The sequence below is a fragment of the Pezoporus wallicus genome, unplaced genomic scaffold (genome assembly GCF_028554395.1).
Source record: "Pezoporus wallicus isolate ANWC-B61680 ecotype Strahan unplaced genomic scaffold, APGP_CSIRO_Pwel_v1 contig_8705, whole genome shotgun sequence".
Lineage (NCBI taxonomy): Eukaryota > Metazoa > Chordata > Aves > Psittaciformes > Psittacidae > Pezoporus > Pezoporus wallicus.
The window spans coordinates 2,671,422-2,903,025 of NW_026638439.1; the positions used below are offsets into that span (position 1 = coordinate 2,671,422).

Genomic DNA, 231,604 nt, shown 5'->3' on the forward strand with positions numbered 1-231,604 from the left:
GGGATACTGTTTGCTGCCTTTGGAAGGGGCAGGATGGGACCCCGGTACTGCTGGGGGTGATGGGGATGCTGTGGCCATTGATGGATCTGCCCAAAATCAAGGTCATTCAAGGTACCCAGCTTCCAGCAAGTTTGCTCAGGGAAGTTTCTGGGACCTGTGCATCAGGTCTGTTTGGGCCCAAATGCTTTATTGGCACTTTGGAGCTGGGTCTCTGCAGCCCCTCTTCAGGCACAAACCCACTGCAGAGCTCAGCTCCCAATATGCTGCTTTTTCACTCATTTCTACTGCTAGACAAAGGTTTGGGCTTAATGCTGCCCTTTCCCCAGCAGGGTGGTGCGACCTCCAGGGCTCCCCATCTCCGTCTGGGACAAGAAATGGCTTCACCCACGCACCTCCCTGAACAAACTCCTTGGAGGATTTTCACCTCCATCCCATCCTGCAGCAGGACTGAGGGTTTCTCCAGGAGCAAACCCCATGGCTCGTGGCCAGCAGAGCCAAGGGAGCCCTTAGCCCCACGGCAGGGCCCGCCTGGGGCTGCTCGGCAGCATTTGCATTGAAAAATCCCAACTTTGAAATGCAAAAAGATCCCTTCTGCAATGGGAGCTGCTGCATCAGGGGCTTATAGCAAAGCCTAAATATCTATCCAGAAACATTGCGTTTTCCCTCTGCTTTTGAATTTCATTCTATCAATTTCCTTTACTCTCTCCTGGGCTGGGGACAAGGAAGGGCAGCCCCCAGCTCAGTCACAGCAAGGGGATATTTCTCATGATCCCACGAGTGGAATTCAGCAAAGCAGCCCAAAACTCCCGCTTTTGACAAAGTTTCTTTTCTTTTGAGCTCTTTCCTTCGCAGCGAGCCTGAAGTTTCCGAGCGCACTTGTCACTTGAAAGGAAAGTTGGCAACTCTCTGGGCTATTGTCAAACCCCCTTATGAAACTCGAGGATTTCGGCTCCGTTTCCTACTTGCCGACCTTATCGAGGTTCAACATGGTCTTGGCATTTCTTCATGCCCCCGGGGTGGTTGCAGGGTGCGAAACACCAGTGGGACTGGGACGAGGGATGCTGAGAGCCTCTCATCCCCTCATCCCAGTGCCTGGGTCCCCTTGTAGGGCTGCATGCCCTGTGAGTGGGTATTGTAATGGAATAAACAACTCCAGCTTAATTTACTTGGTAATTCCCCTCTATTTCTAGCTGTGAGTTGTCAGCCAAGGTCTGGGGGGCTGAGGGGCTTGTGCTCATCTGTTGCTTATGGTTGGTTGCTAAAGGTTTACTGCAGCATCTCGGGGTGCATCCCTGTATTGCTCACACGTGGAAACCTCACATGTCAAATCCCAGCCACAGCCTGTCTCCTCCTGACATTCCCATTCTGCCTTTTAGTGTGTCTGCAAAAACACTTCAGTCGATGCAGTGATGCTGTGTGCGTAGGCAGGGACAGCCGCTCTGGTGCCTTGTCCCCAGGGATGTCCTCAAGGAACACCTCAGCAGCACATGCTGGGGTCTGCTGGCCTCTATGGGAAGTCATCCTGTGCCAGGGTGACCCAATGGTATGAGACAGAACCAAACCCCCCTGTAGCAGTTGGAGGTACGGTGCATCTTCTTTCGGAGTGAATTTAGTATCACAGCCACGCGCTGCTGTGTGCTTGAGCAATGCTAAGCTGATTTCCCAGGAAGGTTTATAGGCCCAAGTTGGACATTTATGGCAGGGAAGTGGCTCCTGTGCTAGGAGAGCAAGCCTTGCTTTTCGGGAGGAGGGACTTGGTGCGTAGTTGATGCAGAATCCTTACGTGTGCTACAGCAAGCATTGTGGGTACGCATCCCATGAGCTGCCCGAGGTTTGGGGCACGCTGCTGGACCCCTGCAGTGGGTTGTGAAGCTCATTCATGGGGCATGCAGGACACAACATGGGCTGGGTCATTTTCTCCCCCTCGAGAGCTCTCACACAGGAGCTAAGCCATGTGCAGCGGGTGCTGTGCTGGGTGCATCGGGGAGGAGTTCAATATTCGGGGGTGTTTGTAACTTGGATGAGGGGTGTATCCAGGGACCCCGCTGTCCCTGTAGGACACAACAGCATCAGTTTGTGCTTGTTCTGTGCCCTGCAGCCATTGCTGACATCCTCTGGCGCACTGGTGAGGAGGTGACCAGGGGAAGGGACAGACACTGCCTCTGCCAAGCTGCAAGACCCACAGCACCCCTAAGTGCATCCCCCAAAGGCTTTTTGGATGAGGACCAGGACCGCCAGGATGTGTCCATGTGGATTTACATTATAGAAGAGCCAAATCAGGTCAGAACGACTTATCTGTGGTCTGTGCTGCTTGCAGGGGCTCGCTGTCACGCTGGGACCCTGTGAGCTAGACCCCGTGTGCCATGGCCGTGATGGGAGCCGCCGTCCTCGCTGTGTTTGTGTGAAACACAAGTGCACCCTTGGCCGGCAGCCACCGAGCAGTGGCGTGAGGGTGTTCGGCTTCCTCCAGGCTGCCTGGCCACGGAGATAAGCGCCGGAGCAGGAAGCATCTTGCTCCGTGCTGGGCTAAGAGCGAGTCTGGGCTCTGCAACACACAGGGGGTGTGAGCTGAAGGGCAGCTCCCGAGCTCCTCGCTGGTGGTGGGGGGGGATGTCCCTGGGTTTGTCTTGTGCCCTTTTAGGTCCCCTCCTAGGGGTGGTCCCAGTTTGGGTATGGTGGGACTGGAGGATGAAGCAGGGCAGCACTTGCCATCAGCCCCATCCTACACCACTATAACTGTGCTGACTGTGACCACACGGGTGAAACACGAGCACCCCACGGTCTGTCCTGCACTTACCCAAGGAGGCAAGTCCCCCCATTTCACAGGGAATGCAGGCATTGCTTTGACCAGAAACCAGGACACCTCCATGCGCTCAGCATCCACAGTATGGCTGTTAACAGCCGCCCTGCCTGGGCAAGGGAAATCTGTTGCACGCTTTGCAGTGCTGATGCTGGAACGAGACCTACACACCCCCTTGCACTGCGAGCTGCACGCATCCAGCATGGCCAGCGCTGAGCTTTGCGGTGGGCTGTGTTTTGCCGGCACCATTAAGTAAAACAGCCCTGTGGTGCGCAAATAACATCCTAATCTCGCTCAGAGAAAGCAAAGCCGCCCGAAGTTACCTCCAGAAGCCAAGCCTGCGAACGCACGGAGAATTCTTGCCCGCTCTGCGAAGCAGCGCCTGCCTCACATCCCTGCTCCAGCACGGTGTCCCAGGGACCGGCTGCTTCCCCTGCGGGCACGGGCGCTGTGGCAGCCACGGAGGCGTTTGCTCGCTGCCGTCTCTCAAGTGGGGTTTGCTTTTAGAGGGGAGCGGGGAGCAGGGGTCACTGTGGCTGGAGGCTGCCCCAGGGTGTGCAAAACAACAGTTCCCGTTAAAGGACCCTGGTACTTCATAAACCCATGGAATTGGGAGGGACCTCGGGGATCACCTGGACCAGCCTTACCTGGCAAAGCGTGACCCAGACCAGATGTCCCAGCACCCTGTTGGGCTGGATCTTAACAATATCCAGCACTGGGGAATCTACCGTTTCCCTGGGGAGATTATTCCAAAGGCTGGTTGTTCTCCTTGTGAAAACTTTCCCCTCCTGTGTCCAATTGGGACGTCCCCAGGAGTAACTTGTACCCAGTGTGGAGCCCATTTTCCCTATAGGGCTCTCGCACATGAGCTTTTCCTGGAGGGAAAAGAAGATAACAGTGATTGGAGAAAAAAAGTAAATTAATTGGAGTAATAAAGCAGGGGTGCCCATGGGGCTGAGCCTCAGTTAACCTCAGCACACCCCTGAAGGCAGCTCTGCATGGTTGGGGTTTTCAGTGTAGTGCAGGCAGGAGAGAGCAATGGTTTGGCTCAGGGCAGCCTGGCTGTGCCTGAGGTCAGGTCCATGGTGAGCTGGGAGAGAGAGACCTTCCTCATGCAGTCACTAGCAGCTCGTTTAGGGGTTTTATTTCTTTATTGGTGATTAATGGTAGTGTTTTGTTTCTAATGGAAGGAAATAGGGAGGAAATGGTTCCTTGCCTTCATTTATCAGGGATTTGTTTAAACGGGTGCTCGCATTCCCTGGAAGTAGGTCAGGGTTGTGTATTTTCAGGGACGAGAACCTGGCTGGGCTGGATGTCAGATGTTTGGAGCACTCGCAGACTTTCCTGTGCGAGGCTGTTCCTCATCCCCATCCTCTCGGCCCAGTGCCAGGGCCGCCCTGTGTCCTGTTGCTGGTGCGTGGAGCGGGATGGTGTCAGGTCCCAGACAAAGCAGCCTCTGGCTGCTGGTCCCAGGCTGTGCATGGGATCAGCGGTCCATTAAATGGAAATTAATGTTCCTGGCATGTTCCAGGCAGTGTGGGGTGTGCGAGGAGGGTGCGATCAAGGCCAAGTTGGACAGGGCTTGGAGCAAGCTGCTCTAGTGGAAGGTGTCCCTGCCTGTGGCAGGGGGTTGGAACTGGATGAGCTTCAAGGCCCCTTCCAACCCATTCCATGAGTCTATGATCACCTCTCAGAGATGTGTGCCTCCCACCAAACAGTTTTGGAGCTGGTAGTCACTGGGCACAGAGCTTTTAAGAGAGAAATGCCAGTTTTGAGCGGGGTGATAGTGCTGCCCACAACAACAGATGGGGACTGGAAAGAGTCTGGTTCAGGCTCCAAAAAGCCACAGAACTCCTGCAGGTGCTATAGGTTCTTCAAGACAGAGAGCACCATGAGTATGGTGAGCCTCACAATCTAACCAGCTCTGAAACTGAGGTCCTTGGTGTGCCTAGAGCTGTGCAATGGCCTTCCTGGCATGGTTTTGGAGGGTGGGAGGGTGTATTCCTAGCTGGTTTGAGGGGTATGGGAAATACCAGGCTGCCTCTTGTATTACTGCAAGCCTGGGGCAGGGGGGGAATGCTGGAAGCTGCTGGAGCATTTGCCTTGTGCCATGTCTCCTGTGCTGGCATTGCGGTGGGATGAGACAAGAGCGAGTCTAAAGGAACTTCACTGCTTGTTGCTGCAGCCGTGTCCAGTCTGGCACTGAGGGAGTGTTTCAGGGGTAAATAGGGATATTGGGTGCCTTATGAATACCAATTTCTGGCTGGTTTGTGCACTGAGGTGGAGATGTTTCTGTGAGTTCAGAGCTTGGAGTGGCTCTTGTCACCATCCCCAGCTCCACAGCAGGCACAGGCTCTTGAAGCCCACAGGAGCCAGAAACGTTATTGATAACTGAAATCTGATTCAGAAAATGCCTTTGTGCACTGAAAGGACTCAGCCTTTAGGAAAGTTACTCATCTTCCTCTTCATCTGAGAGAACACCATTCCCCGTGGCTGTCCTTCCCCAGCACCACCACACGCTCTCAGCTTGGCCAGGCAGCCGGAGCCCAAAAATCCTAGCAACAATGACATTGTTTTCTATATTTGCATCTCTTCAGGCTGAGCAGAACCGATGACACACCGTGGAGTTGGCAGCAGAGCTGGTATTGATGCCATCTGCAGAGAGCCGCCTCCTCACCGTCTTCAACTGAAATCTACCGAACTGGTTGGTTGGTGCTTCTCGGGGTGCAGGGTGCTCGTGGTGGGCACCACCGTGCCCAGGGTCCCCCCAGACTGAGGGATGCTCTTTGTGTCTCTCACCAAGCGTGGATGAGGAGATATCACATCTCATCCCTTTCCTTGGCGCACGCTGTGTGCCACAGGCTCCTTCCAGACATCGCGCCCTCCCCATCAGCAGTTTCCAGCAGCAAATGTTCCTGTGATTTCCTTTTTTTTCACTCTTTTCATCACAGACTGCTTCTGATGTGGGAGACGAGGGCTCAGCTCTGCTCTGTCTTCAGAGATGTCTTGCAAACCCTCTCAGGCTTTTTGCACCTTGGGATGCTCATGTTTCCAAAGTCAGTGTGGCTCTTTGTGTTTCACTTAAAGTGCTTCTTGGGATTTATGTTCTTGTGGGATCACGTTGGCCTGGGTGGGGAGAGAGCTTCTGACCTCATAGGGAAGTCTGAAGGTAGGGCAGTGTCATTTTACAGCACGGAAAAAGCAGAAGGGAAACACCATGGCTTTTGCTTTTGAGTTCTGGGGGGGTGTTGTTGTGCAGAGCCACAGAGCTTTGGATGCCTGTGGGGAGCAGGGTGATTTGGCCAGGGGTGATGAAGGAAGCCGAGTCCTACAGCCACATCCCACTGGTAACAGGAGATGCCCTGTGTGGTCCTCCCTCCGGAGCCCTGAGTTTGGGCCTGAGAGCAGTGAATTTGGGTTTTTAAAGTAAATGATGGATTCTAAACGTATGAATTCCGGGGTTTGCATTTAGAAGAGGACTTGCTGCATGTCTGCAGCTAGAAACTTGGAGTGTAAAACTAATGTAAAAGCCAAGATTGGTGTGAGAGACTTCCAGAAGAAGATGCAGGCAGGCAGGCAGGCACGCAGCACACCAACTTGCATGAAACACTCGTCCCACACGCAGGGGACACAGCACAGCCCCAAAACGCTGTTGGGGTTGTAGCACACCGGTGGGGATCCTGCACTGCCAGCCGCAGCACAGGGGGACGTGCACAAGGTGACACAAGTGGGAAACATGGTGCCACTGGCCTCCTCCTGCAGAAACAGCATTGCAAAATTACTGCTGGGAGGTGGAAATGAAACAGGGGAGGGATGAGGCTGGGGTCAGCTCGGTTTAATCACTGGGGCTGTGCTCAGCAGCCGTGATGCCAATGGCAAAAGGTGAACTTTTGAATCGCTGAGCGCTTCTGCTGCTGGGAAGGGGAGCTGGGCCAGTTGAAGGGTTGTGTCCCCACCTGTAGTGGGCTGCTTTTGCTTAGTAACTGATTAAAACCTGCGAATACTAAAACAAGTTAAAATAACCCAAAACCAGCCCAGCCCCAACGGCCCCATGAGCAGGCAGCTCTGCTTCAAGCCAGGCCCAGAGGAGCCCATTTTCTTTGGACAGTATTTTTCTAATTCCCTCGTGTGGGATTGATGCTTTCAAATGGTTGGCTCAATTTCCGTCTTTGCAGCTTTGGACTTGAATAAAAGAAGTGGCTCTAGGAGATGGGTTATTCCAAGGGGCTCATCTTCCCTCAAGCTGTGGGATTTACCTTCCTCCACGTGCCTGGTCCTGCCAAGCACTAAGGCCGGTGCAGACATGGGCTGATGGGGAGCACCTCCCATGGCCATGGAAGCCGAAGCCATCCCATGGCAGCAGTGCTCTGGCCTGGTAGCATTTTAAGCATCACAGCTTTGGCTTTCCCACCCAAGGAGGTGCCTTGCCTCATATGCCCAGCATCCTCATCCCTTGGGCTGGTGGTTTGGGTTCAGCAGCATCCCAGGGCGATGGAGAGGGGTTTCTCAGCAGCGGGTGCCTCTGCTGCCCCGGCTGAGTGTGGGAGAGTGCTTCCAGCTCTGTTTGGATTGGCAGCAGTCAATCAGCCCTGTGAGTGCTGGCCATGATTATTGCTGCTGCCGTTTACGAGAGGGTGCGTTTTCCACTCTCGCGGCAAGGGCAGGAGCCAGGAGAAGCCTCCGTGGCCGTGCCAGGGCTGAGTCACCCTGGTTGGGAGGAGAGGAGTGTGTGTGTGTGTGTGTGTGTGTGTGTGTGTGGAATTAAACAGTCAATCATGCTTTCAGCAAGCCTGAAATCATGGGTGATATTTTTATTTCCAGATTCCCGGCTTCGATTCTTGTGGCACGGTTGTTCCTGACATCCCGACCGCGGTGACGCCACGCTGGTGCCAGCTCCATCCCGCCTCCATCCCAGAGCCCCAGCTCTTCCCTGCCCAACAAGCCAGGGGGATGTTTTGGCAGTGGATTTGCTTTGCAGCTCCTTGATCACGCAGGGGAAGGTGAGTGCCTTGTCCCCTTGGCTCATGGGTTCCCCTTGTCATCCATGCACAGGCCCAACGGCTGCAGTACTGCAGAGGTACCCAGGAGCATGGGTACCCATGGCAGGGAATTGTGTGCAGATAAGAACTATTCTGTGGGGAAACTCAGGAATGGAGGGAGCCTGCTGGAACGGAGTGACCACATGAGCCTCTCTCCTTGGGCAAGAGAGAAAACGAGAGCAAATCAAGCTGTGCCTTTATAAAAATGATATTTAAAGAAGTAAAAGGAAGTGGATGGCCCATGGTTTGGGAAGGATGAGAAGTGGTGTTTTCCCTTGGTGAACCCTCAGTGGCTTACCATGAGGTTTGGGGTCACCCAGGGGGCTGGGCCACTGCCAGCACAAGGGTCCCCAGCGGTGGTGGCCCTGGTGGGGACCCAGGATGGACCCACACAAACATGACTGAGATGTGGCTCGCATTGTGGGAAGCTGGAGAGTCCCCCCTGAGCTCTCCCAGAGTCATCCCAGCTGGGCTCCAGGCACTGAGGGAAAAAGACCATTGCTCAAGATATTACTGTACATATCAGGAATGTGTTTGCTCCTGAACCCCAGCCCCCGGAGCCATGGAAAGAAGAGAATTGCAAAGGCATGGGTAGGGTTTGTTAGCCCCTGCTTTCTTGATCCAAGCCCAGTGACAATGTAAGACCAACTAAAGCCACTTGAGCAACCTGCTGTAGTGGAAGGAGTCCCTGCCCATGGCAGGGTATTAGAACTGGATGAGCTTTAAGATCCCCTTCAACCTAGACCATTCTATGACTTGATTTGGAGGGTTGCCCAGGTACGATGTCTGAGCTGAGAAGCCATCACTAATTCCTCAATCTGGGAAAAAAATCCAGGCAAAAATTGATGGAAGAAAAAAGCTTTCCATCATCCTGCGAAGACCACCACCTTTGGTATGAGCAGCCACCGGGGTTTCTGCGCTCAGCATCCAAACCGAAAGGAACTGAGCAATTGCACATGTTCCTCCTTGGTGGAGCCAAAAGCTGTTCCTGTCATGCTTTGTATTTGCTCTCTGATTAATGTAGCATAGATTCTTTTTTCAGGGAAGAGACTCAGAGAAACCGACAGCAGCGTGTGAAGCATTTGGCAAACAATTCCTTTGATGTGGAGCGTAGGTAGCACTCTATGTATTTGCGAGCTATATATAGCTAAATACATATATCTCACTCCACGTAATGTTTCCACTTCTTTGCAGGCTACCTGCAAAACACAGACACTAGCAGAAGCTGTAAATACAGTGATGACACCACTGAATGAGCCAATTCTCTAAAGCTTTTTGATGCAAAACATTTTTGTGTTTTCCAGGGAAAGACAACGGGATTTCGGTCCCGGCTGGCCCATCCTGCAGGCAGGGATGTGGTCCGCATGGGGGGCAGCAGAGTCCGGAGGAAGGCGGGATGCTCACTGCCCTGTAAAGCGCAGCTGCAGGCTGCGCAAGGGGTTTAATTTCCCATCCTAGTGAACCATGTCCACAGTCCTCTCCTCGGGGTGTGATGGCCATGGTGGGATTGGTACAGCTGAAGAGCTGAAGATGCCATGTCCCATTTCCTTCCTTCACTGGGAGGAGGGCGTCTCTCACCTGGTGCACGGCACCTGGCGCCCACAAAGCTTTTCATTTTCATTGTTTATTTTAAATTCTCATATCGTTTATTTATTCATTTATTTTTCCTTACGAAGCTCAGCTGCTGTCTGGACAAGGGCAAGGGCTCAGCAGCATGGCCTCGGTGGCCTGCAGGGGGAGATGGTGCAGGGCGGGGGACCGCATCCAGTCCCGCGTTCGTCATCACTCAGCACAGGCAGCCAATCTCCTAGGAAACCATGGGAAGGACTCGGTGCAATTACAAACCCCCAGTTTTCCCCATTTTCCACCCTCCCCCCAGACCTGGGAATCAGCCTTAAAAAGAAATCGCACTGTAAAAACCCAGCTTTGGTGAATTGGTTGGAGGGGAGCAGTTCCTGGCCCTGTGATTTTGTGTGATTCCTGCTTGGGAAGAGAAAGAAAAGGCGAAGCAGGTGTGAAGGAAAGAGGCAAAACCCCAGTGCTGCTGGTTCAGCCCCTGCCCTTCCCGTGGTGACCAGTGCATCTCTATGGAGAGCTGGAATGGCACATTCTGCCTAGTTGGAACCAGACATTTTTCCATTGTTGGTTTGTGGAGGGAAGTGTGGAGTGAAATTTTGCCCGTAGTGAGAGGGCTGAAGTAACCACCTCAAACATCAGCCCAGCCCCAGGTATGTGCAGGCCTCCCAGCTTGCTCAGCACTGCCTTGGAGCCTCTGCTTGTGTTATTTGCTTTCACTGTCTCCCGAACTCCAGCAAAAACCCCAGGAGTGACATGCCACAAAGGCAGGATGTTTTCCAGGAGGTATTTTGTATCAGGGAAAAACCCATTGGAATGTCAGAGCGGGTGTCACGGTGTTCCCCCTTCAATGGATATTAACGTCTTGTCCTGCCTTTGAAAGGGATTGGAATATAGCTTTAACAAAATTAGTAATTGCCCAGTATAGGTCTGGATTCATAAACAGAGGCTCCTAAGTGTGCTGCTGCTGGCTGGGGGAAGGATGCCAGGGAGTGTGGAAATGTCATGGAATTCTTGCTCAAATCCAGCCGGCAATCACTCCAGAAATTCCCTAGTTGAGGCACCGCATTTAGGAAACCCCATTCCCAGCTTAATTATAGACAGAGCCATGGAAGGAAAGGCAATCTCGTCACACAGGCTTTATAGCTGCCACTGTAACTACTGCCTGACACTGGGAATCCTATTCCTCATAGCCATCTGTAGTGGGAGCAGAGCTGGGAAACAGGGCAAATGCCCTGTGCCTCCATCGCCTCCCAACAGAAAAGCCTTGTCTGTATGGACCCCTCCTCTTTGTATCCCCTAGCCATAACCTCTGCCTTCCTCAGAATCCTGCATCGTTGCAGCAAGGGTGGAAAACCTGGAGCTCCGTCCCTGACTGTTGCAGAGCTGAAGATTGATGTTTCAGTGCTTTTTGGATCCAGCCCTTGGGGAGCAGGATTGGCCTGCAGCTGCTGGGAGTCCTGGCCTAGGGGATTAACAATAAACCCCTAGGCCTGGCTCTGAAAGGTCGCCCGGCGTGTAACATTTAGAAGAACCTCAAAATGTTATTTCACGGAGTATTTTTATTTTTTTCTGCACGGGAAAAGCAAATATCTAAGCTACTATGACAGAAATGCCCCCTTCCTGACTCTCCCCTGTGCATGGGGATTCATGAACGGTGGGGATGCGGTGGGAGGAAGCACGGGAGCAGAATGGCAATGGCAATGGCACTGTCGCCTTTCATTCATTAATGTCCCAGAGCCAGGGAGGATGCTGGAGCCACACGTGGGGCAGCTGCACATAACCTTGGGATGCTTTATGAAGGTGAGAGCTGTTGACAGAAGAGATTCACACCTCCTTCTGTGGCATTACCCTCTCCATTTAGGACGGTTAACCCTGAATTCTGTCTCCTTAGATTCACAGTTCCTCTCTTGGGAGCAACCCAAGGGGCACAGAGTGTGCGGCTGCAGGTGAGCTCAAGGGGTCGCAATAAGATTCCCAAAATAGTGTTAAATGCACATGCCAAGGGCTGGCTCCTGCATCCGTCACCCCTCATAACTCCCTTCTGAGATAAGAGGTGCTTGATCTGAGTGACGATGGAACAGTCGACTGCAAGCCCTGGGCATTTTCCTCCATCCTTCAAGCTGGAATTGCCACTGACAATGCTTGCACCCGTGGTTAGCCTGCCCTCGGGCTCCACTAGCATGCGTTATCCTTCGCCAGAGCTGGAGCCTCTGGGCCAGTCACCAGCACGCAGGCTGCTCTCTGTCTTTCCAGCAAAGATATTTTTTTCCCCAACTCTAAAGAGCAAAGTGGAGACAAAAGAAATGGGTAACTCCTGCTTCTTTCTTAATACTCCTGCTTCCCTTCTCTTGCATCTCCTTCTCGACAGGCTGGAGAAACAGGCTGACAAGAACTGCAAAGGTTCAACAAGAGCAAGTGCAAGGAGCCTAACCTGCGAATGAAAAGCTTCACGAACCAGGAAATGTTGGGTAATAACTGTTTGGAAAGCAGCTTTGCAGAATAGGATGTGCGGGTCCTGGTGGACACAAAATTGAAAGGAAGATGGCAATATGCCCTTGCTACCAAGAAGTGAAATGGTATACTGGGTTGAATATACCAAACCCAGTGCCCTCACAAGAGGAAGCCCATCAGATCCAAGAACTCCTCTGCGCCCGCCAAGAAGCTGCTCTGTCAGTGATGCTCGAAAGCGACACCAGCAGTGGCCAAAAGAGCCGGGCCAGCAGCAGTGCCACTCGCTGACCCTGCGGGATCAGAAGGCTCCACTTATCACCCAGAAACCTTCCTCTAGTAGGGCTGCCAGATGTTCCCTTTGCAACTGTTCTCAATCACTCCCAGCCTTGTCAAACTTTAACCTTTGGAGCTGGGACATTTCTTCACGCTGTCTTCTTGGCACCGTCTGATGAAACTGGGAGGAGCAGGAACAAGAGGGGATCTTTGTGCAGCGCCAAGCAGAGCCGTGGGATGCACTGCCTGAGGTGATGGTGTGGGCAATAGGTGGCATATCCCTGAAGGTGGCCAAGATGGGGGCTTGGAAGGGAGATCATTGGGTGTTACTGGATGAAATGCTCAGCTGCTGGAGGGTGCCAGTGAAATATGCCATAGGTGCCTGCCCAAGCCTTGCCCAGCGGTAGGGGCTCACACTTGGGGTGGGTCACTACTGGGGAACCACTTTTGGGCTGGAGGAGCCCATGGTCTGAACCACTGTGGTTGCTGAATGTGATAAAGGGGTCAGGAGATGTCTGTGGGAAAAAATGAGGGTCTCCTGGTTGTTGTACAGCAGTCACACAGCTTGACCTTTATGTGTCTTGCTCTGTTCTTCATCAGACCTTCACCTTCTCACGTGTGGGAGAAGGCAGTCTGTGCTGTAGGGCCCTGCCTAAGTCATGCCCCAGAGGACATAAAGAACCCTCTTTCCAAAATCCTTGCTCTAGGGCCAGCACATTTGCCCTGGAGCAGGGTAACAAGAATTGTTCAGCTGCCTGTAAGCAGCCCCCTCCCTGGCTGCGGGCTGCGTGATGCAGGAGATGGTCTAAACCCCTGCTAAAGCAGCTGTCTTGAGGGCAGTTCCCTGCTTTTGGGATGATCTATTGCATGAAGCTCTTGTGCACCTTGACAAGAGCACAGCATATTTTAATATGAACAGTCTGGTGAGCCGGAGAGCCCTGGGGCAGCCTTCCCTGAGGGCAGCACTATTGCCCGGGGGAGCTCAGCAGCAGAAACACCCTTTTCCCCTCCAAAAACCGGCCTCAAGAGGCAGGTGAACGCAATGAAGCAAGGCCAAACTGCAGGGCTTGGAGGTGGGCTTCCCGCAGGAGGGCCCATGGCATCACTGCAAGGGCACCCCTCTGCCTCCCACACACCATCAGCCCAGGTGAACTGGAAATAAATGGGTTTAACAAACTTAAAAACCTGGACCTGTGTTTCTGGTGGGAGCTGCAAAACATTTTCTCCCAGTCTGGGAGTTCTGGTGGTGGTGGCCAGCGAAGGCACCCAGACAGAACCCATGAGAGGGGAGGCTGCAGTGCAGAGCTTGGAGCATAGAGAGTGCCTGCACTGGTCTGGTGAGGGGAGGGTGCACAACGGGCAGGGCTGCACCCCGTGCTCCCTGGTGCAGGTCCTCCTGCGGGATGCTGTTAATAGACTGCAAGATGTCAGGGAAGCTGAGAGGATGCAGCACTGCTTGCTCCTGGCCCAAACTGCGCAGGGGCCTCACGTGTCCCCTGTAGCTCATGGAGGCAAGAAGGAGGCTGTTAACCAGGGAAGCTGGGAAATAGTAACAAAAAAAAACAACAGAAAAAGGAGGAAGAGGACAATTAAAAGCAAGGGGCTTCCTCAATCTGTTGTCCCCACCCAGAACCGCTTTGCTGTCCTGCAGGAGGCTACCAAGGAAACACACTCGCACCATGAACAGCCGGCTGATGCACTGGTAAAGATCTGTAGTGGTGCTGCCAGGAAAAAGCAGTGGTAGGGGACTCTGCTTTGAAAGGGACAGAAGCACCCGTCTGTCAGCCTGACCCAGTCTCAGTGGAGGTGTGTTGCCTACCGGGGGCACGGATCAGGGATGTTGCAGAGAGCTGCCTGCTCCAGTAAGTCCCCCGGACTATTACCCACTCCTGGTGATACATGTGGGCGCTAGAGATATAGATAGTAGTAGCCTGGGGAACATAAAGAAGGACTACAGAGCCCTGGGGGAGGTGGTTAGGGGCTCTGGAGCCCAGGTGGTCTTTTCATCAATTCTCCAGGGTACAGGGGAGGACCTAAAAAAAGCTAGGAGGATTGGGCAGGTTAATAACTGGTTAAAAGGGTGGTGTCATAGTCAGGGGTTTGGGTGTCTAGAACATGGGACTCAATCTGGGAGGCCAGGTCTACTGGGGGCTGGTGGAGCTGCTTTTGGTAGGAGGCTTGCCAGACTGGTCAAGGAGGCTTTAAACTAGATGTGTCGGGGGAGGGGGGCATCATTCCATCCCAACACACCCAGTCAGTTGCCAGAACCTATAATAAATGCTCGGAGCAATGTAGAGATATCCCAGCCGCTCCAGCCAATGAGCCGGCTTCAGTTGGAGCTCAGCTCCGATGCCTCTATACAAATGCCCGTAGCGTGGGGAACAAACAAGAGGAAGTAGAGATGTGTGCACATCTACGGCGGTATGATATAATGGGCATCACAGAAACATGGTGGGATGGCTCCTATGACTGAAGTGTTGGGATGGAAGGTTACAGGCTCTTTAGGAAGGACAGGACTGGCAGGCGGGGAGGGGGAGTTGCCCTTTATGTTAGGGACAGGCTGGAGAGTATGGAACTCTGTGTGGGGACAGGTGAGCAGTTAACAGAGAGTTTGTGGGTCAGGGTTAAAGGGAATATAGCTATGGGAGACATTACTGTGGGGATCTGTTACAGACCGCCTGATCAAGGAGAACCTGTGGATGAAGCACTCCATAGACAGATAGGAAAAGCCTCATGCTCACAGGCCCTTGTTCTCATGGGTGACTTCAACCACCCTGACATCTGTTGGAAGGACGGTACGGCCCGGCACAAGCAATCCAGGAGGTTCCTCGATTGTGTAGAAGACAACTTCCTTCTGCAAGTAATAGAGGAGCCGACAAGGAGAGGTGCCATGCTTGACCTTGTGCTCACCAACAGGGAAGGGCTCGTTGGAAATGTGATGCTCCAGGGCAGCCTTGGATGCAGCCATCATGAGATGGTTGAATTTGAGATCCTCAGGACAGTGAGAAGAGCATGCAGCAAGCTCACTGCCCTGGACTTCAAAAGAGCAGACTTTGGCCTCTTCAGGAGCCTGCTTCGGAAGGTTCCATGGGATACTGCCCTAGAGGGCAGGGGAGGCCAAGACTGTTGGTTGATATTCAAGGACCACCTGCTGCAAGCTCAGGAGTGCTGCATCCCAACCAGAAGGAAGTGCAGCAGGAGGGCCAGGAGACCTTCTTGGATGGATAAGGACCTGCTGAGGAAAATTCAAAGGAAAAAAGAGGCTTATAAAAGGTGGAAGCAAGGACAGGTGGCATGCGAAGAGTACAGGGATGTTGTCTGGGAAGCTAGGGACCAGGTTAGGAAAGCTAAGGTCCAGTTAGAATTAAACTTGGCTAGGGATGTTAAGGATAATGGGAAGAGATTTTATAGGTACATAGCAAATAAAAAACAGACTAGGGAGAATGTAGGCCCCTCAGGAAGCTCTCGGGAGAACTGGCTACACTGGATTTGGAGAAAGCTGAGGTTCTGAATGACTTCCTTGCCTCAGTCTTCACTGGCAAAGGCTCTGACCAAACCACCCAAGTCTTGGAAGGCAGATGCAGGGACTGTGAGAATGAAGACTCTAGGCCCACTGTAGGAGAGGATCTGGTTTGAGACCATCTTAAAAACCTGAACGTGCACAAGTCCATGGGTCCTGATGAGATCCATCCGTGGGTCCTGAAGGAGCTGGTGAATGAAGTTGCTAAACCACTGGCCATCATATTTGAGAAATCGTGGCAGTCAGGTGAAGTTCCCCATGCTAGAAAAAGGGAAATATAACCCCCATTTTCAAGAAGGGGAAAATGGATGACCCGGGGAATTACAGAGCAGCCAGTCTCATCTCTGGGCCTGGCAAAATCTTGGAGCAGATTCTCCTGGAAGGCATGCTAAGGCACATGAAAAACAACAAGGTGCTTGGTGACAGCCAGCAGGGCTTCACTAAGGGGAAATCCTGCCTGACCAATTTGGTGGCCTTCTATGATGGGGCTACAGAACTGAAGGACAAGGGTAAAGCAGTTGATGTCGTCTACCTGGACTTGTGCAAAGCGTTCGACACTGTCCCACACAACATCCTTGTCTCTAAATTGGAGAGACATCAATATGATGGATGGACCACTCGGTGGATAAAGAACTGGCTGGCTGGCCGCACACAGAGAGTTGTGGTCAATGGCTCAATGTCCGGCTGGAGACCAGTAACGAGTGGTGTCCCTCAGGGATCGGTGTTGGGACCGGTCTTGTTCAACATCTTCGTCGCTGACATGGACAGTGGGATTGAGTGCGCCCTCAGCAAGTTTGCCGATGACACCGAGCTGGGTGGTTCGGTTGATACCCTGGAGGGAAGGAATGCCATCCAGAGGGACCTCAACACGCTTGTGAGGTGGGCTGATGTCAACCTCATGAAGTTTAACCATGCCAAGTGCAAGGTCCTACACCTGGGTCGGAGCAATCCCAGGCACAGCTACAGGTTGGGCAGAGAAGAGATTCAGAGCAGCCCTGAAGAGAAGGACTTGGGGGTGCTGGTCGATGAGAAAATGAACATGAACTGGCTTCAGTGTGCGCTCGCAGCTCAGAAACCAACCATATCCTGGGCTGCATCAAAAGGAGCGTGACCAGCAGGGTGAAGGAGGTGATCCTGCCCCTCTACTCTGCTCTCATGAGACCTCCCCTGGAGCATTGTGTGCAGTTCTGGTGTCCTCAACATAAAAAGGACATGGAACTGTTGGAACAAGTCCAGAGGAGGGCCATGAGGGTGATCATGGGACTGGAGCACCTCCCATATGAAGACAGGCTGAGAAAGTTGGGGCTGTTCAGCCTGGAGAAGAGAAGGCTGCGTGGAGACCTCATAGCAGCCTTCCAGTACCTGAAGGGGTCCTATAGGGATGCTGGGGAGGGACTCTTCATTAGAGACTGTAGTGATAGGACAAGGGGTAATGGGTTAAAACTTAAACAGGGGAAGTTTAGGTTGGATATAAGGAAGAAATTCTTTCCTGTTAGGGTGGTGAGGCACTGGAATAGGTTGCCCAGGGAAGTTGTGAATGCTCCATCCCTGATGGTGTTCAAGGCCAGGTTGGAAAGGGCCTTGGGTGGCATGGTTTAGTGGGAGGTGTCCCTGCCCATGGCACGGGGGCTGGAACTAGATGATCTTAAGGTCCTCTCCAACCCTATTTTATGTTTCTATTCTATTCTATGATTCCATGATTCTACTATTCTATAAATGAATCTATATAGAAATAAAGAAGCTAGAGCTCCTCCCCAGGGTGTCTGCTGCCACTTCCTCACGCTTGCTGATGTACCAGAGCTCTACTTTGGGTCCATTTCTGCAGAAGCTGGGTTTGTTACCCTGAGCTATCTTGTGTCTCCACCTTCAGCTGTTGAGCAGTGCCCGTTGACATCAGTGGGAAAACTGGAAGTACCTGAAAAGTCAGAAGTTGGTGTTCACGTGGGGACAGTCACTGGGAGTGGGTTTTACCCTGGTCACAGGAAAACTGCTCAAGTGAAGAGCTGGGTTAGGTGCACTACATGGATAAGTCCTGCAGATAGGGGGTAAGGTGGTTACTTAGCCGGGTTGTACCATGGATTTTGGGAACAACCCTTCTTTTCCAGATCAGGACAACTCCTCACGGTGCTCCTGGTCTCTGCTGTATGGGGGAAGGGGGGGCCTGCTGTAATCACTCATTTTGCTGCTATAAACAGTCATTTTCCCACTAGAAACAGTCATTTAAGTAGCCTGCTGTGAGCAAAAGGAGTGTTGTGTAACTGAGGCTCTGGCCCCTACTTGACCGAGCAGAAAGGGGATGGGAGCCTGGTTAAATGGGGCAGTGAGAGGGGTCAAGGGCAACCTTGCTGGGCTGAGTCCTTGCAAACCCACAAGTGCCTCCAGAATGAACCCGTTTGCTGGAATATGGATGCACTGCCTTCTGCCATGGGGATGAGGAGCACTAAGCGCTGTGACGCTTGATTCCCTGGGATGTCTGAGATGCACTCAGTGAGACTGAAGCTTGGGTTTTATGATGTGCCTTGGCTTCTTCCTGCATCTCCCTGTGGTGACGTTTTACATTTAATGTTTCAAAAGCTTAAGGCAGCTCAGCAGAGCTGCTTCCCTCCAGATATGGTGCATCAATGGGGACAGTGTCGACAATGGTTTCCACAAGTGTCAGGCAGTGATTCGTAATTCCAGGGCTCTCACTGTCATCAGACACTGCCCCTGGATATGGGCCTGCCAGAAGGGTGGGAGGAGCAGGAACAGGGCATGGCCCAATTCCAGCTGGATGAGGGGTGATGGAGGGCACCCCCTCTCATCACACAGGGCTGAACGACCCCTTCCCATGTCTCCCACCACCCCAAGGAGCAGCCACTGCCGGGGGATGTCACCCCTGGGGCAGGAGGATTGTCCTGGCCGCCAGCATCACTGCCGAGGGGGCTGGGAATAATTAAGAAAACTGAGGGTGAGGGTGCTGAGGCGCTGGCACAGGGTGCCCAGAGAAGCTGTGGCTGCCCCATCCCTGGCAGTGTTCAAGGCCAGGTTGGACACAGGGGCTTGGAGCAAGCTGCTCTAGTGGAAGGGGTCCCTGCCTGTGGCAGTGGTTGGAGCTGGATGAGCTTTGAGGTCCCTCCCAACCCAACCCAGGCTGTGATGAAAACACGATGGGCACCGACGGGTCCCTTTCCGTGCAGGGCCGCTCTGTGCTGCCGAGGGGCGGGCGCCGGACACGGAGCATCCCCGCTGCCCCCCAAGCTCGGTGCGGTGCGGGGCTGCCCGCGGGAGGCGGCGCTGGGCGCGGGGCGGGGCGGGACGGCGGGCGGAGGCGGGCCCGGTGCGGGCGGAGAGGTGCCGAGGCAGCTCCGTGTGAGCGGCGCCGCGTGTGCCCCCGCCGAGCAGCCGCCGGGCCGGGCCGGGGCATGGAGGCGGCGCACAGCCTCCCGGTGCTCGACGTCCTCCGCCGCTTCGGCGTGAGCGAGAGCTGCGGGCTCAGCCCGGAGCAGGTCCGCCGCAGCCGGGAGAAGTACGGCCGCAATGGTTAGTGCGGGACGGCGGGATGGGGCAGCCCGAACGGGACGGTGCGGCGGCTGGGACGTTCCGTCGGGACCGGGAAGAGCCGGGGTGAAGATGGGGCCGGGGGTGCAGAGAATCCCTCCGCGCCCCGGAGGAGTCGTGGGGATGTGCTGTGGGATACCTGTTGATTAGGGGAACGTTTGCCGGCTTAATTCAATTACCGAGTTACCGGCGTATGGGCGGCCGCCGGCGCTGGAAATTAGCGGGGTAGTAATTCCTCTGGCGGAATGGCGGAGGGACACGGGTATGCGGCGAGGGAGAAGAGGGAGAGGTGCCCCCGTTGCCTGTGGGTAAAAGAGGGAAGCCCCAAAATAGAGGCAAGGGGTATTGCGATGGGGGGGGGACACCCCGCTCCCAGCTCGCCATAGCCCTAGCTGGGCCCTGGGTGCTGCTGCGGAAGAGGAAGGGGTGGCAGGGGGAGATAGGATGATGCGATGTGCAGCGGCCTCGCTGCCTGCTCCTCTGCCCCGGGGAGCCCTCCTTGAGCAGCTGGACATCTTCTAGGCTGGATAAGGGCGGCTTTTAACCTCGTGGTTTGCAAGTGCTCAGTGTGCACGGGAGGGACTTACAGGGATGCCTGAACCTACCCAGTCTGATTGCCGTTGGTCAGGCTGTGGCAGGACGTAGTTTTAGGGTGAGTTTGCTCCAGTGCTTTGGGGTAGCAGGTCCTGTCTCAAAGTTGTGCAAGGAGATAAGTGTGTAAACTGTCTCCTGACTTGGAGCTTTTTGCATCTGCTTTTTGTTTGATCCTTAAGGATGAGGCTGAGGAAACCCCGAGCAGATGCTGGCAGGATTGCTGTCTGCATGTTTATTCATTGAGAGGGCTGTGTGGACTCCAAACAAGCCCTGTGAGCATCAGTCCTGTGTGCTGGGCTGTGCTTGGGGTCCCCCTTCCTACCAACACTCCCCATATCAGGTAGTTTATGCTTTGCTTCCTGGGTTGGTGTGGTCAGGACTGCATTTGAAAGCTCTTACCATGGAGCACTCTGCAAAAGGTGTAAGCAATGGAGCATCTACCGTATCTGCCCTTGTATGACCTGGTTTTGGAGGAAGGCAGCTGGGGACCTGTCTCATTAGTAGGGAGGGGAGGGGAGGGGAGGGATCCTTCTGCTTTGGGGGCTGAATGCAAAATGCATCCTTAACAAACAGGTGAGCGGCCTGATTTCAAGGTATAGTTGCTCCCAACATTTCTGCGCCGTCCCTTGGCCCCATGAGAATGTGATGTGTGCTCTGTGCCATGCTGCACCATGTCACCTATGGGCATCACCATTGCGGGGCTCATGGTGGCTTCATCCTTCTGTTTGTCCAAGTGAGTCATCGTCGCTGAGTCAGGCACATTGGCTGCTCGGTGACACTGGGCTCTCCTTGAGGAAGGTGGCTCGAATGTCTGATGTAGGTGGAAAGCAAAGGGTTAACAGTAGCAGTTAAGTTTGTCTTTTTGTCTTCCTTCCTCCATGAAGGCGAGCTCTGTGCTTGGCTCTCTGCAGTTTTGCTTCTCGTAAAGTTCAGTGTTGGGTTTCTTGCAGGCTGTTGATTCGCAAGAGCTTTTGACTTTGGGATGTCCTGTGGCTTTTGCCTTCGAAGCAGAGGTCTGCATCTCCTGCACAGTACAGCTCACAGTGATGTGCATGGACATTGAGAGCAGTAACACGGGCAGTGTAACAAGCAGTGAAAATGTGAAGATTTTCTTTTAAGAATTCTGAATTGTTGCAATTTTTGTGCTGTATTTACATTTTTCTCATGGCACGGATGAGATTTCGGCACGTTAGCACAGCTTAAAATCACACAGAATGGGACCCTTTGTGATTTGCTTGGTTTAGAACCTTGACGTTAAGCAAATAGCCTTTTTTTTTCAGCATGGTGAGAACTTGTAGGTTGTGTTGCAGCAGCAGGAGCCAACCTCCTTGGCTGTGCTGGGGTACCTTTGCACGCCCCATGTGGGAGAACTGCTCCAGGGAGCAGTGTGGGGTGGTGAGCTGGGCTTAAAAATGACCTGTATTAAATTGCATTTTAATTTAGGCTTAATTAAACTCCAGCAGCGGAAGTGTGGGGCCGTTCGGTGACACGGTTGAGCTTGTGCAGAAGGGGGAAGAAGATTCTAAGCTTGGGTGGCTTGAAGGGCAGAGCAGCCCTTTGGCTCCAGCTACTTTCATTTTCACAGCCTCCCGTCTTGGATTCATTCATTTCACCTGAAATCAAGCTGCCAGTGTGGTCATGAATCACAATCTAAAATACATCATCCTTCTTAAAATCTGCCTCCTGACATACTTCAGAGCTTCTCTCTGCTGCTTCTTTATTCTATTGATGCATTTTAAATGCTGGAGCAATGAGCTCCAGCATTAAGTGAGAAGCAGCGGCTGTTGGTGTGTTTTATATTAAAAATATATATATTTTAGGGGGTGAGTGTTCTTTTGGAGCCTACGATTGCTTTTTCGGCTCCAGTGCTCATATTTACATTTGCAGGAGGAAACGGAGAGCAATACTGATTATTTAATATCTCCAATTCGTGGCTTGGCAGCCAAGCAGTGAGATGTAGATTGCTGGACTGGAAGAGGATATTTCTCCTTTTAAGAAGAGCTCGTGTTCCAGTTTCAGCTCTATCATGGCTGTTTTGTTTGCCAAGGAAGCTGGAGAAGCGGCAGAACATTTAGGTCTCACTATGGCAGTTCTTAAAAGGCTTCTGAATCTCCAAAGTCAGTTTTAACTAATAAATGCTTTGGATGCTCCACGTGTGCCAGGCGGGTGCTTCCCTGTACTTCCTCCCATCTGCCAGCACTGAGCTCCACAGGTTGCTTTTACACTACACCACTTCAAACCCACTAAAATACAAAAGCAATAAATGAGCAGGGGGAGCAAGGGGGGGCAGATATTATTCTTTCTAAACGTAAAACCAGGGGCACAATTTACCCTGAAATGATTCCAGTTTTGCTAAGGAATGACAGATGTAAACAGGAGCTGCCCCATGGATGGTGAAGTGATTTTTCTGTTTTAAATATAGCTCTGATTTCTCTTGTCAATGGATTTCCATGTGTAAATGAGCGTGCATGTCAGGCAGGATATTGCTAGCATTAATGCATGTGCATAATTTTGTTTGCTTTGTCAGTGACCTAAATGGACTGTGAATGTCAGTAGAGTCAAGTGCTCAGCTGTTAGCAGCATAGGGGCCTTTATCTCTTCTTGCATTTCATCTCTCTTTGGACTCCCAGGCAGAAGCCCTGCTCCTGTCTGGGGTTGGAAATGCCACCGGGCTGGATCAGCTCTCCTCCAGGTCTTGCCCATCCTCACCCTTGCTGCTCCTGGGGCTGACCCCAGTGTGGTACTGATGCTCTTCAAACCCTCCTTTGCCTGCCTGCAAGGTGCAGTGGTAGCAGTATTTACGTGGTGGTTGTTTTAAGAGTTACTCAAGCCGGCTTCAACAGGGTGAGCTCAGACCCCATGGGTAGATTGCTTTTCTTTTATAACACACCTCTCCACATCTCCATAAGCTTTATTTCAGGATCTCGGAGCTCTCGTGTGTGTGTTTGCACGCGTGTGTGCCCAAGCCCACGTGGGTGGGCGCAAGAGATATCCCCAAGCCCACATCCAGCCTGTGATGTGTTGCCACCCTCTGGAAACCCACCGAGGCTCATTCCCGAGTTGCTTCTTGCTCTTTGACACGAGCACACCTCCAAGCCCCTGTTTTGCTAGAAGCAGCAGCAAACCCCACTGATGCATTGTTTATTCCCAGCCTGTACCGGGGGCTGTGTGTCCATGTGCGTGTCCGTGTGTATGCACATCCATCAGCACACGCATGCAGGTGCCCCTGTGTGTACTCTAAGTGGGGCTCGCTGCCGGCAGTTGCTACCCAGCCAAGGTTACGCTCCAGCTCCCTCCTGACAATAAGAAAAGAAAGAAATACAATTTCTCTTCCACGCTGCAATATTTGCGATGCCGGCGAGGAGAGGAAAAGCAGCATTTTGTGACTCATCTAACTCTTCCTCTGCGCATCGCCCACCTTTTCCACCCCCGAAACACACGCTTCGCAGGCTGATTCATAAACATGCTATGGTTTTTTTTTTCCCTTCTCCTCCTCCCAGTCCTCTCCCTTAGGAGAAATGCTGAGGCATTAAAACCTTGCGAGCGTCAGATTTAGGGAGAGACGACACCAAATTTTCCCAATTGGCCAAGAGGGAAGTCGGGATGTTCATCCCTGCGGTGTCCTGTGAGGTTACCCGCTTCCCTACCTACCTCCGCAAACTGTGAATGAACAGCAGTGTTCAGAAAGGCTGATCCCTGTGCTTAAAATGCTGCAGGAACCAGGGAGGGGAGATTTCCACGGTGAGGAGAGGCTGGGGCTGTCCTGGTGGGAAAGGTTTTCACACCCATGGCTTGTGGTTTCCCCCCTCTGGCGCAAGTGTTATTTCATTAACACTTTTATTTCGTAGCTGGTTTTAAAGCTGGGGGTGCTGGAGCTGGTGCTACAAAACACTGGTATAGGAGGATGCACTGTGGATGCCCAGAAACTGCTTAGGATGTGCCGTTTCCATAAGGGGGCTGGAGTGGGTCCTCCAAAACCACCATGAGCAGCAAAATACCCCTTTTCCCCCAGGCTAATCTTCCCCAGTGTTTCAGGTGCTGACTTGGCCCTCCCTACTCCAGCAGAGTGGTTTTGGCCAATCTCATGCAGCCCTTGCCATTGCTGTGTAGAAGCACATCTGCTCTTTGCCTTTGCAGTGGCGTTGGTCTTTGTGCCTTTTCTAATCACGGGATCTGATTTGAAGCTGTTGAGTCCTGTTTCCATGGTCATCTTGCCCCAGGGCAGATCTCTGAAATACTGTTGGTGTTTATGTTGCAAGTGAGGGTTTGGGTTTTTTCCTTTTTAAAGCTTCCCCTAAACCCCATTTCTCTTGCCTTGAAAGCAGCACCCAACGCCTGGGGTTGCTTTTGTTTCCTTCCTACCAAGGGGAATTTTAATTTTTGAGAAGCGGCCAAGTCGCTGCCTTTTCACTTTGCATTTGATCTCCTCCTGCAAAAGGGATGGTGTGAAAGCAGGAGGCTCCTGGCTGCTGCTGCATCACCCCTGTCCCGTGGGTCTGGTCTGTCCTGGCACATCCACAGCCCAGCGAATGCTTTGGCACAGACCCTTGTGGGACCTCCCTGCTGGATGGCCAAAGCTGTGGCGAGAAGCGGGGCTGAGCACATGCAGCTTCAGGCAATGTAAAGCAGGTGGTGGTTGTTTTCTGGTGGTGAGAGCTGCCCTGTGCAGCACTCAAGCTGGGGTGAGCGCAGCTGACCCGCACCATCCCCAGTGCTGATTATCAAAAGGCATCAGCAGTGTTGTGGGGCTGGTGGGGTTCCACGCAACCCTGAGATGCTCTCGTTGTCATGGCCCTGAAAAGAGGTGGTTGGATGCTTTTTCATCTGTTCACATCTCTGGAGGAGCCAGCTTTGATTTTTCTTCTACATGTACCTTTTGTAGAGTCAGTTGGGATGTTGATGACCTCCAAAGGTTATTCTTTGTAAGCCATGAACCAGATACAGGGTGTTGCACCCTGTGCATCTCGCCCAGTTGGTCCAGCCCTGCTCCCAGGGAAGCAGCTCCTTGCTGAGAGACACCACTTGTGTCCAGAGCAGCCACAAAATCCTCTTCGTACATCGAGTTCATTGGTGTGTCAGTGGATGCCCCATCCCTGTTAATGTTTCCAGGGCTATTAAAAGGAGCACGAAGAAGTTATGAGCAACACCTAAGCTGTATTGCATGGGGAATTAAGGCGTTAAAAGCAGAATAGCAAACCTCTCTCAGCAGGTAACATCAGTTGCTGACATTGCACAAGGATGCTCTAAACCTCCTGTTTATTTTTCTTCCCTGGGAAAAGCCCATTTGGGCAGCTCTGGCACACAGGGCAGCGCTCCCTGCCCAGCCTGCTGCCTCACTCTGCTAATCACAGCCAGTGATGGTGTGAAGATGAGGACATTGTCTCCTGAGCTGGCTGGTTTGATGTGGGTTAGTTCAGTAACCGGCTGCAAAGCGGTCCAGAGGCGTGTGGGAGTGGGATGGGGACTGGAAGCTGAGCTGCTGGGCTGGTGTTTTCCAGGAGCATTGCTGGTTCTTGTGGTCTCAGTTACAGGGTGGAAATATTAAGGCAGGTTATGATTATCAGGAGATGGATTCGGTTTTCTGCTTGCTTTTCGTTTTATCTTTTCTTTCTTTTCCCTTCCCTTCCCTTCCCCTGGTTCTCACGTAGCAATCATGGATGACCTCCCGTTGCATCTCAGGTGGGGTGAAGGCAACGAAGGCAGCTCCTCCTGGCCACTTGGTGCACCTCAGGCAGGAGAAACAGCTGATGCTGGGCAGACTGGGAGCACTGGGAAAAGTGGAAGGAATGGATGGAGGAGAGGGGCCTGCAGCTGCTGTGGGTGTGCAGGCAGCAGCAGGACGGGGCTGTCTGGGGCTTAGTCCAACCTGGGGCAATACTAATACCCAGAAAGCACCGACCCCTCAGCCCACCTCCATTTATTGCTGTGCATCTGGTTATTGTTGGTTTTCCTTGTATTGTGAATCACAATCTTTTTTTATCTCTCGGTGTTGGTACTATTGGAGGTAGAAGGTATAACGGTAATGCTCGAGCTGCTCTCTGTGTACCAATTACCTCTCTGGGAAACAGGTAGCAGAGATCTGGGCTGGAAGTGTAGAAGCGTTGAAGAACCAGAGCCAAAAAAGCAATAGAGAAAATTGTGGTTACTTGAGTATTTCCATGACGTGAGTGTGCGCTCAGGCTCCTCAGTGGGTGGTTAACCCCTCGCAGGCAGCTGCCTGCTCCATTGGCATCCAGCAATGACTGCAGAGGTGGTGATGAGCAATGCTGGGACAGGAGATTCATTATTCCTGTTAGAATTAACGCAGTTAATGCTAATGGGTCGCCATGGCTTGGTGGGTGACTTGCACCAGTTGACCCAGTCATGTCGTGAAAGGAGGGTCAGATTTGAGTGCAAAGTGTTTCCTCTTTTGCAGAGGTGTTGAATTAATCCTTGCCAGCAGTAAACCTCATGCCTATATCTAGTATTTGCTGGTTTTCTGTGGGAATCTCCCAGGTTTTGAGGTTTGGCTGCTTGTTGTCACTCAGTAGAAGCTTTTTCTCACCCACAGAGGTGCTAGGTCTGTGGTTTGGTAGTGATCCCATCTACCTCCCAGGACATGGTCCGTGCCCATGTGCAGCCTGGTCCAGCACATCCCAAGGCATCAGGCTTCTTCAGGCCATGTGGTGGCATCTCTTTGTGACACCCGTGGTGGCTGTAATCTGAAATGTACATCTTTTTGAAGCCTAAACCTATAGGACCTTTAAATGTAGGTGTCTCGGCTCTGGTCATCAAAATCCTCCTAAAATTTACATCTTCAGCAACCTGCTGGATATGCTGATGTAGGTCCTGGCTTTGTCACCTGTGCTCCCACATGAACCCATCTGAGATTTCTATTTTTATATATGTGTATATATAATACATATATATGTCCCATTTGAGATTATATATATATATGTGTCACATTTGTGGTTGGAGCTAGATGATCTTTAAGGTCCCTTCCAACCCAAGCCATTCTGTGATTATGTATAATATATATGTGTGTCCCGTTTGAGATTATATACAATATATGTATGTGTGTCCCATTTGAGATGATGTATCTCTCTCCTTTGAGATTACTTATATAACTGTATGGGTTTTTTAACCCACACTGACCTTTCCAAGTCACCACGAGCCACCTTTGAATGAAAGACCCCTTTATGGAGGGGAAGGAAAACACAGGCAACAAAAAGCTGGGGGTTTCCCCTTTTGAGAGCTGTCAGTCCCATGCTGACGGGTGAAGGCACTCGAGGACGAGGGACACGGCAGTGACGGCCCAGCCCAGCCGGTGGCAGGGTCACCGTCACCATCAGAGGTGCGATGTTTTGGGGAGGAAATCCGCTTCTTGCTCTTGCACGTCCCCTGTGCCCCTGGGTTCCTGTCCGTGGTATTTTTGCCTCGGGTGTTTCCTGCTATTTAGCCACTATGTGTATTTTAAACCAGTGTGGGGGGAGGCGGGGAAGGGTTGTGAGTTAATTCAGACCCAAGGGCAGGGCTGTGTGGGGTGGCTGTGGGAGCAGTAGGGCAGCCCCAGCGCCGAGGGGTTTTCTCTCTCCATCCTGATGAAACCACCTCCAGCACAGCCGTGTGGCCCCCAAAGCTACCAGCCGTGGTCGTACTGCTCCTAGGAGCTGGGTGCAAAGCTGACCCTTGTGCTGGGGCTGTGTCCTCCTGGGGATAGAGGGCCAAAATGCCGTTCTCCTCCTCGTTTTATTGGATGCTATCCATGGAGTCCTTGCAGAGTCACCCCCCATGTGAACGCAAGGGCTGCTTTTTATGTGAAATATTTGCTTTATTACACGGGGGTTTGTTGGTTTGGGGTTTTTTTTTCTTCTCGTTTGAAAACAGTTTTTCTTGCGTTTGTTGCTGATAAAAATCAGTTGGGTTTTGGGAGGGGTGTGTGGGTGGGGGAGACTCTCTTCTGCTTCCTTCGCCGTGGGGAGTGAAAGCACAGAGATCCTCGAGCGGAACTCAATTAGCTGAGCAGTGACTCCACGGCCGAATCCCCAGGGATTTGCCCTCTAACACATCTGTCAGCTCAGGTGGAGTTTGCCTGTCCCCAGGCGCCGGGCAGCCGAGGTCGGGATAACCCTCCCCTTACCTGCCTGTTTGCGCTGTTCTGTTTCCATCCTGCAACTTCCAAGTCAACAGAAGGGCTAAAATAAGAAAAATGTGGGGAATGAGTGGAAAACCAAAAATAAACCGGGGCGGCCGAGGCGCGCGGGGTCGGAGACGGGAAGCGATGGAGCTGTGTCCATGGTCTTCTCGCTCCGGGCACTGCTGAGGGTTCCCCTCCAGCCACTGTGTCCTTTGGGGTTTGGCAGGTTTTTGGGGCTTCTGCGTGCTTTAGAGGTCAGGGCCCTTCTGTTGCCAGCAGGTAAATGGAGACCCATTGGAGGAGCAGTAGTGTTTTGATGTGTTCCTCTTTGGAGGATAGTCCTGCAGTGACCTGGGGCTGCTCTGCACCATGGCTCAGGCCTCTTCTGGTGCTCCTTTTGGTTTATAAAAGCCTAATTCAAATGATTCTTCCCTTTTTCACCCTTTTTTGACGTAAATGTATGTAGGTATCTATGTATACACCCATGTATATAAAAGATCTGATTCTTAAATGCAATGTATATAGGTATTGTGTGTATATATATATAGATAGATAATATTCCATCCTTAGACACACACAGAGGTATCATACATAGTTGGAAGGGGATAATGGAAAAAGCCTAGATGAGACTCATGTTTCCAGGGATCTCCATGTATCTCGCTCCAGGAAAGGAGCTGCTTCAGCTGCGCAGACATGTGGGATCCCCAGGGGGTTCATCCATGAACAGTATTAATTGTCCAGCTCGCCCCTTTTTCCTCCAGAAGAACAGATCTGTTCTATCCTACAGAAATTTTTTTCTTCTGATCTAATCTAAACCCAGGGCAGTGTAGCCTTCATTTTCCATGAAAACCCATCCAAGAGGACTGCTGAAAATAGCCTGTGCTCTGAGAACAGATACCAGGAAAAGCAAATGTGTGTGTGTGGGGGGAGCCGGGTCAGCCAGGGCATGGAGTTCTGCACAGGAATTAATAGTATTAATCTCAGTCTGAGCTCGTTGAGTGGAAAAGCAGCTCACTGGCACCCATTGGAGGGTGCACTGCCCTATGGATACGCTGGCTGTGTTTTATCAGCCTGATTTTCTTTACCAGCAGATGGGAGATGGGTTGAGATCTCGCATTCAAACCTTAAATTTCACAAAGGCTTGCTGTGGTGGAGGCATTTCCTCCACAAAACAAACACTCGGGGAAGGAAAATGCAGCCCGCTGCCTCTAGAGCTCTGTTTTTAGGATGGAGTTGGCTCCCTGCAGCCCTGAGCTTGGGGTAGGCTCTTCTTCCAACTCAGCATGCAAAGTTTGGGCTTTCCTGGTCTCTGAATACACAGCAGGTTGTATGCTGTAGCTTGGCTACAGGTGGCAGCAGGATCAATTAAAACATCTCAGTTAAACATATTGATCAAAGCATCAGCTTCTGGAGGGGTGAGAATGGCAGGGAAGGCGTGAAAATGTTGTTTGGATTTAAAAGCAATATGTTGTAGTTCTCTTTTTACATTGATGTTACTGGTTTGGGGCTTTGCTTTTGAGGGCTTTCATCTGGCAACCCCCCATAGGCTGGCTCTTGCAGGTGTCTCAAGAGGTGGGTGCACACCAGTTGCAGTTCAGTCCAAAACCTGCCAAATTGCAAGATGTTGAGCAAAAGGAGTAACAAAGCCAAAAGTTTGCTGGGCTGTGCCAGGGGTGCTGCAGTGAGCCCTTGTCTGGGGGAAAGGAAGGAAGTTTTATGCAGTTTAAGACACTGGGGCTACAGCAGGGGGAAGGTAACCCCTTTCTTCCCTGCTTGTTTTCTCCTGGGGTGGTGGGTACTGGGTCTTCTAATGCTGAGAGCCCCTGGACCAGCTAGTCCCTGTGGGGCGATGGAAGAAGTGTCCTCTAGGCAGGGATACTGCCAGCATCTGGGCTGCTGGATGCAGCAACCAGGAGCCTCCCTCACTTTCCATAGCACTTGGCTAGTGGAATAGAATCACAGAATCAACCAGGTTGGAAAAGACCTTCAAGCTTGTGAAGTCCAACCATTCCCCAGCACTGCCAAGGCCACCACTAAACCAGGCTTACAACCTTATCAAAGATGCTTGGCTCAGTATTAACACTCACCAGATCCTCAGGGAGGCAGTTTTGGGGGTTGCTATTCACCACACTGAGCCCCAACAGCCCTTTGCTGCATTGCTGAGCATCATCTCTCCTCCATCCAGGTATAAGCGTCTCCGATGTTGGAAGTGCATCGTAGTCTCATTTTCTTACCTGCCTTTTCAGCCCTAATATTCCCAGTGAGCCAAAACTCTTCCAACCCAGCACAGGGTGGCATTTGGGCATCTCACTTGGCGTGGGGGAGCAGGCTGCTGCAGAGCCCAAAAGGGTGAAAAAGCACTCCTGGGCATCGCTTACCACTGGGGCATCAATGGGAAATGAATTGAAGAAAATAGTTTTAGAGCAATAAAGGAGGAAATAAAATGCTATTCGTAGGGTGAAGGAAGAAGATACACTGAAATTGCAGCGTGTGTCTTGGTTGGGGTTGTGGCATTCTGGCAGAAGGTTCACAAATAGAGCAGAGTCATCCTGTGCCTTTCCTTGGAGTTATGGAAAGGGTCTGCTGGAAGCAGCGATAAGGAGAAGCTAAACCAAAAACCTGAAATAACCCTAAACCTAAAAAAAACCCACCCCGGCTTAAGCTTTATTTTATTCAAGCTCCTGTAGTGGTTTTACTTTTTTTTCCTTTTTCCAAAACCTGTTACTATTTAAATGCAGATTTTTAGCTTTTCCACCCAGGAGCCAGAGCTGGAAATTCTTTCCACTGCGTTGGTGCAGGAGGGAACAAACCGCTGCTTTTAGTTTGCTCAAGTAATGCATCCCAGCCTGGAGCCATGGGTTTCCTCTGCCCGGCTCCCTCCCACTCCCAAAATGGTCCTGGGGATCTGCTTGGTGCCCATGAGGACAGGGATGGGGGGGGGGGAGACCACAATTCCATAGGGATTTCCCCAAAATTTTCCCTATACTTTATCCTTGCAAACACCACGTAGGCACTGGAGCTGCCTGAGAGGTGGCTTCATTTAGGGGGGGGCAAAATCTCCCCTTATTTTCCTAGCCTTAAGAAAAGGAGGTGGGTTATTGCAGGGAGCTGATTTGCTTTTCACCGTGGCATGAGAGGAAGATGCTTCATGGCTCCATGCTAGGACCCCCTGCACCATGGCAGAGGGAAGCTTGTGCTATCCAGTGTTTTGGAGATGAACCGTTTCCAAGAGTAAGGGAAGGGAAGTTTGGGTAGGATGGGCAAGGTTATCCTTACTTACTTCATGCAGCTTCTTGGACCACCAGTCTGATGCCACATTCCCACCTCTATCCCTGTTTCTTTCTACCTGGAGACTGCAGGATGTGGTGGTGGTGGCTTATCCATCAGCATGGGGATGTGCAGATTTTCCAGACAGGAAGAGGTAGCGCAGGGTTGGATTTGCTGAGGGGGCACATCCAGGATAACTGTGTTTCCTAGTCCCTGACCTGCTGAGATAAGCTTTGCTGGCCAGAAAAGGTGCAAATGAGCTTTCCAGCTTCTCCCTTCTGACCACAGCTGTGGGTCGGGTGCTTGAATGTGCCTATTCTCCCCTGGGGCCCTGTCACCATCCTGGAGGGACTGGTGGTGCTAGGTTCTGCTCAATACTGGTGGGTTTGGAAGAGCAGGGTGAGGGTAGGAGAAGCAGTCGGACTGGAGCCTTTTCTGCCACAGGAAGCTTTGAGACCCAAACCAGAAATGTTTGGGGCTGATTTTATTGCCAGCCATTCGCAGCATCTGGGTGCCAGCCAGAAAACGAGTTGGATCATTTCACCCTAAAGCATTGCCTGGAAAACAGCAAGGACATTCCTATCCCTTAAACCTCCGCCAAGCATCCTCCTGTGCTGCCCTGTGAGCCGTTGCCCACCCCAGGCTGCTGCCATCCCCAGCACTTCCTCCTGCCTCAGATTTGCTCATCCTGGGGGGCTGTGGATCCCCCAGCCAGGAGGGGGCACTGGGGTTTGCAATGCACAGGGCAGGGTTCATTCAGGGACAAGTGCTGGGGAGTTGGAAGAGCAGCAAACTGCTGGTGTTTGCGATGGGAGGGGGGCTGTATCTCGTTCCTTTTCTCTTCCTGCTGCCTTCTGAAGCAGCTCTGAGCAGCCGGTGTGTAACCAGAGCTCGCCCCGTGTGCAGGAAAAAGCAGCTGTGAGCAGTAAGCAAATAAGGTGCTGGGGGTGGAGGTGCTTCCTCAACTCACAGCACAGCCAGGGCCACCACTGCCTTCACTCGGGAAGGAGACACAAGTGGGAGAGCACCCGTGGCTTTGGAACCAGCTCCTCGGGGTGATGGAGGATGCAGGAAAGAGCCAGATCCTCCTGGCGTGGGTTGCGGTGCAAAGCAGAGCTTGTCCATGGCCACCTGGCACAAGGCTGTGCTTAGCTCCCCATCTTCGTGCAACAGCACATAGTGTCCGTGGACTCCAGGGTGTCAGGGTAGGCAGAGGGTTAAGACCACCTCAGCCATGCAGAAGTTGAAGCATGTTCTAAAGTCCCTTTAGCTGCATCCCAAAGGTCTCACTCTTCCTGAGTGGAGCAGAGTCCTGCGTGGTTGGAGCTTGGGTGAGATGCAAGGTGCGGGACAGGCTCCAGGGATGTAGCAGTGTTTGGGAAGCTCAGGTGTGAAGCTGTTCATAAAAGCAGAGCTGTGTGGATTAATCTGAGTCCTACACAGCTGAGGCACTTAGATGTGGTTTGTCCTCTGTGACCATCAGGGAGCATTAGCACCGTTAGGCTTTGAGTGTTTGTCATCCCAGATCACACTAAAACACCCGGGATTAGTTTGCAAACGCTGGTTCTTCACAGTTCTGCAGCTCAGGGGCAGGGTGATGAGCAGCTTCATGCCTCCATCCCCAGGCAGGATTTACACCCAGCAGGTGATGTTAAAACAACCTGGAAAAGCCTTTCCTGTTGTGCAGTCTGGCTGTTGCGCAGAGCGCCGGTGATGTGGAGCGGGGCTGGCTGTCAGCAGGGATGAAGCAGAGCAGATATCCCTCCGGGATGGGATCCTTCCAGTGCAGCCGGCCCTGGGAAAGGCAGCCGGTTAAAATAACAGTTTATTCTGCCTGGTGTCGTGTGGGATGATGGAAGGATCCCAGAGCAGCCCTGCCGGGGCTCCTGCTTTATGTCATGGGAGGGGGCTGCTCTCTCAGCTGGGGATGTTCTGGGTTTTTCTTACCCTTTTCGCTACTTACTTGGGCCCTTTTCCCTTCCTGTCATCAGAGTCCAGGAGCTGGCTGTGTCCCTTGTTTTGCCTATCCATTTCCCTTTACCTGCATATGGAAAAAGAAACTAAAGGCAGGGGGGAAAGAAGTAAAATTAGTTTACAACATAAAAAATATGGCTCGAAGGAAGTTATTTGGAGCAGAAAGCTGGGCCCAGGTGTGATGCTCATCATTATCCCCCGCAGTAGGCACCGTGCCATTATCCTTCCCACATCACTTGGTGGCAGAAGTGTCTCCCATAAGGGAAATCTGAATTTATCCAAGGGAAGCTCCTGAAATGCTGGGCAAAACAGGGTTTCGGTGTTCACCCTGCCAGGTATTTGCTGTTGTGGGTCACGCACCGGGTATGAGCAGGGGAGTGTCACCTCGTGCCTCAGTTTCCCCAGAGCAGAGTGGGATGTGATACCTCACTGGAGACGCACCGGCTGCCACAGGGCTGTGCTGGTCTGGGAATTTCTGACCCTGGTTCAGCTGGAGAAACCCAAACATTTCCTTCAAGTGACCCCAACGCCACCCCGTTGCATGCGATGTGTTTGCTTTGGCCTCCAGCACACGCTCTCCTTGGGGACATGAAGGCTGCGTAGAGCCCGGGGGCAGCAGCCTGCACCTCGCTCCTGGGTGGCACCCGTGTTTATTTACCTTTTCATCCCCTGATTCCCATGCCCTGCCATGCTGCAGGCGCCAGCGCACGGGCTGCCAGCCCTGTTTGAGTTGGCAGGAGCTGGAGGTGAACCTCCAGCTCAAATAGCCCGACGCCAGCCCTGCGTCTCCCCGGGCTTGTTGCGTGCCCTTAGGGTATCTTGTGTCGGTATTTTGCAGCCCAGCTTGGGCCACAGTCACTGGGCCGTGATGGCACAGCGGGGAAAGAGGTCATGATGTGACAAGCTCTGCACGAGCTGTAACTCCTCAGCAGTTCCAGGAGCCTGCTGTGTTTTGTGTCCCTGTGGATCAGTGGAGCCAGGACTGTCGGCACCTCTCCACTCAGTGATCCAGAGGAGATCGCCTCTGGGATCACTGTGGTGGGAGTGGTCCTGTGACATCCAGACACCCATCACCCTGCTGTGGCATCTCTGCTTTCTTGGCTGTGGCTCTCCGAAGCCACGATGCAGAAGAGCAGGAGCAGAGGAGCTGCAGATATGTGTCCGCAAGCTGCAGGTCCCACAATGTGGAACTGCTCACTTGGGAAGCTGAAAACTTAAGGAGCAAGAGGGTGGCCCCTTTTTAGGATGCTCTGAGCAACCAGTGTCACTTTCTGCCCTTGGTGGTGTTACTGCATCTGTCTCCTGGCTGTGTTGGGGAGCTTGGGCACAGAGCAGCATGTCTGGGCTGAGCTCTGAGCCATCAGCCAAAGAAAGGGGCCATTCAGGTGCCAGCCAGGAGTTTGTATTTCAGCCTCACTGCTCACTGTGTTATCCCAAAGGAGCTGCAGATTGGGGATTGTCCTGGTTCCCTGTTGCCATAGGACATGGCAGTGCTGCAGCTCAGCAGCACCACCTCTGCTGCCCTCCTCAGTGCCATGCCACGCATCAAACGTGGGTTTTGGTGGGTACTAAACCATTTCATCTCTAGTAAGATTTTGGAAGGAGAGGGAGAGGCTTCAGCCCCAAAACTTCTGGTGAGTTTTGATTGATTCAGATCCAGAATTGTTTTTTTGGGAGGTGCCTGCAGCAGCGTTGATGATGGTTGAGGTTTGGTGACAGCGGTGGCAGTGTCACCGTGCCACCAGTGGTATTTCGTCTGGCTGCCCCGGTGCACGTGTTTCCTCCCGAGCTCACAGAAACCTGTTTTCCCTGCTCTGCAAACAGCATCTCTGTAGCTCTTCATGCACACCCCATGGGGGAGAAGCACTAAGAGGACCACGACATTTTGGGTGGCTCTTGGGGTGGAAAGTCACCCCTGGGCACCCCAAGAGCCAAAGCCTGCAAGGAGCCCCATCCACCTCCATGGTGGCACCCGTCTGCCTCCAGCCCTCTCACCTCACGTGTTTGCACCCTCAGAGTGGAGCCTGGATGGAAATAGCTGCAGCACATCTCTTCTGCTTTTAATTGTGGTGGCTCTTTGGGCTGGGGAGAGGAAGCTGGGGGTGGAGAGGAGCCGGCTGCAAAAGGGGGAAGAGCCGCTTTCCTTCTGACACGCTCTGTGGGGTGATCTTAACATTGAAGCTGCTCCAGGGTTACACTTACACTTCTCTGCCGTAAGAATAATTATAGGTGTCATGCACTGATCTGTTTCTCAAGATGCAGGGCATCAGAGTACCCTTATCTAAGAGGTACCTGGGTTTAAAACCACTTGTAGTGAGCGTGTCTGAGCACTGAGAAGCTGGCGCAGTTTGCAGCATAAACACGTTCAGTCTTCTTGTTTTCACCGGTTTGTTCAGTGAAGGTGGGTTTGGGGTTGGGGTTGGTTGTTGGTTGGGTTTTTTTATTGCTCTGAATGAAAACAGACGACGGAAAACAGCCGAGCAGGTTTCACTTCCTGCCCTTGCTCAGGGCTATGTGCTGGGGGTGCTTGGGGACAACCCCACATTTGGTCTAGTGGTGGGGCATCAAGTGTGTTTGCCTTGGGCCAATTCCTGTTGGACTTCAGCTGGTCCCTTATTCCCCCCCAGAAACTCAAGGGTTTAGAGGAGGATCTTGTTGTATTATCACCCCATGGGGTGTAGAAGTAGGTGGCAGACACCAGAGGCTTTGGGACAGCTCTTTGGGAAGGTCTGATTGAAGTTTTCTCTGCTGGGAGGTTTTCTACCCAGACTCACTGGTGCTGGTACCTTGTCACCTCAGTGCTAGGACCCTGCTGTATCCTCTGTGTGCTCTGTGATGCCTTTGAGCCAGAAGCTCAGCACTCCAGAGGGTTTGCTGCTGCATGGCTATGGCTTGAGTTTCTCCAGCAAGCTCTGCTGCGCTCAGCAAATCCTGGATTTCCTTTTCTGTCTGCATTTCCCCACCTTGGGCAGCTGGCAGAGGGTTTGGTCTGACCGTGCTCTGTGGGCAGCCAAAGGATTCACCCTGAATGCAGGAACAGTGAGTGCGAGTGAAGATGAGCACCCCTCAGCAGCCAAAACCAGGGGGGTCACTCCTGAGTCCTCCCTGGGTGCAGGACCTTGCAGTCCTTGGCCAGACCTTGTCATGGCAGTGCCAGCACCTCAGTACTGCATGGGTGAGGATGCAGGAGCGATGCCCTAGGTGAGTACTGGGGTTTGTTCATTGCCCAGTGTCCTTGGGACTGTTCAGCACATGTGGCATATGAAGGTCCTGATCATCCATGGGGATGTGGCAGTCTTGGAGAGACAATGGTGGTGGTCAGGAGCTCTTGGGGGTTTTTCAGGTTGTGCAGGTGGTTGGGAGCAGTGTGGATGGAGGCTCTGCACCCACCAGGCTGGATTCAGGAGGATGGCTTGGACCAGCTAAGCATTAGCTTTGGATTTCTTTCCAGGAGCATCGCAGGCTGTAAAGTACAACTGATGAATAGGGAATGTGGTCTGAAAGTTACAGTCCCCAGGGGGTCCCTATTGGCTTTCTGGCAGGGCGTTTTGCAGGATGGTTTGACCACTGTGTCCTGGATTTGGAGAGGGCAGCTCCTGAGGAGTATATTTTAGGCAGGCTGAGTGCAGCAGTGAAAGCTACAGGAGCTGCTTGCAGCAGGGAAATGATGTGTGGGTGGTGTCGGGAGCGTCCAGTGCCGCTTGCTTGGTGTCAGACAGAAGTTTGAGGATGAGCTGTCTTGATGCGGGAACGTGTGTGGAACAAATTGCATTTTGGGGTACTGAATGGACTGCTGGGGCGTGAGGGTTGTTGGTCTGGGCCCAAATCACTAATTTATCTTTTTATTTTATCATTTTCTACTTTGTTTTGCTCGCTGGGCTGTCAATGAAAATGCACAGAGCTCCCTGCAGAAGAAGGTAAGTTGTGGGCTAGAGGTGAAGGTGGGTACATGCTTTGAGTCTGCGTGGAAGGACAAAGAGAAGGGGGTCTGTGGGGTCTTTTGATGTTGGTTTTAATCCCAGAGAAAGCTGGGCTGACAGCAGTAGCTTTCCTGTGATGACAAAGCTGCCAGCTGTGCGTGGAAACACAGAGGATTTAGTTTCTGTAGTTAAAACCAGACACAGTTTACATTGCCAGGGCAATGCCAGAAATGAAGGTGTTTAACAGTAGAGAGAAAAATTCCCCACTGCAGCACTCAACATTCTTACTAGTGCCCACGGGCAGTGGGCACTGGAGCAGCTCTGCTGCGACCAAGGGACGGGCTCCTGTTGGTCTGAGTGGCCTTAGTGGTATAAACCCCTGTGGCCTTGGGTTATTTTGAGCACTGACTGTGCTTGGCTTCGTGTTTTGCCACCAGGAAAGTCCCTCTGGGAGTTGGTGTTGGAGCAGTTTGAAGATCTCCTCGTCCGCATCCTTTTGATGGCAGCTTTTCTGTCCTTCGTAAGTACCCTGGGCTTGGGGTGGGCACCTTCCAGGGCACAAATGGACCCAGGTGGCAGCCAAAGAGCAAAGGAGCTGGAGGAAGGTGCATGGTGGATGAAGGAGATGTAGCAGCAGTGCTGGAGGGTGTTTCGGTGTTGGTACTTGTTTCAGTCACATTGTGGTCCTTCTCTTCTCTTGCCCACCAGATCCTGGCCTGGTTTGAAGAAGGAGAAGAGACCACGACAGCATTTGTGGAGCCTGTTGTCATTATTATGATCCTGATCGCCAATGCTGTGGTGGGTGTGTGGCAGGTAAGCTGTAGCTCCCCGCAGCTGCCCTGCTGGTCTCTGCTCCACATGGCTGAGACACTTCGTTTGAAGGTCTGGTTGCTTCTTGCCATTAGAAACTCATTTTTCCAAGGTTCAGTTCAGCCACTGATGCTCCTCTTCTTGTATATATTCAGCTTAAGGACATTTATTTATCTGCAGTGTGATCTGAGGTGGGTTTGCTGTATGGGGAAAAACATCCAGCTGTAGTGACAGGACAAGGGGTAGCGGGTTAAAACTTAAACAGGGGAAGTTTAGGTTGGATATAAGGAAGAAATTCTTTCCTGTTAGGGTGATGAGGCACTGGAATGGGTTCCCCAGGGAGGTTGTGAATGCTCCATCCCTGGCAGTGTTCAAGGCCAGGTTGGAGGAAGCCTTGGGTGGCATGGTTTAGTGTGAGGTGTCCCTGCCCATGGCAGGGGGGTTGGAACTGGATGATCTTAAGGTCCTTTCCAACCCTAACTATTCTAGGATTCTATATGGGTGGGATATGCTGCTTCCCAAACCAAGAATGAGAACATCAGTGCCCAAGACCTGGTGCGATTTAAGCCAGTGGGGACCATTTCAGAGCAGCTGAAGAAAACATGGCATTTGCCCCATCCATGGTGCAAATGGGTACCAAAGCCAGGGCCATGGTTTGGGTGCTCTGTCTTTGCAGCAGGTGGGGAAGGAGCCTGGTGCCACCACTGACAGCTCTGCTCCTCCTCCACTTGCAGGAGAGAAACGCCGAGAGTGCCATCGAAGCCTTGAAAGAGTATGAGCCCGAGATGGGGAAGGTGATCCGCGCTGACCGCAGTGGGGTACAGCGAATCCGCGCCCGGGACATTGTCCCTGGGGACATCGTGGAGGTGGCAGGTAGGGTTCCATCACCTTAGGGCACAGGGTGGGATGGGGAGGTAGCACTGAACAGGAGGGCTTTGGTGATGGACACCCTGCGGTCCTTGTGGCAGTGCCATACTGTCCGTGTGCATCTCCTCTGGAGGCATGGCCACCTTGTTGGTGTACACTTGAGATCTTAGTTTCCCTTCAAATGCAGAGAGGTGAAATGAGCTGGGACAAAGCTGGGGCTCATCAGCCTGCTGAGGCTTCGCCCTGAGCATGAGGCAGTAGAGAACAGCAGGAAAGGGAAAAAAAGTGTGTATTTCTGGCAGAGGTTTTGCATCTCGGGGGGGGGGGGGGTTCCCCGTGTTCTAGGAGAACTGGAAGAACATTCAGTGTTCCGCCAAGATTCCCTCTTTCTGGAAGCAGCTCTCCCACGTGCATCCCCCGGACAGGGCTGGTGCTGGGTGCTGCGTGGTGGTGCCAGGCGAGCGCTGCCACCAGCTTGGAGGGGTTTCAGTGCTGCAGGCAGTAGTGCTGGTCCTGCCTGTGTGGGCAGGATTTCTTGGGAATGGGAATTTGTTATTTGGGAAGGGCGAGAGGCAGAGGGGACCAGCTGCAGGGTGTTCCTTTCTAATGGGGTTTTGCATTCAGCAAAGGATGTCTGGGGTCTCCTGCCTGCCCGCAAGACCTAAGGAAGATGCATTTTGCTTATCCCATTTTGTTTGTTCATTAAATGATGCTGTAAATCCCCAGAGCCACAAAACTAATCCTCTCCTTTCCTCCTTGTGGCCTTGCTAGTGGAAACATGCTGCAATCCCTCCTGCGCCCAGCCAGCTCACTGTTATTTATGTCTTCCATTTGGGTTTCAGCTGGAAGATGAACATAAGAATAATGCAGGGAGGATCAAACACCGGCCAGAGCCTCAGCTGGGCGAGCTGGCAGTGCTCCCAAGCCAGCTCTGGAAATACACTCCAGCTGCTGACCTAGCCTTTAATTAAATTAATTAATTAATAATTGATTAAATTCTGCCATCTTCCCCCAAATTGAGTGCTTGCTGCCTGCCCGCTAGCAGCTGAATACTGCTTTGTAATGGCACAGTCAGCAGCACGACTGGGAGGGAAAGAGCTGAGCTCCCTGGAGGGGCTTGCAAATGATTAGCAAGTTAACTGGGTTTAGGAGGTTCTAGGAAGTGGGGAGGATGCAGTCAGGCTGCCTGATAGGGAAGTGCACCAGGAGCAATAGCTCTGAACATGCAATGACCATGGGGTGACATCCTGGGGACAGAAGGGACAGTGCTCGCAGGAGGGGACTGGCTTCTGCTTGTGCAAAGGCAATAAATTGGGCAGCAGGGAGCGGAAAACCTGCTACACTAAGAGGGGGATGATAGAGCCTTGGTTGCCATGGTCTAGGGTGAGGCATCCCTGCCCTTGGCAGGGGTTTGGAACTAGGTGATCATAAGATCCATGAATTTATGATTCTATGATGGTTGCACGTTGGCGAGCTGTTTAAATCCAGCTCCCAGCTGATTTTTGCTCTTCTGTAACAAGGCAGTCGAGGTGAGCCCTTGTGCAGGTATCTGTATATGGACTAAACCCAGCTGCAGCACCAGCTTTTTTTGCCTTACCCCAAAAGAGCAGGCAGGGCATTGCTGAGGGAGCTCCAGCAGGTGCTGCACCACCTGCCTGCTCCTGCTTTGCTCCAGCAGTGTCTGTTTCCTCTCCTTTCCTTGGCTTCTGGCACAGGGGAGATTTGCCCTGCTCAGGTGATGTGTTCAGTGGCTGGCTGATGGCAGCCTCCAGGTCTGTACAGGAACTCTGTTCTGTGCCATGCAAGCCTTCTGGGATGCTATCCGCTATCCACCCTGGAGCAGAAGGCACTGGTGCCCGATGTTGCAAATCTCCCCTCTGTCAGTTTACAGCCACCCCTCTTGTTTGGTCACCATATTCCTTTGTAAAAAGTCCTTCTCCAGATTTCTGGCATGTATTGAACCTCACAAAGGACCAGCCTCCCTCCTCATCTGCCCATGAGTTGTATTCAAAAGGAGGGGACAAGGACACCTGGCTTTGCTATCCCACTGCCAAGCTCCCCGAGTAGTGGAGCTCTTTGCTCCCATTAAGATGCTCCAAAGTCTGCGTGCATGAAGTGTACATTCTGGGGGCTCTGTGGGTCCCTGTGTTTAACCACTCCCCCCCAAACCCAGCTGCAGTGTGGATCAGGGCAGGTCTGCCCTGACGGCAGATGTTTCACGCCGCATCCCAGCACGCCGGGATGTGCAGCTGGAATAAGTGGTTGGCGATGGAGCCATGCCAGCCCCATCCCGCTGTGCTCAGGGGTTGTTTTACGAGCCCCGGGAGGAAGTGCTTGTTAAAGTCTGGGATCTGAGATGCTCCTTAGCAGCCAAGCCGGCAGTGTTGTGTAAGGGATGTGAGTGCTCTGAGCCAGGGCTCGCTCTGCATCAGTGTTTCCGAAGCACCGGAGCGCGGTTGTGGCCAGCCGATAAGGGAGCAGGAGGAAGAAACCCAGCGGGGAAAGGAGCTTTAAATGGGTTTTTTTAAGGAAGCACAGGCGTCTGGGAGGGTGGTGATTGGTGGCTGTGAGTTGATGGGGCTGCTTTCACCTGTAACCACCCTGCTGGGCCAGGAGACCCGTGGATGGCTGTTTGTTACGCAGCCAGGAAAGGTCATCCAGTGTCATCGGCTTCCAGTCAGCCCACGGAGCCCTGAAACAGGGTTAAGAGTGATGTCGGGAGGCTCAGGCTGCTCTAAAACTGGGGTGTTTGGGTGTTTTTGCAGGGAAGAGGGAAGATGGAGGGTGCTGTAGGGGTTTTGCAGGGAAGAGGAGAGCTGAGATGTGGTGGGGCCAGCAGTGCAGGGCAGGGGACAGGGCTATGGTTTGGTTTGGGTGCCCCGTGCAGAGCTCCTCCTTTGCTAGATGTCCTGGCAAACCTGGCTCAAACCACAGCAAGTTTCACTCGGGTGGCAGCTGGGGAAGGTGTTGGGCACCTGATGGAGCTGCTCTTGTCTTGTCCTTGTAGTTGGTGACAAGGTGCCAGCGGACATCAGGATCATCGAAATCCGGTCCACCACCCTGCGGGTTGACCAGTCCATCCTCACGGGTACGTGCACGTTTGATGGGGCAGAAGCGGCTGCTGAGCGCAGAGCTTTCTCTCTGGAGCCAGATTTGGGGACTGATCCTGGGCTGAGTGCTTTGCTGGGGTGGGAAATGGGTGGGAGAACAAAATGGGGAGGTCCCAGCATCATGTAAAAAACACGGCATAGGCGAGGTGAGCCTGGTGCTTGGGCATCCCTCCTGCAAAGCACAAAGCATGGAGCTTTCCTGTGCAACACAAGGGAGGAGGTGCTCAGTTCCTGCCCATTCTCCCCCAGTTCAGCCATTGCATGATGACCACTGGTGCACGAGGCCTCATGACTTCAGGGAGAGGTGACAATATTTGGAGCTTTCTTTTCTAAGCAAAAAAAGGCCTCTGGAAAAGCCTGTAAAGCTGATAATCTGTGATAGTTCAGGAATAATCTCTCTCTGCTGTCAAGGAAGGCCAGGAGGTTTGAACTAGATGATCTTTAAGGTCCTTTCCAACTCAAACCATTCTGTGATTTGATGAATGATAAGATGACAAAAAGGGCTTTCCAGTGTTTCAGTCCTCTAGCATGATTTTGGAAATGCATCAAGTTAGGAGATGACAGCAGGGAAGGAAACCAGAAAAACTGTTAAAAATATGAGGAAAGGAGCCCAGTCTCCTCAAAACATGGCTTTGCATTAACTTAGTTCTCCGGGGCAAAAGGAACTGCAAAAAAAAAGGGGAAATCTGCAAAAGACAAAATATAAACCTTCAGTAGAATGGCTTGCATAGAATCCCAGGCTAGTTTGGTTGGAAAGGACCTTAAAGCTCATCCAGTTCCAGTCCCCTGCCATGGGCAGGGACGCCTTCCACTACTGCTCCAGGCCCCATCCAACCTGCCTTGGGGCACCTTTCCCGTTGTGCTGCCCTACAATCCCCATCTGACCTGCGGGCTCCCTGGCACAGGGATGTGGCACCATCCCATTGGGCTGTATAGGAGCTTGTGTCTCCTAGTGCTGTGCACAGCTTGTTTCTCTGCAGCCCTCATCTTCGGAGCACCTTGGCCCAGCTCTGACATCCTCATGATGGATTGTTTGATGGCCAAATGCTGCTTTAGAAAGGCTCAGGGCAAAGGCTGGAGAGGAAACGTGTGGTTCATCTTTCCCTTCTTGTCTTGGCAGGGGAGTCTGTGTCAGTGATCAAGCATGCTGACCCCATCCCTGACCCCCGGGCTGTCAACCAGGACAAGAAGAACATGCTTTTCTCTGTAAGTCCTTTACTCCTGTCCCCACCTCGCCTGTGGTTTTCCAAAGAGCCACCAAGTGAAGAGGGTGATGGAGGTGGGAGATCTCTGAGCAGAGAAAGGGAGTGCATGTATGAGAAAGTCCTAAATCCATAAGAGCAGCCCCAAATACATAAAAGTAAGGACCTGCTTTGTTTGGGCTATGACACCCTTAAATGCCTTGGGCAACCACTGTGGGTTTTCCATCGGGTAGGATGCATTATGGGTGGGGAAAAGGTTTGTGGTTGAGCCTGGAGCTATTGCATTTGAGCTTCCTCCTCCCTCATGCTCCTCTCAGACAGCAGTCAGGTCCTCAGGGGGTGAGAGAGCTCTCAGGAGGGATGTCCAGCTGCTTCAGGTTGGGTTTATGTAAAACCCCAGAATGTCTCATTTCCCCTTAACCAAGACCTTATGTTCTCCTTTCACAACAAGCACCCCATTTGCCTGCTCAGGCTGAAAGGTTTCATGCCCACATACCCACTCTGTCCCCTTTCTTCCCTCCCAGGGCACCAACATCGCCGCTGGGAAGGCCGTCGGGGTTGTCATTGCAACAGGAGTGTACACCGAGATCGGGAAGATCCGAAACCAGATGGTGGAGACCGAGCCTGAGAAGACGCCCTTGCAGCAGAAGCTGGATGAGTTCAGCCAGCAGCTCTCCAAAGTGATCTTCCTGGTGTGCATCGCCGTCTGGGTCATCAACGTCAGCCACTTCAGCGACCCGGTCCACGGCGGCTCCTGGTTTCGGGGGGCCATCTACTACTTCAAGATCTCAGTGGCGCTGGCGGTGGCTGCCATCCCTGAGGGCCTCCCCGCTGTCATCACCACCTGCCTGGCGCTGGGCACGCGGCGCATGGCCAAGAAGAATGCCATCGTCCGGAGCCTGCCCTCCGTGGAGACCCTGGGCTGCACCTCCGTCATCTGCTCCGACAAGACCGGCACCCTCACCACCAACCAGATGTCCGTCTGCAGGGTGAGCGCTGGGTGCTCAAGGGTTTGAGGTGCAGGGGGAATGCTCTGTAAGCCCCCAGGCACTCTGCGTTGCTCCATCCCCATCACTGGGGTGTTGGGCTTTGTTGTCCTCACCTGACTTGTTTCGTATCGGGACTGTGAAGGTGAGAAGATGGTTTGTAGGAAGCTCTGAGCTTCCTCTCTGCCTGAGCAGGGTCAGTAAGGCTGATGGCTTCTCTTGGCAGGGTTGTTATTTGAAAACTGAGGGACTCTTCATTAGGGACTGTAGTGACAGGACAAGGGGTAACGGGTTAAAACTTAAACAGGGGAAGTTTAGGTTGGATATAAGAAGGAAATTCTTTCCTGTTAGGGTGGTGAGGCACTGGAATGGGTTGCCCAGGGAAGCTGTGAATGCTCCATCCCTGATGGTGTTCAAGGCCAGGTGGGACAAAGCCTCGGGTGGCATGGTTTAGTGTGAGGTGTCCCTGCCCATGGCAGGGGGGTTGGAACTGGATGATCTTAAGGTCCTTTCCAACCCTAACTATTCTATGATTCTACAATTCTAAGTCATTTTTTTGAGCACACCAGGTTGGAGATGCCACGTTGCAGATTTACTTCAGGGCTACCTCTCAGAGAGCATTTCTTCCTGCTGGGCTGTGGAGTTGAGACAGAGCTCCTGGAGATGCCAGCACAATTGGCCTCCTCTGCCCTCTTGCCCATTTCCCCCTGTTTTGACCAAACCAGGGAGAAATTACAAAGCCTGGACCCATGAGATCAAAACTTGTAGGGTCACTGCAGTGCGTGAGTTTGTGACAAAGCTTGCGTAGAAATCCGTGGGTTCAGAGAAGATGCCCATGACCTGGTGAAAAGGTGCTTTGGTTACTTGTCCTCTGCTGGTGGAAGGTCTCCCATCAGCAGATGTGTGCAGATGGGCTTGGACTGAAAAGCTCTTCTGGCCAAGGGAGCACTGGAGTTGTTTGGCAAAGAGATTGAAGGCTCCCGGTCTACCAGAGAGCTTTGTTGCTGCCTGCCTGTCTGCATGGAGAGGTGACTTGTTAGGAAAGCCTGGACCATCCAAGTACTTCTCAGTTTCCCCATTAATGCTCAAGTCTCAGGAAAGCTTTTCTTCATGGCCTTGGCGTGTCAGTTTTATAGGAGAACCTTGGAAAATGTGTTGCTGTGGGGAAAAATGGACCTGGCCACCATTCCTCCTCTCTGACACTTTGGTAGCGTGGTGGGAAGCTGTGATCGTGCTGCAAGCTGGCCATGGGCTTTGGCCACTGGTTTGCTCAGCACAAAATACAGATGACTGGAAACATCTGATATTCCTCTCCTGTAAATGATTTAAAACGAGACACTGCTGGGATGAGGCAGTGGCCAAGTCGCCCACATGTTCCCACCAGTCCATTTTCTGATCCAGTGATGCAGGGAAGCAAGTAAAGGGTGAGCCCAGTATTTGGGCTCTCTTCAGCTCTGCAGACTGCAGAAGGAGAGGTGGGAGTGACCATGCCTTCTCCAAAACACTTCTTACTGGAGGATCTGCTCCTTGAACTCAGGAAGAAGTGCCATGCCACCATCTCTTGCAGTGTGGCACGACCAGGAGAGGCAACATTAGGAATGCTGAGACAGGGAGAAGGCAGGAGGGGGATGGAGTGGGGCAGTGGCATGCATGAGGGGCTTTAGCATCAGGCGTCATTTGCAGAATGAACTTCAATTAAATTGAAAATGCAGTATATCACCCACCCCATCTCCCCACAGCCCCATTCCAATATCCATGTTATTCACTTGGCTGATTCCTGACTCCCAGGGTGCAATAGCAAGAGCCGGGCTGGCCCCAGGACACACGGACTTGGCTGTTAATGTTTAACGGAGAGGGATTCCCATGTTGATACCGACAGCACAGGGACTGCTGATGGCTCTGCTGAGCAGTGGGTGGGTAAATATTTGTGCTGTGCTGCTGCCGTGTCCTGGATGTGCTCCTGCCCCAGAAGCTGCTCAGCCACGGGGGTGAAAACCCACAAAAGCCTATTGATAGCCTGGGGAAATGCATTAATTGAGTGTGATTTCATTAACTCACACATTAAATTTGACTGAGCACAGCTGCTCAGCCAGGGTATGGTGCCAAGCAGTGCTTGCCCTCTACACCTCACTGCTGGCATCAGGTCTGTAGAGCTGTAAAGTGACTCTTAAAAGGCTTTAGGTCTGCTTTTAAACCCTCAGCTCTGTTGCTGGATCTGAGTCGCACTCGGTGTCTGGGTTTCATAGCTGGGATGCAGCAGAGCCAGCTCAGCAGGGTGCATGTGGATGCCAGGTAGTCTGCAGGGGTGAAACTGTGCCCCCCACATGCCCATGGGCATTATGTGCCCACTGAAGTGCCTTATGCCAGGGCCTCGTCCACCTGGGATGGCCAAAATCTTGGTGCTTTTGCTCTGATCTCAAGTCCACCAGAGGTTACAGCTGTGCAATATCACAGTAAAGCCAAAACCCCAAAACTTACTAGGTCAGATTGAACCTATGGTTTGTGTCACTCACCTTATAGTCAGCTGGGGTCTCTGAGACCACCGTCTCACCCAGCCTATGGTGTGGAGCAACCAGGAGCAGCCTTCTCCCGGCTATTAAATAACTATGTGGTTGGGAGTGATGGGAGTCTGGCAGGGGGAGAAGGGGCAGAGAAGCATTGCAGCTTTGCTCTTGCACATTTAAATCACTCTCCTAAAACTTTCAGCACCTTTTATGCATTAGAGCTTCATTTTCCAGGAGCTCGAGGGTGGTGTTTGAAAGTCAGGACCTGAAGCAGAGATGTGAGTGTGGCTGTGGAGGCTTGGGGCTGTTGCTGTGCAGGGCAGAGCAGGACAGGGCTGGAGAGGAGCCTAATGTCTGGGAGAGGGAGGTGATGGTTGGATGCCTCTGAGATGGTGTTTTGGGGAGCATGAGCAGAAAGCGGGTTTATCCTCAATAAACCGTGTAGCAGAGCCTGTATGTGCGAACTCCTGTTCCCAGTGCAGCCGGGGCTGTGTGGGCGCTATTTGCTTTTAAATCTCCAGGACACTGCCTTGATTCAGCAGTGCTGTCTGTCTAAACCAGTGCTAATTAATGGGAGACCCTGCTGGGGGTTTCCTAGGGGCTCTGGCAGTTACTGATGGGTGCCGGGGCTGCAGGAGGAAGATGATGCTGATCCGTGGGCTGATTGAGGGGTAAATGACTGCTGATTGCAGCCTCTTGCTATTCCAGACAGCAATCCTCTCTTGTCTGCCTTTTGATGAGTACTTCTTTTGAAGGTACTACAGAAATGTGCAGATGTATCCTTCACATCTCCTTCCCCTGCAAGCCTGCAGGCGGTGCATCCATGGGTGCCCTTTGCTATCTAAAAATACACCCAGCAGCGTCTGGCTGTGTGATACAGCACCAGAGCCAGACAAGACTTGTCAGGTGCAATGGTTGAAACCCTTCTGGAGCAGGGGGTGCTTGTAATGGTTTCCTTCCCATCTGTCTCCCTGTTGTGTTAACCCCCCAGATCACCAGCGTGGTTTTAAAACGGTTACGGGGGTGAGCAGAGGGAAGCCGTGGGGTGGTGCTGGCTGGATGCTGGAGCTCATGTTCACCATGGCAATGCAAAAGGTCTCTGTGAGCATCTCTTGTCAGCCTCCGCAAACCAGGCTGCAGCATGCAGCTTTGCCACCTCCTCCTATTGCTCCTGTTACTATTTATGTTATTTCTGTGATGGAAACCTTACCTGCCCTCTTCACAGATTAAGACACAGCTGTTTCCTCTGGACTGCTTCCCCTGCCTGCAAACCTGACCCCTTTTCAGTGCTAAAACACCACTCAAACCCCTGCCAACACCTCTGCAGTGCCCTGGCTGCCCGTCCCCTGCCAGTCACACAAGCTGGGAGCGGGCAGGAAAAGTGCTGTAACTTCTGGTTGCTGTGGGTTACACAGCACCTCTGTTAAAGCAACATGGAAAAATAAAGGGCCTGGAGTGACTTTTATATTTTTTCCTTTTACTTTTTTTTTTTTTTTTAACAAGAAAGCTGCTATTGTAAAAGTAGGAATTGTTTTGTAGCCATGAGTGGCTGGAAACAAAGAGGCCCCTATCAGGCCAAACCACCAGTGCCTGGGGTGGATGCTTCCAGGTTTTTCAGTAAATGAGTCTGGGTGGCATTTCTGAGCACAGGAGTCCATTTTCTGATCAAACCAGAAGGTTTTGGCTCTCTGGAAAGCCTGTGACATTGGATGTCTCAAAAAGAGATGAAGGATGCTCAGCCTTTGAACATCGTTTTTGGTGCTGGCTCAAAGTAGGTGCCACACTTCACCTTGGTTTCTGGAATAGTCATCTCAGGGAGGTTTCTGTTGAGGTTCTTCATGCATTCTAGTGGTTGCACCTCCTGCCAGAGGAGCTCAGTGCCTCAACAGAGACATCTGGGACATCTGTTTAGCTCTTGATTTTCTTTGAAACCCTTCAGGAATGCTGAGGGGTCTCCAGGATGGACTCTGGGAAGGCACTGAGGGCACTAGCCTAGCAAATGCAGTATCTGCAATTCTCTGTGCAGCTGTGGGGCCATGGGGAGGTTGCTTTGACCTCAGAAGTATTCACGCAGGAGGTGTTTGCTTTGAACCTCCTGCTTTGATTTGCCCAACCCTGTAGAATGTGGAGGTGAGAAAACCCACCAAGGTGTCTTGGTGCTAAACCTGCTGTCAACGTGCTTCACTAAGCTTGACCTTTTTGGTTTGGCTCTAAGCTTGCATCTGGGGATACTGGGCTGCGTGGGGATGTCTCTATGGTGGGGTGCCCTTTTATAGTTAACAATAATTAATAATAACAGTCAATTAAATAAAACACTAATAACACTAAAACTCACTGCGTTAAGGAAATGGCTGGTACCCAGATCTGTGGCATCTCTGGTGCTGAGTGATGCCACCCAATTCCTTCAGCATCTGTTGCTTCTCTCTCCTGGGGAGCATCTCAACCAACCAGAGGAAAATCAGGCTTCCTCCTGGCTGCTCCCGACAGACAATTGCAGCCGGGAAAACGCATTCACCACACCAATTTTATTTATTTATTATGTTACTTTTTGGCCTCAACCTGGGTCATAAATAATGATTAAGCAGAAACAAGCGTCGCCAAAGTGCTGCCTTGGCTGGGGTCAGGCACCGCTCTTGCTCCAGCTGGATGGGCTGTGCTAGGAGGGGGCAATGGGGTCTGGGACAGCTTGGGGAGAGGGGGATTTGTATTGTGGTTTAGGTTTTGGGGGGTTGTTGCTTTCACTGTAGCACTAAGAAACTGGAAGGAAGTTTGAAAGGCAAAACTCACTAAAAATGGAGCATGTGGGACTTGTACTGCTCCCAGGGGCTTTATTACTGAGCTGCCACACTGCCAGTGCCTGGAGCAGAGCTGAGAGCCCAGTAGCGTACATGGCAAGCTGGTGGCCAGGAGCTGGGAAGGGGTGGCAGGGGCAGCTGGATGGATCCTGCCCCACAGAGGCTTTCCAGGGCAGCCGGGGCAGGAGTGGAAAGCTGGACCTGGCTCCTTCTCTGCTCCAAGAAAAACACAGCCACCTTCTTAGGAACTGGCTCGGCATCGCTCCTCTCCAGTGGAAAAAAAGAGCTGGAGGAGGTGAACATGTAAAAGGCAGGAGAGAGGTGGAAGGATTCAGGAACAGCCAGGAGCTGGGGGTGACCAGAGAGGGGGCTGAGCCCAGTGCACTGCTGGGATGGTACTGGCTGGTGGGTCTCCATGCTGGGCAGATGGGTTATACCAACAGATCACTGCCTGATGCTCTGTCTCCACCTTTCCCTCTTGCAGATGTTCATTATGGAGAAGGTGGAGGGCACCCAGTGCAGCTTGCACGAGTTCAGCATCACCGGCTCCACCTATGCCCCTGAAGGACAGATGTGAGTGTGGGTCCCCTCTGCTTCACGGGTAACACAGGGTAGCCCTGCGTTGGCAGCAGGGTCGGGGGGAGACAGAAGGGTCAAGCTTGTGCCTATGGCTGGGGAACCCCAGGCTTGCAGTTGCTGGGTGATTGCCCTTTGCTGTGGGTGAAAGCCAAGACAACTGCTTCCCCATCCCTCATGGTTAGTCCCTGCCCAACACAATGTGGAGGGCATGCACCCCATTTCTGCCTGCTGCCCTCCTGCTGCTCAGCAGAGGGGCTCCCACATGCTTGTCTCTCCCTTTGTTCACAATCATAGAATCATAGAATCGTTAGGGTTGGAAAGGACCTTAAGGTCATCCAGTTCCAACCCCCCTGCCGTGGGCAGGGACACCTTATGCTAAATCATATCACCCAAGGCCTCGTCCAGCCTGGCCTTGAACACCATCAGGGATGGAGCATTCACAGCTTCCCTGGGCAACCCATTCCAGTGCCTCAGCACCCTTACAGTAAAGAATTTCTTCCTTATATCCAACCTAAACTTCCCCTGTTTAAGTTTTAACCCGTTACCCCTTGTCCTGTCACTACAGTCTCTAATGAAGAGTCCCTCCCCAGCATCCCTATAGGACCCCTTCAGATACTGGAAGGCTGCTCTGAGGTCTCCACACAGCCTTCTCTTCTCCAGGCTGAACAGCCCCAACTTCCTCAGCCTGTCTTCATACAGGAGGTGCTCCAGTCCCCTGATCATCATAATATATCATCATGATACAACAAGCCTGATTCTGAAACAGGGAAGATGGCAAGTGTGGGAATAGCGATGAGCGAGGCTTTTCACAGTACGTGCTCATTCTCCAAGTTTCTGAAGCCTGCATGTTTTCAGTATTGGCTGGCAAGTGTTGCCCCTGCTTCAAGCAGGACCCAGGGCCAGCTTGCAAACGGCTGCAAACCCTGGCAGAAAAGCACTCCCCAAACCCCATGGGCTCAGCAGGGACGGCCGAGATGGCTGCTGTGCCCAGACACCATCCTACTGATGTCAGGATGAGTTTTTGAGGGAGATGGGGGCTTTTCCCTGGTGTGTTATTACACACGTGGGGTTTTCTGCCGTTGAGTTTATTTATTCCCCTCCTTTGAAAGGAGGTGATGCTCCCCAGGGTGAGGAAGGAGGAAGCTCAGCCAGTGGTTGAAGCACTCTTTGCTCCCTTTGCTGTGTGATCCCAGACACGTTCTTCACTATGGTCCCTTCTGCTCTGCGGAGCAATGACCCAGGCTCAGACTTAATTTCATGAATATTTATAGAACCAATTTGATCCTTGGCTGGGAATCTTCATTACAAAGTGAGGCAGGACATGAGCTGGTGTCAGTCTGTGTTTCAGTCCAAGGAGGAGGACTGAGGGGATGAACTCTGAAGCTCAGTGTCCCTTTCCTCTGAGACTGCCTGCAGGGAGGCTCCACGTCTGCAACAATTCCTGTTGCTTTTGAGTTTTGCTTCAGCCCTGTTCTTGTATCATGCATTGAGGGTGATGTGAGGGCTCACTTAAGTGTCCCAGAGAGAACCCCCCCCCCCATTCCCCTAAGGCTGGTGGCACTGAAATGATCGTTTTGCTTTAGCCTGGCCTCAGCATGGCAGATATTACTTGCTTGACCTAGGTTTTGCTCACATCCCTGCACAGCACCCATCCAGCAGCACCTTTGCTGATGCTTTTCCCAGCTCCGTGCAGGCACAGCCGATAATCAGGACGTATTCCCCCATCCCTTCCCAGCAATACTCAGGGGATCACACACAGCAAAAGCCATCCTTGGAATTTCCACCTTCCAAAACATGACAACCTTGGCCAGAGGATCTGCAGGCTCTTCCTTCCACCCCCTGCCTTTCCCGTACCCATGACCAGGGCTGGGCAGCATCCTTTGGGCAGGAGGCAGTGGCTCTGCCCTGCCCGTTGTCAGCCCATTGCAGCTTCTTGTCCCTCAGCAAACAGGGTTTTCAGATTTCCTTGGCCGCTCCCTGTTTTCCGCTCCTGAGCTGTTACAAGGGCTCCAAAATGTTCTTTCCATTGGGAACCAGCAGTGGAATAAACTGATCCTAATAAATGCCTGACAAATTATTTTTCCAGCAAGCAGATGACCTGGCTGGGTTTATGCAGCTTTAACCTGCAGTTACCTCTCCTGGAACTGGGATCATTTGTTGTTTCCCCTAAAAACCACCGCTCCTATTTCTGCCACTGGGCAAGCGGCAGCATCCAGCTTTGCCTGGTGTGTTCAGGGCTGCTCCTTTCCAGCGATGTTTGCGCTCCTTTACATAGCAAAGAGCTGCTATTTAGGAAGCAAAGGCCACAGTCTGCCACTTGCTTGGAAGCAGCCGCAGCGATGCAGCTGTTAAATTTGTCTGCTGCTCTTAAATGCTCCCTTGGGTGCCCTTCAGCTCACCAGAACACAAAGCAGCATCAAGGGGAGGAGAAGGGACTTGCTGCCGGTTCTACAGCTCGCCTGGATCCCCAGCAACTGGAGATCCCCAGGGGAGCGGACATTAACATGGAATTTGAATTCCTTTGCTCCTTTTCTGTCCATCATCTTCATCATCAGCCTTTTGGCAGCCCCTGCTTTCAGGTCTAATGCTGTTTTGGGCTCTTCAGGAGCCCCTGTTTTTCTGGGGCCAATTGTAGAGTTTATTCGCCTCCTCTGATATTTTATTTGCAACTGAGTCCTGCCGTGTTTTGGTAAAGCACAAAATATGAATGCAAGTGTTTATTGCCAAGCCTGAGGCTTTAACGGAGCTCTTTCTCCCACTTATCAGAAAACATTACAAGGGATATATAGGAGAGAGGAGGCCACGGAGATGCTGCGAGGGCTGGAGCAGCTCTGCTCTGGAGCCAGGCTGAGAGAGCTGGGCTGGGGCAGCCTGGAGAAGAGAAGGCTCCTGAAGGGGAGACCTGAGAGCAGCTCCAGTGCCTAAAGAGGCCAACAAGAAACCAGGAGAGGGGCTTTGGACAAGGGATGTAGGGACAGGACAAGGGGAATGGCTTTAACCTGCCAGAGGGGAGACTGAGATGAGCTCTTAGGCAGAAGCTCTTCCCTGTGAGGGTGCTGAGGCGCTGGCACAGGGTGCCCAGAGAAGCTGTGGCTGCCCCATCCCTGGCAGTGTTCAAGGCCAGGTTGGACACAGGGGCTTGGAGCAAGCTGCTCTAGTGGAAGGTGTCCCTGCCTGTGGCAGCGGGTTGACACTGGGTGAGCTTTCAGGTCCCTTCCAACCCAAACCAGGCTGGGATTCTATGCTCATTTGACCATGCGAGCCGGTGTGAGGTTTGGGTGTTGTTTCCTCCCCGCAGCCTGAAGGACGAGCAGCCGGTGCAGTGCGGGCAGTACGACGGGCTGGTGGAGCTGGCCACCATCTGCGCCCTCTGCAATGACTCCTCGCTGGACTACAACGAGGTGCGGGGGCACTGGGGCAGCGTGGGGGACAGGGGATGCTTTTCCTTGAGCTTTGGGCCACTTTAGGGCAAAGCCAGCGGAGGTGTGTCCTTTGGGATGCCCATCCTTGGCTTCACTTCATTGCAGGGTGATGCTCTGGGAGCCCCAGGGTGGTGCAGTGGGTGGCAGCATCCTTGGTCAGTGCAGCAGGTAGGGGACGTGCTCTAAAGCTTAAGTTTTGGGTTTTTTTTTATGCTTTCTAGTCAAAAAAAGTCTATGAGAAGGTGGGGGAAGCCACTGAAACAGCCCTGACGTGCCTGGTGGAGAAGATGAATGTCTTCAACACTGACATCAGCAAACTGTCCAAGGTGGAGCGAGCCAACGCCTGCAATTCGGTGAGTGGGGTGCAGCCCCTGTGAGCCCCAGTGCTGGGGGACGAGAGGGAGAGGAAGGCTTCGGGACGACTGTTCTTTGAGCATTTCAGTGGTCTAAGGACTGACCTGCCACAGGGTGAAATTCCCTGGCTCACAAGGGGCCTGAGCTGGTTTTGAAGCAGGCAGGGAAATGACCCTGGGGGGTGATGCCAGGGCTGGGGGGCAAATTTGGGTTCACGTGGAGCTTTGGACCAGGTGATTCCCAAGGCTCAAACCCAGTCTAGTCCCTGCTCATCTGGGAGAGACCCCCTCGACAATGTCCAGAGCTCTGGAGGCAGAGATTTGGAGTTTTATAGCTCCACAGCAAATCTTTAGGTGTCCAGTTTGCACTGAGCAGTTGTCCTCCACAGCATGAACCAAACCCCTGCCTGAACAAGGCTTGCTCTTTGGAAACACCTATTTCTGATGTGAAAATACCCCGTGCTGGCTTCTCCTGGGCTCAGTGTAAACCACAACGTGGCTGTTCCCTTACTCCAGCTCTCCAGTATCTCCCTGTCCTCCCGGGGAAAACACACTTTATTTCATGTCTGGATTTACTCAGCTTTGGTATCATGCTGTTAGATCTCATAATGTCTTTGCTTGCTCGAAGGAAGGGCTCCCTGTTCTGGCATTTCCTCCCCAGATAGGCCAGAGCAGGTCATAATAAATCCCCTGCCTCCTTTCTGATAAGGGAGATGGAATTTCCTAGCCATATATCAGTCCAGCAGCTGCTTGGTTACGTGTACTCATCACTGCACTGCCTCTCAGGCTGGGGTCGGTCACTGGAGCTTCTTTCCTTACTCTTGTGTTATGCAGTGACAGAACACCCTTCCTTGGAGTTTCCTGGCAGCAATTCTTCACTGCTTCTTGCTTGTCCTCTCAGTGCCTCTGTGATTTGAAATCTCCAATGGGATTTTAGGGTTTCCACAGCAGCTGCTCCCAGGTGTCCTTGCTGATGTGCTGTGTGTGTGCAGTACAGTGGGGACAGCACTGCTTTTATGGGCACAGCACCCACTGTAGTCACTGCACTCATGCCATGTGCTGGGTTTGGCCTTTGGGAGTTGCTTGGTGTTTGCCTGGAACATCCACAGACAGTGCTGGCATTTTGCATGGACAAGTTCACTTCACCCATCTACCTCCCCAGCTCCTGCTCACAGCCTCGCTGCAGTAGGAGCATCCTTTTAACTTTGAACTTGCAAGGTTTTACTCCAAAAGGAGGAGGTTTTTTTGCCCTTTCACTGATGTATTTACACTTAAGTTGCTGTAAAAGTCCTGTTCAAGAAGCTGGTTGTGTCCCTGTCACAAGCAAGACCTTCCTGGCAACAAAATGTAACTGTATAAGCTGTAAGGTTGGCATCAACATCCTCACTACCCTCCCTGGAAAATACTTTGAGCAGGACATCTGGGTCCAATACATCCAATGGCTTTCTTGGGGCGAGACGTGTCCTTCCAGGAGGGGAGCTGTGATGCCATCATGGATGAGAGAAGGAGTCTGGTTGAGGAGGATTGGCTGCTACTGTGCTGAGCATTTGGCTCCTGAAGTATTTAACGAGTAGCGATGGTAGAGCCTGGTTTGTTGGGAGGGTTTGGGAATGTTGAGGTGCAGGAGCCTGTCTGTGGGCACTGCCTGTGCCCATGGGTCCATGTGTTGGGGCAGCCCCTGCTCTGCCATCACCCTGCAAACCTGTAGGTACCGTGTGAGGGAACGATTGTTACTGCTTAGCTGGAAATTAGCATGTCCTGAAATGAGCTTGATTAGAGCCTCAGCTGCTGTTAATGTGATGGATTGTTAGATGGAGAGCACCGGCTGCCGTGTCCCTGTCACATCCCAGCTCAGCCCTGTGCTGTCCCCGCAGGTGATCAAGCAGCTGATGAAGAAGGAATGCACCCTGGAGTTCTCCCGTGACCGCAAGTCCATGTCTGTGTACTGCACACCCACCGGCCCCGGCCACAACTCCACTGGCAGCAAGATGTTTGTCAAGGTATGGGAGCACCCTCAGCACCCTGCAGGATCCTCCTTCCCCATGCGCACCCCAGCAGGATTTTGCCCTTACTGCAATGGGCAGTGATGCTTTGCAGTTTGGCTCCTCCCTTAGCTGTCTGGGGTCCAGGCAGGCTGGTGTGGGCAGGGAGGGGGTGAGTCTTTGCAATAATGGGAGGAGAAAAAAGGAAATAAAGTGATCTAGAGGGAGAAAAAGATGCTGAGTGTGCTGGTGCTGGGGCCAGGGGAGAGCTGCCCCAGTGCAAAACTTGCCTTTATTAAAGGCTTGGACCCTCTGGACACCAGAAATGCCCAGAGGGTGATGTCCAGCTTTCCACTGTAACCAGAAATAAAATAGTGTTTTAAAGGGCATTTTCTTCCCAAGAAGAGATGCAGCAGGAATTTCCCCTGGCTGACTCTGAGAAGATTTGTATATTGTTGTTCCCACTGAGAGATCTTCTGGGTGGGTGAACTCTGTCCTCCAGGTCAGGTCAGGACCCTCCCAAACCACAGCATCTGTGCCCTGGCAGTCCGGGATGAGCTTTTTTAAGAGGAGCAATAGAAGGATTTCAAGTTTGATATTAAAAAGAAACTTGAGGGGGTCCTTTGTAAGGTCAGAAGGGATGGGGTGAGATGCTGTGATGCTAGGGGACAGGCTTTCTTGGATCACAAAGGCATCGCAAGCATCCGTTAAGCGTTCTGCAGGCAGCAGAGATGCTGTTTTGTCAGCAAAGATTTGTCACCCTGATCCCATCCTGCTCTGAGAGGGGGTCTGTGGTGCGGGAGCATCCTGGGGAGACATGTAGGTTTTGCGGGATCCCCTGCAGAGCAGATCCTGTTGCCTGGGGACCTGATGCAGTGTGCTCGGTCGGAGGCTGCCATCTAGTGCATTGAGCCGCAGCGCCAGGGTCTGCATGCTGGACTTTGGGAGAGATTTCCTTCCCCTTTGCCCAAACTTGGTGCCTTCCCTCCCGCACTCCCTTCGGTGCTGGCAAGAGAAGCTCATCCTCTTGGTTCACTCCTAAGCCCTCCTCCTCTCCCCAGGGTGCCCCGGAGAGCGTGATCGAGCGCTGCACCCATGTCCGTGTGGGCACCACCAAGGTGCCCTTGACAGCCCCGGTGCGGGAGAAGATCCTGGGCAGGATCCGGGACTGGGGCATGGGCATTGACACGCTGCGCTGCCTGGCCCTGGCCACGCACGACTCGCCTGTCCGCAGGGAGACCATGCAGCTGCACGACTCCGCTGCCTTCGTCCACTACGAGGTACGGCATTGGGGGCTTTCTCCAGGAGATTTTTCCCTTATTCCCAAAGATTTCCCACCTCCTTCCAGCTGTCCCAGCAGTGTTTTCCGTCTGGTTTCTCTGGGCAGCAGGCAGTGCAATGGCTCAGCTCTGCTAACGGGTTCAGAGCTCTATTGCAGTTGTCCCAGAGCCAGTGGGAATCAGTCCCAGGGGGTGACTGCTGAGAGGGGCCTGGGAACCACCAAGAGGCACAGGGAGGAGGGGAGTGAAGCAAAACTGTGTGAGGAGTGGCAGCATGGTTGGGATCATCCCATTGCATTGGGTTATAGGGTGCATCCATGCAGCTGTTGGTAGAAACCTCATGAAAGTTTCCTCCCGGGGAAATCCCCATGTCTGGGGTGGTTTCACAGTGGAGAGGGAAGCGGCAGCATCCTGGGAAGGATTAGTGTGGATCTGGGGCTGTTTTCCCTCACCCAGAACAACCTGACCTTTGTGGGCTGCGTGGGGATGCTGGACCCTCCCCGCAAGGAGGTCACCTCCTCCATCGAGATGTGCCGCAAAGCCGGCATCCGTGTCATCATGATCACCGGGGACAACAAGGGCACAGCGGTGGCCATCTGCCGCAGGATCAGCATCTTCTCCGAGACTGAGGACGTGGCTGGCAAAGCCTACACAGGTCGGGAGTTTGATGAGCTGTCTCCCGAGGCGCAGCGGCAGGCGTGTCGCGATGCCCGCTGCTTCGCCCGTGTGGAGCCAGCGCACAAGTCCCGCATCGTCGAGTACCTGCAGTCCTTCCATGAGATCACCGCCATGGTGAGTCCTCCAGGGGCACCCCACCACCTCCTGGGCCCTTCCGCTTTGCCCGGTCCAGTCCTTTGCACCCCATTAATCATGGCTTCGTGCAGACCGGCGATGGTGTCAACGATGCTCCAGCCCTGAAGAAAGCAGAGATTGGCATCGCCATGGGGTCGGGCACCGCCGTTGCCAAGTCAGCCGCAGAGATGGTGCTGTCTGATGACAACTTCTCCACCATCGTGTCAGCTGTCGAGGAGGGCCGGGCTATTTACAACAACATGAAGCAGTTCATCCGCTATCTCATCTCCTCCAACGTCGGGGAAGTCGTTTGGTGAGAGTCCCCCACACTGGGCACCACACCAGGGGGAAAAGGAGCTGGAACAAATGGCCTGCAGTCCTGTGCATATCCCCTACTCCTGCCATTGTGTGATGGCCAGAACTAACCCTGGGTACCAAACGGAGCAGCCATGCCTTGTCTCATTCCCCATGGGCAAGGGGACTTTTCTTCTGTAGTTTTATAGTCATGCCACCTCCCAGGAGCTGGTTAGTTAATCCATTGCCTATTTAAGCCCAGTGTCTGAGATAGGTGCAGATATCTGTGAACAGGCTGTTGCCACCAGGTCACACCACTGCACTTTGCATCGGGTCCTGAGTAGCTGCCCCATCCCTGCCCATCCCTCCCAGTAAACCAGTGCCGTCCTCGGCAACATGGGCACAGCCTTGGGATCACTTGGGCATCCTTCACCCTTTTGTTTCAGGAGGGGTGTTTGTGCTGGGAACTGGAACCCACGTAGCCATGGGGATATAAGTGGTTGGGTTTTAACTGCAAAGCAAACTTTAATAGCAACAGGAACAGCTTTTAGCTGCAAAATTCAGTCCTGGACTTCTGGTTCCTGACTCAGGGGCTGCGGGTTCATCTGCAGGGCTTTGGGTGAATATTGAGTTTGGGGTATTTGGATCCAGTGTAGCTGCTTCCTCTCCCCTTACACAACACAGACACTTTCTCTGGCTCGTCTAATCTGGCATCTCTGGTTTTTACCCTGCAGCATCTTCCTTACAGCCATCCTGGGCCTCCCCGAGGCCCTCATCCCCGTGCAGCTGCTGTGGGTGAACCTGGTGACGGATGGGCTGCCAGCCACTGCACTGGGCTTCAACCCCCCCGACCTGGACATCATGGACAAGCAGCCCCGCAACCCCAAGGAGCCCCTCATCAGCGGCTGGCTCTTCTTCCGCTACCTGGCTGTGGGAGGTGAGCCCCTGTGGGCACCGTGAGCAGAGGATGAGGATGGGCACAGGGTGCCATGGGGCAGGGGGCCCCTCGCTGGGTGCTGGGGGTAAGGGTGTCTCTCTTGGCTGCAGTGTACGTGGGCCTGGCCACAGTGGGCGCAGCGACTTGGTGGTTCCTGTACGACGCTGAGGGACCACAGGTCTCCTTCCATCAGCTGGTGAGTTGGGAGGGGAATGGGCTGACCTGTTGAGCAGATGGGTGAGGGCATGGGTTCAGGCGTTGGGATATTTCCTCCACCTTTCTTCCATGGTTGCGCAACGCTCACAGATTCCTGTTGGAAAAGACAAAAAATAAAAGCAAATTCTCTCCCTCAGGCTCGATTCCACCCTTGCTCTTGCCAGTGACCAGCATGGTGGGCAAAACAATTCAAACAAGCTGAAAATAGCTCCTGTAGCTGATCCCACATTGAAAAGGATTGATTTTTCATTACTGTAGGTCCAAACAAGATGGTGTGAAAGCGGGTGCCATCACAACAGCATGCAATGGAAGATGTATTTTTGGTGGAGACGTGTGTGTGCTCAAACACTTATTAACTGCCCATGAAAATCCCTAAGCCCCTACCTAGCCATAACCCTATAGCCCCAACCACAGCAGAAGCTGGCTCACTTTAGGCAGTTCTATCAGTTGCTCTGCACTGTGGGATATTTAACAGCAACCCTCATAATGAAGGTTCATCATGTGCCCCCAACCAGTCGACGTGTTCCTCCTCTTTCCTGCCTTCCCTATGCTGCTGCTCTGCAGTGTATTTACCAGCTGTTTCCTGTGCCGACAGAGGAACTTCATGAGGTGCACTGAGGACAACCCCATCTTTGAAGGAATTGACTGTGAGATCTTTGAGTCCCGATACCCGACCACGATGGCTCTGTCTGTGCTGGTGACAATCGAAATGTGCAACGCTCTGAACAGGTAGTGTGGCCACAGGGTTGCTCTGAACGTGCTGGGCATGACCCATTTAGTGCAGGTCCTCTTTGAGCACCTGTTGGTAAACTGGAGGCTTTGCTTTGACTCAAAAGAGCCACTTGGAGCATCCTCACAGGGGTACCCTGGGTTTGCTGTAGATAAGCTCCTCCAAGGCAGCGTGCTGTTGCTGACAATGGTTGAGGAAGGACTGGATCCACATCTATTAGTGGTTTGAGTCTGTTAATGACCGGTCCTAATCCATGCATGGCTGGTTGTGTTGGGATTTGTGTCCAGATCCAGTTCACAGAAAAGCCTGAAAAGGGACAGTCTGGAAAAGAAGGGCTATAGTGTACAGCCTTGCACCTTGGGGAGCAATGGGAACACCCAGCTTGGGCAGGAGCGGGAGGTTGCTGGGGTTAACCCTGTCCCCTTGCTTTCACAGTGTCTCTGAGAACCAGTCACTGCTGCGGATGCCACCATGGCTCAACATCTGGCTGCTGGGAGCCATCGTCATGTCCATGGCTCTGCACTTCCTCATCCTCTACGTCAAGCCCATGCCTGTGAGTGTCTTCTGCAACCTTTGTGCACAGCCCAGAGGCTCCTGCTGTTGGGCTAGGACAGCTCTGGAGCAATCTTTGGGGCTGGAAGCTTCTGGGATGGTTGTCCCCAGCACACACCCTCAGGACCAGGTCATGAACCAACATGAGGAGTGGGAATCATCTTGCCCCAGAGAGCTTTTACCCTAAGTCAGAAGCTCTCTGTATAGGTAATGTAAAGGGGTGCAAATACCTCCAGAAGGTGGTTCAGCCTCTTCCAGAGGCATCACCCCCTTTGCAGTCCAAGGCTGGTGATGCCTTGGTTGATGCCTGAGGGTGCTTAAGATGAAGCGTGTCACTGTGCCCAGGCGGTTGCATTGTCTGTTATGCCCTGCTGAGCCGCTGTGAGCACATGAACATACAGTCCTAGCTTGTTCCTCACTTTACCCATCTTCAGGAGAGGCCATTTTTGATTCATCTCTTGGCCAAGAGCCACCTTGGGATCATGACAGACCTCGAAGAAATCCTGCTTTTTGGGTTGTCTGGATCCTCTGTCCTTGTAATCCCTCCTAGAGAGGAATGACCCCCTCTCAGCCTGTGCCATACAACAACCTGACCCTTAACTAAAAACCCCCACCTCCTTCCCTACTGACATGTGCAATCCTTTGCATCTTGCAGCTCATCTTCCAGGTAACCCCCCTGAGCTGGCCACAGTGGGTGGTTGTAATGAAAATCTCCCTGCCTGTTATCCTGCTGGATGAAGGACTCAAGTACCTTTCCCGCAACCACCTGGATGGTGAGCATGGTCTGCAGCACACTGGGTTATGCTTTGCTTGGGGTTCATGGTGACTTCATGCTTACCTCTTCTGCTCGTGTGGTGTCTGCTACTGCATATTCATCTCCCTTTGCTGTGAAAAAGGGACTTCTTCTCTTACCCCCTTTCCTGCCTGGCAGAGCAGTTGGTACTTACATCAGCTTGAAATACTCCCTTAGGAGCTGGAGCACTAGATAAATCTGCCATGTGTGTTTATTCAGCTCCTCTTGAAACTGGGAACTGATCCCTTCAAACAACAAATCAAACACAGGTTTCTAACAGGAATCCCTCCTTCCCTCCCCCAGCCTTCCGCCATCCTTGTCTTGTGTTTGCTACTTCTATGTTAAGATCAGTTGAGAACTTAACACCTTATAAACTGGTTTTAATGGAGCTGCCCTTTGCCAGCACCTCAGGATTCAGCCCATGGCATGCACAGAGGAGAAGCAGCTCCTGTGACGCAGGGGCAGCGGTTCCTGTGTGCTCCCAGGCTCCGCGCTTTAAATCACAGCATGTGCTTGGGCAGCCCTCCAAAGAGATGGTATCATCTCTCATCCCTTGCAAAAGATGTTGCTGTAGGTGATATCTCGGTGCTCTTTCCCCTCTCCAGAGGGGAATAAAACAGGTTTTATTCATTCTTTAGGGTATGCTTACCCTGACAGTGTTAGCAGGGGGAAGAAGGGCAGGAGAAACACTGCCCTTGCACAGGGAAGATGCAGTGGCTCTGGAAGGCAGATGAATAACCTGATGGACTGGATGTCCGGCCACAGCATCACCTTGCTCAAACCTTTTTCACCCCCTAGCAAACCTCTTTTTTTACCTTCACCCTTTAATAATGAGCCAGGAAAACTGTGCAAAGCCACTCGTGCCTTTCAGGGCTGAAGGCAGGTCCATCCAGCCCTGGCAGGGAGGGATATGGGGCATTGTAAGAGCTCTGTTTGGTGTCTCATGGAGCAGAACCATGCAAAAAGTTGGAAATACGGGATGGGGAATTACTGCAAGTAGGAGATGATTGTAAACTGGCCACCACCCTTCCCATCAGTGGGCCACAGCTCACATCAGCCTTCCTTTCTGTGGCAAGCTGGTGCATAACTGCAGTGATTGCTCAGAGGAGCCTTCGCTGAGACGTGGAGGTGCAACTGTCACAGACTGAGGTGTTTTGCATCACCCAGGTCTGGTTTATCATGTGATTACCAGCCTTTAGCAACAACTTCATGGCACTGCTCTGGGCTGGGGTGTAGGAGAACTGCTTAATTCCTGGCTGTTGCATCCCATGCATGCCCCCAGTGTTTGCTTCACCATCTGTGATCTGGGGATGAGTCTTTCTCCCACACTTTGCATTTGTCTATAAAAACTCAGTGTTGTTGGAGGACGGGCTTTTCTTTGGCTCTGCCAGCACAGCTTGAGCACAGCGGGGTTTCTGGCAGGCAGATGATCCTTTCTGGTCCCATAATACGAGCTCACTGTTTCCTCCTCTGATACCATGCTCCCAGCATGAGCTGCCCTCATCCCCATGGCCATGATGCTGCTGATGCTCACAGGTCGCTCTGTATCTCATCCAGCAAAGGTTTCCCGTGCAGCTATTCAATCATGGCTAAGGGCAAAATGACATTTAAAGCATCACATTTGAAAGAAATAATTGAAATCTGCATCTGCCAAATTCCTCTGGGCTTTGAAAAGCAAACAGAAAACAAGGTCCAAAAGCCACTTTTAAGTGTGGTGTTGTGATTTTTTTTTGCCAGGCATTCTCAGGACAGTAAGACACAAGTGGAGCGGGGAGCACCAGTTGAAAACCTGCAGGACTCCAGAGCAAGGGTTGGCTTTCTTATGTGTTCATCCCTGAGTGCTGTATCCCTGTGCTTCCTCCAAAGTCTTGCTTATGTATGGTGGGAAACTGCTTGGAACGTGGGTGAATGTGGCTTGGAAAACCAGCAAATACCAGAACCCAGGGACCCTGTACCCAGACAGGATCTCCTTTCCCTCCATGGTTTGCCTCAAAATAAGGTCTAAAAAGCCCATGAAGCAGCTTGATCCTATGGCAGTTTTGCCCAGGGGCCAGGCACCCACTTGGTCTCTGCAAGGCAATGCTTGGGGTTGGTCCTCCACGTGGGACCTTCTGAGGGATGGCCAAGGGTGTTCAGTTGAGGGATGCCAATGTATAGCTGTGAGCTGTGCTGATTCAGGTTTTGCATGGAAAAGTTTCTCCTTTGATCAGATTTAGATAAGTTGTGTTTCCATTGTGCTGGATTTTCATTGTCCTTGAAGTGGCAGAAAGCTGCGGCTCTTCAGTTTTCACCCTGGTCTCAGTGCTTTACATTCCTCTCCCCATCACCCCAGTCATTTCCAGCCTCTTATCTTGCATGCTTTGCATGTATTGCTGCCTTCATCCATCTCTGGCCACTCTGAGGTTTCTGCTGTCTTAGTTTTGGGACACAATGTGAGTGTGGAACAGCAGTTGAAAGGGCACGGCTGAACTAGGCTGGCTCAGTGCAAGCCACAGATGTTCTGGTCAGGAGCATGGAGATGTTCTCCAGGGGTCTGTCACACATGCTGGCAGGCTCAGAAGGGCTGACCCCCCTCAAGGACCTCTTGCACTAATACTTCTAACATTTGTCATGCTCTGTGCATTGAAATGTGTTGTTCCTTCTGAGCCCCATGGTGTGCAGGAGGCAGGTTTCCAGGCATCTGTGCCAAGACCTTGCATGAGTCTCTTTTCTGAGTGGTTCTCAAAAGATGCCAAACCCACACAAGACACTGAGCTAACGCCGGTGCTTGTGTATCTACATGCACCATCAGCCTGCTGCCATGGCCACCCCGCTCCCCTCCTTCCTTCCTGCACCATCCCTGGTCCTCCTCATCTTCACCATCTCAGAGCAAACCCATCACAGGCATCAGTGGTGGCACTCTGGTATCTTCACTTGTTTTCAGGCCCTGCCTGGCTCCTTGGACTTCACCGTCCTTACCTGTGCCATGGGAAAAGCAGGGGCACGACAAGAAGCAGATGCTTCCTGCCACACAACTGCCTGGGCAGCAGCAGTGTCCCTGAAAATGGGGTTTTGATGCAGAGTCGTTGTCAGCTTTATGCTGTAACCTCCTCCCAGAGGAGGGCAGCTGGCAGCGGTGGCTGTATGGTGACAGCTGCATCCCGCTCCCTGCCAAGGCCAGCTGGGGCTCCGCATCCCTCCGGGACAGCCCACAATGTGCAGGGACCACAGTCTGTGTGTCCCATCACAAAACCCCTTCAGCACATAGAGAAGAGGAACTGCTCCCCTTCATCTGCCCCACGCACCACACCTGGGGATGAGAGCACCCCCCAAAACTCCCATGGGAGTGCAGTGCTGCAGCCGCCCGCTTTCCCTGCGCCAGAGGCAGGCGCATCCCTCTTCCCGGAGCGGCAGAGAGCCGCAGCCTGTGGCCATGGCCTGCCCTTGTAGGGTAATCTCTGCGTGGAGCTACCTTGGCTGGGTGCTGGCGCCAGGGGAGGAATGCGTCCCCATGGGCCAAGTCGTTTGCTTGAGCTATGGGATGCTCGGAAGGAGAGTGGCAGCTGCACCTTTCAGTGCTGGAATCTCCCCAGGCAGGATCATACAGCTCTGCTGCCTTGCTTTTTTACTATTCTTCGTGTTTTCCCCTCGCTCCTGTGTTTTGTGTGTGTGCCACGCTTTAGAAATGGGAGAGGGAAGGTGTTGGAGTTGCTGCCCTGGTATTGCGAAGGGATGGCAGGAGGATTTCCCTTTTGGTCCTCTCCCAGGGTCTGGGCTGAGCCCTGGTGCTGTGGGGCAGATGTGCAGTTCTCAGAGCTATGAGGGCTGCAGCATTTCCTTCGGAGGCCAGTGATCCAGGCTGGTGGCTGGAGCCTGAATCCCTTCAGCATCGCGTTCTACAGGAACCTGTTAAGAGGGTCAAAGGCAATAAGGAAAAACCTCCCCAAAAGCTTTGTCTGTCCCTGTGGGGAGCAGATTCTGTAGCACATGAGCTTGTGTTGTTTGGTTGCAAGTTTTCAAGAGCTGAAGGGCTGTGACACCCCTGAGAATTTGGTGTGAGGTAGGGTCCAGGTGGATCACAACCATCTGCGACCATCACAGCCATCTGCAGCCATCACACCTGCAAATGGGTCCCCGCATCCCCGATACTCTCGTCACCAGTGTGTGGAGACGAGAGCCACACTGGCATGTAGGGACCTGCGTCCTATTAAAGCTCCAGGGGTGCCAGTTCTCATGGAAAGACCCAACTTCCTCTGTGCCAGGGCGTGCTTAGAGGCATGAGAGTGACATTCTGAAGAGCATCTACTGTGGTTAAAGGCTCGCTGTTGGTGCTGGAGCTGTGTCCCCATCCTGCCCCTGCCCACCATACAGCACAGCCACAGTGTGAGCTCTCAGGGAAGCAAATAACCACCTGCCTGTCACCAGGTGGGGACTGTTCAGCTCCTGGAGTTGCTAAAGAGACACCCTTCAACACAGAGGAGATTAATTTTGATGACTGCAGTGAGGTTTAATACACTGTGGTCGCCAGCATCCCTGCGACCAAATAGCATCCAGAGGGATGCAACCGTTGCAGCAATCAGTTCTATCTCAGGACACGAGGGCTGTGCTCTCCAGCCAGCACTGGAAGGAGACTTTGGCTGAAGTTGCACAAAAGCTGTTTTCCCCCTTCTCTCTGCCCTGTTATTTATTAATTCCCCTGGAAGCCTGTTGGCATCAGGCTTGGCAGCAGGCGTGGAGCCTCGCTGGTAACCCCAGGCAGGACCCCTATTTATCAAGAGCACAGTAAAGGCGCTGCTCTGCGAGATGTGTTTGGTGATGTGTGCAGTGATGAAAGACAGAGAAATACGGTCGAAAGATTCACGATAAGTGATTTTTTTTCTAACTCTTCTCAGAAAGTGCTGCCTTGTGGGTATTTTTTAAAGGAAAAAAAGTCTATTCCGGGCAGACAGAGCTGCCCACAGGGTCTTTCCCAGTCCTGGGCTGAAGTGTAGCCACTGCGTCAGGGCAGGGGACACTGCTGTCAACTGCTTGAAAACTGCAGATCTAATTGGTGCGAGTCAAGCCCTGGCAGGGATTTCAGAGCTGCTCACACTGAGCTCAAGCTGAACACTGTAGCTTTCCTTCAGGCCATGTGTTGGTTGTTGCCTTCTATCCATCAGTAGGGTGGGAGAAGAGAGGAGGGCAGCCCTGAGGCTGGGACAGTGAGTGACACAAGGAGATTGGTCCTTGCTAGTTCTTCTGCAGATATATATGGATGTAAATACATCTAAAATATATCTACTGGGTGTAAGTGGTGCTAGCCCATGGAACAGTATCCATCTATCCTGCTGCAGTAGGGATTGGTGGTGGGATGCAGTGAGCTTCCCCCTCTCTGCACTGCTTGCTTCCCTGGGTGCTGCCTGATGCTCTTGTTAGGAGCAGTACGAGGGATCTCTGCCTGCTCTCCTTCCTGCTGTTCCTCCCTGCCTGGCTCTGACCCGTCCCTCTTCCTGCCTTCATAAGTGTGCCAAGCCCTTCCTCACCTGGGGACTGGCATCCTCCTCCTTGTGCAGCCCAAGCAGGTGGGGCAGCTCATAGAGATGGGATGCCAGCTCCCTTCTGGGACCAACCTTAATAACAAAACGAGGGAGCCGGGTTGGTTTTGAAGCCTTACCGATACTTTTTCTCCTTTTCTCGTTGTCCTTCACTTTAGGAGAAGAGCACAAGAAATGAACGACACGAAGGAAACGCTCCTCACTAAAGGATCCCTCACTTGTAACTCGGACTGAAGCCTTGCATGTGTGCCCCTCGCTAGAGACCAGCAGGACATGCATGTGTCCGACTACCAGACAAATGCGGGTGAATCGTCGAAAAGAAAAATCCTGATTTTGTTTTGTTCTGTAGCTTTCTTTTTCCTGTACATAGGAGTGCAGTTACTGGGCAGCTGGTGTAGGGTTTGGGGACGGAGCTGTGCAGACCTGGGTCATCATAACACGGTTCCTTGGGAGTTTGTTCCTGCAGAATTTGAGGCCCTCTTTCCAATTCTCACCCTGCTGCGGTGAGCTCAGGCCGAGGTGCCCTTCATGGGAGATTGAGGGGGGAACCCGGGGTTTTAGGTGATACACTGAGTGTGGATGGGAGGCTGCATCCCCCATCGGGGTGGCATGCAGAAGGGCAGCTCCTGGAGTTGGGAAGGGTAGGGCAGGGAGGCGAGATGGCCATGGGTTGGGATCACTGCCCCTCGATGGTGTCCGTGGTGTCGGTGGGTGCTGTGTTCAGCTCCAGTGGCCACAGTGCCTGCAGGCTGCAGCAGGTCCACATCACTTCGCAGTGTGACCAGTGGTGGTGTGGATCTCGTGGACGTGTGTGTTTCTATGTCGAGATAGGGTGCATGTCTTGGAAGGTGAAGTTTTCCCTATTTATCACGCTGTCCTGTTTGATCCCTGTGTTGTAGAAAGCCCCACACCTTCTCAGGCTTATCTGACACCAAAGCATGATGTAGTCTTGTCTATTCTCCCCTGTCCAGCATCTTGTGAGATCCCAGCTGCACTGTTTAAACTGTAGCCCTCTTTCTCATAGGGGCAATTATTTAAAGCAAGGCATGTTCCATCCCTGGAAGTGTTCAAGACCAGGCTGGACAGGGCCTTGAGCTACCTAGTCTAGTATGAGGTGTCTCTGCCCATGGCAGGGGGTTGGAACTGGGTGATCTTAAGGTCCTTTCCAACCCAAACCATTCTATGATGCTATGGGGATGACTGACTGTGCATTCCTCATGTCTACTGCTTCCTCCTGGTCATATTTTCTTTCCTCAGATGATTTTTAACTGTTTCCTTAGCAGGAGTAGTGCTTAAATCCTTAGGAGCACATCTATGAGTTCTTGTTCTCTGCTTTTGGAAAGCATCCCTGTCTTGCACAGGGCATCCTTGACACCAGTGATCCGCCTTCGAGACAGGAATGAATGTATGCTTGTACATAATGTAGTTCTTCTCTGTGAGCAGTGTTTGTCATGGCATCCCTTTTTATAAGGCACCGACTATATTTTATCCTCTCGGGGCTTCTCTGCAGCAGGAGCGACACAGGCTGCAGTGAGAGTTTGTGGATCAGGAATGGATTTTGGGATCCAGTAAGTTGATCTTTCTCCATTGAGCTGGAGAAAGAGATAGTGGGGAGCTGATAGCTGAGAAGCTGATAGTGGGTGATTTCTTCTCCAGATCTCCAAATCTTCCCTTCTGTTTTCCTGATGTTCCCTTATGATCTGTCCTGATGATATTTAGTTAGCCAGACCCTTTCCTTTCTCTTAATTCCAGCAGCAGCACTAGAGCCAGGGTTTTACATAGCATTTGGCTCCTTTGCTGTTGGCTTTTTTCTTTCACTTTTTGCCTCTTGAGAGCTTCCAGTGCTTTGCTGTTCCTCTTTCACTTGGGCAAGAGCTACTTTTCCTCTGTACAGTAGGTGCCAAATATCATCCCTCCTTTCCTTTCTCCATCACCAGCATTGAAGATGAGCAGAGCCCCCAGACCAATGGGAATGTACAGAATTGTTATACTACTGAGCTGATTTTATTGTACAGAAAACCTTGCATGAAATGTCGTTACTGTATTTAATATATAATGTATTCAAGGAATTTTAATATGGAGCTCTTTAAAAAGATCTTTATAGATACTCTGTGGTTAGAAGATTGTTGCTGATTTTTAATATTATTATACTTTGTCTTGAAGAAAGTTTTATTTTTCAAATGTGTTCTGTCTAATGGATTTAATTGGTGATCCCATGGGGCTACCAGTTCCTCCTTAAAGATTTCCACCATGGATGAGACTCACCCTGGTGCAGAGAACCAGGGCATGACCCAGGTACTGATTAAACCTTCAAAACAGGGCTTTAGTAAGACTAAGGCTATAGATGTGTGATTTGCCCTTCCCCACAAGGGTGGAATTCACCTTTTTAGAGCATGTCTGTGCAGGGAAAGAACCAGTGGGAATTTAAACCAGTACCAACTCAGTGACTTCAGAACAAATTGCTTCTGTGTTTCCCTGAGGCTGAAAACCAGTTTGGGAGTGGCTGGACTGGATTCAGAGCATCCCAGCCCCATTCATAGGGTCCTGCAGGGCTTTCAGGTGCCCATTGGCATCTCCCTGGGATATGGTGGTCTCAGTCCATTGTGCCTGCAGGGACTTGCTTGGTCCATCTGTTCTGTATTGCACCTCCTGAGTTACACCGGTTTCCCTGGGCTTAAGGTCTTGTGTAGGATTATTAATTTTACCCAAGCATGTATTTGTGTGGAGGAGTTCCTTGTGTAAAGGTCCCCCTAATAAATACTGAGTAATGGATGGGAGTCTCTAATACAAAGAAACCTAAAAGGGGAAACAAAAATGAAACAAGAGTTCTGCTTCAGAGCAGAGATGAAAGAGTGAAATCCTAACTTGCTTACACATTCCTGCTGGTAACTTTTGTGTGCTCTCACCTGACAGCAGAGAGCTGGAGGAATCAGGCATCCTTCTGAACCCGCTAACAGAGCAGCCATTTGAAGAGATGCTGAGTTTGTTACCTTGTTGTTGGCAGAGATGCCAAGCTGCTGCTGTTTTGTCGTTGATGGAGGTGCCAGGCTGCTGCAAGCCTGGGCAGCGTCAGTCTCTTGGTGCAGTCGTTGGGTTCCAATGGTGAGTTCCCAAACCCCAAGCCATCGCTGGCAAGCAACCAGAGCTGTGTCCCAGCCAAAGGCTGCTTCTTTCCAGCAGCAAACTGCATTTGCCTGTGTATTGTAAAATACCTGGGAAATAGTGCAGGAAACCTCTGCTAAGGCTCAGGAGGCATCCCCCTTGCTAACAGGGAGCATTTTGACACATCCCCATTTCCCATTCGGAATGGTTGACCACATCTCTCTTTTCCCCCCTGTCCTTTAATTACTTGGAATACAGTTTCACTCCATACTTTTTGATTACAGAGGCTTATAGTTCAAGTACTTTAATGAAATAGGAAAATAGATCTAATTGTTTTCCCTTTATGCTTCAATGAAGGGTCAGGATAAATCACGGAGTAGTTATTTATTGCATGTATGCCACCAGCAGCATGCTGGGCTATTTTACAGGCTGGAGCATGTTCTTGTGCAGACTTGGAGATCCCAGAGCTGAGACCATTGCTTTGGGATCAGGTCTTGTGTCTTACCAAGGCATCTGACTGTGTGCAATACAAGGGACATAAACACTGGGTGGCTGTTTTGCCCAAGAGCTAGTTAAAGCAGCTTAGAGACAAAGCCTCCAGGACCCTTGCTTTTTTTACACCAGAGTTTAGGAATTACTTCCTTTTTAGTCTTATTTTGATAGTGCTGCCTGGAATATTCAAAGTTTTTAAACAAAACTTAGGGTTTTCCAACAAGACCTTTAGCATTGATGGGCTGTTGTGACACATCCTCCGCATGCAAGAAGCAGCAATGCAAGATGCATGGTGGAGGACACACCATGATGGCAGCGTGTGGTTGTCCGTGTGCACTTTAAACTCCTTTCTCAGGGGCTAGGCACTGTGCTGGGTTACAGCCAAGGCAGGAAGCAATGGTCCCATGTCCCTGGGTCAGCTTTGGGCAGCAGCAGTGGAAAGTCTTTTGTGCTGTTTTGGGACATCATGTCATTGTGGCCAGTCACTGGATGAGCTTTTCTCCCTGTGTGATCCTATCAGGAGGCACATTGGGAAAGGGAAAAAAGAGATGCTCCTCAGAGCAAAACAGTGTTGCATCCTATGTTTTGTTTCTCTCATGTGGCCACTGCACAGCTCAGGGTCTGGATGAGGTTTTTTATGTGTATGTTTCAGACTTTGGCACTGTGAAGTTGTTGTATGTGTGTTTCTGATGTTCTGCTCAGCCAAGGCTGGATGGTACCACCAGGCACTGGAGAAGTCAGGAGGGGCTGGGGGACTTCATTCCTTAAGAGGATCAAATCTGGCACTGAGCCGGAGTCTCTGCTCACAGTGTGGATGGCAGAAGTAGCCAGAGGAGCAACAGGAAAGCTCAGCAGCAATTTTGGGTCACTCTTTTGCAGGTCAGGTTGATAGTGCTGATTCCCAGGTGAGTCCTGCTCCACCAAAACTCATCAAAGAATTGCTGTGCAAGGGCTCAGGCTAATGCTGTCCCGACTGGTGGAGATGTTCCTGAGGTTCAGTGACCGGGGCATCACATCAAACACACAGGGGTCCCCAGTGCCAGCTCCTAAGACTTGTGATTTTTGGTCCATACCTTGTATAAATGACGCCAGAGATTCAGTTGTCCCTGTTCAGTCCTACCTGGCCTTTTCCCCCCACGCTTCTGAAGTGGCAATTTCTGGCAGGGCTTCTCCCTGGAGAGGAGACAGCCCATCCTTTGGGGATGAAGGAGAAAGGCTTCACCCTGTGCAGAGGCTGCGTGGCACAGTTCGGGTTAGGGTTTGCAGGGCTGCAGTGAGGAAGGCAAATTGTGCTCCACGGACCTGTCCTGTTGGTGTCATTCAGCTTTCGGTATGAGAGGGGCATTAAATGAGCCTGAATCTGTGTGTGCCTGGAGTGATGAGGACATGGGTACTGCTGGCTGGTGTCCGATGTGGGTCAGTTTGGGTGCTTGGGACCAAGAGGAGGTCCTTAGCTGCCAGTGGCCTTGGTCTGGGAATACGCTGAATTTATATATGTGAGATGCCTGAACAGCCAAATCTAGAAATCTCTGAGTTTGTGCTTCGTAGCGAAAGGTAAATCATTGTGTCTTGGGGATGGGGTGGGAGGGTGTTATTTGAGGGGTGAAACTGAAAGAAACAGCTTTCCTATTTTATTACACGAGAGATATTTTTCCACTAAATTACCACTTCCTAAACTGTGTCCTGTGTCCGACTGTAAATACCCAGGTGTGCCATGAAGGCGTGGGAAGGTTCCTCGTGGTCACATCCGTACGATCCACTCTGTTCACACAATATCGGGCTGATTTGTTTTATACTCATAAAATTACAGAAATAAAAGCAATTTTACTGGACGTCTCTGGGGGTTTATGTTGGGTTTTCTTTGTTGCTTTATGAATTATCTGGTTTTTGCCTTTCTTTGTGGCCCATTTGGGGGACGTTTGGGAGCCCATGGAGCTGTACGGGAGTGCCTGAGGGCATTCTTCAGCCGTAAAAGGAGCTGTGCTCACCAGAACAGGATTTCTTGTGGCTTTTCAGAGCAGCCAAACTAGAAATGGAGCTGAGCTTGTCTCTGGCATGGGACAAAGGCGAAATGGAAGGAGTGGCATGATATGACTGTTGGGAATTCTTTAAAGTACCAGCTAATTTGCTCTCAGGGCACAAGAATACAAATAACAGTGCTAATTTTGACTGGATCCAGAATAGTCCTCACCTTATCTCCCCCAGCTGAGAGAGGTTTAAATAAGCCCTGCAATGACCTCCATAAGAAATAATTATGAAATAAGTAATAATTAAATAACTTGGCCTCCTCTGGGGGTGGCACTGGGCCTCCAGGCTGTGTGTTTCCATCTCCACATCGCCCAGAGCTCTGCCCATGGTCACGTTTTGAGTGGAAAATCCTGATGCAACAGCAGGTTGTGTTTTGGAGCAAATCTGGGTTCATGGTAACATATGCTCATGGTGTGCTTTTGCTAGGAGGTAGCCCTATGTGCCCCTTCCCAATGGTACAAGCATGAGAAAGGGGCTGCATAGGGTAGCCCAAAACCTTTGTAACCCAAAGGGGGTTACAGAAAGGGATGTGGGATACACAGGCAAGTGTGAATATTGGTAAAAGGCCATTGCTTGGCCTCTTCTTGAGCTGGGCTCCAGTGCTGGTGCATGATGCTTACCACAGCCATGGCAGTGGTGATCCTCTACCGGCCGCTCCTGAGGATGCAGCGCTGTCTCAGCACGTAGCAGTGAAGGTAAAACCCCTCCGCATTCCCCATCTGATGGTTCATTGCTCCCTGGACCACTGGGCACCATCACCACTGGGGCCATGCATTCAGAAAACGGATGTTACCCCCAAAACCCCACCCCAGTGCTCCCTGTACCCCATGGCACTGTTCAGCTGCCCCGCAGGATGTGCCTGCCGTGCTCCCAGCAGATGCGATGGGCAGCCCCAGCATCGCAGGTTTATGTGTTTGCTTTGGCGTTGGCTGAACCACAGCCGAGGTATTTCCAGGGTGACGTGTTGCTGCAGCAACAAGGGATGGAAATGCTGCTGCTGTGGGGTGAGTACCACCAAAAACATCTGCCTGCGCCGGGCTGTCGCAGCGCGGGCCGGGCACAGAGCGGAGCCAGCGCTGCTGGGAAGGAGCGAAGAGAGGTCAAGGACAAGTTAAAATTGGAAAGAAAACTGAACATGCTGTTTTGTAGGACCTTGCTTGCTCTCATCTGCCAATGTTTTTCCACACTCCCCATCGCCAGCGGGGCAGCGTGAGCATCTCCTTTGGCTCACGGGGGCTGTGGTGGCCAAAGAGCCACTTAACTTTCAGGGGCTCTTTTTGGCAACCTCAACCACAGCAGGTCCCCTTCACACCCGTCCTCATATTTCAAGTCTCCTTGCCACCGTGGTGTTCCTCCCATCCGCAGCTTTGCAGCGTGCTGCACGTTTTTGTGCTGAAATTCAGAGCTCGGTGTTGGACGCTGCCAAGCATGAGTCTGGGTTGTGTAATGAGCTTCGTCTATTATAGTTGTGATTTCCCCCTCCCCCAAGGAGGTTTTGGAGCCATCTCTGAGGGCTTGGAAAGACCTGGGAGCATTTATACCTACCACAGCTTCACTTTCCTGGGTGCGGGAGGGCTCAAGCCCCAGGCAGATGCTTTCAGACCACCCTCTTTGTGCTCCTCCATCCTCTGGCTCTGGGTCCCAGCAAGGATGCCCTCGCATTTCCAAATGCCTCATTTAAAAACGCCATTTTTTGCATTTTTCTCTTGACAGCCCCAAGCAGAGGTTGAGTTTGTTGAAGGGGCAGGGGGAGGAGCTGCATTTGCAGCCATGGATGGAGCCCTGCGCTAGCCCTGTGTAGCGCTGCCAAGGATCCCTCGGTGGGTCACCAGCCCTTGATGCCCTTGGGTCTGACCCAGCTGGAGCTGAAGGAGATGCCGGATGAGGCCAACCCGGTGCTGGGGACCAGGCAGTGCCAGCTGACTCAGGAGAGCATTTGGGCAAACAGGTCCTGGGGCTTTGCAACCCTGGGCACTAACACAGAGGCTTTAGGGCCTCATTTGCTGTTGCTGCTTCCACTTTCCCATAGGCAGCAGAGCAAGATGGGCTGATTCCCTTATCTCTGCCTGGTTTTGCCCTCTGTGCCCCCATGTTGTCCCACTCCCACCCTGTTTGGTCCCACATTTGCATGCTGCTCGGGTCCAGCCCAGCTCAGCGCTCTCTGTGCCCAGGACATGCTGCAGCTGATCTCAAGCTGCTGCTGCTGCTCCTCCAGCAGCATCCTCAGTGTTGGCACTGAGCGCACCCCCAGGGGGCTTGAAAGTGACCAAGAGATGCAAAGTTGTTCAGAGGAAATGACTGTGGGTGTATCGACAGCATCCTACAAGCTTGTATCTGCAGGACCCCAGCAGCCCCAGGGTCACAGTTGCTGTGCAGGGGGTTGCACCAGACACAGTATAAAAATGCTGATAGAAGCATCTTTTTCCACTAATTCTATTTTTCATTTACATGTTACAACAATATATTTATTAACACCACAGGTGATTGCAAACAGAAAGAGCTGGCATCAGGACAGCCCAGTGCCTGAGCTGCAGCAGCATCACACCCCATGAACTCAGCATCTCCTGGCAGGTAATGTCACAGAGCCCAAGCAGAGCACTTCCCCACAGTAACCACATGGTTAGCATGCTGTTACTGCTGCTGTGTGGTAGCGTGGTAGCATGTGAAGCCACTATGGTTTTTTCTCAACATTTGGGTGCCATGGCCAAGAGAGTGCCCGTGTCAGGTGCTAATAGCAGCCAAGAGAAGACCTAGGCCCCATGGGTGCTCCTGTGCTGGGGTCTCCTGCTCCCCACATCACCACAGACACACCCGTGGGGTCCAGCCCCGCTCACCAGCTGCAACGTGGCTCCAAGAGGTACTATAATGGGAGATGCATATTATCTCCCAATGGAAAATATTTTAGCTAAATCCATGCTATAACCATTTTATTGACTCCAAGTACCAGAGTGAAGGTTAGAAGTGACTCTTTTACAAGTCATTTTGCTGTTAAATTTAGCTGTCCTATTTTCATTATCCCCATGGCTTTGGCAAGGGTGAGCAGCCTTCCCTAAAAGGCCTCGTTTCATACAGTAAGTTATTTGCTTCTCTCCTGACAGATATCTAAGCTTATAAGGTTTGTCTGCTCTGCTCAATAGCAGTATCAGCCTTCAATCTTATATGATTAGCATCAGCATTTCATATTTGCCTTTGGCTCCCCATTTGACAGCTTTCCACGTTGCCGAGGCCTGGGGCATTGGGATGTCACGTCACTTGCAAAGTGGGATCATCTGATTTTGATTCCCAAGCTTCATGGTACACCCAAAAGACTCAGATAAATGGTTCATCAGTTTTTCCCCCTATTTTCCCTATTGCCCAACAAAGATAATTGATTTGTTCCATTCATTTTGTGGTTGTCAAGTCCGTAAAATACTGAGTTGAAAGGTCAATATGATGCTCAGTGATGGGCAATTGAACACGGGAGGTGATGATGTTAAATATTCCAGAAGGGACATTTATCCCAGCAGGTTAAACTTTTCCATATTTCCAATAACATTTCCCCCTGCAGAGAGGGACCTTGTGTCAGACTCGATGGCTGCAGACACCAGTGCATCCTTCAAAGTCACGGGAAGCAGCAGATGAACTGGGACTCATGGGATGGATTCTTGTCCTTCTGGGGAGTGCTGAAGCTTCTGGGCTCCGGGCTTTTGGGGCAAAACTTTCTGTTTCCTCCAGAAACAGCCCTCCTCAGCCCAGTGCTCCCTAGCAAAGAGCACACCCCTGTGAGGCTACCCGCAAAGCTTCCCACTGCAATGATGTTGCCCCCCAGATTTCAGTCTGGCACACAGAAATCCAGCTCCTTTCTCAGTGCTATCCCCTTGAAGCAGTGCCTGCACCACCCTGCTGAGCATCTCTCGCTGTGACCCGGCCCTGCTCAAGGCTCAGGAAATGCTGGGAATACTGAAAATGCTTCCAAACGTGCCCAGCCCAGCCCCTGGGATCCAGCCAAGCCCCAGCCAGGGAGCCCCACTGCGGGAAGGGGCTTTGGCTTCGCATTGCTGGGCTGGGGCTTCTGTGCCCACTCCCTCCCCTTTCCCAACCCTTTTACTGGGGCAGCCCTTGGGGGACGGAGGAGGACATGGGTTAGGGACATAAACAGGAGACCCACAGCCTGAGGTGGCTGCCGGGGCAGGAAAGATGATACCCTCTCTCAGGACCTCCTCCATCTCCACCATCCCATGGTTGCCTTGTGGTCCCTGCTTGCCTCGAGCCCTGCCTGCAGCCCCTCCATCCCCAGGGATGGACCCTGCCCGGATGAGGGTGCATCCCCCATGGTCGGATAGCTCTGTCCCTGTGGCATGTGGTTGCCCTGCACCCTCCCGCACCCTGTCCCACCCCCAGGCCATGTAGGGCACCCAGCCCAGAGCTTATAGGAAGAGGAAACCCCATCCCTGCGCAGAGGAGGAAACCCGACAGCCCAGATGTGCACAGAGCACCACAGATAGCGTTTTATCCGCTGCCTTCTCCCTCCTGTCTGCAAGCGCAGGAGTCGCTCCAGTGGCCGCAGGCACGGCCTGCCCCACGGCACTGTGAACAGCGGGGCTGGCACGAGGCTGCAGCACAGCCCTGGCACAACCATGGGGCAGAAGTGCATGGAGAAGGTGTCCTCCTTCCTCTTTGAGTATGACACCCCCCGGATGGTGCTGGTGAGGAACAAGAAGGTGGGACTGACCTTCCGGCTGATCCAGCTCATCGTCCTGGCGTACATCATCGGGTAAGGCTCCCCCGTGCCTGCTTTCCCCCAAGTTAATGCTTTGCTACCGGGTTCAAGAGCAGCAAAGAGGCTCCTCCATCCCCTCTAACCCAATGCAGGGGGAGTTATTGCTGATGGCAACACATCCCTCTGGACGCAGCCACTCCTGCGCAGCCCAGTGTCCCACCGTGGGTCTTCCAGATGGATGCTTGGTCCCCACATACTCTCCAGGAGCTGCTGTGTGTGCAGGCTGGAGGTTCAGTCCGTTCCCAGCCTTGCTCCGCGCTCCGGGGCCCCGTCTCCTCGCTGAGGCACATCCAAACGCAGCTCGAGCTGCTGGACAGTGGCCTGAGAATCTGTTGTTATTTATATTTTCATCTCTGTGAAGTGAGAGGCCGCTGGGGCCAGCGCAGTGATTTGTGAGACCCAAGCGGCTGCAGACAGCACCATAAATCTCCCTGTCCACTGCCCGGCCGGGGAGGCAGGGCCAGTACAGCGGCTGGGGCCGGGATGGAGCCTTGCTCCACATGCATGGGCTGGTTTTGCTTGAGGGAGGCAGCTCCGAGAGCAGTCACGGTGCAAGAGCAGCTGCTTAAAACAGGCAGAGCGGAGGAAGCGGGGTCAGAGCCCCGTGGGGATGTGGATGTGTATCCTTGGGTGCCCTGGGGCTGCTGCTCCTGCCGCGGCACTTCGGTCCTTGTTCCCTCAGTGTTGGGCAATGCACTGTGCTGCGGTTAATAACAGCCTTTGCTGTGCCTCCACAGCTGCTGTGGGCTCGGTACCCTTCCATCAGGAAGGGCCCCACAGCAGGAGGCTATGAACTGGTCAAACTGAGTGTTTTAAGGGTGGAGGCTGCCTAGTCAGTCCGGAGGAGAGGCAGCAGCTCCCAGGGCTCAGTGCAAGTAGGTAGCTATAGGGAGTAGTGGTGCCCATTCCTGCTTTTAGTACAGATCCCCTGGAAAGGGGGAAATCTTCCCACTGCAGGACTAGTGTGTCGCTCCGACCCTGCTCACCAGTGCTTTGACTCACAAGGATAACCCTCATCCTGAACTGCTGCCAAACCAAGATCTCAAGGATGTTCCACTGTAAAGGGTTTTGCACTGGCCCAGACTGGTGTTACCGGGAGCAGGACTGGCTCTCCTAAGTCCAGTAAACCTGGCCAGGGGGGATGCTCCTGCGGGTGGGGAACCAGCAGAGACCGTTACTCAAAGCACATCTTCCCAAGGAAATGCAGCTTAAGCAACCCAACTGAAAGGAGACAGGAGAGAGGAGAAAGGGAACCAGCCTGAGGGTGACAGCCAGGGGCAGAGGGGAGGAGGTTGGCATAAAGCTGCTGTAATTTGGGGGGGGGAGTCTGGCTCCGCTAGCAAGGAGCTGTCTGTGTATGCGGCTGCCCAAAGCCCCACCAGCCATTGGCATCCTCTCACTGCTCAAAGCCCTGCTCTGGTTCCCTGCCTGCACTGAGCCACCATGCTGGAGATTTTATCTTGGCAAGCAGGTTTGGCAGCAGATACTGATTTATTCACACTTCCCCCAGCTCTGGTCCCCCTTTGTAGGGGATGCTGGTAGGGATGCATGCCGATGGCTGTGCTTGGAGGGATGGGTGGCAGTGCCATCTGTGCAGCGGGGGGGACATGGGGCTGATCCTGCTGAAACCTGGTGTTATCCTTGGGGAGCAGCTCTTGTTTCTGCTGACAGGCTGAGATAAGGTGGTATCGCTGCTGGGCTGGATGTCACTCTCTGGCTTTGGTTGCATGAAAACCTCACACGCGAGGAGGCTGTGGGCTGAGCCACAGGATGGGGCCAGTGAAGGAAGAGAGCTTGGTCACTGCCACAGGAGGGGGTGACACCAGGGGACTTCTACTGTCTGGGCAGGGCTGGATGTGGCATTTACAGCATGATGGGGAAATGACACTTTGTTTGCTGTAACCACAGCTGGGGGGGGGGGGGGTACCACATCCTGCCCTGCAATGGGGAAGCTGTGCTGCAGTGCGGTGCCCAGCTCTGTGTGCCCACCTCTGCCAGGGGAGGATGAGGTGGCAATGGCAGAGGAGAGGAGGCAGATTTAGGGAACCACTCCACCATGGTGCTGCCCAGCTCACAGCCCCCACGGCATCAGGGAAGTTGCCCAGTGTAACCAGTATAACCCAGTATGACACTGCCTTGGCAGAGGAGGACATTGGAGCTGCGGGTCCCAGCTGGGGTGGCAGCAGTGCTGAATTTCTGCTCCCATTCCCAGGTACTGGGGCAGATGCAATCCCTGAGGTCTCTTTGCCTCCTGTCTTGGGATGCCAATGGGGTTGCAAGCCAAAACCCGCCATCACTAGGAGGCCCCCATAACGTCCAGCACCCATAGGGCAGACTTCTGGGCATCACCTGGGGTTATTTTCCTCCATCCCCATTGCTCGAGAGCCTGAGAACAGGGGGCTGGCACCATGGGCTGTCCCACGGGCAGTGGGACCGGTGCCCGCGGTGATGGGACAAAAACCAGATCGCTCCTTTTTTAGTGCTGGGAGCGCTCCCCGGAATGGTTGCTTGCCCATGTTTATAGTGTCCCTGAGTCAGAGTTAATCCAGCAGCAGCTTGTTTATGTCACAGGTTAAATAGTGTCAGGAGCCTGCCCTAATGGCTTCGTGATGGGTTGGGAAACGCAGGGAGAGCCCTGTGCTGGCCACAGCAGCGTCCCCAACCCTGCTCCTGCAGCCCTCTTGCACTCCATGATTCCCTTTGTTGTATGGGGAATGGTAGCCCTAGATGTGAGCCATTTCCTGACTTACCCCTGCCTTGGCCCTGGAGCACTGATTTTTGGAGAGTGCCTATGAAATGGATCAGAAGGGTCCGGGTTGTTGAGCCCAGCAACCTGCAAACCCACCACAGGCTTTAATCCCAAATAGCTGGTGGCCACACTGCTCCACCAGCCTTCACATGCCCTCAACCACAAACGTGTCCCAGTCCTCAGAATAAACCATCCCACTGTGGGTGGAAGTCAGGTCCTGCAGCTACTGCACGCCTCGGGCAAAGGGTGGGAGAGCTCAGCATCACGTCACTCATCCAGCTGGAGGGAATTGGGCAAATAATTGGTGAGACTTGGTAGAAGAAGCTCCAATCCACAGTGATGTGCTGGGACTTGGGGCTCCTGTGGTCAAGCACCAGCGGCCATGCTCATCCCACCACCTTTCCCTGTCCAGGTGGGTTTTCCTCTACGAGAAGGGCTACCAGTCTCAGGACAGCATTGTCAGCTCAGTCTCAGTGAAGCTGAAAGGCCTGACGCTGACCAACGAAAGTGTCATGGGCCCTCACATCTGGGATGTAGTGGATTATGTCTTCCCACCCCAGGTAAGGATGATGGGAGGCTATGGGGGGCTTGCTTTTGTCCCCACAGCTGCTTTTCTTTATGTGCTGGAGTGCAGAGGGGCTCCTGGGTGTAGGCTTTCCATTGGGCTAACCATGAGATGGCATCCCTGTGGTGGAAAGCTGGCTGCTCCTGCCACAAACCTCTGCCCACATACCACCCCTGGGGGCATTTGGTCCTTGGGACCCGCCACTGTGCTGGCTGAGAGCTCCTTGGCTGTGTCTCCACAGGGGGACAACTCATTCGTGGTGATGACCAACTTCATTGTCACCCCTGGACAGAAACAAGGAACCTGCCCAGAGGTAAACCTCATAGCTCCCTTCAGTGGCCTCAGCTTCTGCAATGTGGGGTGGTTGTGGTGATGGCACTGGGGAAGCAGTTCTGGCATTGCGAGGTTTAGTAAAAGCCTGAGCCTGGCTCCATAGTACCCTTCCTGTTTCATGAAAGCTTTTATTCTGCTGAAAACCAGGAAGCATCCCTTTAAGTTTTCTTCCCTTTATGATGATCAAGCAGAGCAGACTCGAGGCTCAAACAAGAGCATCTGCCTGGAGTTTAAAAAAGAAATCCCCCCTTTCTCCTGCTCATCCCTGGTTGGGAAGTGGTGTATGGATGAGGCTCCGGCTGCAGCAGAGCAGCATTTCCTTCAAGGAAAACACTGCCTGGAGAGGCAGGAGGGACCAAGGGGGCAAAACCAGAGGTGTGATGCTGAGGGGTGGCTGCTTTCTCCAAACAGCTGCCGGACGCTGGGCTCTGCGCAAGGGACAGCGACTGCACCAAAGGCAAATACAGCCGCCAGGGACAAGGTATGGCACGAGGCCACCGAGCCTGGCACCGGCAAGGCTGGGGTGTGCCAAGGGTACAGGTTTGGGACCATCAGCTAATGGGGTTTGGGAAGAGCAGCTCCCATATAGAGCCAGGCTGAGAATGTTGGGGCTGTTCAGCCTGGAGAAGAGAAGCAGTGTGGAGACCTCAGAGCAGCTTCCAGTGTCTGAAGGGGCCTTCAAGGATGTTGGAGAGGGACTCTTCATTAGGGACTGTAGTGATGGGACAAGGGGTGATGGGTTCAAACTGAAACAGGGGAAGTTCAGGTTGGAGATAAGGCAGAAGTTCTTCCCTGTGAAGGTAGTGAGGCACTGGCACAGGTTGTCCAAAGAAGTGATAAATGCTCCATCCCTCACAGTGTTCAAGGCCAGGTTGGACAGAGCCTTGGGCAACATGGTCTAGGATGAGGTGTCCCTGCCCATGGCAGGGGTTTGGAACTGGATGATTTTAAGGTCCTTTCCAACCCAAACCATTCTATAATTCCTCTTCTGAAAGACATCTGAGCTGCAAAAAGCTCTGCCAGCAGAAGGTTAATCCAGACTAAGCCATTTCCCCCAAACTGGTACCCCATGGTATTGTCTGAGGTGTATTTTAGCAAGAAAACCTCCCAGTTGCTCCCTTGTGCAGCAGTGCAAGAGAAGCCCCTGCCCTAGCTGAGAGGCCACATTTCATTACCCTTTTCATAAATAAATAGGCACCAAAGTGGTGGGTATTTTGTGCCTTGGATGTCCATGGCAGGGCTGAAGCTCTGACCAACTCCCACCCATCCCGGTGTGAGGCTGGGATTTCCCAGTGTCCTGGGTGTGAGCAGCTTCCTTCCCCACAGGGCTCATGACAGGCAAGTGTGTGCATTTCAACATCTCTGTGAAGACCTGCGAGATCTTTGGCTGGTGCCCTGTTGAAGTCGATGACCATGTTCCCAGGTAAGGAATGATGTTGTTGCCCCATTTTGAACCCCGGTCCCACCTGAGCTGCACCAGCAGCGCTCAGTGTAGGGCAGAGCAAGATGGGGTTGTCTCCACTTCCATCCTTCTTTGGGGCTTTCCTGAACCTTGTTGGGATCTTTCACTTAGAAAGGGAAGGGATGAAGGAGATCACCAGTTTTTCTGGGTCCTGCTCATTCCAGTTTGGATGAATCCCCACCAAATGGGGCTTTCCCTACAGGCCAGAGGGCTGAGTGATAGACGCAGGTCAACATTTGTGTTTTTCAGCCCTGCCCTGTTGTCAGAAGCAGAGAAGTTCACTTTGTTCATCAAGAACAGCATCACCTTCCCCAGGTTCAAGGTGTCCAGGTAAGGAGAGGTTTAGGGGATTGCTTCTGCCCGGTTCCCTCAGGGGAAACCATGGGTATATCAGGATGTTTTGGCATAGAGGATGCTGTCCCTCACCAGTGAGCCCAGGACTACTCTATCTGTCCCAGATCAGTTGGTAGCTGTGGTTACAGAAAGGTTTCTGGAGTCAATGTCTCCTGAGTTACCCTTGCATGATGCACATGAAAATACAGTTTCTCTGAGCCTTCATTTTGATTTTCCCCTTTTCTCCCTGAAGATAACAATAAAATACTACATGACACAGTGGGATATGAGCAGCCAGACAAGCTTGGTGCCCAGAAATGAGCAGAGGTCCCTCTTAACATCACAGTTTCCACCTGCTTCTGCAATGGGTTAATGACTGGAAGGGTTGGACCCTTCCAGCTAAAGGCACGCATGTAAGAGAATTTGTGATGACACCAGTCAGAGATCTCATTTGGAACAAATTAACGGGAGCTGTTTGTGCTGGAGACAGTGGATTCCTCCTTCTAAGCTGATCACATCCTTGTGTTGTAGCCAAGGTTAAATGTCCTGGCGACCATAATGTTTGGCAAAGCCTTGAGCCGACCTCACACTGCACCCCAAGAGGTGTCGGGGAGAGGGGATCCCCACCAGCAGCAAGGAGAGGTGGCAACCAGGATGAGAGCAGGCGGGAGAGGGGACCTGGGGTGGGACAGCAGGTCCTGGGAGGTGAGGGCAGCCGGGCTGGCTGCTGCTGCAGGGGCTGAGCTGGAGCTGATTGGGGTCACAGGGAAAACTTTCTGCCTTTGGTCACTGCTGCTAATTAAGCACTGAGCATAAATGATGGGATGGGGTTGAGCAAGGCACAAGTCTTACAAAACCATCTGGGTCAGGGAAGCATCACAGGAAAGCTATTTTTAAGCAAAAGAGCAGAACGGGGTGGAAGGCAAGGCATTGTCCTTTCCTGTTCACCCTTTCTGGAGGAGAGAGCAAAATCCAGCTCAGCGTAAAAGCTGCAGGGTATACTATCCCTGAGCTGTCCCAGCTGAAAATTGTTGGTGCTTGGAGCATTGCCTGGCAGAGCCCATGGATGAGCTGATATGTGAATGGGAGAGGCAGCTGGGAGAGATGCTGGAGGCCATGGGAGGGTTTGCAAAGCTGAGGAATAAGAGAGGGGGTTGCTAGAAGAGATGAAGAAAGGCAGATGTGCTGGGTTTGGGCAGCAGGCAAAGCAGCAAACTCAAAGCAGAGGTGGAGAACATCTGCAGGAATGTTCCTCCATAGGAACATAGTGCAGAAACACTTCCTCCATAGGAGGGGGAAATGAATTACTTGATGGGGCGGAAGAAACCAGGCAGGGCTGGAGGGAAAGGGTCTCATGAGCATGCTGGTGAGGAGGTCCTGAACTTGACATTACCTGGCTTTAGGTTGGTTGCAATAGTAGCTATAGGTTGGACCAAGGATCTCAGAGATCCTTTCCCACCCAAATTACTGGGTTATTCAGATTCATTCTCTTTTCATTCCCAGGCGCAACTTGGTTGAGAGCGTTACCAAACAGTACCTGAAGAAATGCACCTACCACAAAGTCACTGATTCCTTGTGCCCCGTGTTTGACCTGGGATACATAGTGAAGGAATCGGGTCAGAATTTTACCTTCCTGGCTGTTAAGGTGCTTCAATTTCAAGTGATACTTCTTGCTGACATGGGAAAGGGGACACTGGTGGCAGAAACGTCCCCAAGCTGTTGAGACAGCTCAAGACCTCAAGGACCCATAAGGCAGTGCCAGAAATAGCTCTTAAAGACTATGAATCTCCTTGGACATGGTCTAATATTTAAGCCTTTCTTGGAAACTCCCCTGTAAGATTGACAGGATTTGACTTGCTGGCAGTAAATCCAGGGTCGAGTTTGGTTTAATTTGTGCAATGACTAGAGCTGCATGGCAAAATTCCATCCAACCGAGCTTGGAAACCATGGTCGAACATCAGTGGTCATTGCACACTGCAAACTGCTGCCTTTCCCCAGGGACAGGGTGCAGATCAGGAGCAAGAGGGCATGAATTTAGTTGCATATCGAACATTTAACAAAGAAGCAAGTGCCTCCACATAGAGTGATGAATAAGGCACAAAGCCAAGGCTGGCCAGAAGGGCTGAGGCAGTGGTGGGGTCCACGTTCCCATGGAGAGCCAGGGCACCTCATAGCATCAAGAAAGGCCACATGTGAAGAGGGAAAGCATTTCTCCATGTGGGCCAGATCCAAGGAGGGGCAACGTAGTAACTCCCCTCTTGGCTGCAGGGTGGAGTGGTGGGCATCACCATAGACTGGAACTGTGACCTTGACTGGCCCGTCCGGCACTGCAAACCCATTTACCAGTTCCATGGCCTTTACAATGACGACAGTAACGTTTCACCAGGCTTCAACTTCAGGTAAGGAGACCCCTGTTAACCCTCCAGGCAGAATTCCGAAGTGACATCTTTGAGGATGCCAGAGCACTCAAGGGAGGGTGGAAGATCAGGTACTGTTCTTCCAAACACAACCTTTGCAGTGCCAGACAGCAGTGCTCCTTTTAGAATGGCATGAGAAAAGTGATAACCCATCCCTTGGTCTCCAAATTACCCCACTGCCTTCTCTGTGACTCTCCTTCCCCTTGCAGACTCTCCTGCTCAGCTGAGCTCTAGAGAAGCCCCTTGAAAGACTGGAGATGGTGCAGGGTCATCTTGCATATCCCCACGCTTCAAACCATTCAGCCTCAGTTATGAGCTGCTGACCTAACTGCTGCTTTGTGTGGAGCTGCCATTTGTTCTGAACTAATATCTGCTGTCACATAGCACCTGGGGTCAGTGGGTATCAGCACAAGCAGAAGCTTGAACTCCAACTTGAAGGCAGGGAAACTGAGGCACAAAGGGAGAAGTGCCAACAGCCCAGCTCCTTTAGGGGTTAAGGAGAGGGTCAGGAGCAGGTCTGTGGCAGCACATCCCCAGGTCTTTGTCCTGCTCTGGAGGCCCCGATGCTGTTGGGTTGCAGGGGGCTGTTAGACACCCTGGCAGGCCACTAATGCTCACCATTCAATTGGGCAGGTATGCCAAATACTACAAGGAAAATGGGGTGGACAAGAGGACACTCTACAAGGTGTTTGGGATCCGGTTCGACATCCTGGTGAATGGCAAGGTAAGGACGGCCAGGCCCTGGGGTCATCCCTGGATCCCTGGGATGCCTGTACCACATCCTCAGGAAGGTACCAGCTCTGTAACACAGCCCTGGGGTCTCGTGGGGCCAGGAGAACCAGCGTGAGTGGTGTATTTGAATGCTGGCCTGATCACAGCAGCCGTGGCGAAGTACCAGGGAAGGGAACATAGAGAGGAAGCCCATTTTACAGGTCGCCTCTATCAGCTGGATTGGTTCCAGAAAACACCACAATGGGTTGGGGGAAACTATGGAAAGTCAAAAACTTTCTGATATTTCCAAAACCTGAATATTTGCCTTTTTCTGTTTTGTCTTTTTCTTCCTCGAGAAAAAGCTTTCCTTGTTGTTTTCCACTGGGAATATTTAAAAGGGATGTGTATGTGTGTCTCTGTGTGTATGTACGTATCTATACGTATAAATGTATAAATAAATAGATAAATAATATAGGAAGCAAAGTAATTTCAACTTCTGTCAGCCTAAACCCAACTTACCAGATTTTTCTGTTTGGCCTCTGAACTTAAACCCAGCTCTTAGCCAGTTCCTCTTTCTGTGCTGTGGTTATGGTTTGGGCTGTTGCAAAGGCACTTCAGCTGAAGCCCACCTACAGCTCTGGACCCCTTTTATTACCTTTTCCCCTGGGCTGACTGTCACATATCACCTATTTCCTCTGGTTTTATTCAGGCAGGCAAATTTGACATCATCCCGACCATGACCACCATTGGCTCTGGAATTGGTATTTTTGGAGTGGTAAGTGCAGATATTTCCAAGCCTTTCAAATTATTCTCCTTGCCTGTGAAGCAGAAGGGGCCCTCATTTGTGGGGCAAACTGGGACACACTGGAAGTACAAGGTGGCATAAGTGATCTGGGAGGGCAGCTCCAACCCTAACTGCTCTTTGATTTAAGGCCTCTGTCCTCTGTGACCTGCTCCTGCTGCATTTTCTCCAAGGACGGGACTATTACAAGCAGAAGAAATTCAAATACGCAGAACAGGAGCCTGTAAGTAACAGCCCTACAGAGGCTTTTGTGGGTGTGTGAGTGGGGATATGTGCATGACACAACATTCATACTGAGGAGCAACCCGGTGCCTTCCTGACCTAGGGGGAATCCCAAGCCCATGGGACTGTCAGAGACTGGGATCCCTGAACATCCTCTCCAAAAGGAGACATCTCCTGTGTGTGACTCACTGATAACAGCTTTATTCCCTCCCTTTAGGCGCAGATATTCCAATATCTGGTAACACTTGCATTGCTGTAAGGGAAGCAAGGGGAGGCCAGTGCTTTAGTAAGCTGGAAAATGTCCCCTCTTCTGCTTGTTCAGAACACCTTCATGACTGAGGGAGGCTTTGCAGCCTTTCAGGCATGAAAACAGCTCCCCTCAAATTCATCTGGAAGCATGCTTATACACTGAGGGTTAGAAGCTGCTATTCGACAATTTTCCTGGCATTAGAAAGGGGTGGGTCTGTAAAGGAATCACTGTTTTCTCTCATTTAACCCCCAGTCAAAGTCACATAAGAAGGAAAAGGAGCTGGACAACGCACAGTGAGAGGTGAGTGGTGTTTCCCCAGCCCTGCTAGCATACAGCATATGGGTCTCAGGGCTATCCCAAGGCCCCTGGGAAGGCAGGAGAGCTCCGGGGAAGGCATGGAGGAGATGTGAGCTGTGAGCTGCAGTGTCTGCCCTGGGGTCAGCAGCTCTTCCCAGAGCAGGAAAGAGCACAGGGCAGCACTGTGCAGGATGTGGGATTGACATCACATCTGCAACGGCAGCATCGCTTGAAAAGGGGCAGTGGGGAGCAAGACACCAGGAACCACTGTACACCTTTCTCTCTTGGCAGAATCCACATTGACTGACAGACCTGCACCTTCTTCTTCCTTCTCCTCTCCTAAAACATGGTCATCATCCCCTGTCACCACCCTGCATCAGCTCCAAGACCAGCAGGAGCAGCATCTGACACCAGCTCAAGTGAACATGGCACCCTGCAGCTAGGGCAGGGTCCGGCCGGCCCAGCACCCTGCCTCTGGTGGGACGCACTGCGATGCTCAGGGTGGGTTAAGCTAAAGGACCCTCAGGGCCCTCCAACAGCCCTGCTGCACCCTGCCTCGTGTGCTGGGGCCGTGCCAGGGCATCCTGCACCCGAAGCCCCTGGGAGAGCATCACTGCCTCTCTCCTTCCCCAGCAGCACTCTTGGACAGCTCCAAATTGAGAAGGGGAAGGAAGGAGAGCAGGCAAGAATCATTCCCAGTCCCTCAGCATGGGAGAAAACTCGGTTATTTTGTAAGGATGTATTTTATTAAAGAAAATAAACCTTTAGTTTTTCTACTACATCCCTTTGAATGCCCATGCTTGCCCTGGGTGTGGGGTACTCAGTGCTTTGTGGCATGCTGGGGGGGGTTGTGCATGCAAAGCAATCCTATCAGTTAGGCTGGAGCATGAGGCTTTCCGTGCAGGCTCCCCTGGGCTCTGTCCTCCCCTGCAGGGCCCCTGGGCCTCTGGCCACGAGCAGAGGTTGTTATCAGTGTTGTCACTTGGGTTTCCTCCTCAGACAGGCTGGCTGGCAGGGAGCACTGGCGTGCTGCCGGCCATCGAGAGCTGCTCCCCTGAGCCAGCTCTATCTCTTGCTGCCCACATTGGTCAGTGTTAGCTGGCCAGAACTGACCTGCTTGGCCTTAGCCTCACAAACCAGGTCTCTGCACCCCGGAACACAGCTTCCCCTCTCTGCTGGAAGGTTTGCACCACTCAGCGTGTGCAGTTGGACCCAAGCCCCACATTGCTATGAGCAGACCCTGTCCTGTGCTGCTGGCTCTGTTCAGTTCTCTAGGATGCATCAGCATAGGCTTTCCACAAAGTCTCTCTCGGAATGTTGTTTTGCTTCCCCTGGAGGAAATTTTGCCTTGGTCACTTCAAAACTGGATCCCAGCTGCGAAGAAGGCATAGAGATTGCTCTGCCGGTGGCTCTAACGCCGCTGGCTGTGGTGGAGAGCACGAGCCTGTGGGATGGATGCACCATGCTGGGCTTGTAGGGCCACAATGGCACAAGCCCCAGGCAGTTCCAGATGACGTCTGGTCATAAGCTCAACAAGAATTTCAAGCCATACACTCCCCAGGGGGATCATTTGCTCTCAGAAGAATGCCTCAGCTTCCACAGGCAGGGGTTTCTTTTAAATTATCCATTTAGCTGTTTCACCCTTTCTCATGATGTGTAAAAGAGGTGCCAGGTGCTTACATTAAGGATGCATTGATTAAGGTGAGGATAAGCTCCCTGGTCTCTGGGGGAGTCCGTGCCGTCTTAATGGGCACCGAGGGCAGAGGCTGGTGGCATCCCTGCTCTCCTGCAGCACTCACGGAGATGAAGCACTTCACAGTCACTGCCAAATGTCATGGTGCAGCTCTCCAACAAGCTGCAACCAGCAGAGGGGACTGGAAGACCATTTCACACAGGCAAGCCTGGGGAAAACTCAGCTGCTAAAGATTAGACGAAGAGAAGCAAGAGTGTTCAGGTAACCTTTCACATCCACTTAAACTGGGTCAGTCTCCAGTTAAGTCAGAGCTTAACCAGTGCAAGGCTGCAGGTAGAGCAGGCGGTTGTTTCTGCCTGCTTAATCTTTCAAGCTGCTTGTAATGAAAAGCCCCTACTCTTTCCTAGGAAGTATTAAAAGGCAGAATAGGAAATTAAGAAAAATGCTACTTGTAAATGATCCCCTGTAGTTCCTATTCAAAACCTCTGAGTTGGAATCCCTAGAAGTCCCAAAATTGCCTTAAAAACCGTGGGAGGGTTTATTTTCATGTCCTTGTTTGTTGGTGTTTTGTTGTTTGTTTTTTTTGTAATGCACCATCTGTGGGGGTCCTTTCCTTTGCTTTTCATTTCTGCAACCAGCAGAAGGAGACACTGTAATTCCCATTCTTTCACCAAAACCAGCTCCTCATCTAAGCCAGGGTCCTAGAGCCCATGGCTTTCAGGTGGGGGCCATTCAGACCCATAGCTGTCTGGTCTGGAGGAAAACCAAGCAAGGGTCTGGTTTTAACATACAGTGGTCCCTTCTGTGGCATGAAAAGGCAGGGAAGGGCCATGGCAACAGTTTCTGTCCCTCCTTTTGGCAGAGGGGCTGGAGCTGGGGCACAGGGGTGGGAGAGCAGGGAGGAAGGGCTGGTCTGATCAGCCCCACGGGGGAGCCTTTGCTGGCATTGATGTCCTGTTTCAGTTTGCTGAAATTCAAGCCGAATTACTGAATGCAGGATAGCACACAACATCTAAAACACTGATAAATGGGATTCATGGCAAGTTTATGATTTGCCCTGAGAAAGGCTGCACCATGCATGCACCTGTGCTGCTGCTGAGCTTGTTGCATGGAGGTCTTTCAGTGCAAATCCCAGCAGGAGGTGTGGGTGACCAGCAGGACCATCCTGCTGTCCTCTTTCTTTGCCCTGATCTTGCTTTTAGGGTCAGGGAAGAATTTCCTGGGCTTGGCATCTGTTCTGGTCAGAAAATGACTATATTTAAAGCTGTAATAGAGCATCCAATGTACTCTGCTGCTCTGTGACTCCTGAGCAGTGAGCTAAAGTGTCACAGAAACCCAAAGGGATTTAGCTATCAAGTGAAGACTCCTTCAATGACAATTTGCTGCATTGCTTCCTATTTACCCTGTGGCGATTGAGGCTTGGGTTGATTTAGTGTTTATTTCTTTAAACTCCTTGTTTAATTGCATTTTGGTTTTAACACAGTTATTTAGCTAATAGAAAAATACTACTTGAAAGGGAACCTTAAGTAAATCAAACATGCCTCCGGTCCTTTCAGACAGAAAACATGCAAGAAAGAATATATATTCTCCAGCTAATCATTAGAATATATAATCTCCAGCTAATCAATCTCCTTATCATTACAAACATCACCAAAAAGCCCTTGTATGTGGTGTTGTCAGGGTCTAACAGAGGACTCTTGTGTCAGTCATGGGTGTTAGATGAAGAGAGTGAGCCATGAGTGCAGTGTGACTGTTCCCATTTCACAGAAAGGAAAACCAAGGTACAAGCAAATAATTGCTGAACATGCATGCAAACGTGGTGAGCAGGTTCTGCCTCTGAGGAGATATTGTTATCTGTGAAAGTTACCAGGTTTTCATCCCTCAGGCATGGTTACTCTGACAGAAACCAAATGGCACAGATATTCCAGAAGAGCAATTGCAGAAAAACTTACTTGACAGCAATTATGCTGCTTAGTGATGATGCAGGGATGAGGAATTACATTTCAACCTCTGCAGAGCTGGCAACATTTAATCATTATGTTTGTGCACAATTCCCATCACAATGGGGCTCTGATTTCCACCTGGGGCTTCCAGACACTATAACAATGCAAATTAAAAATGAAGAACACTGTGCTATCTCTACTATCTCTAAGCCCACTCATTCTTTCTCTGGAACAGCAAAGTCCCTTTTATTTCCAGTCCTCCACTTAGGACATTATTGGATTTTTCCCTAAAAAAGCACCTGCCTTTCTGGATGCACTACTTCCCTTTCTCTTTTGATGTGAGAAAGCGTGTTTTCAGTCAGATAAATCCTCTGGCTGACACACAGTGAAACACTGACACGAACATTTATGTCCTCACAGCACTAAAGGATGCTTTTATTTCCTTCTGTCCCAAATATGTGCATTCTCGAGCTAGATTGTGCTGGGTGGCAAAAGGACCCTCTCTGTCAGTAGAGCACTAGACACCTGCAGTTCAGTCAGCACTCATACTCCCGGTGACAGTACGGTTGTTACAGCTCATTTTCACTGCTGCCAGCTCTGCATTAATTACGCCACACTATTTTCTTTTGATTTCTTTGGTGAAGATCTATTTCTAATTGCTTTATTGCCTTATTTTAGAAAGTGTAAAAGCCAACAGTGTCCCAATGGATTCTGAATATAACAACGCTGCAGTCAAATGATGGGCTTTTTAGCGGGGGTGAATCAAGATCGTTCCAGTTAACAGAGCTCTGCCCACTGGTACCAGGCATGGATCCTGCTCAGATTCGTGGCACCAGAAAGAGATTTAGCCCAAGCTGTTCTTAGAAGAAATGATGGGTTCAGCTCTTTTTTTACCTAAACATACTTGTGAAATGCCTGGGGAAATGTCAGGTCTCCCCCTCATGACTGTAACTCAAGGACAGGTTTTCTGGGTCCCTGCACCCAGAAAACACATGGGAAGTAACAGGTTCCAAACAACTACATCTGACCATTATTGAACAGAAATACCAAAGTCTTCTTTTAATGTTATAGCCACCATGGTCTAAGCATCAGAGACATTTGGGGCTCTTTTTGCACTGGTTATTGCTGCTCTGTAGTGTAATCATCTGTGTACTATGAAAAATGAAACTGAGGCACATGCTTCGTTGTTGTCATTGTTGTTCTCTGGAAAAAACAGCAGGTTCTGACTGGGAGTAGCTAACCAGGTTATTCCACTAGGTCAAGTGCTAGCAGTCTCTGCCAGAGGCGATAGTCTCAAACCCTGATGCCGGTGCTAAAACTGCACTCTAGACGTCACTGGTGATTTAAACTGCCTAATGCTAAAGAAGACAGGTCCTTAGGGGACAATCCTCAGCACTTTCCTAACAGTCAGCATCCTCTAGGCAACTCAAAGCCAAATGTGAATCAGTCCAAATGACTTTGGAACCTTTGAAAATACTTCTCAGCAGTAGTTACAGCAAGAAGAGAGGAGTTTTACTCATTGCTCAAGAGATGCTAAGTTGAACATGTATGAACAAGGCTCTGCTTGATTGAATTGCAAGCCCATGTGAAATACATTAGTATTTTATGTTATGTATGTTATGGTCTTTCCAAGCAACTCTCATGCCCTGGAGCCATAGGAGCAGTCTCTCCATAGACGCAGACACTTCCTGAGTCCTTAGGCTCTTCTACCTGGGCATCCAAGGAGATCACTGGGGCTTTTACTGCTCAGGGCTTGAGGAGGCTTTACTTTACCTCATGGATATATCCAGGGTCCACCATGGCCAACAGGCAGCCCAGAAGCTCAGGCTGGTGACTGTCTTGAGAAAATATCTAATCAGTGATCATTAGCTAATATCCTGAGATGCTGGAAGAAGGCAATATCTTTGGAAGCCTATGGCAGGGGGGTTGGAACTAGATGATCTTAAGGTCCTTTCCAACCCTAACTATTCCATGGTTCTAACTTGAGGTCATAAGCACTCCGCTGTCCTGTTACAACCACAGAATTGTTAAGCTGGAGAAGACCCTGAAGATCATTGGCTCCAACTGTTAACCCAGCACTGTACTTCTCTGGGCAGCCTCTTCTGGTGCTTGACAACTCTTTTGGTGAAGACATTTTCCTAATATCCAGTCTAAACCTCCCCTGGTGCAGCTTGAGGCCATTTCTCTTGTCCTATCACTTGTTACTTGGAGAAGAGACTGACTTCTACCTCACTACAACCTCCTCTCAGGTAGTTGTACAGAACAATAAGGTCTCCCCTCAGCTTCCTTTCCTCCAGCTAAACAACCCCAGCTCCCTAATGATTAGCGTATCATCTTAACCACATTTTGATGCTTCTCTGAACACAGTGACAATCTGGGTCACGTTTTTTGGGATGGGAAACAAAGTTGGTAGTAAACCACACGCTGCACACAAGCTGTTGAGTTGCTTTGAGGTATGAAACCCGTGGTAAGAAATACATTTGTTTCTAAAGCAGAGGATTATTTGAGACCTACTGAAAGGCAATTTTTATCTGCTTGTTGTCCCAGCGGGAAGGAGCAGCAGTCTGCAGTGGGTTGAGTCAGGATGTTGATTTAATCCAACTCTTGCTCTCTGGCTAAAGCCAAGATCCCCTGGTGGGGACCCTGCTTGTCACAGCGGAGCCCAGCGAGCCTGAGCGAGAGTCACTTATCACAAAACCAACATCCTCAATGAATCCCACAGGAAACACACTTCACAGCTGGGCGCAGGGCTGCAATGGGAACCCCTCAACCCGGAGGCAGTCAGCTGCGAGCCAAGTAGGTAAAAGAGACTGGGAGGGAAATATAAAGCCAAGGCATGAGTCATAAAACATAGGAGGACATCTGCTTGTAGGAATTCCTTGAGCGGTGGCAGTGGAATTAGCTGGTGTGCAGTGTGTGCTGGGTCCAGCCTCAAACCACGACACAGTGTTTCTGCCCGCTGCCTTCAGGCTTCAGAGCATGCTTGTACATAAGGGTCAGGGTTGACTGTTAGAGCCTGGATGGGGGGACACTGTCCCATGCCAGCACCCCCGAGAGCAATTCCACCCCGCCCAGGATGTGTGAGGTGCGCTCCCACCGCCGCCCCCTCAGTGCCAGAGGAGAACACGCTGCTCTGGCACCAGGAGAACCACCCACAGCCCAGCCACCGGTGACCCAGGGAGCAGCCACCGGCGTGCCCACACCGGCTCCGTCTCACCCCATCCTTCTGCCTGGCACCACTGCCCCAGGCCCAGCGGAGCCTGCTGATGCCGGCAAAAATCCCAGTGTCTGAACCCAGGAACCTGCCCCCAGCCCCCCCAGTGCTTCAAGTGGGCACCACACAGCCCCGAAAAAGGGCTGTTTTACCCCAAAACGCGCGTCTGGTCAGGGCACGGCGGCAGCCCCAGCACCGCCTCACCCTCACGGGCAGCGGCCGGCGGGAGGTGCGGCCGGCGCCAGCCAATGGGAGCGGGCGGGCGGGCGGTTCCTTACGGCCCGCGGCCGGGGACGCTCGGGGCCCGTGCGCGGCCAATGGCGGGCAGCGCGCGCGGCCGGGGAGCAGCGGCGCAGGTGAGCGGGTGGGCTCCGGTCACCTCAGCGTGAGGGGCCGCGCTCCCGCCCCGCTGCCGTCCGGGACCTCGGCGGCCGCTCCCCGGCCTGGAGCAGGTGCAGCGTGGCGGGTGCAGGGCGGGGGGGGAGAACAGCCGGGTTTGCTCCGCGGGCAGCGGTGCGGTGGGGCAGGGCGCGGTGCGGTGCGGTGCGAGCTGCTGTTATCGGAGGCGGTGTGCGGGGGTTCTCTCAGGCCGGTGCTGCCTCATCCCCCGGGCGGCGCCGGGCAGCCGCAGCTCCCGGAGGGGTTGCTTTTACCGAGCCCAAAATAAATGGGAAAACCCAAATCCTTAAAGAAAATCCCGTGATTTCGAGCAGTTTACTCGCCGCACCGCTCCGTTTTCTTGAGGGGGGCAGAGGAGGTGCGAGGTGTGGTGAGCTCCGTGCGGGTTTGTCACAGCCTCCCAGCCATTGCTGCCCTTGGGGACCACTGTGAGCTCCTCAGGGCTTGGGTTGTCTCGGGGTCAGTGCTTCGGTCTGAGCTGCCCTCGCACGGTCTTAGAGCACACGCCAGGCTGGCGCGAAGAGGATTTGTCTTCCTCCCTATGCTTACCTTGCTCTGAGGTAAATAAAGCGCAGCTCTCAATGGCCTGTGTGCAGTGAGCGGGGAAAACTGCTGATCCTGCAGGGATACAGCTTTCTTCAGCGGCTCCGGTGGAGCTGAAATTGACAGTCTGTTGTAGTTGTAACTTAATGGGATAGGTTTTGTTTAATGGGAACCTTGCCTTTCTATTTGCAGTAGTCTGTGGTTGAGGTTAACAGTGCCACTTCCCATTGTGTGTTAATTTCCTCCCTGTGAGGCATCTCTGGCAGCTTCAATTTGTTCTGGTGTTTGACATGGGATGGCTTTGAAGTGTTGCTTTTGAAACTGGATAAGGCAAGCAGGGAGCTATTATCTCAGTTGCTTGGAGAGAAAAACCATGCTGGGGCCGTGCTCCAGCATGTCCCTGCGCAAGGCTTGGCTTGCTGTGCTGCACCCTGTGCTCAGGCTGGGGTGTGTGGTGTGACTAGGATTAATCTCCAGACGTAGCAATAAATGCTTTCCTGGGCTTGCTTCTTCAGCTTGTACCTGAGAAGGGCAGATCTTAGCAACCAGGACCATAAGCACCAAGCACCAGCCTCTTACCATTCTGGCGAGGAGTTCAGGTATGTTATTGTTTGATACGGTGTGAAGGCTGGGCTTTAAGACACAGTAGGTACTGGGCTACTGTGTACTGTGTTCACGGGTGTGAAAACCTTCAATCTGGAGCTGTCTCGAGCTATTTCTTCTTGCTTTTGGCATGTCTTGGGGGTTGAAGCTGGAATGCTTGAAGTGGGACATGTGTGTGCATATGCTCCCAGGACAGTTCATAGCCCAGAGAGAGTGGGCAGAGCTGCTCATCCAGCTGCTTCTGGCACTGAGCCGCAAGGAGACCTTGCCCCAGAGAGCATCAAGGTGCCCCCACCACTGCACACAGCCTGCTGGTTCTTTACTTCTGCTCTGGCTTTCAAATCCAAATTAGGGTGTTTGTTAAGCGCTAGATGTCTTGCCTGATACAATTAATTGTCCTTGTACTAACCAGACTTTCAAGGCTCAGTTTTCTTTTGCTAGGGAGAGACTGTGGCATTTCCCTTATGGGCTCTTGTGTGGTGGCTACAGTGGGAATCCCGTCAGCCTACAGCAGAGGAGGTATGTAGAAGGACAGTGCAGCAGTGTTCTGTTTGATGGAGGAAGAAGCTCTGTTTAGGTAGCAGTCACCACAAGTGCTTGTGTGGTTTAGACCTTGGCTGGGTTTGAAGAGGTGGCACTGTGCTATGTGTCACTGTACTTCAGCCAAGGATCTGCTTGCCAGAGTACAGCATCTCTTCTTGCTGGTTTTAGTTCCCTGCAGTTACTGAAGGGTGTTATGAACCCAGTCGTTTGTGCCAGCCTCTGCAGACAGAGGAGTCCTGTCTGAAAGCCAAGTCTTCTGTTACATGTCAGTCCTGACCTTAGGAGAGCCTTTCTAGAGTCACTGCTACCTGGGAGCAGGGGGAGGAGAAACCTCTTTAGTAAGAGGGTTCAGGAAAAGGCTGAGGGTGCTTCATGGCTTCTGCAGGCTATTAGCAGGGTAGCTCGTGTCTCCAGAGGCTGCATCTGCCTGCCTGAGGGGCAGAGAGGATAGATCTGATGCAAATCAGAGTGTGCCAAAGAAGTGGAAGAGAAAGTGTGTGTGTGTTAGTGAGGAGCTCAGTGTGAGGATTTTCTGTGCTGGAGTTGTAGGAGCAGTTTGTCTGATAACATCTGAAATCAATATGTGCAATTACTCTGCTTTGAAGATGCCTGGAGAGAGCATACCTATTGCTGCCCTAAAGTGCAGGTGGCTGGGTCTGTTCAGCAGCAAAAGGCACTGACAAACACTGGGTGTGAGATGAGGCAGGCTTTGCTTTTGTGCGAGTTTCTACCCATCTCTAACTTGGGGTGGGGGATTTCTTCCTGCACAGCCTCTGCCAGATGTTTGCTGCTGCTCAGCCCTGCATTGCTGCTGAAGTTTGGCCGTTGGAGAAGACAGGAAGCTGAGACTGTTCCTTTGCTGAGAACCAGTGAAGAGGCAAGTTACCCCTTTGTCTTTTGGATGAAAGTGAGAACTGGGCTGTCAGTGTGAAGCCAAATATAAAGTCTGTATGAGATAAAATGTTGTTGGCTTGTACCTTGAAAGGTAGGACCTTGGACACATCTGGGGAAAACTACCTCTACAGTACCCCTTATCAAAATCCTTCCTCTTATGTCATTCCCTTAATGGTTTCTTCTCTGTTCTTCAGTCCTTTATTTTTTGGCATAGGATGTCACTTGCTTTGGGAAGCAAGCATCCAACATGCAGGGCGGTGACCCATCAGCAGAAAATATGTGGTTGAAGAAATGAATGTGGGTGGCTCTTTGTAAAAGCAGTGGTGATGATTGAAGTGTACAGAAGCAATTGCTGACATACTGCAATCATGGTGGCAGATCTGAAGGTCAGGTAGAGATGTCTGTGATAGACAAAGCATTGGGTACAGCAGATAAATGAATGATATCAAATAATGTCAGGTAATCAGGCATGTTTTAATTAAGGTAGCAGTTAAGCTGTGGTTGGAGAAAAATGTCTGAAATCTAGAGAGGAGAAATGCTGATAATTCATAGATTGGGTAGGACACTAATCTGAAAGATACAGGTAGGAAGAAGGTGCAGTGACTTTTCATGGGTGAGTGGGAGGGTGGTTGCTGACTTGTGGTGGTAGGTGAGGTGTAAGTATACCTGCATGTTTCTGAACATGTAAGTATACATGTCGGTTTCCTTTGAAACTGATATGTTTCTCAGGCTTATGCAGTTCCCAACAGGAAGGACAGAGTCTTTAACCACAGGAAAACATGCTCAGTTAGGAACATCTGCACCAGATCGGGATGTGACAGAAGTGTCAAGAAATGGAGCTGCTCAGGCTCTGGGCAGAAGTGGCAGCCCTGCACCAGCTGTTGTCATATGCCTCAGGAGCTGCCCATCCTGAGGATGGGAGCTCCTGGTGTTGGTCTGGGTGAGAGGTAGTACCTGGGGACAGGCACAGGGAAAAAGCAATAAAACCAGAGATGTGGTGAAGCAGTGAGGTCTCTGTGGGTTCCTAGGGGAGGCTTATGCCTTTCTTCAAGAGTTGCTATCAATTACCAACTGTAGCATTGTTTTCCAGAATGAAATATCAGGGCTATCAAAAAATCCATCTGTAAATCTGACACAACCTTTCCTATTTTCCTAGTTTCCAGCTACTGTGTTGCTTTCCAGTCTATTTTTTCCCTGTACCCTATGCAAATACAGTAATTTTATAGACTTCATCATTAATGACAGGGTCAAACACTGCATAACTTGCATTCTAACTTGTTTAGGAATTTGCAGTCTGGATTTGTTAGTCACTTTTCCTACTGGGTTAAGTCTTTAGAAACATTTTCCTGTTCCGTTGCTGTTTTCAGTTTTGTTTTTGGCTGAAGTGATACGGACAAAGGGAGAAGCATAAATATGTGTGAAGTGCATGACATTGGAGAATTTTCTTTATTGCTTTCACGTGCTGGGGTCCCTGGATGGAGAAGTTCTGAGAGGCCAAAACTTTCTGAGGACACAGTGGGCAGAGGCTTGTGGCTGAAAGGGAAGGCTGTCCCATACCAGCTGTGGGCTTCTTAGCCCAGAAACCTGCTGGTTTAGGGAGTGAACCTGGCTGAATATGAACCCTTGTATTTTATTTCTGATGGCATCCAGTGCATGAGCTGAGTCATGCCTTGTGGATAAAGGTGTGGTTTGTTGAGGACTTGTTTCTTTTGGGTTGCTTCCCTGAGCAGGCATTATTTTAGGGTGAGTACCTCTGAAATTGTTGTAGTTCTTTCTGCCAGAAGCCGTGTGGGATTAATATAGCTGTTTTGTCTCTGGGGTGGTTTCAGTGTTTCTGCAGATTGGTGTGTTCAGGGAAGGCTGTGAAATGTTGTGATTAATTCTTCAGTATTGTTCAAAGTGTATAGTGAAGTTGTTAGCTAGTTAACAGTGACTGCTCTAATTATTCTAGTGTGAGTGTAAACAGCAAGGTTGTGATGTGCCACTGTCTGCTGGAACAGCACTTGAATATATGTCTTTGAGACATAGACATCCTTTCTCTTTTTCTTATTCCCATGTTATGCTCTGCACAACAGCCTGTGTATGTCTTGAACAAGCAGGAAAGCCATGGAAGTCCAGCCTTCCTTTCTGCCGATGCTGGAACTGAGAGGCAACTGCTCCCCTGAGATCAGTGGAGCCAAATTCATTGCCTCACTTTTTTTTTGCTACCTTCTGCAATTCCCTCTTTCCAGTAGTTTCCACTCACACCAGTGAAGTGAGGAAGACTCCCAGCCTTTTCAGCTGACAGCAGAGCCTATTTAGAGTCCTTGCTGCAGAGTAGAGGTGGAGCAGAGGGTCTGTATTAAGCCATCAGGAGCAGAGAGCTGTGTGCCAAGGTGGGAGGAAGAGAGCAGCTCCCTGAGACCTGCAGTTCCTCTGCAATATCCTGTGAAGGTTTCTGGGGTGTGCTGATTGTTTTTCTCAGCCAAGTGGCTCCATAACTGTGTAACATTCTGAGGACGAGGTATTAATGACACATTTTGGATGGATGTTAGGTCCCTGTTCCAGTGGGGAAGATGTTCAGGGCAAGACTCCTGGCTTTGCACAGCTGTGCAGAGAACATTTTCTTCAGAGGAAAAAAGTCTTCCCTGGTATTCTCGCTTTACATGGACTTCTGGTATGGCTGTTGAACTCTAAGCACGATATGCAGAAGCAAGTCCTACAGAGCCACAACAAAGCTTTCAAGGGAAAAGGATGACTTGGTATGTAGGACATAAAATTAATGCAAAGAAGACTCATTCAGTTGTTTCCTCTGGCTACAGATTTCCTTGGTAACCTAGAGCTCCAGTTCACAGATCGACCCAAACACTGAGTGCTTAGCTTGAGTGTTAAACTAGGAGCAGATGTGAGGGGCTCAGCTGGGTGGGAAAAAAAGAGGGAATAAAGAAGTGCTGTGGAAGCCCAGGCTGAATAACACTTTCTGAGGATGTGTTAGTGTTTTTGTGACTGTGGTGAAGGTGTAAATCAGTCGTACCAAGGTGTGAGATCATCATACTCCAGTGACCTGGACTGTAGAGCCTACATTTGACAGTTTGGTACTGTGCTGGGGCAGTGCTCTGCAGTCAGATGCAGTCCATCTGGTGGCTTGTGTTCCTCAGTTGTCCTTCTGTTGCAGAGCTTACTCACAGTTTTATCTTGTGCTCTTGAGTGCAGCAAAGCTTGGACCAGCCACCCCATAGTTTGTCTTGGGTTTGCCCTACTTTTGCATGTTATACATAATAACTCAAAGACTGTTTTGCTGTTGATCCCTTTTAGTCATGAGAGACTTTATCATGGGGTCTGTCTTTTCTTCCACTCTCCTACTCTAGGCAGTAGTTCAGGTTTCTGTTCTATAGAAATGAGTCCTAAAACAACAAAATTGCTGGTGAGGACAGGATTTTTTTTTATATGCAAGTATCATGAACACAGCCTCATGAAGCCTGCAGTTGCAGACTGTCACATCTAGAGTAGATAAAGCTGAAGGACTCGGGTAACAGGAGGAAAGAAAAAGTGCCAGCACAGCTTTGCAGAGTACTGTGGCATGCACACCTCCCTGAGGCTGGCTCTCATTACCAGCTCCCATGCTGTTGCATCAGCTCTGTGAAGTTACTCTCAACTAGCTCCTGCCTTTGTGCTTCCTCACTATGGTATGGCAGCATGCTGGCATTGCTGGAGCTGTTCTGCCTCCAGACCTCCTCATGTGCTGGACACAGCTGGTGGTCTTAGTCTGATCTGCTCCTCTGATGTGTGTTCTCAGAGAGAAATTGGGATGTTCGAAGGGACCCCTGCTAGAAGAAGATCTGTAGCTGTTGCTTCATGCTGGGTGTCTGCTACCTGACCCTCTCCTCCCCTCATACAGCACATGGGGCCTTATCTGTTCATGGAAAAGAAGCTGGAAGATATGTGAGCTGCCTCCTTATTAGGAGCCGGGGATGGATGCAATCTGGGGATGAATCACAGGGAAGGAAGCTTCCTTACTGCAACATGTGAAAAGTGATTGACAGTAGCATGAAAGAAAAAGAATGGATTGTCCCCTCAAGGGAGTTGAGTGCGAGTGCTGCCTCAGAAAAGTGTATTCTATTTCTTCAAAGCTGTCCTCCCTCTCTTTTATGAATGGTTACAGACCAGTATGGAAAAACTGGGAGGGAAGAAGAGAGAACTTGGTTTGGATACTGATGATACAGAAGGCAGTAGCCCTGTGCCAAAGAAATCAAGATACTTGAAAGTCAGCAGGACCTGGTGCAGTGTTCCTGTAACAAAAGTTATTACAGTACACATGCATGACCCAACCACTTGGACAAGTGAAGCTTTAACTTTGGCACTAATGCCTGCTCTTGTTAATGCGGTCTGGGTAGTGCTCTTCTGTATATTGTTTGTGCCTGAACCAAGGCCTCAGTCTGTCTGTGCTAATGATGTGCCTGCCTCAAGTGGCAGTATGAGGACAGAAGATTCACCCATTGACCTCTTACTGATGAGATGTTTTGATGCTGAAGTCCAGATTGACCTTTCTGTAGCTTGACTGACAAAGGTTAATAATATCTGAGGTTCCCAGCTCTGTGAGGCAGTGCAAAACTGACCCCGAGATGAGGGGTTTTTTTGTCTTGCTGTGTCATCACCTCATCGCCAGGCTGAGAAATGGGCCTGGACATGTGGAAGATGTCTCAGTGCAGCTTTGTCAGACCAACAGAGGGAACAGAAAAGTGTGCCTCTGCCTCTGGGCGGGGGCATGACATTACTGCTTGTGCAGAGTATGATTTTTTGGAATGCTGAGAACAAGGTCCTCTGGCTCAGCTTCTTATGTGCACAGCACTGGCAGAGGAAAGGCTGGGGGAGTGTGAACATCTGAGGAAAGAGGCAGAAGGGTTTTATGCAAACTTGAGAGGGCTTGGAGCTTCTACAGTGCTGTCAGGTCAGTCTAGTCCATTTGAGGGTGTGATATAGGCATTATGTCTTGTAGTGATGGTCATGAACTTAAGTGCTCTCAACTGGCAAATCAGGCTGCGTTACTACTGTGCACTTCCATGTTAGAGAGATCAGGCACCTCTTTGAGCATGTTTCTGTACTCTGAGGCTTCTGCATTTTGCTTTCTCATACAGTATTGATGTGCTTGTAATTGGCCTTGAAGCCAGACTAAAAAGGCATGGTTTAGTCACAGCAATTCCTGGGAGTCCAGTTGCTTCCTACCAGATAGATTGATTTAAGTCAGGCTGCAGGACAGAGCTGGCTTTTTTTTGTTATTTTTTTCAGGGTTTGCTGTTTCCAAGGAGCCAAAAAGTGGCTCTGCTCCATGCAAAAGCCACTGCTCTCTGTCTGCCATCCAGAGTGATTATCACAGATGCAAAAAGGCAATCTAAGGTTATGCCCCACTTGTGAGAATTGGTTCTTCTGTGGCATGTCCTCCCAGCCACCAAAGGAATGAATGAATGAGCAAAACCAGTACAGCTTTCCCTATGCTTGTCCCAACAGCTGTCTGCTTGGCTCCTTGTTTCTTGTGTTAAGAGCATAAACTTCACAGCAGGGATAAGTGCTCTCTCTGTAGAGCATCAGACACAGGTGATAACTGTGTCTGAAATGCCACAGCAATGGAGAGTAAGTCTCCAGGTCTGAGTGAAAGAGCTGCAGATGTGCTGGGGATGTGAGGCTGAAGAGCTGTTTGTTAAAGTGATGTGTCTGATTTGACTCCAGAGTAATGTGTTGCTGGGCTGCTTTTGGTTCCGTTCCTGCTCAGCTTCCCTGGGAAGCCCTCTCTATTCCCAGAGGTGTCCCTCACCCTTGCTGCTTTCCGTGATGAGGCTGCTTGCCCTTTCTTGCTGCTTGCAGTAGGTTCACCAGCCTCCTGCTAGTGGCATGGCTGCAATGCCAAGGGATGTTTGAAGCTTTGCAGTAAGCTGAATAAAACCACCTGGATTCATTGAGGGTGTGTTGTAGTTACTGCAGTGCTGCGAGTCTCATTCCACTAAAATCTTGTGGAGGAAAGAAAACCTTCCAGAGTGTTTAATATTCCATGCTCTTTAGGTGTGAATAAATATTTCCTTGGCCTGAAACATTCTCCTGCTGTGAAATCCATTCCAGTCTCTTTGTCTAAGACAGCCTCCTTCTTTCTCTCTTCTGTGCCTCAATTTTTATTAACCTAGAAATGTGCTGACACTTCACCATCAAACTGTTTTCTAGCATGTTGGGGAGCTCTGCAGAGTGTCTTTGGAAGTTGTTTATGTAACTGCATGCAGGAGAAGAGGAACGTGGTTCAGAGTTGTTCATGTCCTGGGGAATTTGCTCTTCCTAATGATGGCTTTCTGCAAAAGCATGAGAGCTCTGTCCATGTGTGTCTGTTCCCTTCTAAAAGAAGGGTACAGGACTGGGGAGTCAGTGAAGAAAGATACTTCATCATTGTGCTCTTGGCAGTGCTCACTCCTGTAGAGAATCCCTCTCCCACCGTGCAAGTGTGCTGATTTGAGCCTCTCTGAAGCTGTCTGTTCCACTGTCATGACCTGCAGGTAACTTGGTGCCTCTGCAGTCCTTGTTCTACTTTCTTGGCAAGAAGGCTGTGACTCATACAAAGTGTCTTCCTGCTGCACTCCCCAGGAGGCAGAGCTGGCTAACACTCTCTCATAAAAGAGCTTACTTGTTCATCTGTGGGATTTCTGCAGTCCCCTCATTTGGTGGCGGATGTGACTCCTGAGGGGCAGGAGGCTGAGTGAAACTCAGGTGACTGCACTGCTCAGGATGGACCGAGCTCCTGCCACCAGCTGAAGGCAGCTTGCTTGTACCTGGACAGTTAATACCTTGAAGCAAAGTCATCCCAGCCACTCCTCGTTGCAGGCATGGAGAAGCACGATTTCCAGCTGCAGCAAAGTCCTTCACCTGCTCTGAACCTTTCTGCAGCTTTGGTACCTCCCAGGCTGAGCAGTGCTGGCAGTTGGGAACTGTGGTGTCCAGGCTGAGGCACTTGTGATTGGCCTGCTCTAAGGCAAATGGCAAATCCACTTGGGCTTGCCACATCTCTCACACAGATGCTGGGGAGCATCAACTCCTTCCCCTGGTCCTGTGTCTGGCCTGCAGTGTATTAAAGCATACATTTGGGTGGGCAGTCTCTCTCAAACTTTTCTGGCTACAATTTTGTCTTCTTGGAAGCTTGTAATTTTCTAGCCTTTCAAGCCCACCTCCCAGAGAGCATGGGAATTGTAAGTCTTTAGACAGATAATAAGAACGATGTAATTAAAATCCTTAATTTTATTTTTTCTTGTTGGAGTTTTTTAATCCCTTTGATTTAAAGGGTGGTAGTGGGTAATTGGATTCTGGGCCAGCCTCGCAGAGGCAGCCAGGGGGGAAGGGACTGCAAATGAGCCCAGCCAGGAAATTGCACATTTAAATATAGTTCTTGGTAGGGTCAGCAAAACACCCAAGGGACAAATTAAGAATAAAATTTCTGCTGTAATGTGTTCATTTAGCTCCAGACATCATCTTAAGAGAAACAAAAAGGAAGCTTGAGAGAGAGGGGAGCAAATTGAAGGGTAGGTGTCCCTTCTGCATTACAGTACAGCGTGTACTGCTGCAGGTCTCTCCCAGGCAGTAGCATCCTTCTGTCCCCTGGCTGATGCATTGGCCAATTCCCAGAAGACAAAACACTGAAGGGAATTTTCGGGTTTGGGGGCCTGGTGGTTTCACTGGGAGGTGTAATTCACTGGGAGATGTAATTCATACTTCACATAATGCCGTGGGGCTTATGTTGTTATCAGCTTTGGCACAGGTTGCCTGGGTCACGCTGTTCATCAGGTGGCAGGGAGGTGGGACCAGCCATGACCTTGTTTGCACTGTTTGGGTTATTGGGGGACAACTTTCCCTGTGAGGCTGTTGCTTTCTTCCCAAATGGGTGAAATGCTTCCTACTCCCATGGGTACTGACCTGAACACCAGAACTGATGTACTGGGAAGATGATTGGAGTCAGTGGCAGGAGGTGGATTCAGCCTGAATAAAGGGAATTTAGGGAAGTGCATTTGTCCCTTTAGAAATCCTCAGCCTTGTGTTCTTCCTGTTGGGACCTGTGGCCCCTTCAGCAGAGGGACAAGATCATTGTCCCTGCTGTGGACATGAGTGAGGAAAGCAGTGTGTAAAGCAGCCAAAGCCCAAGTTGCAGGACACAGCCTATCTGGAGTAACCCCTGGCCGACAGCCAGCACTGCTGTTGAGTTTGACTAATGTAGGAGTTAGTTTTCCAGCCCTGTTAGTCCCTTGATTTTTGCATGGCTGATGGCACATGCAGCAGAGCTCACCTACTCCTTGGTGGCACTTCAAGAACAGGCTGAATTAGACCTGTGCAATTTGAATTTCTCCTTAAGGCTACTTGTGGAGATGCAGAAGAACAGCTTGGTTTGTGTTTCCCAGGACCTCAAACCCAGCCCTCTGTGCTCTCCCTTTTCTTTGACCGTCTCCCCAGGGGAAGGCTGTGGATTCAGGGAGGCAGAGCTTGTCAGGAAGGAGGCCTGATCCTGCATTCCTCCCCTCTCTGAGGGGCTGCAGAGTTGTTGGCTCTTCAGTGTAGCTGGATTAAGATTTCACCAAAGCTTTGCACCCATGAAGAAGCATTGGGGAGCTTATTAGCTCACCTTGCCTGCAGCTTTTCAGAGCTCTCTGTATCCTGCTCCGGGGTCCAAATTAAGAGCTCCATGTACAGCCAGGGCATGGTATTTAGGTGCCTTTAAAACCTGCTGGAGGCCTGTAACTGGGTGCCTTTCACCATGTCATTTATAAATGACATACAGAAATACCGTAGCATCATAGAGAAACAGTTGAAACCTTAACTTTGGAAAGCTCCAAACATGGAAGGCAAATGAAAGGAAGCATTAAGGAGGCAGTGGCATCTCTTTTTAAGTCTGGGGTTGTGACCCATCTACTGAGGGGTCAGTATGTCACACATGCTGTTATATTGTATGAGCATTTTGAGAAATCACACCTCAGATGCCCTGTGTCACTTGGTAGGGTTCTCCCTAAACAGACATAACAGGCTTGTTTGTGTGGGTGCTGGTTGGGGTTAGACTTTCCAGGGAGTGAGTTTAGCACCCAGTTAAATGCCCTGGCCTTTGGGGATCATTTATGTCCTGGCTTCGGTTGGGATAGAATTAATTTTCTTCCTAATAGCTGGTGCAATGCTGTGGTTTGGATTTAGGATGAGAATAATGTTGATAACTGTCTTTATCTCAACCTAAGGATTTTAACTCCCCTCCTCCCCTCCATTCTCTCCCCTATGGCACTGCTGGGGGGAGTGAGCAAGGGGCTGAGTGGTGTTTAGCTACCAGCCAGCTTCAACCCTGACACTTCTGAAGCTCTCTAATTCCTGCTTTGATTATAAGCTCTTGGAGCCAAAGCTTGCCTTTCAGTGTGCCTTACAGCATTAAGCACAGCGGGCAGTGAGATCTGTATTAACTGGTGGTGTTGCCAGGCTATTGAAAAGTTACAAGAACCTGGCCAGATTTTCAAGTGCTGGTCTCAGCTTTCTGCCTGGATGTCAGAAAGGGGAAGGTAATTACAGTGTGAACCAAGGAGAACAGCCTGGCCTCAAGGAGCTGTTGTTAAGGTTCTCCTCAGGCCCCAGGTCAGCCCATGTCAAATCACAGCTGCATTTAACTCTTCATTTCTTCTTCCTTCAGTTAAATTACTGCTAAGAGATTTCTCACAAGTATAGCCACCTTTTATACCAGTGGCTGTTTTCTTTCGGTAATCCTGGTTGGGATGGGATTGCAGAAGTAAGTTGAAGACAGCAGTTGCTCCCCTTGCCCTTCCTTCTTGCTCTGCACAGAAGCATTGGCTTCCTGCAGCCCCTGTGCTGGGGTCTGCCATGGGGCAATGAATGTGTGTTTCTGTGACTTATCCTCTCTGACACCGTGTGAAATGGGTGGTGGGGATGCCCCAATCTCCCAGTGTGGCTGGCAGGTATGGCTCAGATAGTGCTTTCTGTGCAGTGCTGTCACATTGCAGAGCTCAGTTCCCTGCAGTGCTGTGGCAATTGAAAATGTAAGTAGCCTCAAAGTGGTGGTAGACAACTTCAGAGTTGCTCAGGGCTCACCAAGTGACTGCTTGAAGCTGGGAGGCAACTCTGAATTCTTCCTCAATACCATTACTGTTTTTAAACTCTTCATTCCTGCACTTGTACCCCTCCAATCACCCACTGCTGGCCCCTCTTGGGGACAGATGAGGACAAGGTGGATATGTGGCCTGACTCATGTGGTTTTTCCTAGACATGATCTGCTGGCTTGTCTTCTAGAAGTTGTTGACCTATGTCTCAAACTTGGTGCTGGTTCAGGAAGGAAAAGCAGTCATGAGGCCATAATGAACGTGAGCACAGAGTTTCATCGTTGCTTCTTGCAGTTCCTTCTGAAGATGGGAGGACTTGGTGGCAGCTGGGGCCAGGAGGTGGGACTTGAACCAGGTAAATCAGAGGTAAATCAGAGCTTGCTGTAAAAAGTACATAAATTATTCAACCTGGTTTCCTTCTGAAAGGAAGACAAGCTAGATACGCGCAGAGCATCTCTCTCTGTCAGTCCTATCTGCTACCCTGCCACCTATCAGCTTCTGGAGCGTTTTTCCTTCTGGACTCAAGTGTTTTGCAGTGGTTAAGATTTGGTGTGATTTTTTCACAGGAATGGATGGTTGGGTAGAGGGAGATGTTATGGAGAGGGAAAGGTCAAGGGCTTCAGTCAGCAATTCTGCTCATACCAGAACCAGCTGGAAAAAGATCCTCAGAGGAGATTTAATAACTGGGGAGGATAATGGTGAAGTACTTCAGAATATTAACCAATGCATCTAACTGGCTTAATGAAGCTGGGTGCTTGGGTTCTTTTTTAATCAAACAGATGGTCAAAACATTATGCACAAAAAATGAGATCTGAATACAATGAACACATTTAATTAGCAAATAGAAGACAGAGGGAGGATTTGTTTTTCAACTTGAGAAGGGAGAGATTCTTCTTCAGTGAATGCTCAAAAAGAGCCTTAAATGCTGAGGTTTCTCCCAAGTCTGACTGGTACAAGTGTTACTTGTAGTGGTTTGGGGGTTTGAGATGGCAGTCAGCCTGGGGGTGGCTGCATGTGGCAGCCATGCCTCGTATCAGTGGCTGCTTGCTGCAGGTTGGATTCCCTAAGAGCAGACTCAGTAGCAGTAATACTGCTTAACACCCTGCTCCAAATCCTTTTACCTAAGTGTTTACATGTGATCACCTCTGTTTTGCAGAAGGGGAAAGTGAGGAAGCAGTAGCCTGAGGTTAACCATGGCATAAGTTCATACGGTGCTGGTCCAGGTGCCCTCAGTATTCAGAAACCTGCAGAGCTTTTCACTGATGTCCTACGCTTGTGTGATTTGTGCCTGGAGTTTCTGCAGCCACCTATGTGCAATGCTGCTGGCCCCAGTTAGTGAGATCAATTCCTGCCACTGATTTCACTGGCCTTGCTGCTTTGCTGGCTTCTGTCCCTGCTGGTGCTCGTTACAACATGCACATTTTATAATCTCTCTAACCAGCTTTGCTGTGCCATTGAAACCTGGTGCAAATCAATGCCTTTCTTCTCCAGACAGGAGACTCCCACATGAACCTCAAGTGTTTCTGTAGGTGTGTAACATAGACCCCAAGTCTTGCCAAGGCTGGGAGCATTTGCTCCAGTCTAATGTTATAAGCCATTTTGATATTAAGCCTATAATAATAACACCTTGTAGCTAAAGATTATGTTTTTTACCACTGGTGACTTACTCAGCTCTGTTCTATTGAGGCAGTGTTTAACAAAAGCAGAGACTTTCCCAGACTATAATTAAACAGAACTCAGAGAACTCTTCTGCTTCATTTCAGTGCTGTGTTGCTCTACAATCTCATCTCTGGGGGAGTTATAAATGGAACTTGTGCTCTGCCAGCACACAGCCCAGGCAGGTCACTGTTCCCTGCCCAGATGTGCCTGTCCAGATGTGCCCAGTGGTGTCCCAATCCTGGAGGGGCTCACGTACCTAAGGACACAGCTGAGTGGGTTCTTTGCTTGAGCCATGTGGCCCATTCTAGTGGCAGCTCAGCTAACACAGTTTACAACTGAGATCTGGGGTGTTAATTTCTACCTGCTTCCTTTTTTGTTGCTAAGGTTGGTAAAAGAGCATTTGGAGTCTGATGGCTCAGTGGTTAACAATTAGATGCAAAGTGAAGACTTCACTTTGAAGGCTCCTGCTTTCTATCTTAGGAGGTGTTGGTGAGCAGATGGTGCTATGCTCTGGCTTTGCTTATTGTTGCAGATTATTTGCCAGATAATTTTTCTGACTAATCCTTTGGCCTGGAGGCTGTTTCAAATCCGGGAGTCAGGTTTCTGCTCAAAACACTTGTGTTTGCAAATTCTACAATCTGTTCCTGTGCCTGCTTGCTCATGTCCCTGGGAGCAGAAGACTGGGTGGCGAATGTCCTCTGCTCCACGGGAGAGGGGCAGCTCCTAGAGCTGGGACCTCCCTGCCAGTAGAAGGATGGAAAGTAGCACCCTCATGCCTTGTTTGGGGCTTGTTTTATATTAAAGCATGGTATGGCTAAAGTCCTTGGCATCACTACTATCAGAGTGACCACCCCTGAGCGGCATGGTGTGATGCTGCACAGCTTCACCTCTGCAGAGTGGCAGTTGGGTGATTTGCCTGTATGTAGCAGGGCAGAGTACTGGTAGCAGCACTGATGGGGTTCCTGCAGCCACAAGCACAGGGCTCACCCTGCTCAAAGCCTGCTGTGATTACTATTTTTTTCCCCCTCGTCTCTGGCCACCTCTCCCTTTTATAAAGTAAAAATACACTCTTGGCTGTCTCTGGAGAGCTGCCTGCACTAACTGCTTGACTGATTTATTCTAGTATTTTAACATTTACTGGATTTACATAACAGCCAAACAATCTGTTTCAGGAGTTTAATATAAACCCAACTCTAGTGAGTCACAGCCATGTTAGCAATAATGCAAAGGGAGGCAGCTGGGGGAGTGAGGAGGTGACTTGTTTCTGCATGGGAATATCTGCCTGCCTGAAATATTCCTGACACCTCATAGCTGAGTGATGCTGCCAGTTCTCTCCCATCAGAGATTAGTTCTGAAGCTCTGAAAGAGCAACAGGAGCATCATATCAGTGCTCCAATTGCTCATCTTGGTGGCCTTTCCAGAGCTATGCAGGCAGTGCTGTGTGTCCCTCCTGGTGTGTTAGGTTCCTTTACCTGGTGCATGCATGCTTGAAAGAGAAGGAGCATAACTATGAAGGTGGTGAAACACCGGAAGAAGTTGCTCACAGAGGTGGTAAATGCTCCATTCCTGGAAACATTCAAGATCAGGTTGAATGGCCCTCTGAGCAAGCTGATCCAATGGAAGATGTCCCTGGTCACTGCAGGGGGTAGGACTAGATGACCTTTAAAGGTTCTTTCCAACCCAAAGTATTCTATGATTCTATGAGAGCTGCAATATAAAACCTGTAGTGCTTGCTTTTTCAACTAAAAACCATGTAGTCTTTGCTTGCGTCAGAACATTGTGGGTGAGGTCCTCAGGGTGTCAGCAAGTGGGATGCTGATGTTTCCAGCACATCTTCCTGGGATATGATGGCCCATGTGGATGGTTTTGGGGCTTGAGTGGATTTGAGCCCAGGGGGGCGAGAGCTGGCCCAGGCATGAGCTGGGTGAGCAGGGCTTGTTCCTTGGGGGCAGCAGGAGTGAGATCCATCCGGATGATTAACAGTAGGCATTTCTCAAAGCATGGTGTGTATCCTGCAGTTTCAGGTCCTGTCCAGGCAGAATAATTCTGGGACTCCCTCAGTTGTCTTGTACACTTGTATGAACGCAGGAAAGTTCCAGATCAGCTCCACCGTGGACAGCCTGACCCTGCCTGCTCCAGAGGCTCTGTAATGTGGTCAAGTGAAACAGTCTCCAGCTTGAGCTGTCATTTATGAAAGCCCCAGGCAAGAGACAGCAGGAATGGAACCACTGGGCTCCCATTGCTGCCTGTCTTAGAGGTTGGCTCCTGAGCAAAGCAAGTGCTTGCAGCTTGCTTATTTGAATTCTTGTCTTTAGAATGGAAATAAATGCTGGCTGATGAGATCCATTACAGCACTAATTTTAGAGCATGCCAAACACTATGAAATTGTTTTGTCTTCAGTCTCACTTCTCTTCAATCCCCCCACCCCTGAATTTGTGAAAACAGCCTTTGTGGTTATTCTGAATGCCCCGTGATGTCCCACTCACCAGTATCTTCAGGCATTCTCCTTCCAGCCCTCTTTTATGAAACTTCATTCAGCCACTTGACCCTGCTGCTATGAAAGCTCTCCGGGGCTGCAGGCAGCTGTGTTGGCGCAATGCAGGCAGTGAGCACTCAGCCAGCCAGTGTGAGATGCCAGCAGAGCCCCCTGCAAGGTTGGGGGGAGCAGGGAAGGCAGCACTGGAGTGGAATTTCTTATCCTTGGGCACCCTGGGCTTTATAAGTCTTTCCAGCCCCAACCCAGCCTGCTTTCTCAGTGAGCAAGAGGGAAAACAGGAAATTCCCCCTGCTCTGTTGAAGAGTTTAAGAAGCAGTCCCAGATCCTCAGTGTTTGTCCTTGGCACTAATGAAAACCTGAGCCGATGCTCAAGAGGATGGAGCAGGCAATGAGTTAGGGATCGAAATCCTCCATCAGTGCTGCAGGTAACAGCGCACGCTTTAGTGCTGCTCCTGACTCACAGTGTTTAGGAGAGACTGAGCTGCAGATTAAAGCTGGTGGCAAAACTCCAGTGGCTTCACCCCATGCCATTTCCAAAGGCTCTCTGGAATATGCGTTTCATGAGTTTGGCAACCAGACATCCCTGGTGGCAGCTGCTGTGACCATTAGCAGACTTGGTACCTGCCTGGGGTTGGAGGCTTGGAAATCTTCCCTCTCCTGCCCCCACCTCCCTCACCCTTCTCTCACTGGGAGAGCCCAGCCTGCTGGCAGTAGCTGTATCCCTCAAAAAGAGCTGTCTCTTGCCCTGCTTCTTGTGCTGGAGACATTTCATATCTGAACCCAAGGTGTTAGCCCGCAGGAATTCGGCCGGCAAATGTCTCTACAGTCGGCCTTGGTGAACGTGGCTGAGATAAACCCTTTACTGAACTAAATGCAGTAACAGCTAATCCCTTGGAAACAGTCACCTGGGCCCTGCATGATGAAAAGAGGCTTTGCTGCTCTGATTAACAGTGCTGGCAAGAACATTAACTCACTTTTCTTTGGAAATGAAAAGCACCTCTCCAGGAGAGTTTAAGGGATTAGGTACCAGCTGTAATATTAAGGTAGGTTTTTTTGCATCTTCCTTCTAAATGTCTAGTGTAAAAGCCCATTCAGCCCTGGTCAATGAGTGATTACGGCTGAGCATCCCAGTGCTGTGGTAGAGAGGAGACTTGATGTGGCACAGAGTCCAGTGTGAGTGTGATGTTACCCAATGAGTTTCCCTGGGAGGGCAGCAGCGGTGAGCACCCGCTGCCTGTGCTGGGGTGTCTTACAGGGCACCAGGGCTCAGTATTGTAACTGAACCCCTATCAGACTGGCCAGCCCCTGCCTGAAGGGCTGAAGCTCATTTAAGCCTTGCTAAGAGCCAGATGACACTGACCTTTTCCAGCCCCTCTTTAGCAAATGCTGAGGCTGAAGGCTCTGGAGAGCGTTCCTTCTGTTTTGACAACTCCACTTTCTTTTCTAGGGGTGATCTGCTGATTTCTTTGCTATTTATTTTTAACACAACACTTGGTTTTGAAAACCTGAACTAGAAATTCCATCTACAGTCAAAGCAAAGCACTTGGACTTCAGTGAGGGGCACTTTGGGCTGCATGTTTCAGGCCAGGCTTTTATCTTGATGCTGGTTTCCATGAGGCTGCACACCCAAGTTCTGCCCGGACCAGCGAGCATCCCATGTGATGGTTGCTGATGAAGGCTGTTGACCAGCAGCCTGGCCACCCAAACGGGCTCAACCAGTTGTATAAAATATGTCTATAAAGTAATGTAAGATTGAGAAAAGATTTAACATCTGTATGAAGTATTTGTTGTTCAGAGCAGGCTCGCGTGCTCAGCACACTTCCAAAATCCAGTCGCCTTTCAACCTTTCTCCAACTGAATTTTCTTTCTGAATTTATTTTAAGTAAATAGCACAGAGTTAGCTTGGAAGGGAAAAGATACAAGTGTTACTGTTCAAAGTGTGCTTTGCTGGTTAGATATGGGAGACATCCAGGAAATGAGCAAACCCTTGAAAGTATATGTATTATTTATTCTTGTAGCTGATTAATCACCACTTGAAACCTTTTGGTTGATGTTATGTCTCTGTATACACTTCACCAAGCTGTGCTCCAGCAATGTATATGCTGGCATTTGTCCCAGTTCAGCATTGCAGGAGATGAGTACCACAGCTGATTTATGGAAGTAGGGAGTTTGAGCAGTGGAAGATGACAGTGTGGCACTAGGTGAAAGCATCGCTGAAAGTGAGAGACATCTGCAAGCAGACAGGACCCAGCACCAGGATGAGGAGTTGCTGGCCCATTTTGTGGAGAAGCAGCAAATTGGGGTCAGTCTGTCCGTATCTATATGTGATGACAGTTGGGAGTAAAACTTGACTCCCAGGCATTGCGCTGTCAGCAAAGACTTGGGCTCCCCACTTCTACAGCTGTGATTCCTCCTCTGAACTTGAATAGAGAAGTGCAGAGTAGTTGTTTGTCTTACCTGTTCCAGCTGTGCACCTGGTTCTGAATCCATGGGCTTGCTGGGCATACTGTGCAGCAGCCTGCTGGCTCCACGTCCTCCCTCTGCCTTCAGCAAAGTAGGTGCAGTGCTCAGTTGCAATGGGTAGAATCCCTTTCCCCTTGCTACTGCTGGTGTAAGCAGAGGTGGCCCCTTTCCCCCAACACTGCCCATCCCTGCAGGGATCTACAAGTTTGCCGAATGCTGCAGTCAGAAAAGTTCCTTTCGTCAAATGCCTCCTCTGCAGGAAAGGAGTGAGGGGGCCTGGAGAGGAACGGCAGAGTCATAACAGAGATGCAGGGAAATACTTTTTAGGGAATGAATAATGTTTGGTGCAGAGGTGGCAGCGCTGTATTTCATTCTAATTTGGGGGTTTTGGGGAGCAGGTGACTGACACCCCACGAGGGTGCAGGATGCTGTTCCTTAGCAGGCTGACATTCTCACACTCCATTTACCTGTTGGCACCCCTGTGGAGGCGTCTGTCTTTGGATGCCACTAACCCCTTTTCCATAGCACGTCCCTGCAGCCTCTCATGGGAGCTGGCAGCACACGAGGAGCCCCATTCAATCCCCAGAACCCCACACTTTGGGGTTGTGCTTTGTTTTCCTTGGCTGTACCTTTGCACTGGTGAGCAGGAGCCTTCCTGCTCTAAGTCCATCTGTGGCTTGTTGCTGATGCCCTTGGCACAGCCCAGCACTGCCTAGCCCTGAGCTGACAGACCTCATCAGCTCCAGGCTCGCTCCTGTCAACACATACATTTTTACATACCTTGCATCATCCCAAGCTCTCCTCTCTCGCTGTGGGTGTCATCTCCCTGGCAAAGGACTGCTCTTGTATGTGGGTTTGGTGCCTGGTCTGCAGCTGTGTGGGTCCCTGCACACCATCTTGCCCAGACCATGCTGGGTCAGGGGCAGCAATTCTGGCACCAGGGCTCCTCTCTCTCCCATACTGGCCTTCCTCAGGAGAGAGGGACTGCTAGTCCTACCCTTATGAAAAGGACCGTTAAGAGTTTCATTTTGCTAAAGTATAAATTTCAGCCAAATTCTTCCTCTTGTCCCTGTCCTCCTGTGTATGTTAAGTGCTGTGAGCCCAAGCAGAGTCTCATTGCAAAGTAAACTGAGGGCCTGGGGGCTTAAGTGAGCCTTTTGTTACTGCTGTACAGGGCTTATGCTACGAACAACAGCAGAGATTGAACCCAATCCCTGATGAGCTTTCCAAGAGTCTGATTAATCTGTTGAACAATGGATCTGAGGTTTTGTTTTCATCTTTTTCAGAGAGTTAAATCTGTGTCCCTTTCAGAGTAGCAGTGGATCATGTCAGCACAGCAGTGTTGCTTTCCTAACTGGCTTCAGGCTTATCTCTATTATGTGAAGGGTTTGCAAGAGCACCCGTCACCATGGCATCAGAATGCTTCCTGTGCCAAAACTGCTTGATAGAGACATACATAGATGTATGCACACACTTTCTGGGGTCTGTTGGAAAGTGAGAAGGCATTCTGCTGGAAGATCATGTTCTCGCCTGATTGTGCTCCCCAAACAGTTAGCTTTGCAAATAGCTCCTTTCTGCTCATGCTGGTGTTATGGCTCTGTTCCACATGCCATTGAAGAGAGAGACATCTTTCCGATGAGTTTAGGACCAGCCCCTGTACAAGCAGGATTTTGCATTTCTGTTGTTTATGGTTCATCCTGTGGGGATAGTGGTGTGCAAAGACAGAGTCGGTGACAAACCCTGACTCAAAAGCTTACTGTGTAAAGGTCAAGATACAGCAAGGGGAGGACAGCAGGCTGGGGAAGCAGGGGAAAGAGCACATTTTTAGCCAGTCAGACTAGTGTCTCCCCTGGGCAAGCCACAAATGCTCTGTCTGGCTCTGACTTTCTGAAAATCACAGCAGCAGTCTGGGGAAATGAGATGTTTAAAGTGAAGATACTGATGTTGGAGGGAACAGATTTAAAGGCTGCATGGCACAAAACACATATAGAGCTGAAGGAAGCAGGCTACACAACGTGCACTCGGGGAAAGGTTCCACTGTTTATAGCAGAAGCTTCTTCCTCTCTTGATTTCACCTCTTCTCGAATGCACTCAGTGATTGCTTTTCATGTATGAATGCTTGTAAAAATGAAGCTTCCTAAACAAGCATCAACTGTTTATACAAGTCAGTGCTCTGGTTGTTTAAAAACAGAGTGGTGATGAAGTTGCCTTGACCACAGTTGGCAGTCCTCCATGGAGCAGAGCTGGTGGTGGGACAGCGTGTGGTAACTGCACACAGCTCCATCCTTGGGGAGCTTTGTTGTCACTGACTTCACTAATGTGTTTATGGCAGGAAGGAGCCTCCCCAGGGGTGAGAAATCCATGTGAGTGTGTAATGTCTCTGGGATTTGTGCTGTCACAGAGCAGAGGGTGAATGAAGTCTCACCAGTGACTTCCAGTTGGAGCAGGGTAAAACCCTCAAGCTGAAACCAGGTCTTTATGCAGTGTTTTATTCTGGGTATTTTCCTACTGCTTCTTTGCTCCCCACAGTCCCCTTTGAATTCAACTGCCAGGAAAGAGAGCTGCACTGGTGTGCTGCTGGTTACCTCGGGGGCAGACCTGCCCTGCTTACAGGGTGGATACAGATTGCTGAGGGAGTATTTCCAGGGGTGAGACTGACCTTACACCTCTGCAGCGGACTCCCAGAGAAAAGGATTAAGGATAACAGTAAGCTCCTTTCTGCCTGCTTCTTTCCTTGCCCAAGGTACAGCTATTTGTCTGCTGAGAGGATCAGTCTCTGGGTTCACTTCACTCCAGTGCTAGAGGTATAAGTTCAAAGTGCTGCAGCAGTGTGCTGGTCTGTAATCCTCCAGCAGCCAGTGAGTGCCTTGTGTGATGGCCAGGAGAGCTAGAGGCCCCTGTTGAAGTCTTCCTGCCTCATCCATGCTTGGGAGAGTGGCTTGGACAGAGACAGGCACACAGAGCAGTTGTCCCAGCAGGGAACAGACAGATCTCATGACGTTACAACCGTAGCAGTAGAGCTGGTAATTACCCTTTTTTCTGAAGAATGCATTTAGTCTGGGAGAGTGGACGTGTCTGCATCAGCATGAAGTGGATTTGTGGTGGAGCTGCTGTGCACTCTTCTTGATGACTGTTGGGTTTTCCTCCCTCCTGGAGGCTTTGTTCATGCATCCCATACGATCGGCAGGGAGAACAGTAGATGGTGATGTGCTGGTGGGATGTGGGCTCTGTGTGTGCACATGTCTGTGAAGGTGTGTATAATTGCCTGTGCCATCCACAGCAGCCGAGCTCTGCTCACAGCTGAGTTGCTGGTCCTGAGATCCTCCATGAGAACCCTTTGGGGTGTGTGTTGATCCACCTGCAGCTTTAGTGGTGTTTGCTGTAATGATGCTGAAAATTGACTTATCCTTTGCTAATCTTGTACCTGTGCCTGGAGGCAGCTGTTGTGAGCCTCTGTGGAGATTTCCAGCCTTTTCATCCTTCCTCATCAATGCTGGCAGCTTCTGCTTTGTGGTATTTGTTACGGCGTTTTAATATCCAGGTTTTTCTGGGCTGCCTCTTTGGGTGTAAGCCTCTCCATCCTCAGGCCCAGCCTGTTGTCTGAGCTCTCTTCCCTCCTGCTGCCAGAGATGGGTCATTTTCCATGTTAGTAGGGTATTTCAGCGGTGAAGCTGAGGTTCAGGAAGGGAAGGGGAGTGTAGAAAGGTGGCCAGGAGGCATGGGCAGACATAGTGTGACATTTTAGCTGGGGAAGATGACTGCCATACTCCAGGACAGCAGCTGTGGTGCCAAGACTGACTGTCTTTATGGAGTTATCTGACCTCAGTTTGTGAGTGGTTGAGTTGGTGGTCACTGGATCTGGTGCAAAGTTTTCCTCTGTGCCAAAGTGAATAATGAAGGCAGAGCAGCCTCAGCTCCGTAGAGGAGAGCAGGTGAGTGTTGGCAAGGCTTAACACCTCTAATCCAGCACAGGCAAACTGCAGATTCACTCCCTGGTGAGAAATCTCTATTCTTTTATGTCTGCTTATGTAAAAGTAGATGCTCACAGGCAAGTGCAGTGAAAACCCTGTCTGCATTCTCCTACGGGTCTCGTGAAAGGTCCAGAAAGCCTAAAAACTGTGGAAATGCAGTGCCAAGACACTGGTCATAGTGCGACGCCAGTGGTATCATCATGCAGAACGATTTAAATCAATTCTGTGAAGTTATTCCACTTATGAGTGTGGTTTTTGTGCTGCACTGATTGAGATGGAGAAGACAGCAGCCTCACAGCAGACCGTGCTCTGGACTGTAAACCAGACTAAACAGACTAATTGTTGCTGGGGGGGGGACACACCAGGCTGTTTGCTGGGGGTGTTAATGTTGCTTTGCCTGTGGCTGCCCTGAGGGAGCACAGCAGCGTTGAGGGCCTTTGGAGGACAGCCCAGACCTGCTGGCTGATGTCCTCACCTGGATGTTAGGAAGAGGGCAGAGAGTTATCTATCATAGACCTGCTGTTAGATCTTCAGCTAGCATTTCAAAGGCATCAAGGTATCTGCTGGGGTTTAAGAAGTATTTACAGGAATTGCATCTAGTCCCCAGTGCTCTCTTTCCCTGCCCATGAATGTATCCCACAGGATGCTTGTGAAGATGAGCACATTTGTTTTGCGGGGTGCTCATATTCCTCCAGAATGGAGAGATATTTAAGTACCATAAGTGGCTTAACTTAATGCTTTTGCAGCTTCAGATAAGAGCTTTCGCAAGAGTAACAGAAGGATGTTGAAAGAGTTTGGCTGCAGTCCTGGCACCTGCCTGCTCTGCATCCCTGCTGCCAGGAGCAGGGTTTGTGTTTGCACTTGCGCTGCACGAGTGGCTGGTGCCAGCAGCTTACCCCAAGTGTCAGCTGAGGTTGGAGGTGGCTTTCAGAGCACTTGAAATGCAAACTTGCCACATGCTTTTCCTCTGTTGTTTCAGCACAGGGTTTCCTGATGGTGCTCTGTCTGCCCTACCAATTACGCTAATGCTGGATACAGGACCTCTTCCTGACCTGGGGCTGTTGCTGTATTAACATCAAATGGACAAGTGATTTAGGTAATGAAATGATTTAGATATGGTCATGGATTGAATGAGACTTCTAGAGCCAATGTGCTTACTCATCAGATGACTCACGTCTTAGTCACTTTTAGACTAAGTGCTTCTGTTTTTGGGTGCTTCCAGAACAGCATGGGTAGAGATGAGCTTAAAATTTCTACCTCCCCCTTTGATAATGTTTTTAAAAAGTATCTAAAAAAAGAATGATTGTGGGAAGGGAGATTGATTGATGGCTTGGCTTCGCGAGTGAAGATTTGGGAAGGGCTTTAACCACGCTTACTACAAGCACGACGACCAAGGGCATGTGGGAAATGCAAATCTGGTTGGGAAAAAGGGTGCTTAGGCAATCAGGAAGTGCCCGACCAGGACTGTCATCTCCTGAGCGATCTCGAGCTACCCACGCGCTGGTCCGCCCGCGTGCAAGGTTGGATCTGCAGCTTCCCATGCACCTTGACACCTACCGTTTCGACCCTCGCCTGTCCATACAGACAAGTGAGAGTGAGCCCTTCCAGCTTGGGCAGAACTGGCCCCTTTACACCTGAGGTTTAACTGCCACAGCCTGGCTAGCTAGGACGGTGACAGCAAAGTCCCCAGGTCATAGGTTTTGTAAGAGTGTTCTTCTCTTTGAGGGAAGACCATACAAGGCCAGATGAGCTCCATCAGCCCGGCTTTGAAGGTTGGAGTTTGCCTTCTCCTATGAGGAAGTCCTGACTTTGCTCACGAAGATTCAGAATCCTGCCTAGACGCTTGATGTTGTGCTGTTGCATCATCGGTCCCTTGTGATTGACCCAGGAGATGACAGTCTTGTTCCCGAATCCTCGTTACCGAAGACGGGGAAGGGAGATAATGGAGTCAGATCAAGGCCTTTGGCAAGAACGTGATGGGATGGTTTATCTGACAGGAAAGGAAATGGCTCTGTCCTGCATCCCAGGAGCTTAGTCTGAATTCTACAGCACTGAGACTTTAATTTTGCTGTTTCCTGGTCAAGCAGAGTGATCTCATGCTTCGAGGCAGACTTCTCAAGCTTTGCTCTCAGGTTACTCTAGTGAGTCCACACTGTGGGTAGCTGCAAGTCTGAGCCTATTGTCAAATTCCTGTGCCACCAACAGCATGTAAGAGCATCCTTACATCAAAACTGGCCGCTGGAACGCTCTCAGAATTGCTGTGCCAATAAAACTGGGCTGTTCTCAACTTGTTATTTACATGTAATGATATTTTTCCATTACCAAAATACTGAAGAAGTTGACTTAAACCTTAACATTCACAAATGTGCACATGTTTAAACAACTGAATTGCATATCTGAGAACCTGGGGGAACAGTGCAAAACTGCTTTGTAATCCACTGTAAGCTTTAGATAGCAAATAAACTTTGGCTTTTTTTCCTGTTTAATCTCTTTCATTCTAATCTCTTCTAATCTAATACAATATAGGCTATTCCTGACCTAACCAGGTTCCCAGTATTGGTTTCTGCTTTTTACCTGACCTACATCGCTGGGTGGCAACCAAAGAGAGACAAAGCCATATAGGGAGCAACATGGGGCACTGCTGCTGGCTTAGGCTTTGCTCAGCTGTATGTGTTTAAACTCTTATCAGTGCTTCAGATGTTGAAAATGGGGCTGCACTGACTGTCACTAACAGCTCTGTGAGCATGACTCTAGTGTAGATGGTTTGCTTTGTGTCAGGAATGATGATGTAGTGGTGTTAGATCTACTCTTACAACAGCGTGTTCAGTTACAGGAGGAGTACAAAGGATGAAGTAGCCAGAGATTGGGAATTAGAAATGTGGGATTCTCTTGCTGAGCATTGTGTCTTTGTGACCCTGAGCCAGTGTCTCTTCCTAACTCCTCTCTGTAAATGTTCTTTCAGCCTTTAGAGAATAGGGACCACCTGTAAAACATGATTTGGTCACAGCAGGTGACATACTATGTAAATGAGAATTTCCCATTGAAATGTATTAGGCCACTATTTCAAACCCAGGAAGCTGAAGAATAGGGGTTTATTGTTAAACAGAACTGGTGAAAGGAAAGCCAAAAATAGTTTACTTATGTGGGTCCTTTGTCAGGTACTGGAGAATAATTCTCAGGCTTGTAGGTTTGAAAGTCTCTCTAATTGTCTATGCTAGAGCCCCTGGGTCACAAGCAGGATGATTTTACCAGCAGTCCCTTTCAGAGATTTCGAGGCAAGAGGAATTTATCCCTTCCACAAAACGTTTTCCAGTTTGTTTTGCCTCTTTTAATTGCAGAAGTTCCTTTATGTTCTGTTTTAAAATGTAACTAATTTACAAGCCCGTTGCTAAACCTCGAAGGCAAAGGTACTATACTAACACATGGTAATAATGTTGTTATAATAATAACAGTAAAGGCAGATGTTAGAGGTTTGTTGTTACTGCACAAAAAACCTCTCAGGTGAGGTTAGTTCCGTGCAGAGAATGCAGATGAAGCTGCAGATAAAGCTGCATTCAGGTGGGTTACCTCTGTGGGTTTATTTGTACTTCTGCTCGGTGTTTGGTTGATGACGTTTGGTGTTTCTGGATCTGGGCAGGAGCTGTGTCCAAGTGCTGGATCATCATCAGCCTATGGTGGGATCTGTGATTTTGGAAGACTCAATCTGAGCATAGCTGATCTGTGTAACTGGGTGAGGTCTCTCTGCCCCCCCCACGGCTGGACTGTGTCCTCACTCCCCGTGTCTTGTATGCAGGTAGCTGCAAACTCATCTGGACTGAGCCCAGCCCTGCCTCCATGGGATGTGCGACTGCCCTGGGGGCAGTGCAGTGCTCTCTCCTTGTGGTAGGATGCAGAGCTCAAGGTGGCTCTTTGTGCCGCTGTGGCTTGAGCAGGTAGAAGGAAGCAAGCTGGATGGGGTGGGCTCCATCTAAGAGGACGGATGCAATGGGAATTACTTCCAGTGCTTCCTTGTGATGAGTCCTGCTAGCCTAAGAAAGAGCTGTAAACGCAATGTGGAAGAAAATGCTGTTGTCCTCCTCCCTTCCTGGGAAAGGAGCCCTGGGACAGCTCCAGTGGAACTGGGCAGCTCTTTCATTTAGACACGTGAAATACATTCATCCAGACACTCATGAGCATTTGCACGTTTCTGAGGCTGAGATTTTCCGTGTTGTTCACACTTTGGCACGTGAGTGTTGCCACTTCTGATGTCCTGAAACCATAGTTAATGTTCAAGTATGTGCTTAAGTGTTTTGCTGGAGTAGAGCTGACATCTCCATCACATCAGCAGTGTGTTGGGAAACTGTGGCTGCATAGAGACTATTGTTCTGAGATGCATCCTGGAAGGTGCTGTGCTGGCTGGGAGCCAGCAAGGCTTTTAAACACAGGCTTTGCTTATTTCTTCATGTTGTTCCCAGTTCTGTTCTTTGATTTCTTTTTCCTTGGCAACCAGCGAAGGATATCTGAGTAGCCAGAGCAGTGTCACTGACTTGTCAGTGATACCCTGACCTGGACCACAGAGATGTCTCACAGGACATGGGATGGCTGATGGGAGCAGGTCTTGCTACCAGTGCCCAAGTCAGCTGGCTTCAGATTTCCTCCTCTGCATTCACCTGCTTCCCATGGGGCAGGCCAGGCTGCATGAGCGGTGCTCACACTACGTTTGTAAACCACATCTCATCTTTCTGCATGCCTTTGCTTGTTATTAAAATGTATAATCATATGTCCCTCTTCCCACCCCCCCTTTCCTCTTGGACTGTATTTACCTTTCCACTGCCTTGAATTTTTTGGCAGCAAACTGCCAAATTCAGGTTTTATTTGGAAGCAGCATCATCTGCAGGGCAGAGAGGAGCCTAAAAATCATCTGGAGTTTGATGCTTTCTGACTGCTCTTGGGTTTTCAAGGCATTGTTCTATGGCTTTACCTGGTGTGTGCTGGAGAAGGGTGCCACAGCCCTAGGCAGTGACTGGGAAGGAGGCTTTGACTCTGCAAAGAGGTATCCCTGTGCGTGCTGCCATCGACATTGGCTGTGTCTCTTCTGTGCCTGTGTGTGCAGCTGGGGCAGCTCCTCCTGTAGCTCAGCCTCCCTGGTGCATACAAAGTGAGACTGCATTCTGTGTTGCTGTCAAAACCTGTACTTCCCTTAGCAAGGGACATCTCCTTGGCAGCAGATTTGCTGCTCCTGCACTTGCTGACTGGACCAGGAATGTGCCCTTTGCTGCTGCTGTCGTGGCTCTGCAGAAGTAGAGCTGTCAGATGGGTTTGCATTATTCCTAATGCTTCAAAAAGGCTCTGCCTGGTCGGGTACAATGTGCAGTACTTATCGAGCCACAGAGAGCAGAGCGGCTGGTTTGGTGTCCCAGGCCACCCCAACCACTGCTCCCACTCAGCCCCAGGCTCACTGTGCACAGCCAAAATCACTGGGGTGCAACTAGGGGGACCCAGGGTGGCATTTTCACACTTGTTTTTCCAAGTAAAGCTGCACCTGGAAACTTTCATTGGTCTTTTCTGACAAACACTGAGATTATCATCAGCCTAAATATCTGGAACAAGGTTGCAGTGACTCAAAATGAACAGCTTTTTCCCCAACAGCCTTTGCCTGGTGACTCCCTGGATAATCTCCAGTCATTGACCTTGGGGCTTTCAAAGTGCATGTTGGCTTAAAGAGCTAAAGCTTAAGGCTTCAAAGGAATTGGGAAGCTTGCTACCCTTTACATTGCCAAGCAGTGTGGGTTATGTGTAATAGCGGACAAGGGTAATGTGTAATAGTGGACAAGGGTAATCACAGGGGTGGTTTACCTGGTTCTCACTCCTGTGGGATCTGTTGCTCATCCCCTGGAGCCTGTTCCCTTTGTACAGAGCCTCTCTGCTGCTGCCTTTGATTCTGTGCAGGTTAATGGAGGACGTGGTTTCCAGTCCTGGGGGCTCTAAAGATGTGAGGGTTGTCAGAAGGTGGGAGTTATTCAGGTGGAAATACAGGAAATACTTTGAGCTCTGAATTGAAAGACCATTTGTTTTTTCCTCCAGAGTTCAGTGCTTTTTGTCTTGCCCTGTGTAGTTGTTCTGTGCTTTGCCTTTTGCCTTGGGGCATACAGATTGGCAGAGCTGATGAAGACCTTCAGCCCATGGACACTTAGAGGTGGGTGCTGGGATCATTTCCCTGGTTAAAACTCTCTGTAGAGATCACCTAGACTAGAAATATCTTCCCTTATTTGCAGTGCTGGGAACAAAGCCTGCTGTGTTCTGCGCTAGACATTGGCAATCCTGGAACAGCTGGAAATGCTGGAAAAACTTCCCTGCAGCCAGCTTACAGGGCTAAGGAACTCCAATATATCCCCTGAAATACCTCTGGATCTCTCAAGGGCAGCTGAAAAGCTTTTTACTTGTCTGGGAGGAAGTTAAACCTCTAAGACTGACATGTATAAATGTGAACTTGTTCTGCCTGATGGCTTGTTCTGTTTGTTGTGGGTACTTTATAAACAACACTAACTTCAGTGCAGTGAGATCTGAAGCTGGCAAAGGTATCTGATGCTGACTCACTTTGCTGTGTTGATGATCTAGAAGTGTGCTTTCCCCGATCCCACTTTGCTGCTCCTAAACTGTACCAGCACTGTTCTGTAGTGATTTGCTTCTCTGTCATGGAATTCCTCGATATTGTGCAGCAATAGGAAATCTGAGCATCCGTGAGCACCTCGAAAGCAGAGCTAGCCATGACAGTTGCTATGGAAGGTGCTAATGGATGCAGGGCAGGAGACTGAGAACTATGAAATAAATCAACTGGGGAGGAGGAAATGGCCTGGCAGTGTGCTGCTCGTGCCAGCGGTGCTGTGGGCTGCTGAAGCAGCAGCCTGGTTGCACCACTTCAGCTTGCTCCTTCCTTCCTTCTTAATTTACTTAATTTACTAGTGTGTACTGTGGGCTGTGCTGAGGAAGCAGGACACTGCTCAGGCTTGCGGGACCTTGCTGCAGAATATAGCCCAAAAATCAGAGGAAAACAGGCCCTGCATTGAGCTGGCAGCATTCACAGTTGGCAGAGCCTGCTGTTTGCTTGCAGCCTGCATAGGTTTGATGCAGAGTGCTGAAAGCTCTGCTGCTTGACCTGGTTTGTTACAAGACTCGTGTAAGCTGGTCCTGCCAGGGGGAGGTTGGTGTGTTTTCCTCTCTGCTTCTCCTCTCTGCAGGTTTTGAGCCCAGATGGGCAGAGGAGGAGCCCTCAGCAGTGTGAGGCTCCTGCACGTGTGATGGATGTTGGCAGCAGTAGGGCAAGGGCCTGGAGGAAGAATGCAGGAGGTTGTCTCCATGTATATAAATGCCTGATGGGGGGAGACAGTAAGGCAGATGGGGGCAGATTTGTCTCGGTGCCCAGTGAATGGACAAGAGGCAATGGACACAAACTGAAAACACAGAAAACTCCTTTTAAAAGGATAACAAAATAACATTTCCTGCATATCAGGCAGCTGAATGGAGGCTGCCATTCTTGGGCAAAGCCGCCTTGCAAAGGGAGCAGACAGGCTGCTCCTTGTGGTCTGCAAAAGGTGGGCTCAGCTATATGGTCCTTGTGGCTTCTGTTCTCTGACTGAACATGTGCAAGCACACTTTCTATGGGCTGCTTGCTCATGCCCTGGCCCCGTTTGTATCAGATGTGTCCTACTCTGCAGCCTAATCACCCAAAGGCACTGCAGCAATTGCTGTGGTTTAGAGACAGGTTTGATTTGAGTGCTCAATTCCACTCCCATGAAATCAGAGCAGATTTGACCATTGTGGAGGGTTAGACATCGCCCTTGCAGACTGCTAGTGCTCTTCAGGTCCTCTTGATTTCTTCATTTTGGGTTTGTTCATCACTCTATCGTTTTCTGTGGCAATTTTGAGGTATTATTACAGATTGCAGCAGAAGATGGCTCACCTGAGATGAGTTTCCCATAGAACAAGCTTTTTCTCTTTAAGCTGCCATTTACCTTGCTGTGGTACAGACATTTGAAAAGTCATTATTGCAATGAAGACCCTAAATATTAAAGACTCCCTCATTCTCAGGGAATTGTTTTGCTCATGAATTAATGGGGTCTGGCTATTGCCTTGCTTGTTAATATTTCACAGATCATCTAAGCCTTCCAAGCTTCACATAATCTGACATTTCTCAGTTGTTTTCAGAGGCACCCCCTCGCTAGCTGTTTCAGTGCCACCTCCAGCAAGCTGTGCTGCCCCCTCTCCTGGGAATCATGCTGCCTCTCAGCTCAGCAAGTGACAGCAACCATGACACTTCTTCCACCTCTTCCTCCTCCTTCTCCTCCTCCCTGCTCAGGTTCAGCCCCTGAAGTCTGCTCTCTCTGCTGCACAGATTCTGCACTGACCCTACAAGAAACCTCTCCGTGAGCTGACGTTGTCCATGCCCGCCTATGGAACCACAAGCTGTAAGAGCATTACAGTTGGTCAGAAGGATGCTTTTCCATCAGATGATGGGGTTCAGCTTTCACTGTGCATGGTGCAAGCTGCATGTGCAATGTTTCCTGCACTCTGGATGGGTACTGAAGAGGTGGCTGGGGTAGGCAGACTCTGAGGTCTGAGCCAGCATCAGCTGAGTGCCAGATGAGAGCACACAGGAGCAGCTTTGGAAATGGGGGTCTCCTGAGTTTTTGCTCTTCTCTGACCTCAAACCAAGTGATTCAACTGTTGTTCAGGCTCTGTGTGCATATTACAAGCCAAATCCTTTCCTGTTGCATTCCCTAGAATCTCTTGGAGGTAAGGCAAACCATGTGGTATGGCTAGGAACGTTCCAGGACATCCATCCATGCAGCGTGACTGGGCTACGTGTTCTCTACCTACCCCGACCTCCTCCATCCTCCCATCCTTCCTTGCTGTGGTGTTAGGAGCTGATGTCAGGCTGGCACAGAGGCTGGGGTCCTTCCTCAAGGCATTTGTGTCCCTTGTCACAGGGACAAATGTGATTTGTTAAAATCTGAGCCCAAGTTGTCTGCAGGGACAGTGTGGCCGTGTGGAGTTGGGTGTTGGGATGTGCTGGCTTTGTGGGATGTTGCAGAGATGGTGACTCAAAGCACGTGGCGTGGCATCACTACAAGCAAAGCCTTTAGGCTGTGTGAGCCGAGTGCCTCTCATTGCCCGTTCTCCATGCTTTCCCAGCCATAATTTGCAAAATAAAAGCACTTCCATTACTCACACACTGATAAACAGCTTTAAAAGATTAAAGCAGAAGCAAATACAGTCCAGCATCAGTGTCTGATCCCCACAAGTCTCACCAAACCTCTATCTGCTGTAAAACAGGCAGCCAAACCTGTTGTACAAAAGCAGTTTGCAGCCAAGGTGTGAATACAAAGGAGCACAACTCCTCCTTAATTCGATGGTGCTGTCCCCATTGAAGCCATGGTTGAAATATGCTGTCATAGCTGCACCTAGGGAGGAGGGTTCTGGCAGAGCTCCTGCTCCCCCAGCGTTAGCTGGAGTGTTTAATGTTAATATTGCTCTTGCTTGGATAGATTTGGCACTCCTCAATGTTTTCTTGTTACAGGCATTTCCTTAAGTAGAAACTTTTTCTTCAGAGTAATTTTGGGCTGATTATTGCTTATAGATGCAATTAGTGCAATTGCAGCTGATTATACAGATTTCTTTCATCATGTAATTAGAGCATGGAGGGATGAAATACAGTGTGGTAAAACTTCCCGAGCTCAGTACTCTGTGCACAAGGTGATGGTTGTCTCTCAGGCTATAGATTGGAGATTTTAGTTCAGTATCATGGCTACTTTCAAACTATACTTAAAACATGCTGTTAAATGCACTTCAAATTGGTTACTTAGTCTTCATGGTGTGAAGGAGGGTTCAGTTTTTCACATGAGGAGCACAGAATCAGCCAGGTTGGAAAAGACCTTGAAGACCATCAAGTCCAATCATTCTTCCAGCACTGCTGTCTCACATGTGCATCCACACCTGACACCCAGGGATGTGAAAGCATCAATCCTGCATTGGACCCAATCCTCAGATCCTGTCTTCATCTGGAGTCTTTCCTTGTGGAAAGAGAGGGAGAGCAGGACAAATACGGCGTGAGGGCACCTTGGGGTCTCTTGTCTGTAGCTCAGGGGCTGAACTAGCTCTGAAATCGCTGTTGAAAACCCTGAGCCTTGGCAAGGACTAAGGAGGAGGAGGAGGTAGAACTGGTGTGTTTTGCAGAGCACGGTCTGGAGATGTTTGTTATTCAGGAAATCTGGCAGGAGCTGGGGCCTGAACCTGCTTTTCAGATTTCTCACCCAGTGCTTGAATTACAAACCCCGCTGTTCTTTGTCATTCCTGCTTGCTTTCAGAGCTGTGCTAGGAGCTTCAGAGAAACAATCCAAGCGTCTGGCTTTTATGATCTCATTTTCAGCTGTGGCACAGCAGCCAGGCTCACTGCCAGCACCTGTGGAGAGAAGAAAGCGAAGGACCAGGTTAGTTACAGCAGGATTGAGTGATTCCTCAGCAAGACACAACCGTCTGTGCTCTGAAACAAGAGCCTGGTGAGCCAGAGGATAAAGCGAGCGCATGGTGTGTACCGCAGAAAGCACAAGCAGTATATTCTTATTTATTACTTGTATTGGGTTGATGTCTCCTGTTTCCAGTCAGGAATCAGTAGGAGCAGTGACTACCCTCTTCCCAGCAAGAGCACAACCCAAATGGCTGGGCTGGTGTACATCTGTCTTGATTATCTCTGCAAGGGCTGCAGGGATTTGCTTTCTTTTTGGCTTCACAGAGCTGCAACTTGTTGTTCTTTGCTGCTTGGTTTGGGCTGTCTTTTGGCCAGTGGATGGCTGAAAGTGGTTTTCCCAGATGCCAAGAAGCTCTTGTGCTTCTCTGAGGCAGCAGCATTGTGAGTGGAGGTTGGCTGGAGGCAATCCCATCTTCAGGTGCCCTGCTTGGTGTGCCCTGAAGTAGCAGAGCTGAGATGAAGGTCAGCGTGCTCTGAATTGAGTTGCTGCAGAAAAGCTGAACCCTCTGGCTGCTCTCACACTGCAGCAGTGACAGCCAGTAAGTGGCTGGCTCCTTAGATCTGAAGAGCCCCGTATTGTGCTGTGGGGCTGGGGGCAGCTCAGATGTTCCTCCAGTGCATGGCTGTGGGAACAAGTCCTCCTAAAGCTTCTCCAGACAAAGGTGTTGGAAGAAGCTGGCCGGACTTCAGGCAAGTGCCTCCCCATGTATAAGAAGTTGATGGGATCAGGGTGGGAGCTGGAATTACCTCCCTCATGTCAGGGTAGTGGACTAATGCTGAGTGCATGGGGAAGTCCTGCAGACCCCACAGCAGAACAGGGAGCACAGGAGAGACTCTGGGGTGGAAATAGTCCCAGGTTGTGCTGTTTGGTGTGGGGAGACAGCTCAGGCTCTGGAAGGGACTTGCTGACCTAATATTTCTGAAATGTCATTCGAGGAGCTGTTCAGGGCTTGGCAGCTCAGCCCAGGACTTGCTGCTTCTCTCCTTAAAGGGAGTTTCTGGTGCTGGTTGACAGCAGTCAGAGCAGATTCTTCATCGTGGCTGTGTGCTGTGGGGCAGCATCTGAAGGAAACACAACAACAAGCTCTGGATGATAGAAGATAGAGCTGGATGTGCAGGTCAGCTCTCCCCCAGTGCAGGACTGAGTTCCTGGTGAGGGTCTGACCTGAGCTGAAGGATGCTGGTGATGGAGATGACATTCCCTCTGCAAGCAGCCTGTCCTGGTGCATGGCTAGCTACAGCAGTTAGATGACCTGACTGGACTCCTGCCTTTGCTACTGTACACTAAAGCAGCAGACTGAAGTCTTCCGTGATCTTTGGTACTTCTCTTTGTGAGAGTGCCTGTGGGTCTTGCGTGGTCAAGGGGAGTCTAGTGGATGTGGCCTTCATCCCAAGTTTGTGTGACATCTCTGCTGTTCTGCGTGCTGGCATGGAGGATGCCATCCACAGGCATCTAAGAGGTCTCCAGCTCTGAACAGCAGCAAAACTGCTGCCTGAACACTTTCCATGCGAATATGCATTGTAGTCATCACTCACTGTGACTTATTTTACTGCAGAGACACTTGGCGCCTCAGCACAGGGCAGTTGTATTCTCAGAACCAGAAAGGAAAGCAGGACAAAGTGGGCTGAGGGCAGCATCGCTCCTTTTAACCTGGGAACTGTGACAGACCAAGCAGTAAAGTCACTTTTCTGGATGGTCTGTAGCAAAATCAGGAACTGAAGCTGGATCTGCTGCGGCCCAGCACCTTTGAACCTCCCTGTCCTTTCTCATAGCAACATTTCTAGTTAGCCAAATGGATGGACCAAGCAATAAATGAGATTTATGATATTTTATTGTTCAAACAACGCTTTGAAATACTTTATTGAGCAGCACAATCACTTGCATGTGCTCATCCCCCACTCCCACGTACAGCACTGACAGATCTTCTCCACAGTCCTGTTCCTTTCAAAATGTTTTTTTGTTCCATGTGCCTGGCTGGGAAATGTGCAGCCATTTGATAAGTGCATTGTGAAAAACAGCGTGGAAGTTTTAGTCTGTCTGCAGCACAGGAACAGCTACAGGGGAAAATGGCAAAGAAGAGATGTGTCAGTAAATTAATTTTGCTCATATAAGCTTGTTTTCAGCTTTGGTTCGTGTCTGCAGCTTAATCCTCTGAGCTACAGCGATGTTTAGTGTGGGGGGGATCAGGCTGGTGACCATGTGAAGAGCATCGAGCCCAAAGCTGCACAGGAGCTTGTGGAAGGTGGTGATGGTGTCTCCATTCCGATGGGGTTTCCCATCACAGCACGGTCAGTGTGTGACAGCATCACTAACTGCAAATCCCCCATTGATTTTGCCTTGCAGAAGTAAATAATTGCCTTTTGTCCTGAGTTTTATGCACAGTAAAGCTGGTCTGTGTGTAACTGATCTGTTTATTCAGGAGCTATTGCTTTCCAATACGCTTCTGGAGGGTTTGTCAGTGAAAAGGAATCCTTCAGAATAGCAGAACCTGAAATAGAGCCCAGCTCTCCAGATGAACAATTATGTGCTTTTAAGTCTATTTTAGCATACTTTTAGCAGCTTTGTATTATTTGTTGTGATGCTGTTTGGGTCTGTTTTGATCAGATGAACTGATTTATGGGGGGGTTACCTTAAGTTGTCGTTTAGCTGGAGTTTTGTTTTGCAGCCTGAGCTGTATGTTAGAGCTGTACAAGTGTGCTGCTGCTTCTGAGGGGGTGACACCCTGGGGTGCCTCATTTGGGCAGGGAAGAGCTGCACTAGCAAGAACATTGCTGTTTGCCAGGACCTGGCCACTGTTCCCAGCGCTTCTGGCTTTTATTCCTGTTGCCTCAGCAGTGTGAGATGCCCGAGTGCTCAATCCAGGTGGGTGATCTATGGGCTTTCATAGCCAGCCCTGCAGCAACGTGGGAGATGCTTCCGTCCCCTTGCTCCTGCAGGCAGGAGGGAAGAAGGTGGAGGAGCTGCAGATTTCAGTTGCAGGTTGATTTTCTGCTTGATGCTCCCTAGGAGTGAGGTGAGCTGGGACTGTCCAGAAGCTAAAGCTGCAGCAAGGAAAGGCCTGGAGTTTGTTTCTCTGTACCCAGAAGCACAGGGTGGAATCAAAGGTTTCCTCCAGTCCCTTGTGCAATCTGCATTAAATGGTGAAATGTGCCAACCTTCACCCAGAGCCAAGCACAAAGGCATCCCGTGAGGATTCCTCATGGGTGTCTGGCTGAGGAATGTGCTGCTCCACAGGCTCTGGAGCGCAAGGAAAGCCTCCTCAGAGACAACAGGGTGGCCACAGTCTTGGAGTTGCCCTGACCTGATGGTCCTAGGTCAGCTCAGAAGCTTTCCAAGTGCAAGCCTCACACGAGCATTTTGCAGACAGCAAGTCCTCTGCAGGCTTCCTGCAAAGCCATTTGCGAGGACAGGATCACTGCTGAGCCAGCTCAGGGCTACAGCTGGGTTTCTGGCTTGAAGGCTGGTATGGGGCCTGGGAGAGCAAAGAGGTCTTGCCTGTGGGTTTGTGGGACCACACGCAGTATGTGCTGGACCAAACCCTGCACCCCTTCCCTTTCTGCCACACCCCAGCGCCTGCATCCTGGCTCTGAAAGGGATTTGTGCTTCAGGATTGAAGAGTTTAAATATAGTTTTAACAGAAGCTTTCAAAGCGAATCTCACCATTTCATTACTGGTTTGAGTGAGCGACGCTTCTGTCAGCTTGTTTCAGAAAAGGCAGAAGGGGGCAAGGTTATACCTGGGTGGAGAAGGATGGGAAGGAGTGAACAGCAGGCTGAGGGGAGGAATGTGTTAGATCTGGATGTTTCCCTTCTGTGACACTGAGTGCCCAGCATGTGTCCCCTATAACTGGTGCACGACCCAGGGTGAAGCCTCCAGAGCTTTCTCTAGTTTCCTTATGGATATAAAAGATTGCTTGAGCTTGGCTGCTTCACTTCTGCAGGGGTTTGGGAGGTCTCTCCTTGCAGCAGAGTGCAGCTGTGGTGTGTTTAACTGAGCATCACTGGGCAGCTTCCATCCTGGATCAATCTTTGCTCGGAGCTCCTCCTGTGTCCCCAGGTTGATGCTGGATGGGGCTTTTTGAACTTGCTGAGCTTCTCCTTCCTCATGTAAATTAAATGTAGCCAGTGTGAAAACAGGACAATGCAAGTGCCACCTGGTGCACAACCTGCTTTGAGTGTGGAGGACCAAAGGTTGCACTATTTCAGTGTTAAACCTGCAATGAAAGGCACTGGATGCAGTGCAGACTGCTGGACTAAAACTAAGTTCTCCTCCGCTATCCCCATGGGATGCATCCTACAGCACTGCATCTTCAGAGGTGATTAAGGGATGACAGCCATATGCTGCAGAGCATCATTTCCTGCTCTGGACTGTGCTGGGGAGACTGAAATCTGTTTTGAATTGAGTCTGAAATCAGCATCCAGGAAAATGAGGTTTTATTCGGCAGTTTTAGCTTTGTACTGTGTTTCTGTGCTCTGTAGGACTTTTCCAAAGGAAAAACTGATTCCCACATGCTGGTAACCATTAAGTATTGTTGATCTGCAACTCAATATAGCTTTTATACATGGTGGACAGCAAGGTTAACGTGTGTTTGCTCACTGTGGGGGGCCCTTAGTACCAGACTGCCTTTGCTGTTGACTCCATTGCAAGTAACAGAACGTGGAAGTCACCAGCCATGGCTTGGCTTTCCAGGGCATTCTGTGACACTCTTTAGAGCCCTGCAGGGCACCAGAGGGACTACTGTGGAGCCCTAAAGGGCTGTGGAGTTCTGTGTGTCAGGTTTGGATACATACCAGAAGCTCTCGTACCCTATAAATAGGTAATTTGAGAAGTCAAAAGTTTGACCCCTTCTCCTCAGCTTGTTCACTTCTCCCACTGTTGTAAGCTCTGGTTGACTGTTGGTCTAGCTGCAGAAGAAGTTCACTTCAGCTGTGTCACTTGTTGCACATCAAATAAAATCTCCTGTTTATGGCTTTCATAAACCCTAGCCTGATGCTTAGGTTTGCCTTTCCTTCTGAGTGTTTGCAACTTGTTTACAACCTGCCAGTGTTTTGCCTTCCCTTTTTTTTACATTGGAAGAAGCCAGAGATGAATGTCTTGGTTGTGCTTGTGCTGAGTGAATACAATTATTCACTCTGTTTGTATTTATTCCTTTTAGGTATTTCATGGAGAGGTTCCTTCAGGCCAGATGCTGTCTGTGAGCATCACAGCTCTCTGCAGTGCCATCTGAGACCATACGAGCTGGACACAGGCATGGGGGATTCTTCAGCGAATGCCATGGATGGAGGTATAGACATGTGCTGTAAAGACACACAAACTGAACTGGCAGAGCAGGTAGCAGCTATAGATGTGGCTGTTGGTCCAGACAGAAGTGACCAAAATGGTGAAGGCAACACTGAAGAGAATGACACAGTCTTTTCTGATAACCTAAAAGACAGCCAAAGAAATGGAGTCAACAGTGACACGAAAATGAATGAATTTCTGCCTTCCCCACGGTCAGAAGATGCTCACTGGAGGAATGTTCCCAAGAGACCTCTCACTAGACCTGTATTATCAAGTAGGAAGTTGTCTCTTCAGGAAAGATCATCAGGAAGTTATTTGGCTTCTAGCAACACACCAGGTTATGGTCCTTATGCCACAGGGCCATCACCACGTATAATGAGGAGACCAACAATAGAGTCCAATCGGGTCTCCATATCAGATTCTGAGGTAGGCACATTCTCTCCTGTACTTGTGGTGTCAAGGCAAGGCAAGTCTGTCTTAACTGGTAATGGTGTCTTCAGTCTTTTGGAGGAGTAGATCTGAAAGCAGTGTTTCTTCTAAGAGGAAAAAAAAATCCCTGCGACCAGGGAGTGTGTTAGCTTGGAATGGCCTTTGCATCCATCCTCCAGACCTGTGCTGGTCCTTCAGCCCTCCCCTGCCTGGGATAGTTCTGTTGAGGGGCCAGGACCCCTGCAGTGGCAGCAGTGGCACACAGAAAGCCTCTTACGCTGTTCAGAGAAAGGGCTGCCCCCAGATTGCTTTGCTTTCCTGTTCTTTCTGTATGTGCCCTTTGGGAGTTTATGAGTCACAGCAGCTTTGCTGGTGGTATTTTATGGATTTAAGCTTCTGGAGATTATGTATCTCCTACTGTGTTTTGCCATTATTGAAGGCATGATTTAATTTTATAAAGAGCTTAAATGCACTGATTCTTCCTATTCCTGTCAGGATTTCCCTTTGTCTTTAAAGCTTTTGTAACAGCAGTGGTAACCAAGGACTGTGACCCTCCTCTCCTTCAGAGGAGACTCTCAGGGTGGCTGTGGCTGTTCCTGCTGTCCATCTTGTGGCAGCTCTTTGCTACCAGACCTGGGCTCAGACTTGTCCCTGAAGTGTAACACACTGTTAGTGGTCAAGTGTCTTGTTGGAAGCATCTGCTGGTTGTAATTCCCTGTGCTGTATGTCATGGAGAGGATGGGGAGCAGAGGGAGGGGGCTGTTTAAACCATGCTGCTCAGTGTGGTGCTGGAGCCGCTGAGCCTTCAGCAATGCCCATGAGGAAGGGGCAGGGCTTCCTTTGACAGCCAGGCGTGATGGACGTGCTGTAAAATGGGTGCTTCTTGAAGCCACGATGTTTTGTACAGCGCTACTCTCTGGGGAAAGTCTGTAAGTAGGGAGTGGGCTGTCTGGAGTACTGGAGAGGGAGCGTCATCTCGGCAGCACTGGCAGTGGGTTTGGGGAAGAAAACATGGATTTATGCCTGAATTTTCCCCCAAGTCCAGGCTGTGCCCTTTCCTGAGATTTTTATCTGCTATTTGTGGAGGAAAACCAAGTTTTCTATGCCTTGATGTTTTTCTCCAGACTGAATTTGATTCCCAGGCATATTTGTCTTGTGTTTCTGCTCTTGGGGAATAGGGCAGGGCAGAGGAAGGGGAGGGGGATCTCTGAGTGCCACAGCTCTGCAGTCTCACTTGGAGCTGCCATAAAAGAGAGGAACCAATGGTGGCATGGACCTGCTGGCCTTACCCTGCAGGGAGGGCTGCATCTCCTGCTCTGTGCTGCAGAAGACTCTGGTTTATCTTGTGACCATGAGCCTTGTTGTGGTGAGGGACAGGCCCTTTTCATGGGTATTTTCAATCCTTTTCTTTTAGAACTGAAAGTACAGCAATGCTCATCCATGAATTCACTTCTCCTGCTGTGTCCAGGCACTGGAGTGGGACAAACACAGCAGCCAGGGGCTCAAGAGCTGCTACGCTCTGACTCTTCCTCACCCAGCTGATGGAAGAAGATGTTACTGAACGTGGCTATGCTGGTGCCACTGTACCAATGTGTTGTTCTTGGGCACTGTGGTGCTCCCAGATGAGATGCCTAAATCCCACTGTGGTCATAAGGGCCCATATCTCTGAAGTTTAGACTTTTGCCAAGTGACCTAGAGCTCAATATCTGTGTAGTTTATTGTTTTCCTCCTGGAAAGTGAGTGTTTGCCCTTTGGACATCTGAGAGGGTGGGTGCTGCGCACAAGCAAACTGGTCATTGTCCTCTGGGAAGTTTTGCATGTCACATTAGCTGTGAGATGGGCTGTGCCACCCCCCCAGGATAAGAGGATATCCACAGAAGGTGCACTGCAGAGATTTCAGCTTCTCTGACAGCAGCCATATGCTTTAATAAGTGAGACAGGGAGGAGAGGAGCCAGTTTTGGAAGCGGACGTGACTTGTGTGCCAGCTCTCCCATCCTGCAGTACTTTGTGCCAGCAGTGTGGCTTTTCTGAAATCTGTTTCAAAGGAAGTGCAGTCGAGTGTGACTAGCACATTCCCATCTGCAAGCAAAGCCAAAATACCCTGTCCTCTTCCACAGCATCTGCATCCTGGGGAGCAATGGTTGTTGCCTACTGTGTGGGAAATGCTTAGTTTGAAGTGCAGATGTGGAGCCTTCCACTTCCCTGCTCCTGCAGCAATTCTTTACACTGTACTGTGTTTTTAATGGTCACTCTGATATAACTATTAAGAGCCCTGCTCCAGTGCAGCCCAGACGCTTAACAAAGCCCTGCTCCTTGGAAACCGTCATTCATATTAATGGAGAATCACTGGGGTAGGAGGGGAAAGGGAGCCCAGGTGAGAGCTGTGCAGGTTTGGAGGTGGGAGCTTGCCCTTGCAGCAGTGCTCTCAGGAGCTGTGCTTCATCTTCCCAGCTTATAGGGGCAGTACCTGTATCCTGTAAGGAATAACAAGAGGACTAGGAAGATGCATACTTGCTTATAGGAGAAAGTTTGAAACTGACCACAGCATAAGGAAAAATAAGTGTTAGGTGTGTGACAGCAAGGTGAGCGTGCAGTCTGCGCACAGCCCAGCTCCAGCATCCCATGGCTGACCTACCTAAGAGGCTATGTTGCATGGTCTTTGTCTTCATGGCTGTGAGAGGCACTGACAGTCCAAATCTGAGCTATACAGCAGGGACCACAGAGAAACGGAGAGCAGATCTTCAGCTGTGGTGTGCATTTGCTCAGTACATTTGCTCTAAGCAATTAGCAAAGCTGTGCATGTGGGTAGGAAAGACTGCCAAAGCAGGAGGTACAGGCTGGGCTTCTAGGAGTTATGGGGGACTCCATGTTGAGGCTTTTGGCCCTCAGTTGTGGTTATACAATAAACCTGCGATGAGAGGTACAGTCCCAGTGTACGAGCAGCAGCTGCTGCTGCGTTTTCTGTTGATGTTTTTGATGTGCAGGCCCTCAATGAGCAGGGAGGTTGGTGGGTCACTGACGAGATCCAGCTCACTGATCATGGCATTGCCCCTGGTTTCCCTGCAAATGACTCTGACACATCTTCTAGGCAAGCTGCACATTTGTACTCAAGTCCATGGCTCTCTCACCTGCTCCTTTCTCCTTGCATTGAGTATCCAGCACCATCAGTCAGTGCCTTTCAAGTGGCAGTTCATCCATTGCTGCCCAAGTGAGTCACAGGGTGCAAGAATGAAAATGAAATTGATGAGCATTCGGGCTTTATCAGTGGCACAGGTGCAGGCACTGTCTATCAGGAGCAGAGATGGATGACACAGTGCATATCAATGTTTCCTGTGCTGTGCTGATAGCCATCTAGGCTGGAATCTGCTTTTTCTCTCCAGTCATAGCAGCAGTGTCAGCTTGCTGTCAGCAGCTCTGTGTCCTCGACTAATCTAGAGGAATAATGGAGAGATGTGCTATGAGGATACAGCAGAGGTGAATTTTCCATTGTTCTCTGCTAAATTATGGAAGCACCATGTGTCAGAGGGACTCTGCTCAGCTTTTTAATGCTACCTTGATATTTGTTCACAGACTGGGAGGAAAACTTACATTCAGGGGTGAGAGGACCCAAGAGCTGAAGCTGAGGCTGTGATGCGGCAGGAGGATTCACCCAGTGGCGAGTGGGCAGTGCATCGGGATGTCCTGTCCCTGCCTTCTGAGTGGGGCTGCTTGGGTTTGTCATTTAGGAAGATGATGGCTCCTGGGCTCGCAGGGCTGCAGCAGAGCCAGGGCTTGTTGTCTTGCATAGAGGCAGTTCCCAATGGCCTGGGACGCAGTTGGCAGCGCTGGTGTCTTGCAGCTGCTGCTGCCAAGTCTGGATCTGTGGTGTTAACTCTGCAAGAGAAGTAATGTGTTCTGCTCTCCTCACAGCACTGCTGTGCACTTAACCTGATCTGCCCTATCTCTGTCAAAACTGATCTGTAGTTTAAAAAGTCTCCTGCTCATTCCCTGCTTTCTTGGATTATTCATGGACTATGGCCTTGGAAGGTCCTTTCAGTGCTGCCTCTTCTGGTTGGAGCACTCCAGAGGCTGATGGGATTTCTGCTGCCTTTGCTGCCCATCAGTGTTTTGCTCTAACAAGGGAATGGCTTTACTTTAGCTGTGGCACAGAAGTGATTAAGCTAATGCTATTAAGGGTGCATAACTGTAGAGCTGAGGCACAGGTCCCAGTATTTGGGTTGCTGGCCCACATTGCCTCTGTTGATGTGACATTCTCAGCTGCTCCTTGGTGCTGGCAGTGTGGCAAGAGGATTTCCCTGGGGCTGCTGAAAGCAGCTTCTGCTTTGCCGCACGGATGATGCTCCAGTGCTCGTAGGTTCCAGGGCAAGGCTCTTGGGACCATGTTTGTACAGCCTGATGGGCACCTTGTCACCATGTTTGACAGAACTTGCCCCCTGTAAAATGGCAGGGCTTGTATCTGTGAAAGGGTAGAGGTGCTGCTTGTCGGAAAGTGGCATTTGACAGTGCAGTGCTGTGGGGGGTTTTATTCTGCCATCCCAAACCAACCTTTATAGGTAGCCAAGAAGTCTTATTGGAGGGTGGATAGAAGAAGAATAAAAGATGTCTTTTTCCAGGCTTTCTCCCCATACCTCCCAGCACTCTTAAGTGCTTTTTACTTTCTCTTCTCCAGTCTCTTCTGGCTGCGTTGTCTTTTCTTTCACACATTCCCTTTCTCTCCCAGCATCCACCCAGTCCCTGGCATCCCTGTTTTTTCCAGCCCTGGCGCCTGCATGGTCTCTCCACCCTCTGGGATCAGCAGGAGGTCATTCCAGCTCCCAGCCATCAGCTGGGGCCCTCTGTGCTTTAGGAGAATTGGGGAAGATGAGTCAGGCCAGTGCATTCTCCCTCCTTGATGCAGCTGCTGCTGGCCCAGCTGTGCAGGGAGGAGGATGAGCTGACAAAGGGAATTTTCCAAAGCTTGAGGTCCATGGCTTATCCCAGTGGCACGGAAAACAGGTTGCTTTGTCCTTTCTTTCCTTGGCTTCCTACATCTTTCAGCACCAGGCTGATCCAGGTCTCATGCTCCTCCAGTCTCTGGGAGCTGCCTGGTTTTGTTAGGAGTGAACAAAGGTGAACCCAGGTGGGACCAGGGCAGTGGTGGGGACCAAGCTCCTACACAGCATGGACTGGAGAGCTTCCCCTTCCACGAGTCTCCCAAACTCCTCTTCTGTGGTGCTCAAACTGCAGCTCTTTTGAAAAGATCATACAGACTTGGAAAACACTTCTTCAAAGAAGAGTCTCCCCCAGGCATTGCTAACTTCTTTTCCTTGTATTAATTAACCTTTATTTAAAATTACATTGCCAACTTGTAGAAGATCAAGGTTTGAGGGAAGGAGAAAGCCCAAAGCTGCAGCTGCAGAGGAGCTGGAAAGGAGCTGCCTTCATCCCACTGGTCCCAGCCCCCTTTCATTCTTCTGACCACTCTGCCAATGTGAGAATACTTCCAGCTTTGGTGTGAGGAGTGCTTTGCCTTGTGCCAGTGCTCCTGCCAGCAGCTACTCATGGTGCTGGGCTTCAGGTTCAGCCCTTGGGTTTGGATGTTGTTTATTTCTTTTACCTCCATGAGCTCTGGGCTTTCTGTGTGTCCTGCTCTTCCCCTGAATAACTTGTTATTGTGTTCATTGCTGCCCCTGTATTACCCCTTGTCTGGCTTTTAGTTTTGTTTCTCTTTAGAACTCCTTTCACTTCCCCTTCCAGGCAGGATGAGTTTAAATTGGTGCTAGTTCCCAATTTTCTTTCCCATGTTCCTCTTTAAAGTGTATCTCTGAAAGGCTGAAAACTGCCTTCTTTTCAGATTCCTGGGTTTGCCTTCTTTTAATGCATCCGTTATATAAGAATGTGGGCAGTCTGCTTAGTCTGGAAACAAGCTCTCGCTCTTTCCTCCTCATCCCTGCATTCATCCTGGACAGCAAAGCTCAATTCCCAATTTCTCAGGGTTTCTGTCACCCAGTGGTGGTGGCAATGGATTTATGGAATTGGGCCTGGACTCTGGGCTTCATAGAATAATAGAATGGTTTGGGTTGGAAAGGATCTTAAGATCATCCAGTTCCAATCCCCCTGCTATGGGCAGGGATGCCTCACACTAGACCACGTCACCCAAGGCTCTGTCCAATCTGGCCTCGAGCACTGCCAGGGATGGGGCAGCCACAGCTTCTCTGGGCACCCTGTGCCAGCGCCTCCTCAGTAAAGAACTTCGTCCTTATATCTAACCTGAACTTCCCGTTTCAGTTTGAGCTCATTCACTGTGCTTTGTGATTTTTAATCAGTTTTTGTTTTCTGTGGCATTGATTCTCCCCTCCCTCTCTTGAGTAATACCTTGGAGATGTGAACAAATGGGCAGGTTCTTTTTAAGGTGGAATAATTCTTGCTCACTTGGACAGACACAGCAATCTGATTTGCTGACAGCTGTTCATTAAAGGATCTCATTCAAGTTCTTGCTCTGTTCTTATTTAGCAGCAGTTGCAAATACATTGGCGTGATGAAATCAAGAGGACTGTACACTGTTATCTTTAAGAAACACTTGGCCCAGAGATAAGTGTTTTACTCTGATAAAGGAGCAGTACAATTATCCCACTTCCTGCAGGAGAACCAAATAACATCGTAATCACCCTGCCAGTCTGCAGCAACACGTGGCAGCAGTCACTTGAGCTCTGAATTATGGGCTTTCTCCAAGGAAATAAAGGCAGAAGACACCTATAATCTGTTTTGATTTTGCTACATTCAGCTCAAGTGCTGAAGCATGGGAAAAGCTCAGATGATGGTGAAAGGGTGTCCTGGCATTGCTCACAAGCTCTATTTAGCAACAGTGAAGAACTAGAGAGATATTTCAGGTGATCAGTCTGGTGAAGGATGAGAGTGGTGATGAATGAGGGGTGGTGGGAAGGTGATGATCAGAGTCAAAGGAATTGGTGCCTTGGACACAGGGACAAGGAATAGTCCCTCCTCGGTTGCACTAAAAGCTTTGGAAGAGGGTTTGCCCACTGGATGGACCGTGTCCTTCACAAAGGGCTCTCCTCTTTCTGGGGGGCTTCACAGTGTGTTGGCAAGAAGCAGCAGCAGACTTGGTGCTTTAGAGATGTCACCTTGGCTTGAAGCAGTACTGAGTGCAGACCAAATTGTCCATAGCTACATGGAAAAGGCTGTATTTACTTATGGAAGTAACCCTGACTTAGGGGAGGAGGCTTGGTAACAGGACCTGGTCATTGCAGGAGCAGGAGGTACTGAGGTGGTTGGAGGCTTTCTCAGAGGGTGTTGGCTTTTCCTGCCATTCTGGTGAGCATTTCCTCATCCCTGCAGTTTTGCACTGGCCGTGTATTTTGCATCTTTGCTTTTGCTGGGTCTTGTTCTCACCTGTCTTGTTGCTCTTAGTTCAGATGTATTGGGTTTTGCCTTTGGAATGACATGTGCTTTGCTAGCAGCAGAGTTAATACACTTCTACAGGCTCATTACTCACAATTGGCTCCTCTTCCCTGTCAGAGCAGTAGAAAAAGCTTTCCTTACTGAGAACAAGATTAAGATTGAAATAATTCCTTGTATTCCTGACAAGCCAGTGCTTGCAAGCTTAAAAAGTCATCACTTCACCATTCCTGTGTTCTCCTTCGCTGTGATGATTGCTTGTGTTAAGAGTGTCTTCTGTTCGTGATGGTAGGGAAAGTAAAAGATACCATCTACCATGTCCATGTTCTATTGCATCCTGAGAGGCAGAGGATGGGGATTCTGCATGGGGCCAAGGCTGTAACACCCCTTGATCTTGCTGAAGGCGTCTGGCCCAGCTTTTCTGTCCTGGCACTACTTCTGCAGACTGCAGGGCTATTTTGAGGTTTATGGGGAGGCTAATCTACCTGTCTGTGTATTTTATATCAGCTTTGTTCCTGGTGCAGGGGCTGGAAGTGGATTTCCAGCCTTTTTAGTGCTTGGCAGTCTCAGGGACAAGTAGTGTGTGCTGTGTGTGGGGAAGCATGTCCCATCTAAAGCTGAGCACACACCATCTCAGAGGGGCCCTTCTCTCACCCCACCGAGCTTGGGGCTCTCCCTGCCCCTGCAGTGCAGGTAAGTGCTGTGTGTGAAGTCCAGACAATGGCAGAGATCCCCATAAGAGTGCTCTGACTCTTTGCCAGCAGCTCTGCACTGCAGCGAGGTGTGAGCTCTCCCCATGGTCCCCATTGTGGTGGCCAAGGCGGGCAGGTCCCTAGGTGCTCCCCAGCAGCCAGGCAGTGCAGGCAGAGCCTGGTGCAGGCAGAGCTGGGTGCAGGCAGAGTGCTCTGCCCACACTGCACTCACGGTCTGGAGCCCCCCAGGGCTTCTGTGGCATCTGGGGGTTTCTGCTTGTAACTAATGAGGGTGGAAGTGTCAGCTCCCAGTGAAACAGAGCTGTGGAGCTTTTGCTGCTCTGTGGAAGTGTTTTCCTTTAGGTAGTACAATGCTAAGGAAGGGTGGATTTAATACCAGGTAAGTGCCTGGCTTTTCTGCTCCACCTTGCTTTCCAGTGGTGGATGCCTGGGGCCACCATCACTCCCTGTGATGCTCCTGGTCACTGAGTAACTTAGCACCCCACCATTACAGCCCTGTCACAGCTTGCAGCATCCACCACCTTCCCACCCCTTGGGGTTTCAGTGCTGGGTAGCTTGCACGCAAGGATCAGACCTGCTTAGGGGTCATGTATGTTACCACATCCCCTTTAAAGGAATCCTTTACTGTTTGTGTGGTACAGCGGAGGAGCTTGGATCCATGTGCTCTCCTCCAAGACCAGCCCATGGTCCAGATGAGGGCTCCCCTGGGTGCAGGCACAGCCCTTGCACACAGCCCACAGAGGGTCCCTGTCTTTGCCAGGCTGATGCTGTGACCCTGGGGCTGGAGTGAGTCCCTGGGAGCTGCGAGAGCTCCGTGGAGCTGGGGACAGGTGTTTTCCTGCTTGGTATTGAGCACAGTAAAATAAAGAGTGTTTCTAGTGTAACGCATACCCGTTTAAATGAGATTTAGTCTTTCATTATTCAGCACTCTGCCTCTACTTGATAGTGATTCAAACTCAGTCGTTTCCTTTTACCAGCACTTTAATTATGTTCTTTTGATCTGCAGGACTGTGTGCAGTTAAACCAGTACAAGCTGCAGAGTGAAATAGGCAAGGTAAGTTCCCGGAGCTGATGTTTGTCACAAGCAACCTGCATGTACACACGAGTGGAAAGACTGTGCCAGGCTAAGGGATCTTACTGGCCAAGGCCAAACCCTGTGTTTGGTTTGGGAGTGTTTTCTTTGGTTTATGCCTTATTAGTTTGAGCAAGTTTTGTTCAAGGTCAAAGTGGAGCTACTTCCTCTGAAAGCTAAATTTACCTTCCTTCCCTGTGCAGGTTGTTCAGCTGGCTCCCTTCCAGGGGGTTTGCTTGCCAAATGTCACACTAACAGCTTCTGACGCATTAATACAACCCATCAAAGAAAGAAAACCAAACAAAGATCAGGGCAGGTGTTTGGTCACCCCCAGGATGAGTTTAAGTTTTTATGTCCATCAATGAACTAGTTTAATTCTAGACCGCATTTAAAAGCTGCAGACTGATTCTAATAACTCCAAAGTTATTTAGAGGTCTAGGCTGGTGAGCAGCTCAGACACCTGCATGTTTGGATGTCTGCCACCATTGCAGATGGGGCCATGAGCGATGGTGCTGTCTGGAAGCTTATGTTTGCAGTCAGAGGGGACTGCAGCCTGAGCTGTAGGGACCTTCACCAGGAGTTTCATTAGCACAAACTCCTCTCCAAAGCAGAAGGCCCCAGGCCATGGGAGGAGGCACCTTACCATCTGTGCAGTAGGCTGTGCGTTTGGCTGCTGGCATCAGCGGGTAAGGATGGAGATACCACTGCTGGTGGTACAGCAGATCAGTCGATGTTATCTGAAACTCACACACAGCTTATGGCTTTTGTTGTTGGCTTAAGTATGACTTAAGGAGAGCATGAGGCCTTTTCTGTGGTGGATTTGCCCTACCTCCTCCTTCCCTTTGAGTCACAGTGAGCAGACAGGCACCCTGAGGTTGGTAGAGAGTCTACTGGGCCTGCTGTTCTTCTGGATCATCTGCATGGCTTGTTGGTCTCCTCTGAGAACAGGAGCTACATTCCAGCTCTTAGTGAGGTCAAGAGATATGTTTTGAAGGCTATAGTGTTAATTCCACTCATTTATTCAGTAGACACCTGAAAGAGGGGAGATTCAGATTAGGAAGAAGCTCTTCCCTGTGAGGGTGCTGAGACACTGCCACAGGTGCCCAGAGAAGCTGTGGCTGCCCCATCCCTGGCAGTGTTCAAGGCCAGGTTGGACACAGGGGCTTGGAGCAAGCTGCTCTAGTGGAAGGTGTCCCTGCCCATGGCAGGGGTTGGAGCTGGATGAGCTTTAAGGTTCCTTCCAACCCAAACCATTCCAGGTATCTGTCAGGGATGGTACCTAGCCATGCTGTCATGTCTTGCTTGCATAAAATGTATAGTGTTGACATAGAACTGAAAAAAAACCATAGTGATTTGGATGGAGTCTGGCTCCAAGCTGTCACTGGAGCTGTGGTTACAGCAGCAATCCAGGTCTTCATCTGCCTGGTCAACATGCAGTTGGTGTGAAGCAGGCGGCTGCTCCTCACTGAACTCCATTTGCTCTCAAGAGATACAGAGGTTTTGTGCTGACAGTGGTCTTGTGCACAAGTACAGGAAAGGGAGTCATGCAGAATTTCCAGACTTGCACAAAACATATCTGCTTGGCAATGATTCTCTCTGCTCCCCACCCACGTTTGAGGTAAGACAGACACATTGGCTTTGGCACAGGGCAGGATGGGCTATCACTCAACTCCTTCAGACACTGTTAATCCTCAAATGCCCCAGGGCTCCAACAGAGCTGCCAAAGCATACAACCTTGCTGTGGGTTCTCATCACCTGTAGATTTTGCTTAGGGGTAGGCATAGTCTGGGACCTTGAAGGTGGGCTTTTTGGTCCCTGTCTACAGCCACGGTGTACCAGCCTTGAGCAGCGAGGAGACAAGGTGAAGCTGATGAACTGACTGTGCAACGTGTGTTTTATTTTTAGGGTTCCTACGGGGTTGTGAAGCTGGCTTACAATGAGAACGATGACAAATACTACGTAAGTGTGTCTCTCCCCTGCTCCTCATCCTTCTTTGCCCCCCTGAGAGCTAGAATCCCCTCTGCCTTGCTCCTTTAACATCTGCATTTCTGGTTTGGGTAGCGTGCAAGGGATTGAACCAGCTCCCACTGGGTATGGAGCTGCTGCTTGTGTGCAGTGCCAAATGGGAGGGAGGTGGGGTGGGCTGCCTTATGCAAGAGGCAGGAATCTTGGAGGCAGGCTCCTGATTTGTCCTGACATTTTCTAGCTATGAAGCAGGTCACCTGAAATTAGAGGCATGTGGGTGGTGGTATTCAGTACCTGCTGTGCATGGGAAGATTGGCCTGGAATCAGCAGGCAAGATATGTAAGGAAATGGGGGTGTTTCTAAGATGCTGAACAGCATGGCCCAGGTGGGCAGTGCCTGGCTCCCCTGCAGCTTTCCCCCATGTGGGATGCCTCCCTGTACACCAGACAGGACCTTACTTGTCACGTGGTGAGGTGCAGGGTGCTGGGCAGAAGGCAAACCTTGGCTTTTAAAGCCTTTGCTGAGCTGAAGCCAGAGTTGAAGGGTTTCAGATTCAGAAAGGCTGCTCATGCTGGAGGCTCCTTCTCTGGTCCTCCTCTTTCAGAGGCAGGTGAATCCTGACTGTCCCAGCTGGGATTCCCATAAAATCCATCTGCAGATGTGCTCCTGTCCCTGGGCTTGCCCTGTGGCGTGGTTTGATCAGGCTGAGGGCAGGAGCTGGACAGCTGGTGAAAGCTGAACTGCCTTGTGTGTGTGGCTGTGCCTGAAGGCTTGTGGAAACGGCTTCCAGCAGGTTCTGGTAGATGCAGGGCAGGTACCTGCTGAGCAGAGCTGGGTGGTTGCGGGGCTGTTGAACCCAAACCCTGCTGCCCTCCATGCAACCCTGCCTGGCTCAGCTCCGTACTGTGCCTGGTGAGAGGGGGTCCTGCTTTCACTGCTGCCGTGGAGTGGCCTCCCGTGGGTGAAAATGGGCCCATCAGAGCACCCAGGCAGACACTTGTGTGCTGCTTTCTCCCTGTCCCAGTGCACAGAGCTGCTGGGAGCAAGAATATGCTATGCAGATATAAAGTGTGCTCATTCCCTGCTAGTCCCCAGCTAGCTTTTCATCCCTTACTCTTGGTTTTACAAGCGATTTACCAGGTTGGAGGGGTTGGGTGGGACTTGTATGTCTGTTAGTGTTTGTGAGCCCTTCCAGCAGGCATGAAAATGAGGGAGAAATGTCTTGAAATGAAGGATGGAAGAGATGAGACAAAAATCTGGACAAGGTGCCCAAGCAAAGGAACCACAATTCTTTCCATCTCCTTTCCTTTCCAAGCTGACTCACCCACCCCACCAGAGTAGTTGCTGTTTCCAGTGGATCCCTTTCTCTGCTGCCCTGCGAGTCCTCCCTCCCACACCCTGCAGTGGGACACTTCTGCTGGTTGGCAGTGGTGGCTTCCCTGATCCACCTGCCCCACCAGCTTAGGCAGTGCCAGGTCCAGCAGCACAGAGCGGGAACACCTCCCATCGCAGTTATTTCCAGCTGAAAACATTGCTTTGAAAGTTGTGATCTTTACTTTTGGGGCTGCCCTTTTGTTCTGGGAATCCTGATGCTGTGCTGCAGGCAGGGTGATTGTCACAACTTGGCAGGAGAGAGCTGGGTTTGGGTTAGCATTGCCTGTTGTGTTCTTGTCCATGTTTTGTAACACCGTGGACATGGATTTAGCAGGTTGACTCAAAGTCAAAAGTGAAAGTCTGTGTCCAGGTTAGCCTGGTGTGTGTTAGTTAATCCTCACTTAATCTGCATTTCTTTTTCTAATCTAAGCAAACACTTTAAAGCTACTGCAGCACCAGAGGAGCTCCCATGCCTGCATGGGCACTGTTTCAGCCTCACTACCTGAAGAGGGACAGGATGTGCAGATCCCAAACCTTCTTTGGTTCACCCTGATTCTCCTTTTGGGGGTGTTTGAGGCAGGGTCTGAACCAGGTCTCAGCTGGGATGCTGGGGCTGTGAATGTGATCCTGGGAGGTGTGTGGGTGCTACAGCAGATGGAGAAGTGGGACCAGAGCGAGAGCTCATCTGCAGTGTCTGCCTGTGTTCCATTGCAGTGGATATGGGAAAGGAGAGGGCAGGTGGCTGCACTGCTGCTGAAGGGCTGTGATGCTGAAGTCTGTGTTTCATGCACTTCTTACCCTTCAGCTGGGGTAGCAGGAGCTTTCCCCCTTCCCTAGCCACAGTCACATGCAGACAGGCTGTCACCCCGTATCCTTCCAGGTGGCTGTGTGGATGTTTTCCCAGAGGGCAAGCCATGGTGGAGACACCTCTGCTTTTCCAAGACATTAAGGCAGCCCAGGAGCTGGCAGACAGAGCTTCAGAGAAATAGCAGCCAACTGCATAACTGGCTCTCTCAGTGCTGAGATGACTTCCATGTCCGTATCACTCCTGTCTGAGACTGTGCTGCAGCAATGCACCCCGACACCCCAGGGTGATACCTAATGCCTGTTAGTAGAAGAAATTGCAACTCTGGTAGCTGGGGAGGGCCTCTTCTGTGTGTTTTCCCCAAATTCAGCTCTGAAGGGTTGGTTTTGTCTCAGTGCTGAAAAGCAATAACAGATAGTGGAGGAAATCAGCCCTTGGTCTTTACTGAGCAGTCCCTGATCAATTCACATTTGCAGTGTTTTAGCACGAGGCCAGAGTGTTGCTGCCTGCTTTATTTTCTTTAGCGTGCTGTGATAAAAAAACCTCAAAGAAAGCAGAAGATTTCTATTTTGAAGTATCATTCAGAGCGTGCCTCCTGGTTCTTGCTGAGGCTGAGGCCCTTTGCTGGCTCTCATAGAAAAGGCAGTTTATAGGTACCAGGAAGTGGACCTAGCTCCTGTCAAAGCAAAAGGGAAGATTTCTGTTGCTTGAATGCGTTATGGAGCTGGCCTAGAATTAGGAAAAACTCTTAAGGAAAAAGAAAAGCTGATCACATTTGGGGAAAGTGTAGATTGGGCTGTATTTACTTTGTAAAGATCAGAGAGTGCTTCCAAGAGCTTTATCCTTCATCCCTGTGAAGGACTGCAGCGCTGTGGAGGGCTGTGAAAGCGTGCTGACTTACATCAGTGGATGCAGGGAATGTATTAGGCCGAGGAAATGGAACTTCCAACATGAAGTGTGTGACTCAGTGCTGTCTCCTAGGAGGACACCCTGTTGGGATGCAGTGGGCCCTGCCACTGCACTCAGTTCCTACTGCTGCTGCTGGGGCTTGTGAAGGTGTTACACCAGCATTTGTGGGGCTCTGCCAAGGAAGCCTTTACAGCTGGAAAGGTTTCAGTGTCTCAGTTTGCAGGAGATGCTTCGACAGTGACCACGGGGAAAAAAGAAAAGCCAAGCTCTGTGGAAAAGCAGTAAATAAAAAGCAAAGGCAAATGTGTCCAGATGGTGATCGAGTTTGGAGTCATTGTGCTGATGGAATTTGATTCTGTGATGCCTCAGGCCATGTCTGCTTCCTAGTTTCAATCTCTAAATCAGCTTGCAAAGAAAAGTGGTTATGATGTACATTTGTTATGCTACTTCTGGACAAAAGCAATAGCATTGTATGTTGTCAGTGGGCTTCTCTTTTCCTTTTTCTTCTTTTTTAATCTGGTTTCCTAAGAAACAAGATTTATGTGGTTGTGCTCTCTGCCTCTGTTTGTACCTGACAACCTTTGCATGGAGGGCTGCTTTCTACCAGCTCTCAACGATGGGGAGAAGTACCTTGCAAGTTTGTGAAAAGAAACAGCTGAGCAAAGTGCTGCTGCAGAGGAGAAGGTGGCCAGCAGCAAGCCCAGAACTTTCTAGCCCCTGGAGAATCCACTTTGGTCACCATCCAGGTGGGAAGGGAAGGCAGGGCTCCCATGTTTCTCATCCTCTTGCTCACGTAACAGCTACTGAACCACTGTCAGCTGCATAGCTCTCCTCTCTCCTGCCAGAGCTTCCTTCTTAGCCACTTTATCTGAGGGATGTTGCTGTCAGGACAGGCAAGGAAGGGCTGAAAATGTTCTCTGGTCTGCACACCATTTCTGCAGGGTGCTGTCATGCACTAGCAGAGGATTTAGGTGGTTTGTAGGAACCTTTTAGCAACATCTCGCTACCCTGGGGGCTGCAAGTAGGGACTGTGCATAGGTCTCTGCCCTTGCAATGCAGGTCTCTCTGTTAGCAGATAAAGTGACATCTTAAGTGCTGTGAGAACAGAGCAAAGGACAGCTGGTAAGTTCCATTGGCTCAATCCATTTTATCACCCTTCCCTCCTGCAACTAATGGCTATTTTGCTGTTGTTACCAGCAGATCGAGGTCTCGCTGTGGCAAAAGCTGCTGTAACCCAGGCATCCCCCTTTTCCATAAACCTGGGATCACCTTTCCCCCAGGAAGCTTCCCTGTGGTGCTAGGAGGAGAGCAGTAAGCTTAAATAATAACCACACAACAAAGAAAAGCACATGATTCCTGCTGCCTCTCAAGAGGGTATGTCCAGACCCCATCCATGTGTGAACAGTTGGAAGGAAGGTGGGTACAAGGGCATGTGTGGAGGAAATCTCCTCCAGGCTCTCTCTTTTGCCCGAGGAAGCTGAAGCAGTGTTTGCCAGTGCAAAGGGAAGATCCCTCAGCTTGGCTCTGAGCTGGTTCTTTGTAAGGAAGGCATTACCTGGGTAATTAGCTCTGCCTGTGACTACAATTATCTTTGGCTCTCTCATCCATGTGAGCCCAGGAGGAGATGTTTGCTGAAGCATCCCTGTGCTGCTCCCATCATGCACAGCCACAGTTCAGTGAGGAAGCTTTGTCCTGCCAGCTTGTACTTTAAAGTGGGGCTTCTCCACTGTGTGCTCTCCTCTCTGCTCTTGTGATAATCAAGTGGCTCTGGCTGTTGCGTGATGAAGTTTGCTCTTCATCCCCCATGGGACAGCTCCTCTCTTCTGATCTGGCCATGCTTGTGTAGCAGCAGATACTGGTGCTTTGAGGTTGGTATAACCACATCCTGGTGTTTCTTCCACAGCAGTACATGTGGTTTGCAGTCAGCTAACTCATGAGACAATAATCCTCACTCATCTCTCCCTCGTAGCATCCTTTGAGGAGTTTGGGTGACATCAGTAGCTCGTTCCCTCCATTTTTGTCCCTAAGAGCTATTGGTCCTCTCTGTACCTTCCTGCTCCCTCCAACCTTTCCCCAGAGCCTGCCTCCAAGCATTGATGCAACTTGGGAGCTGCAAGCAGCAAATTGCATCCTCTCTTCTTTTCCTAAAGCTCCTTTCTAGAAGGCAGGTAGGACTCAAGGTGGGGTAGGAGCAAGGAGAGCAAGGCTGGACAGAGCCTTGGGCAATAGGGGCTAGTGTGAGGTGTCCCTACCCATGACAGGGGGTTGGAACTGGATAAGCTTAAGGTCCTTTCCAACCCAAACCATTCTGTGATTCTGATTCTCCTCCCAGGCTGGTGATGGTTGGAACAGGAATAGGTGCACCAATTCCTTTGGTTTTCCCACAGATTTTCATTATGGAGGGATAAAAGTGGGGAGCACAGAAAGTCCTCCAGGCTTGGTCCTGGCTGTCCTTGGAGGTGGTTGCACACATCTTGCATCGTCTTTCAGCAGACCATGAATCATTTGGCTGTGTGTATTGGCCCCAGCACTGTGCTAAGTACAAGATAAGCACTCTGAGTCTGTCTCTCAACACTGTTGTTTCCAACAGTTGGCTCAGGAGCTGTCAGGCAGGACTGAGAACTACAGTGTCTCTTCTCAATTACATCGGTGCAAATCCAGAGGATTTCAGTGGATCAGGACCAAACCCAACAATCCTTCCAGGGAGCCATGAACCTGGCTGCAGATGGAGCACTGATGGGAGGTGGGAATCCTGGAGTATGCAGTGGCATCGCTGCCAGGAAAAACAGCTTGGGAAGGAGTTTGCTGAAGTGGGTTCGGTGGCCTGCTCCTGGTGTACATGTTGAAAGCAGGTAGTGTGCAGGGAGCCTGCCTGCATGGTATTAATGCAGAATTCCTTGGCCTTTGTGTCCTGCACCCTCCTTGCTTGATTATATTTTGCAGGGATCACTCCAGTGTGAATTATACATTTGGATGCTTAATGAATAGGAGTAAGTACCAATCCTGGAGGAGGGGGGGAGTGACCATCACAGCTCCCGGGAGCACAGGCTGTTTTCCTAAGCAAATTGTACCATAAGCTGGTTTCTCATGAAATATTTATCTGCTGGACCACTCGGGGCTGTTGGAGTGGCCCTCAAAAAGGTTATTAATGCAGAGAGCAGATGGAGGCACAGAAACTGCTTATTAAATTCACATTGCCTTTTGCCACTATGCTAATGCCAGTGTGGATGGCAGAAGAGATTACCGTGACCCTCTCCCACAGCTCAGCTGCCTTCCTGGCTTCACAGCAGTGCCAGCGTCAATCAGGTATGAGAATGGAGGGAAGCCATTGGCAAAAACCCACTTCCTTCCCTGTGCTTTCACTGTGCTCCTGTACAGAGCTGGATGCTCTGTTTCTGATGGTGCAGGGATGGATGCCCACAAAATATCCCGTTCACAGCCTTGGGAATGATGCTGGATCACACTGCACGTGCTCTGGCAGCATGGAAGAGGTTTATGGGGCTAAAGAATAGTGCCTGGGAATAGCAAAGGTGTCCCCAGGCAGCACAGAACTGGTGGAAGGGCTGTGTGCTTGTCCTGTTCCAGGTCTGTGCAGTAGGTTGCAAGGGTGTTCACTGTATGGCCATAAGTCTCCAGCTCTTTTGCTTCCTAGACCCTTGGGCAAAGCAGAACTGAGGTGGAGCAGCCTTGAAGTGGCTCTGACGTGCAGCACGGCCATAGCATCATCCAAACCAGCAGGGACATAAAGGTCAGCTCAAGGAAGCCACCTCTTCCCTCAAGCTTCTGCCCCAAATGCAGAAATCTTGATTTATTTTAAATTGGACAAAGAAAAAGGAGCCCAAACAATTTCTTTTTCAGGGGAAAAAGATGAATGAAACCAATGGTTAGCAGTGCCTTTAGGAAAGCCTGGGTCAGCATGTGTGAGTCTGTTGTGGCCACCACTAACCAGGAGACCTCTAGGTTGAAGAACAGACCTGAGCCAGTCCCTGATGCCCAGAAGATTCCTGTGTCACAGCCATGAGCGCTTTGGCTCTTGTTCAGTTTTAACACTGCTTTTCCTTCTTCCTTCAGGCCATGAAAGTCCTCTCCAAAAAGAAGCTCTTGAAGCAGTATGGATTTCCACGTGGGTATCTCGCATTTAGAGGTCTGCCTGTTGTCCTGAGCCAGGAAAACCTCTGTAGAAACCTTATCTGCAAGGACTGCAGAGCTTGGCCTAGTTTGAAAGCTGCCCAAGTAGTTGGGAGCCATTTAAAATGCAGTGGGTAGTGAAGGTGAGGCACAACCACAGGGAAATTCAGTGCACCAGTAATTAGGTTCCTGGCTTTGATATCGAGTCTCTTTGAAGTGCTGACTCTTCCATTCACCATCTATGAAGCCTAATTAAGCACTGGCAGTTGGGCAGGATAGACCCCCTCCTCCCCAGGGGCTCTTCTACCCTCTCAGATAGCACCTGGCTTCAGTGGCTGGTCTGTGGGACGTGGCAAAGAGACCATGCTGGGAATCTGGTCTGAATGGGGCTTTTAAATCTCAGTTCCAGTTGGAGACTGTAATGCTTTGGGATGCTAACAAGGTGATGAGATCTTCCAGAATAGCTGGAGGTATCTGCACAGAGGGGGCAGTGGCTCTTTACTCCTGCATGCCAGGTGCTGCTGAGAAGTGAGCTGCTCTTCACCACGTTATCCCACTTTCAGGTCGGCCACCTCCCAGAGGGTCGAAAGCATCCTCTGGAGAACAGCCAAAACCCATGGCACCACTGGAGAGAGTTTATCAGGAAATAGCCATCTTAAAGAAACTGGACCATGTCAACATTGTTAAGCTGATAGAGGTGAGCTGCTCCTCCACCCTACACAGAAACAAGCCTGTTTCTTTTCTTCCTTCTTCAGCTGCTCCTACTTGAGCCAAAATTGGTTTAAAATAGTTATTCAGAAATGTAGGCTGGTGATACCAAGCAAGATCATCCCAATCACATATGTCAAACTGACAGACTTACCTTGGCCTTTGGGCTGGTGCCCAGGAGAAGGCAGCTAGCTGTGCTTGTGGAAGTACCAGCAAGCTTTGACCTGTGAGACTTGTGTGTAGCCCAGCCTGGGATGGTGCACAAGTGCAAGGCTTTGGTGTCATTTTTGTTAGTGGCTGAGGTCAAGTTACACAGTGCCTTTACTGGGAGGCTGTTTCTCCAAATACAGGCAGAAGCCCAGATTTTTATGGAGGCAGGAAAATGTGTCCTTCAAAGCCCTTCTTTCTGCAGGAGTATCTCAACACCAGCCTGAGGCATTCTCAGTGCTTTGCAGCTCAGCACAGGGTACAGGGAGCAGGAAAATGTTCCTTTTTATTCTTTCTGCAGTTTTTCTTTTCCCCCTTTCCCCTTATCTCTCTGTTATCCATTACAGGTCCTTGATGATCCTGCAGAGGACAACTTGTACATGGGTATGTGATGTATGCTACCAGAACTGTCTGGGCTTAGACATAGTGATGGAGGTAGCAGGGCTTGGGGTCAGTACTGAGAGGAAACTTGTACCAACTTCAGCAGACTTATCCTTTCTGAAAGGTTAAATGCCTCTAAAGGCAAGTGGGATGGAAGGGCCTCTTGCAGTAGAGTAAGGCAGCTTTGTGTCTTTGTACAGCTGTGCACCTCCCTTTGACATGGGGACACAAAGGAAGATGTGACAGAGGCTATGTCAGACTACGTCAGTTCCAGTCCTAGAGCTGGGAGAAAAAGGAAGGGTGTGGGATGGTTCCTCATCCTCCTGGTATGAGGTTGGTCTCTCCAGACTCTGCCTGTGGGCAGTGGATAGTGGTGGTGACTCTGGAAAGCAGTCTGACCCCTGCAGAGACACTGAACATCCCACTGAGCCTCAGGTCCCCCTACAACAGCAGCACTGAATTGCCCTATGAGATGGCCCAGAGGAGGGGAATGGCTGACCCTCTTCTGTCTCTGCTTCCCTGTAATGTTTCCTCATGAGACAGGCTCAAAGGTTGCTTCTCATGAAATAGTTATGGGATGCTTTTGAAGCTGCCTGTGAAAGGGGGCTCTGCCTCGCAAATGAAGCTATTTGCCTTTGAAAGGCCACTTTTCCCTTCCGGCTGGAACCCCAGTGGCACTGTGGGAGCATCTCAAAGCAGCAGCCAAGGCTGATGCTTTGTGTGATGGGGAGGGTAGCTGTGGCTCTTGTTTAAAGGCCTGAACTTCTAGGGATGAGAGAAGGGGAGAAATGAGGTAGCAAGCTTTGTTGAATGAAAATAAATGCATGAGGAATTCAAAACAGCTGCAGCAAAGAAGAAAACAAAAAAAACCAAACCAACCAACCTCAAACCCCAACCTGTTGTGGAGCAAGATTTCAGAACTGGCAGCAATAGCAGCTGGACAAGTGGGAAATCTCTTGGTCCCACTGGGGCTCCTGGGGAGGTTGCACTGGTCCCTGGGCAGGGGGTAGTGGTTGTGTCTCTCTTGTCCATGCCCCATCACTTCTTTGCTCCCATTTGCTCTGCCTGGGATCCCATGAGTGGTTCAGTCAAAGCAATGCGAAGTCAATGCCTCTGCAGCTCTGTCAGCAGCAAGGAGAAGTTGCGGGTGCTCAGCACTGCTGAGGACTGAGCCTTCTGCAAGTGGGCTTCCTCCATCCTCCTGCTGACCCAGCCAATGAGAACTGCACCTTCCTCCTTCCAAAAATGCCTCCCGCTACAGAGCTACGCTAGAGAAAGTGGAGATTGCTCTTTGCTGGTTACTGCTGGCATGAAGTACTGCTCTGAGCACTCTGCTGCATGCTCTTTGGGAAGAAAGCAGGGGATGGAGGGTGCCAGGAGGAACTGGGCAACCTGAAATGCCAGAGGATGGTTGAATATTGAAATGCTGCCACAAGCTGCAGCTTCTTCAGCCTGGAGAGCAAGATGAGCCAACGCAGGCTGCCTTGTTGTGGTTGGACCTTCAGCTGGTCCAGCACTGCAGGTGTAAGCAGGGCTGCCTGGTGCTCTGGGGAAGGCAGTCTGACTGGATTGCTTGGGAGACGCAAAGAACCCCCTTAGTAATTCCTGAGGAAAGAGCTCTCCTACTAGGTAAAGCAGATCCTGAGCCTGTTTGCAGGAGATGGGGTCAGAAAACCACATTGCCACTGACCCGCTCATCAGACACAAAAACTGATGTGCTCTACAAACCTCAGCTCACACCAACAAATCCCCTCCAGTTGCTCCTGCCAGGGAGTGTTTGCTTCTGACAGCCATGTAGCTGTGCTGCTGACTGACACAGCAGAAATAGAGCAACATGTTCTTACAGCAGCTCCTTGAGCATCAGCAATTTAGCAGAAATATCACACCAAACAGCCTCCCTGGAGGTACTGAAGGAGCCAGGACTCACAGAAGCACTGGGAGCAGCAGAGATGTGGCTGATAAATTAGCACCCACTGCCTCCCTGCGTGGAGCCGGCAGGGGTGGGAGATGTTTGTGTTTGCTGGAGAGATGAATATTTTCATTGACATGGGTGAGGGAAGAGAAGTGAATTGGAGAGAAATTGATTTTGCAGGTATGGGAATGGATGTGTTTTTGTAGGTGGTGAGAAAACAAGCCCAGTCTCCTCTTCTGATTCATTCATGGTTTGATTTCCTTTTCTTGCAGTGTTTGATCTCCTGAGGAAAGGGTAAGTAGCCCTCCTGGGATTCCTTCTGTCAAGAGTTTTGGTTTTCATCATTAGCTTCCTAGGTGAAATGGAGGTTTAATATGTGCAGTGGCAAACTGCTCTCTGCAGGCCAGCACAGAGGAGGCAAAATCCAGCTGTTTTGCTCTGTTACAGCATGGAACGATGTGGTGAATAGCGATGGGCTGGAGGGCATCTCCTCGTGTCAGGCTTTGGTCTGGAAAACAAATTGGAAGCCAATTCCCCATCAGGTGCCTGGAAGAAAAGGTTTTAATGGCAATACTCTGCTGGGTAACAGCCACATCGTGGCCCACTCTGGCACAAGTGGTCTAAGGTTGCATCAACACTTACTGCCACCCATTGCCTTACTTTGCCCCTACCACTAAGGTGGTGTGGGAGGCTGTTTTGTTTTTCCATTGCAGAAGAAGTGATAAGGTGATGGGAGTCTCTCACTGCTTTTTGCTGCTCCTGCACTGATTCTGCAGCTCTGCAAAGTCACAGAGAGCTCAGGGGAGCTCTGCCAGGATGGGGGAGATTCCCAAAAGGCTTAATTTTCCCTCTGCTCCCATAAGCGAGCCTCTTGCAGGCTGCCAGCTCCAGCAGGTTGCTGGTGAGAGGCTCCCCAGTCTCCCTGGTGACAAGGCTGATGTCTACCCTGTAGGAGAGGGGGCCAAGGGGAAGCTCCTGTAATCAGCTGTGGCCAAGGAACGTGCAGTGTGGCCTGTCTGCCTCTAGCAGAAGGCAATTAGACTCCATTAGTGGCTCTGCCAGTCCTGCCACTCACATTATTTCTCCCTGCTTTCAGCAGCAGGAAAATGTGCGGAAAGAGGGAGAGAAGGCAGTGGCAGGAAAATGCAAATGGGAGATGGTCATCAATCAAATGGGCAGCAGGGGAGGAGGGAGCAATGCTGCAGGGAGGATTTGCTGCTGGGTGCTAAGGGGAAGAGCCGCAGAGCCTGGTTCTCTCCCTGGATCAGAGATGGGCTCTTCACCAGGGTTTGGTTGCAAGGACAGTGTCTCAGAAGCACTCGCTTAAATCCAGCTCAAGTCAGTGGGCATATGTCCAAATGCAAGGTCAAGCTGCTGAGCACAAGTGGGACTAACCACCCTTAGCTCCTGCCATTCTTCCTCTGGGGAACAGAAGATGCTGACTAGCTCTTACAGCCTCTGCCCTCAGGCACAGGCAGAGGAGGGGCTTTTAGAGGATACTGTGCATCTCTCAGCAGTGGAAAGCATACAAAGGAAGCATACAAAGGAAGGGAGAGGAGAAGCTGACCAGGTAACCTTGGCTGTTCAGGGCTGAATGGCTGATCCCTGAACAGCTAAATAGGTTTTCAAAGCAGTTTAGCACAATGCACTAGAAACATTCCCACTTAACCTTTGAGCCAGGAGTTTGCTTCTGGATTCTGCCTTGGTTTAGGCTAGCTGCATGCTGGTGTTGCTTCAGGACTGAGCCCCAGCAGACAAGACATCCAGTACATAGGAACGGGCTCTCCTTCCCCACTGCTGCCTGGTACCTCCCTGTGGTGCTGGTGCTCACAGCCATGAGTAGCTTTGGCAAGAAACCTAAGGCCAGATCCAGTTTTGTTCTTTCACTCTGCTTTTCCCACTAGTACCCTGAGTGAATAGTATTTGCATTATTTTGTGCAGCCAGCAGCAGTTAATCCTGATGTTGACAAGGGCGCTGTGGCTCACACTGGCTTCAGGGATTGTGAAAAGCCACCTGCCACCTCTAGCTGAGCTCACTAACCTTGGTGTCACCGTGTCCAGAAGGGATAGTTGTGCCTCCATCCCATGACACAGCACCCAGAATCTGTTGGGACTGTGGCCCTCAGTGGTGGAGATGTGGTGATGGAGAGTGTGCAACTCCTCCAGTAAGGAGTGTTACTGCCATTCTGCAAAGTACTTAGTTGCTTTCCCTCTTCCTAACAGGCCTGTCATGGAGGTACCAAGTGACAACCCCTTCAGTGAGGAGCAGGCTCGGCTCTACTTCCGAGATATCGTCTTGGGCATCGAGTACTGTGAGTACCACCAGCACTGACAGCAGCTTTGCAGAGCCTCCTGCTCAGCTGGGGAGAAGCCTTTCGACTCAGCTGAGCAAGAGAGGTCTCCTCTAATTGCATGTGATGGGGTTTGCAGTTGGTGGTGACCCTCTGAGCTCAGATTTACCCAGGCAGTATCACAGATGTGGGGAGCTGGCTTTCCTTGGAAAGGACATTAGGTAAATATCTGCTTCCTTTTTTCTTCTGTTTATCTCCTTCTGGAGAGTGTCTTTGAAGGTAATAGCAGAGCCAGAAAATGGGTGTTTGCAGTGACATGGACTGAGCCAGTTAGATACAGCTGGAACAAAGTAAATAAGGCCCAACCTGGATCCCCTGCTGCTCACTCATCTTAGGGCCCTGCCTATACCTTCACCTGAGCTACTTGCACTGGAGCAGTTCATGCGCAGGGTGCTGCCAGGACCCATGCAGTGGTCTCATGTGCGAGAGATACCCATGAGCTGGCTGGTCTGCAGCTACTGCTTCTGTACCAGCTGGGAGCAGTGAAACTGCTGGTGAGCTGCATTTGTCTCTGCCTGTTTGATTCTGCTGTCCTCCTTGTAGACAGCCCTTTTGTAGAGTTTGTGATCTCATCATTGACTGCTGCTTTTGCACACTGATGCACTAAAGAATTGACCATGGTTAGAGGGCTGAATATAAGGAGGAAGAGACAATACAGATTTTGCAGAAGCAATTCATGCCTTACAGATCTGTTAGTTTTCCAGAGGAGAAAACAAACATGTAGATAAGATGATCCTGTTACTTAATTGTGTTTTGACTGCCAAATAGCTTTTGATTATATCCGTTAACAGTAGCCCATAAAGAACCTCATAAGTCTCTTTGGATGAATGGCCTTTTGTGGATTAATGACTAAACAGTCAGGAAAGTAGGAATACAGCTTTCACAATGAAGAAAAGCCACTAGTGCAGTTAAACAGGAATCCATATTGTGGCCTGGGTTGTTCAATGTATTCCTGAGTGACCAGTAAAAGGGTAGAGTACAATAAGAGAGGTTGGTGATGACATCTAATTATACAGAATGGTCATTGTTAGAGCTGACTGTGAAGTCTGGGAGGAAGATGCCACAATAGCAAGTGATGGAATGATAAAAATTCATTTTTCTCAGTTGCTGACTGCAGGGTAATGCATGAGGGGGAGAAACACCACTAAAGATATGTGCATGGGGATGGGCTCTAAATTAGGTATTCTCACTCAGGCTTCATTCTAGATGGCTCTCTTGAGAATGCCAGCCCATTACTTAGTGCCATTCAGCAAAGCTAACAAGGTTTGGGAAATTATTGGGTATGAAATAGAGAAGAAAACAAAAAATGTCATTATACAGTGATTTGGATCTGGAAGACTCTTAGGTACAGGCAAGGAGTACCTTGAGTATTTTGTGCAAGTCAGCTCAACCTGTCTTAGAAATGGCTCTCTAGAACTGAGAAGGGCCTAAGAAGGGTGATCAGGATGGTGCTGGAACATCTCATGTACAAAGACTAAAGCTCTTAAGATTTTAAAATTATTATGGGAAAGTGTAATATGACAAAGGCTGATAAAATCCTAACTGTCAGGGAGGTGATGAACAGGGGATGAATCTTCTCTGTATCTAAAACCACAAGAACTAAGGGGCAGCAAACAAAATAATGAGGTCACCAGTTTGAACCAGAAGGAATTACCCTTTCCAGCTGTTTCAACCTTAGGAAATAAGAACCTGCTCCTTTAATAAACCAGAGGGAATTGTTTTTAGTGTGCTTTCAAAAAGCCAGCATGTAGCAGCATCAAACTCCAAAGTGACATTTCATACTGCAGTAGAGCTTTGAGCCACTTCTGCCTCATTTCATGGGTTTCCAGTGGCCCCTGCAACCTTTTGCTCCTCCGAGCCAGGGCAAGCCCCTCACTTCTTTAAGGCTTTTGAAGGCTCACCTGGTTTCAGACACCTGCAAAGAAAAGTCTCTGAGTATTATAGACCTTGCTGAGGCAGAGGAGGGTGGTTTGCAGTGCCCAGGTCCATCTCCACACTGCAATACAAACACCACCTCTGGTTTCGTCTAAAACAAGTGGGTGGAAATAAAATCAATGTTTGCAAGCCTGGGACAGTCCAGAAGCTTCCAGGTGCTGCCAAAATCAGTCAGGAAGCTGGTGGGAATGTGTATATGAATGGGAAACTCAAGACTTTTTCCAGTAGAGTTGGAAGGGTGAAGACTGCAGCTTTTTATATTCTCATTAGCATTCATATTGCAGGAGAACCTGCTTGCCTGAGCTGGGAGAGCCAAGCTCTGCTGTGCTGGATGCTGCTGGCACTACATCCCTGCTCAGAGGAGACTTGGAGTTTTGAAGATAGTATTAAATAAAAGTAAAGTGTGGGTAGTCCTAGGCAGACGGAGTGAAAGTGGGTAATAAATTATAGGATGCCCAAGCAACAGGAACAATAGGATGCTTTATTTTGGGCTATTGAGTAACCATTTATTTTATTAGCAAATGGAAGTTAAAAATGGTGTTCTGGCTAAATGCATGGCAATTACTATGTGATTAAGAGGAAAAGCACACCAGTTCGTGCACACTGAAGGAGAAATGTTGCCAGGCAATGCAAAGATTGCAAGGTAATTTTGATGTAAGCATACATAATTGTTATGTAATTTGGGAGGCTCAATAACCATGCAGCTGCTTGAAGCCTGCAGTCATCACAGCAGCAAATGCATCATTGCTGCTTGGGCTTTATTGAATTACAAGTTGCAAACTCCTGTCGGAGCCTGCAAAGTATTAATCCAGGGCTGTGTGTTGCCCTGAGTGCAGATGGGCTGGGATGAGTGGATAAGGGGCTGCATGGTGGGAGACATGGGCTCACCTTTTAAATTACCAGTGGTGGCACACGGTCCCTGGCCACAGTGTGTCCATGGGGACTAGGCTCCACTGGTTATTGGTGATGCTTGCCTGGGGTGGAGGCCTGTGAGAGGGCTGGCTCTGGGCAGCAGTGTTTGGAGGGAGGCAGTGGTCATGAGAGCAGAAATATCCCATGGTGGTTGGGATGACTGGCTTGGGCATGGTGGGAGGCAGGGACAGAGCTCCCCCATCCAGGCAATGGCACGGTCCCAGCCTCATTCATTAAGCAACGAAGAAACAGGCAGGTTCAGTGTGAGAGCCAGGGAGATCCACCCATGGTAGAGAATCCCCTCCTCTGGCCCCCAAACTGCTGAGAAATACTTCGAGCTGAAGTGCCATAATTTAACTGGTTCACATGTTCTGGTTCTTGTATTCCTGTCTTAGACCTGGGCTCTGTTGTGTGGACTATGTCAGGAGTTACTTAAGCACATGCAAACCTTAACTCCTATCCTGGTGAAATGGGCCCTACAAAACAGAGTGCTTTTGCTCCTGCTTGTAAGCACACACACCTCCCACCCGCCCCCTTACTGACAGCATTGCACACACCCCCTCGTGTGCTGGGGAGACAGGCTGTTGTCTGCGTGTTGTAAGCGCTACTGGAGTGGTAATTTCAGAATGTACTTCAGTTCTTTGGATGGCAAAGTCTTGCTGGATTATTTGTATCGTTAACTAAAGCATGTGCTTAAGCATCTCTGTGAATTGGGTATATGTGCAATTACCTCCCTTTCCGCTTGTAACTTCCCTCTAGTAGTGCTTATCTGGGGTTATTTAAGCTTCAGTCTCCCTTGTAGTAAGGCAAACATTGCTTTCCCAATGATACTCAGCAGAAATAGGTGTGCTGGCTAGTGAATAGTCACTGAGGGAGTTAGCAGCTGTGTCAGGAGTCAACCCTGAAAGCTGGAAGGTGAATTCAGGGCTGAGTCTGATCCTGCAGGGTTCAGTGTCTTGGGAACAATCACACCATCTCTGTGCCACCCCTGGGTTATAAACCTCTGTCACATCTTCATGGGTGGCTTTTCAAGGCTGTTCTAGTCTGTGCCAAGTGGCCTTCCACCCCTTTGACCATCCGTTAGAGAAAGCTTGCAGGAGCTGACATACCCGCCCCACAACAAAGCCTAAAGGTTTGCTGGACAAAGATATTCTGCTGGTTTACTTCACATATCCTGGACTAACTGGTGGTGACTTACATTTAATAACTGGACAGTAAATGGGTTTCACTGAAGGAGAACTTGGTGTCATGCCAGTTTGCTTTGGCAGATGAACAGTGGAAACCAGTACCAGGTGAAGCATGTAATGAGAGGGTTTTCTTCCAGTGTCAGGCTGCTGTCTTCTGGACAGAAATGTTTTCTTGTTGGGAGCAAATGTTTGGTTCAACACAAGGAGTAGAAACTTTAAACTCTTCTCCAGTGGCAGATGTATGTGGGAGCCACAGGAGAGGTTGTGAGTGAGAGTTCTATTCAGAAGACTTGAGGGATATGCCAGGCAGGTATCCATCCCAGTTTGGTTTTAGGACTGGGACACAAGTAGCTTCTTTCAGTAAGAGTCTAAGGAAAGAATAGGAAAGCAAATGGACAGTGTGTCTGGGCAGGTAACCTGGCCGTGACACTAGCCAGGAACAGGTACTTAGCGCAGAGCATGCATACAAGCTTGACCCAGGGGAAAACCCTGCTCACTTGCACAGTGGAGATAAAGCATAGCGACTGCCCCTGATGCTGTTCAGCTGCCAGCTCAGTGTTGGATTCAGCTCACAAGAGGCTCTAACAGTTGCTGTCAGTGTGACTGAAAGGAAGGAAAAACATTATTTCCTGTATTCTCTGCAGAAAATGCACAGTTTCCCTCCTGTGACTGTATCTAAGGAAACTAAGGGTGGCAATTCTGGTCCCCTCTGCAGGGGAATGCTTGTCTCATCTGAGCTACTGGATTGAAGGGAAAGTCATGACACACAGGTAAAGCCGTCGGGAAGTTACTTTTCCAACAGCAGCTCTATGCAGGGCACCTGTATGAATCCTTGTGATGCTCTGGAGCCCTAAGTGCCTAATATGCAAGCAGAGCTGGCTTTTCTGAGATGAGACTTAATCTACTTGACCATCAGGATGTGAGTATAATTTCCATTGTCTTAAAAGGAAATTTAAGCTAATAAATCAATAGCTGAGTCGACACAGGCTTGTCTCTTCTGAAAATATCTACTGCAACCTAACCCAGTGTGAGTGCACTGAAACATCAGTGGCATAAATGGGTTTGGTCTGGTTTGGCTGTTGACACAGGCAAATTCCTCAGACCTCGTGTTGGTGTGGACCAGCAGAGCTGGGACATGAGTCTGTGATGGAGCTGCTACATGCTCTGCTGTGATTCCCAGCAAGCTGGGACATGAGTCTGTGCCTCTGTTCCCATGTGGGAAATAGGGAACTGCTCCTCCTGTGCCCCTGCCTCTTGCCTGCACAAGTTAAGAGTTCCTCAGAATGGAGCATGTAGAGGTGAGGACTCTTGACTGCAGCTATAGCTGGAAGGTGCTGGGTGTTCTAAATGACAGCAGCAGGAGAAGAGGGGCTGGCTTGTGTTTTATCATGTGCAGACAAGCTCTGTTTAGATGATTAAAACAACCAAAAACCCTTTCACATAACCACAAGCATTGCTGATACTGGTCCATGAGGGCTTTGTGTAAGAGTGAGAGTAATGAGCCGGTGGAGCAGATCAGAGAGATGTGCTAGAGCCTCTTAAGAAAGATCAAGCTGTTTGATTTGTGATGTTGTTTGATGCAGTTATGTAAGTGGCGGTGCTCAGGGTTAGAAGCAGCCCATGGCACAGAGTGGCTGTTCTGGCAGGACGTGCTGCACATACCCTGCTTCCAGCTTTCCCACTGATCCCTCAAACAACATTGGCATGTGTGTAGCCATGGCAGGAAGCTTGTCCCCTGTGACTGGTGATATTGTGATGTGCTCGTATAGGCTGGAGGACAGGTGTAGAAGCCTTTAGCAAGGCTCTACCTCTTCTTCACCTTCCCTATTGCTTCCTACTGGCTGTATCCTATCCCTGTCTCATTTGCTGAGAGTACGATGGTCAGCAGGTGCTGAAGATGGAGCACAAATGGAAACTCAACTCTTCCAAAGTGCTGGGCAGTGCTGGGTGTTGGGATCCCCCTTTTCAAGTGGCAAAGCTTCGATGGATGGAGGACGAGAGTGGCAGAATGGTGAAGAGAGCTGGGATCCTCACCCCAGCTGCACAAGGCTCATGCAATGAGCTGAACATGAGAGGGAAGGTGTTCTCCTTGCATAGCCCACTACAGCCACATCCTCTGTCTCTTTCTCAGTGGAACACTGCAGGCAAGTACAGAGGCTTGCTTCAGAGAGCAGAATTCTGTCTTAAGCTCTGGATGGTGGTGCAGCAGTTTTCTTGGGAGGGTGTTAAATCATTTCTTTGCTACAGGGCTGATGTGAGAGTAATACTAAGCAGACTCTGCAGTAGCACCATATGGATTGCTTTTGCCCTTGAATGGGAATGGGATTCTGTTTCTAATCAACTATAATTCGGCTTCAGACTCAGTAAATAATAGGATGTGTCAGTGCATTGCAAAGTTTTATATGGATAATTTTTACATGAGCTTTTAGCAAGTTGGTATTAGCCTGTTGGAGGTCTAAGGTTTCCAGAAGGGAATGCAGTGAAAAGCACCTCTTCTAAAAGGACTGAGGGACAATCTCTCTATTGCTAACACTTCTACCTCTTCTTCTTGGTCTTCTCTGGTTGTCAGTCTAGGCAGACAGTTCCCAGATGTTTGCTTCTGAATAAAAAGGAAAGCCTATTTAGTCTCTGAATGACCTGTGGGATCTAGAAATGGGGGAAGCATTTGTGAAGCGAGTTGCACATTGCAGCAAAAGCCAAGGGACTGAACAGCAAGAAATGATGTGTTCAATGGAGCTGTGCTAACAAGCAGTGATGGAGCAGAGAGGCAGAGCAACAGGAGACACGCAGAGAGGCCAGACAGGGCTGTGTGCTGCACTCGCAGGTAGGAGCCATTGCTTTCTTTTAGTACCATTCCCAAATCACCCACTGGCTTTTCAGAGATGATGCTCAGCATGTGCCAAAGCAATGTCCTCAATGGGCATGTTTTGTGGCCTGGAAATACAGACCAGGGGCTCGTTCGCTGGATAGTCAGCACCCAGATTGTTTGGAAGCTTGGAGGCATCTGGATGGCAGAGTGCCACGAGGCAGCTGTGACAGCCACTTGACATTAAAGACACGCTGTCGTCTTGTCCAAGGGCCAAGCATGAGGAACCATGTTTGTGGTGCTGATGAAGCAATGGGAGAAGTGGGTACAGACTGCCTGAAACTGTTGAGAAGATGTGAGTAATCCAGGTGTGCTGCTGAAGAGGCTTTCAGAGTCCATACTGGGACTGCCATAAGGACCAGCTCTTCATGGAGCCCTGTGGGTGCTTTTCTTTCTGCTCCTCTTGGGAAGGTGTGAAAGCAGGAGCAGAGGGCAGCCCCCGCATGGCACACCCCACATCCTCATTGCTCTGAGGAACTCTGGATTACTTTGGTTTGTACTTAAAACCCCAGACTATTGTATTCATGCTGCTAATACCAACTGACTTAAAATACATCATAATGGAGAAACAAAGTCCTGAAAAGCCAGATTTTCAGAGACCTTTTATTTTGGGCAGTTATTTCATACGCTCTCAAATTTGAACAGCCAAGCATGGGTTCATCCCAGCTGCTACAGGCAGTAGGTGTAGCATACCTGCAGTTGTAATGCAATATCTGTAAGTGAGAGGAAGAGATAGTCCTTTCCCAACTGCTGCTCACAGCCTGACTGCTCCGAATCCTCTGAGGTTGTATCTCTCCACCACATAGCATTGGCCTTCAAGCCAGCTTTTCTTAGGTGTTTGCACTCTGTGCCTGAAGTCAGGAGACAGCCTAAACTTTTAGGTGTGATTTCCCTTGTTTCTGAGCCCCGCTGGGTGAAACATCACCCTGAGATGTGCCTGGTCAGGCTTTCTAACGCAGGCTTTGATGGCAGTGTCCTACGTGGGCTCTCCCCTGTCCTGCCTGCCTTATTCATGGGGTGGCTCTGAGGTTAGCGAACAAGTCTTTCTAATGTGCTTTGGGATCTTTGCCTAGCTGATGCTCTAGAAATCCATGGAATTGTTATTCAGATGCAAATAGCCCTGAACTTCTGTCACCTTTCCACTGAGGTGAAGGATGGATCTAATAAAACCGAATTTAAGAGTGCTGCAGAATCAGGCTTTCTCCTAAGGGCTCTGTGATATCTTAACACTGTTTCATTTTCATTATGAAGAGGTATTGATCTGTTCTTCGAATTGGGCCTGTCAGCACAGAAAGCACAGAGCATCTTGGAGCCCAGGGAGGCTGTTCCTGTGAGCTGCTGGCCTCTGCTTTAGGAGCAGGATCCTTTCCAGGATTTTTGACTTTGGGAGGGATGCAGACAAGTACATTTGCATGGGAATGAGTGCGTTTCAGCTGTTGATGTCCCCCTTGTGTGTGGTAGGTGGGGCCTGGAAGGGAGGCATGGATGGGATGGTCCTTCCCGAGGAGGTCATGGGTTAGTTTAAAAGAATAATCCCCAAACCCTGATGGAGCAAGTTTAGCTGTTACAGAGAGCTATTTTGGTTATGCTTCCTTATTGGGGTTTTATTCAGGTGTTGGAAGTGCTGTCCTTTCTGTGCCTGACACAGCCCTGCTCCTGTTTGCTAGCAGCAGCATCACAGTGGGTCCTTAATCATAAGGACAGAGAGTGTTTTGTTTCTGGGACCTCTGGTCCTGGCTTGCAGTGACATTGAATAGCAATCCTAACGAACGTCCCTTGCCTACCTGCTGCTCTTAACATCTGCAGAGGGAATAAACTTGCTCCCAGATGGTTCAGGCTGTTGACATTAGAGGGTTAATTTGTGCTGGTGATTGTGTTTAACTGACTGTGGCCGTCCTGCTCTCCTTGGGTGGCTCTGTGGGTCCTGTCCCTTCTGTACAGTCATCAGCAGTCTGGAGGGTATCATTAGGCTTTTATTTCTGAGATGCTTAGCTCTCCCTCTGGAGTTCTGCAGGGATAACACCATCTTTCCCTCTGCATGTTGTGCTGGAGATCACACTGGTTTAACCAGTACCTTTCCTGCAAGACAGCTCTGTCCCCAGCTCCTTCTGCAGCATGTGGCAGTGATGCTTGTGTCACTGCAGGCACATCCCACTGCTCTGCCTGTCAGCCTTTGGCCAGCCCTGCTGAATTAGTTGCTTCCTGCCCTTCTCCCTGCAATGTGTTACCTGCAGGAGATCTGCCCTTGCAGCAGGAGTTGGTGGGTTGGGAAGTTTTTCTGAGCTTAGGTGTGTTTCTGTCCTCCGGATGAGCAGTCCTGCTGCCTTTCTGCAGCTCTTAAACAAGCCAGGTTTTTCTGTTGCTTGGGAATGATTTGGGGGGCATCTTTTACTCTTCTTTCTGCAGCCCTGTATTGTACTGAGCTGTACCAGTGGCAAGGCACAGGGCAGGAGAGGATAAGACTGTGTGTTTTGAAGCCTGCTTTGGATAGCTGTGCTGGGGAGGATGCCCACAGCAGCTGACACACTGGGACTGTAAGAACTGTGTTGTTTCAGAGCAGAAAAGAGATTTCAGGTTGCCTTCATCAGGTTTGCAGTTCCACTCCAAATCATCTCTTGGCAAACATGAGCAGTTGCTCTTACAATTGTTGCAGCTGTGATGGAGCCTTGTTCACTTACACCAGCTGGTGCTCAGTGCACAATTCCTGTCCCACATCCTTCTCCCTTCATGGCTGGGTACAAGGCAGCTGGACTAGGAGGCAGAGGATTTGGAGATAGCAGAAGTCTTTGGAGCCAGCTGGCACAAGACTTTCATTACTGTCACACAAACAGCAGCATGGTGCCTGGTTGGACACTGCTGCTCCTGACCTAGCCAGCCACTTCCCTCTGCACCCATCTCTTTCCCATCCTGGTATATGATTTAAACTGTGCCAGGTTTGCAGAAGCACCTGGCTGACATTGCACTGCAAAGCCCTGGGATGTGTCAGGCTCACTCCTGAGAGCACAAGCTGTGCTCTTCTGCCCTTCAGGCACTGTGCAGTAGTGGTCAGACTGTCCCTGACACTGACATCAAGCACATGGGTGTTCTAGACTGGGGAGCACACACGTTCATTGACCCTAGTGTTTGATAGCTTTCGTTTTTGTGAAGGATGTGTTTCTTATTTGTTCAACATTTGATATTGCTTCTGTGCCTAACAGCCAGCAGTGCCCAGATCTGCTGGGTACCAGGCTGAGCTGGGCACTGAACAAACACAGAGCAGCTGGCAAACTGCCTGCGTTTTCCCTCTGCTTTTATTAGATTGCACAAAGGCAGAGAATGGGTTCTACAAAATAAATAGTTATTTGATATGGGAATTGGTTTATGGGTTTGGTCTGGGATTTTTACTTTCCTGTATAGAAGAAATAATAAGAAGCCTAGAGTACCTGTTTGCCTAGTTTAACTCCCTCAGTTTCCACACTTAGCTCCAGGGATGTACGTGTGTATTTGTGCCCTGTATTTATTGTTTGTTTTAGAGGCGCTGGGAATCTTATCCTTGTGGTATCAGGCAGACACCTGCCTGAAAGGCAGCTCATCATCTCCAGAAGGAAAACTTTGCTCCCCCTCACTTGTTTTTTCCTCTCCCTATATTATCATAACGAAATGTCAGCTTGCAACCAGCTTCGCTGCGGAGCAGATGTCTCCTCATAATGACTGTTGTTGCAGGGTTTGCCATGTTTATCCTCACTGCCTTGCCAGGCTGTTATGGCATTAACTGGCTCACATCTCAACGTGGCCACGCAGTTAATTGCTGCATGTCTGAAAGAGGATGTGAGCACCAGTGCTCCCCAGCGGGTTTTAGTCTGCTGGGTCTCCGCATCGGCTCTTTAATGTGCCAAGGAGACCATCCCCCAGCTGTGCTTCAAACTAACAAGAGGTCCTTCCAGAAAAACATACCTCCGAGTGGGACTTCCCCTCCCCAGACACGGCCTGCTGGAAAGCTGGCTTGAAAAGAGCAGAACAGTTACTTGAAGCTTGTTCTTTCTTCATCCTAAACCATAAATGGGGATGCTCTGTAGAGCAGGCTGCCTTCATGGCAATGTGTGGACCAGGTTTGTAAAGCAGGAAAGGGTTAGACCAGCATTTCCTCCACCCAATTACATGTTTCCTAGGAGATAAGGGCTCATGTGGAGGCATAAAAAAACCCCATGCTCTGTTTGCAAGAAGGAAATGTGAAAACGGTGGTTGTGGCCAGTGGCAGAGGGAGGCCGAGGGGTCCTGTTCCCCTGCGAAGGGCAGTAAAGGCTTGGTGCATTTCATCTCCTGTTCGGTAGAGTCTTTTGGGGTCATTTTGGGTTCTGAAAATTGGGTTTGATCTTTAAACTTGTTCTCCAAGTTCCTGAGGAGTCAACCACTTCCCTGCCACTCCCTGCTTCATACAGCAAGTTGCTCAACCCACCAGCTGAAACGATAAGGCCAAACAAATCTACAGAGTTTGAGTGGTTCCTTCTCCAACAGCAAAGCGTGGTCCCCCTGGCTGGGGTGTTTCTGGGTTCATGTCTCTTCTTTGCCTGATTACTGGTGAGAGATGTATTTGAGTGTTGTACTCTGGTGTACGTCCCAGTGAGGCACCAGAAAGGACTGGCTATAGGAAATGGAACTGCTACTACATTAGATTACATACACAGCAGTAGCTTTGAGTCAGGTGCCCTTCTGGACAGGTTTCCTTCCCCTGGGTATATTGGCTGCTGTGACAGACCATGCTCCTGTGTTTTGTTTCAGTGCACTACCAGAAGATCATTCACCGGGACATCAAGCCTTCCAACTTGCTCTTGGGAGATGATGGGCATGTCAAAATCGCCGATTTTGGAGTCAGCAATCAATTTGAAGGGAATGATGCCCAGCTTTCCAGCACGGCAGGGACACCAGCCTTCATGGCACCAGAGGCCATTTCAGACACTGGCAAAAGTTTCAGTGGAAAGGTAGGTCTTTGCTCACAGCTGGATGTCTCATGGGACCCCCAAGCACGGCACAAAGGGCAGCACCACACCTGCAACCTTTGTGTGTTGCTCACTCAGGGATTGTGGTGCAAATTAGGGTTATTCTTAAGTAAAATTGAGCTCTAATTCTGTGTTCAGTCCATGCAGAAGTCACACTGGTTGTTCTGGGCAGCAGGCAGACACTTTACTGTGCATCCCTGCTCAGACAGGAGCCATGTTTAGAGTCTTTTCCTTGCCCAAAGGGAAAGAAGGAAACTTGATTCCTTTCCAAAATAATCAAGAGGCACAGGGGGCTGCTGCACAACAAGGTCGTATCTTGATCTCCTGAAAGTGAGAGGCACTGCTGAGGCTTGTAATGCAGACATAGGGATATGGTCTAATGTTTTTTTTTTCACCTGGAAGACTTTTGAGGTTCAGCCTTTCATGGTGTCATCTGTAAGAAGAAGTAGCTGCTTGCTGGTTACTGCGCTCCACAGCAAAGACAAGAGAGGCAATGTCTGTCCCAGCACAGTCCTCATTCCTCAGGCATGCTACAGATGCCTTTAGGAGCCCAGATTCAGGCAGAGTCTGCACAGTACAACAGAAAATGTTCAATGCATACAAATAATGCTCTCTGAATCAGTGGGAAAATCCAGCTCGTTCAGATAATCTGGATTGCATCTCATTTACTGCCTGCATATGCTTTCTTTCAGGCACTTGACGTATGGGCCATGGGAATTACCCTCTACTGCTTTGTTTACGGGAAGGTAAGCTGGCTTTCAGCTGCTGGAGCTCTGCATGGCAGTCTCTCTGCCTGGCTTTTGACTCATTCCTTTCCAAATAAAGGAAAATATTAGAAACAAAGACCTGTCTTCTGCAAGCTCCTGTTTTCCCCCATCACCCTGCAGATGAGAAGAAGCTAATGTGACCTGTGGAAAGGATGGTTTCTAGAGTTGATCCCTGTGTTCAGAGCTGTTGTTCATGCTACAACTCTAGAGAGGCATTGGCAGCACCAAGAACAGTTTGTTGAAGGATTAATCCATGCTGCCTGTATTTAGAAACAAGCCAGACAGGGCATGGAGGGAGGTGTAGGTTTGGTCCCAGGCTACTTCAGCATTTCAGCAAACCAGATTACAGAAAGCTCTGTCTGCCAGAGCTGAGGTGGGCCAGATAGAGTCTTCTTTGGCAGAGCCAACTCTTCAGAGCTGCCTTCTGCAAACTCCATGTCCTGTCATGGCTTTTCTCTGTCCTGTCACAAAAAGCCCCTTGTCCCTCCCATCCTCTCCCAGGGCAAGCAGTACAGCAGGTATGTGGGGTCTGTGTGTGCAGGTATGTGACCTGAACCTCCTGTCCAAGCACTGACCTCTGCAGATCCCACCACACAGGTGTAAGGCATCCAGCTCAGGGGTAGGAAGTGGCAGGGGAGATGACAGACACAGAGCTATCTCCATTCCTGGTGTGATATTGCAGAGCTAAGTCAGGATGGAAAGTATTCTTTGACCTGTGTCTATAATGGTGTCTCATTTGGGCTGGTATCTCCATTTTGCAGGTAGAAGTGGAGCAGAGAAAAGGAAAATGTGTAGTTCACAGTCACCTGATAGGCTGGATGGAGGGGGGTATCCCAATCCACTTATGTATTCCCTAGATCCCTCTGCTGTTCTTCTGTATTTATTCTTTAATAAGGAACAACCCAATTTATTGTTGTGGGGAGATTTGATTTATCTCCATCTCTGTGTAGAATCAAGAGAGAACAGAGACTATACTTGTGTATGTGAGTGACAACACCTAAGCAATGCCAGGCTCTCTGACAACTGGAAAATCTTCTGTTTGTTTTACAGTGCCCTTTTATAGATGAATATATTCTGGGTCTTCATAATAGGATCAAGAACAAGCCTGTGGAGTTCCCAGAAGAGTAAGTGAACTTTACTCAGCTACTGTAAAATAACAGTTCAGTTCTCAGTGTTATTCACTGTGCAGCATTAATCCTGGTAGGTCACCACAGGGGGACAGACAAGGGGAGCTGAAGTGCTTTGCTTTCTTCTGGGTCCTTCTCATGGTTTTTGTGCTGATGATGTTGTTGAGGCACTACAGCTGCGTCTGCAGCTCATGTGTTCATGTTCTGTGGACAGGGAGTAAAGGAAATGGCTCTTAAAACCTTTGGAAGTGAAGGGATTTCAGCATGGGTCTAGTAAGTTCTGCTCTGGCTACTTGACCCTGGATGCATGGTTTGGTTGAGGTTTTGTGTTTCTCCCCATGTGGTAGCCACCAAGTGATTCCGTGTGTTCATTTTCAAAAGCAGTGTGGTTATAGATCTTGATCTCAGTCTAAGTAAACACATGCTTTGGATTTGGAGCTGGGGAAAGTGTCCAACAGAAGGATGCTTGTCCTGAGGTACACAACCACAGCTCGGTGCATCCCCACTCTTCAGTCTCCTCCAGTATCCTCCAGGAACATGAGTTTTCCTGTGTGCTGGCAGACTAGGGCTAGAAAGAGACCCCAAACAGATTAATTTACTCATTTGCTATTAAGAGGCTGCTCCCACCCTGCTTTGGTCAGTGAAGGAAACCCTTGTTGGCCATAGTCAGAGCTGCATGGTGGGGACTGTTGGGCTGTGCTAGGTGGGCTGGCTGGCAGCACAGGCACAGCACATCCTCTAACCCACAGAAGTGCACTCAGCATTGCAGAGGGACATGCCAAGGCCACTCCCATGCCATTTGAGCAGTGGGAAATTCAGCATCGAGGTGCCGAGCGATGAGTGTTTGTGGTCTTGTCAGAGGAGCCTGGCGGGAGGTGATTACACTCAATATATGCTCAGTCCCTGCCACCATGCCTTTTCCCTTCATGCATTTCCTCCATCTTCAGGCCTCACATGACTTTCTGCTCGTGATTAATTTATTTCTCCTGATTGCTATCAGATGAAGCAGCCAAAGCTGGATTCTTCCTTTCCTTCCAAAATCAGCCCAGTAGTCAGGCAAAGAATTTCTGACCCTATTGCTCCTTTAATAAAAATGTAGAGATAAAATGACTTGATTTAAAACAAGCATGAGGAAATTAAAACTCTAATGAAAGGCACATCTCATATTGGAGAGGAAGGGAGGGATGTTGTCAGGGAGCCCATTCATGTGTGCATGTACCCAGCATCTATCACGTGAATGTTTTGTGAGATTCTCACTGAATCTTTAGACCCCTCCAGTGAAGGGCTGGGGCTCTGCCTTGGCAGTCCCAGGCTTCCTTCTGAGTCTGCAGAAAGCAATGGGTGCTCGGTCTGTCCTACAAGGACCTTAGAAAGAGATGAACAAAGAGGTAGCAGCCTGGAGTTTATGTGCAGCCGGTGTTTTATCCCTTCCTCCTCCTCTGAACCCCATCACTGAGAGTCTGTAAGGAACTGGTACACAGAGTGCCACCTTTCAGACCAAATCCTTACAGACTTATTAGAATCCATTTTATTGATAGCTGACAGCAGATATGAGAAAGTGTAATCTCCGTATCAGCCCTACAAAAGTATCAATGCATGATGAATAGTTATATATTGAGAAAATTCCTCTGAAACACGATGGAGGGAAATCCACAGCTGTCATCTTTAAGCCGTGACTAAACTTTTCATGGACAAAAAGGACTGATTTGTCAGGTGAGGTTTAATAAATGCAGTTCTATTCCAGTTAGTTGCTTTGTCCAGTTGCACTTATTGAGTATCATAGAATATCTGGAGTTGAAAGGGACCCATCGTCCTGTGGCCACAAGGTCAGGCTGCTTGTTAGATGGCAAACACAGGCCCCAGTCATGGATATGGAGCAACTCTGGCAAGAACCTTGTGCTGTTGGTGGGGTTTTACAGCAAACCAGTCTTTGGGCTGTTAGAACACGAAGGCTGCTCATGCCACATTGCTGTGTTCCCACTGGTTGCTCTATGGGCAGGGCAGGACTTGGTCTTGACAGCACTGCAGCAGCAGAAGTGGTTTATGTTTTCTTGGCAGCATTCTCTGTGCTTGCTTGGGCCCTGGCAACCTTCCCATCCTCCCAGCCATCATGTATTTGGGTTAGCAGTCAGCTTACAAGTGACTGCTCCCATCTGTCTCTGCAGTAAGTTATTAACATTTAATGGGCTAACTGGGTTGTGCTAAGAACCTTTTCTTCATTCAGACAGTTCCATCAGTGATAATTGGGCTGTGATTTTATTTGGATTTCTCAGTGACTTGCTTTCCCAACCTAAAAAAAAGCTGCACCCCTGGTTGGGTTGTGGGGGAGCAGAGAGTTACTGGGTGTTGACAGCTCTCTCTAAACTACATCTATTTGTTAGATAAAGGCAGCAACACACACACACATAAAGCTGGAATTCACTGGAGTGGATCCACCCTGGCCTCCCACAGAATTAGCATCTCGCTACACTTGGGAATATTTTGGTTTCAATTTATTTCACCATGGCTACAAAAGATACATTCCTGTCTGCAGACAGTCCATGGAAACTCATTGCCTGTTTCCTGACAACCTTTAGGATAGAGATGGAGCTGACTGTACTGGCGTCATTTGTCCCTTCCCTTTCCTTAGAGATGCTGGGGTAAATATTTATCACTCTGAAGTTAGCATTCATGCCAGCAAGTCCTTGGCATGACACAAAGTAGATGGGACTAGCTCACACCCTGATGAAACTGGTATAACTAAAAAGCAAGCTGGAGAAGTTTCTGTCCAGGCATGTATTAAGAGAGCCAGAAGCTCTACTGGTGAGTGTAGTTTCTCCTGGTGAAGAGCTGACCTGCAGGCACCCTGTAAAATGATCTGTGGTGCTGGCAGCCCTCCTAACTGGGTGCTGAGCTCTGTGATGCTTTGCCTTTTCCTGAGAGCTGTTACAGAACTACAACTGTGAGAAATTTCACAGATGTATTCCATAGATAGTGCAGGCATTTTAGATGAAAAATGCCATCGGGTACAGCATGGAGAAAAGGGAAACCAGAGACCTGGCCATAACCCACTTGACACTTTGGTCCTGTTTACAGGGCATTTCCTTATGGCATTAATCCTGTGTTGTGTAGAAGTCTGACACAGAGAAATGTTAGCTGATGATGTATTCTAATTGTATTTTAAATAACACTGTTGCTGGTTTGGCACAGATCTGACATTATGTGTTTTAAAAACACCATCTCAGTGTGGTTCTCCTGTGGGAACCTGTTTATTCTAACCTTCTTAATGCACTGTCACTCCCCATAGCTGTTTCTCTGTGCCTGGAGCTCATCTCAGGAGCAGCACCATTCTTCTCATTCCCACTTAAATTGTTACCTGCAGTGAAGCCGAGGAAATGGGAGGTCTCTGAGGGCTCATCCTGCCATTCCCCTTGTCTTGGCCATACTGCCTGTGGACTTACAGCCCCCTGATGCAACTCTGAAAGTGTTCAGACTTTAAACTGAATGCACTTTCTGCCCTTCCTCACTGAACAAGCAGTGTTTCCTTGTGGTTGGTTGTTGAAGGTCTCATAACCAAAGTCCACATAAAGTATTCATACGTTATTAAACAGCAGCTGTGTTTAACTGAAATATCCCTTCCTGTAACATGGCCTTCATTTAGGTTTATGACAGTTTATTCCCTCCTCTGCTTGGTGGGGTGCAGGGGAGGTGGGCATAGCCTCATCAGTGTTTTCAATCTGAGATCCAACCCTGCTGGGGAGTGACATTTCATGCTGCCAAATTCCATCATCTCAAAAGCCATTGTGGTACAGGCTCTCAACTGCCTGATACAATTCTGTCATACACTGGCATTTTATTTCAGTAGCACTTTGATAATACAGATCAAGTGTGTTTTGAAGACATTGCCTGCACCATTAGTGACAAACTAGGGGGACAGACTGCAGGACCCCTGGCTCCGTGTGAATAGAATGGCTTCTATGCTCAGGCACTCCAGTACTTAGAGATAGTGTTAAAAAATCAGATATATTTCTCTTAGTCTGTTCATTCCCTCCTTTTGTTACCCCAAGGCTGAGCTGTACAGGTAGGAAATACCCACTTACTGAACTGGCTGCCATCAGCATTCACGGAAGCAGTTTAGTTAACACAACCTGCTTAGCTGAAACCTGGATGTCAAAGGGTGATGTTTCATCCAGCACATTTGCTCGTGATGGAGGTTTGGCAAATCAAGTAGTGCCCTCTTGTATCATACAGTTCAGCTCCAGTCCTGCCCTCAGTTATGTTTTGTTGTCCCAGAATCCATCCTCTGAAATTCCCCTATAACTGTTTTTAAAAAAGTCCTTTCATCCATTCACTTGATCCCTTGTCCTGCATTTTAAGAGTGTGCAGCTGTGTTAGTGGGCAGAGCAGGACAACCCAACCCTGTAGCAGTGACCATGATGCCTGAGAAGGAACCAAGCCAATGAGACCTTCCTTTCTCAAGCCAGGTTTGCAGAGAAAGTATCTTCTGAGTGGAGCAGATTCTCTACAGAGTATAACCACAGTAAGGACTGTGCATGCATGGAGCACTTAGAATTCCATGGTCAACTGTATACTGCTGTTTTCTTTACTCAGAGCACAGATAAGTGAAGAGCTCAAGGAACTGATTCTACGCATGCTCGATAAAAATCCAGAAACAAGGATAACAGTCCCTGAAATTAAGGTAATTTGGACATTGCTGTTATAGTCTTTTGGCTCAGCTGGTTTTGTTGTTCCGTTGGTACCTTCTAATGAGGCAGAGCTGTTCCCCGAGTTTGTTTTGGGAGCTTTCTCTGGCACATGGCCTCAGAAAGGGAGAGTGCTCATTTTGCAGCATGTAACAGCTCTGTCACTGCTGCTTGCTTGGGGAATATTGACAGAAGCTTTCTTGTTTACTTATTTAAATTGAAATTATTCAAAAGCTGCCTGATCCTCAGGGAATCCCTGGGAAAATCAACACTGTCATGGGGACTGCTAGCTGCAGAGCCTGTGCTGTCGGTGTTGGACCTGTGTTACAGGGGCTGGAAGAGTGCTCCTCCTCTGGTGCTTGCATGGTCAGCAGCCTCAAGGCAGCACGTCTGTTTCTATCAGCATTACTTGGGAGATGCTGTTTGAGGATGCTCTCCCCCTTGTGCTCTAGAGGTTTGCGTGGTGCCCAGGTGGCAAGGTGGGTTGTTTGCTATTTATTTAAACAGGAGGCTGTTGCAGTAGCATGAGGCCTCAGTACTCAGACCCAAGTACTCCATTTTAAGCATATGAGCAGCCTGATTTAGTTGAAGATGTCCCTGCTCATTGCAGGGGTGTTGGACTAGATGAGCTTTGAAGGTCCCTTTTACCCAAACCTAAATCCTTATTTGTGCAGATGCACATCTGATCTTGATTTTCCCAGTCAGTGAGCACGCATAACCCTAAGTGAAGTGTGTGCACTTGAGAGACGAAGATGAAAATGCTCTGGATAACTCAGATGTTCAGGGTGTTTCGAACTTGATTGAGAAGGTGCTGGGTTCCTCCAAGATGCTGGCAGTGGGTGCAACAATACTGGGAGTTAGGGAATGCAATCTGGCCCATGAACATATTGCAGCAATTTCCAAGGGAGCTGGTTGAACCGCATCACTGGAAGTGGAAAGCAGCCATACTGACAGCTTACCCCTGTAATCAGTCCTGTGCCCCCATTTCTCTCTCATGACCAGCATCCCAGCATTCTGCTGTAGAAGGGAGACCTGCAGCTCTTTCTGTTCCTCCCCATGCAGGTGCATCCGTGGCTAACCAAGGGTGGTGAGGAGCCCCTGCCTCTGGAGGAGGAGCACTGTACTGTGGTGGAGGTGACAGAGGAGGAGGTGAAGAACTCGGTGAAGACGATCCCGAGTTTGCCAGCTGTGGTAGGTATACCCCACTGCATTCTCTGCATGGGTCAAGAACATGGTGCTTTGCTGAAGCTTTAAGGTGATGAAAGAGGTGTGAGAGGGTACACGTGTGCTCCTGGCATGAAAAGCTTGGCCTTTCAACCTGGTGTGAGCTTTTTGTGCCTCCGAGTTCTGCAGGGCCTGACTATGTGAGCAGTGCTATTTATATCTGTCTGGCTGCTCTAATAGGAGCTGTATGGTTACACCCGCAAAGTGCCTGGCATCAGCCACCCCAGAACACTAGAAGCATCCCAAGTGTATTTTGTTTCATTAATCTAGAGGTTGCAAGACACCTCATTCAGCTCCTCAAAATGAAAGCTCCAAACCTGGAGGTGACTTGGCCAGAGAAGCAGGGAGAGGACATCTGCCACAGTGTATACAGCTGGCACTTGCCTGCCAGCCAGTGTTGAGGGCTTTCTTGGCAGTCTGTGTGTGGCCAGCTGGAGATCTGTTAAGGGCAGTTACTACAATGCAGGTACCTTTGGGGGGTTTCTCATGGGGAGAGAAGTGATGAGCATGACAAGGGCCTGTTTTCACAGCTCTTGTGGTGTGATATTAACTTGCCCAAACAGCCAGCTGGGGGAGTGGAAACCATCCTTTCCCCTGGATAGCAGGAGCTAGCAGCACCCTGCAGCAGTATTGCCTGCCTGGAGAATGGCCCAGGAGAGCTCTGGTGCCTCCTTCTCACGGGCTTGGACTACCATGAGTGACTGCAATGGTCAGCAGCATCTGCTTCACCTCTTGCCAGCAATCGTGTGTGTCCAGGGGTCTGAGCTCGCTGCCTAAGGGAGCAGCACTGTCACTGCCTGGAAGTCAAATAGCTGTTGTGTGGGTTCCTTTAGCTCATGCTCTAGCTTCAAGGAATCACTCAGTCCTGCTGTTCTCACCGCTCTGTTTTGCTTCCCCAAAGATCCTTGTGAAGGCTATGCTAAGAAAACGCTCCTTTGGAAACCCATTTGAGGTTCAGACAAGGCGGGAAGAGAGGTCCATGTCTGCTCCAGGGAACTTACTGATGTACGTATACACAGCCCTGGCACTGCTGCACACACAGAGTAAAGGGGTTTGGGGAGGAGGAAGAAAGCAGTTTGCAGATGTTTTCTGTAGCATTTAAGTACAAAACTCCCTGCTAAACCAAACTCTAAAGGTTAAAAACTACCTCAAGTCCTCTAGGATTCAAATCCAATGCATTAAAGGAGCCTAAATACTCTGTTTATGGATGCAGTTCTCTGTCAAATGGGTTTGGCTTAAACACACATGAGGTGCTAAACTTGGATGTGATTTTTAACTTGTTAGTTTGTAATACACTGTGATCAAAGATTGATTAGAGCTTGGTGAACTAAAATAAGTTTAATTACAGTCTATTCTCAATATAGATTGGAAGGTTTAATTCTTCCATCCTTTTTTATGAACAACAGAAGTGCCAGATGAGCAGTTTGCATGTTTTACAAACTCAAAATGAGATGATGTGGCTTGTCCGTGGTTTGACTGGGCAGAGACACTGTAGAGAAACATGGGCAGACAGTGGAGAACACTTTGACATTGCTTTTTCGGTTGAGAAAACATAGAGACTTTTTTCACACTGGCAGTTATGAAACAGTGGAACATATTGCAATGGGATATTTTGGAGGTTGGATGTAGATAGCTATGCTGGCATTAAAAAGGGAATAGACAAATTAATGACCATTTGATTCATCAACAGTTTTTAAGCACAATAGTCTGGATGTACAGGGGTGGAGGAAGGTTTTCCTTGTCCTTTACTTGGCTCTTCTTCTTTCTCCCTCATTTTTGTTACTGGTCCCTTTCAGAGCTGGGATTCTGGGCCATCCATCCTTCAGTTACTGCTGGACCAGGAACAATTGTTTTCATGTTCCCACCCCACAGGATCTGTAAAGCTGTGGCTCACAACAAAGCTGTGTTATCCTAAAGTGATCCTTTCCCACTCAAAATCCCAGTACCATGCCTAGCAGACTCTTGTGAGGGTGTACCAAGAGTCTCAATGCACCTTTGACAATGCAAATAGAAGAGTCTCTCTCTCTCTCATGAGTGTGTTGGGATTTAAGGGCTCAGTTCAATTAAGGATTATAATGCATTAGAGCCTAAGTATGTATTGGAGACAATGCATTAGAGCCTAAGTATGTATTGGAGACAATGCATTAGAGCCTAAGTATATATTGGAGACTTTGAGTAAAGTCTTTGCCTTTGAGTCCATGACCAGTTAGTACTGGACACCAGTTTAGCATTTAAACATCCATACACAAGTGCTGCTGTGGGGACCTCTCTGGAGAGCATGGCAGTGACAGCTCCTTTGCCAGCTTAGCGCAAGGGATTTGTCCTCGTTTATTTCCCTCGGCTCATTGCCTTCCTAAGTAATTATTGCTAATTTGACACTTCTCTGCCCCTATCTTCACTATCATTTCTGCTCACTGCATTGCATTGCTCTAAAATGTAAACATACATTTCTCTTCAAATGTAGTCATGTAGTCAGAGTAAGGCAGGACTTCTCTTCAAACCCTGCCTGAATTGGTATTTCAAGGTGGTCTTTTCTAGTACCCAGAGCCTCTTCCCATGACGGACCTGTTCCCTTCCACCTTCATTTGAGATGCTTAAAAACCCATGCCACTAACCAAACAGCTGGTGGGAAAACTTGATGCTGTGGCTGTTTCCTGCTTGGAGCGGGGAGCTTTCTTATCTGCTCAGAATAAGTAAAGTTTATTTGATCTCATGTACCTGTGAAGTTTCTGATTAACCATATTATCAATGTCTAATCCCTTTTGACATCTTTTTAGGTCTTCAGAATTAGCTGTAAGCCTCCACTTTTACTTGTCTCCTTTCCAAAGCTGATAGACAAATTCTTCAGCTTATACAAACCCAGCATCTTTCCCTGTCTCTACTCATTCCAGCCCTGTGTTTGCATTCAGGCTTCTTGTACAGGTTGAAAACTGTGTATCATTTCCACTGTTGTGCTGCTGTGCCCAGTGCCCTTGGTTGACAAGGTATGTCAGATCAGGGATGGAGCTGTGACCGTGCATTGTAAGCACTTAGGAGTGTCCAAAAAGAACATGGACGGTCTTTGAATGCACCAGTTCTCCACTGCACTAACTCCTGCGTTTTCATTTCTCAGTCTCATGCCATCAGTGCCAATTTTTGGCAGTAAAAATTGACTTTATCCTAAATTAATTCATGCATGACTGAAGCTTTGAGGACTCATCTCAAAACTCTTCTGTTTAAAAGCCAGACATTGGCTGAATCTCTTCAACAAACAGTGCTGTACATTAAACACCACAGCAGGGAGGCTTTTTATAGGGAATGTGGATTATTGTTTCAGCCTTTGAAAAATGCTATACTGGTTGAATCTAATGAAAATTACTTCAAATTTAAATAGATTTGTTGAATCTAATTACATTGATTTGAAGTGAACCAAGTCTAAATGGGAATGTTCATTGTTCACTGAGTTATCTCTCGATTACAGTGTTATTTCCACCAGGGCAAACAGAGTTAGACACTAAACCCATCCAGTTCTTAATTCACAGTGGGTTTTCCTCTAGTAAAACCAGTTTTAATAGGCATATAAAATAGAACATCAGTGCAAATGTTATGAATAGAGCTGTGTTAGTTAAGTTTTGAGTGAGTCTGGATGACTATAAATTTCCAGAACATAGCAGGAACAGACAGTGCTGTTGTAGCATAAGGTCCCTGTGGAGTTCCTGCATGTCAGGTGCCATTTCCATCCCTGTAGATGGAGAGGGGACCCCAAAAGTGGGACTTGCCAGAAGGGCAGTGCCCACAGCCGTCACTGTCCTCTGGCCATGCTGCTGCGTGCTTGCCCACAAAGAGCTGAGAGAAAAACAAGCCACAGGTTCCCAAGCTCTCCACCACAGAGCTTCTCCTCCCCACTGGCAGTGTCTTTGGAAAGGGATAAATCAGCTTTTGTAATACTGCATCTCCTGCTAGTTATAGGTAGAAAATAACTTGTGGTGTTTCTATATTCCTGGAGTCATGGTTGGACTGGATGATCTTAAAGGTCTTTGCCACCCCAGTTGATTCTACAGTTCTATATAAGGAAAGAGGAAAGGCAATTAGAAAACTCCAGTTTCACATTGTATTTAATTAGGCTGCATGTGAAATTGCCAGAGCCCCACTCACTGCTGCTTCGAGCATCTTACATCTGTGCCCATACTGAGAATATGTTTTGCAGGAAATCCTCTGACAGCTGAGTCTGCTTTCTGGTATTTGATGTCTAACTGATGGTTCTTAAAATGGATCTGTCCTTTAAGCTCCCTCTTTGGGATTTGGAGAGGAGGAAGCTAAATCATGTGGTTGAATCCTTATTTTTAATTTCTCTCTGCACTACCTATACACAGTATGCTGGGCTCTGTTCTTGGAAAGGCTTTGTGCAGAAGTCTTTGAGATAGCAGGAGGCCTTTCATGTTTGCCACAGCCTTTGTTCCTTTAGAGGACACCATTAAGACCCTAGTGATTTGAAATAGCTCTTAAATTAGTACTGGGAGGAGAGAGGGCTTTCTTAGCACTCCTTAGATCTGGCAGAAGCAAATCCTTTCCCGAGTCTTATTTATCACTTTGTTTAATAGCACTGAAAAGTGAAAAAGGCAGCTGTTAAAATGGCAGACACATTCACCAGGTAGAAGGGACTAAAATGAAGATGCTCCCATTCAGCAGTTGTTTTGCAACAGCAGCACCTCCACACACCTAGAACTCATGTGTGAGTGCTCCTATCCAGAGCTCTCTAGCATTGCCAGCTAAGTTCTGGGTTTCTCTTAGCAGTGTTTGCTACATTTCTTCTGCTTCAGATTTCTCCTAATTGAGTCAGCCCTGGCTTTACCACACTTTATTGCTCTCATTTATTGCAACTACTACCTATCAAATTAATTGCCGTGTTTTGACAGACCCAATTTACTTTCTCATTATGGCTGCTATTACGAGTGATGAAGTGTGGTTGTCAGCTCCTGTATGGGGGATCAGGCTGGATTGAGAAAGCCTACCCTGTTTCCAGCCTTACCAAAAAGAAGGCAAGAGTCATTACTGCCCTTAGGGCCATTCTGTCCGTGTAGGCTTAGGCACGAGGAAGCAGGAGCGAGAGGGAGGTAAAAAACTGGCTGCCCCAGGTCTCCAAGCAGAAACAGTTTTTCCCAAAGCAGCCCAGAGGTACTGGTCTCATGGGGGCTTTGTGCTGAGAAAGTCCCAGGGCTCAGTGCCACAGGGCTGCTCAGAACTAGGCTGCAGAGATCCCCCTGGGGCAGCCAGGTTTACAGCATCAGCTTTGACAAGGGAATGGCTGCAGACTGGGTTTAAATTTGCCAGATGTGTCCACTGAAGATGCTCCCTTGGTCTCTGCTAGTGCTTGGTGTCTGTCTCTCCAGTCCCAGGAAGATTTCAGATAGGTACCATGTAGATGTGTCAGAACAGAGGCGAACCCAACCAAAAGCCATAACAATTTTCACTGCAAGATGAGAACTGCATGTCTCACAGGAAGAGCCATGCCCCACGGTGCAGGTAGGTATCCTTGTGATCCACTGGTGCTAAATCACACAGCCCAGGAAAGCACAGCCAGACGTCAGTCCCCAGTAAGGGCTGGAGTGGGTTTGTACCAGTGCTACCAGTGCCCATCTTTATCTGTGCTTCAGGCTGCAAATGAACAGGACTGATGATCCATCCTGCATTTCATCTGCTCACTAGGCTTGTTAGATACAGAAAGACAAGCTCCTTTGCCTGCTGCCATCATCTTCATGATCACTTTCTTTGTCTCACTGTTTTGCTCTCAGGGACAGGCTCCTCTTAAACACATATTTGCATCCATCTTTAAGGTAATTCAGTGTTTATGTTTCCCCTGGGTGCTGTAGAAACCCATGTCCTCTCCTCAGCCTGTGTGATTTGTGTGGTAGTGAGAACATTCGGCTCCATCCCTTCTTCCTGTAGGAGCAATTTTACTGCGGTAGTTCTCTGTGTGTGAAAATGATGTTTATGTATGCTTTTTTTATTGCTATTGTTTGTGATTCTTTGGCATTTCAGCCTTTTTTTAGGGAGGGAGGGAGGGATGAAAGAAGGCCAGCTGGGTTTTAGCAGGAACTGCTGTTCAGCCCCATGTTCACAGGGTGAATAGCTACAGAATTTGGGAAAGGCTAAGCTTTGGAATTCAGGCTCAGGCGTAATACCTAGTGGTTATGCAAAAGAAAGAGAGCTGGAGCCATCTCTGCTCCACTGCTCCCCTGTGCTTCTGCCTCTGATGCCCCACTGGGAGAGCTCTGGGCTGACCCAAATGAGCTGCTCTCCATTCAGTCTTGAGCTGCGATAGTTTTCTCTGGTTAAATCTTAGTCATGGGCTGTCTTATGGATGGCTGGGCTGGGTAGAGGTGTCACTCCTCAAGGATGCCCTAGCATGCAGTGCATTAGCATCCTTAGCTGCATCCTTAATAGTTGCTGAGTGAAGCAACTTGTCAGTCTCATGCTCTGCCAGTGAGAAGGGGCACAAGAAGCTGTGAGGGAGCAGAGACAGGACATCTGACCTGAACTAGCCAAAGGGATATTCCATACCATAAAACATCCAGCTCAGTGTAGAAAACGGGGGAGTTGGCAGGGAGTCACTGATTGCTGCTCAGAGATGGTCTGGGCATTGGTCAGTGAGCAGTAAGCAATTGTATTGTGCATCACTTGTCTGGTTTGGGGTTTATTCCTCTCCTTATTTCCTATTATTATTTTTTACTTCAATTATTAAACTGTTCTTGCTTTGGAGAAGCAGTTATGGTATGAAGCCAGCACTCTGACCTGTGAAAGAACACCTCAGATGAAAGAAAAGCAAACCACATCTCCCCAGATGCAAGCTAGGTAATCTGGAAACATTGCAGCTGGTCTGCAAGACTTTCTCCAAGAGTCAGGTACCTGCTTGTGATGCTGCAGCCAGGAGAAGGGCATTCAGGGAAGTGCAAAGCTCAGTCTTTGGGGTGCAGACACCGAACAATTGCATAGGCACAAGCTGCTCAGTCCTGCAGTGCATCGAGCCGGTTATGTGGTATCAGCACAACAGGCTGATTATTTCCTGTTTCCTCTCAATATTGATGCTGTTGAGCTGGGGAAGAAACACCCCCTGCTTTATTTCTCACATTGCTTTGTGCCTATAATCTCTTTATTTCCTTGCATTCATGTAGAAAACAAGGGAGCAGAGAAGGAGGCAGGGACCCGGAGCTGCCCAACGTGTGTGAAGACGAAGCTACATCCTGAAGCTGCCTGGCTGTTATGGGCTGGTCGCTCACATGCTGCTGCTGTTGTACCCATCGTGGTGTTGTCTAGCACACATCTGCCCTCATCACTGAGTCTGGGGCCTGCAAAGCAAACAAAACCAGAAACAAACATGGACCAACCCAGGAAACCAGAAAGGAGGAACCGAGCAGCAATAAGAAGAGCGAGTCCTCGGGCAGCACTGCTCCAGGGGACTGGCTTGGCTTCATGGGCAGCTGCATTCCTCATGCCAGGTGTCCGTGTGCTCCTCCGTGTGTGCCTTGCTCTCCACTTGTGCTTCATGTGTGGGCTTTGTAGTTGGGTGTCTTGGCTGATGAATGTGGTTTTATTTGTACCGCAGCAAACCAAACGTTGTCTTAGGCATCAATCTCCCCAGAGATGTTCTCTTTGCTCTTTGCATTCTTTATTTCAAGCATCAGGAAAAACAATTACATCAAAGCCAGGTTAAAACCCGGCAACGGTTTTATTTAATGCACTTCTGTGTATGAGGACACAGTCCTGCTCTTGTTGGAGGTGATGGCAAGATTTCTATAGATATCAGGGAAATGAGGATGAGATTTTGCTTTTGGAGTGAACAGTCACACTCTCTGCCTTTCTTCCTCTTCTATCCCTTCTCGTCTTACCCCTCAGTTTTGCACAGGGTGAATCCTGCCAGCATCAATGGCTTTGGTCAGGGCAACATCATAAAGCAGAAGAACTACAGGATCCTTTCTTTGATGTGCAGTCAGCCTTTGAATGTCATAAGGATCTGGAGCATTGGGTATGCTCTTACGCAGGAAGGCTTAACCCCACTGAGGACATCTGCTAACCAAGTGTGCTCTTCCCAAAGACCTAGGGCTGCACTCCATCTGCTGCACCCAGTCCACGCATGAATGCTACTCAAAGCTGAAAAGAAGTAGCAGGTTTGGGTTTATTTTATATAAGGGTGATTATCTTCCCCTCACTCGTCTCTTGGCTTCTATAAAATCATGTACCTGATGCTTTAAAACTTTAATTTCTGGATAAATGACCCAAACTGGGGTAACTCCCAAGGATGGAAGGGGTTTAGGCTAAGGAAAAGCTACAAATGAGATTAAAACATGATCTTTTGGGTTTTGAGGCTTTATTTTTTAATTTTATTTTAAGACTGTACTTTTTCTGCACATGCTGCTATTTTATCCATAGATTGCTTCTAAACCTGGGATTAGAAGCTTCATCTCTACAGTTTGACACCAGGTGAGAGATCCCCCTTCAAAGGGCAAATGCAGCTATTTCAGTGGCTGTTGGCTATACAGACTGTGTGTATACATCAGGGATTTTACTCTCACGCTCAGAGAGTAAAAACCAGTGACATCAATCCATCAAAATAATGTCAGTATTTTCCTTTGAGCTTTATGGGGTCTGTGCATGCCCCTGGGAAGCCAATGGGACTGAATTCTTATTTTGTAGTACTTAAATAAAGGACACTGGTAAATTTGGTTCCTACATAATCATCTTACTGCCTCTTTTTAGGTTAATCCTGAGGGCTTGGGACTTTGTCCCCTAACTTTTTCGTGTGAGGGGATACATGTATGAGGGCTGTTGGCAGCAGCTGCCGTTCCCATCCTGTTTACTGCAGTCTGGTTTGGTGGTTCCCAATGGTTTTGTAGCTGGGCTTTGCTGCTGATGCCTTCTGCTGCCTGTCCCAGCCTGCTTGTCTTCAGCCACCCCGGTGGGATGCCAGAAGCAGTCAACAGCCATATCTTGCCTGGAAATATTGGGAAATTGGGAAATAATGTTGCAGCTGATGTATTTTATTGAGGAGACCTTTAATTTTTAAAGCAGGCAAAGGCATTAGATCGTGTAAAGGTTACTGCTGTGGGCCCGTGCTCTGCATCCGGATGGTAACTCCTGCCTGCATTGGTGCATCTGCCCTCACCAACTGCGTGCTCAGCATCCCCCAGGGCCTGTGGTCTGCTTGGATCCTGCTGCCTTGTAATGAAGATTAAGCACCCATTGAAAAGGAGTGAAAAGGGAGATGGGGACTTGGCAAGTCTGAGAGTACAGGGGGGCTCCACAAACGCAGGAGGAGGGGCTGGTTCCAGTATTTAAAGGGTGGCTGCAAAGAAGACAGAGATTCCCTTTTTACAAAGAGTCCCATGGAAGAGGATGAGGGGTGATGGGCACAAGGGAGATTCCAGGTGGGCACAAGAGGAAGACTTTTCACAATGACAGCAATCAGCCATTGGAATAATCTCCACAGGGAAGTGGTAGATTCCTCAACGTTGGACACTGTTAAGATTTGGCTGGACAGGGTGCTGGGACATCTAGGCTTAGGACACGCTTTGTCAGGAAAGGTTGGACCAGATGATCCTTGAGGTCCCTTCCAACCTGGTGTTTTACAATTCCATGATGATTCTATGCCTGGTCAGGAGGAACCGCTGCCCGTGGAGGGGATGATCTCTGGACACAAACTGCTCTGCTGGGGACAACGCGCTGGGATGCCGTCACATCCTGCTGCACACAGGGGCAGGGATGAGCAGCCCAGAGGAAAGAGCAGGAACAAAGTGTCTGTCCTCCAGTTTGTGGGAAAATGGGCTCTCAGCCTGCGTGAAGGAGTGACCTTGGACATGGACATGTCTTGGGAAGTCACCCTACCCCAGGGAGAAAAGGAAGCACTGGTAATCCTTATCTCCCTGGGACTTCTGAGGTCTAAGCAATACTTGGGTTGTGCCCAAAGAGCTCTGAGACAGCAAATGTAGGGTTACTTATTGTATATTTAATATATGGTAAGAATAATGTGCTAATGCAGTCAGTTGTTGGGGCTATCCTGATGACACCCAAGAGGGTGGGAGCCAGAGGGGCAAGGCTTTTCTCAGCCTCAACCAAATGATCCTTTACATATCAGCTCTATGTCATGTTCCTTTAGGGGCAGCTCAAGTGTCACCTCAGTTTTTTGAGGGGGTTGGATATGGTTTATGATTATCCCAAACGTCTACTGTGAAAAGATTGCCTTTTCAGCTGAGAGAAATCCTCCTGGAGCTGTGTCCAGAGGCCCAAGAAATAACCCGAGGTGTAGAGCTGAGCTTGTGTCAAACCTTGTTAAACTGCCAGCCACGGGCATCTTTCTTTTCAGTCTCCACAAGTCATATCATGTCTCAGACAGCCAGAGAACTGGCATGAAATGAAATGTAAACATGGCACAAGCAGCAAGAGAAACACATTTATTCCAAGGGTGGGTGGGACTCCAGCAGGAATATGCTCTGCTTCTGGCTTGGCTGGAAAATGAAATCCTGGCTTCTTTATGTGTGTGTTTAGGGCAGCTTGGAGCAACGCTGCTCCTGCTCTGAAGAAAGGAAGAGACTAGAGAGGGTATTTGTTTGGCTCTGGTGAGCCAGCCCATTTATCTGCTCAGGAAAGTTGTTCTCTTCAGCTGGATGGTGAGATACTTGTCTTGCTTCTCTCTGTGAAGGAGCAGATAGGGTTTGTCATGGCAGGGCTCCTCCAGAAGCAAGATCTAGTGCAGGCATGCTCTGATGCTTTTGTGTGTGTTTTTCCTTCCAGATCCTCACTTACCTGTTCCTGAAGCACGGGGATGCTCTGAACTGTGTTAGCTGGGGTCTGTGTGTTGGGGAACAGGTCCTTTTGCCCTGATGAGTGATGGCAGAGGCAGCCCTGGTCTGCTTTGGTTGGCTTTTCTAGGTGCAAGGACTGAGAGACCCTGAAGGGAATCTCTCTTTGGGTTAAATCAGACATCTCTTTGGTCTGCAGGCAGTAGATTTGTTTGTCCTGCTCAACCGATAGCTCTCAGCCTTCAGTTTGTGAGGCAGTGCTAAGTGAAAACCATGGTTTAGTCTCTCCTGTCTGGCAGAGGCTTGAAGACATTCACTGCAGTATTCCCCTTTGGGCAGGAATACATCACTGTGAATGTCACATTTGCAAATAAATGAGGTTTTCAGCTCATTACTGATGTATTGCACCGTGTGAATGGATGCCTGGAAAACCACTCACTGTGTTCTAACACTGAGCCCTGCGCAGGGGCTCAGCTTTGGGCCGTGGTTTTCCCAGTGATGTCTCCATGAGAAACGGCAGATGAGGTGTAGCCGTGTGGTTTAGCCCTGGAGCAGGAGCAGGTCCATGGGGTGCAGGACAGAGAGGGTATTTGTAGGGGGCTGTGGTTGGGGGTTTCCAGTGTCTGTGCTGCTGGGGGCAGGAGGAAGACCTGGAAGCTTTGGCTGCAGCACGGTGTCTCCAGCCTGATCCATGTAGGAGCCTGTGGCCACAAGAGAAACCACATCCCCAGCAGGAGTGAGTGTGGCTTGGGCTGTGATGATGTTCTATGTTCTCAGTGCCTTGAGACACAAGAAGCTGCCCAGCAAAAGAGAGCTTTCTGAAAGATAAGTTCCACACGTTTTCTTTATCATTTTGAGTGTGGATAAGTCAGGCCTGGCCTGTGTTGGTCATGGTGGCATCAGTGATGTGTCTTGTTCGTGTCCTCTGGGACCAGCACCTCCTGTGCAGATGGCTGGTTGCTTTTTGCAGGTGTCCTTCTCAGTGTTTGCTGTCTGCTCAGCACTGTTCAGCCACAGTAACAGATGGTCCTTGCTTCGGGCAGGGATCTCACCTTGGTGTGGATGGGGATAGCAGGAGAGGCTCCTTTCTGTCCCCAGGGGATGGGGATCAGTAAATGTAAACACCTTCCTGAGGGAAGGGCTGTGCTGCAGTGCTGCTGAGAGCATGAGCACATCAGGTGTCGAGCAGGAATACTGCAGACTGGAAGGCAGATAGAGTGGGGTTTGTGTGTTTGTATAGCCTAGTTTGGGTGCCAAGGTTCTCCATTCACCAGGGCACATTTACAGTGGTGTTTGCTGAGCAAAGCAGTGGAAGGGATTTCCTTTCTGGCCCAGAGCCTCCTACAGAAGACCATGCTCTGATCAGGTCTCTCCCAACCTGGATTCTCCCATGACCCTGTTGTTCTGAATGCAGCCTTCTATGGGAAGAGGGAAGGAAACGAGCTTGGGAATCAGTGGCTGCCTTTCCCCTTCCCTTCCCGAAGGAAAGCCATGTATGCTCAGAGTCCCTGCTAGCCCATGCCCTGCGTCAGTGACCACGAACCGTCAGGCAAAGTGTTCCAAAACCTGGTGTGAATTTGAGAACAAGAGCTGCAGCTTTGGAGGGTACAATTCAGATCCTCTGTGCGTAGGTTTGCTGCTGTTTCCGACTTACAGGCCTATTCTGTTGCTATTTAAGTCTCTTGTTACATTTGATGTTAACTATGACGCTGTATGTACTCTGCTGTCATTCAAGCATGATGTATATGCACTCAGTACCGTAACGGCGCATGGCTGTTACACTGTAAATATGTACCATGAATAGAGAGGCTATTTTTTGCATGCTTTTCTACTCTAGACCTGAACAGAAAATGGCAATAAAGTCCACAGAAATGACACTCGAGTGTAAGTGCAGTTCCTAACACAGTGATTTGAGTTGCAAGGGTCCTTAAAGATCATCTATGATCCAGTTCCAGCCCTCTAACATGGGGATGCAGCATCCTGCTCCCACCTCAGTGGGTCACATCCAGCCCCAAGGCTTGGCCAGTGGCATGTCCCAGGCAAGTAAATGCCTTCAGGGTTTATGGTTGTTTTGGGATCGCGCTGGGCACTCAAGCTGGGGTTTGACCCAGCCACATAAATGGCTTGAAAGCTGCTTCCCCCTCATTTTCTTTTAAATGGGCTGTGTTTCAACATGGAATTCGTGAGCAGTAAATGATAATTTAGTGCTTATTATAATATTCATTAAGAGCTGACTTCTGCAGCAGCATTACAGCAAATACTAATTATTAGAAATTAAGGTGACAGGATGGAATAACATTCTGAGTTGGGTAAGTAGGAATAATAACAGCCCCGGAGGGATAAGTGAGGCAGAGCAGCAGGAGAATTCCCATTCTGTAGGGACAAGAGGTAACAATAGCCCAGCAGCAGGCACATGGGTAAGGGCACACAGCGAGGGTATCAGCGCCAAAGGCTCGATCCTGCCCTGTTATTATTTCTCTAGTTCATTGGCTGAGTTTATTATTCTTTCCCTTTTCAGGCTGAAATTAAACTTCCCACAGTGATTTCCCACAAGCAATGGGCAGATGCTTCTGCCGGGCCTGGTATTAGATGTGTGTCCTTACACGCTGCAGGTCTGGGGGCTGGTAACCAGTTGCTACCTTTGCTTTGGGTGGTGGGTTTGAAGCAGAAGCCTGAGCCCTTAGTTACAGCCAAGGCAGAGCTAAACCAGCTTCCGAACCATGATTTGCCCTGTTTGTGGCTCCACACCATGCACAGCTGCCTCCAAGGGCTTCCCTCTGGCAGAGGCTGGTTGGTGGCACTCCCTCTTTCCTATGATTTAATTATGGGGAGGGAACAAAGATTTTACATGTGAAAGTGATCCCTTTCTAGCCAAACATTTACTGCGATCTTTCCTACAGCAGTTTCCAGGGAGGTCCAGCAAACAGGGCCAGGAGGCATCAGCAACCGAGCCCTGACGGAGTTTCTTCGCTTGAGTAAATCAATGCTTTGCCACTAATGTGACCTGAAAGCCCATTTTCTGTGCCCCATTTATTTTAATGCTGGAGCTGGGGCACGGGGGGAGGCAGCACCAGGGCAGCTTTCCATAAATCCCACCAAGGCACTCGGAGATCTCCCATCCGGTGTGTGATGTGCAAACACATTAAGGGAGAGTGCACACCAAGCGGGATAAGTCGCATCGCCCCTGGTGCGGCGCAGTCTCCCTGCCTGTCAGTCTCTGTGGTTTATGGCAGGGGAGGTTTCTTAGGGCTGTTTTGGGAAGGGGGATGCTCTTGTTTAGGCTGGGCCAGCCAAAATCCCTGTGAAAGGACTTTTCTTGGCATAACGGGACTTCTTTTATCATTCAAATGAGATGTCGCTGCGTGAGCATCCCCTCCCTGCCCCTTGAGGCCTGCTGGAGGGTGAGGATGGGGAAAGGGATGGGGCCAGCAGGCCAAACACCTGAGGGAGGGAGCTGACTCACCGACAGCTAGAGGTGAAGCAATTAAAGCCTGTGGCTGCCACCAGCGTTTCCTGTCTGTAGTTAAAGCTTTTAATGAGGAGGCCCCGGCCCCAGGCTGGCACTTGGCCGGGTGTGGGTTTATTAACAGCTGCTAATTGCATCCTCATTCCGTGAATACATTGAGGGGGCTGCACCGCCCGGCCCCCAGGGCTCCCATTGGCTGTGAATGATGCCAAAGCCAATCTTCATTGCAACTCTCGTTTCCCCTTTGCATTGGGAACTGAAGCCCCCGGCGTTTGCAGGGCTTTTTGGGGGCACCACCACCCCTGGGACATGGTGCTGGTTCCTTTCCCACTGCTGACCACATCGTAGTCCCAATGGCCACAGAGGGACTCGAAGCCTTTCCCCGTCCTGATGGTGTAACCAGCTGCTGGGACATCCTCAGCGCTCCTGCATGTCCCAGACTAGGAATGTGTGTTATCCTGGGAAGAAATAGAGACTTTGTTCCCCTCAGACCTCAGCTCTGCCGCTGGAGTGCTTGCTGGACTATGGGGCAGCCACAGCTTCCCTGGACACCCTGTGCCAGCGCCTCACCACCTTCACAGGGAAGAACTTCTGCCTAAGCTCGGAGGCCGTCCTTATATCTGATATCCTTTTCTGAGGAGACACTGGATAATTCCTGGTGCACAGGAAAGTTACAGCGGGGTGGGGGGGGGGGATAATCCATCTGTTTCTGCGAAGGAAGCGCTGGGCTGGTCTCCTGGTGCCCTCTGCTGCCCGCATCCTCTGGCCAGCATCTGCGCGTCGGGATCAGTGATGGGGATGTTTCCTTCACTGGGGCTGATTTTGTGCTGTGTTCCCAGTTTCATGCCATCACGTTGGCATCAGGCAAGGTAAGCGTCACCACCTCACTGGTGAAACTTCTGTGTCTGTCCATTCACCATTTAACTGAAAATGTTACTTTAATACATGCGTACAAGTACTTTTTGATCTGTACTTTTAATGCTTATCTGAATTTCACGGGCAGGCACTTAAAAAACTAGTGTCATTCCCTCCCACCAAGCAATTGTTCCTCAATATCCTGCTACAGAAACACCAGGGATGTGAGATGTGTCATTACTCTTTGGGAGGGAATATATTCAGCAACACCCTTCTACATGTAGCCACCCCCCTACAGTTAAAGACTTAGACTCTTAAAAGTGGGTTTAGGACCGAAAATGAAGAGGAGAAGTTGGGTTACAGGCTTTTAATAGCAGTTGAGTTTGAGAAGCCATGTTTCTAGAGGGCTCCTGGCAAAGGTCCTGGTCCTGCTTTCTTCACAGAGCTGCTCTCTCATTTATTTCAGCTAAATGGCATTTGTTTAGCTGGAATCAACTGCCTTTCACACCTCTAATTCTCCTCTTTAGTTCTGATAGAAGACACCAAACATTTTGAGGACTGCTATCAGTGACCTGATGAGGTTTGGAAGCAATTCCACTGAGCCACGCCCTGGAGGACAGGCAGGGATAGGTCATTTCATCCCCATTGTCAAGTTCTTCCTTGTAGCTCTCTTGTGGAGACCTTTGTTGGTTCTATTCCCAATTTTTGCCACCCCTGAAACCAAGCCTCCACCTCAACAAACATTCACTAAAGAGATCCAGAGCTCAGCATCGGAAATCAATTTCCTCTGGGAGCATTTCAGGACCACCAAATCCCACAGATCCCAACCACACATGAAGGCAATATATACTTAAAGATACTGTTCTTACCAAGCTGATTCTGTGTAAAGTCTTCAGAAGTCAGGAAAAAAAAAAGAACAGCAAAGTGTATTCATGCTTTTAATATGTGTTTTTTATTGCAGTAGCTTCTAAACTATTCACAAGTTTCAAACATCTAATCTAGTAAAGGAGAAACCAGTATGGATAGCTCATGATAGTTCAGGAGGCTCAAAACCTGGTGAGGCTAGTGGGAAGATGCTCACAGACTGTGATGTACTTCAAGTGCAGCTGGAACAAGCTTAAGCAGCTTCAGTGACCACAAGCCTTACAGTCCACCTTCACAATGCTTCTACAGGAGAATGATTAAACATGAATGAAATTAACTTTTTTAGTAGAAAAAGGCCACTGGACAACAAAAGTTAAACCAACCAAACCAAGACATATAAAGCAACACAATTCCTAGTTCTTGGCCTTTAAAAGGCAGCGATAGCCTTAGCAAGGCACATCTTCACTGACTAAAGCACTGGCTCCCGGAGCTGGAAAATCACACATTCCTGCAGGTCTTACTCATTCTTTTCTTCTTCACTAATCCTAAAATTAAATGAACGCTGTGTTGTGTTCACAGTTAATGCTCACAACTGTGGTGGTGGAAGGTGTCTCCAGAGCCAGGTTGTCCAGGGCTTTTTTCTTCCCCTGCTTCCCTGGGTTGGTGCTAAATAGATACAAACAGGCATAGCTCAACAGTCTAGATCCTGGCAGGGTTAGAGGGGTCAGGACTATGGGAGATGCTCCTGCAAAGATGAGCGCCTGTCATTTTAAGCGAGCTGCTTTTTCAGCATCTCGTGATTCAGTATCGTACTTCTTTAGTTTCTTGCTTTTCTCTTCGATACCTTTCAGCGTACCTTGCAGTTTCTTAAGGCTGGGTGTCAAGAAAGTAAAGCTCTCCCTGAAGCTGCAGTTCCAGTGCTCCCTGCAGATATTCTCAAGCCCAACGGAACACTGCAATATCTTCTCCAGCTCCGCCTCAACAACCTCCTGCTCCTCCAGCTCCGCCCGCAGCGCCTGCCCCGCGGTCACCTCCGCCCTGTACTGCTCCTGCAGCTGATGGATCTCATCCTGAAGCGCCTGGAACTGCTCTTTGCTGTAGGGATACTGCTCGTGGACCTTGTCCTCGGGAAGGAGCACGTTCTTGGGGATGTTCAGCACCAGCTGCAGAAGCATTTCTTCCATTTTACCGAAGAGCTCATCGAAGTTCTCCTTCAGGAAGAGGAGGAACTTCTCGGTGCCCTTCCGGATGTGGAGGGGGCTGATCTTGCCCTCGGAAAGCCCCTCCAGCTTCTTCAGGATGACGGTCTCCACCAGCAGCATCATGTCGAACAGGTAATCCTGGAACGCGGTGTAGACCCGCAGCATGCACGTCTGCGGCGTGAAGCCGAAGAACTGCGCTTCGTAGGTCATGGGATTGACCGACATGGCGGCGGAGGGAAGGCCGAGAGGAGCCTAGCTCCGGCCCCGGCACACGCGGGAAGAGCTGAACCCGGAGCCGAGGGAAACCGGGTCCCGCCGCCGCCGCCCGCTCCTCTCACGGCTTCCCGCCTTGTTCAAGCTTCCTCAGGAGGACCGCCCCGCCGCAACCAATCAGGGGCTCCAGCTCGCGGGGGCGGGGAAAGCGAGGGGTTGACCAATAAGAGCGCAAGGGCGGTGCCGGAGCCGATTGGCTCTGGCGGGGGTTGGCTGAGCTTGTGCGTGCAGACGCAGAGGCGCGGCGGAAGAGGGGTGGGGAGAGCTAAGATGGCGTACCAGACCTTCCGGCAGGAGTACCTGCAGGTGCCGCCCGTGACGCGCGCCTACACCACGGCCTGCGTCCTTACCACCGCCGCCGTGGTGAGTCCGCACCCCCGGGGCCATCCTCAGAGCCGGCGGGGCGCGGAGGGTGCGCGGGAGTGGGGGTGAGGCTCACCGGGGAGCAGGGGTTCCCTCAGGCACCTCCACCCAGGGCTCGGGCCTTCAGGGCGCTCTGAAGGGGGAACTCGCTGCAGGCAGCCCGTGCGGAGGGCTGGGAGGGTGCAAAGCACCAGTAAATAACACCGACGGGAGAGGGGGTTATCGAGGCTCGGTTCTGCTGGCAGGGGACTTGTTGGCCTCTTCTGGCACAGAAGAAAGGGGTTACTTACTTGAGTGCGCATAACCTGGTGTGTTGGTTCCATCGTGTGTTCTCTTCTTTTCCAGCAATTAGAACTAATCACACCCTTTCAGCTGTACTTCAACCCTGAGCTAATATTTAAGCACTTTCAAGTAAGTGTTTTCTGAAGTATGTGGGGTTTTCAAAGGACGCTGTTGAGTTTGAGAGTGCCTGGCCTCTCAGAATTGAGTGTGGCAAATGACTGGGGGTTTTCAGTCTGGCTAACGAAGCTAGAGTGCAGATCACTGTTTCTTAGCATAAGTCTTAGATTCATGGACTGTAAAGGAGAGTTCAGTTACATTGTTACCTGCTTTTCTATTTAGGCGATAAAAATAAGCTGTCGTGTTTAAAGTCCTTCTATTTGTCTTATTTCCAGGTATGGAGGTTAATCACCAACTACTTATTCTTTGGACCAGTTGGCTTTAATTTTTTATTTAACATGATCTTTTTGTATCCTTCATGAAGTTTTCTTGCATTCCTTAGAAAGCACAACTCCAGAGCACAGGCACGTGGCTATGTGTGCATGTAGGCAAAGGTCCTGTTCTGCTCCACCATGAAGCTCCTGGGATTTCAGCAATGATGACTTCACTGATGTCAGGAATGGGCAGCAACAGGATCTCCTGCATAAGTTGTCAAGAATTTTGCCATTTGTATGTGTGGTGCTAAGACTTTGCTGTACAAACCTGATCTTTCAGGTTGGTCCTGACATAACAGGAGAAAATCCCAAGTCGCCTTTTTTCCCTCTCCTGGGTCACCCTCTCTGCTGAGGTATCCAGAAAGAGCCAGTCGATGGAGTAAATTGATAAAAACATCTAAGCTCAGGTAGAATTGAATCCTTTTCCACTTGGGTCTTTCTCCAAACCCATTTGCAATCAGATTTTCCTGAGCTGTGGCTTCAGATACCGTTACTGCCGAATGCTTGAAGAAGGCTCTTTTCGAGGTCGGACGGCAGATTTTGTGTTTATGTTCCTTTTTGGAGGACTTTTAATGACTGTATCCTTTTATTCCAAGCTGCTTTGTTAAAGCTAAAGATACATGAATGAGAACTGAAACCATGTTACTTTCGTCTTTAATCTTAGATGATAATATGCTTTCTAGGACAAGGAATAACAGTATTTGTTGAAGTACTTTTGAATGCTGGGCAGCTGGTGCTGTTAATACAGAGCTGGTCTTTCAGGCTCTTTACTGCTTGACAGGATCATGGAAATGAGCTTATGGATGAAAGGATGCTCAGTTTATCTCAGAGCAGTGCTGGTGGTTCAGTGATTTCATGCTAAATTATATTAAAGAGATTATTCCTGCTGCAAGTATACTGAATCCTGCTGTAGGTGTTGAATTTGATCTCCAGTAGGTTTGATTTACTTGAATATGGAAAGCAGAGTTAGCAGTTGTATGGAAAACACAGGATTATGAGTTGTGCTGTGAAATACTTCTCATGCTTGACCTCCCAACAATGACCTGGTGAACGGTTTTCTTTAACTACCCATTGCAGCTTTTTGGCCTGTTTGTAAACTTGGTTTTCTTGGGCCAGGCGTTCACAATAATGCTCGTGTACGTGTGGAGCCGCAGGAATCCCTATGTCCGTATGAACTTTTTTGGTCTTCTCATCTTTCAAGCCCCATTTCTACCCTGGGTATTGATGGGCTTTTCACTGCTGCTGGGGAACTCCATCATTGTGGATCTTCTGGGTAAGCAATTGCAAGAATCACAAGGATCTGTTCCTGCCAGTGTTCTACATGAAACAACATGTGGAAAAACCCAAGGGCTAAATGCCTTTTATTTAGTACCAGTTCTATATACCAGGCTTTTCTGATTTCTAAACATCACAGCATATGTTGGGCTTTAACAAGGATGGAAAAAGCTTCTCATGGTTTAACTTTTTATTACTTGGAATTAGCCCAGTTATGTAAGCTGATTTTGGGCAGCAGACTATTGAAGTAAAATAGCTTATATTACTATTTTTATCAATAGTATATATAATAAATAGTATATATATATATATATATATAATAAATCAATAGTATATATATATAATAAATCAATAGTATATATAATAAAGCTATAACATCAGTATGATTAATAATGACAAACAGTTTTCCTTATGTTTTGTAGTGTGAATTAAGCATTTCATGTGATGTCAGCGTGCTTTATCCTCTCTCTTATATTTTCTGTGAAAGAATCAACGTGGGCTTTGGTTGTTTTTTTTCCTAAAAATTCTAGTGAATCATTTGGAAGTTGTAAAAGAGAAGTGTTGAAAAATCACCATTTGACTTCTCTTTGCATGCTAGGCATTGCTGTTGGGCATATATATTTTTTCTTAGAGGATGTCTTTCCCAATCAGCCTGGTGGTGGGAAGCTTCTGAGAACGCCGTCTGTCCTGTAAGTACTGGTTGTAAAGCTAAAGACGTGTGAATGATGTAGAAAAAGTGCTTGTGTGGAAAACTGTTTATAATTCAGTCACAGCAGCTTCTGGTAAATCAGGCAGCTTGAGGCAGAACTGTGCTGTGCCTGTAGTGGCTTTTTCATTTAACTCGTGTTGTCAAACAAGGGAGGGGAGGATCTTACAGATGTGGAAATGGGAACTATGTTCTTCAGGACAAGGGCTGAAGGGTAACCTTTGATTTCTTCGGTAACACTTGTTAGTCTTTGCCTGTTGGTGGCACCAAAGATGCGTGTCTGAGTCCTGCTGTGTATGAACAGTGACTGAGGTGTTAAATATAATAGATCTAATTTTTTTTGTCCTGTCAGTCATCCTCATTTCACAGTTTGGCAGAAAACTTCAGTGTTCATGGTACTGAGTGCTACTCCTGCTCAGTTCCCTCTTGTGGAGAGGGCTGTAATCACGGATAGAAGGAAAAATTTCTTCACTGAAAATTAGTTTTTAGCTGAACCTTGTCAGTCTTGGTTGATTTAGGCACATAATTCCAGCCCTTCTTCCCGGGGCGTCTAATTGGAGAGCAAGTGTGACTTGGGTACAAATGATGCATGCTTCAGCAACCTGTTTCTGAGGGGGGATGATGTTACAAGTGCAGAATTTGGTCTTGGTCTTATTGTGAAACACACATTCTAAAGGGGGGAAATCTCTGTTCTGTTCTCCAGCAAAGCAATATTTGATACACCAGAAGATGATCCTAATTACAATCTTTTGCCAGAAGAACGACCAGGAGGATTTGCATGGGGAGAAGGTCAGCGCCTTGGAGGCTAATAAGTGTCTGTGCCAAAACGCAGAGAGAACTGGGAGAGACCGACCTGAGCAAAGATCCATACTGGGGACTTTTCATTCCCCATCGCAGAAAGGACACTTTTTGACAGCTCTATGGTTTTGAATACAAGCACTTTATGCAGTCTGATCCAAGACACTTCCAGACTACCACTTCCTGTCTTTCCCAGTCAGGGAATTTATTGTGCTGGTAATGAAAATACTAATCCAGTGGAGCCAAAAACCTAAAACTGGAAACCATTTCCTGTCAGCTTCAGTTAACAAGGCCATGAGTACTTGTTTGAAGTGATTTCTAAAGTGGTTTGGTTTTTTTCCAAGTTATTTGATACAGGAATCTATATGGAAAACTTTACAGGAGACAAACCCAACTTTTTGGGGTTTAAACTCATTTTTTATTCTTGGATAAAACTAGAAGATGGTTGAAAGTGTAAGTTTCTATTTCAGTGGCACAAGGTTTTTTAGTCTGAGGTGCTATTGTCTCCGGTCATGTTTGAATGGTAAGAAATACAACATGCAGCATAATGCAGGCGTTTCACTTTGCCAGCTGGGTTTCTGGAATGTGACTCTATGTGGATACGCGTGCCAGGCTGAGACTGCATTTTGATGGCTTTGCCCCCCAAGAGTGTGCGTTCAGATTTGAGTCTAACTGGTTTAAATAAGTAGTTCTACAAAATCCACCCCCCTACGCATGCACACTCCAAATGGTTATGAAATGGCTTGGAGCTCTAGGGAAGAAAACTTGTCTGGAGTCAGAACTGCTCAAATATCTCAGATGATGAGGTGAATAAAATGTTGTGTGGATCCTTTTGGTTAATCCTTTGTAAAATCCTGTAGTCTTGATGCAGTTGGCTAAAAGCAGAAGTAGGGAAAAGCAGGTCCCTGAAGAAACAGCATTAATGGAAGGTTTTTCCACAAGCGTGTCTTGGAACTGCTAGGAAGCAGGATTGTCTGCTCAAGGTGTTTAATTTGTGGTCTGAAGTTTGTTATGGGATGATTGAGTGTCCAGCACAGGTCAGTGACACTGAACAGGATTTAGCTTGAAGTGATATTGATTATAAATACCTAGATGAGGAGCTACATAAGGAATTAGGAGCATGGTTCAGCTTGACCCGTTCAGTCACTCCTAAGATGCTATGGACTCTACTGCTGTAGCTCTTTATATTGTAATAGATAAAAAGAGAGATTGTTGAAATTGCATCTTCCTCCTATATGTGGGAGGATGGGCTCAGCCTTGATACCCAGGTGGTCATCTTGTTCAGTCTCAGATGTTGCTGCTGTCAAAAATCAGCTACAGGTTTTTAACTTGTTTGTAATTCAGGAGATGAAAGTGTTGGGATCTCAAGAGGCAATGTTTTGTCTGCAAGCAGTGTATTAGATTCTGAAAAACAAAACAGTGAATCCGTTTGTATCTGCATTTTATCTGTTAAGGGTTATAAAAACTTAAGGGAGATTTCTATTTTTTTTCTAAAATAGACTAAATCTTACTCTCCAGGAGTACTAAAACCGCTTTGGGCAGTGTTGCTTTACGAGTTGGATCAAAACCTTTTTTTACTTCAGTGTTTAAGAGCTGGTGAGATGTAAGGAAGTGGGGATGGAGAGAAGAGACACCCCTGCTGCTGGGATAAAACCTTCTGTAAATCTAGAACCTGACTGTGGAGTAGTGTTGTGCTCTTGCCTGAGGGTGGCTGCTCAAATCATGTGCTGGTAAGATCACTTGTCCTCGCTCTGCCAAAGCTGCTTTCCCTTACACGCTGCCTTTCACTCTGGTAGAGTAAGATAGTACTCTTCTCTTTACAGAGTAATGCCATAGCATCCACACAGCTGCATCTGGGAGGAACTTTTAAGTGTTCTTACTTGTATCACAGGACAAAATGGACTATTGCTGGCAGATTACTGCCTCACCTGGGCTTTAATTGCCCTTGAAACCACTCTTGGGCAGCCTGTCCCACAAAGAAGTCTTTTTTAAATACCAGACTCCTCTTTGGAGGGTGTATCCTCAGCTGCTTGGGATGTTGGAGGTTACTTCATAGCATTATAGAATACCAGGTTGGAGAGCCCTCAGGGATCATCTGGTCCAACCTTTCTTTCAAAGCATGACCTAGACTAGATGTCCCAGCACCCTGTCCAGCTGAATCTTGACAGTAGCCAACCTTGGGGAATCCAGCACTTTCCTGGGAAGGTTATTCCAGTGGCCGATTGCTCTGTGGAAAATTTCCCTCTTGTGTCCATTTGGAATCTCCCCAGGAGTAACTTACACCCATCACCCTTCATCTTTTCATGGGACTCCTTGTAAAAAGGGAGTCTCCATCTTTTCTGTAGACCCACTTTCAATACTGGAACATGGTGATGAGGTCTCCCCCGAGCCTTCTTTTTAGTAGGCTGAACAAACCCAGTTCTCTCAGCCATTCCTCGCATGGCTGGCCCAGTCCTTGGATCATCTCTGTGGCTCTTCTCTGGACTCTCCAGCCCGTCCTCCTCTTTTTTGTAGAGTGGGGACCAGAACTGAGCACAGCATTCCAGGGGCAGCCCGGCAAGGGCCGGGTACAGCTTCGTGCCAACAGCTCGTAAGCGGGGATGCTGTAGGTGTCAACCCCGCCTCTCTAAGACGCTACCTGCAGCTCATCTGCACCTCTGCTCTGGGCTTTGGGCTCTGTGGACGCGGTTTCACCGCGGCAGCCGCTGCCGTGGCTCCGCGGGTCCCGCACTGCATCTCCCAGCAGGCCGCGCCGTGCCCGCCCGCTGACGCCAAACCCGTGCGCGGTCGCAGCGGAACTTGCGCTGTGCCGGGGCCGGCTGGAGCGATGCGGCTGCCCGGTGAGGGGCCGCCGGCCAAGCGGCCGAAAGCGATGGTCCCGGCGCGCCCTGCCGGGCAGCCCCGCGGGCCGCCGCCCGTCGAGCAGCAGCGCCGCAGCCTGCCCATCTTCCCCGTGCGGGGCCGGCTGCTGGGCCACATCCGCGGCCTCGACAGCGCCGTCGTCATCGGTGAGTGCCGGAGCCGGCGGGGCTGGGGAGGGAGGCAGCGGGTGACCCCAGCGCCATAAGCCCGGCCGGGGCTCGGCGAGCGCGGCTCCCCTCAGCCGGCGGCCCCGGGGAGCGCAGCAGCCGGTGGGAGGCCGCACAGGAGCGTAGTGAAGTGTAGTAAAGCGGTAACAGCTTTGTTACCGAGGGTGGGCTGGTTATGACAGTTTGTGCCTTGAGGTTTATGAAGAGGATTTGATAGAAAAACTACTCCCTTGGTGTTCCTCAGGAGAAACGGGCTCGGGGAAGACCACCCAGATCCCTCAGTATCTCTACGAAGCAGGAATTGGCCGCCAAGGCACCATCGCTGTGACCCAGCCTCGGCGAGTAGCAGCGATAGCCTTAGCTACCAGAGTCTCAGATGAGAAGAAGACAGAGCTGGGAGGCCTGGTAGGTTGTTTCACAGCGTCTTTAGGGAGTTAGCTTAGTGCTGCAGTGACAGTGGGGCCGTGTCAGGGCTTAATGGTAAAGACAGTAACAGCCACGGTGGTTATCTTCATTTAATAATATGCCTGAATGGGGAAAAAAAGGCTGTGTTTACATGCTGCTGTGGCATGGGTGAATGTGCTTGACTCTGTATTTGTGGTATTTTACTTCTTGGTTATTCTCTTGTGTTCCTCAAGTTGAAAAAAATACTTGTTAATGAATGAAACAAGAAGTTTTGCACTCTTTTCCAGTGCTCCCTGTACTGAAAGTCACTGTCAAGGAGAGCAGAGTGCTGAATCCATACAGACCTGTGAATCTGTGGGAGGAAAGTGGAGGAGAAAGACTTTCCCCATCTAAAATCTTTGGAGATCATGGCCTAGTTTCTAGCAGGGGAGGAAGGAAAGGAAACTCGGGGCAATTGCAATGAGCTTCTAGTTGGGAAAAAGCCAACTGGGATACAGTGTTGGGAGCATCCTTTGGGTGATTATGAGACTTGCAAGATTAACTGCTCTCAGACTGCAAACACACCATTACACTTTCCAGAGCCTCTTTGCAGTTCCAGTTGGCTCTGTCCTACCAGAGTGCTTTGGAGTCTTCCTTTGTGATACAATGCCAATGAGAAACACAAGTAACTCTATGCTGTCTGTAACATTCGCTCCTGTAGGTTGGCTACAGTGTCCGCTTCGACGACCTGACATCTGATGAAACCAGAATCAAGTTTTTAACAGATGGAATGCTGCTTCGGGAAGCGATTGGAGACCCCCTGATGCGGCAGTACAGCGTTGTCATCCTGGATGAAGCACACGAGAGGACGATCCACACCGATGTGCTCTTTGGAGTGGTGAAAGCTGCACAAAAGAAACGAAGGCAGCTGGGCAAGCTGCCACTAAAAGTATGTGGCAGGGCCTGGGGCTTGATTTGGCAAATCCTGGGATTTGCCAAAGCATTTGAAATGTCAGCCTTGACTCTTTGTGTTTCAAGAGGTCCTTTTAAGTCTCAGTATTTAAGGGTGGCCAGCATATGATGTGTGGGCCTGATATGACACATCTGAACAGCCTGTCTGGTCACCTCCATGGTGCCCTTTTTCCTAAGAGCCCCTATATGACAGCTGTATGACTTGCTCACAATGGGGAAGGAGATTGCACATGTGTGTTGGGTGGATGTGTAATGAATTTGTGTGAGTACGTGATGAAGTGTGTGAAAGCTTGTTGGTTTTGTTGGGGAAGGCGTAAAAGGGACTGGTGGAGTCCTAGCACAGGCTTGTTCAATAGACTGCTCTGCAGCATAGCTTTGTGGGTATCAGCTCTCTTTCTTAAGTGTCAGAAAGAATTTTAACACATTTTTGCTTATTTTATCATACCAACCTGTTACCCTTGTGTGATACCAAAGCTGATGGCTTCAGTAAGGAAAGATCACTCTTCCCTCACAAACTCTGCATGCTTTTTGCTGTTCTGAGCATATATCTCAGTCTCTGGGAGCTGATCTTTGGCTAATCCTGACTGGATCAAAATTGCAGTGCTAACCCATCTTATGCTCCTGTTGAAGGTGATTGTCATGTCAGCAACGATGGATGTTGACCTGTTCTCCGAGTACTTCAATGGAGCTCCTGTTCTCTATTTAGAAGGCAGGCAGCATCCCATTCAGGTCTTTTACACCAGACAGCCTCAGAGTGATTACCTGCAAGCAGCACTGGTGACAGTCTTCCAAATCCACCAGGTAGGGCTGTCTCATCAGGTTTGTGCCTCTTTGGGGCCATGGATTGTTGACTGGGGAGGCTCACAAGCTGCTGGGGCAGAAAAGATGGTGTGAGCTTGCTGCTGCCAAATTGGAGATGTTCCTGAGATGTATCCTCTGGGAAAAGCATGTAGTTGGGGATCATGCTGAGTTAGTGAATTTGGATTGGCTTAAGGGGGGGGGTTAACAAATGCCAGTGTTATTCCAAAAGTGAAAAGAGAGATTGGAACTGGTGAACTGTAAAGAGCACTGGGTTGCGGGGGGAAATCCAGGTATAAACTAACAGTAGCATGAAGATGATTCTCGTTTACTGTCAAAGCATAACTGCAAAGCAAGTAGAAATCTGTTCAGATAACAGTTTGTAGGCATTTTGTGACTAAATGTTTGTGTGCAAAGCTGCCAGGGTGCTTGCTGGCTCTCTCCTTTGCACATCCTGGACAGTTATTTCATGAAACAGAGATGTGACTTTAAGCACTTCCTCCATCCTGTTAAGACTGAACCCTGCAAAATGCGGTTTACTCCTCGCTCTGTTGAATCCATTGGGAGCTTCAGGCTGTTGCACACCTTGCACCACGTGTGTGCCTTTTCCGTCTTCCTTACCTGCTTTGCTGACTGGCTCTCAGGACAACATCTCATGACAAGATCTCATTACAATTTCAGTTCTCCCTCCCTATCCAAATCATCTTCACTTCTCAATTTGCTTCTTTCTCTGGCTCCAGGAAGCACCCGCTTCTCAGGACATCCTGGTGTTTCTGACTGGTCAGGAAGAAATCGAAGCAATGACCAAAACCTGCCGAGACATTGCCAAGCATCTCCCTGACGGCTGCCCACAGATGATGGTGATACCTCTTTATGCTTCTCTGCCCTACTCTCAACAACATCGCATCTTTCGGGCTGCCCCTAAGGTGAGGAGATGTGATGGGTAAGCAGGAAGAGTTTGCAGGAGTGTTTGGAAGAAATGTGGGATTTAAAGGGTTAAAGCAGTCTGTACTGATCCTAAGTCAGTCTCCACTGTCCACTGGTATTAGTCTGAATGGTTCCAGTATGATATAAGACAGTGCAGCTGGAATGGCATTAACTGGTGCATATGATAAGTCATCTGGGATCATAAAAAGAAGGAGGAATTAGGGGGTGAAAAGGGCAGAGGCATTGAAATTTGCCCTATTTCGTGAGAAGTTTATGTCCATATTACAAAAAAGCTACAGTGGTTATTGGACAAAACAGTAAGAAAGCTGCCGCAGAAAATATATGGACTCAGTCAGAGATCAATATGATCAGACAAAAGCCGTTTATTACAAAGCCTTAACACCTTAAATAGTATTTCTACTTGCACTCACAGTGATTTGGCATATTATGATTGGATACATGTCTTGAAGACCCTTTGCAACTAGCATATAATTGGTTAAGCACAGGTGTGGGAACTTGACCTCAAAAGCTTGCCAACAGTCCACAGTTCTCATTACCTCAGTGAATTCTAGCTTCTTCTTATCTTGCTTGCTTAAGCTTCCTTGGGCCTCTCACGGCCTTGCTGTATCTTTCAGGATTATTCAGAGTTTATGTACCAGTTATCCATTTTCCCATGAGAACACTGTCTCCACAGAAAGCTAAAAACCCAGGCATATTGCAGGGCTCTAAGAAAAAGAAATTGTGCCACCTCTGCCCCTTTTGTACCTGTTCAGCAAGAATCCAGCTCTTGTATCAGAAATGAAACCAAAATGGTTTAAAGACATACTGATAACATCTGTCCTGGATGGTGTATTTTACCACAAGTGTAAGCACATGGTTTTGGAACTGATGGGAACTACAGGTTATCTTAATTTACAAGAGCTGGCATAGTATGTGGTCTTAACACGCTGCAGTGATAAGTATGCTTGACCCATGCTGGCCAAAGTAGCAGCATTTCTTCGTTGCAGCTCATCTAAGGTGGCTTGTGACTGGCTTTAGTTTGCTCTTCCTTCCAGGACTGTCGCAAAGTGATCCTGTCCACCAACATCGCAGAAACCTCCATCACCATTCCAGGAATAAAATACGTTGTGGACACAGGCATGGTCAAAGCAAAGAAGTACAGACCCGGTGAGAGAACCTATGGAACAGTGCAGAGATTGTTTTCAGTTTTGTAGCAGTTATTTGAGGCAATGAGCCCCACTGAGAGCCGATTTAAAACGCCCTCTGCACTGTCTAAATTAATATCTCAGGGTTTAAGGGTGGGTTTTGGTTGGTTTTTTGAGTGCCAGTCATGTGGGTGTAAAAATCTGTCAGATACGAATCTCCTCTTCATGGACACAGTGTGTGATAATTAGCTTTGCTTCACTGTGCTGCACCAAGTGAAATCCGAGCAGTATTTGCATGGCAGACCCTGGGATGTTCTGTTGTTAACCCGACCTGGTTTCAAAGCTGTTCTTTACACAGACATTGACTGAAGTGATGCTTTTCCATACACAGAAACTGGTCTGGAAGTGTTGGCAGTCCAGTGGGTGTCAAAGGCCCAGGCCTGGCAACGCACAGGGAGAGCAGGGCGAGAGGACAGTGGGATCTGTTACCGGCTCTATACAGAGAATGACTTTGAGAAGTTGAACCAGATGACAGTACCCGAGATACAGAGGTGAGGACGAAACCCTGATACCATCCCACTTCTTACCACACTTCCTTTATGTACTGTTAAAGAACTGAACAGCAAAACTGGATCTAGGGTCTAATGGAATGGCTTTTAAGAAAAAAATAACTTTAGAGACTGAACAGAAAAATTAGGAAGCATTTGCTCAGGGACAGTTGGGTCTGAGTCTCCAAACACACATGGGCAAAAGCTCTCTTGACTTTCCCTCCAGATCTTGGACTTGCCTCTTACCCTTCCTGGTTTAGGAAGTAAGGCTTCACCAGCCAGCACCAGACTAGTCTCTGTCAAGTTGCAGCACAGGTCTGAGGGCTCTACCTCGGCTTACAGGCAACTGAAAAAGAAGAATATAGTAATAAAGGAAGAGCAGTCTCAGGGGTTTTTTTGTGCCTATGCAGGTGTAACCTGTCCAGTGTGATGCTTCAGCTCCTGGCCCTGAGAATTCCCAATGTACTCACCTTTGACTTCATGTCCAAACCATCTCCTGGTAAGTAAGTGGGTACAATGGCAGCCGTGGAAGAAAATGATGAATGAGTCACTGAGGAATTGCTTTCAAAGAGTGTCTGCAGTCCAGCTGCAGAAGATGGAGTGTGAAAGGTCAGAGCTCTGAAGGAGAAGCTGCATCCTGGTGGTCCCGAAGGCTCAGATTCATTTACTGCTCATTGATGGTACTCAGTCTCATCAGAGCAGCCATGATTATGGCAGAGAGCAGGAGAGTCCAGCTTCCAAACAGTAGGGAGCAGCTTTGAGTCATAAAACCCACAAAGGTGTGCTATGACTGCCAAAGAAAGCCACAGGGAATCTCACTCAGCCTCTGCTCAAAGCTGGAGATGGTGGCTTTAGTTTTGCCACTTAAATTGGAAAAGGTGATTGTTCTGGATGGAGGGGGATAAACCACAAGGGCACTAATTTGTCTAAATAGGAACTCCTTGTCCCTGTGACCAGGGGGAGGCAAAACAAGTAGTGATGGTACCAACTGGTCCTTCACTTCCCTGCTAGGAGGCCTCACAGCCTGAACGTCCTTCTTTTGACAGAGGCTATTCAAGCAGCGATTGAGCAGCTGGTCCTGATGGGAGCTGTGGAACGAAAGGACAATCAGCTTGTCCTGACCCCCCTGGGAAGGAAGATGGCAGCTTTTCCACTGGAACCAAAGTTTTCTAAGGTAAAAATTGTAGAAATCTCATGTACTCTTCCCAATTCCATTGGCATTTCTCTTTCAAACTTCTTAAGCAAGGTCTGGAATCCGGAGCGACTGCAGCTGTACCGGTATATTTGCCATATGTGAATGAAGCACAGCTTTATTTACAGCAACTGTGCTGCTTTACTTGTCATTTGACATTTAATTCAGGGAGGGTTTTTTAAAGATAATTCCTTTCTCTGGCCCCTTGGAAGCAGACACAGGGTTTACTTCCTTGTGATCTCTGGGATTGCTGCTAGCACCACTGTTCAGCAGTTTCATGCAGCGTCTGATGCTGTAGGTGATTTTAGTCGCTGTGTTTGTGCAGTATATAAAATAGCCAGTCCCAGGAAAGAGAACAACAGTTGCAGTTAAAGGTGCTTGATGGGCCCGTAGGAGGATTTACAGTTGCCTCTAGGCCCAAATGTTTATGAGATTGTCCTGAACAATACTTGATAAAGTTCCTGGGCTGCCAGTGAGCGGAAGGGTCTGCCTGTCTGAAGTGGATCTGGTTGACCAGAAATGAGTTTTGCTCTGTGATTTGCAGACCATCCTCCTGTCCCCCAAGTTCCACTGTACAGAGGAGATCCTGACCATCGTGTCACTGTTATCTGTGGACAGCGTCCTCTACAATCCCCCTGCTCGGCGGGATGAAGTGCAGTCTGTCAGGAGAAAATTCATCTCCAGTGAGGGGGATCATCTTACCCTGCTCAGCATTTACAGGGCCTTCAGGAATGTCAATGGCAACAAGGTAGGATGCTCTGAGGATGCCAGTGCTGGCTGGGTTCATGGTGGTGAGGAGCTTTTTTGGCATACAGCAGAGTGGCATCTGCATCCTTCATGGCTGATGCAGTGTGCATCCTTTACAAGTGGGTAACTAGAGAAAGCTGTTCAAGTGCCTAAGGTTTCTCCAGAAGCTGTAGAAAAGCTGGTTATCAAAGCTTTTTGAGGCCAGTTCTAAAGCAGAGCCATGTCTCTTCCTCCCCTGGTTCCAGCTGGAAATGGGAAGGAGTGGGAGAGTGTTGAGACTTGCTGATGAATACCTAGACGTGCTCTTGGCAGGATTCATTGCAAAAACACTGAGTGTGTTGTCAAGCAGATTTTGGTTTGTCCTACCCTATAGACTTCTCAGTTTGATTTGTCGATCTGTAGACTCATGTGCCCCATTCCTTGCAGCATCTGTCATTCTCAGGTGATCACTTTTCCCCACCTGTGGGATAGCAGGAGCTGTTTCACAGCACTCAGTGGCTTGCAGAGCAATTCTGAGTGGGAAGAGAACAACAGTGCGCTGGTTTTTAGCACTGTGTAGACAGAGGGGAGTAGACAGAGGTAGAAGTGTGGCCAGGAAATAGGTTAGCACTTTTCCTCTGAGAGAGAGGTCGTGTGTTTGGAGGATTCATGCTTTCAGGGTGAGGAAATGGCCCCTTCTAACTCCCGGTGTCTCTGCTGCAGGGATGGTGCAGAGAGAACTTCATCAACAGCAGGAACATGATGCTTGTGTCAGACGTCAGAGCTCAGCTCAGAGACATCTGTGTGAAGGTAACTTGTTGCCACACTGTATTGCTCTGTTTGTCCCCAAACTGATTTTGCTGTGCATCGAGTCCCAGGAGTAGGAAAATGTGGGTTTGTTTTCAGTCCTCCATGCATAGTCGGGTAAAATTCCTGACTGTGCAGCTGCATCCCCAAATCTCAGAGCTGGGGGAGGCTCAGTGGGTTGAGGAGAGGTAAAGAGGGAAGGGAAGCTCTGGGAAAGTTTCATGGATGGAGGAAGTTTTTCCCTAAGGAGTTGTGCTGCTGGAGTGTGGATGTGACTGTGCTCTGTGCACTGCTGGGTGATGTCAGGCTCTGCAGCCCATGCTGACTGGCTTCTTCTCAGAGTCAGGCCTTCAATTTAGCAGCAGCTTTCACATCACACCATTCCTGCCAGTCACAGAGCATCAGGCACAGTGTGGGAGCTGCTGCTGAAGTGCTCACAGTCTGCATGTGACTTTGGAGCCACCATTTGGCACCTCTGTCCTGCTGCCAATGCTCCTTGGTCTAAAACCCACTCCTGGAAGGACAGTCTTGATCTATTTTGCAGCTCATCTTTTGCTTCCTATTAACCTGTTTCCGTGCTCTCCTCTCTTACTAGCTTCTCAGAGACCTGAAAATGTCACTTAAACTGTAAAAAAGGGTTTCAATGAATTAGTGAGGCTACAGAGGCCTATAGCAGGTGGGCCCAAAAACCAAGGAGTGCAGCCTCAGCTGGTTTGGATTACTAGAGGGGAACAGTAAAGCTCAGATAGGAGTCAGAAAACATGTAGTGACTTTACCTTGCAAGATCAGTTCTTGCTGGATCTCCTCCAGCACCGCCAGCTCATGGGGGTCCTCCAGCATCTGGGAAAGACACATCCCAGTGATCCAACCGTCCTGGCTGCTCTGTCACTAAACCTCCACACCTGACCGAGCTGCTGCTATTCCCCATGCTGGCAGGATCTCTGACACAGTATTCGTGGTCTCAGAAGCCCACTAAAGGGCTGTGTTTCCCCACGAGGCTCTGTGTAGACACTTGTGTGTCTGTCTCTGTTGCACAGCTCTCGATGCCGATCGAGTCCTCCCGCTCGGACACCGGGAACATCCGCCGCTGCCTGGCCCACAGCCTCTTCATGAACGCCGCGGAGCTGCAGCCGGACGGCTCCTACCGCACCGTGGACTCCCACCAGGCAGTGGCCATCCACCCCTCCTCTGTGCTCTTCCACTGCAAGCCAGCCTGCGTGGTGTACAACGGGCTGCTCCACACCAACAAGTGCTACATGCGGGACCTGTGCGTGGTGGACGCGGACTGGCTCTATGAGGCAGCGCCTGACTACTTCCGCAGGAAGCTCCAAGTGGCCAAGAGCTGAGCTGTGGGTCTGGCACCAGCAGGTCTGGGGGTTTTAGGACTGGTTTTGGGTTTGTAATGAACGGATGGGAACGGTGGAGCTTTGCCTAGGTCAAAACCTTAGAGGAAAAGTGCTTTGTGAGAGACAGACCTCACAAGAGTCTGTGGCTTAGAACAATCATCCTTTTAACAGGTGAGCTCTAAAAGAGGAGTGTGCTCTGTGTACAGGGTATGGGATAAATGTATCCCAGGAGGGGAGCTGGTATCAGATTGCAGTTTTTAATAGGCTTATAGATAAAGAAATAAAACCCTAAGAGCACTCCTGGTATACTTTATGATTGTGCTTGTGTCCTCAGCAGCTTTTACTGCAGTAAATAAATGAAGCAAGTTGTAAATGTCTACATATAGGGAAAAAATGCCTCTTTTACTGTTTCTCGAAGGGAGGTGCTACTGTCTGTTACCTCATCAATCATCTTCCTGCCTTCTTATCATGTTTGCTATCTTGGGACCACACAAAGGCCAGTAGTGGCCTGTTCCTAGGCAGGGTGATCCTGAATGTCTGCAGGTGTGTGCTGGAGACGGATGCACATCCCTTTGTTGTGCCTCTTTGCAGTGCTGTTTTCTATTGGTTTGAAAAGAAGAAGGAAAAAGCAGAGGTGAGTGGGCACAGGCAAAACTGGCTGCTTCTGTATGTGTGAGCTGAGCCCTTTTGGGTTGGTATTTCCAGAGTGTGCAGCGATTTCAGTTCTCACTTGAATTGCAGGGAATTACTGAAGCACTGCATCTATTTCTTGGGTTTACAGACCTTGCAGCTCTAGGGGAAAATGTAATATGAAATGTGTAATATGTATATGAAATGTAATGGCCATTTTGTTTGGGCAGTCTAATGAACAGTCGGGTTAAGGGAGGGGAGGGGGTTTTATTTACAACTGATTTGCAGTTTTTCACAAAATAGAGACATGGTGGCACAAATCCATGGCCTGGGTGATGTTTTGTTACATGGAAGCTGTGTGGATGTGATGGGGGGGATGGATATGGGTGTGGTGAGGTATGGATGCCCTCTTGCTACTGTGAGCAGCAATGGGCATTTTGTGGCTCTACTCAATAGAGGGCAATAGTGCCAGCTTATAGACAAAGGGAAAACGGTGCCAGCAGAGTTTGCCTTGGTCAGTCCTCCCTCTGAGATATTTATTGCCAAAGGAGGAAAGAACACAAAAGTCAGTCCTGCTTTTTCCAAGCAAGCTGCAGAGGGCTCGGTGCTCACACTAACAGCGTTGATGTACAGCAGTGAAGCTCCCGCCATCCACTCTCCTGTTTCATCCTGCAGCCAACAGGGAAGCCTCAATATTATTCCCGCATCCTTTGCGCCTTCACCCCTGGGCCAGTCCCGGTGCTCCCGGTGCCGTCCCTGCCCCGGCCTCCCCCTTAAACCTCCTGGGTTTCCGTTCCAGACTGTAGCCGGGGCCGGGACTCGAACCCGGGACCTGCCCACCGCCGCGGGGGCCGCCGGGTTGCGGGGTGGCCGGAAGCGGGTCCGTTCTGTTCCGGGGCCGGCGGTGTCCTCTGCCCGCCCCGCCTCTCCGCTCTGCACCGCCCGCACCGCGCCATGCTGCTCACCCGGGCCCTGCGCGCCGCCGCCGCGCTGCGCCCCGCGCCCCGCCGCCTCCTTCCCCTCTCCTCCTCCTCCTTCTCCTCCTTCTCCTCGGCCTCTCCCCGCGCCCTCCTCCCGCCGCCCCTGGCGCGCTCCCTGTGGCAGCTGGGCGGCGGCGGGGGGCGGACGGCGCTGTTGCGGCCTCGGCGGGGCTGGGCGGGCGGCGTGTCCTGCGGGTGCGGCGGGCTGCACACCGAGGGTGAGCGGGGAACGGAACGGAAGGGAAGGGAAGGGGGGGACGGACGGACACGGGACACGTGCGCGACCCCATCCCGTGCGCGGCACGTGGTGGCCGTGGCCCATGTCCCGCCGTTTCCCGGCAGGAGACAAGGCCTTCGCGCAGTTCCTGACCGATGAGATCAAGGAGGAGAAGAAGATCCAGAAGCACAAGGCTCTGCCCAAGGTGTCCGGCGGGTGGGAGCTGGAGGTGCACGGCACCGAGGCCAGGCTGGTGCGGAAGGTCCCCGGAGAGAAGTGAGTGAGGGCTGGGGAGTGGTGACGGCGCCCAGATTTGCCCTTGTGCTCGTGTCGCTTCCCCTCCAGAGGAGGCCACGGAGGTGCTGCGAGGGCTGGAGCAGCTCTGCTCTGGAGCCAGGCTGAGAGAGCTGGGCTGGGGCAGCTGGAGAAGAGAAGGCTCCTGAAGGGGAGACCTGAGAGCAGCTCCAGTGCCTGAAGGGGCTGCAGGAAACCTGGAGAGGGGCTTGGGACAAGGGATGTAGGGACAGGCCAAGGGGAATGGCTTTAACCTGCCAGAGGGGAGACTGAGCTGAGCTCTTAGGCAGAAGCTCTTCCCTGTGAGGGTGCTGAGGCGCTGGCACAGGGTGCCCAGAGAAGCTGTGGCTGCCCCATCCCTGGCAGTGTTCAAGGCCAGGTTGGACACAGGGGCTTGGAGCAAGCTGCTCTAGTGGAAGGTGTCCCTGGCTGTGGCAGGTGTTAGAGCTGGATGAGCTGTAAGGTCCCTTCCAACCCAAACCATTTGATGAGTCTGTATCACTGTGTCCTGACTGTTGCAGAGGGTCTTTGTTCTACCACCTCGGCTCAAAGGCACTTTTTGTTTAACACAAAGTTGCTTCTTTACTGTGCCTTACAAAGTTCCCTGCAGTTAAAAGCAGCAGTTCAGTAAAACTTGATAATCGGTTGTGAGAGTGGGTGAGAGGCAGCTGCATTCAGCTGAGCATCTGCAAACTGCAGCACCTGGCTGTGCTCTCGGCGTGTGAACTCAGCACTAGGAACACCATCCCTGCAACGGGAGCTTCAGACAAGAGATTCTGATGGGTGCCCTTTGAGTGTGTTCAGTAATCACCGCTTCTGGTTCTTCTGCAGGGTAACGGTGACATTCAACATCAATAACAGCATTCCACCCTCAGCAGATGACGAACCACAGGAAGGGCAGAAAGCGGATGAGCAGGAGGTAACTTGGTCTTGATGTGCACTTCAGCGATGGGTCCACAGAGGGAAGGTGGAACCTTTGCCTTGAGCACCAAAGCTTCCCCCCCCCCCCCATTCTATTGATATTTGGGAGCATTAAGTCACAAAATGAAGATTTTCCCGAGTTATCTGTCACTTGGTTGTGATCGTCCTCTGGCAGCAGAAAGGCAGAGCAGGTCAAGAGGGTTCTATAAGGGGAAATGAGAGGAACTCAGACCTTAGAGCAGCCTTCCAGTACCAAAAGGGGCTGACAGGAAGGTTGGAGAGGAGCTTTTTGTAAGGGCATGTAGGGAAGGAGCAAGGGGGAATGGCTTTAACCTGCCCGAGGGGAGACTGAGATGAGAGGTTAGGAAGAAATCCTTCCCTGTGAGGGTGCTGAGGCGCTGGCACAGGGTGCCCAGAGAAGCTGTGGCTGCCCCATCCCTGGCAGTGTTCAAGGCCAGGTTGGACACAGGGGCTTGGAGCAAGCTGCTCTAGTGGAAGGTGTCCCTGCCTGTGGCAGGGGTTGGAGCTGGATGAGCTTTAAGGTCCCTTCAACCCAAACCTGTCTGGGATCTTTTGCCTTTGCGATCCCCTTACAGTAAATAGTGCAGTTTGCACTTAGCTAGTGCAAGTCCTGGTGCTGGCGGGCAGCATCAAGGAGACAGAAAGCTATTCACACGACTTCACTTACGGAGCTTTGTTGGTCACAAGTGTCTCACTCCTGTTCAGTAAAACTCTTGTTAGTAAAAATACTGGTAAAAACAGTAAAGGAGCAATATAACTTGGGCAGGTGCTTCATCCGCAGTGACACCGATGCTGAACAAGGCAAGGGATGTTGGTGAGGTTGTGAGGGAAGTTTGGGTTGTCCTGGGCAGGTCAGAGACTGCAGAAGCAGCTGAGGGGTGGGAACGACGTGTGCAGGGTGGGCTGTGTGTTGTGCTGTACTGTGATTGCTGCTTTGGCTCCTGTTCAGATTCCAGTGCTGATGCAACTGTTCTCTTATTTAGCCTGATCTTACATCAACTCCAAACTTTGTTGTGGAAGTAGTAAAAGATGATACAAAACAGACCCTTGTTCTTGACTGCCATTACCCTGAAGACGAGGTGGGTATCACACTGGTTGTGTCACACCTGTAGCCAACTCTGGGCTGTGATTTGCTGCACGTTTCATGCTTGACTGTGGTGTCATTGTGCTCTGTTGAATCGAACTGCTCTTGACAGCCTCTTGCTTTTCTGGATCTGCAGAAAATGCAGCCCCCCCTTGTATCTTTTTTAAACACAAAAACCAGCTTTGTGTTTGCCAGAAACCACTCTTTGGGGAGGAGACTCTCCATTGCCTAACTTGCATCACAACGTGGTGTTTGGGCTGCTTGTCAACCTGTTGATTACATTAGAGAAGGGAGGCACAGCTTACCTTGAAGAGCATGGCAGCTTGAGAGGGGTGAATAAGGATGGCCAAACCAAGATATATTTATACAGTGTGTCAGTAACTTGCAAATCTTATTGTTGTGATGGGTCACAAAGAGAAGGAGGGATTAAAAAGGGGGGAAGAGGATAAAATCGGGGGCTTTGACTTGCACTGATCTTTGTGGTTTACTTTGTAAACCATATCAGATCATTTATGCAGCCAGCCATAGTGGATAAAGGGTGGGCAGATGTGTGAGACGGGTTAGAATCACACACAGGCTTGTTGCTGGCAGCTTGAGCTGGTGGCCTGACCTCTTCTTAGGTGATCCCCTGCGTTCTCCTGGGTGTCTGTGGTTGTCTTCACAGGCGTGCGTTGAGAGGGGAGCAGCACAGCTCTACTGCTGGTCCTGCAGTGCAGTATTCCTCGCTTTGGGATGAGCTGGGGGTAATAAGAGCTAATTGTACACCTTGTGTCTCATTCCCTGTTTCAGATTGGAAATGAAGGAGAGGAAGAAAGTGATATTTTCACAATCCGGGAGGTCAGTTTTCAGCCCACTGGAGAATCGGACTGGAAGGACACCAACTACACCCTCAACACGGACTCCCTTGACTGGGTGAGTGCTGCCAACACAGCCACAGGCTGCGGAGTGCGCTTGAACTTGCCTCTCCCGGCTGTCCTTTTGCTCCCGGGCTATGGATGAAGCCTGTCCTGGATATCTGAGACAGGGAGTCCCCCACTCTACCCCAGCTCCTCATGATGTGGTTCTGCTGCAAACTGAGGGTTGTTTGGTGGTCCCAGCAGTCTTGCATCGCTGGTGGCATTCCTGACAGACACACATGTTGGAGCTTGTTCTGCTCTAGGCTTCATAGATTGATTTCCCAGCAGCTCTATTACACTTCGGAGATGCTTTGACACTTGCTCAGACACATTTTGGTCTGTGTGTTTAACAGCGAAGCTTAGCAGATGCCACACACCCCTTTGTTTTGTGGGGTTTCCAGGTATGGTTTTATAGGTGTGACACTAAAAACTGACGTGCCCAAGAATCTGGCATCTGTTCCTATGTTCTCGGTGCCAGGCTTTCAGAAGCTTAAATCATAGTTGGAGGCTGTGTATGGTTAAAACTTTACTCCTGGTGTGTATCTCTTTGAGGAGCACTCATGTTAAAGTGGGTTAGTGTGCTCTACAACATCCCACGCTGCTTGTTTTCCCCTCTCTGACTTGAGACAGAAAATCAGTTACAGATGTGTATTATTTGGGATGTTCTCAGAGTGCAGAAGTCCAAAATGAATCACTTGCTCACAAATACTGGTCTGTTTAAAAAAGCCCCACACCACCAACAACAGACCAAGAAACACAGGACAGGTATTGTTTACTATTACTGCACTAAGCAGCCAGCATGAATCTGCTTTCCTGAGGAGCAAGGGGGGAACCCACAAGCATTAATGTGCTGGAGCTGCAGCAGTTAAGTAGGATTAGAAAGAAAAAGAAACAAGGAGTTGATGATTGTAAAAGACTTTGTCTTTCACATATTTACATCAGATACCACCCTTTACAGACGCTGTTAGGACCATTCACCCCCAAGGCCACGGTGCTACACAGAGGGGACAAGCAGAGTGTGTAATCTTGGCAGACTCTACCTGCTGACTCGTAGGGTCAGTGGTTCATCTCCAGGGTGCAGCTCATTTGTCATGTTGGCTTTGGGTCTACACACGGGATTTGGATGGCCTGTTCATGGCCACATCCCTGCAGGTGTTCCACCCAAGGCCAGGCCTGCCCCAAAGGGGATGGAAGCTGCCTGGTCTCCTGTGGGAAGTGGGCCTGATCTTCCTGCGATAAATGCCAGCTGCCATGGGATTTTTTAAGAGCAATTCCTACCCAGGTGGGCTCTGCTAAGGAGTTTCCTGTTCTTGTTTCCAGGCTCTGTATGATCACTTAATGGATTTCCTGGCTGATCGAGGAGTGGACAACACGTTTGCTGATGAGTTAATAGAGCTCAGCACTGCACTGGAGCACCAGGAGTACATCAAATTCCTTGAAGACCTTAAAAGCTTTGTGAAATGTCAGTAGGTTAAACTAGGAAACTTGCCTTCGAGTGTGGGTATTCCACAGCACTGCTCCAGCCAGCAATACCCAAATATATCTTCACAACAGGCATGGAGAGTAAGTAATGTTGAATTTGGAGGCTGGGAAAAGGAGGATTCTCACTTGTGTTTAGGGATTTGTATTTATGTTGCAGCCCTGATCAAGTTCTCTCTGACATAAAACGGTCCAGAATTGCCTCACCCTGCTTGGTGGGTTTTGTACAATTAAGGATGAATGTGAAGAATAAAATCGGTTCAACATATCACTGAAAAAAATGGTGCTTCCTCTTCTTCCTGCTCTGCCTTTGCTGCCCAGAGAGTGGCCCCAAAACTGCTGCTGGTGTTAGTACAGCTGCTCACAGAGCTCTGTGTGTGCTGATACAGCACTTTCTCTGGGGAGAGCTATTCAAGAACCTCCAGCCATGCAGTGTGGCAGAGCTGTGTCTGTAGGAGGGCTGACGGCCAAGCAGTGCTAACTATGAACATGAATCTCATTCTAGGGATCTTTGCTGTCTGGATGTCAGGAAACAGAATTCAGGGTCCTAAACATCACGTTCAAGGAGTGTTTCTAAAAAGGAATGTGCTGCTATAATCAATTACATTAATGTTGCTGCAGGAGGCTGGAGCACTTCAGCTTCAGCAGAAGGACCAAGAGGCTGTGGGTGCTGATGTGGAAGGCAGTGGGGCAGCAGCTCCCACTGTCTCCTCAGACCATTGCCAGTTGTTACCTGAAGGTCACATTAAGTTTAAACAGAAACCGCAGCTGAAGTTCCACTGTGAGCCCTGAGTTAAAGACGACACAAAGTCTGAAATAAACTAAAGTATATTTATTGCAAAATGTATCCTGTGCCATTCAAAGTGCAGGGCAGGGCAGCGCTGCTGCCTTTCCAGGTATCTGACACAGTAGCTACAGGTATGTACATGAAAATACTAGCAGCTCTGGGGACGATTTTTACTCTTGAAGTCCTTCCAGTACAAAAGCAGCAGTTGAATGAACTTACAGGAGAATCGTCCAGGAGTCACAGACCTTAACAAAAGGCAAGATGAAAGGGGATCCTAATGTATAAAATGAATTATTAATGTTCAAAACTTGTCTGAAATGCTCCGCTCCCAACACCATTCTCATGGTGATTTTAAGTCAGCAGCAAAGCTATAAAGACACAGGAGCTCCAGCCCGAGCCAAAGGGATGGTGTGTTTTCCAGGAGGTACAGGTGAACCTTCTGAGGAGGCTTAAACTGAAGTAATCCTTAAACCTTTCCCTTGTGAACCACTTATCTGAATGGATGTTCCACACAAGACAAGGAACCCATTGGCTAACACATGAGACAGGTAAGGCACTACATGGGACAGGTCCCTGGAAGATGCCCTAGTCCAGCAGTTAAGTTGTGTCTTTTGGCTTTGCTTTTCACAGTAACTGGTCAAAACTAAAACCATTCCCAAGGAAGTTTGTGGAAGAACTCCAGCACAACCCCCCAAGGGTCAATGGACTTGTGGTTTCTGCCCATGTAATTGAGAAGGGGATCCAAGCAGAGATCCTTTCCAGGAAGTTGACTCACCGCACAGCTCATGAGGAGACTGGCTTCTTCCTCCATCCCACTGGTGACTGTGAACTCCGGGCTGTGGAAGCACCTGTGGCTGTGCTCTGTTACAGTGTTTTCTAGGAGTGACCTAAGCTTCCCTTCTGTCATATCCTGAGGAAAAGGGGGGTTAATAGAAGGCTTAAACTGGCCATAGCTTAAACATGCCTCTTCCCAGCAGCAGACGTGTCACAGTGCAGCTCACCTGTGTGCTGATGTATAACCCACACTGGCAGAAAACCACATGATTCCTCACAGTCAGGTTATTCCTAGAAAGAGCATTCAACGAGCAGCATCAGAACAGAGGCAGATGTTAGCAAAAACCCTGTTAGATTTAGGAGGTCAGTGTGGGTTTTTTACTTGAAATTTACACTAGCAGCAGCCTCTCCTTGCCCATTGCTTTCATCTGTTTGTAAAGCCCAAACTACTGCAGGGGAGCAGAGAATCTCATTCCAGTGTTGAGGAGTTTTCTTACTTTCTACACACTGGGCAGATGATCTTGTCACTGGCATCCAAGCCATCCAGCATCGCGTTGAGGCATTCCTCATCAAACTGCAGGCTCTGCTCATACTCTTCCATAACCAGCTGCTCTGCAATAACACAACAAAACACCCTCAGGCACCTGCTATGAACTCAAGGCAAAGCTGCACAGGTGGAGCTGCTGCAGAAGCAGGGGCTAGGGTGGCCACTGGTTTCAAAGAACTTTTCTTTCCTTGGATCAGGTTTCTATGTGATGAAATCAACCCATTTTGTCCCTATGGCTCAATCTTTAATCCATCTCTGGTGACTTTCCAACCAGCAGTTCAGAAACATTCTGAATTGATTTATACAGGTTCCTACAGCTCCCCAGCACCTCAGCCCTGTTTCTGTGCTCTCCTCTCTTACTAGCTTCTCACAGACCTTACAATGCCATTTGAATTGTCTAAAAGGTATTCACTGCCTTAAGAGAGGCCACAAAGGCTCCTCCCCTATAGCAGGTGGGCTCCAAGAACCAAGCAGTGCAGCCTCAGCTGGTTTGGATTACTAGAGGGGAGCAGTAAAGCTCAGATAGGAGTCAGAAAACATGTAGTGACTTTACCTTGCAAGATCAGTTCTTGCTGGATCTCCTCCAGCACCGCCAGCTCATCGGGATCCTCCAGCATCTGGGAAAGACACATCCCAGTGATCCAACCGTCCTGGCTGCTCTGTCACTAAACCTCCACGCCTGACTGCGCCGTCACAACCCCAATTGGCTCTGTGCGTTCTTTGGGCTGTAAATCTCTATTTGCCAAACCGTGCGCTGCGGGAAGCAGCCTGTCCGATAGCCACCTGTGCAGGGCCGGCCAGGACACAGCCTCCACTGCTTTTCAAAACACCGATGGTTTATTCCTGCTCCCGGCAGCGGGAAGCGACAGAGCAGCTCTAAAAACCACCGATGGGGAGCCCACCCCCTGCGTGATGCGCAGTTCCTGAAGGAAGCCAAGGCACTCACAGCACCGCACCCCACGTTACAGCTGTGGAGCGGGAACCCCAAACCAGCCCCGAACACCCGCAGCCCCATGCACACAGCGATGCCTCTGACCCGCCCGCACCCCGCAGGGAGCCGGCACCGACCTGCGGCAGCGCCTCCGTCCCGCCGAGGGCCTGCAGCGCCCGCCACTCCTGCTCCATCACCTCCCGCACCAGCGCCGGGCCGCTCGGGCTCTCCCCGGCCCGGCGGTACCGCTCCAGCAGCTTCGCCCGGCTGCTCCTCAGCCTCTCCATGCAGCGCTGGGAGCGACACACACACGGGGCGCGTCAGGGAAGGGAGGAAGGCAGGGAGGGGGCCGCCCGGTCCCGTCCCGTCCCGTCCCCACTCACTAGCCGGTAGGTCTCCTTCCAGGGCGGCGCGGCCCGGCCCTTGTACCGCGCTCGCCTCCGCCATGGCGGCGCCTCCATGGCCCGGGCGAGCCGCGGCGCGCCTGTGCCGCTGGGCACGCCGGGAAATGTAGTCCCGGCGCGGAGAGAGCGGCGATGGCGGCGGAGAGCGGCCCCGCGGAGCAGTGGCGCACGGCCCTGCCGCAGCACGAGGTGCTCAGCCGCCTCCGGGAGCGAGAGGCCGCAGCCCCCGGCGCCGCCGCCCGGCCGCCCATCATCCGCAACCTCCTCTTCGGCCTCGACGGCGACCTCTTCCTCTGGGACAGCGAGCACAGCGCCCTCCACACCATCGGCCTGCGCCGCCTCGGCGGGCCCGAGGCCCCGGGGCTCAGCCGGTACCAGGTAAGTGGGGAGAGCCCGAGGGACCGCGGGCGGGTTGTGAGGGCAGGAGGAGACCGTCACGGGGAGCGGGGCTGAGCGGGGCCGGGCTCGCTGCCGCTGGGTCTTTGCTCACAGAAACCCGCCGGCCGTGTGCTCGGCAGGTTTTGCCCCGCTCTTGACCGTGTGGCCGTTGTATAAATCACTGTCCAGAGCAGGAGCGGGCAGTGACCGTCCCCATATAGCCCTGGTGATGCCGCACCTCGAACCCTGTGTTCAGCTCTGGGCCCCTCACCACAAGAGAGACATTGAGGTGCTGGAGCGGGGCCAGAGAGGGGCAGCGGAGCTGGTGCAGGGCCTGGAGCACAAGTGTGATGGGGAACGGCTGAGGGACCGGGGGGGGTCAGTCTGGAGAAGAGAGGTCCCTACAAGTGCCTGACAGGAGGATGGAGCCAGGAGGGGCTGGGCTCTGCTCCCAAGGAACAAGGGAGGGGACAAGAGGAGACGGCCTCAAGCTGCACCAGGGCAGGTTTAGATGGAACTGAGGAACAATTCCTGCCCCAGAGGGTGCTCAGGCATTGGAACAGGCTGCCCAGGGCAGGGCTGCAGTCACCGACCCTGCAAGTGTTCACACCCCGTGGAGACGAGGCCTCAGTGCCATGGGGCAGTGGTGGCCTTGGCAGGGCTGTGGTAAGGTTGGACTTCATGAGCTTAAAGGTTTTATCCAACCTGGATGACTGTGATAAAGATGTGCCGTGCTTCTGTGAGTGCTTTTGGTGGCTTGTGCTTAACTGATGTATTTGTATTTTCAGACCCTGATGTGCATAAACCCACCCCTGTTCGAGGTTTATCAGACGCTGTTAAGCCCCACGCAGCATCATGTGGCGCTCATCGGTACGAAGGGGCTCATGGTGCTGGAGCTGCCTAAACGCTGGGGGAAGAATTCAGAGTTTGAAGGTGGGAAATCCACGGTGAACTGTAGGTGGGTGAGACCTCAGGTGGTTAACGACACCCTTGTCCTGCCACTGTTCCCTTACAGCCTCTCCTGCCTTGGGCACCAGTGGATAAGGAAGACATTGGTTGTGTTGGGGTTGTAGGGACAATCACAAATGAAGTTAACTTGCCTCAAGGACTTGCTGATTGTTAAGTGACCCAAATAAATTACCTTCTTAATAGGGTGCAGTTGCTGAGGAGCTGAGTGCTCCTCTGTAGTATTCTCTATTCTTTCTGGAGTCTTTTAGCCATACATCCAGATGGAAATAACACAGGCTCCAAGTGAAAGCTGTAACTCCAGCTTTAAGAATAATACAGCTAATGGCTTTGAAACCTTTTAATTGGGTTTCTAGCTCCTCTTGCCCCCCCTTCCCCTTCGAAGTAACTTGTGTGTGTTTTGTAACAGTGCATATCTCTGCTGTGTATTTCAGCACTGTCCCTATTGCGGAAAGGTTCTTCACAAGCTCAACATCTCTGACTTTAAAGCATGCTGCCTGGTATCCCTGCGAGACACTGGAGCCCCATATTGTGCTCTTGACTTCAGATAACACTATACGGTAAAACCTGATTGTAGTTTATTATCAAAGGGTTGGTTTTTTTTTGCAATAGCCAGTCTGATTCTTTGCTAGATATTTGTGTCCAGCCATTCCTACCAGGATTACCAATAAAAAGTAGGATGGGATAGATTTTAGACTGGTAGCAACTGTGTAACACTGCCCTCTGAATGACCATTGCTGCATTTCTTTCCTCTAGGTTTTACAGCCTGAAGGTACCTCACACACCCATCAAGGTGATCGCTCTTTCAGACACTGAGGAGGAGACTTTCACCATCAAAAAAGGGTTTGTGTGGCTGCTTGTATTTTGAAATGCTTTTGACAGAATAAGCTCTGTGTTCTCAGCTGTGTTTTTAATGAGTAAGTGATAAATCTGCCTGGAAACCTGATGTGATGTGTTTTTTTTTCCTGGACTTTTTCAGCAGCAACTGCACTTTTTCTTGGCTTTGTCTTTTTCCTTTTTTTGTCATCCTGAAAGCGGTAACAAACCGTGCAGTCAAGTGTTTGTCAGAGTAGTCGTGTGAAAAATACACCTTGTCTTTCAGATGGGGCTATGAAGGGCTTTTTGAGTGAGGAGTGCAGAAAATAGCTCCTTTTTTTTAGTCCCCTCTTGGCCTACTTAGAAAGTAAGAACTTGAGGGTCTCAGTAGTCAAGTCACAGACTGCCACAGGAAATACCAGTATGCCCATCTCTTCTGTCCTGTGAAATGGGGCTGGCTGGTGGGTGTGTTGCAGAAATGAGGCACTGTGAGAAGGATGTTACTCACATGCTTTTGCTGCTGAAAACAGCACGTGTCTAAGGACTGATGGGCAGGTGTTTGGTGGTAATTTGTCAGCACGTACCCATGGTCTAGGTAAACACTTGTGTCCTTAGAATTGTTGGTAACTTCAGGTCTTGTTCTCACTTGTGCCCAGGAGAGCCTACACAGCATCACTGGGGGAGACTGCGGTGGCATTTGACTTCGGCCCACTGGTGCCAGTCCCAAAGAACACATTGGGACAGCGAGGCAGTGACGAGGTGCTGGCCTATCCACTTTACATTCTGTATGAAAATGGAGAGACGTTCCTCACCTACATCAGCCTGCTGCAGAGGTAGGATCACGTTCCTCATCAGGTTTCATCATGTTCATCATCAGGGGTGCTTCTATGTCTGTACAGTGTTAGGGCTGGAGAGCCATCTCTCGGTTTGGCTGGGACTCTGTAAAGGATGCCGGGCCGAGGTTTATTGTATTGCAGTCTGGTTTATCTCTTTATGTCAGTGCTAATAGGCTGAAATCCAAGAATATTTGTCCTCCTTTTTCATATAGATATTAAGCGTGCAGTTTCCACTGCTGAGAATTCACTGTCCATTATTTGCCATCAGAAATCCAAAATGAAGACACCAGACTGTTAGAAGATCAGCAGGTCTAAGGGTGCTAAGGGTATTTTAGGATCTCCAATTCACAGTGCAGGCATCCTTAGCTTAGTGGCATCCTAGGAAAGAAAGATTTTAAGATCATAGAGGGTTTGCAGGCATGTTCCATGATGACATGTAAGAATGTAAATCAGGAATATAAGCCCAATATAAAAAAAAGTTACTTCAGAAAACTGAGAAGATGGTGGAAAACTTAAAGTCGGATCTAGTATAACTGAATATTAAACTGTGGGGTATTTTGGTTTGAAGCAGCACCGTTTGCTTCTGCACAAGAAATACTGCAGCACTGAGCAGATCCTGTCTGTAGGCGGTGAAATGGGCTCAGTTCTTCAAAAGTTCTACCAAGAGAAATGATGTGCTGCAAAATGCTGCTTGTAAAGTGCTTTAACAAGGAAGAAACCAATTAGGTGTTAAAGGTAATGCACCTTTAGTAATGAAATCTCTCATTTATTTGCAGCGTAGCTTGGTTGCTTTCAAAGCATAAAACATTACTGACCTCCAGTTTCTTCTCTGACGTCTCCACCAAGTAGTTGTTGTTCAGGCTCAATCTGCAGAAGCCTGGGCTGCTGCTGGCTCACAGAAATCAGAACTAAAACCACCGGGTTGTTTGGGGTTTGGATTATTTTTAGGTCCTCCTTATCTTGTAGTTATTGTGCAGCAAACTCTCGCAGGTAACTATGGGGAGCTCTCCTTCCACGCCTCATCTTGTGAACACATCTTTATTCCAGCACTGGGAATCTTGGCAAGCTGCTTGGCCCTCTGCCCATGCACCCTGCAGCAGAAGACAACTATGGCTACGATGCTTGTGCTGTCCTTTGCCTGCCCTGCGTTCCAAACATCCTGGTGATTGCCACCGAGTCGGGAATGCTTTATCACTGTGTGGTACTGGATGGAGAAGAGGATGATGATCCGGTATCTGGTCTTGGGGCTCTTTTTGTCTACACACATTTTTGTTTCTTTACTTCCTGGCTGCCAAGATGGCAGGATGCCCACAAGTGAATGCCAAATGCCAAAGCTGCATTCTTTTATCATGAGGTAGTGAGTCTCCCTCCTCTTCCAGCCAGTCCCTGGGATTCTCTGATGCTTTTCTTCTAAGTGTCAGATCTGTGTATCCTGATGGTAGGTCAGATTTTGATCAGACTTACTATGAACTGTTTTAAAGAGAATCTTCTAAGAAGAAACTCTATTTCTGAGATGATTTTTTTTAAGTGGGGAAAAATAAAAGGGACTTGAACTACTTCTCTGTCAGTTAATACTCTTGCCTGTGCTGTGTGACCGTTGATGTTGTTTATCTTGGCATGTCTGTTTAAATGATGTTGCACAGAATGAATTCTCATTGCTCTTTACAGTCAGAAAAGTCATGGGACCCAAGATCTGATATTATTCCTTCCCTGTACGTGTTTGAATGTGTTGAGCTGGAACTTGCACTGAAACTGGCATCAGGAGATGAAGAGGAGCCTTTAGAATCTGACTTCTCTTGCCCAATCAAATTGCATCAAGGTAGGGCTGGTTTTCAGGTTATTGGCTTTTACTGGCTTTATTTAATGTTTTTAAGATCAAGGTACTTATAAATTATCATTTGTGTCAAACAAAGGGGTGTTAAAATAAGAATTTGGTGTCTTCAGTAAAGCTGTAGAAGGAGCAAGCCTGGGAGGTGCTTTAGTGTTCACTGAAGGGCAGATTACAGATGGTCACATACTACTGTATTCTTTTAATGTGTATTATAAAGTAGAATTTGTTGCATCTGTGTGTCAGCAAGTGCTGTGGGGATGGTGATCCTGATGGAAGAATCGGTGCCTGCTGCTTAGACTCTCTGATACAAATGTGCGGCAGGAGGTTGGGTAGCACAGAGTGTTTGGGTCTTTCTAAACAAGAAACTTGTCAGAATGCTCATCTGCTGGCTTTAACTGATCTTCCCTTTAAAATCCAGTGGACAGGTAGAGGTGTGGGGGGATAGGAATAGTTCAAAACAATTCATCAGGTGTTTCAGGTGTAATTATATTTTATGCAGAACTCTAATAACGTGACCGAAGCATCAAGCTCAGTTTTTGGATGGGGATGAGTTAGCACTTGTAAGATGTTAGTGCTGACTGAACACTAAGTTGATGCACAGCTCAGCACTGCAGGTTCCAGTGGTGGGTTTTTCTCAGTTCAGTGCCTTTTCTTACATTTCCCGTTTCAATTTCAGATCCAAAATGTCCCTCTCGCTACCACTGCACACACGAAGCTGGTGTCCATAGCGTGGGGCTGACATGGATCAACAAACTGCACAAATTCCTTAGCTCAGGTGAGTGGTGAGACCACGGCACACAGAGGGAAGAGTGCTACTGAACACCTGTGTTCTGCTAGCAGCAAGTTGGTAGATGGGGGTAGTACTGAGAATCCCCTACCGTGCAAAGCAGACCCGAAGCATTCTGACAAATCTCTTTGTAGATGAAGAAGACAAAGACAGTTTACAAGAGTTGGGAGCAGAACAGAAGTGCTTTGTTGAACATATTCTTTGTACAAAACCGTTGCCGTGCAGGTAAAAATCAAACTCTTTCTATTGCTTCCAAACCAGTGAGTTGCTATGGAAAGTATGTATGATTTGCCCTCTTCTGCTGCACTCTTTCCATTAAAATTACTGCAGTCAGCTCCAAAGAACGCAAATAACACAACTAAGCACTTTGTGCATCAGGAACAAAACTCTTTTGACTGGATAATTTTTGTGCTTTCTTCCCTGCAGGCAGCCTGCTCCTATTCGAGGCTTTTGGATTGTTTCTGACATCCTGGGACCCACAATGATCTGCATCACAAACACCTATGAGTGTATTACAAGGCCTCTCTTGTACGTGGGTCTGAATTGGTTTGAAATCTGTGGCTGTTGCATGAAAAGGATCTGAGGATATTATTTCATTGCTCTATTATTTTCACTCCAGCCATATGCATCTCCCATGACACACAGGGCAGTTTGCCTCCTGAACACTCCCTGGCTGAGCACTTAAGTGTTATTATAGTAGTTACTTGCTACTGATAAGGTGTTTGTAGGGGATATAATTAACCTGTAGCACTTTTAGTGAGTATTAGGACTAGAATTGCATCTAAAGGTTCTTGAGGGTATTGTTGATTTTTCTTCATTGTTATCATGAGGAATCTGTGAACCAAAACCTTGTTTACAGCCAGTCCAAAGATTCTGAATGAGCACCAAGGTGATGTTTGCTGTAAAGAGAAAAAAAATGGACTCTTAAAAGTGCCTTAAAGCAGTGGGATTTTAGTAGCCATTTCCAAAGCCACTGCACTTTGGGAGCAGTGGGAAAAATCCAGACTCACGTGGTAGGTTTGCATGATGAAGTGAATGTACTGAGGGGAGGGCACTGTTTTGGGTTTACTGCTAAGAACACTTCAATGTGTGACAGGTACCTTCAGCTGGTGTTAATGTCAGCTTCTCACAGACCTTGCATTATTCTTTTAACTACTTCTGCAGTGCTTTTAAATAGGTTTTTCTATCCGCTCTTTTAGACCCCATTTATCAGAAGTAACACGGGTGGGCAGTGATGCAGCAGGCTGCTTTGGAAAGCAGGTCATGCCCCTGTTCAAGGGGCACTCCCCTTGTTATGGAGCTCTCTTCTTGAGTAAAAGGGTATTTATGATTGCTAGTTTCAGCTGTGGCCAAGCAGAAAGCGGTGGGGGTGTGATGCCACTGACCTCCTATAGACCTGGATTTACCACCTGGAATAGTCCTTAGAACACTCCTGACTTACTGCTGTAATACCTTAATTCCACAGGGCTGACTTCCTTTAACTACTGTTTGACACAGTATGGATGTTTCTGGTTTAACCTGTGTTCTCCCATTTGATGCTCTGGTAGAAGTACAGTCCATCCTGCATCCCCTCCACTGCTGTGTACCAGGGAAGACAAGGAAGTTGCTGTTTCCCCTCTCCGTATCCTGGCTGCATCACAGCATTCATTTGAGAAGCATATCCGAAGCATCCTGCAGCGCAGTTCTGCCAATCCCTTGGTTCTGAAGTAAGCAAATATGTTTTCCCAGGGGACCTGAACAGGGAAGGCTTTCAGGAATACTGTGTGTATAGCAAAGGGGTTTAACTGTAGCCTTCCATAACAGCCCTGCTGAGCTGTCACCATAAATACTGCAAATTGTTTATCCTTGCAAAGGGACGGGTTGGAGTAAGATTGCAAGCCCATGTCTTATATTATTCAGGTCTGCTGATAAAGATGCTGCTCCTCCCCCTGAAGAATGCCTTCAGCTTCTTAGCAGAGCCACCCAAGTGTTCAGAGAGGAATACATACTGAAACAGGACCTGGCAAAGGAGGAAATTCAGCAAAGGTAATACAAACCCCTCATAACTATGGGCTGCACAGCCTTTGTGAAACAACAGCACTAAGTACTGAGCACTAAACCTCTGCTGCACTAACCCTTGTAAATGAGTAAAATGTACTCGGGTAAGACTGCTTCTTCAAATTAGAGTTATGTCACAAAGTTAGGGCGGAGTGGAGGAGTTTATTCCCACCACTGCCCATCCTTTATTGTCTTTAGTTCTTCATAATCACTTCTGTGCTATTGTCTGTGTAGCATAAACCCCAGCTGAACTGGGTTGCTGGTGGAGGTGATTTGATTTTATGTTTTTATTTTAAGAGTGAAGCTGCTGTGGGGACAGAAGAAGAAACAACTGGAAGAGATTAATTACTGTCGAGAGGAAAGGTGAGGCTAATGTGTCTGCTTTACCAAGTCAGACATCAGGAATGCAAGTGCTTCATACAGGGGCCTGTGTGCAGTGAGTGAGAAGTAAATGCATGTCTGGCCCTTTGCCCTGTCTCTCACCTTTCCTGTGAATGTAAATAGATGTTTCTCACTTGCACAAAGGAAAAGCCTGCGGGAAATGGCCGAGCGCTTGGCTGACAAGTACGAGGAAGCCAAAGAGAAGCAAGAAGATATTATGAACAGGTGAGTGCAAGCTCTGCTCTGTTTCATCACCGATTGCTTGCTGTTAAGTAGGGGTCTGACAGAACAGGGTGGGCAGAAAGTGCTCAGTTAGAATCCAGGGTTTCTGCAGTTCTCTTTGCTGGGGCGCAGTGGTGATTTTTCAGTACAACTTCAGGCCCAGGCTGAGCCAGCTCATGGTTTAGAAATGCCATGTGAGAGGAGCTGAAAGGGGAAAGTCAAGTCCTGAGCCCCTGAAACTCAGAAGAGCAACAGCAGCACAAGGCTGGTGGTGTCTTAGCAGTAAGTTCATTCAGTGACGTTTCTTGCTTTGTACACCAAGGATGAAGAAAGTACTTCGGAGTTTCCACTCTCAGCTTCCTGTTCTGTCAGACAGTGAAAAAGACATGAGGAAAGAGCTGCAGACAATCCATGACCAGCTGCAGCACCTGAGCAATGCCATCAGACAGGTGAGAGCATATGTTACTGGACCCACCTCACTCACACCCTGGGACAGTGCTGGTAGAACAGGGTCCTTCCAATGGAGCAGCTTTGTGCTTACATTAAATTAGCAGCAACATACTAAAATAACTTCTGACCTTGTTATTCACGCAGAGAGACCTTCTGCAGCCCAGTATAAACCCTGAGAAAGCCTACACACCCCCTCCATAGTCCTAGCAGTAACATCCTCCTCTTTGGGGGAGGTAAAGTCCAAAAGCAAGCAGGTTTTAACCCAAACACGCTGTGCTACACCAATTTGTGACTGTAAGCAGCTTTCACTTTGGCAGCCAATGCCACCACTGACTGGGGTGTTCTTTTTGTACATAACTTCCAGGTTAAAATGAAAAAGGAATATCAGCAGAAAAAGATGGAGAGGGGTTCCAGCCCCCGAAAACCCAGCATTAGCCTCAGTGCCTACCAGAGCAAGTGCATCCAAACCGTCCTGAAAGAAGAGTAAGTTAAAGCTTGGATCCTCCTGTAGAATTCAAGCCCTGGCACTTACAAAAGCAATTCCAGTCGAGTTTCTGGGGTATGGTTTAACCTCTGTCCTGCAGGAAGGGGGATCACTGATGCACCAGCTGGAGCTTGGTGAGAGGGGCTGAAGTATAAGCTGTGCCTCTGTGTGACAGCAGCACTGGCCATCTTGTGCTAGTATGAAACTAAATCTGCTTTAAGTTGGCTGTTTGCCCAGGGATGTTTCGGCAGTCTCCGTCCAGCCCATAATTAACAAAATGACTTGCAGCTCTTCCCAGTCTCTGTATTTCCCTTCCTGGTAAGTTCTGAGCAAATGACTTGCACCCTCCTGACTTGGATTTCTTTTTCCTGAAGGGGAGAACACATAAGGGAAATGGTCAAACAGATCAACGACATCAGAAGCCATGTGAACTTCTGACATGCCCTCGCTGAGGAAGCTGCACCAAAAGACTGGATGAGCTTTAACGTTCCCTGATATCTCCCCTTGTATATTTACCATTTGTACGTTGAGCAATACACCTTTTACTTATTGTTTTGTGAAGCTGGACTGTGAAATAAGATACTTTTGATGAGATTCCTTACATACTGTGTTCTTTGCTTTTCTCCTGGGAAGGAGGCACGTTACATTGTGCCTGTTCCAAGGTGCAGTACTTACAACTAGCTCCACAGTGTGGGAATTGCTCCCTGGGGTTATTCTGGGAGACTTCTCCCCCCTTGGTCCGAGGTAGGGGAGCTCTGTGGCTGAAGGCAGAGTAGAAAGACCAGAGAGAAGCGCACACACTTCAGCAGCTCTTTTTAATTTGGAACACTTTCTTCATAAAGGACACACCTTCAATACAGTTAACAAATGGTTACACACGAATCCTGAGGACAGCAGAACTCTACACCCACGATTGCACGGGACACCAATGGTGTGGCTCACCGGAATGCAGTAGTAACTTCCAAACACTCAGTTTGCCTTTAGCAAAAGATGGCTCCAGAGTCTTAATTGACATTAAGAGGTCAGTTATTTATCTTCTGTAGACAAATGTCAGTGGACAATAAATAATTGCTGTCCCCTCACCCCAACCCCTTAGAAAAGGTGACATGGTCAAGCTCAGTTTTGAAAAGTAGTACTGCACTGCTACAAAAGTGGCACAGCAAGAGGTGCCCCAGTAAAGCTGAAGGAAGGGGGCTGCTAGTACCTGCTGGGTAACGAGGGTACCAGGCATGCTGCAAGAACACTTGGGTTTTTGTACAGATTAAGACTATACAAGTAGAGGAATGCATTCAAAACTTGATCTCATCCCTTTACAGTCTGCAAGAACAGAATCCAGTTTTCTAGTCCACTCGCCCTGTGTATCGTGGCTGACCTGCCTGGTCAGCAGTGCCTGTTGAGAATCTCTTACTAACCGTGGAGAACCCACCACCCTACTCAGATCATGTTCCGGAACACCAAGAACTGGAGGGAAAAGCATTTGTGTTCTGATGTTTTATGAGCAGTAACACCATAATCCACCCAGTGAGTATCTACAGCACGAGCTTTCACTACACTTAATTTACAGTCTTTTAACTTCGCTTTGCAAGTTTGGCACATGCTATTTTGTTTTTAAAGGCCCCTTTAAGTCTCTTTGAGTTGCTGCTTCTGAAGCTGTGCTCTCTTTC

General features: G+C 49.8%; 9 protein-coding genes across 13 annotated transcripts; 7 read left to right on the forward strand and 2 right to left on the reverse strand.

The window, feature by feature from the left end:
• The first annotated feature begins 19,025 nt into the window (after positions 1-19,025).
• ATP2A3 (ATPase sarcoplasmic/endoplasmic reticulum Ca2+ transporting 3) lies at positions 19,026-72,212 on the forward strand. Of its 2 annotated transcripts, XM_057410737.1 has the most exons (22): positions 19,026-19,180; positions 37,049-37,066; positions 37,507-37,589; positions 37,778-37,882; positions 38,614-38,752; positions 41,754-41,834; positions 42,977-43,062; positions 43,583-44,047; positions 49,828-49,916; positions 53,221-53,323; positions 53,566-53,697; positions 55,572-55,697; positions 56,741-56,959; positions 57,416-57,751; positions 57,844-58,064; positions 58,780-58,982; positions 59,093-59,178; positions 59,794-59,927; positions 60,364-60,481; positions 61,136-61,253; positions 63,011-63,083; positions 66,945-72,212. In XM_057410737.1, the coding sequence occupies exons 1-22, from the start codon at positions 19,063-19,065 to the stop codon at positions 67,018-67,020; spliced, it is 3,129 nt and encodes a 1,042-aa protein (XP_057266720.1). In that variant the 5' UTR covers positions 19,026-19,062; the 3' UTR covers positions 67,021-72,212. The 2 variants fall into 2 exon arrangements, with proteins under 2 accessions (XP_057266720.1, XP_057266721.1); XM_057410738.1 differs by lacking the exon at positions 63,011-63,083.
• A 4,608-nt stretch (positions 72,213-76,820) lies between these two features.
• P2RX1 (purinergic receptor P2X 1) lies at positions 76,821-88,089 on the forward strand. The gene is made up of 13 exons (XM_057410753.1): positions 76,821-77,161; positions 80,329-80,476; positions 80,723-80,794; positions 81,226-81,295; positions 82,141-82,237; positions 82,526-82,606; positions 84,113-84,254; positions 84,878-85,008; positions 85,660-85,750; positions 86,447-86,512; positions 86,670-86,762; positions 87,264-87,311; positions 87,600-88,089. Exons 1-12 carry the CDS (start codon positions 77,025-77,027, stop codon positions 87,306-87,308), a joined length of 1,173 nt encoding a protein of 390 aa, XP_057266736.1. The 5' UTR covers positions 76,821-77,024; the 3' UTR covers positions 87,309-87,311; positions 87,600-88,089.
• Positions 88,090-94,589: 6,500 nt separating this feature from the next.
• CAMKK1 (calcium/calmodulin dependent protein kinase kinase 1) lies at positions 94,590-185,339 on the forward strand. 2 transcript variants are annotated; one of them, XM_057410744.1, is made up of 16 exons: positions 94,590-94,610; positions 133,476-134,026; positions 143,145-143,192; positions 145,116-145,169; positions 152,335-152,386; positions 152,955-153,088; positions 153,654-153,690; positions 155,872-155,893; positions 157,823-157,911; positions 169,609-169,808; positions 170,519-170,572; positions 171,644-171,717; positions 176,311-176,398; positions 177,465-177,593; positions 178,528-178,631; positions 184,778-185,339. In XM_057410744.1, exons 2-16 carry the CDS (start codon positions 133,571-133,573, stop codon positions 184,848-184,850), a joined length of 1,614 nt encoding a protein of 537 aa, XP_057266727.1. In that variant the 5' UTR covers positions 94,590-94,610; positions 133,476-133,570; the 3' UTR covers positions 184,851-185,339. The 2 variants fall into 2 exon arrangements, with proteins under 2 accessions (XP_057266727.1, XP_057266726.1); XM_057410743.1 differs by lacking the exon at positions 94,590-94,610 and adding an exon at positions 131,073-131,182.
• Positions 185,340-194,332: 8,993 nt separating this feature from the next.
• MIS12 (MIS12 kinetochore complex component) lies at positions 194,333-195,028 on the reverse strand. The gene has a single exon (XM_057410758.1). It carries the CDS (start codon positions 195,008-195,010, stop codon positions 194,348-194,350), a length of 663 nt encoding a protein of 220 aa, XP_057266741.1. The 5' UTR covers positions 195,011-195,028; the 3' UTR covers positions 194,333-194,347.
• Positions 195,029-195,303: 275 nt separating this feature from the next.
• On the forward strand, positions 195,304-200,583 carry DERL2 (derlin 2). Of its 2 annotated transcripts, XM_057410757.1 has the most exons (8): positions 195,307-195,421; positions 195,767-195,832; positions 196,096-196,169; positions 196,619-196,712; positions 197,212-197,407; positions 198,008-198,098; positions 198,819-198,904; positions 200,432-200,583. In XM_057410757.1, exons 1-8 carry the CDS (start codon positions 195,329-195,331, stop codon positions 200,518-200,520), a joined length of 789 nt encoding a protein of 262 aa, XP_057266740.1. In that variant the 5' UTR covers positions 195,307-195,328; the 3' UTR covers positions 200,521-200,583. The 2 variants fall into 2 exon arrangements, with proteins under 2 accessions (XP_057266739.1, XP_057266740.1); XM_057410756.1 differs by lacking the exon at positions 200,432-200,583 and having other exon boundaries at positions 195,304-195,421; positions 198,819-199,738.
• A 1,145-nt stretch (positions 200,584-201,728) lies between these two features.
• DHX33 (DEAH-box helicase 33) lies at positions 201,729-210,971 on the forward strand. The gene is made up of 12 exons (XM_057410742.1): positions 201,729-201,921; positions 202,187-202,347; positions 203,048-203,275; positions 203,929-204,099; positions 204,837-205,022; positions 206,079-206,190; positions 206,560-206,719; positions 207,127-207,215; positions 207,763-207,890; positions 208,453-208,656; positions 209,358-209,444; positions 210,479-210,971. Exons 1-12 carry the CDS (start codon positions 201,741-201,743, stop codon positions 210,785-210,787), a joined length of 2,016 nt encoding a protein of 671 aa, XP_057266725.1. The 5' UTR covers positions 201,729-201,740; the 3' UTR covers positions 210,788-210,971.
• A 1,385-nt stretch (positions 210,972-212,356) lies between these two features.
• C1QBP (complement C1q binding protein) lies at positions 212,357-217,577 on the forward strand. Its single transcript, XM_057410754.1, has 6 exons — positions 212,357-212,615; positions 212,740-212,890; positions 213,740-213,827; positions 214,834-214,929; positions 215,724-215,846; positions 217,151-217,577. The coding sequence occupies exons 1-6, from the start codon at positions 212,372-212,374 to the stop codon at positions 217,298-217,300; spliced, it is 852 nt and encodes a 283-aa protein (XP_057266737.1). The 5' UTR covers positions 212,357-212,371; the 3' UTR covers positions 217,301-217,577.
• Positions 217,578-218,126: 549 nt separating this feature from the next.
• RPAIN (RPA interacting protein) lies at positions 218,127-220,878 on the reverse strand. 2 transcript variants are annotated; one of them, XM_057410759.1, is made up of 7 exons: positions 220,732-220,878; positions 220,486-220,641; positions 219,971-220,034; positions 219,368-219,482; positions 219,098-219,161; positions 218,872-219,006; positions 218,127-218,341 (listed from the first exon to the last, which is right to left on the reverse strand). In XM_057410759.1, exons 1-7 carry the CDS (start codon positions 220,807-220,809, stop codon positions 218,312-218,314), a joined length of 642 nt encoding a protein of 213 aa, XP_057266742.1. In that variant the 5' UTR covers positions 220,810-220,878; the 3' UTR covers positions 218,127-218,311. The 2 variants fall into 2 exon arrangements, with proteins under 2 accessions (XP_057266742.1, XP_057266744.1); XM_057410761.1 differs by lacking the exon at positions 218,127-218,341 and having other exon boundaries at positions 218,870-219,006; positions 219,098-219,121.
• A 6-nt stretch (positions 220,879-220,884) lies between these two features.
• NUP88 (nucleoporin 88) lies at positions 220,885-230,541 on the forward strand. Its single transcript, XM_057410741.1, has 17 exons — positions 220,885-221,130; positions 221,919-222,088; positions 222,531-222,656; positions 222,853-222,939; positions 223,569-223,745; positions 224,796-224,979; positions 225,417-225,567; positions 226,256-226,354; positions 226,501-226,591; positions 226,793-226,894; positions 227,914-228,072; positions 228,266-228,391; positions 228,701-228,766; positions 228,929-229,009; positions 229,329-229,455; positions 229,821-229,939; positions 230,315-230,541. The coding sequence occupies exons 1-17, from the start codon at positions 220,885-220,887 to the stop codon at positions 230,376-230,378; spliced, it is 2,175 nt and encodes a 724-aa protein (XP_057266724.1). The 3' UTR covers positions 230,379-230,541.
• The last annotated feature ends 1,063 nt before the right edge of the window (positions 230,542-231,604 follow it).

What these genes read in the sequence shown, in the direction of transcription:
- NUP88 (XM_057410741.1), top strand. Translation starts at nt 220,885, where the DNA reads ATGGCGGCGGAGAGCGGCCCCGCGGAGCAGTGGCGCACGGCCCTGCCG. An exon ending in TGTATTACAAGGCCTCTCTT is followed by an intron (nt 226,895 to 227,913) that starts GTACGTGGGTCT and finishes ATGCTCTGGTAG; the next exon opens with AAGTACAGTCCATCCTGCAT. An exon ending in AAGGAGGAAATTCAGCAAAG is followed by an intron (nt 228,392 to 228,700) that starts GTAATACAAACC and finishes TTTTATTTTAAG; the next exon opens with AGTGAAGCTGCTGTGGGGAC.
- DHX33 (XM_057410742.1), top strand. Translation starts at nt 201,741, where the DNA reads ATGCGGCTGCCCGGTGAGGGGCCGCCGGCCAAGCGGCCGAAAGCGATG. An exon ending in TGGGCAAGCTGCCACTAAAA is followed by an intron (nt 203,276 to 203,928) that starts GTATGTGGCAGG and finishes CTCCTGTTGAAG; the next exon opens with GTGATTGTCATGTCAGCAAC. An exon ending in TCTTTCGGGCTGCCCCTAAG is followed by an intron (nt 205,023 to 206,078) that starts GTGAGGAGATGT and finishes TCTTCCTTCCAG; the next exon opens with GACTGTCGCAAAGTGATCCT.
- C1QBP (XM_057410754.1), top strand. Translation starts at nt 212,372, where the DNA reads ATGCTGCTCACCCGGGCCCTGCGCGCCGCCGCCGCGCTGCGCCCCGCG. An exon ending in CGGAAGGTCCCCGGAGAGAA is followed by an intron (nt 212,891 to 213,739) that starts GTGAGTGAGGGC and finishes GTTCTTCTGCAG; the next exon opens with GGTAACGGTGACATTCAACA. An exon ending in ACACGGACTCCCTTGACTGG is followed by an intron (nt 215,847 to 217,150) that starts GTGAGTGCTGCC and finishes TCTTGTTTCCAG; the next exon opens with GCTCTGTATGATCACTTAAT.
- RPAIN (XM_057410759.1), bottom strand. Translation starts at nt 220,809, where the DNA reads ATGGAGGCGCCGCCATGGCGGAGGCGAGCGCGGTACAAGGGCCGGGCC. An exon ending in GGACGGAGGCGCTGCCGCAG is followed by an intron (nt 220,035 to 220,485) that starts GTCGGTGCCGGC and finishes TGTCTTTCCCAG; the next exon opens with ATGCTGGAGGATCCCGATGA. An exon ending in GGTTATACATCAGCACACAG is followed by an intron (nt 219,007 to 219,097) that starts GTGAGCTGCACT and finishes CCTTTTCCTCAG; the next exon opens with GATATGACAGAAGGGAAGCT.
- MIS12 (XM_057410758.1), bottom strand. Translation starts at nt 195,010, where the DNA reads ATGTCGGTCAATCCCATGACCTACGAAGCGCAGTTCTTCGGCTTCACG.
- DERL2 (XM_057410757.1), top strand. Translation starts at nt 195,329, where the DNA reads ATGGCGTACCAGACCTTCCGGCAGGAGTACCTGCAGGTGCCGCCCGTG. An exon ending in TTATTTAACATGATCTTTTT is followed by an intron (nt 196,170 to 196,618) that starts GTATCCTTCATG and finishes CTGTGGCTTCAG; the next exon opens with ATACCGTTACTGCCGAATGC. An exon ending in TTGGAGGACTTTTAATGACT is followed by an intron (nt 196,713 to 197,211) that starts GTATCCTTTTAT and finishes TACCCATTGCAG; the next exon opens with CTTTTTGGCCTGTTTGTAAA.
- ATP2A3 (XM_057410737.1), top strand. Translation starts at nt 19,063, where the DNA reads ATGGAGGCGGCGCACAGCCTCCCGGTGCTCGACGTCCTCCGCCGCTTC. An exon ending in TATGCCCCTGAAGGACAGAT is followed by an intron (nt 49,917 to 53,220) that starts GTGAGTGTGGGT and finishes TCCTCCCCGCAG; the next exon opens with CCTGAAGGACGAGCAGCCGG. An exon ending in TCTACGTCAAGCCCATGCCT is followed by an intron (nt 60,482 to 61,135) that starts GTGAGTGTCTTC and finishes TGCATCTTGCAG; the next exon opens with CTCATCTTCCAGGTAACCCC.
- CAMKK1 (XM_057410744.1), top strand. Translation starts at nt 133,571, where the DNA reads ATGGGGGATTCTTCAGCGAATGCCATGGATGGAGGTATAGACATGTGC. An exon ending in AGAGGACAACTTGTACATGG is followed by an intron (nt 153,691 to 155,871) that starts GTATGTGATGTA and finishes CTTTTCTTGCAG; the next exon opens with TGTTTGATCTCCTGAGGAAA. An exon ending in GCAAAAGTTTCAGTGGAAAG is followed by an intron (nt 169,809 to 170,518) that starts GTAGGTCTTTGC and finishes GCTTTCTTTCAG; the next exon opens with GCACTTGACGTATGGGCCAT.
- P2RX1 (XM_057410753.1), top strand. Translation starts at nt 77,025, where the DNA reads ATGGGGCAGAAGTGCATGGAGAAGGTGTCCTCCTTCCTCTTTGAGTAT. An exon ending in GTCCTGGCGTACATCATCGG is followed by an intron (nt 77,162 to 80,328) that starts GTAAGGCTCCCC and finishes TTCCCTGTCCAG; the next exon opens with GTGGGTTTTCCTCTACGAGA. An exon ending in AACAAGGAACCTGCCCAGAG is followed by an intron (nt 80,795 to 81,225) that starts GTAAACCTCATA and finishes TTCTCCAAACAG; the next exon opens with CTGCCGGACGCTGGGCTCTG.